The sequence below is a fragment of the Pseudonaja textilis genome, chromosome 2 (genome assembly GCF_049901715.1).
Source record: "Pseudonaja textilis isolate UNSWEBS1 chromosome 2, rPseTex1.2, whole genome shotgun sequence".
Lineage (NCBI taxonomy): Eukaryota > Metazoa > Chordata > Lepidosauria > Squamata > Elapidae > Pseudonaja > Pseudonaja textilis.
In genome coordinates this window covers 173,886,457-174,130,249 of record NC_141991.1, presented here as the reverse complement: position 1 = coordinate 174,130,249, position 243,793 = coordinate 173,886,457, and the positions used below count along the sequence as shown (strand labels likewise).

The following is a 243,793-nucleotide window of genomic DNA, read 5'->3' as shown; positions in this document are numbered from 1 at the left end:
AAAAAATCCTAAAAAGTGGAAAAATTCATTTAATTCTAGTGAGAAAGAAAATAGGTGCTGTGTGGTATGGAGGCTTCAAATTCCTGTCGCCTGAGATCAACCCTTTCTACTAGGCTAAAACTTCCCACAGAGAAGGACCTGTTGGTACTTTGAAGGATTCCGGTAACCAGAATGCGGCCATCTTTTGGTAGTGTCGCTTTTGCAGGAAGGCAGGAGTTACTGTCGACCCATTGCTTGCCAACTGTGGCGCCACTTCTTAGCATTACACAAAAACAAAGCCCAAAGGTGAGGGTGTAATACAAATTATTACAGTCCGAGATGGAACGAGGATGAACCCTCTCAAAGCTCCAGAGTTCTATTTGTCCTCTGAAATTCCTCCAGCTCCTGTTTTCTGCTCACCGCTAACTGCAGTTCCTGCTTGATCACTTCGATCTGCTTCTCCAGTTCTGAGAGTTCCTGGATCACTGAGGTCCTAGCAGTGTTCAGAGCATCAGCTTTCCCATTGGTAGTCCCTGGAGAGTCTCTTGTCAAGGGAGGGAAAGCTGTATCATGCCTCAGTTGTTTGAGCATCACTTCACTCGTTTTTTCAACACTGCAGACGTATTTCCTTCTGTGGCAGTTGCCAGGGCTAGCCGTGTTCCACACTGAAGCCTGACTGTTCCTGGGACTGGACCTGCAGAGGGATGTTCACACAAGGAATTAGGCACTCATCATATAATATGCACTTACATAGTGAGGCGAACTAGGAAAAGGAAACTCTGATTCCCCACAACTTCTTAGGCCTATCGTTCCAGCTTTCCCTCTAGCTATGTTTCTTGATTCTACTGTGGTTTTGAATTGCTTGGGAGCTTCTCTAATTGGATCCAATCCCATGTCCCAACTTGAGTCCAGCACATTTTCAGGTTGGCCAAACAACAAAACAGTCACAAATCTATTGCGGTTTTACTGTATGAATAACCCTCCTGATTGGACAAAAACTCCATCTAGCCCAGTATTTTGCTTTCCAAAATACTCCCCAGAAGCTTCCAAAAAGTCTCCTAACAGATTATGGAGGCTGAGGTCCTGTATTCTTGTTCTTTGTCTTTCTAATAACTGGTGCAAATGGTTAAATTACAGAGAATCTGGCTTCTTTTTTAATTTGCAATTGACAGGCAAGAAGAATGATAGAAACAGTCAGATGGAACAAACCTTGAAGGAAACTGGTCTTCCAGAGGTCACTGAGCTATAGCTTCATCAGTAGGGTTAGCTGGAAATTGTACACAATCTCTGGAAAACCATCGTTCCCACAACTTCTGTTGTAGTTTTGTGGCTAAACTGGGGTGAGGTAAATTGTGACTTTTTTCCAAGCTCCCTGGAGGTTTGTGTAAAACACACACACACACACACACACAATGCTCTTGTATCCCTTTTTTATTTAAATAAATACCAAAAAAAGAAAGCACCCAGTTCTAAGGGGAGAAGCTAAAAAGAGAAATGAAAACATGCAGGATATATATATTTACAGAATGTCTCCCTCAAATGGAAGTGATGATTCATTACAGACTTTCATAGCTAATCTATATTAATCAATTGTGCAAACCACAGAAGCCTTGCGACCATATGTTTGTCTTTCCAGTGCTGAATAATACAGTAAGTCGCTCAGCTATAAATGTACTTCAGTTGTGCAGATGTCAATTCCCACTTGCGAGAAGAACATTTCCAAAGGTTCTAAACATCTGAAAATATTAAATCTTAAAAAGTCAAGTCATTGTACGTGGATTCCTTCAGCCCTAAATGGAACAATATATTTAAATAAAGCATTATTTTCACTGCAGTTCTAACAACATGAAGGCCTCAACCACAATATTATTTCTGGTTGAAACAGATGTAGAGTAGAGTAGAGTGGAGTAGAATACAGTAAAGTAGAATAGAAATAGAATAGAATAACAGAGTTGGAAGGGACCTTGGAGGTCTTCTAGTCCAACCCCCTGCTTAGGCAGGAAACCCTACACCACTTCAGACAAAATGGTTATCCAATCTCTTCTCAAAAACTTTAAAATGTAACCTTTAAAAAAAAGAAATCTATTGGATGTTTGGCTTTTAAAAAAAACTTTTTTATTGGTTAAATAAAAGCTGCAAACAAAATTCTTGCAATTTTTAATTTTGTTCACAAAGTCACTTCTTGAGATAGGAGCCACACAATTTGAATTAATAAATAATAAATAAATAAAAAGCTAAAGCACAGAAAAAGATGCCTATACATTACTGAAAGGATTTAGAAGAAAAAGAAAAGAAAAAAAGATTTCAAAATTATTATAAGAAGGGCATTCTATTTCTATACCCCTCCCCTTTTCCTCCAAACGTTCAACTGATTGTTAAATATTTTTATACTTTGGACATTTCTGTTTGCATCACTTTAATTATCATACACAGTTTCTTTTTCATCATAAACCACATTTTAGCTTGCCTTACTGTGTGATACATTGCACATAATGAAACCACCTGTGTGAATTTGGTTAGACTTCTGCTGTACATATACAATATTTAGTCAGTATTTCCATTCTTTCATTTTTTAGTGTTCAAATCCTATAGTTTTCCTACCCCAATGTTGTGCCAATGTGATTCTTATATCTTATATCCCTTAGGGTCAGACCTAAAAAAGATATCCCTTGTTTGAATTCAGATTTCATCTTTGGAATTTCCTGAATGTTAAGAGGGTGTATTTCCTTTTCGACTTCTGATTATTTCCTTTTTATTCTCCCTTCCTGAAATGAATCTCTTTTCCTTCCTAATCTTAGGAGCCAGACCAAGTCTACGAAGGGATCACATTTGATGATTTCCTGAAGATGACTCAATCTTTTTTTGCATTTTTATCGGCTTAGATAGAAAGAGGAGGCTGGCCTCCTGCCCTTAGGGACGTATCTCTACTCAGCTCTGCCAAGCAAACCCCTTGCAATTTGTTTTCAAAAAATATTCATTTCCAAATTCACAGAAATAATCTCCAGTAATGTCCCCCCCCGCCCCGCAACACAAAGTCTCCCAAATAATCAGTGTAGGGGAGAGGTGGTGGATTAGGGTTGGAAGTCCTCTGTTAGCTATCTTGCAAAAACTGCTATACAAGTAGAGTTTCTCTACCTACGAACTTTACAAGGGGTAGGTAGAGTTAAGTGAATTGACGAAAAGAAAGCGGAGAAGATCCTTCCTTAAAGGAGATGGGCACAAGGTTCACAACAGAAGACTTTGGGTGCCTCAAACAGGACCAAGCGGAGATAGGGAAGTCCATGCATAACCTTTGGATTGCAACGTTTGCTCCTTTTTTGAAGCACAATTTAAAATGATTGCAGGATTGGAGATTGTCTTCTCCTCTACTAACTCTGGGTTTCCCTCCCTCTTTCAATGCCAGATATGGGAAGGCATCGACATAGGGGCCAAGATGCATGTTCGCTTCCTCACGCTGGAACCCATGGCGCTCCGCTACTGACGGCGGCGGAGTAGCTGCAACCGGGTGGTGGGAGGCTTTGGAGGTGGGTGGGAGGACCACGTGTCTGATGGAGCAGCTGCCACAGATCCATGAAGTCCAGACCCATCAGGACCAGCCACATGGATTCCCATCTTGAAGACCAACTTTCTGGCCTCCAGTAAAAGGACCTGATGCAATTGTTGTAGTGCTGGCTATATGTGTGCAGCTGTGTTTTACTTCTAGCTTCCTGGGCTGAGATCAGTCCCCCAAACACTAACAGGACCCCTTATTCCAAGTTAGAAGGGGGTGCTATTTCTGCCCACGGTAAGTCAGCTTTTGGGGCAAATGGGTATATATATTACAGGTAGTCCTTGGCTTAATGACCACAAGGGAGTCCAGTTGTTCGTCAGTGAGGCATTTGGTTACAAGCGAGTTTGGCCCAAGTTACAGCTCATTCTTAAGTGAATCACTGTAGTTGTTGAGTTAGTAACATGGTTCTTAATTGAACCGGGCTTCCCCATTGACTTTGCTTCTTGGGTCAGAAAACACGATCACGTAATTCCAGGACATTGCAGCCGTCCTATATGCATATATATCTCATAGAATAACAAGAGTTGGAAGGGATCTTGGAGGTCATCTAGTCCAACCCCCTGCTCGAGCACGAGAGTCTATTCCAAATATTAGCCTCTACCTAGGATTGAACTCACAACCTCCTCGTTGTGAGGCGAGAGCTCCACCGTGTGTGTGTGTGTGTGTGTATACACACACAAAAACATATTGGACCAAACACTTTAAATATATATATATCTGTGGATCTTGAGTTAGTTGGGTTTTATCCCACGTAAAATTGGAAGTATCTAGGCGACGTTTCGATGAAGTCTCATCTTCAGGCTTGTGTCTTTGGCTTTGTGCGTCTCGGATTAGCTCAGAGTAGTTCGTAAGTTCCTCACTTACGAACAATTTACTCCGAGAAACACAAAGCCGAAAACTGAAGATGATGAATGAGACTTCATCGAAACGTCGCCTAGATACTTCCAATTTCACACAGGACAAAACCCAAATAAAGATCCACATACAAATACCCGCAAAAACCTCAGAAAACAAATATGTATGTATGTATGTATGTATGTATGTATGTATGTATGTAAATATATATAAAAAACACTATACAGAAGCCTGATGATGGCAGATGAGATTCTGCCGAAACGTTGCTACATATATGAGTCAATTGTCAAGCTTCTGAATTTTAATCACATTAATCATAAATGCAAAAAACCTTACCTTCTAGTTCCAGCTTGCAGGGCTCTACTCAAGGCAAGGTTTGTGCTCGGCCAAAGGGTGGGGGCCAGCAGGTGGGCGGACCATGTGGGTGGCGCAGCCTTGTATTCCTGTGCAGCCTGGCTTAATTGCTTGTGCGGGGGATATTTCTCTTTGGACCACCAAAATTTTCTCATGGACCACCAGTGGTTCCTGGCCTACTGGTGGGCCATTGGTGGTCCCTGGCCCCCTGATGGTCCCTGGACCAATGATGGTCCCTGGCCCCCTGGTGGTCCCTGGCCCACTGATGGTCCCTGCCCCTCTGGTGGTCCCTGGCTCACTGGTGGTCCCTGGGCCACTGGTCGTCCCTGGCCCCCTGATGGTCCCTGGCCCACTGGTTGTCCCTGGCCCCCTGATGGTCCCTGGACCAATGATGGTCCCTGGCACTCTGGTGGTCCCTGGCCCACCGGTGGTCCCTGGCCCACTGGTGGTCCCTGGCCCTCTGGTGGTCCGTGGCTTACCGTTGGTCCCTGGTCCACCGATGGTCCCTGAGACTCTGGTTGTCCCTGGCCCACTGGTGATCCCTGGCCTCCTGCTGGTCCCTGGCCCACTGGTGGTCCCTGGCCCACTGATGATCCCAGGCCCACTGGCCCACTGGTGGTCCCAGGCCCCCTGATGGTCCCAGGCCCCCTGATGGTCCCTGGCCCCCTGGTGATCCCCGGCCCACTGATGATCCCAGGCCCACCGGCGCTCTAGTGGTCCCTGGCCCACTGGTGATCCCCGCCCACTGGTGATCCCTGTCCCACTGGTGATCCCTGGCCCCCTGCTGGTCCCTGGCCCACTGGTGGTCCCTTGCCCACCATTGATCCCTGGCCCACCGGTGGTCCCTGGCCCTCTGGTGGTCCCTGGCCCTCTGGTGGTCGCTTGCTCACCAATGGTCCCTGGCCCACCGGTGGTCCCTGGCCCACTGGTGATCCCCGGCCCACTGGTGATACCTGTCCCACTGGTGATCCCTGGCCCCCTGCTGGTCCCTGGCCCACTGGTGGTCCCTGGCCCCCTGATGGTGCCTGGCCCACCGGTGGTCCCTAGCCCACCGATGGTCCCTGGCCCACCGGTGGTCCCTGGCCCTCTGGTGGTCCCTGGCACTCTGGTGGTCCCTAGCTGTCCATTTACCCGGAGCCAAGCTGTACTAAAGGCCTCCAATACAGGAACACAATGTTGCCAACCAATCAAAACACACACAAAAGCCACAAAACAGACAGAAGATATTAGAAACACCAATCAAGCAGAACACAGCAAACTCCAAGACCAATAAACACAGACCAAAACTCCCAACAAATCAGGATGATGAAAAAGCCATTCTGGCACAGCAGTAGGCTAGCCCCAAATTTAAAACTGAAACATCTTTAAAAGTCTGACTCACAGACGAACACAATACAGAAGCCTGATGATGGCAGATGAGATTCTGCCGAAACGTTGCTACAACTTTAAAAGCACAACTATAATGATGTGGGAAAATACCCGAACAAAGTTGAATACCATATCACCGCAGGCTAACAAGTCTGTCCAGCAGGAAGATAAATAGTTGTCTGTCATGTAAACATCTCAATTACTTTCCAGTGAAGTGTAAGATCTGTACCAAATTTACACTAATTTTTCTCCTTGTAACCTAGGAATGTAATTCTTATCCTGTACTACATTCAGTTTTAAGCCCGATGAAACTTTTTTGAGTTGGGCGACCTGCTTAACTTTCAAAAGGAGCAAGTTTCGGCAGAATCTCATCTGCCATCATCAGGCTTCTGTATTGTGTTCGTCTGTGAATCAGAAAAGGCTGTGAAAGTCTGACTCACAGACGAACACAATACAGAACCCTGATGATGGCAGATGAGATTCTGCTGAGATGTCGCTACAACTTTAAAAGCACAACTACAATGATATGGGAAAATACCCGAACAAAGATGAATACCATACATGTAGGTACCTGAAAAAACTTAAGAATAAATATGGGGGTGTGGGCCTTCTTGGGATCGCGGACTGTGTTGGAGACAGGAGGTAGGTGGTGTCCCCTCCCCTCTTCCTCTGTTGAGAGAGAGCGCTGTTTGGTTTTAACACAGATGACCTGTTTGGGCCCTCTTTCAAACCACCTCTGCCCAGAATGTGGGCTTTGCTGTCTTGAGAAGAATGGCCTTCGTCTTTCAGACGCAGATGGGCTGTTGAATCTTGTCAAGGTGAGTTTCTCCTCCCACATTTCACCATATGAATGTGAAGTGGTTTTGTTTCTCCAATGTACAGATCTGGACATGGCTCACTGCACTGCATTGCATTGACTAAACTGGGGTGAGGTAAATTTTTTTGATATCTGGTGTTATCTTTTCCTCTATGCAGGGAATTTTGTCTTTTTATTTTGGATGTTTTAAAAAATGGTGCATCTCTACATGTATAGTATTGGGGAAAATAGCTTCAGTAGTGATTGAAGAAGGTATAATGGTTGTGTATCTCAGGTACAGCAATTTTGTTTCAGCATTCTTCATTCCTGTCTTTCACACAATTACCTAAAAGCATCGATCAGAGTTATTGAAGAGCAGAAAGTCATTCTTTACACTGTTTAACTGCAATGATTTGCTATTTCTGTATCTGTGGTTTGGCAACTTGACCGCAGGTAGATTGAATAGGTATCCATCATAGAAATACAACATGGTAGATATGTTTACATGCTAGTGCTCAATTCTTTCTCCACGGTTCCTGGTCTTAACATTTCAAATTGAATATTTATTTTTTATCAAAAACCATTTGGAAAGTCATATTCACCCAGGGATTTAATTCTGTCAGATTTCTAAAAATTGCTTTATAGCAATAGCAACAGCACTTAGACTTATATACCACTTTATAGTGCTTTATAGCCCTCTCTAAGCGGTTTACAGAATCAGCATATTGCCCCCAACAATTTGGCTCCTCATTATACCCACCTCGGAAGGATGGAAGGCTGAGTCAACCTTGAGCCTGGTCTGCCAAATTGCAATAGGTGTAGCTTGCAGTACTGCTCTCTAACTACTGCACCACCGAGGCTCTGTTTTATGACCAGACTAGGTTTATTACAAGGGACATGAGAAAAACCAACAAAAAAGGATGTCTGGAAAAATACAGGCAGGCATGGGTCTTATTATTTGTGTCACAAAAAAATATCAGGAAGCGAAAAGCACATCTGTCAAAGCTGATGCAGCGTTGCAAAGTTAGCTTGTGCATTGGCTTCAGAGAGAAATTTCATAATGGAGTAAGCAACACAATGGCACTATGCTGGATAAGAATGTCAGATTAATTGTAAACTGGCTTTGAAGAGGCAAAGTCTAGTGGTGAAGGCAGCAGGCTAGAAACCGGGAATGGGACTTCTAGTACTGCCTTAAGTAGGAAAGGATCTTTGGGCCAGTCACTCTCTCTCAGCCCAATCCACCTCACAGGATTGTTGTGGAGAAAATAAGAGAAAGGGGTATGTTTGCCACCATGAACTATTTATAAAAATAATAAAGATGGGACATCACATCACAACTTAACAATGTAACATAACCCCTGTTTACTAAGAAAAAGTTCAAAAGGGAAATGCAATTATCAGACAGAGAATGTTGTTTATCTGTCATGAACATCCTACAACCCCTAACATATTATTCCTAAAAAAACCTATGGTTTCAAAGAGTTGGTGCCTGAATACAATGCGTTAGACCAGTTTTTTCTCAGTCTTAGCAACTTTAAGATATATAGATTTCAACCCACAGAATTCCCCAGCCAGCCATGTGGGTTAAAGAACTCTGGGAGTTGAAGTCCACATATCTTAAAAATGCCAAGATTGGAAAACATTGTGTTAGACCATAGTAAATCAGTTAATGGGAGAAGAAATATTAATTCAGGGAAAGGATATATAGTTAAAGTCATTTTTTCAGTATAGCTGAAGTGGATCTTTCTGATATATGACTCTCTTGACCCCAAACAGATAAAATTGTGTACTTTCCTACACTGCCTTATACAATACAGGTGAAGTGGATCTGTCTGATATGTGATTCTCTTGACTCCCAAATAAATAAAACTTTCCACTTTTCTATAATGTGTGACTACATTATACAGTTCTTGTCCTTTAAACCAAACTAAAACAATGCCTGGGGAATCTTTATCTATAGATGCATCAGCAAACAAGAGATTAAAAACTTATTTTTCTTACTTCTTTTCAACTGGCTTTGTTTTAAGCTGGTGCTTGTCTTCCATAAATGAGTTGTTTAGAGCACGGTGCAGTCGCTAGAGGAAAAACCCAAAATAAATTAATCAGAAGGGAAATTGTCCTTGCATTTTAGGTAGAATGAATATGAAACAGGGACTCTGTAGGGAATGCAGTATGGAAATAAAACTGTTTGCCTAATTTATCATTGTTACTGAATGTTGTATCTTTGTGACAAGTCCAAAGTTTTAGCTCCTCATATTTGCTAATACTGCACTTTAGTGAAGGACTACAGACTAGATGGTTGCATGCATATTCAATCCAGATGTTTCCTAGGATTAGAGATTCAGCCATACAGCCAGAAGTGTTGCCAGGCAAGGTAACTAACTGGAGGTGAAATGGGCCAATAGGCTGATTAATATACCAGTTCTGGGTTTTAAATCAGAAATGGAAAAGGTATGACCATCACGATGTTAACTATACAGTGCCTACACACAAAATAGAAACTTGGGAGAAAGGCTGTAGGGTTGCAGTCCAGATGATCTTGGGACTGAATGGAATAAGAATGGCCTTTCATGGCTGATACAGAGAAGCTTTAAAGAATAATCAGATTGCAAGTGCAAGTATGTCTTTCTCAATACCATAGAGGCTACAGGAAAGAAAGGAGTCAACCCAGAAGAACATTCTGATGGCAGAAATTTATGTCATTCTTCTTCTTTTATTTAATAATTGTTAAAATGTGCACAGAAAACAAAATGGTGGACAGCTAAAAAGGATAAAGCAAGGAGGGATCCAAGGAGGGATGGTTTGCTTTTTGTGTTTCTTGAGTAGCAGTGACTTAGGCACTAAAAGCTCACAAGCAATGTTTCATCATTACTGAAAACTTAGATTAGGGGTGTCAAACTCGATTTCATTGAGGGCTGAATCAGGGTTGTGTTTGAACTCGGGGTGGCGATGGGAATGGCCAGGGTGGGCATGGCCAGCTCAACGTTATTCGTGTCAGGGGTTCCTGTGGTGGCCCAAGCACTCTGCCAGTGAAAACGGGCTCCCAAGCTCTGTTTTTGGCTGCCATGGCCTCTTGCAACCCTCGGTCAGTGAAAAGGGAGTTCTGTTTTCATTGGCAGAGGGTTGCAGGAGGCTGTGGCAGCCAAAAACAGAGCTCGGGAGCTTGTTTTCCCTGGCAGAAGCATGTGCCCGCAACATGAGTAGCACTGAGCTGGCCCTCACTGTTTCCAGGGTGGCCCCGTGGGCCACATCTAAGTACATCGCAGGCCGGATCTGGCCCCCAGGCCTTTCGTTTGACACTCCTGGCTTAGATTTTGGATTGAGGGACCACATGTAGGTAGAGGTTAAGAAAAGTTCAATGGACAACTCTGCAGGACAAACCAACCCACAAGATTGATGTGATGTCTCTATGTTGTGTCTGTAGCTCATGTTGTGCACAGAGCAGGAAATTTACCATAGAGATGTTGATCCTAATGGTGAACATAGGCTATAGGGCATCTTTTCAGCTGGAAAATGTTAATTTGAACTTCTGTGCTGAATGCATAAATTTATGATAATGTTCACGAATTAGCGCCTTTTCCATTTTAACACATATTATTTATAATATGAAAACAGATAATAGTTTTTTACCTTCTGCTCATGTTGGAGAAATAAAATTATGTTACTGTAGTAAAATGGGTATAATACAGCTGGCATGCAGCTTTTGAGCCATTGTGCTTGAAATCCAGAAAATATTGTGATATCTGTCGTTGCTAGATAGTGCAAGTAATCAGAAAAATTAATAGGAAAATCAAAACTAAAAATATATGATTTTTCTGCATTAGTATGTGCAACTCAGTTAAGAATCAAGGAGCTCCAAATTTCTTGAGAAAGTTCCTTTGTCTGAAAATTGTATGATATCTGAGTCCCTTTTCCTAGAACTATATTATATATTTTTCTCAACAAACAAAAGTAGGATAGTTTTTAACTAGTATTATTATTTTTGTTTTTTTCCAGAGTCAGTTGGAAAGATGCATTAAAAAAATTAGAAAGAAATAGAAAGAATAATATTATCCCAGATTTTGCTTCTTAATCATGGTTGGGATGTGATAAGATCTCAAGAAGAGGCCTGGAAATGCCATCGATTGAATCCAATCATTCAACAGGACTTCAGTTCCAGCCAATGATCATTCCCTTTGAGAGACTTACTTAGGCATATGTACCTGACTTGTATGGAGCCAATATGTCATCTTGGATTTCTTTTTGATTCGTGGTATCATCAGCCTGTATATGATATGTTCTCCAATGGTAGTGAGAATAGACAGACCAAATCCAACACACAGCATCACAAACAGCCCGGAAAAATGCTTGATGCCCATTTGAAGGGTCTGTTGCGGGGGAAAAAAAAAAGGAAATCCATGTACAAATTTATAAAATGGGAACACATATGCAGCAAAATCAACAATTATTTTAATACAACCCTTCCACTCAATTTTCTTCCCATTTGATGCCATAAAATGAACATTTGCAGTATCGCCATGACACAAGAGTGTTTTAGTTGCATGAGACATGGAATTAAAGTTGGCTCTACCAAGTTACTGGGACCCAACCTATTGGCGGGGTTCAATCCTAAAGTTGCATACTCAGTGATAAGACAGCTGCCTTTGGACTGACTTAGAAGTGAGAGATGGCTGTAAACTGCTTGCAATTTTAATTACAGGTACTCTTCGATTTATGACCAGTTCAAAGTTCTGGTATGTCTGCCTTGGGGACATTTATGACCCAGATTTAAAATTCTGACAGTTGAATTTTCCCATAGTCACAGGACCATAGGTTGGTTGGCTGACAATCACATGTATGGTCATTTGCATCCCATGGTCACTTGACCACATTTTATAATGGTTTTGCACAAAGCCAGCCCATAGCCAACCATTGGTTCACTTAATGACTGTAGAATTTACATAATGACCAACGTGATTCACTTAATAACCCGCTGTAAAATAGGTTGCATAATTGGGTCAGCTATGTGACCAACCCTTTTTACAACTGTCACAAGTTACAATTGTGATGGATGAGTTCCATTCCAGTTGTAACTCAAGGACTCCCTGCAACTCAAAAGTCCCTGAAGCATCACTACTCTGAACATCTTACTCTGGGGAGAAAGTTAACCCACCAGCAGAAGTTAACGGTTTCAAGATGAGTGCTGATATCAAAGAGCTCATCAGTGCTAGCTAGTAAGGAATGGTAAGGATTCCTTACTAGCACTGATGATGTTACTGTACCTAGTTTGGGCAGTGAAAGGTCTGCAACAAAACAAGTATGCTTAGAGAGCGTCATGGACGCCTAATTTAAACCCTGAACTTCAAATATTCTCCTTTATCCTTTATTGACATGTCCTGAGGTAGCTTGAGACCTTTTGGGTGAGTTCAGCAATCTCTCACTCAGTTGTGCTTGTAAAATTTCTTTTTTTCCAAGATGGCTGAGATTTGTAATGGAGGGTAAGTGTTTTACGTTGCCCTTGATTTGAGTCCCAATGCCAGACTTGATCCATCGATTCTTTTACATAAGCCGTGTCCAGTGGAGAACCCAAAGGTTGTTGGTAGATGATAGCATATATCACATAAGAGGAAGAGCATGAGAAGCACCCCTAATCTTGTGCATGTATTTATGGTGGCCTGTAATAACACTGTTGGTATATGCATGGGGCCAAAACAGATATCTGAGTTTGTTTCAGGGTCTGGTTTCCATGTTAGCATCATTGTTCAGTTGTTTCTTGTTGCTTGTTGGAAACTGCTCCAATTGAGTGGTTGTCTCTTTGCAAGGATGGGCCTGCCAGACATTATGCAACAACGAGGTATGTGAAAAATGAGGAAACACTAGTTTTATACTAGACCACCTAACTATAGAACATAGAATTCTAGGGCTAGAAGAGACCTAGGTGGGAGATCTTATACTATCCCAGTCTAATGGTTATCTCATCTATTTTTGTAAAAACCTCCAGGTGGTAATTCCAGATGGTAAACTATTCCATTGATTAATTGTTCTCATTTTCAGAAAATTTCTTCTTACTTCTAGGTTGGATATCTCTTTAAGAAGCTTCCACCCATTACTTCTTGTCCTGCCCTCTGGTGCTTTGGAGAATAAGTCAAAGCCCTCTTCTCTGACAGCTCCTTACATACTAGAAGACAGTTGTCATGTCGCCCTCTAATCCTTCTCTTTGATAGGCTAGACCAGGGGTGGGATTCTACCAGTTCGCACCTATTCGCTAGAACTGGTTGTTAACATTCTAAGCAGTTCGGAGAACCGGTTGTTAGAAGAAATTACTGGCCTAATCCTGTAAGGAAGGCAGGAAGGAAACATTCTGGTGTTGCTTACAGAAACTGCCTCTCCGTTAAACTTTATTACATTCTTGGCAGGACTAGACTTCCTGTCTCTGGAACTTCTCTGGAGTTTTCCGCCCCCCCTTGCTGGTATTTTGCTTGTGTGGAGTCCATTCAAAGTTACAATGGCACTGAAAAAAGTGCTATTTTTCATACTTTTGACAGCATCCCCATAGTCATGAGAGGCCAGGCAAGGAGATGCCTTGATATGAGTGATATTGAGTTGGCCACACCCAGCCAACAACATGACCACCAAGCCATGTCCACCCAGTCACATGACCACTAAGCCACGCCTACTATCTAAGCCACACCCACAGAACCGGTTGTTAAAAATTTGAATCCCACCCCTGGGCTAGAGGTTAGGCAGCCTGAGCTATGGAAATAAGATGAAGGCAGTATGATGAAAACAGCTAATTAAGCAGCTCTGAGTTGCAATTAGAAGAATGTACAGATACACCCCAGGAGTATTAACCTTTCAGATAGTACTTTTAGAAGTCAGCTGTTGCAGAAAGCTGGCAGAATGCTTCACAGAATTCATGGTGTTATCTTTTTTCATAGGACATATGAGACAATTCCATGCCAAAATATTATCAAAAGTTTGTTTAAACATACAGGACAAAAATGAGATTTGGATCAGAACTAGGAAAAGAGGGCTAAATCTTTCTCATTCCAGAAACTGGAGATTTATCTAAAAGATAGAGCCAAAGGACTTGATTTTGTCTATTTTAACTTAGTCCAAATATGCAATGAAAACACTTTTTAGGTGACAAAGATAGGCTTCACTGAACAGAAACCAGCAAATGGGAAGTAACACCAGCAGATGTAAATAAATAATTTTTTTGCATTTTATAAGCTTGATTTTGGACATCTAATTCTGTTTTTGGCTGTAATGAAGGCAGTGTTGAGAAAAGTTTTCAACTGAAAATTGTTCCTTTTATGCTAAGAAAAAGAGAATAAAATATGGTAGTTCTTTGATTAATTAAGTAATATGCCTAATTACTCTTTTAAGCTAGCAGAGGAGAAAAAATAATACATCTGATGAATCTAATGACAAATCTCAGCAAATGAACAATAAATCAAAATGCGGTGTTCGCGATTTTTTCCTACATCATAAACAACTTTTTTTCCTGATAAGAGGAATGTTTTCTTTTCACATCAACCTCTTAATCTTTTTAGATTATCTTCTTGGCAGCAGCATTTTCTCTTTGGACAACAGATTTGTCAGAGAATTGTAAGCACTGAATGCAAGAGGACAAAATACGTAGCTTTCAATTAGGTGACTTTAATTAAATTCGCATTGATGAAGCTCTTATACTTAGTTGTTTTGATCACTTTCCACGGAATGTATTTAGAATATTTCCCTGCCAGGGATGGAGGTGGAAATGGCTAGTTGTGGCTAGTCAGATGTTTCTGAAGTGTAACTTCCAATAGCCTCGAGTACTGAGACCAATAATCTGGGGTGCTGAATATGAAGAGATGATGGATATACAGCGATATCTGGACCACAGTTGTTTCTAGGGCTACAGATTTAGACTACATTCATAAAGGCAGGTATCAAAAAGAACCAACAACTTGTTGGGCAAAACCCATGACATACATCATAAACTATGATTGGCTTGAACCATTCTTTATGGAACAAAACAAACTTGAAAACAAGCACAATCACCATGGTTACATACAGTACATCCTTGGTTTGTTGCCCAATTTTTGTTTAGATCTTCTAGCCTTGCATTTGTTCGGCCCTAGGCAATATACGTCCATAGAAAATACCATGTGCTTTTTAAAGTTGCTACTACATTGTGATTTTTGTTGTGACAGGAAGAAATACCTAAATTTCAACATCTAAGAGGCTGCCATCAAGAAGAGGCGGTCAACTATTCTCCAAAGCACCTGAAGGCAGGACAAGAAGCATTGGATGGAAAGTAATCAAGGAGAGAAGAAACCCTAACCTGAAAGTGGATTTTAAAATGACAGGCCTCAAGAATGATGTTGAAAAAGATGCTACACTGGATATATAAAAAACACCCAGCTGATATCTTAGTAACTAAAAGGGATAAACCAATAACAAACAAGAGAGTGACCTGGATAATTTTCCTGTATTGCATTTACAAAAGAAGCTGTGAAGGATTCTGTGAGAAGGGACAAGAAGAAAATGAAAAGAAATAAAGATCTAAGATATTATTTGAAGAAATAAAGTTTAAAATTTGTTAAAAATAAAAGGAAGATTATAAGGTTGGTTTATTTGATCAAGCTAAACATATATAAGTTGTTATCCCTAGTAACCCTTAATGGCCTACTGCTGATATCAGGATTGAAAGGGTATGGCTTTAAAGATTAGTTTATGGATAAGAGATGGGATATGGGAAGCAGAGATCATTTATTGTATTTTAAGAGAAGGTATAAAAGTTAAAAAAAGGTAAAGGAATACCTGCGGATTTTATTTTATTGCTGACTATAAGGGAGAAGAGAAGATACCAGTTATTAAAATTATTTATACTTGGGATGAAGGGGCCTGTAATTTATTTATATAAATAAGAATACTTATTTTTTTTCTTTCCTGTTTTCTGTTTCTGTTTTCTTTTCTATTTTTTTTCTTTTCTGCACTTTCTATTTTTCTTTTAATTTCTTAGTTTGTATTAGCTTTCAATCTTTGAAATTTTAATTGCTGCTCAAAAATAAAATATTAACCTTTGGTAAGAATTTCTGGAGATTGGAGGAGTCCATTTGTGAAGACCTTTATTGGATGGGCCTGACATATATATGGATGCCATGGTAGAAAATATAAGTGAATTGGGAGAATAGAATTTTGTCTCTTCCAAAATTCCTAAGACTTTTAGCCGTTAGAAATGGTTAACAGAATTCTTCACATCTTCTCTGACTCCAGATCCACTTTCAGGAATTCTTGGAATGAGAAGTCAGTAGGTTGCTGAAGAACCCATTACCCACTTGCCATTCCTCTCCTTTGATTCTAACAACTCCCCAACTTTTCTGTAAGCTTCTATGCTCCTGGAAGCTGACTATAATTTCCCCGTGGAACTGCACGATGATCAAGCCACTGATGCATGATTAGAAAAGCCTGTTCTGGCAGACGAAAGCAGAATGTTTTTGTTAAGCAAGTTTGTGTTACGGGGAAAAAAAACGAATAAAGAAAATCCTTCAAGTAAGCAGAGAGGGGATTTCATTAGGGAATAAAGTGCAAAGTACTTTGGGCTGAAATATTGGTTATGGAGTGGGCCAAAAGAGCGATGAAAACCAGGAGATGGATATTTCATTGTTTAGCAAGGTCATTACAATCAATATTTCACTTATAGATAAAGCCATGCCAGACCATTTGTCTTGTGCTGACATATGAAAGCCAAAACTTGAAAAATCTTGTATATGTTATTACAAACACCCAGATCTTTTTTTAGAACGTATGCAGGGAAGAACAACTACTTCTTCTTCTTCTTCTTCTTCTTCTTCTTCTTCTTCTTCTTCTTCTTCTTCTTCTTCTTCTTCTTCTTCTTCTTCTTCTTCTTCTTCTTCTTCTTCTTCTTCTTCTTCTTCTTCTTCTTCTTCTTCTTCTTCTTCTTCTTCTTATTATTATTATTATCATCATCATCATCATCATCATCATTCTACACAAAAATGACAGTATACACAGCAAATGAGATAACTAGGCTGGGTTTCATATCACAAATCACTAGTCGAACACTTCCCAAGTGTTTAGGACTGCGTGATGTATCTGCAGATTATGCAAGCAGGCCCCAGTAAGGTGGCCTTCTGCAGCTGACCAATGGTGATCTTGTCAGTGCCAATTGCTTTTAAGTGCTTGCCTAGGTCTTTAGCTCTTTAGGTCTTTAGGCACAGCACCCAGTGTGCTGAGTGCCACTGGAACCATCTGCACTGGTTTATGCCAGAGTCTCTGCAGTTTGATTCTCAAGTCCTGATATCTGGTGACTTTTTCAAGTTGTTTCTCATCGATTCTGCTTTCACCAAGAATGGCAATGTCACCCATTGGGGTGCCGCCTTGATGTGGAGGGGGGCTTAACTGAGCCAATGAAGCTGAGAGCTGTGCTGGCAGTAGTGCAAACTACCAGCTGGTCCAACCATGTCAGAGAGGTCTGGGTTGAGGAGCAGAACTGAGTGCATCCAACAACCCATGCAATGAATCATGGTGAAACACAACCGAACGAGGCCTATACTGGCTCAGTCGTCACCCAGGTTAACAAAGACTGCATTGGGTGTTGGGGAACCTGGGCATCCATCGACAAGTGGACTACAGGCTACAGGTGCCATAGCTGAGCAACCAGGGCATGGGCCTGCAGGGCTACTGGAAGCTGAACAGCCTCAGAAGCGGCAGAAATACACCATGTCAGAGAACCACACTGTAATGAAATGCTACTACAAAGCAGAACCAGAAAAATGAGGCTACCAAAAAAGGATGTACAAATTATGGAAACAAGAATACTCAGAGTCAAGGATAACTCAATTATGATTAGCCGATCAGCGACAATTCATCACTTGGAATTCTTCTTCTTCTTCTTCTTCTTCTTCTTCTTCTTCTTCTTCTTCTTCTTCTTCTTCTTCTTCTTCTTCTTCTTCTTCTTCTTCTTCTTCTTCTTCTTCTTCTTCTTCTTCTTCTTCTTCTTCTTCTTCTTCTTCTTATTATTATTATTATTATTATTATTATTATTATTATTATTATTATTATTATACAGATATTCACCACACAAGCACAAAGTGCAAATCCTTTTTGCCTTCAATAGGTTTTGCCTTCAGGCCCCAGACAGAGACTATGGGGTTTTATGAACCCCCTTATGCTGTGGACAGCTTTAACTTTCGGTATTCCCTGGCTGATTGTTTCTTATTTGACTCCCCTTATCGTATTATGTTGTTATATGCTGCCTGGAGTCATTTGATGATTAAATTGTCTTAAAAATCCAATATAGAGATAGACAAATAGATAGTGTCCCTGGAGTGTGCTTCTGATCACACTGTCAACACTCATTAATGTGATTTGCTAATTGAAATTCTGATTTGTTTCCATTGAATTAGTATTCTTAAGGGGAGTTGCTTTTTTTTAAAAATCCTGTCCTCTCACCAATCTCAAAAGCATAACTGTTAAAGTTTGTTCAGGTGGCATGAAAGATTTACTTTTGCTTAAAAAACGAAAACAAAAACAAAATGGCTGTGTAAATATACCTAGGTTTTGAACCCTGAATTGCACTGTACAATTCATACAGTCACATATATTATTTTGACATATACCCAGGTCTATATAAAAATAACACTTTGGCAAACAAATAAAGGAACCCACTGTGTTTTTAACTAGTAAAGTTTTTGAAATAGTTCTTGGCCAGACCCTGATTACCCATTAGTAACCTGAAGCCTCCTGAGTCATATCTTCTTGATTTCAAGTTCTCAAGATTATTTCAACTGTTCCACTTTGATCCAAATATAATCATTGTTTAACTTCTTATTAATTTTAGCCTCTTGGCGATAAATCATTTCTCATCAAACTGATTAAAGCTAATCAACTAAAAGTCTTAAAAATACTTAGAGCTGATTAGAAGTATACTTCTAATCTGCAGGTTTTTTTAAAAAAAAAAACACATAAGTATTACAGCAAAGTTTTCAAATGATGGGATTACATGAGAGGGAAAAGGAACGATAGGTCTCTTCAGCATCTCTGGCAATTACCAATTTGTGTAATCTTTCAATGCTCTACCTTCAGTGGTCACCAACCAGTGGGCTGGGGACCACTGGTGGTCCACGAGAAAATTTTGGTGGTCTGCAGAGAAATGTCACCCCCAAAGCATCCCCCAAAGTAATTAATTCAGGCTGCATGGGAACACAATTTTCCTGCAGACCTTATATCTCTCTTCCAGTAGGGGTGAACTACACTTCTCTAGTTTGATTTTAAATGCTACATCCTGAGTTTGCTTTTGAGGCAATTCTGACAGAGGCCAGCTTCTAAAGAAACACCTTTCCCCATCTTTTTTGCAGTGTTAGCAAAATAAATGTTTTCCTTTTTCTTTTCAAAAGATTAATAGGCTGTCTTTTTTCAGCCTTCAAGCTGCTTGTTATAGGAGAACTGAAGAGAAATTACATACTTCGTAAGCCAATGTTTTTCTGGCAAAATAAGAGTTATTCCTGTAAATGGGTATCCTGTAAAGACGAGTATTGTTTATCAATCCTTTTAAGAGAATGTTATCCAGGACAATACTGATTCCAAATATAAAGCACTGTTTAGGATATTTTATAGAATCTAGTATTTGAGCATTTACACTTTTTTATTAAGAAATTAAGAAATCACACCATGTTTTGAAAACGTGTTTCCCAATATTTTCTTTACAATTTCGTTGGCCGTCTCACTTTTTAGCTTTCACAGGCCATGCAAGTAGCTTACCCATGGAAATAAGGTAAGGTCTCCTTTATATAAAGAATTATAAAATGTGCTGGAAGAAGGGAGTTTCTTTGGCCACCCTCCTCATAGCTTGTTGTCACTGCACTTGAGTGACGATTGAAGAACTTAATTTCATGAAGCTGCCTGACTATCTTTTGTTTCCCAGCTCAGAATGAACTTGGTAAGGAATAAAATTCCAACAGTACCAAGGAAATCACAGGTCACTGTTTGCTGAGGATAGGAGTGCTACCTTAAAAACTGTTCTTACTCAAAGAACAGTACATTTTGGGCCACATTTTTGCTGGAGAACCTAAAACACACCTGTCTTTCAATAAGCACATTAAAATCAAGATGAAAGTCATAAGGTCTTGTTCTGCTTAAATTCTGTTATTTCTGAAACAATTTTGGCCCGCTTATATTTCTATGGATGGGTCCACAGTATGCATATTTCTTGACCGAGAGCTGGATGTCCAAATGGACCTCTGTGGACATCAGTACCCAGAGGTAGCAGTTTCTAAATAATCAGAATACTGTAATGGTGAGATTATCAGGTAAGTTATTATTAGGAGAGAGAATCAGTTTCCCAATTGCTTCTTTTGCACTTTGCTAGTTTGTGTGTGTGTGTGTGTGTTAAAGCCAGTCAAGGAGATATGCCCTACATTTTGCCAAACTGAAGCATAATAAACTCAGGTTCATTCATTTTAGCATGCAGCTTCCCAAAGTAACCAGGGTAGTGAGCACTTATAACAGAAGTGGATGGGCTGTTAATAGCAGGCATGAATTAACGGACACATCAACAGGAGTCACGGCATTAAGAGCAGGGCAGGAAGCAGTTTTTTCCTCTTCTCTTTCATTAGAAATCATCACTTGGATTTTGTATTGGTGTTGAGGGAAAAAAGCTTTCCAAGCTTTAACAACGAAAGATCATTTCCTCTGCCCTAGCTACTTATGGTCCTTCAAGACTGCTATTTGATTGTATAAAATATGTTCAGGTCAAGAATGTTCATGCTGTCGAAACTATACCTGGTATAAGCTCCTGATATGGCTCTGCTCATGAACGTCTATTCTCTCTCTCTCCCTCTCCCTCTCCCTCTCTCTCTTTCTCACACTCTCCCTCCCTCCCTCCCCTAGGAATGAATGAAATGAAGATTGACATGGGAGGAAAAGCAGTTTGTTAATCATCTATCTTAATTTACATGTGCTCAAACATGCAACTTAGAATGCAATTGGTCTTTAGATGTTCATATAGTTAAATTTTACTATCCAATCTTCTAGTTAAACAATGCGCACACATGCGCACACACACACACACACACACACACACACACACACACAACCAGAAACAATTTGTCTGTTAGGACTAAGGAATGCCAATGCTGAAAGCAACATAGAAATGAATTTTACCAGAGGAAAGGGTTTGAGCAAATATACATAACCAAGAACAGGGATATGCATTAGGATAAAGGTATGTGAAAATGTACATTGACTTTTATGCAGACTTTATAACAACAACGACCAACCCAAAACTATGGATGGAAGGAGATTGAAATAAATACACAGTTAAAAAAAAAGAGAGAGAGACTCAAAGGGATGGATTTATCTATTCCAAGTGCTGGAAAGACCTATGGGACATTTCTTACCTCAGTCACAGCAAAGCTTCTTTTCCCACACGGTACCATTTTGTACCACTTGTCATGTAAGACATCCATGAAACCGTGGGACTTATACTGGCTGATGAGTTCAGAAATATTTGAGGTCAGTGGAGAGTTTGGAGGAAGGCCAATACCATACCCTAGCAAAAGAGTAACACCGGTATATTTTCTCATTAGTTGAACCTTGACCATAATTGCCAAAAAAGAATATCTAAAATTGTAGCTCTGGCAGATGTTCGTTAAAATATGCACTGGAACTCCTCTCCAATACTTGTTCCTTTAGCTCACTGAACAGTAGGAAATCAGCTACTATGTTGGCTCATAGCAACAACAACTTTTGCAGGAGTGAGAATTTTGCTTTCTCTGTGTGGAAAGTTCTGCTGTCAATGGCACTGTTCGTTGATGTACAAATTACTCACAAACAGCAGAAACTCACAGTCAGAGAGGCTTACATATGAGTGGATCTGCAAATTAGGAGTTCCTACTTGACCTACAGGCTTCTTCTGGTACTGTAAACCCACTTTGACTTGCTCGATGTTTTACTAGCTAGCAAAGAACTGGACATCTTCTCATCCATCCTCTAGAACAGTGGTGGCTAACTTTTTGGGGCTCCTGTGCCAAAAAATTGCATGTGCGCTTGTGCATGCACTCTCACATGCCAGCACCCAGAAGGCAATGCATGCACTCCCCCAACACCCCCTACACATGCGCACACAATTCCCCCCCCCCATGCTGCCCCCCACCTGCACAGCACCTCTCAGCTGATTTTCAGCTTGTTTGAAGCCTTTTTCAGTCTGCCAGAGCCTTAAGGGAAGCCTCTGCAGGGTGAAAAATGGGCGGGTTTTGTCACTTCCGGTATTTCCAAAAAAGGCCTGAAAATCAGCTGGGAGGGGCACACATGTGCAGTGAGGTAAGTTTGCCTGGGGCCTCGCATGCCTGCACAAATGGCTCTGCATGCCACCTGTGGCATGTGTGCCATAGGTTCGCCATCACGGCTATAGAAAATAGTACAGGATTATGGATTAAAAGCTTTTTCACACTTGCATTGTTTCCTTGTAAGTATGTCCCACCTAGAGAGAGAAGGGGTTGGTATAATGGACTGGTGGGAATCCTTCTATACTCTGTAAGGCAGGGGTCCAGTGTTGGAGCACCCATAGCTTCTCAAGGCAGGTCGCTCCACTGATTAATTGTTTTAACTGTCAGAAAACTTCTTCTTAGTTCTAGGTTGGTTCTCTCCTTAATTATTTTCTAACCATTGCTTTTTGTCCTGCCTTCAGGTGCTTTGGAGAAGAGGTTCACTCTCTCTTCTATGTGGCAGCCCCTGAGATATTGGAAAAATGCTATCATGTTAGTGCTAGTCCTTTTTATTAAACTAGACCAAAGGTGGTGTTCAGCAGGTTCTGACCAGTTCTGGAGAACCGGTAGTAGAAATTTTGAGTAGTTCGGAGAACCAGTAGCGGAAATTTTGAGTAGTTTGGAATACCACCTCTGACTGGCCCCTCCCCCATCTATTCTCTGCCTCCTGAATCCCAGCTGATTGGCTGGGTCTTTTTTTGTTGCCCTGCACAGGAGAACAGAGCTGGAAAGCAGGTTAGTGGGGTGGGAAGAGAATGGAAATTTTGCAGTATCCTTCCCCTGCCATCCCCACCAAGCCACACTCACCAAGCCATGCCCACCAAGCCACGCCATGCCATGCCCACCAAGCCATGCCCACAGAACCTGTAGTAAACTTTTTTGAATCCCACCACTGAACTAGACATATGCAATTCCAGAAACCCATCGTCATATGTTTTAGCCTCCAGTCCCCAAATCGTCTTTGTTGCTCTTCTCGGCACTCTTTCCAGAGCCTGGATATGCTTTTTTAATATGGCAACCTAAACTTTTTCAAGACCTTGTTAATGATCCAAACTCTGTCAAGGACCTTGGAGTTCTCATCTCTAATGATCTACATGCTAGAGCCCACTGTAACTACATCGCCAAGAAGGCATTAAGAGTTGTTAAGCTAATCCTATGTAGCTTCTTCTCTGGTAATATCACACTACTAACGAGAGCATACAAAACATTTGCTAGACCAATACTTGAATACAGCTTATCAGTCTGGAACCCGCATTATGTATCTGATATTAACACAGTTGAGAAAGTCCAGAAATATTTCACAAGAAGAGTTCTACACCCCTCTACTCATTGCAGAATACCTTATGCCACCAGACTTGAAATTCTAGACCTAGAAAACCTAGAACTATGTCGTCTTCATTCTGATCTAAGTATAGTATATAAAATCATACATTGCAATGTCCTATCTGTCAATGAATATTTCAGCTTCAACCATAACAATACAAGAGCAAACAATAGATACAAACTCAAGATTAACCGCACCAAACTTGACTGCAGGAAATGCGACTTCAGCAACAGAGTGGTCAATGTCTGGAATACTCTACCTGACTCTGTGGTTTCTTCCCCAACCCCAAAAACTTTAACCTTAGACTGTCTACTATTGACCTCACCCCTTTCCTAAGAGGTTTGTAGGGGGCGTGCATAAGCGCACCAATGTGCCTACTGTACCTGTCCTATTTTATTCCTTTTATTTTTATTTATTTTTATTTTTCTTATATGCATGTATCCATTTCATGTATCCATAACTATGTTTATACTTATATCAGTTGTCTTATAATTGCTTGACTAAATGAATAAGTAAGTAAATAAATAAAATAAAATAAAATAAAAACTGGATGCAATATTCCAAGTGTGGTCTTGCAAAGGCTTTATCAAGTGGTAATTAAAACTTCACGTGAACTTGATTCTATCCTTCTGTTAATAGAGTCTAGGACTGGCCTTTAATTGGCAGCTGCACTGCTGGCTTATATTGAAGTGATTGTCCACTAGGATAAACTATGTCATGATGGTTCTAATTCCTCAACCTGGTAAACTCAGTGGTGTTGCAGTTCTGCTCCCAGGCATCTCCCAAATCAGCCGAATCATGCTGGCTGAGCATTTCTGGAATGTATTTTGATCCCACCAGTTTAGGGAAATCTGTGTCAACTAAAAAGATACCCCTTTGGTCTTTTTAGCTGCCAGAAAAAGGGAGTGGGGGGAAAATAAGGCATTCCTTAAATGCCTAGATAATTATCCTGGCAGATCAAAGTTGTCGGAGCATAAGAAGGTTATTGGAGAGCATGATGGATGACTCTTGGAGATGGATGTGTCCCATCCAGGGGGTGGGGGTGGGAAGTCACATCCATGGGGTGGGGGTGGGGGAGACCAGGGTCAAGGGGGAAATTTATGATGTGATTTAGTATTGGCTGCACCCAGCCACGCACCAACATGACAACTTCTAATAAACCAATTTACTTTTCTCTGGCTAGAGATTTTGATTTGAATGAGGGTGGATTTGTTGGAGCCCTGACAGTCTGATTTAAAGACTTCTTTCTTACAAATAAATAAATTGAGCTCAGAAGCCCAATATGATATTAACTTATGATTTCTGATATTTTTCCCCTTTGTATCTATTAAACTGAGTTTAAATGGAGCTAACATAATATAATGTTACATTAATGTCCCCTTCCCCCAAGTTTATCTGAAAGGGCAGTAGCAGTTCAGAGATGGGTAGAAAGAAATATATTAATTTCCCACAACATCCAGTAAAATGTCATTCTGGAGCATTGAAAGTCAAAATGGAAGAACTGATGTGGGAGACAAACGACCAAACTGATGAGCCTTACAGAAAGAAATTCAGGGTCGCTGATCTCTCATTCTGTCAGCCCTCAACATTTCTGAATGAGATCTCCTCTCTCACTTATTATAAAATCAGTATTTTTGGCTTTGAGATTAATGGAAGATTTGCATTTACTAAGACTGCTTTGGATTATATGATGTTATGCCTTTTTTCTTCCCAATGGTTTTTCTGCTTACTTGTTGCGAGCCATTTTGAGAATTTTACATCAACATGCTCACATAATAAATATGGGAAAGGGAGGTTAATATCCACTGACCCACCTGGCATATGGAAGATGAAATGCAAAAAGGAGTAAATGATCAGAAGCAACAATTAATAAAGTGAAACGAACTGTGTATGAGTGAAATAAAGAGAAAGAGGAAGGATGCATGATATCTCAATGAAGCTAGTCTGGGTTTTAGGGAACTCGGCCGATAAATACATGCAGGGAAGTGAACGTGGAGATTGTGAAGAAAGGGATATATATCTCTTTCCATCCTTCCATCCTTCTGAGGTAAGTAAAATGAGGACCCAAATTGTTGGAAGTAAAAGAAAGAAATGAGAAGGAAATGTTCTAGATTATTCTTCCAACGGAATGAGTGGAAAGTAATGCAGAAGCTGTTTGGAAAAGAGATAAGAGAAATGTATTCTGTAGCTCCTGAGAGTAGAACTAGTAAGTTAAAACTGTAAGGAGATGGATTCAGGCTAGATACCAGGAGAAACTTTCTGAGTGGAAAAAGTTGTCTGGTGAATTATTCTTTGGTGTCGGTCCTTACACAGAAATTGATGGTCATTTGTAAGAGAAGCTTGAGCCTGAAGCGAGCAAGGAATTGCATTAAATGATTTCTGGAATCCCTAATGTTTCTGTGAAAAGAATTGTGTTACAGAGTTCCACAGAAATATGTGTGATTATGCTAAGAATGAAAAGGAAGCTTGATGAAAGGATGATGTGAAATAGATTGTAGGGGACAAAAGAATCCACACAAGAGAACATTTGTTGCAAAATATGAAGATGAGGGAAATATATTGTATAACATATTAAGAGACAGCAAAAAAAAAGGAGTTATAAAGAAAGTAGACAAAGATAGAGAAATTATTAAAATTAAAAAAACTCAGAGAAAATGCACAGTATTTTGAGGGAAATTAGTGTGATATGATAGATGTAAGAGAAGAGATATAATGCTTAGTGAATACTGAATCGCAAACTCATGAGGGCTAACAACAGTCCCGCAATTGTTCATGTTCTGTATTTATGGAGAGCTACTTAAATTTGCTTGTTTGAAATGATGTATAAGCAAGAATGAATGGAATGGAATGCTTGGGATCACATTGCTATTATTATTGCATTGAGAATATGAATGTGCATGTACTTTTTCCATTGTGGTTGGTCTGAATTATTTGCATTGCGCAAAGGAGAATGTAATGATGCAATGTGGGTAAGGGCATGCTTTTTGCCTATTGTGAGTTTGCTGTGACATAAGAAATATAAAAATAAGTTGAAGTGGAGATTGCTTATAAAAGAAGTGTGTGCAATAAAACAAGAAAATATGGGATCAAGGATGAATGGATGCTGAACAAATGTGGACTAAAACAAAAGTAGAAGACCAGAATAAAAGAAACATTTTGAGATGGTCTGATGATACCTTGAGAATATATGAGGCATGAATCAGAAAATAAATATATAAAGGAAGAGTGAATGGGTCAAGAGGAAGATGCTCCAGTAGTTTTGGTATTGCACCCAAGGCACCTATTATTATTGGTGTTATGACATTTTTCAACTGAGAAAGAGAGCCTCAGGTTTACACCAGTTAAAAAGAAGATGCCTATTAAGTGAACACATTCCAGAAAACCCTGCGATTTTGCCAATGGGGATTTCTAATTGCTTGTATAATCACATGCCAATTCATGACTATTAGTGAAGTCCTTGCACAGAACTGGAAAAGAGCAGGAGATCAGCAATTCCTGTACTATGTTTTGCATCTGGGAAATATGACATCGTTTTATATTATGTGATGCCCTTGTGTGTTTGGATATGCAGGAAATTATATTTAGCCAGCTTGGTTGGTTCACTCTAAGGGTTGTCTGTTTGAACTAAGTGTTTCACAGAGTGGAACCATTCATGCTGTAGAAAGTTAAAAGTCCATATTTGCCAGAAATAAGAACTGGGACATAAGTCATGACATTGTACTTTGCTTGCCCCCAGAGGGCAATCACAAAAATACTCAAAGGCCTGCCTGCCTGCCTTCCCACCTCCCTCCCTCCCTCCCTCCCTTTTTCCTCCCTCCCTCACTCTTATTTTCTCTCTTCTTCTCTTTTACACCATTTCTCAATCTCCTTCCTTCCTTCTATCCCTCCCTCTTTCTTCCTTTGTCTTTTTTCCTTCCTTCCTTCCTTCCTTCCTCCCTTCCTTCCTTCCTTCCTTCCTTCCTTCCTTCCTTCCTTCCTTCCTTCCTTCCTCCCTCCCTCCCTCCCTCCCTCCTTCCCTCCCTCCTTCCTCCCTCCTCCCTTCCTTCTTTCCTTCCTCACATAAATCTGAAAAGCAGTAACCATCCATTATTATGCAGACCACTGAACCTCACTATTCTTAACACTTCTTTCCCACCTTGTTATCCTACCAAACCAGAACAAACCACAACATGGTAAAAGGAAGCTTTGCCTTCTTCATGGATGGTTATTTCCTACTCTGGTGATTTTTTTTCTTTGATTATGGATATTCTTCGTTTTTAAATATAGCAAGGTGTTTTGTAGGATAAACAAAGTGTGTGTTTTGTTTTGCTGTGAACCAAGGAGGGACTCCTAAATAGTGAACATCCAAAAGTAAGATTTAATTTGATTTTAATTTAAAATTGGAATTCAATTACTTGCTGGTATAAACAACATTATATAGTATTCATTAAATGCAATTTGTATGATTACGCCCCAGGATTTTATTCTTTGACATTCTGTGACAGTAACAGCTACAATCTGGATGCCTTCCAAGGTTTTCAGTGGTTGGGCATCTCCCCACTGCTATAAAAGATATGTAGAAAACAACAAATAAAATGGTCATATAAAACACAGTTTTAGAAAGTTGTTTCATACCTTCAATTGCAAATGGTTTTCCCACCGTCAAAAGTTTACAGTCTGCATCAATGGATACTTCATAATCCAGAAGGGCTTTGTCCATGATAAAGGCATCTAATTTCTCTGGATCCTGCCTGAAAAGGAAAATAGTCAACAAAGTGCAACAAACAAGCAACGTTTTATCCATTTCTACAAGGCTTCCTGTTTCCAGGTGGAAATTCCAGATCTATTTTCCTTAATCCTAATAAAAACCAAAGCAAAATCTCATCTATGAGCCAATAAATATACGTAATCTGATGCTGGTATCGTAGCCTGTGAACCAATTTATCTTAAAAAAGAAACTGGGTGAAATGAAACATATAAGCCTTTTAAAAGCTACTGGATACATTTTAGCTAGAAGCATTATTCTAAAAGCAGCAATCAGATATTAAAAAAACAACAACGGTAATGCATTTTTTTTAAAATCAAACCTTATCTGATAATTTTTGAATAATAGCAAATTGATCTGTAAAACCTATGGGGCTTCAAAGGCCCTTGGATGGACCGCAATGTCTTCTCTGAAAATTTAGGTCAGATGACTTTCAGTCAACTTTGCTTGCTTGCTATTCTGTTTTAACATCTACTTGCAACCCACACAGAGATGCTGGGGGCACCTGGCAGGGCTAAGTAAAGTTTTGATGTGTGAAATTGTTCCTATATTGGATGTTTTATTCACAGTTCTTTTCCTAATCATTTCAAACAGGGATTTTTTTTCCCCTTTGGGTAGCAAACCCATACTGGGTTGAAATTGTCCACGCTGATTCTAAGATCCCTTTCCTGATCACTTACAGCCAGCTCTAATACCATTAATATATAGGTGATTCTTTTGTGGCACCCTATTTGCTTATATCAAATAGGCCTTGTTATTCGAAGCCCCTTTCTTCCAGCTGAAGGGATCACTTGGGAACTCTCTAGTTTGTTGAATATTCTGAGATCCAACGAAGTGACCACCTCACTAATAGGAATAGCTCCACTATAAAGTCCTGTCTTTCAAGAGTACATTAAAAAAAAAAATTGGCATATGCAGTGGGAGGCACCCATGGGGCAAGGGTGGGCTTCAAAGATTTTAGCAAGGGGTTCTCTGCCCAGTTGCTGGGTGGGCGTGGCCATGGTGGGTGTGGCCTAGTCAGCCTCCTGCACCATGGGGGGTGTTTTTGGCCCTTCCCGGGCACCAGAGGCTTCCTGAACTTCTGTGTGGCCCATTTTTCACTCTCCCCGAGTCTCCCCGTGCGCCCTGCACTTACCTGCATCCAAAATGGGCTGCGTGGGGACTCCAAGGAGGGCAGGTGGGTGGGGCCAGCCAAGAGTGGGATTTGGGGGTTCTCTGAACTGTGCAGAATCTTAGCGAAGAGTTCTCCTGAACTCCCGCGAACCCCCAGCAGCCCACCCCTGCATAGGGGGCATCAAACATAAGCAGATGATTAAAAAAAAAGTACTCCACCATGGAAACTGTAGCCCTTTTTGTTTGTGAGTTGTGACACTACATGCAGATATTAAAGAAGGGTCCAGGTTACTTGAGGGACCATCTCTCCCCACTGGGATTGGCCGGTACCACTCGTGCTGGCAGAGGAGACATGCTGAGGGCCCAGTCAATACAATTAGTCCACCTGGTGGAGTCCAGGAGGAAGGCCTTCTTTGCTGTGGCTCCTGCCTGCTGGAATATCTTGCCCTCAGATGTGAGGTTGGTCCCAACTCTCCTATCTTTTCGTAAGGGCCTAAAGACGGGGCCCTTGCAGTTGGCTTGGAGCCCCAGTGGGCAAATAGCACAATGGAGGTGGTTGATGGAGTAATAACAGATCCCACCTCCCATCACTCTGCCTCCTCCCTCCCCACATATCCTTGGTTTTAATGTCTGATTTTAAAATTTTCTGTTTTAATTGTATATCTAACTGTAAGCTGCCTAGAGAGTTACCTTATGGTAAGATGGGCAGCCAATAAAATGCATAAACAAACAAACAAACAAATAAATAAACAAGCAAGCAAGCAAACAAACAAATAATCTGTGGTGGTGCAATGCTCCAGTGTTCATTTTGAACAAAGCATCAGCTTCTGTAGACATCTCTGAATTCGAGTGGTTATTGACTGGTCTTTGGAGAAGCAACAATATGTTTCTGTGGACTCAGAAACAAGGAGGGCCAAGCTTTCTATTCATTAGCTGTCTTCTTGCTCTCATTGGCCTTTCTGGGCATGTTAATCATATGTACTAGGGTGAGGTACCTGCACAACTAAATCTGGGATAAGCAACCTGTGGGCCAAAGGTGGTATTCATCAGGTTCTGACCAGTTCTAGAGAATTGATAGTAGAAATTTTGAGTTGTCTGGAAAATGGCCAATACCACTTTTGATTGGCCCCACCCCCCATCTATTCTCTGCCTCCCGAGTCCCAGCTGATTGGCTGGGTCTTCTTTTGTTGCCCTGCACAGGAGAACGGAGCTGGAAAGCAGGTTAGTGGGGTAGGGAGGGAATGGGGATTTTGCAGTAACCTTCCTCTGTCACGCCCATCATGCCACGCCCACATCACACCCACCAAGCCATGCCCACAGAACCGGTAGTAATTACCAGTAGTAATTCAAATTTTTTTGAATTGCACCACTGCTGGTGGACTGCATTTTTTTTTAAACTGAATTCTCAGCATCCTTTCCATTAGCCATTCTTTCACGGGCTGCTTGACGCTGCAGTTCAGCGATAGCTGGAAAGCTACAGCCTGACAGTCTCCCTTAAGCTGGAATGCCAGCCCAGGGGGAATCGAAGGCTTCTCCCTTGGCGTGCCTTCATCGATTTATCTCTAATCCCAGGAAGCCTACTTACTTCAAGTATTCCACTCCATCGGGAGTTGCAGGTACATTGAACCGCTTCATGTATTCATGCATATCTGGAAAGCTTTGCTTGAAATATTCTTCAGAGCTGCTTTCTTTCACAGTTCCGAAACGAAACCCCTGGGAAGGGTGATGCAGCTGAGGAGAAATGCCAAAACATTTTAAGAACAAAACCAAACCAGAAAGAATTTGTATGGCTTAGTTCCTTGAATTTCAGAGAGCTTCGTCCTCTGGATGAGAATTATTTATCAGTCCTTCGGGAATTACATGATTACGTATTCATTAAATTTATATCCCACTTTTCATACGACAGCTAACGGTGGCATATATAGCATCACCTCCTCCTATTTTAACCAAGAACAACTATCCTAAGTTAGCTGTTGACTGGTTTAAAGGCACCGAAGAAGCTCCCAAGGTTGAGGATAAATTTGAAACTGATCTTCCTGGGGTTGCTCCAACAACATTACTCTATTTCACTACAGCAGGGGCGTCAAGCCCGATTTCACTGAGGGCCGCATCAGGGTTGTGTTTGACCTCAGGGGCCAGGATGGGTGTGGCCAGGATGGGCATGGCTAGCTTAACATCACATCATCTTTTTTAAAGAATCTAGTGTGTATTTTAAGAATGTACTAAGCAGAATTCGATTGGAAGTTATGTATTATATCGAATGTTATAATCTTAAAGGTATACATTGAAGCTTAAATAAGAGTTGAATGGATAAAATTAAAAGATATAAAGGTGTCACACTCCAATTAGTAACTACAGGGGAAAATTTGTTTAATGAGAAAAGATAATATGAAATTGAAACAGGACAGACAAAAGTATAAATATAATGATTTGAATTGAGATGAGATGAACAAAATAAAGTTGAGAAAATTAAAAGAGGGGAAAAACTATGTAGAAAATGTAAAACAGTAATAAGATATGGAATAGAACACAAAAAATGAGCATGAAAATGAGTTTGTGTCTGTATGAAGAAGTGATAACCCGGGACCATGCTATTTTCAAAAAAAGATGTTTTATTTTTATTATGTTTCTTTTTTAAAAAAAAACCCAAATAAAATTTTCAACAACAAAAAAACATCACTCATGTTGCGGGTTCCTGTGGTGGCCCAAGTGCTTTGCCAGGGAAAACGGGCTCTTGAGCTCTGTTTTCAGCCGCAATGGCCTCATGCAGCCCTCTGCCAGTGAAAACAGAACTCAGGTTGGCCGTATGTGCCCCCCCCCGGGCCCTGTTTTCAGCCATTATGGCCTCCTACATCCCTCTACCAATGAACACAGAGCTCCCTTTTTGCTGGCAGAGGATTACATGAGGCCGTCACAGCCGAAAACAGGGCCACATGCGGCCCTCCCAATCTCCATTTTCACTGGCAGAGGCATCACAGGCTGGTCCTTCACCATTTCCAGGGTGGCCCAGAGGGCCAGATCTAAGGTACCCCATGGCCTGGATCCAGTCCCTGGACCTTTGCGCAACAGCCTTTAAATGAGTTCTATTGATGGTTTCAATCAGAGCTCAGCCTTAATAGATCATCAATTCCACAAGTTAGAAAGATAAACCAATAATTCCAGAGCTGCCCAACCAGAATACCCAGTTTGAAACTCCTGACAGTTTTAAAATAGTTTACCACCTAAAACTTGGCAATTTTAAGACTTGAGGACTTCGACTCCCAGAATTCCTCAGCCAGCGATGGCAAGTCCCCCAATCTTAAAATTGCCAATCTAAAACATTGCATCACATAGTTGAATAAGGAAATTATGTTTTTATTTGAAATTATTATCCATTTACTCATATGTTACTTAATTTTCTGGTGTTTTTCTGAGTTCCTCACATGATAATAATGGAGCAATATTTTCCATTTGTTTTGCAAAAGTGGTCCTAGTTGGATCTGGAGTTGCAAAGAAGATGTTTGGAGATCACACAAGGTCTTAGCCAATGTTCCCATGTCTCTTATAGTAGCCATATTTCTTCCAACTGTAAAATTTGGGGAATGAGAACCCCATGCATTGCTCAAGAACATCAGCACATACCTCCAAAATTCCAGAGTGGAATTAATGTTCACCCGAGGTAACTGGAACATTAAAGCTTGAAACCATATCACTTTTTCTCTCTGTGTCTTGAAGATTAAGGCTATAAAGTAGCTTTTAAGGTGAAGAGCAAAACTTCTGTCTATTTTTTGATATTCAATGTCATTTATTCACTTGAGTGCCATTTGGAAAATAGATCTGTGACATAATTAGGCTAGTCATGGGCCTACTTCAATCTTCATTTTATAGTCAGAGTCATTATCACATTATCATACTTTTGCTATTGCTTAATTGAAAAAGACCCTTAGGTTTTAGATATGCAACAAATCTTTGAAGGACACTTCAAAATAACCCAAATTGCCACTAACTATGCAGATGTTCAAAGATACTCTGCTTAAGAGAAGAATGTCTTCCCACCTTTCTAACACATAAACAGCTTAGAGTGATGAGGTTAAATATCTGATAAAATGGTAAAACCAATGAACAGAGAATATATTGAGAACAAATTTAAGGTAAAAATATTACTAATTTGCAGAAAATAGCTTCAAATGACACCAGTGGAGCTACATTAGGAAGAAGTTCCACAGTTTGAATAATATTACTATTGACAGGCTATAAAAAAGAAAGACCTAAATACTACAAAGACCATAAATGTAAAAAGTAGAACAAATAACGACTTTCAATCAAATAAGTTTCTGTCGCTTACTTTTTTCAGAAATGAATGAATTAAATGCATTTACATATTACCATATCTCAATGTGGATGTTTTGGGGTGATATCACAAATTTAAATAAAACAGTAACACAAACCAGCACTTGTCAGAGAATAAGAAGTCCTTTTAAATATTTTTTCTTTAATTTCCTAATTCAGAAATTCAGGACTTGGATCCCACTATTTAATATCTTCCTCTGATACTGTAGAGCAATTAACTTGCCAACCTTATAAAATAATGCAATTAAAAATGGGCTTGAGGTAGGCCTTAAGCGAAGCCTCTCTATAAAATAAATATTGGTGTGAATTTGGATGAGAAAAGGGAATGGGAGGCTAATGAAAGGATGGATGGATCTAATATCCCATCCATTTTCCTGGATAGAGCCAGATTCATAGGTTGAATATTAGGATTATCACCAGCACTAAAATGATACTCCATATTGATAGAACTTGGCTTATATGGTAGATGCTTCCTGAGGAGTAAAACAGTGGCCAATATTTGTGCTTCAAGGCCCCATCTCACCCATTCCTTTGTATATAATGAACGCCATGACACCACCAAAGGATGTTAACCTGTACCTTGTTAAAGTTAGCTACAATTAGTTGGGTCTAAGTTAAAGCACTAGGGTAGAAACCAGGGGACTGTGAGTTCAAGTTCTGCCATAAACACAATATCAACTGGGTGATCATGTGCTGGTCACTCTCTCTCAGCTCTAGGAAATTCTGAAAATTCTTGCCAAGAAAACTCCAGGCAGTCTCCCAGAATAGAATGTGATTGAACAGGACAAAAAAAATGCAGCACACTAAACCAAAAAGAAATAATAATATTAAGATTTATCAGGATACATGAGTTAAATTATTCTGGCTCAGAATTCGTGAAGCTGCAGCTCCCAAAATAGGAGAGGTGGATTACAAGAATAGCTATAGCATCTATAGTGATTTCCTCCTCCTTAATCCGCAGCCATTCCTCTGTTTTTAATATCTTCAGGTAAATCTGTGATAGGAAAGCATAGTGACAGGGAATGTCTTTGAGTTTGCATCAAGGTTGTGAGTTGTGGCATTTCACCTGAAGAAGTGATTTCCACGTGTGGAATCCATTTTAGAAGTTGCTGTCCATGAGTAAAGAGTCTTCTATGTAGGAATGTTGTTTGATTACTCAGTCATTGGCAACATATGTGAAGTGTCTCCAATGAATGTATTTGCCCATTAGTGCCCCAACATTTGGGCACTAATGGACACATTTGAAAGTTAGAGAGCATGAGAGCAATCTCACAAAGTAGTTGCCATGGTGACCAGCAGCACAAACACTCATCGACTAGATGATGGCAAACAAAAGGTCAACCTACTGTACTAGCATTTGGGGATTCTGTTGCCCACCTTGCCTTATTTCTGTGATTTATCCCCCCAAGCAGCCATTCCCTTCTCAAACGGAACCCTAGATTGCAGCACCCACCCCAATTTCATTGTTTTAAGAGAATCTCTGAGGTTATATATTGATATCTTATCCATATCTCTAATTATTCTATCTGTCTGTCTGTCTGTCTGTCCTGACCCAGGCTTAGCAGAACCAAGAAGCAGACTCTTTGTCCCGAAAACCCCCTCTTTATTTAGTTACTGTGAATTCATGGCATTCACACACAGAAAAGTCCTGGCAATAATCCTCCCAAGGGTTAATTGAAAGAACAGACCTTAGCAGTCCTTGGGTAGTTGCCAGGCCTAGAGCTTCCTGTTACAAAGCTATACATTAAATGCCTGGCAAGGAGTCTCTGTGAGGCATGAACTTTGAAAAGCAAATCTTCCAAAAGAAATCTGAACTAATTGTCTCCTGCAACCACCACTCCCCATTTGCTTCTATTTATTCCTTAGGGAGGAGCCATTCAATGTCCATGTGTGCCTTTCCTTCCAAGTTGGCCCCTGTTCCTTAATTGTTCTGCTCTCCTGACAGCTCTGTGCACACATGCATCTGGAACAGGCTCCAGCTGTTCTTCTTTCCCACTTATCTCTGACTCCATAGGCAGCTGGGAAATGTCAGACAGCCCTGGCCCTCTCTCTGCTTCCGATGCTGAGCATCCATCAGAGCCTTCCCCAGACTCCAGGACTGGCCCAAATTCCTCCCCAACCTCCTCACTGTCAGCTGGCAGCTGGTGTACCACAACACTGTCTGTCTGTCTGTCTGTCTGTCTGTCTGTCTGTCTGTCTGCCTGCCTGCCTGCCTACCTACCTACCTATCCATCCACAAACACACACTACATACACACAAACACAATTTTCCTGAAAATAAGACCTATCCTGAAAATAAGCCCTAGCATGTTTTTATGCATGCACTGAATATAAGCCTTACCCCCCAAAATAAGCCTTATTTAAGAGCCTGTGCAGCCATCCGCTTTTCCATTCCATCTGGTTGCTCATGGTGTCATGGTCATGAGGCAAGACAGGGTGGTGGTGGAGCTGCCCCATGCACCCTGCACTGACTTACCTCAGAGCCTGCGCAGCCAGGCTATCCATGCCCCCAACACCTGCTCACAGCAGCACTGTGCTCTCTCTCTCTCTTCTGTGTATGTATGTATGTATGTATGTATGTATATGTAATCCCTAAAGTATTTTTGGAAACAATTATATTTACCTTTGGTACTGGAAGCATCATGCCAACTTCCTAATTATTATTTTAATTATAGGATGTCATTACCACCATCACCAGATGAAGCATGCAGGGGGCCTCAGGAAATGGTCTGCTTTAAGTGTGATCATTTCCACTGCAGACAGGTGAATGATGGCCCCTCTACTCATACAGACCTGTTTTTGCTTTAGCTAAGACAGGGTTGACCCCCTATTGACAAACGAGACCAAAGGGAAGCCTTTGAGGCTTCTAATTTGCCAATACAATTGTACATAAATCAAGAAACTGCACCCAAGCAAACAAAGCACTGCAATGGGTTCATCTCAAGGCATCGCTGCAATTTCCAATAACCAAAATGCATCTCCAGAATTAGCTTTAATTTAATCTAAAGTTTGAGCCAAAGAGCAAAGTGAATTATTTCCCCACAACACCAGAGTGGGGTGCTAGTGGCTACTCAGGTTTTCTTGGGGACATACAGCCCACTGCTTCAGAAACTTGGCAAGAGAAGTTTTCATTGCAGTGGGTACTCACTGATTCCCTCCGATTAAATTTAACTGCAGTGAAATGCTGCAGATTTCTCTCTCTCTCTCTCTCTCCTCCCCCCCCCCAGACAACTACTGTCTTGGGAAAAAGTAGATAGGTTGCCCTGGGCTCTGATAAAATCTGTGAAATTAGCATGCACTGCTGTAAGAAATCAAACGGAAGGATATTTGTACTAGATCAGAGATCCATTTTTCATTGTGTCTGTGGCAAAGAGAGCCAGTCTTCTTCCTGGCAGCCATCTAAGTATAGATTATTGAATAAATCAACCCGGAGCTCTCACTCAAGGCACAAATGGCCAGGCTCAAATGATCCTACTTTGAATATATTATCTGGAGACTTAGCTCTCTGGAGAAAGCTCTAAAGCTGGGAAAGGTGGAAGGAAAGAGAAGAGGAGGATGACCAGCAGCCAAACGGATGGGCTCAATTATAGTTGTTAATAGTCACCATTGAAATTCTTGAAAGACCAGGTGAGGGACTGATCTTTACGGAGAGAATCTGTGTATTTGGTAACCACTTGATAGCACATAATCAGTCAATAATCCCCACTCCTCATTTCCACAGAACGTTGATGCTCTTTGGTCTTGGATACTTTGAAGTGTAATTCTTCCTTTGTGGATGCAACTTGAGGGAAGATAAGGACAATTTTTTTTAGCAGATGTAGCCCTCAACATGATCATATGTGCGGAAAATATTCCAGAATATCTGTGGAAAATATTACAGCAAGTTATGAAGATGCAGATGTAGAACTGGTAATTTTCTCAATTCCTTCTGCTTTTATAAAAATAAATAAATTGTGAGCTACCTTGGCACCAGCTACAAAGGCTCTTTTGCCATTGAAATGAATTTTAACAGGTAAATTTGAGATTAGATTAACAAATTCTACATTGCAACCCTTTCCATGTGTAAGATTCCACAGTAATTTTCCAAAATGTACTTATTTTAACAAACCAGTAAAGTAAGTAAATAAGTTTATTGCTGTAACCATAGGCCACAATATAGGAATAAATTAAGTACCCATTTTGAAAAACATCTGTCAGGCTGGAATATTACTCATGAAGCACACAGCCTATGATCTCCAGGATCACAAACTCCCTCCTTCATAAACTCCCTGTTAAGTTTGGGAAAGGAGAGGCTGAACCAGAGCATGAGTGCAACAATACTTTATTATAACAATAAAGGGCTGACCGTGCTTGCCAAGCCGGGAACTGGCTCGCAGCGATCAGCAACTGGTTGGACCCCGCAGCCTGCTTTTATAGCTGGCTGCTGGGGAGAACCAACCAATGAGTGAAGGGGAAGAACGCCCCCGCAAAGTGAATGGACCTGAGTGAGAACTCCTAGGGTTCTCAGAACATAACACCCCTTCCCCCAGATGCGAACACGCATAGTCTTTGAGGTAGGCAGGGGTTTATGCTGGCGCCCGGAGCGGCACAGCTCTGGGCGCTGTCTGTCCGTTCAGGGTCTGCCTGGGAAGGCAGAGCTGGTAAAGTGTCACCAACGTGCCCCTCGGTTCGGGCAGGTCCGGGACTCGTAGGGTTGGTCACTGGGGACGTGCTCCCGTAGACTGGATCGGACTGGTCAGCCGTCTGGGCGCCGCTGTCCGTGTTCGGGCTTTCTGGAATGGCTGCTGGTGTAAACTGGTCGCCGGGAAGGATGTGGATGTGGGGTTGATGTTGAGGCCTCCCTTCGTTTTGTAATTCTGGGTCCCTGCTAGCGAGGGTGCTGAGGCGCCTACGCAGCTGGTCCAGGTGCCTTCTCCAGACACGACCATCCTCCAGTCTGACTCGATGCATGACCTGGGTCCGGTGATGGCCACGATCTCGCCTGGGATCCACAGGGGTCTCCAGCGAAGTTCCTCGCGAATACTGGCTCCTGTAAGATAAAATGTCTAACCCCCGATGTGGAAGCGAGGAGAGTCAGGGCAGTATTGTGGGTGCAGTCTGTCCAATACAGTCCTCAGGCGCCTGCCCATCAGGAGCTCAGCTGGGGACTTATTGGTGACTGAACATGGAGTTGAGTGCTGGCTCATCAGGAAGCAGCGCGAGTTTGTGGTGCCAATCATCCTTGCTGAACCTCGCCAGGGCTTCTTTAGTGGTCCTGACGGCCCTTTCAGCCAATCCGTTACTGGCAGGATGAAATGGGGCTGTGAAAATGTGGCGGATACCCAGGTTGGCAGCAAAAGCGGCTGAACTCGGTTGATGAGAACTGTGGGCCATTGTCGGAGACAATGGAGTCGGGTAGCCCGTGTGTTACAAACAGGCGAGTTAATACTTTGGTAATTGCTTGTGTGGTGGTCGTGGATAGCTGTGCTACGTCAATCCATTTAGAATAGGAGTCCACGACTACTAGGAACATTTTCCCATGCAAAGGGCGGCCAGGTCGATGTGAATTCTGGACCACGGAGCGCTGGCGCTCTCCCATTTAGTAGGGGTGGCAATAGGAGGAGCAGGACGGGATTCCTGGCAAATGTTGCAGGAACTTACCCATCTGACGACGTACTCGTCGAGGCCCGGCCACCATACGTAGCTGCGTGCTAATGCCTTCATTCTAACGATGCCAGGGTGTCCCTCGTGCAACGCCTCCAGAACTCGGGTACGCAGTGAGGTCGGGATGACCACTCGAGTGCCCCACAGTAGACAGCCCTGCAAACTGGACAATTCCTGCATGCGGGTCTTGAAAGGTGTGAATTTGTTTTCAACATTACAACCCGGCCACCCCTCCTCACCCAGTCGAGCACCTGGGCGGCGTTTTGTCTGCCTTGGTTTTAGCAGCAATGTCAAGGGCAGTGATGGGGAGGTCCAGTTGGGTGACCTCAAAAATAGCGTGGACAGGAGCAGGGTCTTCAGCTGGAGCCGGCAAGGGACAGCGGCTGAGAGCGTCAGCGTGGGACAATGTTTTACCTGGGCGGTGTATGAGTCTGTAGGAGTAGGCTGCAAGGAAGAGGGTCCATCTCGTCATTCTAGGAGAAAGGACCTGAGGGGTCTGTTTGTCCCCAGCTAGTAGACCCAGGAGGGCTTGTGGTCCGTGACCAGCTCGAAAAAATGGCCAAAGAGAAACTCGTGAAATTTTTCACTGCTGCAACAGCTGCTAGAGCTTCCTTATCGATCTGGCTGTAATTGCGCTCTGTTGTAGAGGCGTCCTGGAGAAAAAAGCAATGGGAGCCTCGGCGCCATTGGGAAGCCTGTGACTTAATACTGCCCCGATTCCAAAGGGAGATCGTCTGCTGCCAGCACTAATGGAAGGTTGGGGTCGAATTGAATAAGTACCGCCTCTGGCGTGAGTAGTGATTTGACGGCGTGAAAAGCAGCGTCTTCTTTGTGCCCCAGTGCCAAGGTGATTTTTATCCAGTAATCTGTGTAGGGGTTCAGCTACTGATGCTTTATGGGGCAAGAAGGAGGCGTAAAAGTTCAATAGCCCCAAGAAGGCCTGTAGTTCAGTTTTGGAGGTTGGAGTGGGTGCTTCGTGAATTGCCTTAACCTTGGACTCCAGGGGTGAATGCCTGAGGCGTCAATTTTATAACCCAGAAAGTCCACCTGTCTAGTGGCAATGGCGCATTTTTCTTTTTCAATTTGAGGCCATGCTGTCTGAACCTCTCTAACACTGCTCTGACTCTCTGGAAGAGTTGGGGTCTGTCCCTGGCCGAGACTAAGATGTCGTCAGAAGTAGGGTACTACACCAGGGAGGCCCTGCAAAATCCGCTCCATGAGGATTGAAAAATACCTGGGGCAACACTTATGCCAAATTGGAGACGCTTGCATCGGAAAGCACCCCTGTGAGTGACAATGGTCTGGAGTTCCGCTGTTTGGTTGTCAACAGGGAACTGTTGATACGCTTGAGACATGTCCAATTTGGCAAAATGCTGCCGGGTTCAAAAGTGTGTAATAAATGCTGAATGACGGGCACTGGGTAAGCGCTGACTTGTAGAAACTTATTGATTGTGGTCTTGTAGTCCGAGCAAATTCTCAGGCTACCGTCTTTTTGAGGGTGTGACAATGGGCGTCTCCCATTTGGCGAAATCTGTTGGCTCAATGACCCCTTGTTTTAACAGTTTATCCAATTCGCATCTAGTTTTGGCCGAATAGCGAATGGGACCCTCCGCGGTTTTAGTCTGATTGGGACTGCCTGGGGGTCGACTGAGAATGAGATAGGGGTGCCGTTATAACACCCCAGCTCATCGCTGAATACATCTGAGTAATCAGCGAATAAGGAGTCAGTGTCAGAGGTTGAGACAGCATGGACTCCTGTTAGCCCTAGGCCGAGATGGGGAAACCAATCGAGCCCCAATAAAGTAGGGAGATTGCCGTTAACTACCACTAGAGGTAGGTGACCTTTAAAAGCTCTAAAATTGACAAGGAACTTGCCTCTGCCGATTACAGGAATGGTCCTCCCTGGTAGTCCTTCAGGCTAAACTGGCACTTCTGGAGCCGGCTAGTTGATAGGCTAGGCTGGAGCCTCTTGAGGGTGTTCCACGAGATAATTGAGAGCGCTGACCCTGTGTCAGCCTCCATGCGGCACGCAGTTTACCTTCTAAGGAAACGGAGAGAGATTTTACTAACAGTGTGGCAAGTGTGCTTGGCATGGTGGTGAAGTGCGACAGTTCAATACTTGCCTCTGCGGTCCAGAGTGTGAGAAGGGGGTGCCTTTGTGCTGAGTTTTGAGGGGCTTGGCAGACTCTCGTGATGTGCCCCCTTTATGGCAGTTATTGCAGGTGGCTCCTTTGAACTTGCAGGTGGCCCTCAGATGAGATCCACCACAGGCTAGGCACAGGGTGATGTGCTTGGGCGGACCGATGTTTTCTTGTTTGGCTCCTACCTGCGGCCGTCTGGCGTTGGAGAGGCGGTGGGCGTCGTTTTCATCACTAGGGCTTCCTCTGCTACCACCTCCTCGGAGTGGACTGGAACTGTCGTTAGCTTTGCAGTCGGGCCATGGATTTCGGTGGCTGAGTGCGCTGCCAGTTCTGCTGCCAAGGCCTCCTCGGCGGCTTGTGCTAGGTTGAGGTCCTTTTAGCGAGAAGGCGCCTCTGAAGGTGGAGGTCCTTGACCCCGCAGACTAGTTGATCGAGGAGCATGTCCTCCAGGTAGGTTCCAAACCCACAATGCAGTGCTGCTGTTCTGAGGGCGGCCATGTACTGATTGATGGTCTCCTTGTCCGATTGCTTCCTCATACGGAAGGTGAATCTCCTGGCAATCTGTGAGGGCCTGGGAGAATAGTGGTTAGTGAGGATTTCAAGTAGTTCAGACCAAGGAACGTTTTCAACTCACGTGGAGCCACGAGGGCTGTGGCAGTATCGAAACGATGGCTCCACAGTAGATCAGGAAATACGATTTTTCCGATGCTCCCCAGCATCAGCCAGCCCGATTGCATCGATATAATGGTTGAAGCGGTTCTTGTATGATTCCCACTTCTCCTCATCCGGTTTGAACGCTGGGAAGGCTGGATTGGAATTCATGGTGATGGGACGGTGGAACAACCTGTGGACAAAATCTCTCTGGGGCAGCGGCAAAAAGGGTTCTAGTGCCTGTGGCAGGCAAGTGATTTCAGCTCTGGAGGGCTTTTCACAATCCTCTCTTTCTCTCTGGGTTACCACATAGTTTGGCTGTCAGCCGTTGGCAGCGTTTGAATTCGCGCCTGTGTGGGCGTCAGTGACTTGACTACAGCACCGTGCTGTACCTTTTAGGTTTGAAATTCAAATGACAGCCGTTTGAATTTCACGCCTAAACGACTAGCGGCTTGCAGCGCTTCACTTTTCCTGTAGCTGGGCTAACAAGCGGCTACAGGCGCTTCTAACTATCGATTCTGACCGCTCTCTCTGGCTGCGGATCAGCGTTCGCTTCTATTGCTTGCTGACCGCTTTCTCTGTCAGCGGATCAGCGTTGCTCTTTCTGTTTGCTGACCGCTCTATCTGGCTGCGGATCAGCGTTGCTCTTATCACCGGCCGATCGCTCTCTCTGGCTGCGGATCGGCGGCTAGTGACTCAGCGGTTGCAAGGTGCTTCTGGTAGCTATCCCATCCTCGTCGCCAGTGTTAAGTTTGGGAAAGGAGAGGCTGAACCCAGAGCATGAGTGCAACAATACTTTATTATAACAATAAGGGCTGACCGTGCTTGCCAAGCCGGGAACTGGCTCAGCAGCGATCAGCAACTGGTTGGACCCTGCAGCCTGCTTTATAGCTGGCTGCTGGGGAGAACCAACCAATGAGTGAAGGGGAAGAACGCCCCCGCAAAGTGAATGGACCTGAGTGAGAACTCCTAGGGTTCTCAGAACATAACACTCCCTCTTTCAGTTTTTCTGCAAAACAACCACTATATAAATGTAACTTCCGACAAGCTGCTAGTAATCTTGTAGTAGGCTTCCCTAGGTAGGACCATGCATCACTTGGACCCTAAACATCTTAGCTTCTGCATGACCAATAAAATGGCAGCATGATCTTCCCCCCCTGGTCCAATGTTGGAAAAATAACAGATATTTTGGCAAAGTGTTAACATTGCAGTTGTAGGCATAGCAATCTGTGTATGGAGCAAAATTCCTGTGCCTTTGCTCTTTGCTCTTTCAGAATACAGAGCAGGAGTGGCCTACTTTTGGATGGAATCTGAAAGTACAGTGCTCTGGATGAAAAAAAAAATCCAGACATGCCATTACATATTAGTTTAAGCTAAATGTAATTTAGTTCACATTTAGAGCAGATGGCAGCCAGGCCCGCACACACACACACATTTATTTGCTCCCCTTCCTTCTACCTTTACTAGTAGGACTCGTTAGAAACTGAAATTTTCTGCAAATCCACCTCTTCCTCCTCCTCCCCGCTGCCCTAAAAGAACTGGGAGGAACACACATCTTTCTTCAGATAGTAGGACGAATGGTTGGAGAAACTAATCATTGTGTCTCAACAGCCACTAGATGATAACAAATGTCAGTGTCCCTTCACATCTCTGTAGGTTTAAAATCTAGCACGTTGGTATATTTGGAACATCAATATTTTTCCCCTGGATTCTGAAATGATGGAACTAGAGATGGACAGACAGTGGCAGATCTTACTCTGTCTGAAAACTGGCCAGACCAGAATGGGATGGCTGCACTCGCTCAGCACAATATGTTTGTTTCACATATGGAGCACACAGTGTGTCTTCCATTCCATTCACAGCTCTATATAGTCAAGAATTGCTGCTCAGATCTTTTATTAGTCCAATTTAAACCACAATTTCTTCATTGCTGAATATTTTATGTAGATTTTAATTCTGGAGAAAAAGAATAGAAGCAACATTTTGCTGTCCTGGAGGGAAGAGAGAAATTAGTGGTACTTCCTGCCTGTCATTATCTCCTTTTCCTTGATAACTCCTAGTCCATTTAACAACCTGATTTAGCCAATTTCATAATCTTTGAAGGGATTTATAGCATTAATCAGTTTCTTTTTTAAATGTATGGTTTTGCAAGGGCTCAGGCTGTGGATTTTTAATTAATGCACTTTATCGTGTGAGGCAATTTGTATGCTAGCCAAAAATACTTAAGAAAAATTATATTTTTATCAAGACTGTGATCCAGACAGCCATGGACCTTTGATAATTAGAGAGATTGAATATTTCATTTTCCAAATGTGAACTACCCTAGATCATGTCACATTTCTCTCTCTGTCTTCTTTGTTTTATATAATGGAGATTGAAAGCAGTCACAATAATAATCCCTTTGGTTTTTTAATCTACTTTTACTGTACCTCTCCTTGATTGTTTAATAAAATGATCTCTTTTATTCCTCAGTCACTTCCAAAAGGGATATATATATACTCCAAGATTATCCAGAAAGAAATATTATAATGTCTGTTGATATCTTTCATCTTTGTAGTTCATGTTTTTTAGGGGTATGCTTTGTACATACACCCAAATGTGTACACAAATATTTGCACCCCCCCAATACACGTATATTTATAAAATGTTGAATATGTGTGAGATAAGTATGTATGTATGTATGTATGTACGTACGTATGTATGTATGTATGTATGTATGTATATATGTTCTGTCTCACCTGTGGCCACAAGGTGAGAGTCCAAATGTCCAAAGGAAAAAACACGAACAGACAATATCAGGAAAAACAGAGTTAACTTTCCTCTGGCTGAAGTCGTCATTGGCAGCTTTCCCAGAAGCTGTCTGCAAATCCAGATAACAAGCAGCACTATAAATCAGAGCCGAACGGCAAACAGAAAACTTTTTCCAAACTGTGAATGTAAATAACAAAGTTTGACCCGAATGGGGATTCCAAGCTAACACGCCTCCTTATATTGCTTGAAGGGGCGTGTCAGTCTCTCTACTCAGTCCCAGATTTGACATTTTCTTTCAATTTGTGCTTGACGTCTCAGCCTACGTCTAGTCCTTACATCAACCCAACATTAATCGGCTTGATCATCACCCAAGGACTCCAGCACGTTCTGTCGATCATCTGCTGACACCTGAGGCATAATTGATGAGGAAGGTTCTAGAGAGGATGGTGATTCTAACACTTCCTCATCCTCCTGGCTCATGTCTGCATCTCCCATTAAAGCAGGCTCATATGCCAATGCCAAACCCTCCTCATCACTCGAACCTGTGTCTTCTGGCACATCAGACTCAAAGCGCACAGCAGGCTCAAACCTCCCAGTCACAACATACATACATACATACATACATACATACACACACACACACACACACACACACACACACACACACACACACATATATACATATACACATATATATATGGTATTCAGCTTTGTTCGGGTATTTTCCCACATCATTATAGTTGTGCTTTTAAAGTTGTAGCAATGTTTCGGCAGAATCTCATCTGCCATCATCAGGCTTCTGTATTGTGTTCGTCTGTGAGTCAGACTTTCACAGCCGTTTCTGTTTTAAATTTGGTGCTAGCCTATGCTGTGCCAGAATGGTTTTTTCTTCATCCTGATTGGTTGGGAGTCTTGGTCTGTGTTTATTGGTCTTGGAGTTTGCTGTGTTCTGCTTGATTGGTGTTTTTAATATCTTCTGTCTGTTTTGTAGCTTTTTTTTGTCTTCATTGGCTGGCAACATTGTGTTTCCTGTATTGGAGGCTTTTAGTGTGGCTTGGCTCCGAGTAAATGGACGGCTATCATTTATTAGGAAGCTAGGTTTCATCTGGGTGCCTGGTTGGGGTGTGTTTGAGCTAGAGGTATCGGGGGGGGGGGCGTCTGTTTGTGCCCAGGTGTTTAGCTGGCTTGTGGTGTGGAGATTTTTTTGTTTGAGAATGCAGGCTTCCAGATAATTGAAAGTCTGGTGGAATCATCTCTTCTATTCATGCTTTCAGGTCTTTTTTTCAATCTCTATGGCTTCTCTGATAATTTTATAGCTGGGGTTTTCTATAGTGGCTAGGGTTTTGGTGCCATTGAAGTCAATGCTATGACCTGTGGCTTTCATGTGTTGGACTAGTAAGGAAGTGTGTTCCAGCTTTTTTACTGTATTTTTGTGTTCATCTAGGTGGGTACTTATTCTTCTATTGGTCTGTCCAATGTATGTGGCAGGGCATGATGCACAGGGGACTTCATATATGCCTTGGTTTTCCAGGTCAATTTTATCTTTGGAGTTTCTTAGGATGGCTGCTATTTTTCTGTCTGTTTTGAAGGAAGTCTTGATGTGATGCCTGTGTAGTATCTTACTGATTTTGTCCGTAGTACCTCTTATGTAGGGCAGGACAGGTGTTCCATAGGTCTGTTCATCTTCTAGGTCTCCATTATGTCTAAGTGTGTTTTTGTGGATCAAGCCAGTGATTTTGCTTTTGTGGAAGCTGTTAGCTGTCAGTACTTTAATCAGGATGCATAGTTCAGTCTTAATGTGTGTCTTGTCTGCTAGGCATTTGGTTCTGACGATTAGTGTTTTGACCACGGAGTTTATCTGTGCTGGGTGGTGGTGGGATTGGGCATTGAGGTAGCGGTTGGTGTGTGTTTTCTTCTGGTATATGGTGTGTCCTAGTGTGCCATCTGTTTTTTTGTAGATTAGTACATCTAGGAATGGTAGTTGTTTGTTTGTTTCTGTTTCCATGGTGAACTTAATTTTGGGATGTGTGCTGTTTAGGTGTGTTAGGAAATTGTTTAGGTTTTCTTTTCCATGGAGCCAAATCACAAATGTGTCATCGATGTATCTTAACCATAGTTTGGGTTTGTGCGTGGCATTAGCTAGGGCTCTGGATTCGAATTCTTCCATGAACAGGTTTGCAATGACGGGTAACAGTGGTGATCCCATAGGGGCTCCTTCAATTTGCTTGTATCTTTGTACTTTGTATATGAAATATGTGTTGGATATATATACATGTATATGTATATGTATATATGTGTGTGTGTGTGTGTGTATACATATACACATACACATACACATACACATACACATACACACACACACACACACACACACACACACATATATATATATATATATATATATATATATATATATATATATATATATATGGCATTCGGCTTTGCTCGGGTATTTTCCCACGTCATAGTAGTTGTGCTTTTAAAGTTGTAGAGACGTTTCAGCAGAATCTCATCTGCCATCATCAGGCTTCTGTATAGTGTTCATCTGTGAGTCAGGCTATAAATAAATATAAATAATTGTGTGTGTGTGGAAATATTTTATACTGATCAGAGTGTACAATTAAAAAAAAGCGTAGATGTTCTACGAAAGACAAGGAGGAAAAAAATCTTCTTTAGATCAAGCTCAACTCCTGGAGATTTTAGAAAACATTTTTATGTAGTGTTCTTGAGTGATTGATCATTACCAATCCCATAGTACTGGGATTCTTTGGAGGTTCCCCTGCAGTGTGTAGCTTTAAGAGTCAGCGTGGAATTATCCATTTTTGAATTTTTATTGCAATCTAATGATCTGTAAAAATTATTATGCCTATGCTGCCTGCTAGATAAAAAAGAGCACTGCTACTCATTTCTATATATCAGAGGGGTTGTATGGAGTTGCATACATTCTTAGAGAATAAACAAAGCCCTTCTTCTATGCATCAACTAAAAATGCTTCTAATAATCTCTATTTCTTCTTGGCACTGCTGAAATTTATTCTTCAGCAACTGTCAAGTCACAGTTTTAAATGGAGATATTTGAGAGCATTATAAGTAGCACTATTGCTGGTTCAAGTCCACCTGGTCTGTTATGCTACTCCCACAGCAGTAAGCCAGATGTTCAGCTTCACTATTTATTTCACAGCTACCAATTTGAAGCCAAATTAAGAAGACTTTAAATGAATCTTGGCATTTAACAGGCAAGTATTTCTAGCAAGTATTTTTAAGTGCACTGCTTGGAGCTGGTGAAGTTGATAAATATTAATATTGACATCGATAGAAGATGTCTCTTCTTAGCAGATGCCAATCTGTGTTTCTCAAAATACAGCAAGGGAAGAAAAATTCACCACCATCACCTTTTCGGTAATTATAATCAACTTCCCTCCAACCAATACTATTTTCACATTTGACATAAGGATACATTCAATATGTATCTAATTTAATCTGTAGAAAAAAATCTGGATTCTTAATTATATTCTATTCTCCAATTAGGGTTGGTTAAAACCGGAAGTTTTCTCTTCAGAGCGTTGTGCTGGAGTCATCCTCAGGGAACTTCTCTCTACCAGAATGCGTGCTTTAAGCTATTCTATACATCATATTTATGTGGTGCTTTCCTTCCTATTGACTGATCGGTTTGTTGATGGCTGGTGATTGTCTGGCGTTTCCTTGTGCTGCCAAGTTCTAGGCTCCTAAGTATCTGAGAAGTTGGTAATAAATCAGCACTCCTGTTGACTGATCAATACCATGTAATATTTTTCATAGATATGGCATTCGCAATTTTTCTGAATTGAAAAATAATTTGTCCTTCGTACTGTCAACTGTAGACTGTTCCTCTACTAACAAGAGAAATTGGCATGCTAGTGACACTACTGTGGAATTTGCAAGCAGCTCTTCTGGTACAAAATATTTCACCTGATTAACTTAAGAGTGTTATTACACATCCTAGTGATGTGCCCCTAATGAAATAAGTTTCTTGATTCTGGAAATTAAGCTACTGATCTTGTCTAAAACCGCTTCCCAAACAACAGTGACAGATAATAGTCTTAACTGGTGTTTGTGTCCATTTTGATTCTCCAGAATGTTAATCTTGAACTCATTTACCATCCTTCATTGCTTTAGATCCTTATCTGAATTTAGATTGCTTTTTTTTTTGGTTACCACTGTAGTTTTTAGTTCATTTGATTACCAGAATACACCCTTTTTAGAAGCCCACTAGAAAGCATTTTTTTTCAAAATCTTTTCCTAGCCTTCTTATTCATACAGAGGAATATGGAAAATTATCATTTTACAACATCATTAAGGCATGACTTAATGAAAGCTATCCACTTGCACATAGGATGCATATATTTATTTGATTTATATTCCACTTTTCTTCAGGAGCTCAAGGAAGTGAACTTGAAGGTAAATGACTGACAAAATTTTCAAGGCTGAAAGTGAACTTGGATTCTGGTCTCCCTAACTGTGATCTAAGAGGTCAACTACTATATCGCATTGGCTCTCAAAGGTCCTAAGAAGATTTTAAATGGGATCTAAGGCTAAAGATATGGATTACAGGTCCTACTTCCAAGGGATTGTTGACAGGAGGCAATCCAGAGATGAGTTTTCTTGGTCATGGCCCCTGTTCCTCTGGAACAATTTATACTGGAAAAAAGGATAGATGTGTCCCTTTTTTTAAAAATAAAGTTTTATTTTGGTTTTCACACATACAAAATACAAGTAAAACATCGTTTTTGAAAATAGCATGGTCCCGGGTTGAACTTCCTTATACAGACACAAAACTCAATTTCATGCTCCTTTTTGTGTTCTATTCCATATCTTATACTATTCTACATTTTCTATATAGTTTTTCCCCTCTTTTAATTTTCTCAATTTTATTTTGATTATCTCATCTCAATTCAAATCATTATATTTATACTTTTGTCTGTTCTGTTTCAATTTCATATTATCTTTTCTCATTAAACAAATTTTCTGCTGTAGTTACTAATTGAAGTATGATACCTTTATATCTTTTAATTACACCAACTCTTATTTAAACTTCTATATATACATTAAGGTTATGACCTTCAATATAATACATAATATGTAACTTCCAATCAAATTCTGCTTGGTACATTCTTATAATACACACGATATTCTTTTAAAAGAAAGATTATAAATATATGTAATTATAAACCCTCATTCCATTCCAATTCAGTTCTATCATTAATAATCATTAAAATCTTAACATATTTAACACTTCAATTAAATATCATACTTCCTTAAAGACACATATAATCTCCATAATTAAATTTTCCCTTATTTATCTTTACATATGTTTTGTAAATCATTAAATATTCATTTTGTTACATTTATTTATTGGCAAGCATTCCACTGAATTACGATAGCTATTTTATTAAACATTGTTTTCATACATTGTTTCATATTTTCTAAAATTATTTCTGTTTCTAGTATAACCATACTATCTTATGTACCTTTGCAGAATCCCTTTTTCCATTAAATTTTCACCCATTATCTCTAAATAGGCCCTGTTTCTCTATATTTTGTTTCTGTCCTTTATAACTTCTTTTCCTTTCTTTCTTCCCTCTCATCTTCTCCCTCCCCTTTTTACCCCCTTGTCTCTCTACATCTAATTCTCTCTTCTGCATTTCCCTCTTCTGTTGCTTTCTGATTTTATACTTATTTTTCACTCTATTTTTTTGAGTTGTTTTTCCCAATCTTAAACTTTCCATTCTCCTTCCCCCTTTCTTTTTTTCCCCCCACCTAAGATTATTTGTCCATTAAAGATGGCTTCTTCTTTGTCGCAATCTTCTTGTTCTGCAGGCATTTCTTGTTGTTTCTCATAATTCCAAATCTCCATTTCTAAAAACTGAAATACGAAGCCAAAAGAACCTCTCCCTTCTTGTACATCTTCTTTGTACTTTTTAAGTTCCATTTTCAGTTCTTCTAAAAGTGGAGCCATTTTAAACAGTTTTAAACAACCACCCGATTGATTTTAGTCATTCAAATACAATAACCCAAAATCCAGAAATCATCAAGCAATCCAAATAGTCCTGAGTTATTTCTTCTTATTTCTTTTTCTACTTTCTCTTCCTGGGGTTTTTGTTGCGATATTTCAGTTAAAATGTATCTTTTGGAAGTCTTGTTGAGATTTTGCTGTAAGTTCTTTTTAATTCCAGGCAGTCTTCTCCCTTCAAGATCCTGCCCTTTTCTCTCCTTTCCTGTTTTCAAAAGCTTTTGATTATCCAGAAATCTTCATTATCCCTTTGACTTTTTATTTTCAGCATTAAATGCCTATTAATGTCAAAGTGGATTTTTTTTCCAATTTCTTGCTTAAGTCTCTTAGCTGTCAGTATAGGAAAAGGAGAAAAAAACAAAACCAAATCTTTTCCCTTTTCTCTCTCCTTCACAACTTAAAAATCTTCTTAGGGAACAAAATTATTGTTTTTTTAAAAATAGTTTCAATTCCAGGGTACCTTATTTGTTGCTTTTGCTGTTTGACCCGGTCAACCAAAACTTTCTCTTCTTATCTTCCTCCTGCACATTCTTTTCTGGTTGAGTTCTTCTTTGTTGTGGCCATTTCTGACCACCGCTGCAACCGCCTTCGGGAAAGGGAGTAACGGCCAGCTGGGGAGGAGAGATGCTGCTCTCCTCAACCCTGCAGGCAGCCTCCCCCTCTTCACCACCTCTACAGGGTGGCTTAGCCATGAAACCAGCCAGCTTGGGGTACTCCAGCGGCGAGCACGGATCGAAGCCTTGCAGAGACGAGGTTTCGGTCTGTCGCCGAAGAAGCTCAAACCGGAAGACCAGATGTTTCCCTTTTTAAGGTTTGGAAAAACAGTGAAGAGTTGACTCTTTTGTAGGGTCTTTGAGAATGGAATGGAGGTGTAATTACATGCTCCCAAAGTGATAGAGGCACCTGGGTATAGCATCGAAAGTCAATTTTTAAAAAAATCTAAAAAGAATGATTTTGTATTATGAAATCTTCAGTCAAACGCTGTCATTTTTAGGACATCTCCATAAAAATCATACTTGCATGAAATTAATTCTCTTTCCCAGAATTATGAAATATTACAGGAGATTTCAATAATGTGACATTGCAGCACTCTTACCAGTCTTCCCTCTGTAGTAATTCCCTAAAATACTTAATAATTTGAAGTTTATTACTAGGGCTGATGGAAAAGTTACCCCAATAAAATGGTTTGCCTGGTAGACTCTTGATGTTGCAGAGTTTCCTTTCCCATTGAAATTGGAAGTTTTCCACCAAGAAATTTCTTGACTATAATTTAAAATTGAAAGTAAAAAAATAAAACACACATTGTAAAATGAGACAGTGGCAGATGACTTCCAGACAGCTGTTTAAAAAAGCTACATTTGGATGTGTCCAACTTAAAAACAACTTTATCTTTAAAGTATGACTTTAAAGTATGATTGATATTAAAGTATGACTGACATCTCTCTTGAAAAAGTTAAGCGGGGTCAGAGTGCTTAGACATGTCTGCAAATGCCTGGACTATGTTCCATATTAGGTTTTTTTTTTTTAAAAAAACCCAAACTAAGACAATGGGCAAACAGTTCAATACTGTTGCCAGGATAAAGCTACTATTCTGAATCTGCATGCAGTTCTGCAAGAAATTTAATTTTGCTACAATTTGATTTCAGAAATTGCTGCAGACATTGCCCGTCCAGCTCTAAACAAACATGAAGTACAGAAAATTGCTGTTTTATTTTTAAATTAATTATGGGGGTGGTGGTGTCTTTTTTATTTGAAATGTACTACATTTTAAAGTCAACCAGGCCATCAATCAGTCTATGAATAGAGAGTCTGGCTAGGAATGGGGAAATCCCAAATTAAAATTATTCCTGGATCATGAAATATCTGGAAAACTATGCATCCACCGTTTCCTTTTAGCCAGACTTACAACGAGAGTTACAATAAGGCAACCATGACAAGTAGAAATCATGGCAATCTATTCTGAGCTATTTATATGAAGGCTGAGGAAAAATTAGCCAGTTTGGTTAAGGCATCAGGCTAAGAAACAGGAGACCAAGAGTTCATGTCCTGCTTTAGGCACAAGGCCAGCTGAGTGACCTTGGGCCAGTCACTCTCTCTCAGCCCTAGGAAGGAGGCAAGGGCAAACTGCTTCTGAAAAACCTTGCCAAGAAAACTGTAGGGATTTGTCCTGCAGTTGCCAGTCAAGTGTTGTCAGTCAAGATAGTCTCAGGCAGGCAGGCAGGGAGGCAGGCAGGAAGCAAAAATTACAATATTAAAATAATTATACTGGGCTGAAATAGCTTCGTTCATGGAGTAAGAATATTGGACATTGCAATGATATTTTCATTTTTGGCCATCATTATACAGCTAGTTCTCAACTTATAACAGTTCATTTAGTGACCATTCAAAGTTATAACGACACTGGAAAATGTGACTTATGACCATTTTTCACATTTATGACCTTTGCAGCATCCCCATGGTCACATGAACAAAATTCAGACAGTGGGCAAATGACTCACATTTATGACCGTTGCAGTGTCCTAGGATCAAATTCCTAGCCAGTTATTTAAATCAAAAAGGAATTCCATTCAAATGGTTAATCCCGGAAGGGATGTTAATAACGTGGAAAGAAAGGAAAATCAAAATAGACTCTATGGAACAGGCACAAGATTTTTACGAACAGTTAGTAGGCACGGAAGACCAAAATACCAAGGAGGAATCATGTGATCACCTTTTACAACCTTCTGGCAAGCAAAGTCAATGGGTAAACCAGATCCACTCAACAAACATGTAAATAACTCAACAACTGCCACAATTCACTTAACAACTGGGGCAAGAAAGGTCGTAAAATGGGGCAAAACTCACTTAACAAATGGCTTGCTTAGCAACATACATATTGGGCTCCATTGTGATCACATGTCAAGGACCCCTTGTAGATCTATTCTAAAGAGTCAGTTTGGTGTTGTGTTTCAACGCCCTAGACTGGAAACCTAGAGATTGTGAGTTCTATTCATGGCTTAGGCACAAAGCAGTGGTGGTATCTTACTGGTTTGGCCCGATACTGCTGAGCTGGTAGCGGCAATGAGCAGCAGAGACCGAACAGATTCTCTCTACCACTCTGCTGTTGGGCCCACCTGCCTGCCCCGGCTCCCATACTCACCTTTATCCCCTGCTTTTGAAGCACAGCTGCTTTGCGCGGCACGGAAGAGTGCCGCTTGGCAGCTGCTGAAGCAACTTGGAGAGTGCCAGGCTTGCAGGAGGTGAGTTGGAACGCCTCTGCGCCTGGGCAAACACCTCTGTGCCTGTGCAAAGTGCACGTTTGGCATGCATGCACACGCAAAGTGTGTGTCTGCGTGCAAAGCGTGCCCACCAAGCCACACCCATCGAAGCGGTGATAAAACTTTGTTATCAAAGCCTGCTGAATGATTTTTGGGCCAGTCGACTCTGTAGTTTCTTTCCCAACCCCCAAAAACTTTAACCTTAGACTGTCTACTATTGACCTCACCTCTTTCCTAAGAGGTCTCTAGGGGGCGTGCATAAGCGCACCAATGTGCCTACCGTCCCTGTCCTATTGTTTCTTTTATTTTTCTTTTATTTTTCTTAGATGTACCCATTTCATGTATTCATAACTATGTATACACTTATACTTATTATCTTGTAAACAATTGACAAATCAAATAAATAAATGAATAAATAAAATAAATTTTCTCTCAGCGTTAGGAAGAAGGGCCCATCATTTCTGAAAAAACTTGCCCAAAATCCTGCAGGGATTTCTCCATGTAATCTGAACACCCTTTTTGGAGTTTTGGATGTTAACTGTCTAGGATTCCAGCTTTCCCCAAGCACAGCCGGCACGGCTAGGATTGAAACATGTTTCTCTTGAAGAGCTCCAATGAGTTCCTTAGCTACCCAGCATCCTTTCTTCTTATGCACTTTGTCAAGAAGGGAAACTTCCCTGTTGCCGTCTGATTTTTTTTCATGCCTTTTTTTTTTTTAGGTACCAACATATTCTGGCCACAGCAACCTTGGACAAAGACAGGTTTTGTTTTAAGCCTTTCTAGGTCAGAAAGTCACTTTAATATTTCCGCACAGGCTGCTCCTTCACTTGAAAGCTCACGGGGGACTTTATTGTACCTGCCATCTGCCAGCCCCATATTATCCTTGTCAAATACCATGAAAAGGTTAGCATTCGTTAAAATAAAATTAATAAATCCCACAAATCTTTAGCACTGAAATGTAGAATATTTCAGGTGGATTTTGCCTTGACAAGAGACAAGAAAGTCAAAAACATGAATGTAATGAATGCACTACTTTCCATAAGTTTGGTGGCTGCATTCTGTAGCCTGATTTCACATTAATAATATCACCTCTTACTATTCCAGAATGCAAATTTGCCAAGATTTCTTTTTCTGTCCCATATCTACATATGATATAGACACTCATGTTTATTCACCCTTGCATGTGCTCTCTCCCTCTCTCTCTCTAAATAAAACTGGGATAATAAAACTCTCTCTAAATAAAAATAAAAATGCATTTTACAAGGTGAACTAATTCAGTAAGCTGCCAGATTTGGGGACTCTTTTCTCCTAACCCGTATTTCAAAGCATGAAAATACATATTTACAATTTATCTTCTCTGCATTTATTATTGCACTTATACCATGAGTCCCCCTAGGAGCTTGAGGTGGTGCCCATTGGCGTCTTCTCTTATTTTATAGTCACACAGCAGTCCTGAAAGGAAGGTTGTAGTGACAAATGGTGACAGTGCAAAGTCACTCCGGGAGCTTCATTGTCAAAAGGAACATTCATACTGTAATCGTTATGTATTAGCATGCCACACTATAATTTTCACTATGTAAAAAGAGCTGAACTGGAAGAAAAATGACAGGACAGTCCAATTTGCACAACACAGTTCTCATTAAAATGTATCACCTTATATACGAATGGGGATAAAATAATCTATATTTGTTTCCTAAACAACTTTGGATCAGCATTCAGCTCGTTTACTTTCATTGCTTCCTGTCAATCAAAGAAGGCCAAAGGGTAGATCTCACTGAAATGGATAGAGAAACACTTCTTCTCCACCCTTTTGTGATAATAAGCATAAGGAAGAAATGATTGTATTATATTATTATTCCCCCCTCCTTTTCCATCCCATCAACTGTCATTTGCAGGTGGAGACAGGTCTCTGGTTTGCTTCCTGATTCTAAATTGTACCCCACAAATTGGCTCAATATTTGCATTACCTTAATTGTATGATAAAAATCAATGGACCAAAAATACAAATTGTAATTCTCTTCCATGATAGCAATAGAATAGCACTTAGACTTACAATATGTACTGCTTCACAGTGCCTTCTCTAAGCGGTTGACAGAGTTTTATATTGCCCCCAACAATCTGGGCCCTCATTTACCCACCTCTGACCCAGGCTGAGTCAACCTTGAGCCTGGTGGGATTCAAACTGCCAAATTGCAGCCAGCCAGCAGTCAGCAGAAGTACCCTGCAGTACTGCATTCCAACCACTGCGCCATTTTGGCTGATAATAGTGGCACGCCGTGATAAAACTGATATGCCCTAGAAAAAGCCTGCAGACAGGATCCCAGTTTGAAGAAAAGTGGAATGCCTTCAATGTTGCAAGATCAAATAAAAATAATTTAAAAAATATTGGCGCTACAGATGATTGTCAAAGAGATAGTAGTGTAGGCTGAATTCCTGCGTGTTGGCTGAATTCCTACAAGCTTTGGTATGCTTGCAGTGACAAATCCCTTTATTTCATTGGTAATATAATGGAATGATATTGTTACTTTTCACCACCACTATTCCCATACTTAAGCTGGCATAGGAAGCACTCATGTGATCTACAATGCCTGTTTGATCATGGTAAAAGGTTTCCCTGTGAGTATGGCATGCATTTATGTACTGGGTCTTTTATTTACCTACAAAACATTTTTCGACCACCAGTGGAAATAAATCTTCATTATTTTCTGTACATAGAATTCTAGATAGATAGAATTCTTTATTGGCTAAGTGTGATTGGACACACAAGGAATTTGTCTTGGTGCATGTGCTCTCATGTACATAAAAGAAAAGATGAATTCGTCAATTTTCTGTACATTACAGTATCTCTACTGTACAACACTCCCTACCCTATGCATGTTCTTTGCATCTGTTCCAAATATATTCATGTTTGCATTCAGTTTTCCATAATATGCTAATAACTGTAATTGTCTTATCAGATGTAAGTAATCTCTTCTCAATGCACCTCTCCCAGAGGTGTTCCTTTTTCTATTTGGTTTTTGAGCTGGGTGATACTTCCAAGACAGAACTCAGTGAGCAATTATGCCCCCTTGTATAATGAGAAATTCTGATTTGGTGTAATACATCAAATTGCTTCAAAAGAAATGCCCTGAGCACAGAAGAGTTGATGCCTTTTTTTATTCCTAGATCAAACCCTTGCATGTTGCCAGGGGCAAAATAAAAGGGAAACCCAGTGTGGGGAAAAGCCATCAGATCACCAAGCTTACATAGTTTAAAAATGAAAGTATATGTTCTCTCCCTCCTCCCTCCCTCCCAATCTGATTAACAATTGGGATTATTTCTTTTATGAACCAACGTGATTTAGCGACGAGTCTGATGTGATGGAAAACACATAGAGCAACCAGAAGTGAAACAGATTGGCGTGCAAAAGAAGATTGTATTTTTGTATTTTTCTGGGAACCCCCTCAAATCTCGCCAATTTGGGGTAAAACATTTTCTTTTACAGCTTGCACCTGCCTTTATCAGTGCTTGGCTATTAACTCAACATGCAGAATAGCTAGGAAATTGCCCTAGCTCTCATCAACAGAACATTTCCAAAGATTTTTGGAGAAGCTGTATTGTACTGCTACTTCTAACTATCCTGAATTGTTCCGTTTTGCTATATGCTGCCAATTACATCCACAGCCCGTTTCTGGTAAGCCATAAATCTTTCATTGAAATAGTACCATCTGTACCACTTAAAACTTTGTGCATAGATAACGGGAACTCCTGTTTACCAAACAGTCTGGAGCGACACAACTGAAATTCAGGAAAAGCACAAATCATATTTCCAGCCCTCAGTGTCAAGGTAATCCAGGAGTAACATATGAGGAGATTCCCAAACTCTTTGACCCCAAAAGCCAGCCACAAAGCCATTTTTTTCTATAGCCTTTAGTGTCACCTTTACCATTTGATTAAGTCATGCTAAGCCTTTTTTTCCCCAAATGGATACCTTAACCAAACTAAATTCCACACATCTTAAAGTTCCTGAGGTTGTCTTAGCCCATGGGTCAGCAACCTTAAACACTCAAAGAGCCACAAAAGTCCTAACTGGAAACCCCCCGTTCAATTCTGGAGTCAACTGGAAGACCAGTTCCTTCACCATAGAGTCTCCTCCTAGCATGGCATCCTTTTTCCCTCTACCTGTCCTAACCGAAAGCTCCATCAGTTCTGGAGCCATCCAGAAAACCTGCCCTTTGCCATAGAGTATCCTCCTGGCACACTGTGCTCCCCCATCAACCAGAAACTCCTCTTCAAATTATGGCACCGACCAGCAACAAGGAGCCGCAGTAGAGGGGTGAAAGAGCCACATGCGGCTCCAGAGCTGCGGGTTGCCGACCTCTGGCTTAACCCTATTAGAACAGCTAATGCAACTTTCCTTCTGCATTTGCTTCTGCTAATTCCTAAGATGAAATACTTGTAATTCTGGAATGGGAAATCCTGCATAGAAATTAGTCTATGAATTCTTACATACAATAAACTTTTTGCTTGCTCAACCCTCTCTGTTCTGGTGTTCTTTAGGTATATTGCATTATACCACCAATTCTTCTCAAGCAGCATGACTCCATACAAGCTGATGGGGTCATGAGAGTTGACCCCAATGTCTCTGGAGGTAAGACGCTAGTGAAGAATAGAGTTGGCTCTAAAAATAGAGGCCATTATTAGATAACCTGAAGGAACTTGAGGGCCGTGCGTCTATTTGATGCATCCATTGATTGTCTGTGATTTCAGACAGATATGGTAACCCTACATAAACATGCCCTAGACTAGAGGTGAGCTACTTTTCTTGGGGCAACAGACCATTTTTCTTGGCGATGACTCTGAAAGAAGCAGCCAGTAGACCCAAATCATATTAGCATGCAAGTTATCCTTTTCAGCATTTTTGAATGCCACAGATGAGAAATATTTAACAGATGATGTCTAATGTTTGAATTCTTCTTTATCAATCTGAATTGGATTAACATTTATAAAAAAAATAGCAAAAGGCTACTCAAAACAGATGCTTCATAGTTTGCTGCCCAGTTGCAATCAAGAGATGGTGAGTGGCCTTCAAATAAGCTATTCATGGCTTCTATCCAGTTGCTGGTCATTCGTCTCCTAAAAGGGTAAAAATCTACCGATGGCATTTTTCCTACTGGGGAAAGTATATGCTGGAGGGTCTTTTCTTCCACCAATGTTGTTCCTTCACCTTAAGGAATGTACTGTATTTAGCCAGCAAGCACTAACAGAGTTCAAAGAAGAAAGGGGAAATTTGTCATAGCCTATTAAGAAGGGACCACAATCACCCTCTGGCTTTCCAGTTAATTAAATACATCAGGGCAGGGAGGGGAGAAACCCATTCATTTGAGAGGTCTGGATTTTCCTCCTGCTGTTTCATCGTTGCATTGGCCAAGAACTGGAATATTTCTAAGTACTGTAAGGAATTGCTCTTCTATTGCCTTCAGCTGAAATGGGAGAGACCCTTCTGGTCTAGAAATAGAGGAAGGTAAGAAACAGTTCACATTAGAGTAAATCCGAAGAAGTCATTCCAAAAAGGATTTTAAACATCTGACTTAAGAAATGAAAATGCTTTTTTTTTAAAAAAAAACAGAGAAATAAATATTGTCAAGTTACATCATCAGCAAAAGAATATGAAACTGCTGCAGGGGTAAATATATTCCAGTCTGATCCTTAAAAATGATATTTGCGATCCAGTATAGAATTAAGAGTTGGCAATGGATCTTGAACGAAGCAGGGCATAGCCATTTTGTTTCATTAAATCTGCCCACCCCCTGAAACCCACCAAGCTGTAGGCAGTTTACAGGACTTACATAGTAAAAATGGAGTACAAAATCAGAATACTAATTAACTGGAAGGAAAAGGATGAGAACATGAAATTATGGAAAATGGTGACTCCAAGTACATTAATCTTCAAATGCCCTTTGGAAGAACCTCGTTTCCATCTGCTTCCAGGACGTCATAAGGAGAAAGGCACTGATGCTCCACGCACAAGCCATTCTAGAAGAGAGACATTGCTACAGAGGACAATGTCATTAGGGCACCTCATAATGGGCAGAAGCTATTGAGGGGAAGGTGTTCCTAATATATCCACGCCATACAGGGCTTCATAAGTAGTGACCGATACTTTGAACTGCACTTAGAAACCTGTTTGTAACTACGCAGCTCTATGGCAGTCCCAACGACCACTGAGAATGCATGCCACTGCGTTCTGAACCTTTGAAGTTTTTGATTAATCTTCCAGGACAGCCCCTATGGAGTGCATTACAGTAAGCTCATTGGGAAGGAACAAAGGTATGAGCAACAACCTTCAGTGCATTGTGTTTCAAGTAAGGGTACAGTTGGTACACCAGCTGAAACTCTACAAAAGATCTCCAGGACTCATGAGTCCGAGAGGACCTCCAGATGCAAGTCTGCTTTAAGGAGTATAACCCCGTCAAGAGCTATAGAAGGTACACTGCTGAAATCAACTGTCCTCTGCATTAACAACCACTCTACCTTTTGGGGGTTGTTCCTGAGCCTGTTTTCCCTTATTCAGACTCCAGACACTAGGCTGTGACTTTCACTACATCTCCCAATAGTCCCGGAGTAGAGATATGTACCATCTGCATATTAAAGACACATCACCCCTCACACCAGCAGAAGATCTTTTCCAGCAGTTTTATTGAAAAAAGTGATTTAGAGTCTGATCTCTTCCTCCCTTCCCCTCATGTTCTCTAGTCCAACCTATTCAGAAAGGAACCATTGTAACATCATACTGTGGTGACCCGGGGCATGGCACAAAGGCAACACAGTCAGATAATGAGTTCCTTTATTTTACTTTATTGTTCCAACTTTGCTCCCAATGTCCTGGTTACCTTCTGGTCTGGAGAAAAACTCTCCCAGAAACAGCCTCTGGTTGCAGAGATTCAAGTCCAAAACATTGTCAACAGATACTTTAACCATAAGTCCAATTAAGGCAAGATGGGATAATTACTTAGGCAGGGCAAGATAAGGAGTTCCAGAAGTGAAGGAATGGCAGTAAATCAGCCCAGTTGGGAGGCTACCAGGAATGCAGATAACCACAGTCAACACAAGATAAACTCACACTTGTTCCCAGAAAACGCTGCTCTCAGCTGCCTCTCCTTTAAATTCTGTTCCCAAGTGTGCCTAATGAAGAGAATCAGGGCCCTTTCTTCCCCCATAAGCCACACAACCCACGTTGCTCTCTTCTCTGTTCTTCCCTGCATGCCCTAGGATGAAGAGGGGGTGGGCCTTGGTCTTCTTCTGAACTCCATCTCCCTTGTTCTACCTCTCTCCTGCTCCGCTCATCCAGACTTTGCCCTTGCCCAGTTTTCTCCACAGCCAATGGAGCCACACTCCCACTTCCTGTCAGCTGTTTGTCTTCCTCCTTGGATTCAGACTCCGACAGGGGCATGACACATACTTCCAACTCCCAACCTTTGCAAGTGTTCCAGAAAGATACTGTGGTCAACAATAATGATTGCTTCTGAAAGAATGTGGTGTACAACGACACTCATACAACCTCGACCCAAGCATTTCCATAGGTCATCCATGAAAACAAACAATTGAGTTTCTTTCCCATGCCCAGGTCTGAACCCATATTACCAAGGTTCAGTTAATCCATGTCTTCTAAAGTTGAAGCCCTACCAGTTTCTCCATAACCTTCCACAAAGGGTGGGTTAGTTATATGATAATCATTGTCCAATTCTGTTGAATTCAGGTCCAGGCTTGAAATCTTAAGATGAGAGTAAACCAATGCCCCTCTAAAGACTTCTTGAATCTCTCTCTTTCTCTCAAAAAAGTACCGTCTTTCTCATATAATAAGGCTGGGTCTTATTTTTTTTTTGAGCCCCGAAAAAATGGCTAGGCCGTCTTTTCAGGGGTGACTTAATTCCCCCCCTCCTTGCATCTTTGGGAGGGTGGCGATGGCTTGGATGTTGACCTCGGCATTGGTGGGGCACTTCGTATCGGGGTCAATGCAGGCAGCAACATATCCGGGTGTGCAACAAAAGTACTTCCTTACGGCAAGCCCCCCCACCATTTCCCCCCATTTTGCATGTTTTAATATAGGCCTTAATTTGGGGGGAGGGGCTTAATTTCATTTCATGCCTATAAAACATGCTGGGACTTCCTATTGGGGGAGGCTGTATTGTTGGAGAAACAGGGTACTGACCACAACCCAGATCCAATTCCCACTACCATCCTGGCTATTTATTAGTTTCCATTTATTTTTAAAAAGTATATAGCCACTTATCTTGTGCAACATAATCTAGGGCAGCTAGAAAACAATAAAAAAACAATAGAAAATATACAAGACCAACATAAAACCTCCATATTCCCTCAATCACAACATATTCTCACATATCCACAAGGAACTTTTCTGGGTCCCAGCCTCATATTATCCCAATGCTTTGTCAGGCTCATGGCAAGAGAGAAGACAATGGGATCCAATCAAGTCCAACCTTTTATTTGCTAATAAAGGACAGAAGCTTGCCAAATTGACAGAAACTTGCCAAACTAAAGCTATAATTTTTTTTACCTACTATTTATATCCTGAGAGATTCTAGGGCAAGGGTCTTCAAACTTGGCAAGTTTAAGACTTGTGGACTTCAATGCCCAGAATTCCTGAGCTAACATGACTGGAGGAGGAATTCTGGGCATTGAAGTCCACAAGTCTTAAAGCCGTCAAGTTTGAAGACCCCTGTTCTGGGGTGTGGCTCCCTGGAACTTGTTCTCCTCTCTCCCTTCCAGCCAGAACTGCATAGTCTCTTAACCTGGGCCTCTTTCTTGAACGCTCTATGTAGCCAAAAGTCTCTCCCACTCCCCCTACAAATGCACATTTTATCACAACCTTGTTGGAAATAATAAGTCTTTCAGGCTTTTCTGAATGTTGGAAAGTAGCAGCCTGCTAGATTTCAGGGCGTTAACCAGGAGAAGCATGGAACCAATCCAGACATGATGGAGTTGAGATCACATATGAGATTGTCTACTTCTTCAGGATCCACAGCTCAAAAGCACCCCAAATATCACTATAAGACGATTCTGTCGTCTCAATAGATTCTTTCCATTTAGCTTCCAGCTTGGAGGATTTTACCTAGAAATGCTTTGCCAGGTGTTCATAACTTACACACTCCGGATCTTCTGCCCTAATCATGCTTTGTCTCCTTATTTATAAATGAAGCCAAAGCATTTTGTTTAAAATCTTTCAGCAATATTCTGTGCTCTCATTTGTCAGTGTAAAATATTAACTGACAACTGGTTACCACGGTGTTCCTAACAGCCATGGTGGCTTCTATGAATACCATCACTAATAACACAATTCATTATCCATATATTATATGTGTCAATTATTATAATGATAGTAAATTCTAAAATGATATAATTATATACATATAAAAGAACCACCTCCTTAACCTCTATAGTACCTTAACAGGTGGGATTTTTTGTGTGTATGTTCAAGTCAGATTCAATTTGCAGTCACTACATAGAGTTTCCTTGGCAACATTTTATTGAAAATGGCATCATATTGCTTTCTTTCTAGGGCTGGGAGGCAATCAGAGAGATGGTATTCAGCAGGTTCTGACCAGTTCTGGAGAACCAGTAGTGGAAATTTTGAGTCGTTCAGAGAACCAGCAAATACCACTTCTGACTGGCCCCACCCCCATCTATTCTCTGCCTCCTGAGTCCCAGCTGATCAGCTGGGTCTTCTTTTGTTGCCCTGCACAGGAGAACAGAGCTGGAAAGCAAGTTAGTGGTGTGGGGAGGGAATGGGAATTTGCAGTAACCTTCCCCCTGGAGTGGGGTGGGAATGCAGATTTTACAGTATCCTTCCCCTGCCACGCCCACCAAGCCACACCCACCAAGCCACACCCACAGAACTGGTAATAAATTTGTTTGAATCCCACCACTGGTGATAATGCCCGGCCCAAAGCCTCATCCAGCTGGTTTTGTGCTTAAGATGGGACTACAACTCACAATCTATTTCTAGCCTGACACCTTAACAGCTACCCTAAACTAGTCTCAGCAGAGAGGGCATTGCTAATATAACTAGACCAAGTCCAGTTGCCTCTTCTGTGTTGTGGTACAAAAATGATGCACAATGTCTTTTATGACCTGAATATGTAATTGAAAGGCCCTTCCTTACCTTGGGGTCATGTATTCCGGATAATTCTTCATAGATTTTCTCTCCCACCATAACAGCAGCCAGATTAGCAGTGTATGTGGACAGACAAAATAAACAAAAAATGGCCCAGAGATTCATTAGAAACCTTCCCGTCCAGCACTTGGGAGGTTTGATGGCAGTTGTTCTCCCAAACAAGATGGCATAACAGACATTCAATGCAGAGGAAAAGGAGAAAACCTTATCCCTGTTTCTACCCTTTGGGGTCATTCCAAAGGGGCTCTTCCATTCGTACAGAGTTAGGAAGATTGCAGTGATGTGTAGAGCTACAAAGATGCCCAGCCACATGGTCCAGTGAAGCGGCCACATAAAGGCTCCAATAGGAGCTGCTGTGTCTTTGGTCCTCACCAGGATGCCCAAACTGGTGGAAAAAAAAGGGCTGGTGAAATCAATCACTTGGCTACGGGCTGTGTTGATGCTGAAAGATGTCACGGCCATGTGGGCTGTCCCTGCCAGAAGATCACCTACCAGTCCTGTCCACTGGCCATTTTTCAAGCCGCCATATTTCCCATCGCCGACAATATACAGGTCAAAATCAAAGTTTAGATCTTCAGCCAACTTTTCCAACAGATCGATGCAGTAGCCATAGCAACACTGCTTAAATTTCGTGGGTACTGTGTCATTGCCTTCTTGGAGGCTTTCAAAAAGAGCATCCAGCACGGCTGAATCTTTGGTCAAGGGATCCAGGCAGAACTGTCCTGCAGGACACAATCCTTCATCATCCACAGTCCTTGTGAATACAAAGGGATGTTCAATGAGTGTCACCACCCTCAGATGTAGCCTAGTGGGATGCTGGTTGTGATTCTTGTGCCTCTGAGCCTGTTCTGGCCAGATCCCATAATCCATGACAACCTTGCCGTCTTGCCAACTCCCCAAGCGAGTCCACATTGGGTTCCCAACAGGGTCATGTTGCAGATTCCAAATGAAGAATTTGTTTTCTGAACTAATGATGGAAGAGCCTTTTACCTTAATGTGGCCACTCAGCCCATGGAACGTAGTGTTGGCTAAAAACCTATAAGGCAAAAGTAAGAAGTTATGAGCAGATATTCAGAGCACAGAACCTTTTAATATCTTTTGGAGCTGGGATCGTTCCCTTCTAACACATTTATGACTTTTCTTCAAAAATGACAACAAGGCCAGTTCAGATACCTCTTTCGGATGAACAAGATACATGCCTGTGTTTCCACCTACGGCTCTCATAGCACAACAAGAGGCCTACATCGCAAGATTTTTCAAATCCGTAATAGGCAAGAAAGTCCCAAGCTTTGGGAACTATATTAACATCTGTATACGTTTTGAAGGTCCTGGAATGGACTATGTCTGTCTTGTTCTTTTGTTCACTCAGGGATGAGATTTAGAAAGTTTCTGAGGCAAAATCATAACTTCAACAGGATTTAGACCCTGAAACAAACTGAAACACCCACATGTTTTGCTTGCTTCATCTAATTATCTTCACCTAGAGTTCCAGCTTAGCTTGGCCTGCCTACTCTTCCTGCCTCTGATGGCATTTGGTATGGACATACAATCAAAATGCAAAAATCCTCATAACCAAGAGAACGAATCAGTTGCATATGTTCTTGGATGAACCTGTTTACCCAAATGCCTTGCCATCTGAGCTATAGACACTGGATGTCTTCTATGTTTAAAATATTTTTCAAATTACAATGTTAATAAGTTAGTAATTTGTTTGGCCAACAAGTCACCATTTTAAAATATTATATAGACTTGGCTTTGTTTCTATCAGAACAAGACGTATTCTAGCTGTTCCATTCACATTAGTTAAAATATAAGAACACCCTTCTCTCCCACGAGCCTTATTTATGGGGATTTCTCAATGAGTTATTGATTTATTTCAGGTTGAACAGAAAACTAGGTCCAATTGAACACATTTGCACAAGAGGAAAATGCCAAAGACTGAATGGAGATGAATGTAACCATCTGTGGAGCTGTCATTCATGGTAATTTCAGAAGTAGGGGTGGGGGAGTTTACTTATACTCGGAAGTAGCAGAACAGATAAATGGAAAGTGGGTTAAAATTTCCCGTTGAAGGAGCACTTTTGTATCCAAAGTACATTTAGTCAGCTTCTTTATTTGTATTTGTCATAAAGTTATTCCAATTAAATTCATGAATGCTGTTTGCTGTTGAGTATGAGCAGATTTTTAATGTATGTAAATGTTTCTCTTTCTGCATATACATATTTCTCCTGAATTGTTTTGATTCCCTAATTTGGTGAAATGTTCTTTGTTAAGATGAGATTTCTTCTTTCACTTGCTGGCATTTCTTCTCTATGTCTAGCATTATTTCTTACTTTAGGTGAGTGTGTTTGGGGGGTACCCATTTATTTTTCCACTCTGCACACAAAGGCTGCATTCTGGCATTCATTTGCAGGGTCTCTGAACAGCCTCAGGCAACAAGTATTCCTCAACTTACAACAGTTCCTTTAGTGAATGTTCGAAGTTACAATGGACTTATGACCGTTTTTCACACTTACAACTGATGCAGCATCCCTATGGTCATGTAATCAAAATTCAGACACAACTGATAACATATTTATGATGGTCGAAGTGTCCTGGGGTCATAGGATCCCCTTTTGTGACCTTCTGACAAGCAAAGTCAATGGGCAAGCCAGATTTACTTAAATGTTACTGTTCTGACCCACGCCCCTTTCCAACAAATCAAACACAATCCAAAAGGAACAAAAAACCTTGTAATGCTTTTACAAAATAATTAGCTGTGATAAGCACAAGCCTTGCCAAACTGTGCGAGGCTTGCCGAAAGGTAACAGACAAGAAATAATTTGCAAGTCAAAAATGTTCAAATACAAACTCAGGATACTGGAATGTACACGAGGCTATAGCTTCAAAACGTCTTTGCCTTCTGCAAAATATGTTCGTTTCACAGCTGGCTTTTATCTTCTTGAAGGAGGGGCCATTACCTTGCAGCCTTACTCCCAAGTCACCCGTGCTGTTGTAATTGCTCTTTCCTATGAGCAATCCTGCGTGCATGCACACTTGGCACAGGCTCCTCGGGAACCTCCTCATCACTGCTGCCAGTCCCCATAATCTCTGAAGGCAACAGTCCACTCCCTAATGGTTCTGGCCCCTCATCTGAGTCCTCACTCTCCTCAGCCATCTGCACCTGCTGCCAGCTAACCACAACAGTTACTGACTTAAGAACTGCGGTGATTCACCTGACAACTGTGAAATGGAGCAAAATTCATTTAACAACTATCTCACTTAGCAACATAAATTTGGGGCTCAAGTGTGGTCATAAGTTGAGGACTACTTATACACACAGTTGCAGGTGAATAGATGAAAGCTGTGTGCTTGGATAGTATGAGGAGTGAACCCAATCCCACTCCCTTTCAGCATGAAATGATTGTTTGCAGTGAGGTAGAGTTACTTCAAATCATGTCTTCCTGAAAATGTGAACTTCTATGATGTGCATTTGTCATGTTCCTACTGAATGCTGTTAGTATATCAATTCAATTTAGCTATGTGTCTAAAAGTATTGCATGTGGTCATTCATGGTTATAAGCTCATTATTCTTGGCGTTTTTTGTGGGAGGTGAAATATTGATGATTCAAAAGGATCACAGTAATAAATTTTCACTGGTAGGCTAATTAAATTGTTCTGTACTCATTAGCCTGGCAACTTGGTAATTCTGTCTTTATCTCCCAAAGTTTAGTTGAGAATGAGAAAAACGAGAATGGGCAGTGAGTCAGATCGCATATGGGGCTTTAATTACTCAAATGGCATAATTAAAATGCCATAATTTACAGACTAGATGGGGTTTATAAATCCTAACGCTTTTTACCCTGTAACCAGGGCAATCATAAGATTAGGAATTAACACAGTAGAAACTTTCTCAATACAAGATTTCTACAGTATGTTCTCTGCTACAGAAGCACAACACAAAGGAAGCCATTTGAGTATTTGGAGAGATCCTAAATATCTGTGAATTGAATAGGACCAATTTTTAAGCCACAGGAGATGTTTATGTCCTCCTATTGACCTCACTCCTTTCCTAAGAGGTCTATAGAGGGTGTGCATAAGCGCACCAACGTGCCTACTGTCCCTGTCCTATTGTTTCTTTTTATTTTTCTTATATGTACCCATTTCATGTATTCATAACTATGTTTATACTTATACCTGTTATCTTATAATTGCTTGACAAATAAATAAATAAAAAATACCAGTGTCCTTCTGATAGCTCTCACCCACAGAATGGGTGAACAAGAAACTTCTCCTCACTTGCTCTGTTGTAACAGAAAATTTATATTGCACAAGTCTTCATACTTCGTGGCAGTTTCAACTCCTTAGTTTGCTAGAATCATCACTTTCTAATCCACCTAATAGCAGGATTTTGCAGATGGATTATAAAACTCTTAAAAGGAAACACAGGATAAATCTTGATGCTTGCTTACAAGGCAGGCAGGGCGTCACACACATTACAATGTACTGCAGGTCAGTTTATTCCAATTTGATGACTATTAGATTTTGGTAGTGCCTTCAGTGTCTTTCATTGGCAGCAGAATACACAATGGATGGACTTGCCTTCTGCAGAAAGGTCAGCCCTTTTGTACCCCCAAAACAGCTGCATTATAATTGTCAGATCTGCCATCTCACCACTTCAGCCCCACTTCGCTTTGACGGCAGCCTGCCAAAAATCTAAGGGAGGGGAGGGGAAGAGGAGTTATAGGGAGGGGGGGATGATAGGAAACAGGAACCAAGAGCCCACCAGAGACATTGGTTGAGAGATCCAAGGACACAGGCATGGGAAAGGAATGCGACTGCCGATCAAAGAGACGCCAAACCTCAGAATTATTAGTAAAATATCTAATTTGTACTTTATTGGACAACAGAGAGATGACTAGCGGGGAGGATTCAGGACAGGGGAAAAGTAATCTCATTTACACGGGAATCTTCAGATCTGGTTTTCGAATGCTTGGCTTTACAAATGGAGTTGAGGGTTTCTCTTTCCTAAACATCCAAGCTGACAGACAGACCTGACATTAGACTTTAGAAACACAGTAATCATTGCAGCATTGCATCTGCAGTTAATCAGGATTTTTTTTTTAAATAAAAAAGGCCTCCTTTAAGTTGGGGAGTGAAGCCAACATAAAAAATTCCATATGGATTTTTTTAAACTGATCAGACTTTAGTTTTGCAGAACAAACCTTTCCTAGCTTGATCTTCAGCAGTGCCTTTATAATAATAATCAGTGCCTTTATTATAATAATCATAAAAACTTCCCAAATCTACTGCCCTCTACTCATGTAGTCTTTGCTATGAAAGTTATAGTTCATTAGAAATAAATTTTACTTTAAAGTTATTTTTTTAATGAAAAAAGGATGATTTCCTTCCCTTTAAACAAATTAAAGATATAGAGTCGCTAAAGTTGAAGAATACAGAAAAGACAAAAATAGACTGAATGGGGATTAATCACTGGCTGCTTCTGTTCTCTAAATCAGATCTGGCCCCATGCCACTTGTTAAACCTGGGAATTAGGATAGGATAATTTAAACTCCCTGAATTCTTTGCCACAGAAATTCTGGAGTTAGAGTCTAGCCACCCAGTAGTAGTAAAGTGGATGGAAAAAAATGCAGAGGTGGTGAGTATACCATTGGAAGATATAATATAACAGATTGGGGATAGACCATCATGGAGAAAAATCTGATTTGACCCTTGAGTTTTGTATGAGATATTCATATTTACAATGACATTTATTGAAGAGAGATCTCTTACTTTGATAAATACTGGCCTGATGTGAGATTTTTTTCCTCTGTGCTCAAGCAGTTGGTTGTACTTGGAATCAATGCCAGTTCTGGTTGGATAATCGTAGCTGAAGCAACTGCTCTAGCTACCAGCTCCATTGCATCCTGCACATAATCTTCAAAATAAGATTGTGTTGTTTTCCCATGAGCTATAAGACCTAATGGCAAACCTTCTGTCCTCAGCTCTTCCACATTGTGCGAATCCCCGAGAATCCAATGAAGTTCAGGCGGCATAACCCCAAATTGTGTCGTTATCTCAAAAACCCTCCTTGTGCTTTCCATGTCACATCCAAACATCACCACGGTTGAAGTTGTATCCTTAATGTTCTCCAGATGAAACTGCAGATAGGTCAAGAGGTCACTGGCTGATGTGAGGTTTCCTGTGATATTTATAATGGATCCCAAATAAAATTTGGAGCTCTGCTGAGTAAGGAAGAGAAAATCTGTGATGTTCCACTCTTCCTGGCACACCATCAAACTAAAATTATACCAGTTGTTCAAGGCCAAGATTGAAAAAGTGACATCAGCATCAAAGCTCAGGGAACGTTCTAAACTCAACTGCAGGTGCAGGGGATTCTGTAAGATAAGAAAAAATATTGGTTAGAGAGTCTTAACTGGAAAGATATTCAGATTTTTTATGCAGTGAGGTTAAGTATGCCAACTCTGTTATTGGAATACATCCTTAAATTATGAAAATGTAAAAAATGAATCTGATTCATCTTAGAATGCTGGGTAGAAACAAGTCCCACAGAACCTATTTGCAGATACATTCCTGTTATGCAATCTAGAAATGTATCTACTCAAAAGTAAATATTCTGAAATTCAGCAGGACTTATTCTGAAGTAAGTGTAGATAGGATACCAGCCATAGTCCCTGAATTTCCAGCATTTAAATCTCCAGCAATAATACTCCCAAGAATTTATAATGAGCCAGTGATGCCATTCCTGAAGGATGATGAGAAACTCAAATCCAATTCCTCTTTCTCTTACTGACCCTTATTTGCGTGTTAAGTATTCAGAATCTTTTTATAAAAGCAGAGAGGCAAGCTCATTTAATGCATATGAGATAACACTATTTAAATCAATAAACACCTTGTAAGGTCTGTTATAGTCCTGAAGAACTGGATTAAAAGTGGTGATGGCCATGAATTCTACAAGATTATCATGTACCCTTGACTGCAATGCAGTGATTAAAAAAAAATATTTTTATGCTTTTGGCTCATTGACTCATGGGGAGAGCATGGATTATTCACTACAGTTTTCTTGGCAAGGTTTTTTGGAAGTGGTTTGCCACTGCCTCCTTTCTAGGGCCGAGGGAGAATACCTGGCCCAAGGTTACCCAGATAGCTTTGGGTAGGACTAGAACTAGAAGATTTTAGCCTGGTGTCTTAACCACTATGCTAAACTGGCTCTCATTGCAGTGACACATTCCATTAAAAGAAACTATCATTCATCTAATTAGCATTTGTGGAAACTTGGCTTTGAAAAGTCAACACCAATACAAGGATTTGGATGCTATCACCTAGAAATCCTTAGTATGCCTCTGAGGTTTTGGTCAATATTTCAAAGGAACAGAAGTACTTGGACATTGGAAGGTAGTGGCCATTTTCTATTATCACTGCACTAAATTCTGTACAACTTCTAATGGAACTTATAACTCAGATCTATACCCATAGGTCCAAATTCTAGGCTTCTTCCAATCAACTAGGCAGGTAACCTGGTGGTTTTGAGAGGATAAGATAGGTTTACATAAAAGCATTTTTAACCTGGCAAACTTTGATTCTTCCTTTAACAACCTTATCTCATTATTGCTTACTCATAAGCAAGTCCCGTTAAATGTAATGAGTTGGCTATGAGTAAATCCCACTGAACTCTGTGTTTTGAGGACTGAACCAATGGTTGTATATTACCCATTTGGACTGGTTCGGCCAAACCGGTAGTAAAAAAAGCCAAGGAAAAAAATCCTCCGACAATCAGCTGAGAGGAAACCCAAGAGAAAAGCCCAGGATCGGCCCTCCCAACCGCCTCCTGTGCTTTTCTCTTCTTTATCCTCTCAGCTGATTGGTGCTGCAGGTCTCAGCTGGTGTGGGGAAAGATGCACACTGGGGTTAGGCAAACCACACCCACCAATTCATGCCCACCAAACCAGTGGTAAAACAATTTGAATCCCACCACTGGACTGTCTGTGAAATTGTTACCTCTGATATCAAAGCAGTAGCTTAGTTTGGATTTATTCAGCGTATGGTATATAATTAATGTACTAGCAATATATGTTCACATTTCATTTAGATTAATAACACACAATAAAATATGAATGTTAAAAATATATGTTGAAATACCAATGTGTAGGCCATCTAATCATTGAAACTCAGCATTGTATATGTGTGTGTGTATGTGTGTGTATGTATGTGTATGTGTATGGATGGATATATATATATGGATGGATATGTCATATATATTCGGGTATTTTCCCACGTCATTGTAGTTGTGCTTTTAAAGTTGTAGCAACGTTTTGGCAGAATCTCATCTGCCATCATCAGGCTTCTGTATTGTGTTCATCTGTGAGTCAGACTTTCACAGCCATTGACTGACTCATAGACGAACACAATACAGAAGCCTGATGATGGCAGATGAGATTCTGCCAAAACATTGCTACAACTATAATGACGTGAGAAAATACCCAAACAAAGCTGAATACCATACATGTAAGTACCCACAAAAACTTAAGACTATATATATATATAAAACCTGAATAACCAAAGATCCACATACAAATACCCGGAGAACCTCAGAAAATATTTTCTGAGGTTCTCGCTGGTATTTGTATGTGGATCTTTGTTATTCAGGTTTTCTCCCACATAAGATTGGCAGTATCTAGGCAATGTTTCAGAGTGAGAAGCACAGAGCTGAAGACACAAGCCTGAAGATGATGAATGAGACTTCATTGAAACGTTGCCTAGATACTGCCAATCTTATGCGGGAGAAAACCTAATAACCAAAGATACACACACACACACACACACACACACACACACACACACACACACACACACATATATATATATATATATATATATATATATATATATATATATACATACATACATATACATACATACACACATATATATATATATATATATATATATATATATATATATATATATATATATATATATATATATATATATAAACCTAAACAATTTCCTAGCACACCTAAACAGCACCCACCCCAAAATCAAATTCACCATGGAAACTGAAACAAACAAACAACTACCATTCCTAGATGTACTAATCTACAAAAAAACGGATGGCACACTAGGACACACCATATACCAGAAGAAAACACACACCAACCGCTACCTCAACGCCCAATCCCATCACCACCCAGTACAGATAAAGTCTGTGGCCAAAACACTAATTGCCAGAACCAAACGCCTGGCAGACAAGACACACATAAAGACTGAACTATGCACCCTGACTAAAGTACTGACAGCCAACGGCTTCCACAAAAGCAAAATCACAGGCCTGAACCACAAAAACACACTGAGACATAATGGAGACCTAGAAGATGAACAGACCTATGGAACAGCTGTCCTGCCCTACATAAGAGGTACAACAGACACAATCAGTAAGATACCACACAGGCATCACATCAAGACTGCCTTCAAAACAGACAGAAAAATAGCTGACATCCTAAAATAAAATTTTCCAGATCAAGATAAAATTGACCTGGAAAACCAAGGCATATATGAAGTCCCCTGCGCATCATGCCCTACCATATACATTGGACAGACCAATAGAAGAATAAGTACCTGCCTTGATGAACACAAAAATGCAGTGAAAAACCTGGAACACACTTCCTCACTAGTCCAACACATGAAAGCCACAGGTCATAGCATCGACTTCAATGGCACCAAAACCGTAGCCACCATAGAAAACCCCAGCTACAGAATCATCAGAGAAGCCATAGAGACTGAAAAACGACTTGAAAGCATGAATAGAAGAGATGACTCCACCAGACTGTCAATTGTATGGAAGCCTGCACTCACAAACAAAAAAATCTCCACACCACAAGCCAAACAAACACCTGGGCACAAACAGACCCCCCACCCCGATACTTCCAGCCCAAACACACCCCAGCCAGCCACCCAGATGAAACCTAGCTTTCTAATAAACATACCTGGCCATTCACCCAAAGCCAAGCCATGCTAAAAGCCCCCAATATAGGAAACACAATGTTGCCAGCTAATCAAGACAAAAAATTGCTACAAAACAGACCAAAGATATTAGAAACACCAATCAAGCAGAACACAGCAAACTGCAAGACCAATAAACACAGACCAAGACTCCCAACCAATCAGGATGAAGAAAAAACCATTCTGGCACAGCAATAGGCTAGCCCCAAATTTAAAACAGAAACGGCTTTGAAAGTCTGACTCACAGACGAACACAATACAGAAGCCTGATGATGGCAGATGAGATTCTGTCGAAACGTCGCTACAACTTTAAAAGCACAACTAAAATACCTGTGAAAACTTAAGAAAGCACACACACACACACACACAATGTTTGAACATGTTTGCTTAGTTTGGAATTATCACAGAAGATAGTATTGTGATTTTGTTTACTGCATAACAAATCAAGCCCATCTAAACTAAATGCTGTGAACTGTTATTCCCTTTTGAAAATGTTTCTTTTATTTTTCTGATATCGACAGAGAATGGGATGGCCGTCCCATTCAGCTCTACCTAAATGATTCAATGATTAAAGTTCAAAAGTGAATATCAACTAGAATTAAAATGTATGTAGAGAGTGGGGTATCAAACTCAATTTCATTGAGGGCCGCATCAGGGTTGTGTTTGACCTCAGGGGGCTGGGGTGAGCACAGCCATGGTGGGCATAGCCAAATTGACATCACTCATGTTGGAGGTGCCTGTGGTGGATTAGGGTTAGGGTGATATAAATAGGGTGCTTCCAGTGATATAAATAATTTTTTACTCAAATTTATTTCTCCAATTTAATTTTAAGCATGCAGTAACATACAGTATAATTTAATATCTCTGATGGGAGATTTTTTTAAACATTTATTCAGCTCTCCAGTTCAGGTGACTTATAGCAGGAGCTAGCAACTTTATGAGAGATCAGACTATATATAACATCAAAACAAATTTAAAAAGCTCAATTTCTCATGAAATTGCTAATTTCCAGCTATTCCCCTCCCCCAAAGTATCACCCAATCTACTCTGAGAGTGATATAATTTTATGTAATGTCACAAAAGACTTCCAGAGTATCTTGAAATGTTCCCCATTGTCGTCAGAATCTATTTATAATGTTGATATCCTCATTGAAATCTAATGCAATAACAACCTTACTGAAATCTAATGCAGTAACATCATTACATTTGTTTGTTATTTAATATTGGGCTGCCATCAATGGTTTTAGGGAAGTGATATCCTCATTGAAATTTAATGCAATAACTTCCTCATTGAAACCTAATGCAATAACATCATTACATTTGTTTAATTGTTACTTAACTTTGAGCTGCAATCAAGAATTTTAGGAATGTATTGATACCACAGACATGTATCAATACCACAGAATGCTTTTTTCATCCCTGGCCCATGCAAATCTTTGAAGGAGTACTTTGCTTTAAAAAAGATTTATGCAAAGCATTCCTTCAAAGAAACATGGTGAGACATGCCTCTTGATGAGGCATGTTTCACCAAAACTTTGCAACAACTTAGTGTTTCTCAAAATTGTATGTGGCATTATAGTAGGTGTGATTTCCCCCCAGAACTAAGTAATTAGACTTTATCTTAATCCAACATTATAATATAATAGGATAATTCAGATACAGCTATAGCCTCATATAACATGAGCTATCATTATCAGGAAATTTTATTTATTCCCCATACCACCATTTCGTTCAGGAAGGACTGCAGATCCAATACATGTATCCAATCTACCCAGTTAAAATCCCCCATGTTATTACTTCTCCTTTTTCAAAAGAATCCTTCTGGAAAAAAAAAAGGTGAACTCTTCATTTTATTTTATGTTTATCTTTTCAATTCCTTTTCTTCCAAATGGTGGGTAATCTTACAAATTGTTTCAGGTACCTTCAAGTTTTCTCTAAAAGTTGAGTACCCTTTTCTTGCTTGGGCATTCAATAACTTGTCTATCAAGGTATCAGGGTTTCAAAGATGTATGTGTGTCCCAATCTGCAAGATTTTTCACTAGAAAACTCCAACTCCTCCTCCTCCTCTTCTTCTTCCTCCCTGAGAAACTTATAAAAGTTGCTATACATGTAGAACAGAGCTGTCAAACTCACTGCCTGTGGGCTGGATGTGTCATGCACAGGCCATACCCACAGCTGGTTTAGCAAAGGGGAAAAAAGTCCCGATACCAGTGATGGGATTCAAATTTTTTACTACCGGTTCTGTGGGTGTGTCTTGACTTGGTGGGTGTGGCTTGGTGGGCGTGGCAGGGGAAGGATACTGCAAAATCTGCATTCCCACCCCACTCCAGGGAGAAGGTTATTGCAAAATCCCATTCCCTCCCCACCCCACTAACCTGTTTTCCAGCTCTGTTCTCCTGTGCAGGGCAACAAAAGAAGACCCAGCCGATCAGCTGAGACTTGGGAGGCAGAGAATACATGGGGGCGGGGTCAATCAGAGGTGGTATTTTCTGGTTCTCTGAACTACTCAAAATGTCTGCTATCAGTTCTCTAGAACTGGTCAGAACCTGCTGAATACCACCTCTGCCCGATATGTCATGTGATGCTGCCGTGATGATGTGAGTACACTTTTACACTTCTGCTGTAAAAGATGATTAGCCTAGATGGCTGATAATACTGGCCAGTTCAGCTCTCCAGGTTAACATTCTTCTAGTCATACCTGAAAATGCCAATAATCAAACTTGGGACCTTGGCTTGCAAGTTGTTGTTGTTTTTTTAACTTCTGGGCTAGTATTTTGTCTACACTTGACATCTCTACACCAACTACTTCTAATATAACAGCAAAAATTCACAAAGGCAGAAAAATGTGAGGACTGAGAGCAACAAGGAGAGGCAGCCTACTGGTTCTAGACTACCTACTGTTTCATTTGGAACACTTCCACCCATCTGCTCCAAAATTAAATATTAATCCCATCAGAGTTTCTTTTCTTAAAGCAGGATTGATTTCCAAATAAAGACCTGATATGTTCAGATGAGAATTCTTTGAATGGAAGCTGATTTAGACCTCCTTAAAATTCTTCTGCTCTTTGCAGCGAGTAAAACAACCAGCCAAATGTCACAAACATCTGTTGTTGATTGAAAACATATAAAAAAAGTCAATCATCCTCTCTTTGATTAATCTAAGGATTGTCTGAATTTGTCTTTAAAGCAACTTATCTTTTCACCAGTTTGTGATCATGCCGCAGGCTTGTTTAGCATTTTAAAGGTGACAAAGGCACCCCAGTCTCATCAGTATGAATATTTTAAGCTTTTAAAGCTGGGGGAAAAAAAAGTCAGCCATTTCAGTAAAGAATTATATATTATTTATTCATGTTTCTCCTTGCAAATATGGATAAATAATGTGGTTTTGCAGTAGTTCCTTGTTAGAGGACATTTAAAGGGGACTTTGTCCTCTAACAAAGCTTGACTTTTAAGTTACAAGCGGATGTGTAGTATGGTATTGAAGCTGAAGGAGTCTGCAAGCAAAAAGCTTCTCAATTATTTATATTAAGACCTATATATTGGGTCTCTATTGCTGAATTCAGACTGCAACTGATTGCAAGTTTTAATTCATTTATAGCTTTTCCTCAGCCTGAAATAAAGACACTTCAACTTAATAGTGATAGCTTAGCAGATTGTAACGATTTCTTTTTCTAAAGTAGAATTATAAAATGAACATATTTAATCCAGCTCACATAACAAGGCCCTAATTTTTATTATCTAATGGTAACATAGCTAACTCTTGCTATAAGATCAGTACCTTCCTCTTCCACTCCTATAAACTGTGATTTGTAAAACAACAACTGTTAAGGCAGAGTGATAAGAACTCAGTTAACCTTTCCTGCAATTAGTGCAATTATTTTCTGTGATTGCAAGGATGAACAATCTGACTTGAAGTCTAATCTTTTTTTTTAAAGCAATGCATGCAGTATTCTTTGGAGCATAGAGAATATTAGCTTTCTCTTTTCAAAGACCATTAGATGGCACCCTGCATCCATTTTCCAGATCAGCATTGGTCCTCTAAGGCTGCCTTTCTCTTTTGATTTGATTGCCACAGACCACCTGGCTTGGCCCAAAGGTTTCCTGCATCTTGAATATTGTTCTGCAGTTCAGCAATTTCCAGTATACTGATAAAATATGAATACAGGGGTGTATTCATATGAATTCAGAGGTGTATCAGGGGTGGGATACAACAGGGTTAACTACCGGTTCGGGATTTATGAGCTTCCCCGCCCGCTGTGAGCCACACACCTGTTAATCGTCATTAGCACACTGCGTGCTGAGAAGCAGCCTTTGAAACAGCCCTCTTTTCTTGTTTTTTTAACTGCAGCTGTGCCTCGTTCGGCAGCTGAAGTTAAAAAATCAGGAAATAAAGATCAGATAAAAGCCCGGGTGGGCGGGTGAACAAAAACATCAGCAGACACAGAACTGGTTCTATGTCTGCTGCTCCTCAGAGCAACCGGTTCTACAGAAGTGAACAGAACTGGTAGAAACCCACCCCTACAAGCAATACGTGCTGGTAAACATGACTCTGTAGTAAAAGAAAGGTTTTTGTCTGGACTTCTAGGTCCCTGGAGCATATTTTCTCTCTCAGTTTTTTGGCATGGTAATTACAAGAGTAGAAGCCAGAGGTAGTATTCGGCAGGTTTTGACCAGTTCTGGAGAACTGGTAGCAGAAATTTTGAGTACTTTGGAGAACCGGGAAATACCATCCTTCCCCTGCCATGCCTACCTAGCCACACCCACAGAACCAGTAGTAAAAAAATTTGAATCCCACCACTGGTAGAAGCATGAAGCTATTGTGATAAGTAAAAATAATGACAAGAGCTTAATAATGCAGTGACCAAAGACCACCGAGAAAGATAGAAAATTGTAGATTTTGTGCAAAGAAACTTTGTGATTCCCCTTTTGTCTCTCAGACTGAAATCTCAGATTTGAGAACATCTTAAAATCTTTTTGAGTCAATTCACCAACTTAAATTTAATAATGGTTCAAAATACTCAGTTCTCCAAATGTTGCACTGCAGTTTAGGAACGAGTACTTATATCTACATCTACATCCCCAATGCAAAACCTTATACGTCCTGCAAAGTAAATTACAATAACTAAAACAATGTACATTCATTTTGGGAAAATATATATATATATATATATATATACCAAATCAGACATATTGACAAAAATGAGAAACCAAGGGAAATGGAAACAAGTAGATGTATTCATATCTAGTACCACCTGAAGCTAGTTCCAGTCTCCCCAAGGAGTTTGTGACATATTCATTTCAAATATGAATGTAGCTAGCATGTGCTTGTGATCCTGGTTAATTGCCACACAAAATGAATGGGTCACATTTGATGATCCATGAAAATCATCAATTCGGCATCTTTATAACAAAACCAGCAACAATCAATACATTGCAACTTTGCTAGTGTCTGGAACTTAAGACTTAGCAAAAGAACAATCTGTGCCATTTTCTTGTGCAGATTCACAACATTGATTTTCTGTCTAAAATATTATAGGGCTAATGCTCTCTACACTCAATGCCTGCAACTTCATGGGGTCAGTAGGCACAGCCAATCACAGACCACATGTACAAAAGCGTGAAGTATAACATTTCAGGATGTTAACAAGGGGGTAGGGGAATCTCTTATGACTCAGTAAAATGAGCAATGCATTCTGCCATTGGAGGAAAAAGCTGCTTGCGTATATTTTAGAGATTCTTTTCAATAGACGGGAAAAGGCCTTCTTGGTGATGGTTTATAGGTCTTACCCTCTCGTGCTACATCTGCTTAAATAATATTAAGTCTGCTTTTGATTGTTCAGAAATAGGATTTCTCCTGGCTGTTCTCCCAATTGGAAAATATTCAGGAGTAAACTGAAGATGGATTTCAGAGTGAATCAATCTACTTGGATTTCCACTTTAATCTTGTCAAAGATACTAGTCTGGGGCTATATCTTAAGGTGTTTAAGAAGCAAAACAAGTGTGCATCTTTTTTCCTTCCTCAAAATATAATGAAAATGATCTCCTCATGATCTCCTCAATGCTGGTTTTGGAATGGAAATAGAGAAATGATCTGTTGCTAAAAAATGTAGTCCTTTTAAATCTGATCAAGGAATTTCCAGGAAACCCAGAACAGAGCAAGGGATATTGTATGGAACTCTTGAGAACTTCAAGAAGAAAGACCGCCTTGCATGTGATTGAATTGTCACAGAGCTGATGTGGCAGAATTTTTCATATTCCTTGATAAACAGTTCAAAGAAAACACTTTTTTTTCATGAAAGGCTGTAAAACAGGCACAACAGTTTCTCCCACACTGGTCATGCCAATTTGTTTGTATATTTTGAGGCACAAAATTTGAGCTGAGGCCTGTTGAGTGACAAGAGAATCCATTAAGCAGCACCCTATTAACCCTTCCCGTTCCATCAATTGTCAGAAAAGAAAGAAGGCAAGACTGATCTTTTCCTCCTCATCCTTTTCTTTTCAAGAAAGTTAGTATCTTTCAACAGGGTACAATGCTTCTCAAAGATAAAAAGGTAAAGGTTCCCCTCACACATACGTGCTAGTCATTTCCGGCTCTAGGGGACAGTGCTCATCACCATTACAAAGCTGAAGAGGCAGCGCTCTCCGAAGACGTCTCCATGGTCATGTGGCTGGCATGACTAACACCAAAGGAACACCGTTACCTTTCCATCAAAGTGGTCCCTATTTTTCTACTTGCATTTTTACATAGTTTCAAACTGCTAGGTTGGCAGAAGCTGGGACAAGTAATGGGAGCTTACTCCGTTATGCGGTGCTGAAATATAATTGCCTTAAAATCTGGTTTCTTTTGAAGAAGAAAGACAAATTTCTTGCACTCTAGGCCAGGGGTCAGCAACTATGGCCCTTTTACAACCTGTGGACTTAAACTCCCAGAATTCCTGAGCCATCCATGTAAAGAGACCATAATTGTTCAACCCTGCTCTAAGCCTTAGAATCGCAGGAAAAGTTAAGTGGATTCTTTTCTGGAGACACTAAGAGGGCCTCAACCCAGAGCGTCAAGCTAAAAAGCAATACTAATAACCACCCCAAAATCAGCCACTGCCCATTAAAATAACTGCACAGTTCTTAAGTTGTCCTGATCGGCATCAGTCATGTAATGTTTCTAATTTCCTCTCTTTTGTGATCCTTCCTGAATTAGTCAGTCAAAAGAATACTCCTTCCAATTGGGGCTTACATGGAGAATGGGTTACTATTGCAAATCTAGGAGGTTTATGAGCTACATAGATTTAGGAATGAATTCTAAGAGATCTAATTTGGTACCGACAAAGGTCCCACTAGATAAGAAAGGACAATAAGCAATCTTTTAAAAAAACAAAACAAAAGACTGCTGGTAGAATAAGAAGACTAATAGAAAAAGAAATTGGCTGTATAAATGTTTTGGTTTTCCAGTTACTAGAGAAGATAATCACCCAGCCAATCTAAGCTGATCTTTAAAAGGTCAAGCAAGATTAATGCTTGGTTGAGAAATCATCAGGGAATCTTTGACCTATAGATTAGAAAATGTTTTTTAAAAAATAGGAGGCAATTGCATATCACTTCCATATTGCTGCCAAGTAATCTGGACTGCTTTTTCATATAATCAGCTAAGCTCAAATTGAAGGAGATTTTAATTTTAGAGAACTGCTATTATATTATAGGCAGTCCTCAGCTTATGACCATTACACAAAAAAGTTTAATGAATTTTTGAAAATCATAGTGGTGCTGAAAAAAATGACTTATGAACAGTCCTTGCACTTAAGACTGTTGCAGTTTCTTTGCAGTCACATGATCAAAATTCATGTGCTTGGCAACTGACATGTACTTACAATGGTTGCAACATCCCAGGGTCATGTGATTGCTATTTGCTACCTTCCCAGGGGATTTCCGATAAAGTCAATGAGGGGAGTTGAATTCACTTAACAACCATAGCAAAATAGGTTGTAAAATCGGGTGTGACTCACTTAACAATCTCATCATTTAGTGATGGTGTTTCAGTCCCAATTATGGTTGTCAGTTAAGACTACCTGTATGTAATTCATGTTCAGCCTTCTGGGGGAAAGTCAGCATTCAGAACTGAGATAAGATTTTTTTGCTGATGTGCTTGCCGGCTAGGTGTATTCTCATTTCTCAAAGAAACCTTCTGAACAGACCTTTTAAATCAGGTTTTTACTAAAGAACAAAAGGAACAATCCAGAACAGTGATATTTCTCAACCATTTAAGGATGGTTAAAATGCATGAATATTAGTGGACAGGTCGCCTTTGTGCATAATTTAAGAGCATTGTTAAAATTCTCCTTTCTTGTATCACAATTAAGCTAAAAAAGCCTCATTTTGAGTCAGATCTGGGGATCGTAATCCTCATTAATACTGAGTAATAGATGAATCCCTACTTTGATTATACAAACAGTTCTCCAATATACAACTAATATCTGGTGAGACACTGCCTTGTACACTGGTGATACACTGCCCTGTGCCATTTTATTTTTTTCTACATTTTTAAATATTTTTTCCAAAGTTAAAATACAAAATAAAGAAAAAAAGAAACAAACTAACACCCATGTGATACTAATAACATATAGCAATAGAGCTCAGACTTGTATAGAGACTGCTTTACAGTCCTCTCTAAGTGGTTTACAGAGTCAGCATATTGCTCCCAACAATCTGGATCTTCCTGTTACCAACCTGAGAAGGATGGAAGGGTGAGTCAACCTTGAGCCGGTTAGGATTGAACTTGTGACACTGAACAGAGTCAGCCTGCAATACTACATTCTAATCACTGCACCATCACGCCTCAATATAAAATCATGCATATAAGAAAAATTTAATAATGAATACATCATTCATACTAATGTTGAACATAAAAAGTCCACTCTGATTGAATGCTGACAAATATATCAAAAATATCTGATGCATTCTTATCCCCTTATATAAGAGCTCTACAAATGAAGAGTGAAGAGAAGAACGAGGGGAGACATGACAGCAATGTTCCAATATTTAAGTGGCTGCCACAGAGAGGAAGAGGTCAAGTTATTTTCCAAAGCACCTGAAGGCCAAACAAGGAATAATGGATGGAAACCAATCAAGGAGAGATTCAACCTAGAAATAAGGTGAAATTTTCTGATGTTGAGAACAATCAACAATCAACAGCTTGCCCTTGGAAGCTGTGGGAGCTTCATCACTGGAGGCTTTCAAGAAGAAATTGGACTGCCATTTGTCAGAAATGGTGTAGGGTCTCCTGCTTGGGTGGCGGGTTGGACTGGATGACCTACAAGGTCCCTTCCAACTCCAACTCTGTTAATCTGTTAAATAGTTATAGACTTTCCCATCCACTGTATATTTGATACAAATACCATGTTACATAGAAAAATCTTTGTTGTGGCAATCTATCCCACAATTGTTTAATTGCTACAATTGCCATGTTCATGTAAATTTTAAAACATGTGGTGGTGATAAAAAAAACCTGTGACCACAGGGCCTCTCTATGGAGAAAACCATAACATCCTAGGTACCAATGATGCATGATTGGTGATCCTTGGGCATTTTGACAGCTGCCTCATGGGCATCTGAAACATGCCTCTTCCTGATTCGTTAATTTTCTGGATAATTTAGAAGTTAGTTGAGAAGATTCCTCTGCATAGGCTTTTAAGCAACAAATCAGTTTAATTGGGCCTTTGCATGTAGACCTGCTCTTTTGTACCTTATGGTACAAGATATGCTGTACATGAGGGAACCCTTCCCGCTTGGTTAGGCAAAGTAGCCTTTCAAATGAGACCTTCATGATAAGAATGGGAATTTTTCTAAGGACAAAGGCATGATTTTTATATAGTGGCGATAGATAGATAGATGATAGATAGATAGATAGATAGATAGATAGATAGATAGATAGATAGATAGATGCTTAGCAAAAAGGACCCAACACTCTGCCTCTCTTTGGGTGGGTAAGATCATGATGGCTCTGAAATAGGCAACCAAGATTGAGAATCCTTGGTTAACCATCCAAAGTTTGCCATTATTTAAAAACCAACAGCAGTCTTTCGTTCCATCCTACTTTGTGATAAGAATAATTATATCTTCTATTTAATTATATTATTCACTGGTTCCCAGGGAAACTTGCCAAAGACTGAAGGCCATGGATTAGGCAAAATAACTTTCTATCTTTTAGAGCTAGCTGTTTTGATTAGAGACGGATTTTATACTTTAAAAAAAATGCTACATCAAAGAAGTGAGTCAAAAAATGCTCACAATTCTACAGCCTCTTTACTATAGTTTCCAGCATAGCATTATTATTTTTTTCAGGAAAGAAATAACACATGCAGATAAAATGCTGGCACTTAGTTGAAAGAACTTGATTGCAATACAATTAATATTTATTGCTCAGAGACCGGGTGGGATTCTTCCGGTTCTGACCACTTTGGGTGAACTAGATGTTAAAATTACATCTGGTTCTCTGAAGCGATATTTCAACTAACTGGCTGGGTCCACATTTCCCTTCCAAGGAGTCTCCATGTGGCCCATTTTCGATGGAGGTAAGTGCAGGGTCTGCGCGGAGGATCTGGAAGGGAGAAAAATGGGCTTTCTGGAAGCCTGGAAATGGGCCTGTTTCTGGCTTCCGGAGGGCCTACAGAGCCTGGAAGAGGCTGATTTCACCCTTCCAGAGGCCCAGGAGAGGCCTCTGGACTCTTGGGAAGGTGAAAAACAGCCCTCCCAGAAAAACCGGAAGTCGCAAAATGGGCCTGTTTCCAGCTTCCGGTGGGCCTCCAGAGCCCAGGGGAGGCTGTTTTCACACTCCCAGAGTCTTGGGGAAACCTCCGGACCTTTGGGAAGGCAAAAATGGCCTCCCCTGGGCTCTGAAGGCCCACTGGAAGCCGGAAACAGGAAATTCCGGTAGGCCACGCCCACCATGGCCATGCCCACCCACCAACCAGGCAGTGAACTAGTTGCTGAGATTTTGACAGAGACAATAAACATGCTTTGGTTGTATGGAGAGATTTGTCTTACACACGGAACAGGAACCCATGGTCTTCCAAATGTTGCTAAACTAATCTCTCAGCAACTTTTATTATTGGCCACGTGGTCCGTTTATTTGGAATGATGTTATATCAACAATCTGACACCATTTGTTGGGATACAAATTACAAGTTAGAAACTAACAACTATCTGTAATATTTTTAGGCACATTTTCCACATCTTTGTTTTTGTATTTTTAAACACATAGTGGAGATTTAAGCACTTAGCTCAGAGATTGAATTTATTATTGACATTATTAAAATAATTTAATGTACTGAACAATTTAATATTTTTAGTTATTTCTACTAATCAAAGATATACTATCCACTAACTATAATCCTGATAACATCTAAGTCCAATTATAAATATTATATTTCTGTACCAATTATTCCTTTTTTCCTTTTGCTTGTTGGTTTACTTTTTTCTTTTTAAAAATGATAAATATATAAATACTAGCAGGGTACCCATGCTTCGCTATGAAACTATGTGATCGGGCACTATGAAACTATGTGATCGGGAGGGAAATAAGGAAAAAAATTGTGCCTCTGCCTACCAGCATCCATCAGCATTTATCTGGCTAGACACCTGTCAGCATGTGAGAGAGTTCTGGAAACTGGAAATTTGCTGTGTGAGCAAGAAGGAGACAGCAAGGAGGCTGGGTGTGGCTTAGCTGAACTGTTCTGTACTAAAGCTGCTTGGTGCTGTGAAACTAAAACTGAAACTGAAAGTCCTCTCCTCTGCTTGTATTTTGCATTTGGAAGAGATTTCTTTTCAGGTGGGGAGGGGGAGTAGAACTCCTTAGCATCAGATCATGCTAATAATAATATAGGAAATACTAATGCTCTGATGGTCATTGTGAAAAATCTTTCTTAGTGAGCACCTAGAAGAGGAACATACGTTCCAAATTTCAAGTTTGTAGGCTTTACAGTTCTGGAGATTTTGTGATGATGGATGAGTGCTTTTTCACTTTTATATATAGAGAAGATATAAGCATCTTTGGCCAGGAGTTTCCCATCCCTGTTGTAGAATGATTCCATATTGGATACTATAGAAGAGTGAAATGATACTATAAATACCAGGACCTGATGCAAGAAGAGGTTGACTCTTTGTTGAGTTGTCCCCCACTTGAAACATGAAAGCTTGATTCCTCCTCTCAGAAGGAAAGCTGTTTTTGTGTTTATGAATAAATCACTGATCTTGACATGCCTGTTAGTTCAAAGCAAAGTGTATGAAAGGTCTTCTTGATTTAAATCAAAGACCTATCCAGCCCACATCGTGAAGCGTGCAATCACCGAACCGGTTGTTACACCAGCAAGCATCTCATCACTGCTCATAATGGTCAACAAGATAGCAAGAGAACTTAGATTTATATATCGTTTCACGGAGCTTTACAACCCTCTCTAAGCGATTTACAGAGTCAGCCTATTGCCCCTAACAATCTGGGTCCTCATTTTACTGACCTTGGAAGGATGGACGGCTGAGTAAATCTTGAGCCTGGTGGGATTGAATGATCCCCCAGGCTGATCCTGGAAACCAACCTGCTTTCTAATCAATAGGCTAATCCTGGAGGTATACATTATGCCCAACAGCCATTGATAGCTGTTTTTATGAATATAATGAATCAATTTCTAAAGTCAGGTAAGTGGCAGCTGTTGCCAGTTGCAAACTTTAACAATTCATAGTATAAATATCCTTTCTATTTTGTCTAGCTTGCAAGCAAACTTCTCTATGAACAGAATTGGCTGCAACTCCAAAGCACAATTTAGGAATGCCAGGAATTTGAGGAATTGCTGTATCATAATAGCAAAAATTCCATAGATATAATTGCATTGATGTTTGCTGATCCTGATGAATTAAAGCCCATTTATGTTTGTGCTGGATCAGAGCCTGTCGTATTGGAAAGAAAACCATTTTATTCACGTGGAAGGATTTAATATTTCCACAGTAAAAAAAATCCACAATTCCAGCCAAGTGAAGGCACAATAAATATTTTGAAAGATATTATGCTTACTTTTCTGGGCATAATTGGATGCAAATACAATGCTAATTATTTTAGCCAGCTAGTAACACAAAGTGAATTATTCATCCTGGTTTAAAAAAAAATGGTCCCAAAAATCATAGGGAAAGTGACAACTTTGTCCGTAATCATTTCTGCCAAAACCGGATCGTTAATCTTGGGTTCACAAAAGAGCATTATGAATAAACAACAGGTTATTTGCTACACTATCATTTTACTACAGCATATGCTACATCAGCAGACATAAGAAAATTGCTTAATTTAAAAGGGGAGTAAATTTTGACATGACAGTCATTAACTTTCCAACGTACACTACAAACGTATACACATTACATGGAAGTAAGCACCACTGCACTCAACAGAATTTAGAATACTTATAACCAAGAGAAGACAATATACATAGCTCTGGGTTGAACTGCGAAGTCCTTGGAGCTCTGTGAGCTTGGTTGTTTGCCCGAGGATGTTGTTTTACCCAACTAAGTAACATCTTCAGTGCTAGAAGGGAGTGAGATTTGCTCTGGCCACCTACTATATATAAACATAGCACAAAACCCACTTTCTTCTAGCATTGAAGAGAATACCTGATCAGGAAATGAAATGTCTGTAAGCAAGCAACCAAGGGCAGATATCATCAAGGGCTCCAGACTAATTGTAAATAAGGATGCATTGTGTAGTTATTAATTGATATGAACTAGAAGAATTAACGATCATTGCTAGCTAAACAATATGCTTGTCAACTCATAAAACACTTCTATGCCTGTTTTAGAGTTGCCATGAACAGAAGGGGGGATGGTGGGAAAAGAAAGTTGAAAGAGCAGTGCAGCAGTTTGGAACCGAAAGTACATTCCACTCTTATCTTGCAAAGATTATAACTAAGCTACCAAAATTTATGTCGTGCAAATGTCTAATTGGAGAAAGTGATTGATGACTCTTGGCTATGAACGTGTTTTGTTGGAAAATATGAATTATGATACATTCAGAGGGTGGAGGAAAACCAGGGTCAAGGGTGACAGTGAATTACGTGTCTCAGAATCAGCTTCCTATAGGTCATGCCGACATGTTCGCTCCTAATAAATCCTTCGAAGTTTTTGAAGCTTGGCTCAAGGCTCATGATTTAATTAGGGCAGCTGCTGGAATCCTGACAATGTTTTTGCATCTATGCTTAGAAAGTAAAAATTGGACTCATCAAAATGACAAACATTCGAGAACCAAGTCTTTGCATTGGGCTGGGAATGGAGAAGCAGAAGTCTATCAAAGAACAGATCCTTTTGCTCGTAAGGCATATATTTTAAAAATGCATTCTTGTTTCATTTTACAGCTTCTGTGAATTGGGTTACTGCTATCATTTTAAAAAAATGTGGTAATGCAATCAATCACTCATTTAACTACTGATGTCTCTATGAGTGATTGTGATGTGAATGCACTATTGGCCTCTCAAGTCAAGAATGTCCAGCTCTCAGGTGAAGTTGAATTATGTATGGTAACACCCCCTAACATTTATCTTGATGGAGTCCAAAAAATATTGCCTGCATGCAGGAAACCTTCTGATACAATGGGTCTTTAAACCCAATATCCTCTTAAGGAAACAATTGGATGGAACTGAAAGAATTCTTGCCAAGTCAGAATATGGAGGGTTCACCCTTATTGTTTCATTAAGGTCATATGTCCTTGAAGTCAGGCTTGCTTTTTGGTGATGATATGGCCATGTACATGTGCTTTTATTGGCAACAAGAGGGAAGGGATTTGCTGTTGGCTCCTTCCATTATATTTACTTCCTAGTCTACCCAAATCACAGCATTTTGAAAATAAGGGTGGACTGTTTGCAAACAGCGTCCTGCTTCTAGATATGATTGCAATTACAGATGTACTGTAACAGTAATCTCAAAGCACGTAAGCCTGGAGAAGTCTCTGCTTGTTCAGAACACACACACACACACGCACGCACACACACACACACACTGGGTCTATGACCTTAATAAAGTTTTGATTTATCCCTAATCAAAATGTCAAAACACCCAGGAGAGAAATATTATTAAATGTCTACATGCACACAAATCCCACCTTAAGGTTAACTACAGGAAATAGATTGCTAGAAATATCTTACCACAGAAAGAAAGAGCCCACTCTAAGACCGAATGAAGTCTTCCCAGGTTCAAGTAGGCAAGAGCCAATCACAAATTAACTTCTAAATGCAAAAGGAAACTCAGCTTAGAGTGTAAGTTGATTTTTTTGAAAGGGGGAGTGATGTGGTCAAAGCTTTAACGGAGTCCTTTCATCCATATTTCTATGGAAGCTCTCTCCAACGTTGCTCATTATTTGGTTATTTACACTTCCTTCCTGAATTCAAACCTTTCTGTGCAAATCATAAAACCACCCATTCTTCTCTTTGTTGTGATATGCCTTTTCTTTAGATATTTTGGGTCCAGATAGTCTTGGGGACTGAATTTTGTTTAGATGCCTCAACTAACCTAGCCTACACTACCTACTTACACTGGGTAAATTATCCCCAATGGAGTAATTTGGATATATCCCAGGCAGTGGTGGGATTCAAAATTGTTACTACCTGTTCTGTGGGTGTGGCTTGGTGGGCGTGGCAGGGGAAGGATACTGCAAAATCCCCATTCCCTCCCCACCCCACTAACCTGCTTTCCAGCTCCCTTCTCCTGTGCAGGGCAACAAAAGAAGACCCAGCCAATCAGCTGGGAATCAGGAGGCAGAGAATGGATGAGGGCAGGGCCAGTCGGAGGTGGTATTCCGAACTACTCAAAATTTCCACTACTGGTTCTCCAGAACTGGTCAGAACTTGCTGAATACTACTTTTGATCCCAGGGATAGCAGAGCTATGCTTGTGTGTGGATCAAAGATCCACAAAGTTTGCGAATTGTGGATCCACAGTGCTTGTTTGTAAATGAAGGTTTCAGATTACTGCAATTAAGACACTTGTAATACAACAGTGTCTAGGGTATTCTTGTGGTGTGAAAGATATTTGAGAGCAGGATAAATGTATTTAAGTCAAACAGATTAAGAACCGGTGGTGTTGCCTCTGCTTTGGGCTGAAACTCAATTCCCCATATGCTTTTCTTTTCATCTGACAAACCGGGAAGATTTTGTTCACCTTGAGGTAGCCTCATTTTAGAGAGGCAAAAAAAAAACCAAAACAAAAAAAAACCCAACAACCCCCAACCCTTGAAGACAACAATGCCTTCAAATGCAATCACTGTTACGTGTTCCCTGGACAGTTCTGATTGGGTGGAGGGCAGACCCAGAGTTGGTAATCGACACATCCATACAATAGCTATCAATTCATCCCTCCTTGCAATGCAGCACAAGGCCTGGTGCAGAAGTCTTCTTTCAGTTTTGATTAAAAGAAAGATGGCATAAACCACCACCCCCTCGCTCTGCATTACTTGCAAAAAAAAAAAAGAAGTTTAAAACACTATCTCTATAAAGAGGCAGCACTTCATGCATTCTCCTGACTTACCTAGAATCTGCAAAACCTGCTTTGCTCCACAGAGCAGTCTTGCAATTATTAAAATCATTATCAGAGACAGAACATCCCCATTAGAAGAGCTAAAAGAAGGTATGCATTTTAGGCTGGTACATTGGCTTTATAATGTACCGCGTCCACTTGAGCGTGCACAGACAGTCCATTATGGTATCCAGGTACTGACAGCAGGTATTAGTCACAGGGGCTAAGCATCTTCTCCACCTTTGCTTTAACTAGCCTTCCTTGTTTGCACTAATCATTATGAAAACATATTGCTGTAGGCTGTTGAAGCTTCATCGGGAAAGATAAGGGTTTTATAGGCAGTGTGCTACTAAAGGATTCAATAGAATATTTTGAAATATTTCCTCTGTGACATTGACCCTGGAATGAATGACCATGGGCCACTCCTGGTCTGGCTTCTACCTGGGCTATAAAGCAGGAAGGTTGAAAGATCCCCCAGTGCTTTCTCCTGCTGGAAAGCCTTCGACTGTGCTCTCTCTTTCATTTTGCTTTCCCTGTATCATTGCCTGTGCCATTATTACTTCAATGTACGTGACTTGGATTCTCAAAAAGACTGCTTTTGGAAAAGGACCTTTTAAAAAGTAAATATAGATCTGAAAAAATACCAACCAACCCTGACGGCACTGGGTACTTTCTAATAATGTATTAATTGTGTGTTAAAAATGATCTTTATCTGAAGTTTTCTTCCTGAGTGAAAAAGCTTCCTCCCGTCTAGATTATTTTCAGGATATTCAAGAGTGTTGTCCATATTTCTCTTGGTGGTGCTTTTGAGCTTCCTTTGCAGTTAGAGAAGGGCTTAGTTGTGATTTTCTGTAAGGCTCCAAAGCAGGGGTGTCAATCTCAAGGCCTTCATGGTGCTTAGATCTGGCCCACAGAAAACAGCAGAGGACTGGTCCACGTTGCCTCTGCCAGCCAAAATGGAGCTTGGGTCGGGGCGCTCCATTTTTGGCTGTGACAGTCTCCTGCAGCCCTCTGCCAGTGAAAACAAAGCTTGGGGGAGGGGGCTACGCATACCCGGGCCCCATTTTTGCTGGCAGAGGGCTGCAGGAGGCTGCTGTAGCCAAAAATGGGGTCCAGAGGGCTGCACGCTGCCTCCCAGGGTTCTGTTTTCATTGGCAGATGGCTAGCAAAACAAACAAAAAACAAAACAAAAGGAGAATGCTTCCCCTTCTGCATTTGAGCATCCAAGAAGGGACAAGAAAGGAGAAAGGAAAAAGGAAAGACAAAGAAAAAGAAAAAGAAGGAAAGCTGGGAAGAGAGCAAGGAAGGAAAAAGAAGGAAAGAGGGGAAGGTAGAAGGAAGGAAGGAAGGAAGGAAGGAAGGAAGGAAGGAAGGAAGGAAGGAAGGAGATTATAATGAGAGGGAGGGAGGGTCTGAGGGAAGTCCTGCCTTAGCCCTTGGCCCCCACAGGTGCCCCCCTGACACGAGTGATATCAAGCCCCGCCCCCCCAAGGTCAAATACAATCCTGATGTGGCCCTCAATGAAATCAAGTTTGACACCCCTGCTCTAAAGCCTTCATATGTGCTTCCATATCAGGTTTGGAGGGGAAAACTCCCAGTTGGTTTCCTAAGGAATTAGTGGGAAGCAAGGCAGGATGCAGACATTTGTCAGAGTCTGTATCATGAAAGGCTCCACCTAATTAAAAGTCAGTTTTCCATACTTGGATTATGAACATTTCTCCATCTTTCTCTTTCAAATGCAAAAAAAGCATGAAAACCCGAATCCCTTTCATCAGATCCACTGAGAATGAACAGAAAGAAGCAAAATAATGTTTATGCATAGTGCTACTCAAATTAGTTAGCGTTCAGGGATAATACCCAATTGCCTACATATTATACTGTATACGCACTAAGCTTTCTTTACTTGAGCATACTCTACCAGGTCACATAATACAAGTACCAATATCATTTCCGATTCAGATAGAAAAACCAAATATTTCAACTTAGTAGTTTGCTTTGGAGAGAGAAACAGAAACAAGGTGACTGCTGCTTAACCAAACAGCACAGTTGATTTCCACAGATATTCCAATCAGTTTAAAATCATAATTCATCCCATTTTTTCCCCAAACTACCCCCAAAACTGTGGGATTTATAAAGCAAACTACAGTTTCTCTCCATCCTTCCAGTTTCTCCACAAATTCTAAAGAAGTTGGAAATCAGAGGATAAATCATATTAGAAAGATCCAGAGTATTCTACATAATTTTTATTCAGCACCACAATTCAAAGCCATTCATCCTCATGTAGCTTTTCTGATGGTGCAGTTCTCATAGCACATGTTACAACTGGGAAAACTATCCCCTGGATTAGAGTGATGTGATGTGATATATGGTATAATATAAAATGTAATATAATATGTAATGTTATATAACATAATATAGCATAGCATAGCATAACATAATATAATAAACATAATATGATACAATAATAATATATCAAATTATATTATTATTTTGTATTATATTTTATGTATTATATTATATAGTGTTAATCTGATGTTCGCAATTTTAATTTTGTCTTTCCTCCCAAATAGCAGTTGTTTATTTCATGGCTCCATTCAGAATACCAGTTAATTTTGGAGGCTAGAAAGATAAAGTCTGTTCCTCATTCAGCTTCTTCCCTGATTTGCACTAGGTTGGCATTGTTTATTGACATAAGTTTAGTTGCTTTTTTATTGAGCAGAAAGATGGGTTTCAAACTGTATTCTTTTATTGTCAATAAGAGATTCCTTAAGCCTTACTCGCTTCCAGCCATCAAAATAATATCAACAACATATCAGTGCTTATTGCTGTTACTCCCAGACATTTTAATTTCAGTTTCTTCGAGTCCAACATTTATCACAATATGTTCTGCATATAAATTAATGAAATAAGCTGGCAGTATATAACTTCAGAGCCTTCTTTTCTCAGCTTTGAATCATCTGTTTGTTCCATATTTCACTCTAGATTGCTGGCTGTCATACAAAATTCTTCAGTAATCAGACAAGGTGGCCTGATATGCCCATGATTTAAGGGCTATCCATAATTTGTTGTGCTATATATTGCTTAGTATAATAAATAAAGCAAAAACAGAAGTTTTTTTGATACTCCCTTTTGATTTTCGTCGTTCATCAGATGTTAGCATTGAGATCATAGATCCCTCTTCTGAATTCAGCCTGCTGGTCTGGCAGGCCTTTTAAGGTGCATTGTTGAAGTCCGGATTGCAAAATCTTGTGAGTTGTCTTACTATAATGTGAAAGAAGTGCAGGTATATAATCTTTGGACATTATTTAGAACTGCCCCTTTCTGACACTTGACTCTCTTCTTCAGTTCTTTTCCATTGGTGGATTTTCCAGACTTGTTTACAAACCTCAAGTAACACTGTAACCTTATTATCTTGAGAAGTTCTATACAATTTACCTGGAACTCTCAAACTATTACAGCATTGTTGTCCAAATATTTTCTAAAGGTCATTTATTTTTTCTAAAATGTTTATATTTTCTTTCTGCAATAGAACTTTGCTTCTTTATGTTTACTGTGCCCCTCTTTGCATAACAGAGTTTAATTTTTCCCAAAGAAAAGAATTGTCCTTCCCATTTAATTCTCGTCCCCAGTATGCAACTGCTTACTTGGCTATATCTTCTTATCTCTTCTTGCTCTTCCCTATAATTCAGTTTTTTAACTTCACTTAGATTTTCTTGTGTCTCTGCTCCCTTTCCTCATTCTAGAGCTATTTTAACCCCCTAGTAAACAGAAGTTTCATTTTATTTTCCTTTTACAATGCAGAACATTTTGTTTATTCTTTAATGATGGCTTGAATGATGGTCCAGAGTTCCTCAGGCACTCTATTTCTCAGATCTTTCATTATGTAGATTTGATTTCCCCACCCCGCCTTGACATTTAGTTCCAATTTTATAAGAAGGACTTTGTGATCTGAGCTGGTCAACACTGAGTCTTATTTTTGCTGATTGAATACAATAGCAATAGCACTTAGACTAAAATACCACTTTGCAGTGCTTTACAGCCCTCTCTAAGCAGTTCAAGTCAGCATATTGCTCCCACCGATCTGGGTCCTCATTTTACTGTCCTTGGAAAATGGGAAGGCTGAGTCAACTTTGAGCTGGTGAGACTTGAAGTGCTGAACTGCAGCAGTCAGCAGAATTAATCTGCAATGCAATACTACATTCTAACCACTGTGCTGTCACAGCTCTTTTTGCTTGCAATTTGATTTTCGACTTGTCCAAGCGGTGATCTCCATATGTAAAAATATCTTTTATGTTGTTGGAAGAAAGTTTGCTATGAACACTGGTGATTGAGTTTGAATGTGTATGTGCATGTGCGTGCATTGGCAGAACTCTATTAGCGCACCTCTTATTAATTTCATACACTAAAGTGAAATTTTCCCATTATTCCAGATACTATTTTACTTGAAACTTTAACATTCCATATATAATGTATTCCAAAATATAATAATATTTTATTGATTAACCATTTGACCATATCAGAATAAAAAATGCAAGTGTAACAAAACAGAGTAAAAGGCAAGACTAAAAGGAAATGCAAATCACACTTCTGCATCGCTCCTACATTTTACCCCAATCAGAGCCACCTATGCAGTTCCCAATTGTACTGTTTTATTCAGAGAAAGGTCTGTATTGTATGCAATACATTCAGCTGTTATATGTATGTATATGCGTAATCCTGTTCAGCTATTGAACGTCCAAGAATTTTTCTACCTGGTCATTTTATTGTTCAGAAAGATTGTCCAAGCTGAAGCAAGTGATATTTGTTTTGCAAATCAGATAACATTTAGCAGGTTGTAAATCTTCACTGTGCAACCAGGATGCTTCGGTCATCAACAATATGATGGATGTTTACTGGAAATGTAGTAGAGTAGGCATTCTGAGAAGAGCAGGTTGCTTCTGTTGACAATTTCCTTTCCATTTTATTGATTCTAAAATGCTGTCTGAACCACCTGAAGATGATTTAGTTTTCCCCACCCTTATGCCGAAAGAAGGGATTTCTGTGATGTCACATTACCAAACTTGGGTAAAACATTTTTCAGGGTTCCAAAATAAATAATAATAATAATACGGATTTAGTCTACCATGGGGAAAATACTCTTATATTTACAGAAATATTCTGGCAGCAAATTTCTATTCTCAGTAACTCTTTGCCATCTCAACTTATGTCCCAAAGGTGCTTTTTTCAAAAGGCAACTGGACTTTCCTGGAAGATGTTTAGCTTCTCACCCCAAAAGCTTCTTCAGTTTTGGGGAATGCTGAAGATATCGCAACAGGGGTGGGATGCAAATATTTTTGTTACTGGTTCTGTGAGCGCGTCCAGGTGGGAGTGGCTAGATGGGCATGGACACGTGACTGGGTGGGTATGGTTTCTTCTTCTTTTTTGGAGCACCCCCCTGCGCTCCATTTTTTGGCCTCCTGGGCCTCAGGGAAGGGTGTTTTTGCTCCCAGGAGGCTTCCTTGAGGCCCAGGAGGCCAAAAAACAGAGTGTGGGGGGTGTACCTCGCCCCCATGCCCCCTTTTTTCCTGCTGGGCCTCAGGGAAGGCTCCTGGGTGAAGCAGTGAGACAACAAGGGGGATCCCGACACAGCTGATCATCGGAACAGCTGATCATCGGAACAGCTGATCATTGGGAGGGGAAAAAAAAGAAATACCTAGGCGGGGGAGAATGCAGTCAGCGATGTCGGGCATGCACGCGATGTTGAGCATGTGCAATAAGGACTGACTGGGCAGGGCAAGGTGGGGTGGGGAGGGTGGAAGCCAGCCAAGGGCACAATTTGCCAGTTCTCTGAACTGTACAGAATCGTAACAACCGGTTCTATAGAACCAGTCCGAATTGGTAGAATCCCATCCCTGTGGCAGGTAACATTCGTGCCTGAAAAGAAAAGAGTGTTTGGTTTGGAAGTCCTGACATTTTGGTCGCATGGTGTCATTCCAGCAGTCAAATGATTAACCTTATGTTCTCTTCATGTCTCAATGACTGAATCCAGAAAATTGCCCGTCAATTACTTTACTTATGAGACCTTTACTGACCAACCCGTTGCAGGTCCAGTCTTTCCAATCTATTGTCAAATAGATGCCTTCCAGCTAGTTACAGCAAGGTGGTCTTTTTGTTTTGGGTCTCGGTGAGGCTCATTAGCATCACCTGTCAGAGTTGTGAGATCTGATTCCTGTTACAAGATCTAATCAGACATGCCTAGTCAACATGTTCACAAACTGCAGTGAATGAATAATGCAGCAGCCATTTATTTGCTGGGGTTTTAAATGGCATCGCATCAAAATCTTCCTCCTTGCAGATCTCCAGTTCATTTGGGGCTGCATTTGAAATTTGTTTGGTTTCCAGTTCTCAATGAGCAATGACCAACCTTGGCAATGTTAAGACTTGTGGGATTCAGGGAGTTGAAGTTCACAAAGTCTTAAAGTTGCCAAGGTTGGACACTCCTTCTCTAAATAATATGAGATTAGGAGATCTGAACAAAGTTGTCCTGCATGATTCTGGCCATTCTTTAGGTCATGAAGAACATAGCTTTGATTGGGAGTTATAGTTCTGCAATACCTGCTCACAGGCACCATACTCCAGATTTACTATCATCATTAGATGTCCTGTGTTTTATCAGCAAGAGAGGGGTAGCTGACATGAGCACAAAACAAGATATTTTTGGTGAGAGCACCTTATTTATGGAAGCCATGGTGGTGCAGTGGTTACTGCAGTACTGCAGGCTACTTCTGCTGAGTGCCGGCTGCCAGAAATTTGGCAGTTTGAATCTCACTGGCTCAAGGTTGACTCAACCTTCCATCCTTCTGAGGTTGGTAAAATGAGGACCCAGATTGTTGAGAGCGGTATGCTGACTCTGTAAAACTGCTTAGAGAGGGCTGTAAAGCACTGTGAAGTGGTATATAAGTCTAAGTGCTATTGCTAAGTCTCTACCCTTGGAGGTTCAACCAAATCCTCAAAAAGTATGGACTCAGAAATCCAAATATTGCTAAAGCAAAACATGGCAGCAAGGATTTAGAACTTTTTGTGTCTCTTTCTGCTGTCCAGGAAACCACCTGGTCTTTTGCAGTTCAGATTTTATAATCCTCACCATTGCCACTGGTTTGTAGATACAAAATTCAGCTACTTTATTATGTTGTGTGCCTGTGAGTTTTAATGGTCTGGGCTTTTATTCTGTTTCATTCTTGTCTGGTCAGGTTTTTGTTTTATTATTGGAAACTACTTTGGAGGCTTTTAGAGGGGGTAAGATGTGATTTATAATGCTTCTACAAATGAAATAAACATTTTTCACCTTTGTGGGCCCCCAATTTTAGTGCTTAAACACGGGCTTTTAACCTGATGAATATGTCTGTTATTAATTTATTTAAACTAAAAGCATATCAAGTCTTGCTTCAACAGGTATTTTCTGCATGAAAAAGCCACATAGATTTGCACACAGTTCTTTCTTTTAGAAAAAGGTTACCAAATCAAAAGAGCAATTGGCTGCAGAGGGATTTAGTTTTCAGGGGTTTTTGGATGCAAATTAAGAGAAAGACTTTAAGGTAGATAATAGGACATTTGGAATTCAGAATTTGAAGTTGAACTATGTACAAATGATGAATGTGTAACTGTCAAAACGTATAAACTTTTATTCAGATTTGAAGCGGAAGAACAAGTGAAAGACTATACGATAAAATGGGCTAAGAAATGTAGGCAGCATTCTACTGATGGAACAGTGGGAAAATATGTGGTGAAAAGGACTGAAATTTACACCGTTGTAACCTAAAAGAGAATTTTTATAAAATAAGGCACCATTTCACCATTGGTATACAACTCCAGAAAAAATATCTAAAATATATAAAGATGATTCAAATGCATGTTGGAACTGTGGGAAACACAGAGTCATTTTCTCACATCTGGTGGGTTTGTAAAAAAAGCCAGAAATTTCTGGATTCAAATATATAGTATATGAAACAAAGGGTTAAAAAAAAACATTCAACTGAAACCTGAATTTTACTTTTTGGGATTGGTGGACAGCCAATTAGAAAAGAGCCACGGAAGATTTTTTTTTGTATATACGGTAAGATTATGTTGACTTACATATCCACAATGGAGGAATGGTTGATGAAGATGAAGTAGGGATGACAAAATTAACTTGTTTAATTATAGAAAGATCAATAACTGCATTTATCAGTGACTGGAAACCCTTTATGGATCTATTCCTGAAAAGAAGATAAAATGGACTTGTGATTTATTATTGCCTTTATTGTCAGAGTACAACATATGTACAATGAGATTGGCTGAGCCTCCCTTCGTGCACACACACCCCAACACAACTCATAGTGAGGACAGAAGTCCCTAACCCAGTCCCAATCTTATTACAATATGTGACCTTGTTGCACAACGCGCCGGCCCCACAAATCTATCCTACTATGTTGACATGAAGTTATTTTCCGTTCAGGAGTCTGACACCCCACGGGTAGAAACTGTTCTTCAACCTGTTGATGGAGCTGGCTATGCTTCTATATGTCCTACCCAATGGTAGGAGAGTGAAGAAGTGCTGCCCAGGATGTGAGTCGTCCCTAAGAATTTTCCTCACTCTTCTAAGGCAGCGAGCCCTAGTGATGTCATCTTGTAGTATCGGGGAACAGCTTAAGATATTTTGTGCATTTATGGGTTTGAGGATTAAAAAGAGTAGTTTATGGAAAGAAGGGAATTATTATGTTCCTTTTAAAAAGACAGGGTAAAATATAAATGTCTTTATAACTGCTGTCATAAAGATTGGAAGCTGCTTCTTTACCTCTTTTCCTTTCCCATTTCTTCTTTCTATTTTCTCACTTTTTTTATTTTTTTATTTTCTAGTATTTGCGTTGTTCTATCTTGTTACAAATTTGTTCAATACAAATGATATCTAAAAAGAAAAAGATCACCGAACAGATAGTGCTTATATATTCTCCTGTTCTCATAATATTGGAAACTAGCTTGACCAAATGGTTGGATGAGCAGAAGACTTAGTTCAGGGGTGAAAAGCCATTTGCTGCCATAGGAATATCTGGCACCACTTTTATTACTGTGAATTAATGAATGCCGCACCTTTCCAGTTTGTTCAGAATATATCTGCATAGTCTATTCAATTGCTGTAGTAGATAGTTCGATTAGGAAGGCTTAATTATAATAAGGGCAGGTGACTGAGGACATACCAGCAATATATATTTGGGGTTATTTTGATCAAGAAAAATTATGCCCTAAATTGGTTTTTTTCTTTGATGCTGGATGTCACCCTGAAATATAGCTTATCAGAAAAAAACACAAGTTTTTCTCAAGCGAATTCATGGCAAAATTCTTGTTCATCCTAGGCAATTTCTTTTCAAGTTTGGGGAAGTTAGAAGAGCTGGATACATGATGCAATGATATTCATTCATCCAATTGATATGACTGCCAACTCACCAACTGACTGGGCAGCTAACTTATGCAGCTAATAAAGGTTAAAAGCATCAGAATACATAAGAATCAGCAAAGATATATATAGTGTCAGGGATAATAACTCACATATCACACTAATTGCTTATATAATATCTTGGCCCGTGCTGGAGGGACTCGTAGATAGGAAAATTTGTTGGCCTGTATCTTTTTTTTTTTTAAGTTTTAAGCGTGGAAATACTTATGGAAAAATTGTACTGCTGAAAATTGACCATTTTGTGACTGAATATTAGTAGTGGCTTGAAGGTTATTTTAGGGGCCAAAGAATTTCAAATTATGGCTTGAAGATTACATAGTCCTTTCTTAATGGCATAATCTTATACTGGATTATTCCCAAGCAAATATGTCAGATATGTGAAATTACTTCTTAAACCAGTGGATGAAAGGATGAATGGCAGTTGGACCCGGGAAATGAAATAGTGATCAGATGTAAAAATGTGTATCCAATAGAGGTTTTGAAACAGAGATGGAATTCAGCAGGTTCTGACCAGTTCTGGAGAACCGGTAGCAGAAATTTTGAGTAGTTCAGAAAACTGGCAAATATCACTTCTGACTGGAGATTTTACAGTATTCTTCCCCTGCCACGCCCACCAAGCCACACCTACAGAACTGGTAGTAAAAAAATTTGAATCCCAGCACTGTTTTGACAGCATACCCAAGAAATATGTATAGAAGAAGGAAGATATGAGGAATATCTTACTGGGGCAGCTTTATTTTTTCATAAACAGTTAGCCCCACCTATTAAGATATGTCCCTTTGTGCAAAGCCTATTAAGGCATTTCCTCTTGCTTACAACCATCCCATGCTAACAGAGTCCATAAATGAGTAGTGGCCCCAATCAAAATGTGTAATAGTAATTAAGCAGCTACCTCTTTGAAAACATTATGTTGAGTGCCTATATGTGAGTATGCCTGACCAGCAATATATGCTGGGGGTAAGCAATGTGGCACTTCCCAGTTATTTTAGTTGAAAATTCCTATCATCCCAGATTGAATGGGACTATGAGAACTGTAGTTCAGAATATCCAGCTGTCTGTCCCTGGTTTAGATACTATATTATTGCTTTCTTCATCACTATGAAAATCTTGCATCTGGATATTATTTGAAGATGGCGGAAATGATGAATGGGAATTTATTGGGAATGTACTATTGGGAAAACAAGGTCAACTCACTTGAAATCTTGTTATTTCAAATGTGCCATTTAATGTAGATTAAATAAGATATATCAAAAAACATCATGTTTGAAGCTGTCAAAGATTTGGGGCTTTAAAAATGCACTTAAAATTTGAACACAAAAGTTGAGCACAAAACTAAGTGTATTAGCAAAACATTCACAGATGACCTTTCTTCTTATGGAGGCAGCATTATGGCCTCCACAAGAAGAAAGGTCATCTGTGAATGTTTTGCTAATACACTTAGTTTTGTGCTCAACTTTTGCGTTTGTAGCCGTGTTTTATTTTTAACGCTTTCAAAATGAATTTTAGGTTGCGGATTTCTTGCAAATGAGGCCTGTTGAAATCAAGGGGGCTTCCTTTTGAGAAACCATATTGAGGATTTCAAATTGGATACACCTACAACCAGATTCCTTGGTCTTCTATGAGATTAATTTTCAGGTAAGTCAGTTTCGAGAGTGCCACTTAATTTGATACTTTGATTTAACCTCCATCAATTTAGGTTTAATTACTACAGCGGCATGGAAAGAAATGATACATTACTACAAGATTTTCCTTCTGGAAAATCAGTTTCATACACATGCTGAGATGCTGCTTTTTGAAGAATTGTGAATTTGCTAAGCATTTGGGAAGAAATCCAAATTGCTTTTGATTTGTCTATTTGCCTCTGATTAAAAAAAATATTGCACTTTCACAGACTCAAACAAGAAAGTGTCAAAGAAATTTCTTTAAATAGTAGCTAGCAGTTATGGTTTTCTTTAAAAAAAAAAAGCAAACATAGGGGGATCGAGTCTTAGAATGGGAGGCAGGATTAAGCACAATTCCCATATAAACTCCCACAACCACAAATTACATTACTATGTGATCTCATAACAGAGTGTCTTTGCAGTTGGTGAAATTGTAGGCAAAGATAGAGATAATTCAGATTAAGACATTATTTGAAAGTGAAGCAGCTAATGCCTTTTTAAGGTACCAGTCTAGATTGGGTTTATTTTGATTACAGCAACACATTTAAGAGTGTCAAAATCTGGCTTTTAAGGGAGTGCTGGGAGGAGACTGAGTATAAATTAGGAACCCACCAACAACTGGGCTATGGTTTAATATTTATTTTTACAATGATTTTTCCTAAAGGTGCTTTTCAAAAGGCAAGTTTGCTTTCTTGGTTTTTTTCCTTTGAAAACGTTTAGCTTCTCATTCAAGAAGCTTCTTCAGTTCTGAAGAACTGAACTGAAGAACATGAACAGAAGAAGCAAAACATAAAAAAAAACCCTAAGAAAGAAAATCCAGTTGCTTTTTGAAAAGCACCTTTGGGACAACGTTGACTTGGATAACTGAGAATCGTTATATACAATGGTCTTTGTTTCTTTGCTATAATGTGATTAATGTCTGTGTTTTAACCTTTTACAGTGAGAACAGAAGCCATTCACAGCTCTCTTGGATTCAGGTGACGCAGAAGCCTTAGAAAAAAAACTTCACATCTGTGGGATCTCCGGAAAAAAAACACCCCAGATCATATAAGGTCATAACATTTCATTAAAATGTGCCTACGGGCTCTTTCTCACTCTCTCAAAGGGTGGGCAAATCTAAACCAAAAATGAGATATTACCTACTGCAAGATATTAAGGAAAGAAAGAGGTTGGGTTTACCAGGTTTGAAACTGTATTTTGATGCTTGTTGTTTGGTCTGGCTAAAAGAGTGGGTGAACCTTCAAAATACTTGATTTAGAAGTCATTAATTAAATTTTAGATGGCATGGTTCTTTATCTCCTCCTCCTCCACCACCATCATCACCACTCCAAGAATATCCCTTAAGCGATTCCCTATCATATAAAAAGCCTCCCGCGTGGCATTATTTCAGCAAATAAATGAAGGACAGAAATGGCCACATTCCATTTTTTCCCCATGCAACATTACTTGAGAAATGCATCAGGGAATATTATCTACTTTGTGGCTTTCCTTGCCCTTTTCATCGTGGCATTAATCAATACCAATAACGATTTCAATTTCAGAATCTTGCCCACTCGTCAGTTTTAAAAAAAAAATATTGCAAGAACCTCTTGGCTGTTCTTCACAGGAAAAAAGAAAAAGAAAAGGCCTGTACCAACTGTCATTTGCTTTGATATAACAGGTATCTCTGGAAAATGCTTAATGGCTAGGTTTTACCGAGGAATACTTGCAGAATATATTAGTGTTTTCTAAATAGGCAATACTGTACTCCCCTTACTTGGGAATAAGCTGCGTTGTACTTTTAGGCATATTCTTTAGATACACACTATATAGGATGACTGAGTACTATCTATCAAAATAACAAGTTCACATAGGAGAGAAAAATAAAAATAGTTAATAAGGTTGTTAGAACCAAGTGATCTTGACAGTGTTGAGCAGAGGAAAAAAGTTGTAAGTTATAAACTTGGAAGAAGAAGAAAACAGTTTTTTGGGGAAACCCAAGACAGATGTTTGGCAAAAATTCTGCAATTGGTCCAGGGTGTTTATTGGCCCCCCCCCACTTTTTTGAAAAAACAGATAATACTAAGACAGGATAAAAACAAAATAAATAAATAAAAATAAACAAATAAATAACAACAAAGCAGAAATGGCTGCATGAAGTATTATTTTCAAAGAATGTTTATATTTAATCTGGGTATGGACCTGACTGACCGTCCAAGGCCAGATTAAAAGTATTCACTCAAGAATACTTGAATTCAGACAATTTAGTGTGAACTGAATTTGAGCAAAGGTCTGTGCTTGTACAGTATGTGCAAATCACTGAGCTGATTTGGCACAACTGATACAGTTTGCTGGATCACATTGTTTGATTGGAATATTCCATTAAAAATTGGTGTGGAGGGATGACTGAATTGACTTTGGCTTGAATATGTAATCCAAAACATCATAGTTGTGACTGATTGTTGGTTGAGAGTGTTGAATTAGGATGAAATTATACTGTTTCAGAATCAAGAGCTGAACAAAACAGGTTATCTGTTATGGCAATAAAGTTAGAAAAGCAATTCCTAGGTACATTTTATTGAGGAGGTTATATGTTGGGGTTCATTTGCAGTAAGATTATTATATGAACAACAATGGAGAAATACTGAAACACCCACAATGGCGGAATGGATTGTGAAAATGGCAGAAGTGTCAAAACTGACCTATTTATTTGGTCAGGGCAAAACAATAAATACTTTTAGAAAAGCCTGGAAGCCCTTTATGGACTTTTTTCTGAAAATGAAAAAAAAAAAGTAAAATGATGATTTGGGGATTTGACAATTGAAAATGGATTGAATAAGGGGATGCAGGGACTTTTGAAATATTTAAGGCAGAAGAATAGTAATGAGTTTCTTTATGACAGTTGAAAAGAGCTTTGGAAGTCACTTACTTTTCTGATTCATGTCATTTTTTTGGTCTTTCTTTTATTGTTTTACTGTCCTCCTCTCTGCATTTTCTCTTTCTTGTCTTTATATATTTCCATATTATTTTAAAAAGGATGCCACGATTTATCCAAAATTGCTCTAGTTATAGCCTAACCCCTAGTGGAGATCTATGGCCACTTTAAATATTTTTAAACAGTATTAAATTTAAATAGCACTTTAAATAGTGATCAGTTAAAACTGACCACTTTTGTGTCCAGCTGTGATTGTATGCAGCTTGAGCCCTCTGTCTTCTATCACTTTGGTCTTTTTCTTGGTTCCTTTTCCTGTTTAAATTAAAAGTCAGTTAAAAAGAAAGAAACAGTGCCCTCTTTGCAAATATGGAGAAACCTATAAGCCTAATGAAAGGCATTCATGTCTCCACACTGGCTGCAGTAGCAGGGGAAAATAGTGCTATTGGAATTTATGAATATATATTGCTTGGACTCACATAGCCTTTGGGAGAAAGAAATAATTAATTTGCTTCCTTAGAGAATCTCTGGCAGTAAAAACCTGAAGCTGGAAATGGGGGCAAGAGCCACTAGAACTGGATAACGTACAAATCATCCCTGCACAGGACTCCTGTAATAAAAGGATTAGTTAAAAGAGAAGAGAAAGGGGGTGTTATTTGGAAGCGTTCTTTATTACAGAGAAAGCCTAAACTGCTTGGCAAAGGGGATCTGGTTTTTTTTTTTAAAAAAAGAGAGCCTGGAAAAGATGTTTTTAGCACCTGTGCTGCATTAAAGACAAATCCTTTGGAACTTGCCTGCTTTTGCAAGGGTTCCTCTTGGATATATAGTGGAATCACAGGTTGCATCTGTGACCACAGATGACTTGATTAAAATAATGGCCTCTTCCATTTTTTTTTGTACTATTAAAGCATAAAAAATTGATTCCAGGTTGCAAGGTCCACATTGCTACATAACTACATAGCCAAAAAGGTATTAAGAGTTGTTAATTTAATCCTACATAGCTTCTTCTCTGGTAATATCACACTACTAACTAGAGCAGACAAAACATTTGCTACTTGAATACAGCTCATCAGTCTGGAACCCATATCATGTATCTGATATTAACACAATTGAAAAAGTCCAGAAATATTTCACAAGAAGAGTTCTCCGCTCCTCTAGTCATTGCAGAATACCTTATGCCGCCAGACTTGAAACACTAGACCTAGAAAACCTAGAACTACGCTGCCTCCGGTCCGATCTAAATATAGTATATAAAATCGTACATTGCAATGTCCTACCTGCAAATGAATACTTCAGCTTCAATCATAACAATACAAGAGCACACAATAGATACAAACTCAAGGTTAACTAAACCAAACTTGACTGCAGAAAATACGATTTCAGCAACAGAGTGGTCAATGTCTGGAATACTCTACCTGACTCTGTGGTTTCTTCCCCAAACCCCAAAAACTTTAACCTTAGACTGTCTACTATTGACCTCACCCCTTTCCTAAAAGGCCTGTGTGCATAAGCACACCAACATGCGTACTGTCCCTGTCCTATTGTTTCTTTTATTTTTCTTATAAGTATCTATCTCATGTATTCAAAACTATGTTTATTCTTATACCTGTATCTTGTAAGTGATTGACAAATCAAATAAATACTAAATACTATTTAAATATGTTGGGAATATTAAGCTTGACTCTTATTAATTCTGCTGGGATATTTTAATGTTCCTTTTTATGTTTCTCAAATCTCTCAAGATCTGGCTTTATCATCAGACCTGGGGCTCCCAAGGGACCTGGGATATCTTATGATCACCTTAGCATTCTGTTTAATCTCCCGTATATATTTTATTTAATAATGACTACTTTTAACAATTGTTTTATATATTTAATGGTTTTTTTTAACGGTTGGATGCCACCTAGAGTTACTTCATGTGAGATAGGAAGGTATAGAAAACAAACAAACAAACAAACAAGAAAGAAAGAAAAAGAGAAAGAAAGAAAAAGAGAAAAAAAGAAAATGTCATGCCCCTGTTAGAATCTGAGGGAGAGGAGGAACAGCCGACAGGGAATGGGAATGTGTCTCTGGAGGTTGTGGAGGAAACTGGGGAAGAGCATAGGCCAGCTGGGCATTCAGAGGAAGACCCAGGCCCATCCTCTCTTCATCCTAGGGCACGCAGGGAGGAGCAGATAAGGGAGAAACATGAATGGCATGGCCTACGGGGGAGGAAAGGGCCTTGATCCCCTTCATGGGCTGCAGCTGTGAGGACTGTTTAAAAGGAGAAACTGCGCATGGGCCAGTGCTGGAAGCAAAGAGTGAAAATATTTCTAGTTTGTCAGTTCTTATCTGAGTTCTGGCATCCTTCCCGGTGTGTATTTCAATATCTGTGGATGTCTTCAAGCCCTTATCCTGCCTTGTCTCATTAATTGCTTCAATGTGGTTTTTTTTTTTTTTCTATTTATAATTTATATGTATTTTGAGTTTGAACAGAAGTTCTTTTCACAACTGTTTGTGGGGGAGTTTTTTCTCCAGTCAATGATAATTGGACCTTTGAAGCCAAGTTGAAGAAATTAAAGGGACTTCACCTGTTTTTGTGACTTTGTTGCTTTTGTCTCCCACCCTGGGTCATCACAGAAAAAAAGAAAGAAAGCAGCTTTAATCAACTATAAATCCTGCCTGTTTTGCTGCTGGATTGTATAAAGAGCAGCAACCACAGCAAACAAATCCTTTTCATCTTTTCGGAAAAGATGCTAGTTCCCGCTCAAATAAGAGACATTTTACATCACTATGCAAGCTCTTATTTTGACAGCTTTATTTCAGCTTGAGCTATAAAATAGGGACTTAGTGGGGTAAATCATTTCATAGGAATTCTGGCATGTAATGGTTATTTCTGAACAGCCAGATTTGGAATGAACCAATGTACCCCAAGGCTATTTAATGTCATTCTTTGGAGAAAAGCATGCAAGTCTTTGGCAATCAAGGCCCATTCTGCTCAAATAAATGTACAATTATGAAAAATCTGTAAACCCCAAGATAGTTTTAACCTATGCTGGTATGACAGCATTTGTGGATGATTTCTCAAGTTTGTGGGAATACAAAAACAACTGCTTTTTTCAAAACTGTCTTCTATGTGTTCCAAGGAATCGGTGTCACTAAATCTTAAACAAGTAGAGTTAGGATCCAGTAGTTTTATTCAGAAATTGACTAACCATTTTGGTGGTGGAAGAGAAGCAGGAAAATATATATATATATATTAAAGGCATTGCACTTTCATTCCTTGTTGAGTGATTTTAATGGAATTGTGGCTCTAACAGAAATGGAACATGGAAATCAGAAGCCTGACAGGGTTTTGAGGAATGATTAACAATAATTAGTTCAAATTAGACACACTATGTGTAATATGCCTGCCCACCAGAGGGGGTATTCAGCAGGTTCTGACCAGTTCTGGAGACCTGGTAGTAGAAATTTTGAGTAGTTCAGAGAACCAGCAAATACCACCTCTGACTGGCCCCGCCCCCATCTATTCTTTGCCTCCCGAGTCCCAGCTGATTGGCTGGGTCTTCTTTTGTTGCCCTGCACAGGAGAATGGAGCTGGAAAGCAGGTTAGTAGGGTGGGGAGGGAATGGGATTTTGTGGTAACCTTCCTTCAGGAGTGGGGAGGGAATGGAGATTTTATAGTATCCTTCCCTTGCCACGCCCACCAAGCCTACACCACACCCACCAAGCCACGCCCACAGAACCAGTAGTAAAAAAATTTGAATCCCACCACTGCCGCCCACCTGTGGTCAGTAATATAGGTATGGCTCCTCTTAATATTTTCCATTCTCAGAAAAACCATGCGGCTATATCCATTTATGACAAAAATATATAGTGTACCTTCTGGGGTTCTGGATTTTTCAGAAGGGAAGAAAGCCTGAACTGGGAAATGGTCTCTGCTTCTTTGGTGGAGGGGATCATAATGGTTGCCTTAAATGCGATGGTAGTGGTGATGCATATTCCACCCTCACCTTTGATGAAGATGCCTTTCTTAATGTCCAAATACCTAATCTACCCAAGGAAATTCTTTCAACTATTGATTTATTCTCTTTAATCTCTTGACTCTTATTATCCAGAGTTAACCATCAGTGATGTACTAATGGCTGTAAGCTAAAACGTTCCTTTTCTGAGCTTAATAATTGTATGGTATTCCTATTTGTGGCTGTATATGCACATGAATTTCAAAATAAATGGAGCATTTATTTTATTTTATTTTTGATTAAAAATGTGAAGGAGAAAGAAAAGAGGAAAAGTCGATGTCATCTGTTTATATTCGAGGAACTGCAATATAAGATATATTAGACCAAAATTCTGGAGACGGTTTCAAAAGTCCATTGGAGATAAAAAAAAAAGGTTTCTATCTAAGAGCTATAACAGATAAGGGAAAATGTGTTTGCAGAGGTGATATAGTTGAGAGCTGACATATATTAGTATGTCATGGGGTTCTAAAGTGGTACTGGTTTACATATGGATCAAACTTATTGTCTGCATTTGATAATAGATGAGTATACTTTTCTACTGCCAAAATAAAGTGCAATTTCTTCTAAGAAAAAAAAGAACAATCTTCTGAATTAATTTATTTGCCAATTCATAATAATAATAATAATACACAAAATGCAAAGATCTGCAAATGGGAGTAAACTGACTCTGGCAAAAGAAAGCAAAGGTAAGTACTATAGTAATAAGTACCTTGGGTACAATTTCAAAACATCTGGAGTGCCACTTAAGCACCATCAGCATTGACAAAATCCCCATCAGTCAATTGCAAAAGGCAGCTTTACTTGGAACAGTTTACATCCTGCAATATACCTTTAATATTGTTCAGCAACAACATCTGCCTATCCTAGGTTCCTTAGGAAGGACTTGATAGGTTGATAAAAATGCCAAATCCAGTTTAAGCATCTGGCTGTCTGTGCGACCAACCAACCGTAATAATAAACTGAAATGCGGTTCGCAAATGGAGTCTATGTAACAAGGATGACAAAGAGCTTGTCTGCCAGCATCTCTTTTTCTTGTGGTCCTCAGACTGGGTTAGGTCAAAAATAGGGGACCTATTTTTTTGGGGGGTGGAGATTATGGAGGGAAATGGGTGCCTTAAGCTTGGCAGGTGCTTAAATCACATGTTTTACTACTAAAAAATTCTGCCTCCTCAAATAAGCTCTAGTCCAGGGGTCTCCAACCTTAGCAACTTTAAGCCTGGAGGACTTCAACTCCCAGAATTCCCCAGCCAACAAGGAGACTTTTGTCTGCTCTGTCTTGATTCTTTTCCTGACATTTTATGGGATATGACTTGGAGCTGTGGCCCACATATGAGCTGCACAATTTTTGACAATCATTGGATGATAGTAAAGAGAATGGAGAGCTCTTTCCTACAATCTGGTGATCATAGAGGAATGATCAGTGGGTCGACTTGCCTCCAGAACACTGGAAGTTTTAAAGAAGAGATTGGACAACCATTTGTCTGAAATGGTATAGGATTTCCTGCCCGTGCAGTGGGTTGGACTAGAATACCTCCAAGGTCCCTTCCAAATCTGATATTCTGTTATTCAGTTATTTTGTTAGAGACTTCTGTAGCCTAGACATTAGCTCTATTGAAGGTAATAGAGTATGTGTAGCATACTGACAACACACTGGCTTGGAGAGTCTCTAAGGAATCTGCATAGTGGCAAAGCATGCTGGGCAGAAAGTGGACAAGATAAATGGCTGAGTGTTTATCCAAGCTTACAAACTTTTCTTTTTACTCTTGATAACTCTCCATACAGATATATACAGTTGACTAACCAAAACAGCTAATGCTGTCATGATCCATTAATAAAAAAATAGAATAATATTGAATTAATATATACACATACAAAACATGCTGTACTTGTCAACGTTCTGAGTAACTCATCCAAAGAAATCAGAAATCTCTCACCAAACAATTACTTCTCGGAGCTTCAAAGTGCTACTTTCAAAGAAAATTCTGACTGCCTTTGCAAAACTGATTGCTTCGGATTGCAGCATTTCTGCAGCATTAGGATTTATTATTTGCAAATAGATACCAGAACGTAAAGCAGTCTTACTTGGTAATAGCAGTTCTTGGATTTATTGTCAGTAGAGATTATAAATGAATTTTTTGGAGGAGGGGAAGTAAAAAAACCGAGGCAGTTATATCAGATTGTTCCCTGCTAGTTTCCCCTGATGCTTTTATGTGTTCGTTACTGAAGTCCTGATTGCTTTTTCTTTTACTCAAAAATGGAAGAGAATTTTCTCTCCCTGGCTGACTATATTTTTTCCTAACTTTCAGTGCAATGCTATGTAGGCTTATTCAAAGTCTGGAAGGACATAATTTCAGGCATACAAATATAATCATTGAAGGTTTGGCTTAAATACATTTATTAAATAAATAAACCATCAGTTTGCATAAATATGAAGCTCTAAACCAGGTGTTCTTAAATGTTTTGTTGCCACAGCCCCCTTTAGTGTAATCTTTTTTTATCATTAAATTTTATTTAGTTTTCAAAATTTAAAAAACATAAAACTTTATACATCATTATAACCACATCAAGACATCTTTTACATTTCCTTATCATCTTTCTATGTACACATTTCTTTCATTATATAATTTCAACTTAATATATAAATAAATATAGATAGATATGAATATAGATATAAATATTTATACAGTTTCTTATTCTTTACCTACTTTTTCTGTTTCTCATTTGGTGCATATATGATAGTTAACGACATTTTAAAAAAAATTACATATACTTCTAACATTAAAATTTTATTCTCCTCATCTGCATAAACTTGTTTTGATTGTGTTTTCTAATATATATTGCTCTTCCCCTTTTTTTGTTGGGCTAAAGATATATCTGATTCTCCCAATTTTGTTGATTCTAACAATTTGCTCTGATATTTCTGTATATGTGTTTCTTGAAGGCATACATTGTCTGTATTTTGTTTCTGTAGTTTAGTTAATATTTTTTCCTCTTAATTGGTAAGTTTAAACTGTTGACATTTATAGAAACTTTGGTTTTTCTCATCCATTTTAGTTTGTGTTTATTATTTATTAAGGCCTGTTTGTTTTTTGTTTCTCTTTTTTTGTTTTTATTCCTTCTCTTTTTTGTCTTTCAAGCTTTCCCTGTTCTCTTTCCTCTTGTTCTCTTTCTCTTTCCTTTAGCTTTCTTCCTTCCTTCCTTCCTTCCTTCCTTCCTTCCTTCCTTCCTTCCTTCCTTCCTTCCTTCCTTCCTTCCTTCCTTCCTCTTATTTATTTATTTATTTCCCTTTAGTGTAATCTAAATGTATACACTTCCCCTAAAACCCCAAATACCAAACTGAACACCAATGTACAATGCAAACAATAGCATTGTAACTAAAAGGTTCTTCACACCTCCCTGGGCCTCTGTCTCCACCTTCCCAAGGAAGGGACACCTAACAATTTGGGAACCCTTGCTTTAACACATAGTTTACAAACATTTTGCTTTAGCACAATGATTCATTTGCGATGCTAAAGAGCACAGTGGCTCACGTGGTTGGGACACTGGGTTGGAGATTAGCAAGCCTGTGTTTGAGACCCAAATGTGGACCTGGGACAGGGTGAGCTCCATTCCTTTGCTCGGGCTCCTGCTGGAGACATGAAAGGAGTCCCCTATTGGATGTCTCCCAAGCAACAGTGATGTCATCAGCTAATCTTTTCAACCCAGAAGCGCCTCGGTGCTTCTGACATAAATGTTATGCAATGTAATTTGTGATGCTGATAAATAGAAAATTCCTGTGCTTGTGTGTTGTGTCCGAACAATACCTGGCAGAAGCCATTTTCCTAGTTCATCGTTGCCACTGTGAAAGGGTTTCATACCAGACCAAGGACAGTCCAATGTAAATATACTAATTTTATTTGTGCTTGTGGCTCCCACTTTCTTTCTCTGCTACCTCATCCCCAGATCCCTAAAATCTAAGGCCAAGAGAAGGGGGTTGCCTCCTCCTGTTCATACAAGAATCAGAAAAACAGCTTAACCCCAGCCCTTGTACACACAAGCTTCTGGTTAAGAATGTCTGACTTAGGAACAACCCTTAGTTATGAACAGAGTGCCTCTTGCTAAAACAGATGGACAGTGTTCTCCTTCCTTGAGATGAAGCACTGAAGCTGTGTACATTTTTAATATACAGTTAGTCCTTGACTTACAACCATTTCTTTTAGTGACTGTTGAAGTCACACCAGCCCTGGAAAAAAAAACATGACTTATGACAGTTTTTCACATTTACGACCCTGCAATCAAAATTTGGAAGCTTGGCAATTGGTTCATATTTATGACCGTTGCTGTGCCCTGGGTTCATGTCATCACTTTTTGCGACACTCTGACAAGCAAATGGGGAAACCATATTCACTTAACAACCATGTGACTAACTTAACTGAAGGGATTCACTTAACAACTGTGGCAAGAAAGGTCATAAAAGGGGCAAAATACACTCAACATAAATTTTGGATTCAAGTGGAGTTGTAAATTGAGGCCTACCTGTACAGCTGTTTGTTACCTGTTTTCAGTGGTTCCTAAAAGCACTGAGATGCCTCAGTGGTTTGTTGGCTTGAGGAAAGACAATGCCACTGGCCGTTTTTAATAATGTGCAGTCTTTTTGAAAGTATCAGTTCTGATTTAAATACTAATTCGGATTGAAGACAGAATAAGGCACAGTAGTCGTTCTTAACCTGGGGATTTTCTTTAATTGATTTGCAGAAGCCTAGGCTATCTGAGGCATGCTTCTGGTTTCCGTCCCCAAAGGCCCAAATTGGCACCATAAATCTTTGTTTAAAACATTAGTTATTTTTTAAAACTTAGAAAATGCTCAACAGAAAGATGGATACAGGTGGAAACTGGGCTTAGAGAAAAATGAGTAGATTCAAGGAATAGAGACCAAGCAAAGGAACAGGAGGTTAAGTTCATCCCCCTGAAGAGTGACCATTGTGGGGAAACAGAGGTGGTGTTCAGCAGGTTCTGACCAGTTCTGGAGAATTGGTAGCGGAAATTTTGAATGGTTCAGAGAACTGGCAAATATCACTTTTGACTGGCCCTGCCGCCATCTATTCTCTGCCTCCCGAGTCCCAGCTGATCGGATGGGTCTTCTTTTGTTGCCCTGCACAGGAGAATGGAGCTGGAAAGCAGGTTAGTGGGGTGGGGTGGGGTGGGGTGAATGGGATTTTGCAGTATCCTTCCCCTGCCACACCCATCAAGCCACGCCTACCAAGCCACGCCCACAGAACCAGTAGTAAAAAAAAAATTGAATCCCACCACTGTGGGGAAATACTATGTAGCTATGAAGTAGCTATGAGAGGAATTGGGTAAGGAACTGAGCGTACCCCAAATGCATTGCTTTTCATTTTTCATGGTAGTTACATGCCATAAAGTCACTGTAAACATTGAATTAGCGAGCGCGGAAACCTCAGTCGGAGCATTGAGCCTGGGTGATTCCAATCTGTTGCCACTCTGCATGTGACCGTGAACGACCGTGAAAGGGCCTTGAGTATTGATTTGGCAGTTGCAAATACATTTAGCAAGTAGGAGAATTTGCAAATAGAGAACCCGTGAATAATGGACTAGACTGTAAAATAAAATTTAGAAAAAGCCAACCTGGTCTAATTTACTAATGCTAAAAGCCTGGATGGACTTGATTCTTCCATAAATCCCAAAAGTTTCTTAGTCCATGTAATCTGATGCAGGCCCTGTCATGCTTCCCTTCCCCTTCCCCCACCCTGGAAGACTCCTAATATAAAAAGCCTCTAGTAAATTCTCTGATATAAATAGCCTCTAGTAGACTCTGTGGCTAGCTTAACCTTCAAGTGGAGAGAGACCATTTGAAGTTATAACGGCACTGAAACAAAGGACTTATGACCATGTTTTTCACACTTAGTACGGCCTTTGCTTCATCTCCATAGTCATGTGATTTACATTGGGATGCTTGACCACTGACTCGCATTTATGATGGTTGCAGTGTCCCAGAGTCATGTGATCTCCTTTGGCCAACTTCTGACAAGCAAGGTCAACGAGGAAACCAGATTGCCCTAACAACTGCACTACTAATTGAAGAACCGCAGTGATTCGCTTAAAAGTTTCTCACGTAATGACAATAAATTTTGGGCTCCGTTGCGGCTGTAAGTTGAAGACTACCTGTATTGGGTCCTTCCTTCAAGTGAAATGTCCTTGGAGTTCCCTCTAGAGCAGGGTGGGCAATTTATTTTCCCAAGGGGTCATATGAGAAATTGGGTCTGTGGTGTTCAGCAAGTTCTCACCAGTTCTGGAGAACCGATAGCAGAAATTTTGAGTAGTTCGGAGAACCTCTCACTGGCCCCGCCCACATCTATTATCTGCTTCCCAAGTTCCAGCTGATTGGCTGGGTCTTCTTTTGTTGCCTGCCCAGGAGAAGGGAGCTGGAAAGCAGGTTAGTGGGGTGGGGAGGGAATGGGGATTTTGCAGGATCCTTCCCTAGCCACGCCCACAGAACCAGTAGTAAAAAAAATTTGAATCCCACCAATGGGACTGTTGGGCCACTACCATGGCCCTGCCCCCCTGCCATGGCTCCACCTCCACCAGCTTTGCCCCGCCTTGCCCTCTGTCATCCAGTTCCCTGCCACTGATGCTGCAGGCCAGACAAGGACAGCCCAGGGGCCATTAAATGTTCAAGGCTGCCCTAGAGATAAAGGTATTTTCTGATTGGAGGTGGGTTTTGAGTGGGTTTTCTTATTCAACAGGAAACTCTATGGGCATACCATTGTTAAGGCTGCCTAAAATTTGCTTAACTATGGTTTATTAAATAACTGTCTATGGAGATTCTCAGTCATCCAGATCATGGTTGTCCCAAAGGTGCTTTTTTCAAGAGGGAACTGGACTTTCTGGTTTTTCTTTGAAGACATTTCGCTTCTTATTCAAGAAGCTTCTTCAGGTCATTTTATTATTATTAATAAATAACACAAGAAGCTTTATCAAGAAGCTTCTTCAGCTCATTTTATTAGCTTATTATTAAATAACACAATAATTCCTGCCTTTGCAGAATACGCTAAGGTATAAACATTGGTTTGCAAGGATTTCTGTAAAATATAAACAAGCAAAATCACTTTTTGACTCAATTATACTCACATTAAGCATCAGGAAATTTTTCTTGGCAAGGTTAGGGCTCTTTGCCTTTAGTTGGCATAGTCCCTTCATGGTCCCTTGAAAAAGGATTAGAGCCAGGGTTTTGCACTGCAGCCAGACAAGTAAGGAAGCAAGGAAATAAATAAATGAACAGAAACCTAATTCTGTAAGGAGTATAAAATTATGCAAACCACGTTTTATATAAAAAACCTTTTTTACTCTTTTTGCACAAATTCTCCTTGATCTTTTGTGAAAAAATGATGGGATGTCTATGCCCTGGATCCCTCGGTCACTGTTTTGGGCATTCCATATAATAGAAAAGAACTGTGGACAGGATTTGTTGTGGATGTTTTAAACAACCATCTTCTTTTGAGCCATGTAATTTAGAATGATTAAAAAATGAAATGGCAAAGATTGTAAACACTACTGTGTTGTAACATAGGATTCTGCAAAGCCTTTGAAAGGATTTTCTGCAAGGTGCGATTGTTGGTAAATGATTTCCCCAGATGGTTTCTTCATGCATGAGCTGCTCTGCTTTGTTACAGTAAAAGAGTAGGAAGAGACTTTGGAGGTCATCTAGTCCAACCCCCTGCTCTCGCAGGAGGCCTATACTATTTCTGATAAATGACTATCCAGTCTCCTCTTAAAACCCTCCAGTGATGGTGTTCAGAGTATTGCAGTATAAATTCAGCACCAGAAAAGTAAACAGAGATGGCTGAGGCTTCAATTTAACTTCTTTATAAACACATAAAGTAAATTTTACAATACCAGTTGTAGATTTCTCTGACGTTGAGCAAACTCAAACAGAAGCAGACATGTTACAGGTTCAGAGCAGAACAGCAACTCATGAGCTCAGAAACACACATCAGTTTCACTTTAGTTCAGCAGGCAAGAAAGAACACACAACAGAGGAGAGAAGCAGTTTTATTTTCAATAGACAGACCGGGAGCTTAACATAGCTTCAGAGCTACAGAGCTTAATATAGAGCCATGCCTAGGTTACTTTCAGTTTCAGTTTCCAAACAGCCTCATTGGCTGACTTAGTTGCTATGCCTATTCATTGGCTGACCTTGTTACCATGCTCTATTCTAGTTCATGAATATACTCTGACAGGTGGTGCACCCACAACTTCCAAGGGTAATTTGTTCCACTAGCTAATTGTTCTGACAGTTATGAATTTTCTCCGTAGTTCTAGGTTACTTCTCTCCCTGGTTAGTTTCCATCCATTGTTTCTTGTCCTGCTTTCAGGTGCTTTGGTAAATAAGTTGGCCCCCTCTTCTTTGTGGCAGCTCTTCAAGTATTGGAAGATGCCATCATATCTGGTCCTTCTTTTCACTAGACTAGCTATACCCAGTTCCTGCAATTGTTCTTCATATTTTAAGCTCCTGGCCTGTAATCATTTTTGTTGCTCTTCTCTGAACTCTTTCCAAAGTCTCAACATTTTTTTTTTGTACTGGGGTGACCAAAACTGGGTGCAGTATTCTAAGTGTGGTCTTAGAATAAGGCTTTATAGAGCGCTACTAGTACTAAGGGACGCAGTGACTCAGTGACTAAGATGCTGAGCTTGTTGATCAGAAAGGTTGGATGTTCCGTGGTTCAAACCCCCAGCGCCGCGTAACAGGGTGAGCTCCCGTTATTTGTCCCAGCTTTTGCCAACCTAGCAGTTCGAAAGCATGTAAAATGCAAGTAGAAAAATAGGGACTACTTTGGTGGGAAGGTAACAGCATTCCATGCCAGCCACATGACCACAGAGATGACTTCGGACAGCACTGGCTCTTTGGCTTTGTAACAGAGATGAGCACCGCCCCCTAGAACCAGAAACAACTAGCACGTGTGTGTGAGTGGAACCTTAACCTTTACCTTTACTAGTACTTTATGTGATCTTGATTCTACCCCTTTCTTAATGCAACCTAGAATTGCCTGGGCTTTTTTTGCTGCCGCTGCACACCATACACTTATGTTTAGGGGGCTGTCCACTAGGACTCCAAGGTTCCTCTCTTGCTTATTAGTTTGAGCCAGGTTTCCATCTAGTTCTGTACCTGTACTTTTGATTTTTCTTGCCTGAGTGTAAAATCTTGCTTTTCTCAAAGGTAAATTTCATTTTGTGGAATAGGGCCCCGTGAACTAATAGAAAGCTCCACTGGCCCTTCAGCCTGGGCCTACACAACAGGGGAAGAGGTTCAAAGGTTTTCCAAACCTTTTAAGGACATAGTTGCTTTAATGCAGAGGTCTCCAAACTTGGCAACTTTAAGACTTGTGGACTTCAATTCCCAGAGTTGAAGTCCACAAATCTTAAAGTTGCCAAGTTTGGGGACCCTTGCTTTAATGCCTTGAAGATGGCTCCTTCACTTGAGCTGTAATGCTTGGTGGGGCATTCCTTCACAGCCTCAGCATGAAAGAATATTATGGTATCATCTGTTAATAATAATATGTGTGTCTTGCCTATTGTAAAAGAAACAACTTCACAATTTTTTAAACAGAGTTCATGTTACATGTCCCCTCTCTGTTTTTTTATTTGAAATACAGGCACACACTGAATATACAGTTTTCTTAATTTGGGCGTTTGAGATCTTCCTCTCACTTTAGTCATAACTGAGGTAAAGATTCCCTTGAGCTAAGCTTGAGCTAAGCTCCTGGTTATTACAAGCCCGCATGGTTTTATTGGCAATATCCAGGGAATCCATTACAGTCTGGGGACTAATAAACTTTTAAATAAATAAATAATTCATTGGAGTTGGGTGGCTAATAAATAATTAAGTAGCACAGATAGTCCTCAACTTACGACTACAGTTGAGCCCAAAATATTTGTTGCTAAGCAAGAGAGTTAAGCGAATCTTGCCCCATTTTGCCACCTTTCTTGCCACAGTTGTTAAGTGGATCACTGCAGTTGCTCAGTTTGTAATGCAGTTGTTAAGTGAACCTGGCTTTCCCATTGACTTTGCTTGTCAGAAGGTTGCAAAAGGGGATCACATGCAACCGTCATCAATACATGCCAGTTGCCAAGTGTCTGAATTTTGATCACGTGACTATGGAATGCTGCAATGGCCATAAGTGTGAAAAACGGTCATAAGATACTTTTTTCAGCATTGTTGTAATTTCAAATGGCCACTAAATGAACTATTCTAAGTCGAGGACTACCTGACCACTGGAATTTGGTGGCTGTTAAGTTGAAAATAAATAAACAAAGTGATTTGCTACTACCTTTCTCTACAATGTTTCGATGTAGCCTACAGTACTGGGATCTTCTGGTGGTCTCCTATCTAAATGTAAGCCTGGCTGGAATCTTTTTAGTGGTTTTCAGGATCAGCCAGAGTCAACTGCGTACTACTTCCTAGTTTAAAGGAGTTTAATGATTGGTCTAAATCAAGGTTGTCAAACTCGTGTCATCAGGTGATGTATTGCGACATTTGTTTCCCTTCCGTGGATATGGCCAGCATGTGAGGCATCTAGCCCACGGGCCACAAGTTTGAAAGCCCTGGTCTAAATCATATAACTAGTTAGACAACCGCAACTTTTCTTTCCAGATTATCGTTGCATTTGCGGGCAGACAGCTTGGGCGGTCGGTATCTCTCAATTTCTCCAGAGGAGGGAGAAATTCTCCAATCATTTTTCAAGAGCAATGGCGATAGTAACCATTAGTGCCAGAAATAATGAATAGGGGGACATTTCCTTCCTGAAGTTTTCTCTCGGGATTTAACTGAACGTCAAGAAACTGGAAGCTGCAGATTGATAGGGAACGTACAGCACAGAGAAAAACTGGATGCTACAACCGCTCCTTAACAATCTCAGAATTAAATGCCACCCAAATATCACACGCCACCTCTGAGATTTTCTCCACTCCTTTGAATGTGCTTTGAAAGCCAATTCTCTTCCATCAAACTGAAATGAGAATTGGTAGGAAAAATGCAGGGGACTTCCTTGGTAAGTAAGAATATCAATTATCAGCTGCCTGGAAGACGGGGCCACGATGCTGGGCGACCAAGCATGTTTCCAATTTTAATTGCCCAGAGCTCTTCATATTTTCTCTGTACGAACAGCTTTTAAATGAGGAAAACAATGCACGGGAAAATCCCACTTGCAGATGTGGGATGTTGCGATGGCTCTGATTTTATTTATTCATTTTATTAGTTTATAATATAAAATACAAAAGATACAAAAGAAAATAGGGGGAAAATTAGGGAGGGAGAAGGGAAAGGAAAAGTGTAGGGAAAAAAGAAAGAAAAGAAAGAAAAGGCGTTAACTTCCAACTCCCTTTGGTACAGTAGAATAAGATCACAGCATCAAACCTCCACTTTTTACTTTTACATAGTAGTACAAACTAGCCATTTATATAACAATAAACCTATCTAACCAATCAAACCCCAAATCAAAGTTTCATTTTTCCCCAACCTCAAGCACAAAGTCCAGAAGTGTAGAAACAAAAGTAATTGTATTTTTTTTTCTCCTTTAATCAAAGCAGTCAATTTAATTATCTCTGCTAACTCAGTCAACGCTTGCAGCCATTCATCCATTATGAGAATCAAAGTGTCCTTCCAATTTTGTGTATAAGGTAATCTTGCTTCTGTCAACATATAGAACATCTATGGCTCTGATTTTAAACACCTCCACCTCTTCCCCCAAATTAAAAAAAAAAACACAACAGATTTGAGGAAGAGATTGTGTGGGCAAGTAAAGCTGGAGTTACTCTCTGTGCTTGGAAAAAGCAGCTCCAGTCAGACAGAAATGCTTCCTACCCACCTTCCCAAGGCTCAGCACAGCTCATGCTTTTTTTCCTCAAAAGGATATAAAAGTTTATGGCCCTAGAAACCTGAGAAATATGCTCATGCGTGCATTCATTTCTTCACAAGCATCCAAGCTGGCATTCCAGCTACCTCACTAATTGAGTCACATCCTGGTGTCCAGAGGCAGCCTCACCTCACCCAGACCCTTAGCTTGCAAAAGCCAATGCTAAAAAGAATATTTTGTGTGTTTGGGAGAAAAAAGGAGATAGCAAACAGCCTGCAGGTGAGGAAGCGAGAGGCATTATCTGAAGTCTGACAGTTATTACAACCAGGCTAGACTATCAGTCAATTGGAAGGATGACAAGCTATGTTCCTGGTGGGGTTGCTTGGAAGATTAGCTGGAGTGCTGAAAAGCAACCTTACTTAAGGGCAGAGCTTGGAGTGGATCTCAGCAGCACCTAGAAGAGGGTTTATGACAATTCGCTGCAGCCAGCTCGTCACGACCAACCTGCCACAGCCAACTCATCATGGCCAACTCGCTGCGGGACAAGAGTTACACTAATATCAAAGAAATGGTGGAATAGAATAATTAAAGAAAGGATGCAAAAGAAGGGACAGAAGGAAGTGTGAATGGCAAACATTAAAATATTTTTTTTATTTATTTTAAATAATTAAATAGAATCGTTAAATTGTCCCGCAACAAGTTGTCTTGTGCAGTGGTGCGATTTAACTGGGATAACAACCAGTTTGGTGAGCGCACGCTTCACATGTGTGCACAGCATTTTAAAAAGCCCATTTCCAGCTCTAATACTTGCCTCCTACTGCAACCCCTGTGAATAAACAGCTGAGGCACGGGAAACCACGTTGCTGCGCAAATCAGCAGTGCTCTAAAAAAAACCAAAATAAAGTACAGGAAAGAGCGGAGGCGGGTGGGCAGGGCCAAATGCTCACCGGAACTATTGATTCACCCGAACTGGTCTGAACCAGTAGAATTCCACCCCTGGTCTTGTGGCAAGTTGGCCATGGTGAGTTCTCCTGCTGCAGGTTGGCTGTGGTGAGTTGGCCGTGGCAAGTTGGTCGTGGCGACTTGGTTGCAGCAAGTTGGCTGTGGCAAGTTGTCCCATTCCCCCTAGAAGAGGCAACCACACTGGAACAGCACCTCATCCCAATTAGTGCAAGAGCTTTTAGAGAAAGGCAAAGGTGGGATACTACCTTATGGACTTAGAGACTTTGGTTTAAACTGAGCCTTAACAGACTGAGTATAAAGCACTGAGTATTAAAGACATAGTTACGTGGCAACATCACTTTTCAAATTTCTGGAAGGGTAGAGTTGACCCAGAGCAATAGTTGTTGAGCTGCAATAAAGTACTGTGTATAGATTTGCTACGCTATGTTATTCCAGTCCTTGGAGAGTAAAAAGCTCTTACACTCCTGTCAACTGGTTGCCCTCATCTTGTCTGTTTTGCCTCTGAGATTCAATAGCTGCTGTTTACATTGGTTCTCTAATACCTAGAAAAATTACTTAAACAAAGAAAAAAGAATCCCCAAACAGGTTCCTGGGAAGATGATTCCAGTAGCACAATCTAAGCTACTTTAGTGCTTGCATGGAATCAAGGCAAGGATGTACACTGAATCAAGCTGGAAGCTAAGTCTCCTTAAGAATGCCATTGCAGATTGATTCCATCTTTTCATGTGAGCATTGCAGCAATAGTTTCTGTTGCATCCTTGGAGATGAACATCTTTTTTCCCTGGGAGAGCTGAAAGAATGATCTTGACTGGATTGGTAACATAGAAGATTTAACTCCAGAGATAGATGGATGGATGGATGGATGGATGGATGGACGGACAGACAGACAGACAGACAGATGCCTTCAAGTCAACTCCTGGAGATTGCCTGGACAAGACCCTGCATTTCTGGCAAGGTTTTTTTTTGGAAATGTTTTGCCCTGGCTTTCTTCCTAGGGTTGAGAGGGGGATTAGACCAAAGTCACCCAGCTGCCTTAGCCTGATACTATTCCAACTGGCTCTCTTCCAGAAAGAAAGAAAGAAAGAAAGAAAGAAAGAAAGAAAGAAAGAAAGAAAGAAAGAAAGAAAGAAAGAAAGAAAGAAAGAAAGAAAGAAAGAGGGAGGGAGGGAGGGAAGAAGAGGGGGATGAAGATGAGACAGAATCCGATTGCAGTTCCAGCAACAAGTCTTGAAAATCCCATCATTCATAAAAACCCAACAATATACAAGCTGAAGAAAACAAACATCTGTTAATGAAGGATGAAGGGGTATCTAGAAGAATCTTATAGAATTAGTGACAGTTCAGTTCCCAAGAAGAGCAAAAAGGAAGTGAACCCTTTCAGCAGAAGTCATAAGATAATCTGACAGGAAATTGCTCCTTTAGTCCCCATAGAAACCTTTGAGATTGGGCTTTTTTATGTGTGGAAGATTTGGAAGATTAGATCCATCACTTAGCTGTAAGTAGGCTTGCTCTAAATGAGCTAATCTGCATATTACTCTGCTACTGATTTTTGACTGTACTAATTTAAATTGCAGCGAATGAATCAGTGTTGTTCTACCTTAAAAACATGTTTCCCTTTTTATAAAATAGTATAGAGTGCAAGATTAACCTAGAATCTTTTCTGGGTTAATAGGTGACAATTTGTGTGTTCAACAAATTTTATTTCCATAGGTGAACACTGATTTTTTGATTATTCCATCTTTCATTTCTTTTCTGAAATGGTGAGTTAGTCAAGAGCCTGCTGATTATAAATCCGTGATTAGTGGCAATAGAGAATATTTTTTATGTTAGGCTACAGATTTCCATTACACACTTTGTCACTTAATAGAAATCATTTATATACCATAGGAAAATGTGTAGGTTTACTTCTTTCTTATCTCCTTATATCTTACATATTTCTCACGGAGGATTTTGCATCAATGGTCAAGCATATTCTTATTTTACTGACACTTCCTTATGCCTCATATACCATGGAGTAAATGAAAGCCATTTAGACCTGGACATAGGCAATATTTATCTATGAAATATCCTATTTCACTGCAAAACTTGTATACATTCTTATTTCAGCCTAGATTTTATGTAGTTTTAATGCAATTTGATCTAGATTCCTTTTATGTTTTCTGACATAAATGATTATTTTGCTGCTATAACCTTTAGGTTATTTTACTAAGATCTTGATGAGAGCTGCCATCCTTAGAGAAACAAAATAGGCTCAGCACAGAATTGGCAGATGAGGGAGGAAAAAAATGGCAAATTAATAAGCCCACATTCTGATTCTGGACTGGATAATATTTCCCGAATTACTGCTAGTGGCTGGATGCATCCTACTAAGAGAAACATCTCAATATTTGTCCTTTTCAAATTTTCCATTCAAATTTTCTGAAGATCCTGCTGTGTTTTCCCAAAACCTTATTCCATTATGAAAAAGATATTTTTTTTCCTTAAGGCCCTAATGCTTTAGAAAAGTTAAAGGAAGAAATAGAGCAATGCAATTCCCCCTTTTTACTTGTTTATTTATTTAATTGGATTTAGGCAGTGCCAACTCCAAAATGACTCTGGGTGACTCATAAATAAATAAAAATATAGAACACAATATAAATAAACATGATAGCATCTGAGCAATCAATACATAATATATACATAGTCATCCAGCAAGGGTGTCCCATTCACCTTACTCCAGGGTGTGTGTGTGTCTGTGGGAGTGCACTATACCATACAAAGTGTTGTGTTGCAGGTTCATCCTAAGGACAGGAGGTTTACTTTGCCATAATGGAACGGTAGAGAACGACTATTCATTGTGCTCATCTGCAGCCATCTTAATGGGATGCAGTTCATTTAACAATTTTTGCTCTTTGTATTGGCAGCCTGTTTTTATTCTTTGCCGCTCAAAGGAACGTTGGAAATAAATTAGGTCGAGAAGGTCAGGACTTTGACCATCAGTGAGGCAATTCTCAAAATCTAGAGCAGGAGTAGACCAAATGTGTTATGGGAGAAGAAGCCAGCCAGGAGGGAGGGAGCGGGAGAAAGACCACCTTCAAAATGGGTTGGACTAAACCAAGGGTGTCAAACTCGAGGCCCGAGGGCCAGATCCAGCCTGTGGGATGCTTAGATCTGGCCTGTGGGGCTGCCCTAGAAAGAGTGAAGGACCAGCCCGTGGTGCCTCTGCCAGCAAAATGGCACCCCTCCCTAGCTCCATTTTTGGTGGTGGAGGGTTGCAGGAGGCCGTCCCAGCTGAAAAGAGAGCTCAGGAGCCCATTTTCTCTGGCAAAGCTCTTGGGCCACAGACACCCCTGACATAAGTGATGTCAAGCTGGACACGCCCACCCTAGCCACGCCCAATCTGGCTCCCAAGGTCAAACACAACCCTGATGCAGCCTTCAATGACATCGAGTTTAACACCCCTGGACTAAACTTAGATCTGGAAATTTAAAAAAAACAAACCCCAAGACAGCTCTACGGGAGAGGCAACTGGGCCTGAGGCTCAGAATGTTGCCAATTGCTGTATTCTAAAACCACCATCACCTCCATCCTATGATGCAGAGCAACACTGTTGTGAAAGAAAGCATTTCAGAAGCAACATTCTGCATCTTTTCCCCCCACTTATTTTTTTTTAAAAAAGAATCTGTAAGGCTCAAAGGAAAGGTATCCATTCCATTAAAATTCTAGCAGGTGTGCTGGAAGCCAGGAAATGGGATTTAGCAAACGGTCTTTGCACACACCAGATTCTTGTGTATTAGGCTGAGCCAGAATTCTTACAAAGAGTGCAAACTGAGCACTTCGGTACAATTGGCAAAATAATATCCCACGGATATTATGTTTTCCTGAATAAAAGAAAAGTAGCTTAACGAGAAATGCAGGTCTGGGTGGAAGAGCTTGAAGAATGAAAAAGGTGCCTACTGTTTTTCCAGTTTGTCCTATAATAAAAGCATTAGGCTTTATTTCATACTATGTAATATAAAACTTGGCCATTGTTTACCTGGACAAGAGTCCAGCTGTCAAAATGGAAAGGAGAAAGCAAGATTACAGGTGGTCCTTGACTTACAACAGTTCGTGTGGTGACTATTCAAAGTTACAGCGGCAATGAAAAAAGTGACTTATGACTGTTTTTCACACTTACGACCTTTGCAGCAACCCCCATGGTCATGAGATCAAAATTCACACTCTTGGCAACCAACACAGATTTATGATAGTTGCAGTGTCCCAGGTTCAGAAGATCTTTTGTGATCTTTTGACAAGCCAAGTCAATGGGGAAGTCAGATTCACTGAACAACCGAGTTGCTAACTTATTGTCTGCAGTGATTCACTTAACAGTTGTGGCAAGAAAGGTCATAAAATGGGGCAAAACTCACTTAACAAATGTCTCCAATAACAACAGAAGCGTTGGGCTCAATTGTGGCCATAAATCAAGGACTACCCTCAGGAGTAGATTCCTAAATATTTTCACATCCCTACTGAAATCAGCTCCCATTAAGTATTGGCATAAAACTCTCCTCCTGAAAACAAGACTTTAAATCAAGGGCCTTCAAACTTGGCAAGTTTAAGACTTGTGGATTTCAACTCCCAGAATTCCTGAGATAACATGACTGGAGGAGGAATTCTGGGAGTTGAAGTCCACAAGTCTTAAACTTGCCAAGTTTGAAGACCCTTGATCTAGAATGTATAAAGCAGGGGTCCCCAAACTTGGCAAGTTTAAGACTTGTGGACTTCAACTCCCAGAATTGCTGAGATAACATAATTGGAGGAAGAATTCTGGGAATTGAAGTCCACAAGTCTTAAAGCTGTCAAGCTTGAACACCCCTGTTTTAAACTATTTCACATACAAGCCTGTCACCATCTACAGAGAACGTCCAAGAAATCTCCCACTGGGGTCTTATAAATATATATATATATTTTCTTAGCTTTGAACTCTGGAAAAGATGGCCTCTTAGCTCAATGGTAGAAGAGGTGTCCTGCGTAACAACAATCCCAGGACAATTTCCTACTAGATGTAGGTTGAAAAGCACCTTGAAGCTTCGAGTTAAGAAAGAATGTTGTTAAGGCCACTGAGATCTGGAGTGAATCCAGATAGAAGAGACTTGGCCAAAAGAGAAATTGGACCAAATAGAACAAACTTGCTTATGCTGTAGATTGAAGATGTTCCTTTCTTCTCTGATCCTGGCCTTACTCAGCAATTTGGTTTCTATCCTCAGTTCCCATTATTGTTTAACCTATTGTGCCAGAAGGTGCCTAAGTTTTCCCAGTTTCTACTTCTGAATCATTAACAAGCAAGCTGATTATTTTCTCTCAACTGAACCACAGAAATTAGGCTTTGGAGGCTAACTTCTTCGGGGTCCAAGGATTGTAATGATACAGTTTTAGCCCCTTGCTCTAGAGGTTAGGGCACAAAATAGTCCAAATGTCCCATAACCCATTTCTGTAAATAGTCTATAGAGAACTGCCACAGAATCAAGAGACAGAAAAACAGTCACCTCATTAAACTGCTTTGTAGGCAAGCTCAGGGAAAATGAAGCTCTCCCTTATCAGCATCCATGCTCATTCTTCTAGATTAGCAATATAATACTAGCACATGTAGAATTGCACGCATGGGCTAATCACTCTCATTATTAAATATGACCGGGCCACTTTTGCAGTTTATAGTAATTTCGAGTAAAATTACTGGCTCTGCTACTGAGGTATAAAGTTGCTTTATGGTCCTGGAGGATGAGCCCATTTACAAAGCCATCAAAGAATGCTGCCCAAAGTTGTTGATCCTTCTGAACCAAAACAAACTATGCTAGGGAATCATGCTTTGGAATTAGCAGCTTAAAATGAAAGATGGACCCCAAGCAAGAGGAAAGCCGTACTCTGAAGTTTTAGAATGGTATAAGCCAGAGGTCTCCAAACCAGTGGTGGGATTCAAATTTTTTTACTACTGGTTCTGTGGGCGTGGCTGATGGGTGTGGCAGGGGAAGGATACTATAAAAATCCCCATTCCCTCCCCACCTCACTAACCTGCTTTCCAGCTCCGTTCTCCTGTGCAGGGCAACAACAGAAGACCCAGCAAATACTGATCAGCTGGGACTCGGGAGGCAAAGAATTTCCGCTATTGGTTCTCCAGAACTGTTCAGAACCTGCTGAGTATCACCTCTACTCCAAGCTTGGCAACTTTAAGACTTGTGGACTTCAACTCCCAGAATTCTTGAGATAACATGAATGGAGGAGAAATTCTGGGAGTTGAAGTCCACAAGTCTTAAAGCTGTCAAGTTTGAAGACCCCTGTTTTAAACTATTTCACATACAAGCCTGTCACCATCTACAGAGAACGTCCAAGAAATTTCCCACTGGGGTCTTATAAATATATTTATTTTTTTCTTAGCTTTGAACTCTGGAAAAGATGGCCTCTTAGCTCAGTGGTAGAAGAGCTGTCCTGCATAACAACAATCCTAGGACAATTTCCTACCAGATGTAGGTTGAAAAGCACCTTGAAACTTTGAGTTAAGAAAGAGTGTTGTTAAGGCCACCGAGATCTGGAGTTAATCCAGGTAGAAGAGACTTGGCCAAAAGAGAAAATGGACCAAATAGAAGAGCATAGCTGGCTGGAGAATTCTGGGTGTTGAAGTTCACAAGTCTTAAAGTTGCCAAGTTTGGAGACCCCTGGTATAATCTATAGTCAAAATGTGGCCCCATTGCCAAGGCTAAAGGTACATACAGTCCTCGAGGTATGACCACAATTAAGCCCCAAATATCTGTTGCTAAGTGAGATATTTGTTAAGTAAGTTTTGCCCCATTTTATGACCTTTTCTTGCCACAGTTGCTAAGTGAATCATGATAGTTGTTATGTTAGCAAGGTCGTAACTGTGAAAAAGGGTTGTAAGTCACATTTCTCAATGCTGTTGTAATTTTGAAAGGACACTAAATGAACTGTTACAAGTGGAGGACTCCCTGTAGTGTAGTGGGGATGTAGCAGAATTTCAAATTGTATTATAAATAAAAAACAATGAGGGCCACCTGAAGGTTGAAGAACAGAATGTTAATCTATCCATTACAAATGTACCTATAGATACGCATTTTGAGTGGCATGGTTGCCATGGCGAAGACGTTCAACTGGCTGCTAACACACATGTGGGATATTTGTGGCCATTCATTCCCAATACCATTTTCACAATCTATGTTGATAGAGCTACCTGCAGTCCAACAATCTTTGGATGACTACTAACTACCAAATCCTGGGTTATTACCCTCCCAGATGAATTGTCCTCAGATTAACAGGAGGAAGAAAGGCTGATTGACCAGTTTATGGAGAAAAGGTGTGATGACCTGGGGTGTGGCACAAAGGCAACACAGTCAGATAATCAATAAGAGTCCCTTTATTAGCTCCAACTTTGCCCCCAATGTCCAGGTTACCTTCTGGTTGGAGAAAAACTCTCCCAGGAACAGCCTTTGACTGCAGAGAATTAAGTCCAAAACATGGTCAACCAAAACTGTAACTTTAAGTCCAATCAAGCCATATTGAGGTAATTAGTTTGGCAGGGCAGGAGCAAGAATTCCAGATGTGAAGGCATGGCAAAACTCACACAGTTGGGAAGATGCCAGGAGCACAGATAAGCAAAGTCAACACAGGATAAAGTCACGTTTGCTGCCAGCAGCTGCCGCAGTCAGCATTCAGTTCTTATAAACTTTCATCCCAGGTATGGCTGATGAAGGGAATCAGGGCCCTTTCTTCCCACCGTAAGCCACGCAACCCACATTGTTCTCTTCTCCATTCCTCCCTGCGTGCCCTAGGATGAAGAGGGGGTGGGCCTGGGTTTTCCTCTGAACTCCCTCTCCCTTGTTCTATCTCTCTCCTGCTCTGCCCAGCCAGACTTTGCCCTTCCCCAGCCTCCTCCACAGCCAATGGAGCCACACTCCCATTCCCTATCAGCTGTTCGTCTTCCTCCTCGGATTCAGACTCCGATAGGGACATGACCGAAGGAGCCCTTTCTCCTGATAGCCCAAAACTAGCCACAGGGATCGGATTCTACCAGTTTGGACCAGTTTGGGCAAACCCCTTGCTCCAAAGATCAGCTGTCTCTGAACCAGTTTCCTGTGATAAGCATGTGGGCCCGCCCGCTCACCCCTGCTCTTTCCTGTCCTTTACTTCCTTTGTTTAAAGCACAGCTGATTCGCATGGCAGAGTAGTTTGCTGTGACTCAGCTCAGCTTTCTTCACAGGGACTGCTGTAGAAGATAAGTGTTAGAGCTGTTTATAATGCGGAGCGTGCACATGAAGTGCACAATCACCAAACCAGTTGTTATACCAGTGGAATCCCACCCCTGACCAGCTAGGAACATGTATCCCAGCACCAGTTCATAAAGATAACCCACAACTCATTGTCTATAAGAATGGAAGTACTATTGAGTTTTCAAGCCTGGACTAAGCTTGTATAGAATCCTCTGTTTATTTATGCATGAACAGCTTTGGGCAAAAGGCAGTCAGATGTTGGATAGAATGCTGACTATAACTTTTCCTAGTCTTTAAAAACGAAGGTGCATGCAGTATGTGCCCAAACTCTCTTACTTGGACTTTAGGATCTCAGATGATTGCTTGAGTATTCCTACCCAAATAGGTTCTTCTAATTATATGCTACAGCCTGTATTTCTGAGGCATGGACTTGATGTTGGCTTTCCTGATGCTTTCCTACCATTTTGAGCTCCTCTTGTAGCCCTACTCTGGTCTTGTGAGCTATGTTCCTCTTGTGAATTAGAACTCCATAGTATAAAGAGCCACTCTTGTAGGACAGATATACTAGCACAACATCCAAGAACAGAGCTAATGCAGATTGCAATAGCAATGGTTGGATTGAAACATGAGCACCTCATAGAAACTAAAAGATGGCATAGCTGGATAAACTTACACGGCAGGTTAATTTCTAGCAGTAATTACCCTGGAGATCAGAGGGGTATCATGGCCAAGGCGCTAGGGCCAAGGACCCAGTGTATAAATCTAGCAATAAATACATGAATGAAATTATATAAACTCAGCTTGTCCATGGAATAAATAAAATGGAGTTGACAGAATCCAAAGCTGCCTGATTTTACAGTGCCTTTCATGTAAACTTCCTGCCCATCTAAAAAATTATTCCTCATTTAGTGAACTTCCACATCACAGCAAGCAAGAAGTAGCATCTGTGACATTTACAAGAGGAGCACTAAAAGAGTCTTTCCAATACAATTTAAAGTATAATATTCCCGAAACCTATGTTTTGGTAAAAAGGACATAATTCCCCCCCCCCCCCGAATCCTTGTGACTGCATGAACAAGTCCATGTCTATTTCTTTGGCAACCTTGCAGAGTTGAATTGCCATTGCCTTCTTCTTTTTCATTTCCCGGTTTAGTCTATAACCATAATGTTGTCCTATTAAAGCACAGTTGCAGTTCTGCTTAACATTTTCAAAATCAGACTCAGTCAATGTCAACTTCTGCTGCTGCCTGCTTGCAATCAAAAATGTATACATAAAGACTGAAATATGTATGCATGTATTTCTATCTATCTATCTATCTATCTATCTATCTATCTATCTATCTATCTATCTATCTATCTATCTATCTATCTATCTAGTATGTAATCCTTGACTTACAACCACAATTGGAAGTGGAAGTTCCACTGCTAAGCAATGGAGTGATAGAGCATGAGTTCACAGGACTGCATCACTTAGTGGTGGCAATCCTGGCACGCCCCATTGCCGTTGTTAAATGAATTCCAACAGCTGTTAGCTGAGGATCCACCTCAATCCAAGCCATTCTGGGCTTGGTCCCTCCAAATCCCCCATCTCTACCATTTTGGCCAACTGTACCCTGCCTTGCAGGGCATCAACCAGTCCCAGAATTATGTGGCTCTATGTGCAGTTTGTAAGTCAGAGGTAATACAGATTAGTAACAAGTTATTAAAATTAAAAACTTGACTGAGCACCTTTCTCAAACATTACTTTTCAAAAATACTAAAATTCATAGAATTGTCAAACTGAAGATTAAATTTAGAAGAAAGTTCTTACTTTCACTGCCCTCTAACATGTTAACTAAGGGAATAAAAAAGGTTCTGCAATTTAGAAGAGGTAGCTATCATTTTAAGACACAGAAATATATATTTTAACTGAAAATAAATAAAACTTTAACTTTTGCAGTTGCATCCCATCTTTTTCCACCAAGAAACTCCAGGTTAGACCCAAGGGATCTCCCCTGATTTTATTTTTGATAAATGGCTCTTTGAGGGTAGAGGGAAAGATAATGCCTGGCCCAACATCACCCACTTTGATGATTAAGTAACTGCTTGAATCTGGGGCTTTCTGATCTGAGTTCATGACTTTAACCATCAGATCATGTGTTTTGGGACACTAGGTCAACACTTGGAACATGCATTTCTAGACTTAAATGTAAACTTCAGCATTGACTCTTAAATGACCAATGTGACTTAGCAACTAGAGAAGTTAGTAGAAGAGAAGCTAAATATGAATCAGTGATGATCTGTGGAATACCAAATAAATAAGTAAACGAATTAATGTGTTGATGCAATTTTCATTTCCAGTCTAGAAATACTGTGCATTCTTTAGATTAGGAGACGTTCTGCTTTAATCTGGTCGCACTAGATATTTTTTGTCTGGTTTTAGACAACACACTTGAAAATGGTTATTGACATACGGAAGTATGTGTGAAGAAAGGCTATAAAAATAATGTAAAGACCAAATCCTATGAAAATAGGGGAAGAACTTGGATGCAGAGGAGGAGGAAAACCTTAAGAACAATCATATATTCCAGTGTTTCTGTGCGGTAGGATTTAAATTAAAGGGTTCAAATTACATATACACATTGTTCAATCAATAAGATACAGAATGGAATGGAATATATTGCCTTAGAAGATGTTGGTTTTTCTTGTTCTCTATAAAATGTTTAAAATTTAGAGATGTGTAATTCTGTGATAGCATAATTGTACATGTAGTTTTACAGTTTTACGGTAACCTTAGAATCTCTGTATAGCATAGGACTTGATTGTCAATATATTTACCATGTTTTCCTTAATACATTCTCATATTTCCTCTCTCCACGCATATGTCCATTACAGTTTGTTATATCATCCATATCTTATTTATCTTTATAATGGAAGTAAATCCCACTGAGTTAAATAAGGATTGTTCCAAAGTAAATGGTCAGGTTTGTAATTTTCATTTTTCCCAATTCTTCAGTTCTTCACACTGGAGAAGAAGGAAAGTCTTTTCAAACTTTGAACTGACTTTTTAGTTGTAAGAAAATAATGCAAATTGGGCTTAATGAAGGAAAATAACGTTTTCACAGGTTATTATAAAGTGCTAATTCATATAATATTGCCTTTTCTCAAAACCTAGTGCTCAAATCACTAATCTCTGGTGATTGATCCTAGACTCTAAATATAAAGTGAAGGCACAGAAATCTTTCCTTTTTAAAAAGTATTTGAAGTTGCTCAGCTTTAAATTTGTACAGTGACTTGAATATACAGAAGTCATGTTGAAAAATGTAAATTCTTGCTTCTATTATTAACAGTGATTAATAGGCAAGCACCTCAAATATAAGAGAGTTTTGTTTTAGTTTTGTTGTACATTGCCTGAGAGATAAGTGGCTATATAAATGAGATAAACAAATAAAATAATCTGATCATTTTATGTGGTTTATACACAAACCGAGGAATTAATTCTCTCCCTCCGTCTCTCCCTCCCTTCCCCACTCCCTCCCCCCTTCTGCTGGGATATAGCTGTCTTTCCTTTATCGGTATATTAAATGATGCCGGTGACATGGAACAAGAGAAACAAATCCAGTTTGAGATGTTTAATCTATTTTGCAATCATCCACGATATTTGCATAACAAAAGAAAAGTATGTTTAATTTATTTGGATGGCTCTCCACCTGAATTCTCTGCGAACAAGCAAAGCCTCTGATTTCAGAGTTAATTAGGGTTGAACACACACAGAGAGACATAGGCACGCACGTGAACACACACACACACACACACACACACACAGACACACAAACAGACAGGCAAATGTGCATATCTACTCATCCCGGTTTCTCTTATGAGGTGGAAACACTCTTGAGCACAAATGCACAAATGCTGTTTTAGATATCCAGCAACTTCACCTGGCGGAGCAAAGACTACCTTTTTAACTGGGAGAGAGGGAGGGGGAGGGGGGAGAGAGGGAGGGAGGGAGGGGAGAGAGAGAGAGGAGGGAGGGAGGAGAGGGAGGGAGGGAGGGAGGGGAGAGGGAGGAGGAGGGAGGGAGGGAGGGAGGGAGGAGGAGAGAGAGAGAGGGAGAGGGAGAAAGGGGGGAGAGAGAGAGAGAAAGAGGGAGAGAGGGAGGGAGGGAGAGAGGAGAGAGAGAGGGAGAGGGAGGGAGAGAGAGATAAATAACCCAATCCAAGTAAAAATTCAGCATCACAAGCCATAACACAGAACCAACCGAAGGGGCGGTTGTGTGGGATCAAACTCGTTTCTGTCCCGCCGCAGAACCAGAATTAGCTGCCTGGGAGACGTTACACTGTCCAAGGTACTGAATTCCTAAATCAGCTTTGTAAAAAAGTAAAAGGCAACTCGCCCGAACTCTTACACGGGAACCGCCCCCCTCCCGGCATCCTTGCTGAAGAGCTTCAATATTTATCGCGGTTCCGGGAGCGTGGGTCCTCTCCCTGCCCGCCACTTCTCCGCGCACATTCACAGAGGCAAGACCCCAGGTTTTTCTGTCTGACTGTCTCTCTCTCTGTCCTTCCCTCCCTCTTCCCGTCCTCATCTCCCGCCGTCCCCTTACCTGACTCTTTCGAGGAAACTCATTGAGTACGATGCTGATCACTGGAATGCGCAAAGCGGTGGCGACGAAGTCCATCTGTAGGATCTCGCTTCTGCTCTGCGGAAAGGCAAGAATGGCCGAGACCCCTTGTACCACCACCGTGTGGCAGATGCTCTGCAAGAAGGAGACCGGGTCGTTGCTCCAGGAGGAGGCGCTGGGCGAGGAAAAGGGGAAAAGAGGTAGATCGCCCAGGCCCGCCTCGATGGCCATCACCACTTCCAGGGAAAGGTTGTAAGGCAGAAGCCCCTTGACGCGGTTGAGGTTCTCCACCGCCAACAGGAGCGCCTCTCTGGGTATTGGAGGCGGTTGAGGCGCCTGGTCCGGACTCTCTTTGTCGATCAGGTTCTCGGTGCCCAGGTGTGCTCTCCTTCTCACACTAGTCCCCGTTTTCCACCTCTCTGGAGTCCCGGGCTCCTGCCACCCAGATTCTTCCCCGGCAGAGTGGCTTCGAAGCGGGATATCATTGTGAGCTCTCCAGCCTCCTGCCCTGCCTTGGGAGGTAGCCCAAGGCTGCAGGTGCGCCGCCCCGATCCTTACCGTGTGCCCGATCCGTTTGAGGATCCGGCAAGGTTGCGGGTGGCAAGAAGAGAGGGGCACCCCGGCCAACACGAGGGCGCAGGGCGGCGGGAACAGCAGACAGACTCTGCTCAGGAGCCACCAAACACTCAGCCTCCACATCACTGGAGAGCCAAATGCCCGGCACGTTAGGAGAAACCCCACTTCTCCCTCTCTGCCTTCCCACTTCAGCCACCTCCTCCCCCTCCACCGCTGCTAGGCGCTCCTCTCCCAGCCGCTCTCCCACCGCCAGCCATACAAGTTGCGGGGCTCTTCAGGCGCCTGGGAGGCTCCCCAAACCTACACAACCCATTTCGTCTCCCGGGAATCCCTGCTCCAGAAAGAAACCGCCCCCCCACCCCCAGACTTCTCCCGGTGGCCGCCTATCCAGACTGGGCTCTAAGGATTAAGAGTCATTCCAGTCTACCCCTGGAGGGTCGTGGCAACCCTTCGCGGCGATCTGCTGCATCTCCATGACTCGAACCCAGCAGAAGATCCAGATTTGCAAACGCCTCCGAGGACAGCAAGAGGCAGGGTCCCACCCTCCAGGGATGCCCCATCTCCCTTGGGCCACTTCCCCGTTCTTCTCGCCGCTTCTCCCCCCCCCCCCCCCCCCCCCCTCCTCCCTTCGCCTCTTTTCCAGTCCTCTCTGCCTTCCCTTTGCAGTTTGTTTCGAAAGCTCTTGTCAAAGGGAACTCAAAGTTGCCAAGCGGGAGCATAAGCAAGTAGCAGCAACGGTTCTTCTAACGTCCGACGGAGCTCCGGTTGGTCGCTTGGCTAGCTAAACACCCACTGCCTGCCTGCCTCCCTGCCAAGGCGGCTTTGGAAAGGCGAACAGGTAGCGCTCTGAGCGGGACAAACGCCCCGCGAGGAACGCTGGGAGTTGTAGTCATCCTAGCCGGACTGTCGGAAGCCTCACCTAAGCGCTGGGGCTTTCTCCCGAACGCTTTGCTGTAAATCGTATTTAGTCTGCTGGTGGAGCCATGTTTGAGGAGTCTTTTTCTCTTCTTTCCCCATTGGGGACTGTTCAGTAGCTGAAGGGGAAAAGGACGCAGTTAAGAAATTCTACTCTCAAATCCCCACCCTCCTTTATTTATTTATTTATTTTTAGGATAGAGCAAAAATACATCTCCAGACGTTTTATTTATTGCTCCCAACATATATCCTCCAGCAAGGGATGTCCCGCTCCCCCACCCCCCAGTCATTTTCTTTTCACAGCTGCAGGATGAGAAAGAGACATTCAAGAAGATCAGTCAAAGTGATCTCCTGTCCTTTGGCTTTTTTTGGGGGGGGGGACGACTAACCAAGGCCATGGGGAAGGGAAGAATGGCCGGTGGCACAAGTGGAGAGGGTCAATTCCAACAACTGGGAGAAGAACGTCTATGAAGCACTTGTGGTCCATCAGCCAGAGGGGTCTATCTCATTCGGGCTCTCATTCAGGCTCCGTAATGTAGAAAGTTAGCACCCCACCCCTCTCCTAGAAGAATGAAATATTTTAGGAAATATTAAAAAGGTAGACCATTGTATTTTCCTGGATGAGAAAAGGAGAAACATTTTGTAAAGGCAAAGCAGCTTCCTGCAGCTCCCTGCACCCCCTTCAACTCTAGGGTGATGGGATTAAGGCATGGTAGGATTAGCCCTTTACCAATCCCACCACATGACACCTGGGAAGATTACATCACCCAGCAAGATTCAACCAAGCTTGGGACTAAAGACAGCCTACAAAGTTACCCCTGCGTGGCCCCATGGGAGTCTGACAACCAATCAGGACACATTTCTTGCCACAGGAAGAGGAAGCAAGGAGGGCTTTTTTCGTTGTTGTTGCCATCATTAAACCCTCTTTCCAAACAGCCTCCATGTTTCCAGTGTCTTTCTTCCCACTTGGAACTGAACTCAGATGGACATTTCTTCCAACAATAAATTGCAGAGTTGTAAGAACCTTCATCGTAGTTGACATTCTCCCACCCAATGGTAGTATCCAGTATTTTCTGTAGAGAAAACTGGGATGCTGAAGATAGGGCACTGTTCATACAGTCCATCTGAGGCTTTGTAAGTCTGATTGAGCTATCCTTCTGAAGCAGTGGAATTCACAGAAACTAGTCAAACCAAAGGGAAGCCTTCATTGAGGTGAAACTGATGGGTTATAATGGCATCACGGACATCAATCCATATGTCCAATTTGTTATTCCTTTCTTGTTGGAACACTAAGCAAAAGTATTCTGTACTGCAGGAAGATGTTCATGCTCAGCTCCTTTAAGTTAAAAACAGCAAGAACAAACAGAAGGAACCTGAATAAATAGGCAAAAGTATTTCACGGAGATAATGTTTGCTAGGAAAATTTGGGAGTGAATCATGCATCTGTAGCAAAGAGCTTGGAAAACAAAGCAAAATTGTTCCCTGTTCCATAAACTGATTGTTTGCATAGAAAGGAAAAAAATCATGTCAAGCTCAAATTCGTTTATGTTCTCTACTTTTTAAATGGTTCTGTATGTTGAGAGTTGAAGAGAAAGTCCATAAAATGAAGAAATTAAAGTTTTGGAAAAGGACTAAGGAAGCTCATGTTGACATTCCAACTAAGCTCTGTAGTTCACTGATTATCTTGCCACCACTCCTCTTAGCCTATCGTGCTGGCATAGTTTTTTCATGAGAAAAAAAAAAGGGAGGATAGCCAACTACTGTAACTGCTGGAGTTAAGGTAAATATAAATAGATCGAAAACATGGAACTATATCCTTTTAGCTCCAGATACCTTGAATAACTATTTTCTTAATTGGCAATAATCTAATTTTTTTACAAATGTGTGTCCATGTGTTTTTACTGGATTTAAGCATTGGCTATCGCAGACCTGAAGTTGTAGGTGCATTTAATCATGAGCCAGGATGGCGCAGTGGTTAGAGTGCAGCACTACAGGCAACTTCTACTGACTGCCATCTGACTGCAATTTGGCCATTCAAATCTCACCAGGCTCAAGGTTGACTCAGCTTTCCATCCTTCCAAGGTGAGTAAAATGAGGATCCAGATTGTTGGGAGCAATATGCTGACTTTGTAAACTGCTTAGAGAGGGGCTGTAAAGCACTGTCAGGTGGTATGTAATTCTATGTGCTATTGCCATTTTGTTCAATTATAAGCACAGATCTGGTCTTCTGGCCTGTGGTATGAGCTTTTGAACCATTTCTTCCCTCTTCATCATTTTTATATAATAATAGGGGATAATGTTTCATCTGTTGGTTTTCTTTTCTTCAGCTGTAATAAAAGGAGACAAACAGACTACTATCATCTTAGTGTCTTTTTGCCATATTAGATGGACTTTTACTATCTTGCTGATTGGTGGACACTTGTTCTTTCCTTTACAAATGCTAATAAAGATTATTTGTTTTAAAACAGGTTTTAAAACAGCTATGTGCTGCAGGGTAATATAAACCCCATAGGTGCAGAAGGAATTGAAAAGAAACCAAGGAATGAGCATATGTTTTCATGCTTCTGTAGATAGATGGATCTGATTTATAATACTTTAGCCATTTAGCCATAGTCACATATTAGATTAACATATGCCTTTTCTAAGATGGGGCCACTTTGGAATTCCAGCAGCTCTTCACTCATAATTGAAGCATCTATTAAAAACACTTCTGCAGAGAGCTAGGGAGATAACAGACAGTGTATCATGGAGAAATACCCACTAGGATTAAAACATGCATAATTTAGCATACAGGATATACTTTTTTTAAAAAAATTATGCAAATAAACCCGTTCCATCAGCTTTGAGAAGAGAAAGAGGGCTTTTTCATTACTTGTCCTGGAAGATCCGCAGCTGTTAATTCTAAGATTCAGCTGTTTGTAACCTTATTTTAGCTGCCATCTAGTGGTGGTCATTTCCAGCAAGTTGCAGAACATATAAGGACAATGGAGACAGGTAAAACTATTCCATGTTAATTATCCCTTGCCGTCTTATTACCCATCTTGCTGTCCGATCTTTTCTTGTTCCAGCTGGCTCCAAGGCTTCCCCTCTCTGTATCTTATCCACCCACCCACCCCTTCCTTATGTGCTGTGCTTTTCTTTAAACTTACAGGAGAAAAAAATTTAGAGACTTTGAAATTATTTATTGATAGTTAGCACCTGGACCACACATCCAATAGGTACCTCAGTTATCTGTTTGCAGTCTTCCTTATTATCCTGGAATCAGGAAGAAAGGTGAATGAATTTTCTCTGGTGATACTAGTCCTTAAGGGGAGAAATTGCAAATAGTTGTAAAATTATGCAATTAATTTATTTATCTTAATTGTTCTAATATTTATAATCCACTCCGTAAAAAGCTACAAGAATGACTTACAGTACAATTAAACCATATTGATGTCATCATGCTGGTTTCGATTCTTAGCAACCCCGTAGATTTCCCTGCCACCACCACCATATCTGTCTCTAATCTGGTCTTTTAGATTTTCCAATCACTGCTGTAATATAGTCTGTTCACTTTGTCGCTGGTTTTCCTCTACCGCTCTTTCCTTCCACTTTTCCTCCCGTTAGAGTCTTCTCCAGAGAGCTGGCTTTTCACATAATGTGTCTGAAGTAGGGTAATTTTGAGCTTGGTCATTTGTGTGTCTGGTGAAAATTTTGGGATGGTTGATTTGTTCATTTTCTTAGCTCTCCGTGATATTCTTAATAGTCTTCTTTCACACCAGGGTTCAAAAGCATCAACAGTCTGGCTATTCCTTCTTTTTCACCGTCCATTTCTCTTTCTCTTCCATTGAGCGCTTCAGGGAATGCCACTGCTGGCATGATTATGATCTCATTAAACATTATCAATATGATTCAAAAAGAACCAATAGGTTTATGCCCAGCATTGGGACAAGAGCTGGTAGCTGGGAAATAACTGCAGAAGAATTGGTATTGCCTTCACATCCAAGTTACCGCTTCTCAATGGATGGTTAGATGGAGCTTTAACAAGATTCTTCTTTAGATACTAACATCTGAACCAGTGGTGGGATTCAAATTTTTTAATTACTGGTTCTGTGGACATGGCTTGGTGGGCTGGCAGGGGAAGGTTACTGCAAAATCTCCATTCCCACCCCAATCCACTAACCTACTTTCCAGCTCCGTTCTCCTGTGTAGGGCAACAAAAGAAGACCCAGCTGATCGGCTGGACTCAGGAGGCAGAGAACAACAGAGAATTTTTTGTGTTCCCTTCAGTAGCTCGAACAATTGTATGCTGATGCAAAAGCGAGAAAGGGGAATAGCCTCGCTTTGTCAGCTATTCAAGAGAGGGATTTTCAAAATGTGTTCTGCAGAATCCTAGGGCTCCACAGGAACTTGAAGGGATTCTGTGAAAGACCAAGAGAGAAAAGGTATGGTAAAATGCAACCAGTTGTCTGTCTATCTCTGCATCTTTGTCTCTCAGTCAGGGTTTTTTTTTGGGGGGATTTTTTTTTGTTTGAAAAAAGTTTCTGCAGTCCAGAAGAGTTGCAAAACTTTGTCCTGAACCAAAACTTGATTAGAAAGAATTCAGTCACAGAGATTTGGAGGCAAATGCGGACATCAAGTAGCAGATTTGATAATAATTGTATTCACTTTCTAAATTTTGATAGATGGTGGATTCCATTTGTTTAAAAATATATTTTTAAATAGTTTGAATAATTTAAAAAAAAATCTCAGCATGGTTTCGGTAGGATGGAGCAGCGTAGAGCTTTTATTCTTTGAAGAGTAAAAGTTCCCATTTCAGCGCTTCCCAGATTATGCATGCACTCAAATGATGTTGCCCTGTTCTGCTAATTCCCAATTCCAAATCCGCACAAATGAAAACGTTTTTGTCTCAGTACTGACCCTTCATAGGTCTGGTGGCAGGGAGTTCTGCAAGATAGTCTTTTAATTTGGGGTGGGATTTTCTTATTGAGAAGAGAAGGTTTCTGAAATATTGATGCGAAGCCAATCATATTGCATGCAGCTACAAATAATCATGTAATCAGAAAAGCGGATAGAAGAGAAGTGTAACATAATCAGAAATCTGGTGCTTGCGTTTTCAATTAAATGATCCACCAGGAATGTCCATAAAGACGCTCACGGAGAGAGCATTAAAATTATTAGCTTCAAAATGACCACATGAATGACCAGCCCAAATCTGATTTCTTTTGAAAAGGACTGAAGAACATTTTGGCTACTGTTGCTGCCTGAGTATTCTTAAGAAGGCAAAGAGCTAGGAGCATCCCTCTTTTTTAATAAAATAAAATAAAATTTTACATAATTAAAAAATAAACATGACCTAACACGAAGAAAAGTAAAAAGAGGAAAAGTTAAAATAAAAAGTCTGAAAACTAATGCAGACAGGAATACGCACACACACCCACACCCACACACACACACACACACCCCCCAGAGGTGGTATTCAGCAGGTTCTGACCAGTTCTGGAGAACTGGTAGTGGGAATTTGAATTGTTCGGAGAACCGGCAAATACCACCTCTGCCTGGCCCCACCCCCATCTATTCTTTGCCTCCCGAGTCCCAGCTGATTGGCTGCGTTTTCTTTTGTTGTCCTGCACAGGAGAACGGAGCTGGAAAGCGGGTTAGTGGGGTGGGGAGGGAATGGGGATTTTGCAGTAACCTTCCCCTGCCACTCCCACCAAGACACACCCACCAAGCCACACCCAAAGAACCAGTGGTAAATTTTTTTTGAATTCCACCACTGACACCCTACACACACACACACACACACACCCCTTCCAATCTTTACAGCAGTTGTTAGTAAACCTAGCATCTCCTTAAAATTACATATGATTCCCTTGTTCTCATATTCAGTCTTTTTAAATCAGCAAATCCATAAATCAAGAATTCATTTTTCCCCATTTTCAGCCAAAAAAAAAAAAAAAAAAATCCATAAGAGGTTTCCAGTCTGTGATGAAAGTCCTTATTTTTGATCAAACAAATCAATTTGACTATTTCTGAAAATTCCATTGTCTTCACCATCTACTTCACAAGTGTGAAGATTTTTTGTATCTTTCCCTCTCTATACATATAATAAATTCTAGGAGCAGTCCTGATGTATGTGATGCTGTTATGACTACAGAAGTCCAATTTGTCCGTATCTTGAACTAGGCAACCACGCATTTTAGAGCAAGCCAAGAATTTGATTTTTACACTAATTGCAAACCAGTGCAGACTTGCCTGATTTGCATATACCAAGATATGCAAAACAGTAACTCTTTTTTTTTCTCCTGATAAAAAGCTGTGCATTAAGTAGCATAGAGGAACCGCGGGTTTATTACCCCCAATAAAACATCCAAGTCATTATTTTCATCATCCTCAAACTGCACCCCTGGGTATCAGTTGGGATACTCTGGACGAAGTTCTGTTCTAATTAGCATATTTAAAGTAGGAGGGGGAAAAAGGGTGGCTTGAGAAGAGAAATGGGAAAAAAAGAAATGCGATGTGTTATTAGACAAAACTTGGTAGAATGGGGTACTTTGAGAGCTCTATTGTTACTCATCGAGAAGTAATATATACAGGTAGTCCTCAATTTATAACAGTTCATTTGGTGGTGGCTCGAAGTTACAACGGTACTGTAAAAAGTGACTTATTATCATTTTTCACATAACCGTTGCAACATCTCCATGGTCACATGATCAAAATCCAGACCCTTGGCAATCGACTCATATTTCTGACTGTTGCAGGGTCCTGGAGTCATGTGATCGTGTTTTGTAACGTTTTGACAAGCAAAGTCAACAGGGAAAGCCAGGTTCATTTAACCACTGGGTTGCTAACTCAACAACTGCAGTGGTTCACCTAGCCAGTTGTGGCAAGAAAGGTCATAAAATGGGCGCAAAACTCACTTGAATGTCTCCCTCAGCGACAGAAATTTTGGGCTCAGTTTTCATCGTAAGTCAAACTTGCATTGTCACGGTGGCATCATATGATGTGTTGGGACTTTTTCCCCCTTCAATAAACCGGGCGGGGGCAGGGCCAGCATGTGATGCACCCGACCTGTGGGCCGTAAGTTTGACACCCCTGTCGTAAGTTGAGAACTACATGTAACGCAGTGCATGGTGTGATGTATAATGTCACAAGCCTCATTCTCCTTCTCTTTCTCCTCCCCCACTTCCTCTCCTCCTGCTTCTCATTCTCCTCTTCCTTCTTCTCCTCTTCCTCCTCCTCCTCCTCTCTCTCCCTCTCCTCCTCCTCCTCCTTTCTCCTTTCTCCTCCTTCTCCTCCATCTCCTTCTCCTCCTTCTCCCTCTCCTCCTTCTCCCTCTCCTCCTCTTCCTCCTCCTCCTCCTCCTCCTCCTTTCTCCTTTCTCCTCCTTCTTCCTCTCCTCCTCCTCCTCCTTTCTCCTTTCTCCTCCTCCTCCTCCTTTCTCTGTTTCCTCCTCCTCCTCCTCCCCCCTCCTTATTTCCAAACTCAGTAAATGCAAAGCACACAAACCCAGCAAATATTACAAACTATTTCTGGGAATGGTCACATTATAGTTTTAAACTGGTTGAAGAGTCATTCCATGTCCCAAGGGAATCTGAAAGGATTGCACTGAGTAAAGGGCAGGGATTTTATAACAGTTATTTCTTAGGATTATTGGGTACTTACGATTCATGAGTCTCTTTCTGGGATGCTGTGACATTTAAACTACTGCAAAACTGATAGAGGCTTGAAAGGCAGATCAGCTCCCACAATGCTCTGAATTAAAAGAGAGGCTGTCATAATTTACAGCAGATCATTAGTGTCACTTCATTTCCATTCAAATAAACTCAAGTCAACTGTGAAAAGTGTAACAGAATTTTTTATTTATGCTCTTAGCAGTCCAAAGAGAAACTTACCACTTTTATTTTAGGGAGGGAGGAGATGTAATTATTTTCTGTCTCGTCTTTCCTCTTTCCCAAAATATGAAAGAGTACAAACTCACACCAACACAAGCAGGCAAGCTGGCTCGGACTTCACAGACTTAATTCTTTGGAACTGATAATATTCTTGGCATTCCCACATGTCCTGCCTGCCAAGTCTGAACTGACAAAGTTTTACTCACAGAAAATCACAAGGCAGTCCACAAAAATAGTCATTCACGAAGAAAATCTGAAGTAAGGTTAAACTTTGTCCCGTACAAAGTTTCAGAAGAAAACACACCCACTTTTATCCCCTGTGGGGTGTGGCTCAATGACTCAGCTCACTCTCTGACCCTCCCACGCCTCCTATGTTGCTGCTCACGTTTCTCCTTACGACGCTGCTTAGGATCGAGCCAACACTCTTCCTCTTTACTCCCTGTCAGAGGCTGCTCCGATATGCCTTCCTCCTGATTAATCTCAGGCTGTTCCTCTCAGTTGTCTGATGGAACCTGAGGCATTATCAGGGAGGAAGGTCCTGGGGAGGAAGGCATTGCCAGAGAGGAAGGTCCTGGGGAGGAAGGCATTGCCAGAGAGGAAGGGTCCTGCGGAGGAAGGCATTCCCAGTTCCTCCTCCTCATCTTCCAGGTCTTCTTCCTCTGACAGCATAGGCTCAGGAATCGGGGCCACAACATAATTATATTGTTTCTTTTTACGTTTTTTTTTATTAGAGAGGAAAAAAAATGCTCCCTGTTTTGGTGAGTTCTTAGAACGTATCTCGAAAAAAACCAAATGCCATTTTGTGACCTTAGTCTAATGCTGGTAGTCCTCAACTTACAGCAGTTTGTTTAGTGACCTTTCATGGTTACAATGGCACTGAAAAAAATGACTTATGACCATTTTTCACACTTATGACCACTGCTGCATCCCCATGGTAATGTGATTTATATTTGGATGCTTGGCAACTGACTCATCTTTATGACGGTTGCAATGTCCCGGGGTGATGTGATCCCCTTTTGCGACCTTCTGACATGCAAAGTCAATGAGGAAACCAGAGTCACCTAACAACCATGTTACTGATTGAAGAACCGCAGTGATTTAACAAATGTGGCAAGAAAAGTCGTAAAATGCCACAAAATTCACTTAACAAAATTTTCACTTAACAACATAAATTTTGGGCTCAGTTGTGGCTGTATGTTGAGAACTACCTGTATTTGGTCCTTCCTCCAAGCTAAATGTCCATATAACTTAAAAACTCCATTGATTCACTGAATTACTATAGCTCAGATGAGGCAAGCCTAATATTTTATTTATGTTGTGCTATGGTGCACCGTGTAGGGTAGTGTTGTGGTTAGCTGGCAGCAGGTGAGGATGGCTGAGGAGAGTGAGGACTCAGATTAGGGGCCAGGACCATTAGGGAATGGACTGCTGCCTTCAGAGATTGTGGGGGCTGGCAGCAGCGATGAGGAGGTTCCCGAGGAGCCTGTGCCAAGTGCGCATGCATGCAGGATTGCTCGCAGGAAAGAGCAGCTGCAGTACCATGGGCGACTCGAGAGTAAGGCTGCAAGGTAATGGCCTCTCCTACAAGAAGATAAAAGCCAGCTGTGAAGCTAACATTCTTTGCAGGAAGCAAAAATGTTTCGAAACTCCAGCCTCGTGGTCATTGTGGTATCTTAAGTTGGTATTTGAAGACTCTTGTACTGTAAAATATTTGTTATCTGTTATTCAGCAGCTTTGCACAGTTTTGGTGAGGCTTGTTGTTGTAGTTGAGCAATGAGAGGCTAGACCAGGGCATGGATGCAACAAGACTTTATTGTAACAATAAAGGACTGAACGTGTTAGCTCTGCTTGGAGCAGGCTCCCAGCGATCAGCGACTGGCCGGACCCTGCAGCTGGCCTTTATAGCCGGCTGTCGAGGGAGGCCAGCCAATGAGGGGCAGCAAACGCCCCCGCAGCATGAACGGACCTGGGTGGGGACTTTGGCAAGTTCCAGGGACATAACACCCCTTCCCCCCAGATGCGAACACGCATAGTCACTTAAATAAGCGGGCGGTCTGTGCTGGCGCCCCGAGCGTCGTAACTCCGGTGAGTTACCAAGTGCCTCAGAGTTCAAGGCACCCGGTGGTGTTGGTGATGGGGTGCAGCCTCGCTCTGCGGGTTGCACAGGCACCGGTGTAGTGCTTATGGTTGGCGATGTCGTGGCCCCGTCTACTGGTGCCGGTGGCGGACCCATCGGGCAGTCCCGGTCTACTGCCAACTCCTCTGGTCCGGATGGCGGTGGTGTAGTGGCTCTGGCATGGTCCATGACGGGAGCTTGGTGTAGCACCTGAGGATCGACCTGAGCCCACGACCCGACGCTGGTGAAGGTACTCTGTCGCTTCCTTAGCTGGTCCAGGTGTCTTCTCCAGATGCGGCCGTCTTCCAGCTGGACTCGGTACGACTGGGGGCCGGTGATGGCTACTATCACTCCTGGAATCCACAGTGGGTCTCCGGCATAGTTCCTCGCAAATACATGTTCCTGCAAGACAAAATCTCTGACCCCGTCATTGAAGCGAGAGGGGTGTCAGGGCAATAGTGAGGGTGGAGCCTATCCAACACAGTTCTTAGGCGTCTACCCATTAGAAGTTCAGCAGGGGATTTGTTGGTGACCATGCAAGGGGTCGAGTGTTGACTAAGCAAGAAACGGGAGAGTCTGTGATGCCAATCTTCTTTGTTGAATCTGGCCAACGCTTCTTTTGTGGACCTCACGGCTCGCTCTGCCAGTCCGTTGCTGGCAGGATGGAAGGGGGCCGTGAAGATATGACGGATGCCAAGATTTGTGGTGAAACGGCTAAATTCTGTTGAGGCAAACTGGGGGCCATTATCCGAAACAATGGTATCCGGTAGCCCGTGTGTTACGAATAGGCAAGTTAGAGCCTTGGTAACTGCTAGCGTGGTGGTTGTGGATAGTTGGGCCACGTCGATCCATTTTGAGTATGAATCTACGACCACCAAAAAGGTTTTGCCGTGTATTGGACCCGCTAAGTCAATGTGTAGCCTTGACCAAGGCGCGTTGGCGCTCTCCCACTTTGTGGGGGTGGTGACTGGAGGGGAAGGTCTGGATTCCTGGCAGGGTTGGCATGAGCTTACCCACTTGACGATGTCGTCGTCCAAGCCAGGCCACCAGACGTAGCTCCGTGCCAACGCCTTCATCCGGACGATGCCCGGGTGGCCCTCGTGTAGTGCCTCTAAGACTGGTGTGCGAAGTGAGGCCGGAATAACAACCCGGGTGCCCCACAACAGGCAGCCCTGTATGCTAGACAGCTCCTGTTGACGGGTCTTAAAAGGTGTGAATTCGGCTGCGAGGTTAGAGCCCGGCCACCCCCTCCTCACCCAGTCCAGTACCTGGGCGATGGTTTTGTCCTTCTTGGATTTGGTGGCGATGTCGAGAGCGGTGACAGGAAGGTTGAGCTCGGTGACATCGAAGATGGTGTGGACCGGGGCCGGGTCTTCTGCTGGAGCTGGCAGGGGGCAGCAGCTGAGGGCGTCTGCGTGGCTTAACGTTTTTCCTGGGTGGTGGATGAGCTTGTACGAGTAAGCCGCCAGGAATAAAGTCCACCTCATCATTCTGGGAGACAACACTTGGGGAGTCTGCTTGTCTCCGGAAAGAAGACCCAGGAGAGGCTTGTGGTCCGTGATTAGCTCAAAGTTGTGGCCAAATAGGAATTCATGAAATTTCTTAACCGCGGCCACTGCGGCTAAAGCCTCCTTGTCTATCTGACTATAGTTACGCTCTGTTGCTGAGAGCGTTCTGGAAAAGAAGGCGATCGGTGCCTCAGAGCCGTTGGGTAGTCTATGGCTTAATACGGCGCCAATCCCAAAAGGGGATGCATCCGCGGCTAGTACCAGTGGAAGGTGTGGGTCAAATTGAATAAGGACTGTGTCAGATGTGAGCAGTGATTTGACTGCGCGAAAAGCGGCGTCTTCCTTGTGTCCCCAGTGCCAAGGTGCTTTTTTATCTAAGAGCCTGTGTAGAGGCTCTGCTACCGATGCTTTGTGAGGTAGAAATGATGCATAAAAGTTCAATAATCCCAAAAAGGCTTGTAGTTCGACTTTAGTGGTTGGTGTGGGTGCCTCATGAATTGCCTTGACCTTGGACTCTAGGTGGTGGATGCCTGAGGTGTCAATTCTATAGCCCAGAAAGTCCACCTGTCTAGTGGCAATGGCACATTTTTCCTTTTTTAATTTGAGGCCATGCTGTCTGAACCTGTCTAACACTGCTCTGACTCTCTGGAAAAGTTGGGGTCTGTCCCTGGCCGAGACCAATATGTCATCGAAGTAGGGTACTACACCAGAGAGGCCTTGTAGTATACGCTCCATGAGGGATTGGAAGATGCCAGGGGCCACACTTACGCCAAATTGGAGACGCTTGCACCTGAAGGCACCCATGTGGGTCACAATGGTCTGCAGTTCGGCTGTTTGGTTGTCAACAGGGAACTGCTGATACGCTTGTGACATGTCCAATTTGGCAAAAATGTTGCCAGGCTCAAAGGTATGCAATAAATGTTGAATGACCGGGACTGGGTACGTGCTAACTTGTAGAAAGCGGTTGATTGTTGTTTTGTAATCTGAACAAATTCTCAGGCTGCCATCCTTTTTAAGGGGTGTGACAATTGGCGTCTCCCATTTGGCGAAGTCTGTCGGCTCAATAACCCCTTGCTTTAATAATTTATCGAGTTCTGCGTCCAGTTTAGGCCGAATGGCAAATGGGACTCTACGCGGTTTCAGCCGGACTGGAGCCGCTTGGGGGTCTACTGCAAACGAGATGGGGGTACCATTATAACACCCCAACTCATTGCTGACTACGTCTGAGTAGTCAGTAAATAAGGAGTCAGTGTCAGAAGCTGAGACAGCGTGGACTCCTGTTAACCCTAGGCCGAGGTGGGGGAACCAATCAAGCCCCAGAAGACTGGGGAGGTTGCCGTTAACTACCACTAGAGGCAGGTGGCCTTTAAAAGCTTTAAAATTAACAAGGAACTTGCCTTTGCCGAGCACTGGAATGTTTTTTCCCTGATAATCCCTCAAGGAGATCTGGCACTTCTGGAGCTGGTTTCTGGATAGCCTGGGCTGGATTTTCTTGAGGGTGCTCCAAGAGATGATTGAGAGCGCTGACCCCGTGTCAACCTCCATACGACAAGGTTTACCTTCTAATAAAATGGAAAGCGTTATTTTACTAATAGAGTGACAGGTGTGGTTAGCATGGTAGCAAGTGTGACAATTTAGTACTTGCCTTTGAGGCCCAGAATGGGAAAAGGAAGGAACCTTTTGTGCTGAGTTGTGCGCGGCCTGGCAGACTCTGGCGATGTGGCCTTTTTTGTGACAATGGTTACAGGTGGCACCCTTGAATTTGCATGTAGCTCTCGAGTGAGGTCCGCCACAGGATAGGCACAGGATGATGTGTTTGGGTGCGCTGTTGGTTTCTTGCCTGACTCCTGCCTGTGGTTGTTTGGCGTGGGTGAGGCTGTGGATGTCTGTTTGGTCGCTAGGGTCGTCTTCGTTGACTACCTCTTCTGAATGAACTGTGGCGTAGCTTTGTTTGGGAATGGGACCTTGAATTTCAGTGGCTGACTGGGTTGCCAGCTCTGCTGCCAAGGCTTCCTCGACTGCCTGGGATAAATTGAGGTCCTTCTTGGCGAGTAGTCGCCTTTGGAGGTGAAGGTCCTTGACCCCGCAGACGAGCTGGTCGAGGAGCATGTCATCAAGATAGTTCCCGAACCCGCAGTGGAGGGCTGCAGTCCTCAAGGCGGCCATATATTGGTTGATGGTTTCTTTTTCCGCTTGCTTCCTCATCCGGAAGGTGAAACGCCTCACGATTTGTGATGGTCTGGGGGAGTAATGATTGGTGAGAATCTCCAGCAATTCTGCCCAGGGAACATTCTTTAGCTCATGTGGAGCGACGAGTGCTGTGGCTGTATCAAAAACGATGGCTCCACAATAACTGAGGAAGAATGACCTTTTTCTGTGCTCCCCAGCATCAGCCAGACCGATAGCGTCGATATAGTGGTTAAAACGATTCTTGTATGACTCCCATTTTTCTTCTTCCGGCTTGAGCGGTGGGAAGGCTGGGTTGGAGTTCATGATGAGGACTCCTGCGCGTTATGCTGTTGAGAAATCTCTCTGGGACAACAAATGGCACTTGAGTTCTTGTCAGGCTAGTGACTACAGCTCTGGAGAGGCTCCACAGAACCTCTCTGCTCTCTCTCTGGGCTGCTAAAGCTGCAACGGCTGTTGGCAGCGTTTTGAATTTCGCGCTCCTGGAGAGCGTAGGTGGTTGATGGCTTACCGCCTCTGATAGCGCTTTGAATTTTGCGCCTGCGTAAGTGTCAGTGACTTGGAATAACAGCACCGCGCTGTATTCCGGCTTGAAATTCAAACGACAGCTGTTTGAATTTCGCGCTCTTTTGTATTGAGCGGCTGCGGCTCGCAGCGCTTCACTTTCCTCTGTAGCTTGCTAACAAGCGGCTACAGACGCTTATTACTTTCGCTTTTGCTGACCGAGCTCTCCTGCGGCGCGGCTGCGGCTCAGCGGTTTCAGTGATTTCAGCTGTTGCGAATTGCCTCTGGTAGCCATCCCATCCTCGTCGCCAGTGTTGTAGTTGAGCAATGAGAGGCTAGACCAGGGCATGGATGCAACAAGACTTTATTGTAACAATAAAGGACTGGACGTGTTAGCTCTGCTTGGAGCAGGCTCCCAGCGATCAGCGACTGGCCGGACCCTGCAGCTGGCTTTTATAGCCGGCTGTCGAGGGAGGCCAGCCAATGAGGGGCAGCAAACGCCCCCGCAGCATGAACGGACCTGGGTGGGGACTTTGGCAAGTTCCAGGGACATAACACTTGTGCTTATCAATGTTAATTAGTTTGCAGCAGCCTTTTAACTGGGGATTCATAAGAATCATTAAAAGGTTTCTGTTCCCTTTGCTTCATATTTGTTTTATTGGAAAAGGGTTTGGGTCAGAACAGGTAGACCATTAAATCTGCCTTTTTTCAGAAGCTTTCTTGTTCCACTTCCTGTTCCTAGACATAGCAGTTTTCTCTACTACCCTCTATCTTCTAAGGCAGGGGTCCCCAATCCCCAGGCCACATCCCACTACTGGGCTGCAGCCCCTTTGGAACTGGGCCACACAAGCCGGAAAGATTTGGGACCACTGGACTAAGGAGTGCCACAGCCCTGTTATTTGGGAGAGTTGGAGTTCCAACTCCTTCTGGGAAGTAACTGGGTTAAAAGTGAGAAAAGTAAAACAATTACTACCGTACCTCTTCCTGGACACATAGCATTGAGGCATGGACCAGCTATATCAGTCCTCCCCCTTATTCAGGCTCTCTCACAAGAGATAAAGGAAAATCAAACTTTGGTAAATACATATATATATATATATATATATATATATATATGTATATATGTGTATATATGTGTATATATATATATATATATGGATCTTTGGTTGTTCGGGTTTTCTCCCACGTAAGATTCGAAGTATCTAGGCAACGTTTCGATGAAGTCTCATTCATCATCTTCAGGCTTCTGTCTCTGGCTCTGTGCTTCTCAGAGTAATGGAGATTGTAGCTGCTTCCTCCTTTTAACTGCCAGTGGGGGTGGGACTTGATTGGGTGGGGGCTTGGCTGTGTTCTGATTGGGTGGGGGTGTGTTCTCATTGGTAGGGGGTTTGGCTGTGTTCTGATTGGCTGGGGGGTTAGCCGTGTTCTGATTGGTTGGAGGCGTGTTCTGTTCAGGTGGGGGCTTGGTTGTGCTCAGGTTAGTCTTAGTTGCTGGGGGATTTGAGCTGGTGAGCTGTGATCTTGCTGTTTGGCTTCGAGTTCGTGGTCGTGCTGCATCTTCATAGTGGGTGTCGGTTTGCTTCATGTATGGCTCGGGGGGGTTTGAAGTGGGTAGTGATGCAGCTGCAGTGCAGCTTCTGGTCCATGGTCGTGTCTCATCTTCTGAGTGGGTGTGAGTCTGTTTTCTACATGGAAGTGTGGTGGTGGCATCTTGTGTGGCTCTCATGGGTGTGGGTCTGGTGTCCTTCTTCATGTTAGGTACTCGTCTGTTCATGAGGGCGGGTTTCCAAATGGCTGGAAGGCGGGAGGTGTCATCTCGTTTGTTCATGCTGTGTGGGCGTTTTCTATCTCTATGGCTTCTCTGATTATTCTGCTGTTGAAGTGTTCGGTTTTGGCGATGGTTCTGGTATTTTTAAAATCAATTTCATGTCCTGTGGCTTTGAGGTGTTGGACCAGGGAAGAGGTCGTTTCTTCTTTTTGATTGAGTTCTTATGTTCTTCAATGCGTGCACTTATTCTTCTGTTAGTTTGTCCAATGTATGTGGTAGGGCAGGCAGTGCAGGGGATTTCGTATACTCCTTGGTTTTCTAATTCGATTTTGTCTTTGGGGTTTCTTAGGATGGTGGATATTTTTCTGTTTGTGCAGAATGCTGTTTTGATGTTGTGTTTTTGGAGGATCTTGCTAATTTTGTCTGTAGTGCCTTTTATATATGGGAGGAGGGCTTTGCCGTTTTCTTGTTCTCTGTCTTGGATTTTGGTTGGGGTTTCTTTTTGGATTAGGTGGGTAATCTTCTTTCTTTGGAATCCATTGGCTGTAAGTACGTTGGTGAGAGTGTGTAGTTCGGTTTTTGGTGTTGTTCATCGGCTAAGCATTTTGTTCTGGAGATGAGTGTCTTGGCTACGGAATTGATCTGTGCTGGGTGGTGGTGTGAGAGTGCATGTAGATAGCGGTTTGTATGTGTTTTCTTCTGGTAGATGGTGTGTCCTAGGGAGCCATTGGATCTTTTGTATACCAAGACATCTAGGAAAGAAAGTTGATTGTTGGCTTCTGTTTCCATGGTGAATTGTATTTTGGGGTGTAGGCTGTTGAGGTGTGTGAGGAAGTTGTTCAGTTTTTCTTTCCCGTGTGGCCAGATTATGAAGGTGTCATCTACGTATCTGAGCCAGAGTTTGGGTTTGTGGTCGTATTTTTCTAGAGCTTGTGTTTCAAAGTGTTCCATGTAGAGGTTTGCGATGACAGGTGAGAGGGGTGATCCCATGGGTGCTCCTTCTATTTGTTTGTATTTTTGTTCATTGTAGGTGAAGTATGTATTGGATAGGCAGTGGTTGGTCAGATCTAGGATGTGCTTGGGGGTTGTATTTGTTTCGGATGGCTGTCAAGGCTTCTTTTATTGGCACTTGGGTGAAGAGGGATATGACATCGAAGCTTACTAGTAGGTCGTTAGGTTGTAAGTTTTGTTTCTTTATGATCTCGATGAACTGGAATGAGTTTCTTACGTGTGAGTTGATGGATTCTGCATAGGGTTGTAGTTGTTTGGCAAGAAATTTGGCCAGGTTTTGTAGAGGTGAGCCTATGGAGCTGACTATTGGTCTGAGTGGGGTTCCTTCTTTGTGTATCTTGGGGAGACCATAAAGCTTGGGACATCTGGATGATTTCTCTCTGGGTATGATTCGTTGCTGGATTTCTTCACTGATGGGGGAGGCTTTTATTTTGGATTTGGTAGTTTTTTCTAGGTAGGTGGTGGGGTCTGTCTTTAGGGGTTTGTATGCGGGGTCTTGGAGTAGGTTGGTTAACTTGGTTTGGTAGTCAGATGTGTTCATAACCACTGTCGCATTGCCCTTGTCTGCTGGTAGGATTATTATGCTGGTGTCTTCTTTCAGGTTAAGTAGTGCAGTTTGTTCTTCTTTGGATAAGTTGCTTTTGGGTGGTTTGCTAGTGCAGAGGATGTTGGTGATTTCGAGTCTGATTTTGTTAGCATCATCAGGGTTGGTTCTGGTCAGGCTGGTTTCAACTCCACATATGATGGTTTCTGTGGGGATGTGTTTGGGAGCGACAGCAAAGTTGAATCCTTTTGAAAGGACCTTGGTTTCAGCTTCAGTGAGGATCTTGTCTGAGATGTTGTGCACTGTTTGTTTCATGTGTGGCTGTGGGGGGGGAGGAGTTGGTTTCTGGCGTTGTTGTAGTTTCCTGAGGTTGTTGGTGTGTGTGTCTGTCTTGAGGGTGGTCTGTGTTTCGGCTCTCCAGACAGCCAAACCCCCTACCAATGAGAACACACCCCCACCCAATCAGAACACAGCCAAGCCCCCACCCAATCAAGTCCCACCCCCACTGGCAGTTAAAAGGAGGAAGCAGCTGCAATCTCCATTACTCTGAGAAGCACAGAGCCGGAGACAGAAGCCTGAAGATGATGAATGAGACTTCATCGAAACGTTGCCTAGATACTTCGAATCTTACGCGGGAGAAAACCCGAACAACCAAAGATCCATATATATATATATATATATATATATATATATATATATATATATAAAAATTAAAACTATATTGTAAAATACAAAGTTATTAAAAACACTTTGGAACAATATTAAAATTGTAAATATGCATGGCTGCAGGAGATAGCTTAAACAATCCCCATGTTACACCATACAGCAGTTGGCAAATTGGTTAAAGTGAAAACTCTAAAATGGCACAAGAGGGTGTGCTGGTTTTGTGATTAATGGCTATGTTATTATCCTTATTTGCAGAGTCAGTCAAATTGTTTAGACTGGATGTGACATTTTCGTCCGCCTATAAAGCCCTTCTCAAGGATCTAGGATAGGCAGACCTTGTTTGATGGCGTTAAATGTTACATCATCGCACCTCTAAGGAGGTAAGCAGTTCCAAGTAAAGCTCCTTTTTGCAATATCAGGGTGTCTAATTTATGGTCCGGGGGCTGGATCAGGCCCATGAGGTGCTTAGATCTGGCCCTTGGGGCCAGGGTCACCCTGGAAACAGTGAAGGACCGGCCCGCGGTGCCTCTGCCAGTGAAAACGGTGTGGCCCTCCCAAACTCCATTTTTGGTGGCAGAGGATTGCAGGAGGCCATCAGAGCTTGTGAGGACTGTGAACAGCACTCCCGACTCCGTTTTCACTGGCAGAGGGTTGCACGAGGCTGTCGCAGCTGAAAACAGAGTTCGGGAGCCCATTTTTGCTGGCAGAACGCTCGGGTCACCACAGGCGCCGGCACGAGTAATGTTGAGCTGGCCACACCCACCCTGGCCATGCCCACCCCAGCCCCCAAGGTCAAAAACAACACTGAGGCGGCCCTCAGTGAAATCGAGTTTGACACCCCTGTGCAATATTATTAAATATTATGTGATTAAAAAAGATGCTACTGGAAAAAAAATATTCACAACCAGCATTCAATTTCTTATACTGACCACAGGAAAAAAACATTAGACATAAGCATATACAGTTAGTCCTCAATATATGGCCACCGTTGAGCCCAACATTTTTGTTGCTAAGGGAGATAATTGTTAAATGAATTTTGCCCCATTTTATGACCTTTCTTGCCGCAGCAATTAAGTGAATCACTGCAGTTGTTAAAGTAGTAATGGGGCTGATAAGTAAATCTGTCTTCCCCATTGTCTTTGCTTATGAAAATACCACAAAAGGCAAACACGTGACCCTGGGATTCTGCAACCAGCATAAATACGAGCCAGTTGCCCAGCATCCAAATTATGATCACATGACCATGGGGATATTACAATGGTTGTAAGTATGAAAATCAGTCCTAGGTCACTTTTTTCCAGTGATGCTGTAACTTTGAATGGTCACTAAGTGAACTGTTGTAAGTTGAGGACTCCCTGTACCTGAAATATAAAGATAAAAACATCAAATATTCTTCCTTTTGTGTATGTGCAGAAAGCTGACTCAGGGAGAAAATGTGTTCTGAATGAGCTTGTCTGGCTAGTAAGTTTTGCAAGTCGGATTTTTAAGGGTTCTTTTCGTAACTCCCGACCCCCAAAGTTGTTTGGGAGTTTATAATCAAAACAGGCCTGACCACCAAAGTTATTTGAGAGTTTATAATCAAAACAGGCTTTAAATCATGACATTAAAAACAGTTAAAATATAATTAAAACCAATAAAAACAAGTAAAACTAATTAAGGATTAACCAGTAGTTAAAGCTTGTTCAAGAGTATGTTTTTCAGGAACTTTCAAATTGCTAATAAAGAAATTAAAAACTTTTTAACCAGTGGTGGTATTCTACCAGTTCAGCCCAGTTCGGGTGAACTGGTAGTAAAAAAATGCTACGGTTTGGACGAACCGATAGTAAAAAAACAACAACTACTTGTTTGGCCAAACTGGTATTTTTTTCCTCCCAACAATCAGCTGTTCCGATGATCAGCTGTGCCGGGATCCCCCTTGTTGTCTTACTGCTTCACCCAAGAGGCTTCCCTAAGACCCAGGAGGCAAAAAGGGGCAGGCCAGGGGCAAAAAGGGGCACAGCCCCCCCCGGCACTTCGTTGGCACAAAATGGCCTCCCAGGATGCTTCCCTGAGGCCCAGGTGGCAAAAAAAAAAATGGAGAGTGGGGTGGGGTGCTGCAAAGGAAAAAGAAGCCATGCCCACCCAGTCACATGGCCACTCTCCCCAAGCCACTCCCCCTAGCCACACCCACAGAACCGGTCGTAAAAATATTTGCATCCCTCCCCTGTTCTTAACCCAACAGAAAATGCATTTTTAAGGATCTTATACGTATTCAATTCCCTAAATCCAGAAATCTAAAGGTCAGCAAAGAATAGGCCATGAAGCTTTCTTTTCTGTGTTGTTAAATGTTGTAATTCATTTTATTTTTTATATACAACCCTGAGCTAAATTTTTACCCTTTTTTCTTCTTCTGCCAAACCTTTAGCCAAATGAAATCTAGCCATCCAGTTCAAGGTCTTTTTGTTGTTATGGTTGCTCTTTTAACAATTGGGAGACCTCCTGCAGTAAAATAAGAAGCAGCCTTGATTTTACACAACTCAGGAAAAAAAAAATAACCTTGAGCTCTGAAATGAGATATATTTCATATTCTTTCAGGGACTGTTAGTCTTATTTACAAATAAGAGTTCTCAGTCTTCTTGTCTCTCAATCATCTGTCATCTTTGTAATGGGATGACAGAAGCAGACTTAATTTTAATGTCTGAGTCACCTGCAACCAGTAAGAATGGTTATTTAAGGTATTTCCAATGCAAATAAATGCAAGATTGGTGATTAGGTTCCAGCAAAAAAAAAAGAAAAGTCATTGTAAAAAGGTGCAATAAAAACCAAGCAATGAAATACGTTCCCTCTCAAAATCTGAAAAGTGGGACACAAAGTGTGATATAAAAATATTGGGTCTGAGCAGGGGTGGGCTTCAAAAATTTCAGCAATGAATAATACTTATAGTCAAATAAATGATTAACAATGAATATATATAGCACAGAGCTGAAGACACAAGCCTGAAGATGATGAATGATACATATATATATATCATATATATATTGTATATATAGACACACACACACACTAGATGGATAATATGAGAATTTATACAAACTGTAAGTGAGGACTATGGAGATGAAGCACAAATGACTTGTAACCAACCGACACACTGTATATAACTGGAAGATGGTTTTATGTTTTACATTTTGTTTGTGTATGTTTGTTTAAAAATAAAAATTATTGATAAAAAAAAAGTAAAACTATAATAATTCAGCAACAGGTTCTCTGCCTGGTAGCTGGTGGGTATGGCCATGGTGGGCATGGCCTAGTCGACCTCCTGAACCATGGGGAGAGGGGGCATTTTCTCCCTCCCTGGGGTCCGGAGGCTTTCCTTGAGCTTCTAGGAGGGTGAAAACAGCCTCTCCCAGGTTCCAGAGGCCCTTTAGAGGCTGGAAATGGCCTTTTTGTGGCCTTCCGAACTTCTGGGAGGCCCATTTTTCACCCTCCCTGAGCCTCTGCGCGGGCCCTGCACTTATCTCGCATCCAAAACGGGCCACGTGGAGACTCCTCGGAGGGGCAATGTGGGGTGGGAGGGGCAGGGCCAGCCAGGGATGGGATTTGGCGGTTCTCCGAACCAGCCATAACGTTAGCTACGGGTCTGCCTTAACCCAGGTGAACACATAGCAGCCCACCCTGAGTCTGAGGCATATGAAGCAAAGGAGACCTGTCCATAGGCAAGTATTCTTTGTAGAACGCATTTCATATGCAAAGACCCTTCTTATTCATGCGTCCTGTTATTGAAGGCAATTTTGCAATTAGGAATACATAGGCTTGGCATATCAGCGGCAGGAAGAACGCAAACCACAGAGAAAGGTGGAATCTCTTATCTTTTGTGAATCTCTTATTTTGACGTTATGTGTGTGGACAGATAAAATAATACCACTTTGCAGGCCAAGTTTGTGTGCTAGTCACAATCCCGGTTTGAGATAATGGTTGGGTTCACATCATGCACTAAGCCATAATGTAATCCCTTTGGTTTTCAAGTAGTGCCTTCCATGAACCCAACTAAAGGCAGTGCTTGCTGACTGACCATTTCTTCAGCAATCATTTACGATATCACTGAATAAGGAGACTTAAACCGGTCCTTAAAGTTGGGTCATTGCAGCATGCCCACAATCATGTGATCGCAATTTGGATGCTTGACAACTGATGCTTTCATTCATTCATGATCATTTGTATAGTTCCCCACTCAGTGAATCTAGGCAACTTACAGAAAATAAAAATGCAATATACAAAAAATAATTCCCAACCTCCTGGTGATAACAATCAGATAAGCCACATGTTGGGTTCAAACCCACTCTGGGTTCCCCAGGTCTGTTGGCAAAATCAGGTTTTCAGAGTCTTTACAATGGTCATCGCATCCTGTAGTCACATATTCCACCATTTGCAGCCTTCACTTGACATGCAAAGTCAGTGAGGAAGCCAGCAGAAAGTGACAAGTCATACTGGATCAGAATAGAGCTGGAAGGGACCTTGGAGGTCTTCTAGTCCAACCCCCTTTTCAGGCAGGTGACCCTATATCATTTCAGACAAGTGGCTGGCTCCAGTCTCTTCCTTAAAAATATTATGTTAAGAAGTTTCTCCTTAATTCCAAGTTGTTCCTCTCCTTCATTGGTCTCCATCTGTTGTTTCTTGTCTTGCCTTCTGGTCAGTGGTGGGATTTAAATTTTTTTACTACCAGTTCTGTGGGCGTGGCTTGGTGGGTGTGGCTTGATGGGCATGGCAAGGGAAGGATACTGCAAAATCTCCATTCTCATCCCACTCCACGAGAAAAATATTGTAAAATCTCCATTCCCACCCCACTCCAGGGAGAAGGTTACCAGCGGTTCTCTGAACTACTCAAAATTTCCACTACCGGTTCTCTAGAACTGGTCAGAACCTGCTGGATACCACCTCTGCTTCTGGTGCTTTGGAAAATAAGTTGACTCCCTCTTCTTTGTGGCAGCCCCTCAAATACTTGAATGTTGCCACCATGTCTAGTCCTTTTTTTCTCTAGACTAGCCATTCCCAGTTCATACACCGATTGTTAAGTGTGACATATGATGTCACACTTAACAATCTGTGGTGATTTGCTTAACAATCTGTGAACTGTCACATGATTTTTCACTTGATGACCATATTGCTGAGGAACAGAATTGCCAGTCCCAGTTGTGATCAGTAAGTGAGGACTACCTGTTGTCAGGGTTCCTGAAAAACCCAACTCCAATTAAAAACTCAGAGATCGGCATTTTCTCAAAGTTTCCTTTTATTAGAGTAGGTGTACTGACACATCTGGGAAAACCTGAATCTGAGAGTTCTGGGTTTTCCCTCAGTAATTCAAAAGTCAAAACCCAACCCCTGCACCCATCAGTCCATCACATGGTCCAATCACCAACGGCCCCAACTTGAGACATCCCTCCAACCACTCCCCCTCCAGGTGCAGGAATAACATGACCTTGACCGAAAAGAAGAATGCTATTATGTCTAACTACCAACACTCTAAAAATCCCCCCCTCCTACTTTCCCAGGCAGAGGAATGCGGTAGTGTGGAAGCTTCTGGTTGTAATATGACTTTCAAAGCTGACACCTGCATTGAGCTTTGCAAGCCAAGATGTTTGGCAGTACTCTACAACTGATGCTCCAATGCTGATGGCCATTCTCAGAACCCCTGCAAAACCTACCCACAACTTGGATGTAAGAAAAATATTGGAGCAAGAACATTATAGATAATCCTCGCCTTACCACCCTAAGGAAGACTGCCCATCATGATTATAAGACACAAGGGTTGTGACCTGATTTTACACCTTTTTTTTTATTGCTTTGGGCATGGTTTTGTCAAAAATTGGAAGTAAAAACTGGTATTTGGCAAAAGCATTTTAAAAAATGTGCTGCAAATGGTTTTAAAAGCAGCTCTGTTGCCAAGAGCTTGAACTTTGGCCATGTGACTTTGGGGGTGGGGACTACCATTGAAACTTTGAGTCTGGGCTGTAAGTAGCTCCAAGATAAGTCCGTGAATGGTCTCTGAGCAGCCGGTTCTAAGTTGAGCGCTATGTCTTCCATTTAATTCACTTGATATAAATTGAGTTAAAATTAACTTGCATTTTTGTTTTGCCTCCACCATTTTTTTGGAGTGTAGTTCCCCAGCCTGCTATCCCAACCCCTTCGCCTTCCAAAAGTTGTGCATCCCTGCTTTATGACTTAGTATATCGACCACATTCTACGAATAATTTTTTAACTTGGCAAACCAAAATTTTAGTGCAGTGTGCAATCCACGCCAATGATAATTTTAATGGGAAAAGAACATAGCAGAGTTTGAGCGCTGAAGTGTAATACAACCTACAGACCGGGGGGTGAAGCTCCTTTTCTACATCTCATTTTCAGAGCAGTTCACAGCCTAATATTAGCTGTTCACAGCAAATACATTTCTCTTTTTCTCTCTCTCTCTCTCTGAATCCATCTTCTAAGTTATTTGGACTGCAAAAGGTGTTCAGTTGAAATGGAATGGATTTTTAAACACCTTTAACAGTCACTCAGAACCATTTTCTTTGTATATACAGGATAATGAAAGAAAATTAGCTTTTGAACTTTAATCATTTTAAGTAGACTAAAGGTTTAATTGATTCATTGTTGGGAAGAGTTCAAAAGACCATAGATTGATTTTTATTGCTTCTAGGATATTTTGACGTGTATGAAATTGTTTTCCTTCTGGAGCGTTACAGAATGTGGTAGAGGAAATATCCATTCCTCCCCCAAAAAGAATGGAAACAGTTGGAGATAGATGAAATAAGGCATCCTTTATTGGCTTGCACAACCACAACCTGGCCAAAAGAATACAAAAGAGCCTTCAACACAGCAAGGTTTCAGGTTATATACCTTTGGGTTGTTATATAAGAATGCTAAAATACTTTAAACCCTACAATGACCTCTAGAACTAGAATAAGTAGCATCTGTTTGACAGGATGGGATGACCTTGCCACAATTCCTTTCAACTCATGGGATTCTGCTCTCACCTACATTATAGAAACTAACACCATGTACAATAAACATTGGTATTTATTGTGTTCACAAATTACCTCCCTTGAAATTATTTTCTTTCGGGCATGAATATGGTAGGGAAAATATCCACCTAAATAAAGAACCAAAGCAATTGGAGATAAAGGAAAGGCCAGAGTCTGGTTTCTATTATCTATCTTTTTTCTCTCCGAGGTCATCACACAGTTGCAGTATGCCTACGCTTTTATTCACACGCTTCTTCTCATATCACTTATAAATTGTCTTACAATTCTGTAGTTGCTACTATGGAGAATGCAAAAAAAAAACAAACAAACAAAAGAAAACCCCATTAATGTATTTAATGAAGAACCGTAGTCTGCCCAAGTTATATAAATTTCCATCTCTTGTTTTCTGCAGTTGCCTATACGGTTGCTTTGGTTACATGTAAATTTATTCATTCTTAACTAGATAATGTGCCTACTTAGCAGTCCCTGTAGCATGTGATAGCCTTTAGTCAGCCTTAGCTGGTCTTGAAAAGCTAAAAAGAGTCAAAATAGCACTTGGATGGTAAAATAGCTGGAACCATCCAAAGCAGTAGGATGAATGAGGAAGCCAAAAATTCATCTTGGAAGATGTATCTTGGCAAATTACATGCATACCTTGGCCAAGAAAATTACATAGATGTGACTCTGAAGTCATCAAGGGTTGAGCTTGATGTGAGGGAGGATTTATTTTATATTGAGCACAGCAGGAATGACTTCTGAGTAAACATTTATTGCCAGGAAGTTGCAAATAAAATATGAGCTGTCCCAAGCTAAAAACAGTCCAAGCCTTAAATCAAAACAACAGCCAATCAAATAACAGTCCAGGCAGCATTGCAAGGACCTGATCACCAATTGGGTCAGCACATTGATGAAATAAAAAAAAAGTTGAGTTCATTGATATTTCTTTAACTTGCAAAGAGAAACATAAAGTTGGCTGTTAACTGAGGCCAAACTTGATTGCAGGATATAGTTCTGATAAAAGCAAGTTTTTTCTGTCATCATGCATTAATAAATCTACAAGACTGCCTGCAAATTTAAAATTTAGAGCAATGCATCTATTCGTAAAATGTTTCCCAGTCACATTGGTCCATTAAACAAAGATTCATAATATGGAACAGGCCAATGGTTTTGTTTGGTTTTTCTTGATTAAAAAGTTATGAAATAGTCAGCAAACTTTGCAGGATTTTCCTTTAGGGTGTTTATTGCTGCAAACCTGGGAAAGAGCCCAAAGTTAGGCCAAGACACAGCAAAGGGTAAAAGTAATATAAGTTTAATTTTCTTCTCCCAGAAATCCTCTGGTTTTTTGAAAAATTGGTCTCCCTTCCTTCCTTGTAAATTATAATTGCCATTATCTACCCTCTGCCTTGGAGGATGACTTTATCTGGCATGTGACAGAGATAGCCTGTAGCCTTAATTTTAAATAAAAAGGAAAAATAAAGATGAAAGGAACATGAAACTTCTATAGCAACACTGTCTCATCCTTGCTACTTCAAGGCATGTAGTTTGGAAAAGCAGCACCCACTTCTTTGGGGAGGTGGATTACTAACACAAGTTTGTAATCCGTTGCATGAAAAAAATAAGAAATAAGTACACGTGAAGCTTCCTTTTGAATAGTAAAAAAAAGCAAAAAAAAGCAACAACTAATGAGAGAAATAAAAATTGAGTGGTATTCAAAATCACAGATTGCATTTTTTAATGAAAGATCTCCCATAAGAATTAATTAATCTGTGTATGTCAGTGGTAGGATTCTTTTTTTTAAAACTACCAGTACTGTGGGCGTGGCATGGTGGGTGTGGCATGGCTGGGCGGGCGTGACTTGGGCATGGCAGGGGACAGATATTGCAAAATTTCCACTCCCACCCTACTCCAGGGAAAGGATACTGTAAAATCTCCATCCCCTCCCATCTCCTGGGGGAAGGTTACTACAAAATCCTCATTCCCTTCCCATCCCACTAACCTGCTTTCCAGCTCTGTTCTCCTGTGCAGAGCAACCAAAGAAGACCCAGCCGATCAGTTGGGACTTGAGAGGCAGAGAATAGATGGATGCAGGGTCAGTCAGAGGTGGGATTTGCCGGTTTTCCAAACTATTCAAAATTTCCGCTAACGGTTCTCCAGAACTGGTCAGAACTTGCTGAATACCACCTCTGGTGTGTGTACACACACACAGATACACACACATACGCATACAGAGAAAAAAGCCTAAGGATGATCCTGACCTGCTCCTGTTTGAGAGCTCCATGATGTAAAAAGGTGCCATTTTGTGCAGATCACACAAGAACTACGATGAAAACATAAGCTATTAAGACAACAAATTCACCTTAAATAACAGCATACAAACAAGAGTAAAAAACTAACCTTGATACAGTGCCAACTTGTGCTGACCACCTCACAAATAACTTTATTTGTGGTTATTTAACTATTGCTACCCAAGTAATATTTTCATAAATCAAAGATTCTTTAGTGATTCAGTATTGCCTGTACTTGTTTAGTGCTCTTGGTTTTACTGGAAAATTGATGAGGAAGAATCATGCACCTCTTTCCCTTGAGTACATGGAATATAAAATTCTGTTTGATTCTATATAGAAATAGCACTTAGACTTATATACTGCTTCATAGTACTTTACAGCCCTCTCTAAGCAGTTTACAGAGTCAGCATATTGCCCCCAACAATCTGGGTCTTCATTTTACCCACCGCAGAAGGATGGAAGGATGAGTCGATCTTGAGTCTGGTGAGATTTGAACTGCCAAATTACAGGCAGCTAACAGCAGAAGTAATCTGCAGTACTGCACTCTAACCACTGTGTCACCATGGCTCCATTATATGTTCATATAATAGTTCAGGAAATAGTGCATAATTAAGCAAGCATTTGTTTTATTCAACAAAGGGTGAAATAGGAGATATCTTTAGTTTCGCCCTATCTTTTGGTGGGAAATCTCTGTAGGACAGGATATCTTTCTCTTCTTCAGTCCAATTAACCTTGACAAAATTTTGAGATGGTCTCATCACCATCTGTTATAAGGAAAGACTTCTCAGCATTGAGGTCTCATTTTTGGCAGGACTCTTGAACCTTGATCCTTGAGGGTTTCACTCTTGGCAGAAGATAAAGCATTCTAAGATAGGCTTGCCCTCCTTGTCCTTGGAATACGGAGCCTTTACAAGCTGGTCAAAATCTCCCCAGGATGTAACTTTGATGCAGACCTAACTGGAAGGTGCCTCGTCTTTCCTGGCTTTGAAGGGATTCATTCACCATCATCTCTCTGGGGGTTCTCTGAATGTCTTGCTCTTAAATATTTTAATCACTGTATCATGTTGATATTCTCTGCCGCATTGGGTTATATTATATTCTTCAGTATACCTATAGATTATCGGATTGTAATCTCATATTGGAGGGATGTGGTGGCTCAGTGGCTAAGATGCTGAGCTTGTTGATCAGAAAGGTTGGCAGTTCGGTGGTCTGAATCCCTAGCTGCATAATGGAGTGAGTTCCCGTTACTTGTCCCAGCTTCTGCCAACCTAGCAGCTTGAAAGCATGTAAAAAAGCAAGTAGAAAAATACGGACCACTTTGTGGGAAGGTTACAGCGTTCCGTGCACCTTTGGTGTTTAGTCATGCCAGCCACATGACCACGGAGGCGTCTTTGGACAGTGCTGGCTCTTTGGCTTTGTAACGGAGATGAGCACTGCCCTCTAGATCCGGAAACGACTAGGACGTATGTGCGAGGGGAACCTTTACCTTCATCTCATATTATGGGATTTTGTGATTATTTTATATGGTCTTGGAACAAAAGCTTAAGTATTCATATTGAGGTGGTCATTGCTCCAAAGGAATCCTGTAGCTGTGACCCAGTACTGGGAAAATAATAATTCAACATGCTTTTGGGATTTTGGGAGATTCCAGGCTGAAACCTGAGGCTTTCCAACATATCCTCCATCAATTTTTGGACTTCTATCTTCAGTTTTTCAGAACAGAACAGAACAGAACAACAGAGTTGGAAGGAACATTGGAACTCCTCTAATACAATCCCCTGCTCAATCAGGAGACCCAAGACCATTTTAAATGGTCTGGCTGTCCAGTCTTTGCTTAAAAGCTTCCGGTAATGGAGTACACAAAACTGCTGAAGGCAAATTGTTCTACTGATTACCTGTGGAACTTATTAATTACTGGTTAATTACTGATTAAATAGTTACTGGTTAATTTTGGAACAAAGGCAAAGGCCACTGAGGTGTTTGAGGAAATTTCTGCTTGCTTATGTGAGCAGAATATGTGACATTTAGGAAGAACTTATCTGAGAATTTTGTGTACTGGATCTGTCTGAGTTTGAAACTGATGGATCTGGAGCATTGTGAAGTCAACGAGTAAGGGGAGCACTATTGCTTGCCTATTTAATAGATAGCAGTGATATTCAACTTCAGCAGCTTTAAGATGTGTGGACTTCAACTGCCAAGTTCTCCAACCAATGTGCAGGCTGGGGAATTCTGGGAGCTGAAGTCCACAAATCTTGAAGTTGCTGCAGCAACTACTTTATGCACGAAAATGGAAGGAGATTTCAATTCCCACTATGGATGAATGGCTACAGAAGCTGATGGAATTGGCAGAGATGGCTAAATTGATCGTTTTGATCAAAGAAAAGAATATAAGTACTTTTGTTGCTGCATGGAGACCATTTCTGGACGTTGTACTTGAGGTGGAAAAAAAATGAAACGTTGATTTTGGGTTTTACTGATTAGATTGATTTGTTGTTATAGAAATGGCTACTTTATATTATTATGGAAAAGTAAAAAGCTGAGGTTCAATGTTAATGCTTTATTCTACTGTAACAGAGGGAGTCAGAAGTCAACACTTTTTTTTTCTTTTCTCCCTTCCTCCTCACTTTTCTTTCCCCTTCTCCTCCCCTCTGTGTCCTACTATTTGCTTTCATATTTTTGTATTTTATTCTATAATCTAATAAATGCTTTAAAAAGTGGGAGGAAAAACAACAAATCTTGAAGTTGCTGAAGTTGAGAAACAGTCTTATAATGGACTATGTAGAATGACTTTATATAGTGAAGAAATGCTGGTGAATGTATGTCTACATGCGTGTTTCTTGACTGTTGCCATTTTATGTATTATAGGACCATGATATATGTGTTTTACGGTGATTATCTCCAGCACTTCTTATTTTCAGATCCAATGCTTATAAATCTGCAAGAGATGCTGTATACTTCATGGAGACAGATTTTTATTCCATGCTTAATTTAAAATACATCCCCATCCTCAAAATTAGTTTTTAAAGAAAGTAGCATTCTGTCCATCCTATCATGCAAAATGATAAGATACTACATGTTCCATCGAAGAGGATTATATTTCACAGTCGCTACTCGATTCTGTGTGGCCTCTGACGTGAATGAAGAATTATACCACTATTTGCCATTCTTGGCAACAATATAGTGAATCTTGAAAGACCCAGGATGTTAATGATAAAGAAAATGTGAAGTGTGTTTGTGTGTGTGTGTGTGTGTGTTTGAATGGCATAAGCAACCAAGACAGATTGTGAAGCTAATTGTGCCACTAAATTAATTAATTCTCATCTCTTTTCCCATCATTTCATATAATCATGGTCTACCCAAATCCAATACTGTGTATTAAAATTTAGGCCTGAATAGAATCTTTCCTAAACCTGATGTTTTCCTAATTGCTATGAAACTTTTGCAAGATGTACAATTTATATATAATCCTTAAGATTATCCTAAGGCAATTATAGGCTTGTTTTAGCATTTTCCCTGCATATAAATGGGTGTCTTTATTTTTCTTAATATTAAAATTGCATTTCAATGTCGTCATGATCCAATTTGCTTTGCAGAAATTAAGTGCTATTAAATGTATTTTTATAAGAAGAAAAGAAAGAACCATTTGCAAAAAAAAAAACCCTTTTTGTTTTGGAAAAAAAGAGGTAAACAGACAAGGTGATCTGCATTGATGCCAAAAAATTTATATGGATATGTTAATAAAGTCACTGCAATTGGAGTTCAACTCAAAGACGAATTTATCTATGTCTTCCTTTGACTTAATTCCACTGCTCTTGATGGCTTGATCTTTTCTCCATTCTCTTTTCTATTTCTTTAACTTTATTATGCAAAATGCTTTTGTTTTTTGGGGGTCAGAAATGACAGAACTGAATAATTACTAAATAATAATTACATTTTATAGACAATATTTTAATACAACGATGGGGAGACAAGATAGCCTAGCAGCTTAGTGATGCTGGAACTGCTGGCCAGAAATGGTCTACACTCCAGCGGTTAGGGCCCAGCTCCACGAGACGGGATAAGCTCCCATCAATTGCTTCTTGCCCACCCAGCAGTTGGAAAGCATGCAGTATTGCAAATGGATAAATGGGTACCACTTTAGTGGGAAAAACCTAGCTGCATTTGTGCAGAGAGTGGAAGCTGGATCTGGCCAGATGCAAGGCAATGCAATGCAACTTGAGGTGAGGCGAAACTAGTGGAGAAGCCCAGAACAGCCAGCAACCTGAGTGCCGCTAGTCAGCTAGTGTAAGCTAGTTTGCCCTCTGTGGGATAGGCATGCCCTCCAAGGATAGGCATGCAAATACTGAACAGAATGAACGAATAATCTAGGCCAGGGGTGTCAAATTCGTATAAACACGGTGGCATCACATGATGTATTGGGACTTCCCCCCTCCCTTCGCTAAATCAGGTGGGCCCAGCATGTGAGGCCTCCAGCTTGCAGGCGATGAATTTGACACCCCTGATCTAGGCCAATGGTGGGATTCAATTTTTTTTACTACTAGTTCTGTGGGCATGGCTTAGTGGGTATAGCGTGGATTGGTCGGTGTGGCTTGGTGGGTATGGCAGGGATACTTTTACAGAGATACTGCAAAATCCCCATTCCCTCCCCACCCCACTAACCTGCTTTCCAGCTCTGTTCTCCTATGCATGGCAACAAAAGAAGACCCAGCCGATCAGCTGGGACTCGGGAGGCAGAGAATAGATGGGGATGAGGCCAGTCAGAGGCGGTATTTGCCAGTTCTCTGAGCTCCTGAAAATTTCCACTACTGGTTTTCCAGAACTGGTCAGTTCTTGCTGAATAGCACCTTTGATCTAGATTGTCAGGACTGCACTATGTCTAGCACATTGTATACCATACAGGAAATAAATAATAATAATACAACAATTATCCAATTTTATGTGCCAGAAAGAGTTGACATTGACCTGATTGGCCAGAATCAAATCAAATGAAACTGTATTGATTAACTTTTTCTAATATTATTTTGTTTATGTTTTTTTTTAATGTCCAGATGATCATGGAGATGTAGGCCATGCTCCCTTCTATTTTTTCCCAAACACTCCCCACAAACCCCCATGAGATATGCTGAGCTGACAATTGTTAACTCCAAATCACCCAGAACACCTATGTGGCTGAGGATGGACTAGACCCCTAAACGTTCCTGATGTCTATCAAATACATGAATCACTGCACCACCTTGTTTCTCACACCCTATATTCACAGATGTTACAAGTGATGGTAGCAGGGTAGCAACAATGAAAAAGGCAAAAGTGAATGCAACAATCCGGCCATATTTTTGCGGAAGTGTATTTGAGATTTCATTTATTTTTCACTTAAATTTATTTAGTTGGACAAGTAGATAATCCTACAACCTTCATTTAAAAAAAACCTCAGACGGGGAAAAAAAGCTTTACTATGCCAGGGCACTTGTTTTATACTTACAGATTTTGTCAGGAACTGTCAAAATTGTCTCGGCCATTTTCACACATAAAGCAGAAAGCACTCCTGAGACTCCCTCAGTCCAATGGCATAGATTTTGATAAAGTGAAGTGGAAAGTAACAGTACTTTAAGCTGAATATTTCTCTTTGAATTGCAATTTCCGGCTTTACTATCCTCAACTTTTTAAATTCAAACAGACATAGCTCTCAAAGCTGCAATCTTACTTTTACATACCTAGAAATAAATAGTTCGACTCACTAGAATTTCTGAGTAAAGAAATGGTGTAGGATTATTCTGACTCTCTTTTGTAAATAATCCATAAATTCTGTTTCCAAAAGTATCTCTCTGGCATAATTAGGCAACAAAATATGTGACTTCCACTTGTACTGTACATTCAGTAACTCTAGTTGCAATCAGATCACATAAATTGTGGGAATTTGCCTTTCCTATAGGCAAGCAATTGCTTTAATTTGTATCCACAGACTGCCTTTGGGAAGTTCAGTAATGAAGACCTTTGTTGTACCTTTTTGGTGTGTATGTATGTATTCAAGTGAGTGTTGTCGTTGATTTTTTGTGACTCCCTGGGCTAGTCCCTGCCTATTGTGTGTTGACTTTTTGTGAATGTCTGGACTGGTCCCTGCAGTTTTCTTGGCAAGATTTTGGAAGTGGTTTGCCATTGCCTCCTTCCCAGGGCTGAGAGAGAATGACTGGCCAAGGTCACTGAGCCAGTTTTCAAGACTAAGGCAAGACTAGAACTCACAGTCTCTTATTTTCTTGCCTAGTGTCTTAATCACTACACCAAACTAGCGCTTGTTGTTCTACTTTACTGTAATAATGCCCACTTATTGAATTACATTTCTAGCCAGGCCAATATTACAATCTCCCTCATGAAATCAGTTATATCTGTAGAAGGATTCTGAATAGGCTGAGGACATGCTGAGTTTCTCCTATCCATTTACTATAGAAGAAGACATCTGGGGTGTTAAGGTCTTGGGATTTAAGAGCTGACCAGCAGTGAAACTGACCAGATGTGGCTGATGAAATAAGAATGAATCAGCATAGCATGAATATTCCTCTTTAAGACTGGGGGTGGGTTCTATCCCTTTAAGAGGTGTTTATATAAAGGCAGCCATTAGAGGGTGTGTCCTCTCTCCTTGTGTCTGGTATTCATTGCAGAAGTTCTCCGTGTAGAGTTAAGAAGAAAGATTACTCCTGGGTTGTCTCATAATGGTAGTCACTCTGCAAATGCTCTGACAGGGGGAAGCCTTATGCCCTGTTGAGGTGCATCAGAGCTAACTCTGGAGACAAATGTTTAGAGATATTACAGTTGAAGAATAACTTCCGAGATCTATGTTTCTCCTGCCCAAAGCAGAGCTAAAAGTTCAAGGCAAACTTTAGGTACACATGTAGCCTGATTTGTGAGACCATTCTAGTGTATGAAATTGAACATTTTTTTTCTCCCAAGCTTTCGTGGTGTGGAAAGTGTGATGATTATCTTAGCTTGCAATTTCTGTGCTTTTTAGAGCATGAGTTGGAACTGTAATCACAAATAAAGGCTTTTTGATTACTTATCCTTTCTAATTGCATCACTGTCAAACTGTGAAACTTACTGGATGATCCTGAGCCACTGTACATTCTTTACCAAGGTCAGAATAAACTTATAAATAGTCAAGCATTTTTAAGGTTTATTGATTGCAGTAGACAGGATGTACAAACTATTTCAATCTGAGTTTATTCTAAGCATCAGTCCCTTCAGTGGCTCTCAAGAACATCATCAAAATATATTATATTCTCTTATGGAAATCGAGTATTAACTTTATTCTAAGTGGTATGCTTCATGGATTTTAGAAAGCTTTTTGACTCCATCCTCCCTCTCAAATCAAAGTCTTGTAATCAGAGAAAACGAACAAGCAGAAAATTGGTGAAGGACCCATCATGGCTATGAGATGTTGCTGCCCTTACAATGCCTGATGCCATGCTTAAACAACAATTCTTTGATCATGTCAAATTAATTTTCATCCATCTGCTTCTGTTTTGTACACATATATTTCCAAAATGATTATTATCTTCCTCTCTCAGGGGAAAATACATTATAAAGGACCTTTTGGAGACCTTTAAGAGCTATCTTGGAATATTTTACTTAAAGCTTTGGTTGGGCTTTAATTAAGATTATGTGTTACAGGCTTTGAAAAAGAACTGCTGTATTTTTAATGAGCTACATTTTACATTAGAGTGTTTAAATGGAATGTGAACTCTGGATTGAAAGCAGAGAGTCTTGTGTGACCTTTAATTGTGACCTTTGATGAATGGAAGTACTGTTTTATGAATAGAAGGGGACCATCTCAGATGACTTTTCATTAGTTTTTATGTTGTGTAATACACAATTCTATATATGATCGCTCTTCCTCAAATCATCACTTAATATGGAATAGGTAACTCGATATAATAAATGAGTGAAATTATAAATCCTGGTTTTTTTCACATTTTCATAGATATGAATATTTCTTTTTAAACACACACACACACGTACACACATGCATTTGCATATTTTGGTAACAATTTTATCTAATACAAGGTAATGACAATGAATTTTTCCTTGGTTATTTGTTTTTGTACATGATTTTTGTTAGTATGCATTTTTGTGCATAGTTTTTTTTAATATAAAGGGTTTTTTAATTGGCAAATTACATTGGAAAAATGAAATGAAATGCAAATTTGGGAGGATAAAAGGATGTCACATATATGCTAAACGGATGTTCCTTCCTGTCCCTAGTTAAGACTGCTTAACAGGCTTGTGTGTTATATATCAGCAAGGCCTGTATCAATATTTTAATATATTAAAACATTTAAATGTATCTTTTAAAAATGTATTTTAGAGATTTTTCAGCTTTATGAGGTAGAACTGCCAAATTTTCTTCAAACTTAAAGCTGAATTCTGTTATCTTTGATATTGCTGGGATGTGAGACTCACCACATTAAACAAAGTCCCATAGCTTAGAAACAGTGATTTCTGCTCCCACATCCTTCTGTGACTTATCATTTTTGTTCTCATTGGACTGAAAATTTGCTTTTCAGTGTGAAAACCAGGCTTAAAGGAAGGGTTGCATAAGAATAAGAGAGATGCTTTCCATCCCTTTCCCCACGTCCTCGACTAAATTATGAACTGGAGCCAATGGGAACTCTTAAATCATCTCAACATTAATCCTTAGGTGCTGCCTTTCCGCATCAGGTGTGTCTGAAATAATGAAGGAGGAATGTGGGTAACAATTGATATAATATTGGATGAACAATTTCATTTATTACTCAGGCTACCGAACCGAAGTTCCTGTTCTACATTTCTCAAGAACAGAAAGATTATTATAAGGAACATACGGTACTATATTTGGATATTTGAATAGGGACCACCCAGAATTGTAGATAGCATATACATCAATAACATTAGGAGGTATATTGTCAGTGCATTTGCAGTGTGACTACTATTATGAGACAACCCATGAGCAAAACACAGCACACACAGATGTAGATATTTAACAGTGGTTTATGTACAAGACATATACAGAAATATAAATGGTAGGCAAATACCTGACAAGCAATCAAACTTCTTAACTCTACTTGGAGAACTCTGCAAATGGATACAGGACACAAGGAGAGAGAACACACCCTCTAATGGCTGCCTTATATAAACTTCTATGGATCCCTTCTTAGTCTTAAAAAGTCAATACCAATGCTGATTCATCTTCAATTGTTCAGCCTTACATTGCATCAGCCTTACAGCAGCTGGCAGCTATTAAATTTTATACCTCAACATCAGAGATGGTATTCAGCAGATTCTGACCAGTTCTGGACAACCGGTAGCGGAAATTTTGAGTAGTTCAGAGAACTGGAAAATACCACCTCTGACTGGAGATTTTACAGTATCCTTCCCCTGCCACACCCACCTAGCCACACCCACAGAACCAGTAGTAAAAAAAATTTGAATCCCACCACAGCTTACCATATATAAACTCCCTTTTTATGACCCTGCAATCCCTTCATTTGGGGCAGAGTCAGAGCAACGGAATGGAACTGAGCCCTTACTGGCCGGATGCCCTTCCTGAAGTCACAGAAAGTTTGCAGCTGAAATTTTTCCTTTGTGCCCTAAGTGAGAGAAACATCTGCTGCTACCTAGGATCGAACTCTCAGCCTTCCAAGTGACCAGCAAGCATCTTCACCACTAGGTCACCACACTACTCATTCAATCAACATATAAATAAAGGTTCTCAAATATTCAATGAGTTTTCATAATTCATCCTGCTAAAAACAGTAAGACACAATAGTCTCAAAGTAATATTAGAAGATCTATCCAATAAACTTTATGGAGTGCATAGAATTTAAAAAAGCTGAGATAGCTGGCAACCACATGTGAAACTGCTTCTTTGCAATGTAACATTAATCTTACTTCACGTATCAGTGAGGTCAAACTGCCAGGAGACTAAGACTTCCCCAGGGACCTGACCCTATGTCACCTTTGCAAGATAGTCCAGACAAGAAACACACCCAGAAGTACAAGTTTTAATTTTATTGTAAGATTACATTAATAGAGTCTTGCAAATATAAAAGTACCTCTCTCCTCATTCTTTTCTCTTTACAATCTAAGAAACCAGAGAGGGTTCCTTTTGAAATGTTCACCATGCCCCCATTCCTTCTGTAGGCTCACCATTGTCTTCTCTGTGGCTCTTTTGCCTGTCTCCCAAGGTCAATCCCACATATCATTATAAATTGTACTCAAGGAAAAGGATAAAAAACTCATCCAGCCTTTTCTTATGTTTAGAGAACATTAAAGTCTTAGCATTACAATAACATGAAGAGGTCCTTTACTGGACAACAGAAACTGTTGCTTAAATGTTGAGATTTTTCTTCTCTGAGTGAAGAGGATTCCCATCTTCAGAAATTATCTCCTCTACTTTCTTATCTTGTTTGTATAACAATTATTCAGCTAGCTTGTACTCCTTAGAATATGAAGTGATGTGATGGAATGTAGATGGAATCAGTGTTACCTTAGGGGGAACTAGGTAACAATTTTCTGTATTTCCTTGCTAGCTTAATAATAAGAACTGGTTTGTAACTCTCCAAGTGTTTTTTTTCTTTTGTTACCAGACTGTTTTAACAACTGACAGCCAAACTACCTCATTGGCAGTTTGACATTTTGTTTTGCTAGGTTTTATATCCTGCCAATAAGGTAGTTTGGCTGTCAGTTTTGTAAACAGTTTGGTAACAAAAAATGAGAAATTTATGTGAGTTCAGGGCACCAAGAGAAAAAAAGGAAGGTGTGGTGGGAATGATTTCTTATCAAATTTCTCAATTAAAACAACAACCTCTCACTGTTTTATAAGGCAAGCAAGAAGTTTTCGCTTAATTTATCTTAATGAGCAAGTCTGTTATGCTTGGTGAGCACTGGTTTTTAGTAAACAGATTTAAGCTTACGGTTCTTGTTTTCCACAGGTCTTTGCTCTCGAGCTTCTGGTAGCATTTAGAAAAATATGATGAGATAAATAGACACTATCCACAAAAGATAAATTCTTCTCTCCCCAAACAATAAATACAGCCTCAAGATTATTTGTATGAGCTCCCTGATCTATGGAAGCAAATATGTTGCTCCCACTGCAAGGTTTCCTTCAGAGTCAGAATATAATAAGCAGGCTAAGCCACTTCTAGAACATTGCCAAAAAATTACAAAGACAAGTTGATAAAAAACACTAAGAATTGCCTTCAACTTGGAAGCATTATTTTTATTTATATCTTAGGTTCTCTTTCTCATAAGATAAATATACGAAACTGTTCCATACATTGATCTTTAATTCTGACTGTATGCTCTCATGATTATATCTTGCCGCCAGAGCTACTATCTTTAATTTTCTATGTTTAACTCATATTCTTCACACCAATAACTCATGGTCTATTCCATTATCTGCACCTGAAAGTGTCTTGTCTAATGGGATTGTACTTCTCCATCTTCCATTTGTCCTTATGCAGTCAGTTGGATTTTGATATCCATCTTGTAATGTCCAAATACAGAATTTGTGTTTAAGTTGCTTGAAGCAGGAAGGCGCAGGAATATAAATACATTACCTGCAGGGATGGGTTTCTACTGGTTCTGTCCACCTCTGTAGAACCGGTAGCTCTGAAGAGTTCTATGTCTGCTGATGTTTTTGCCCACCTGCCCACGCGGGCTCTTACCTGATCTTTATTTCCTGATTTTTCAACTTCAGCTGCTGAATGACACACAGCTGCAGTTACAAAAGCAGGAAAAGAGGGCTGTTTCAAAGGCTGCTTCTCTGCACACAGCTGCTGATGACGATTTACAGGCGCATGGCTCAAAGCGTGCAGGAAAGCTCGTAAATCCTGAACTGGTAGTTAACCCTGTCATATTCCACCCCTGATTACCTGTCTGTGGATTATGAAAGCAGCAACTGCTATGTGTTTTGTGGGATCACGAAGTACTTTTTTTTTTAAATAATTTTTTATTGGTTTTTAAGACAAACATAGACAAACAAAACATAAAAACATCAAGCCATCTTCCATATATATATATATACATACAGTGTATTGGTTGGTTTACAAATGGTTTTGTGCTTCCATTTCGTAGTCTTCAATTACAATTACATTGTATATATTCTCATATTTTCAATCAAATATTAAATACATTAATATCATTGTTAATCAATTATTTGACTATACTTTTATTCATTCATGTTTCACGAAATAATCCATATTTTACTTATTTTGTTTTATGACAGTTCATATTATCATCTCAAATCTATTCTACAATCATTTTGTAGATATAATAAGAAAAGAATACATCTTTATTTTTTTATTATTTTCTAAGAATATACGTATTTCATTACCATGTTTTATTGTCTAACCATTGATAGAATAGATCCCAAATTTTATAAACTTGTTTATTATCTTGTTCTCTGATTTCACATGTCAGTCTACTCATTTCAGCACATTCCAATATTTTCTTAATGATTTCCTCCTGTAATGGTATTTTTTCATTTTTGGCAAATACAATCCTAGCCGCTGTTAATACATTTACAATCAGGTATTTCAATTCTTTACTATATATTTCAGGTAAAATTCCCAATAAAAATATCTCTGGTTTCAAGTCTCTACGCTTTTTTGTCATTTTTTCCAACCACGTGTGGATTTTAGTCCAATATTTTTTGGCATCCGCACAAGTCCACCACATATGGTAATATGAGCCAGGTGTCTGATGACATTTCCAACATTTTTCGGATTTATTCTTGAACATTCTTGCTATTCTTGTCGAAGGAAAATGCCACCTGTAAAACATCTTATACAAATTTTCTTTATATGCTGTTGACATTGTCATTTTATAATTTTGAGACCACAGTTTTTGCCATTTCTCTAGATCGATCCCATATCCAAAATTCTTCCCCCAAGCAATCATAGTTTCTTTAACTTGTTCTTCTTCTAGTTTAATTTCTAATAAATATCCATAGAATTTTTAAATCACCTTTTCATCAGTACCTGTCAAAATCTTATCTAACTAAGTCAGTCAGTTTATCATAGAAACCTTCTGTTTTAGAATCTTTATCATACCTTGAATGTATTTGCGCATATGAAAACCAATTCAACTTTATACCTTATTCCTCTAATTTTTGCATAAATTTAAGTTCACCCTTTTCATTCAATATGTCACCATATCTAACTGTTTGTTCCTTTTTATATATTATAGGATAAGAAAATGCTTCAATAATCGACTGGAATTTTCAAATAACATTGCCTTTTAGTCACGAAGAACTTTTCATAAGTCATAGGCACATGCTAATGTTCTTATTACTTCATCTTCTAATGCACGTGTTCTGCAGCAGTTCTGAAGCATCACACAACCTTATTCACAATTAACCAGGATTTTAAGGTGTTGCAGTTTTTACTTTGTGCTACATTCATGTTGGAAACAACATACCAAAGGCACTTCCAGGTTGAAACAATTAGCCAGTGACATCACCATTGCCTAGGGGTCACCCAAGGGGGCTCCTTTCATGTTTCCAGTATTTTCCCACTGAAGTAGTACCTATTTGTCTACTTGCATTTGCATGCTTACAAACTGCTAAGTGGACAAGAGCGAGGGGAAATTGACTGGGAGCTCATTCTGTCACAAAGCTCACTCTTGGGTTTCGAACTGCCAAGCTGTCTTTTGGCTCAGCATTCTAACCACATGAGGTACCATGACCCTTTACTTTGTAACTCTACAACAACGGTATCATGGACATAAAGGACACAGAATTGTCAATAGTGGCCTAGACTAATGAAATAAGTTTCCAATAATAGTAGCTACAGAGGGTCCTAGATTACAAACTTATCTGTATAAAGCAAAATTAGAATTCTTTGAATCTCTTTTGCATCTAGTCATTCTCAGGAGTTCTGCAGCACAAATACAATGCATTTGATAAAGACGCTAAGTTCATTTTGCTATGATATTGTTTACTTTAAGAATTGTTTTTTGATCATGTTACTTATAAACCTATGCTATTAGTGGCTCAGAGGCTAAGACACTGAGCTTGTTGATCACAAGGGTCAGCAGTTTGGTGGTTCGAATCCCTAGCACTCCGTTACTTGTCCCAGCTTCTGCTAACCTAGCAGTTTGAAACTATATAAAAATGCAAGTCGAAAAATAGGGACCACTTTGGTGGGAAGGTAACAGTGTTCTGTGCATGTCTGCCCCCCACATAGCCCCCCCCCCCCCCCCCCCCCCGAATCCCCCCTTTTGGCGCTATGGTTGCCGCCCCCCCTAAGCCGAAACACAGCACCTTTTTGTGACCCCCCCTTTCCCCCTCCGTCCGAACTCTTCCTCCCCCTCTCCAATGGCACAGGGGTCCATTTCCCGCGCATAATGTAATATAGGTGGTCCTAAACTTACGACCACAATGGAGCCCAAGATTTCTGTTGCTAAGGGAGACATTTGTTAAGTAAAAATAGCTCCATTTTATGACCTTTTTTGCCTCAGTTGTTAAGTGAATTTCTGCAGTTGTTATGCTAGTAACCTGGTTGTTAAGTGAATCTGGTTTCCCCATTGACTTTGATAGTCAGAAGTTCACAAAAGGGGATCACATGACCCTGGGACACAGCAGCGGTCATAAATATGAAGCAGTTGTCAAGCACCCGAATTTTTTTCATATGATCATGAGGATTCTGCAAAGGTTGTGACTGTGAAAAAAGGTGTTCATAAGTCACTTTTTTCAGTTATGTTGTGACTTTGAACAGTCACTAAATGAACTGTTGTAAGTCAAGGACTACCTGCATATGAAACCAGTTAGAGTGTGCTTGTAATAAGCAAGTGCTGCCAGCTCTGAAACAAACAAGTACAGGTTACACAGAAAAATCCAGCTTTTGCAGTTATATTGTTTTATGTGCCCCAGATTTATATATATATATATATATATATGGCAGGAATATCATTAGACGCTATTGTATTCTGAGGATTGCATGAGAAAAAGACTAATATGTATTTTCTGAAATGCAGACAATATCATTCCACTGTTAAAATAAGAAAAAATGATTCACATAATTGCATGCATGGAGTAGAATGATGATATGGGAGCAAGAAAGTCCTGCATGTTGGATGTACTTTATTAAATTATTTTTCACTGAAAAACTTTTTTTTCTGCTTTCTCTTGTTATTGCTATTTCTCTTATCAGTGTTCCTTTTAATGTGTGTGTGGATTAATGACTTTTTGCCCCAAAACCCCATTAAAAAACAACATTGAATTCAGGAATGGCTTTTTAAGGTTGATCATTTCATCTTTTGCTCCACTATATCCATTCTTGAAAGCATGCTCAAATCAACTCATGTTTGTTAAAAGATGTCCTTGTTCTTTATATTATTCCTTAATGAGAATGGATGATAGATTATGAAAAGATCCCCTGAGAAACCACTGCCCTCAAAATGTGTTTAGCACAACATGCACTGAATTGTTATGTGTCTTGTTATTTATTATGTCGCTTGTCTGGCTAATTGTTCTAGATAATTGTGTTTTGCTACTGATTGTCTTGATGACTGTGAGAGGGTTGACCATGGAACAACTAATAAGTGGCTAGGGACCTAAACAAAATGGTCCTTCACTTCTCTTCAACCTTGGAAATGTATCACATCCTTCAGATTTTTGAAGGAAGGACAAGGAGGGTGGGTCTGCATTATAGTTAGGGGAATTTGCACAAGTATCCATGTTTTTTTTTTTGCTTCTGAAAGAGTATTTTGTTTCAACCACACAACATGCTAACTTGCAATCACAGCTAATATTACAAAGACCTCATGAGCCTCCAGTACTCTTTTACAAAATGAAAAGATGAACTTTGTCTGCGTGGGGGAAGGGAATGAAAAAGTCTGACAGAACAACACTAATTGTTATACCAGTGTTTCTCAACTTTAGCAATTGTAAGTTGGGAGGAACTACGAGCCCCAGACTTACCCAGCCAAGGGGAATTATGGGAGTTGAAATCCAGACCTCTTAAAGTTGCCAACCATTGAGCTGCTTGGATGCAGTGGTTAGAATGCAGTATTGCAAGCTAATTCTGCCCACTGCCGGCAGTTCAATCCTGACTGGCTTATTGGTTCATTCAGCCTTCCATCCTTCTGAGGTTGGTAAAATGAGGACCCAGAATCAATCAATCAATCAGATCTGGGTCAGTTGTGATATTATATGCTGACTCAGTAAACCGCTTAGAGAGAGCATTTAAAGCACTATGAAGTGGTATATCAGTCTAAGAGTCTAGACAGTCACTTATCTAAATTGGTATAGGTTCTCCTGCTTGAGCAGGGTACTAAAAGACCTCCAAGATCCTTTCCAGCTCATTCATTCTACTCTGTTCAAGTCCTTGACTTATGACTGTAATGGACCCTGGAATTTCCGTTGTTAAGTTATGACCCAGTTTTACAATCTTTTTTTGCAGTACTCATAAAATTTCTATGGATGTATTTTGCCAGAAATCAGGCAAAAAGGCTTGTTTCTGGCAAAATATATTATAAATTTTACATCATGCGATTGCAGAACACTGCAACTGACCATAAAGGTGAGCTACTTAAAAAGCACCCAAAATGCAGTCATGTGAGTATGTGTGTGTGTGTGTGTGTGTGTATGTCTGTGTCATTGGAACTTTGAAATTTTGAAAAATACCCTTTTTGGGGGAGGGGCTGTCATAAGTTTGGAAAGTTGCTAAGCGATTATGACAGGCATTGTCTAGAATAGATGCTTGTCAGCCAATAAGCAAACTGTGAGAAAATAATCATTGCCAGCATTAATCATGGAATGGTTGATGCACACTCAAATATTAGTTGACTTCTTAGTGTTTATTGATCAATGGCTTGCATGTGTGAATCAGGATTACAGAAAAAAAATTGCCGTAATAAAGGGGAGTACAGAGGTTTCAGCTTGGGTCTAGATCCAAAAGGGTCTATTCATATATGTATTCATTTACATACACACTGTGTATCTCACTTGCTGCCTTAGTCAGTCAGTAATGAAGATGGATGTGTGAAACAGTGGAAAAATTATAAAATTCACGCTCGTGCCAGAGAAAAAGTTTTTGTTTTTCAACTGATGATAAAATGACAGTGAAGAATTGATTCACCAGATGAGAGATCTTATTGGTCTCTGTTTTTCACCTGAATTACATGGTTTAATTTCAGGAGGTTTTTTTTTGCGGGGGTGGGTAGGGGAGGGAAAACTATATGGAGAAGAGCAGCCATCCATGGAAGGATAGACAAAACACATTTCAATATCTAAATTGAGCAGAATACTTTTTCTTCAACAGACTAAAGATAAACAGTGAGCAGGTAACTACAAGTTATTTCAATATTTTGGGGTTCCCCACACATTCTTCTACACTGGGCAGTTGATTTAAATTTTTCTGTTTTCAGTTATATATGACACATATTTCTGTACCACATATTTCTGTACTATCTAAAACTTTGTAAGTTTTATGACTTGTATTCCACCACCACCACCCCCATAGTAGAGAATACAAATACTTTGACTGGGAACTCTAGTTTATGAGGCAGTGATTAAAGTTATTGTGCAGATTGACTTGAAGAACTGACCATCCCATGAGCTGATATTCATAGCAATGTTTTTTTGGTCTATCTGTCCATCATCCATCTATCCCTCTATCATCCCTCATTCACCTGTCCATCCATCCATCCATCCACCTATCCACCCACCTATTGGCTATTATCCTTTGATGGATAATTCCTTATGTAACAGCTTGGATGGATGGGGAGAAATTATATTTATTGGTGGTTGCTTAGGAAACCAACTATCTAAATTTAATGCATCTCACTCTGCAGTCCCTGTTCTTGGCTAAAGGGTCTATGTCAGTCAAGACAACAAGATAAAGCAATAGTGATGCCTCCTTAGAACTTCTCCATTCTGCCCCTAGTATTATGAACTTAATTGCCAGATATCTTTTTGTTCAAAGGCTGCTTGTGTTTATGTGTGCACGTATGTTGTTTGATGTGCATTTAGAGTCTTGTTGCCTAGCTGCTCTTACTGACAGGCTCTGTAACTTGAATGTCCATGGTAGTTCTAAAATCTGGCCAGTATGGTGTGCTGAACAATGTATCAACCAGAGGCTGAGAGATAGGTTCAAATTCTCACTCGCTGAGTCCTTGAGTAAGTTTAAACTTATATTGGGAAGGGCAAAAGAGAATGAGATAGAAACATTTTTCAACTTGGAGTTTGCAAGACATGAGCCAATGACATGAGCCACTGTTTCTTCGGGCAGCTGAAATGGTAAATGTTTGCCAATGCTTCCAATCCATACCAGCCATTCCTTTCACAATATACATAGCAATAGTGGGATTCAAAAGGTTTTACTACAGGTTCTGAGGGCGTGGCTTGGTAGGCGTGGCAGGGGAAGGATACTGTAAAATTTCCATTTCCTCCCCACTCCTGGGGGAAGGTTACTGCAAAATCCCCATTCCCTCCCCACCCCACTAACCTGCTTTCCAGCTCCATTCTCCTGTGCAGGGCAACAAAAGAAGACCCAGCTGATCAGCTGGGACTCAAGAGGCAGGGAATAGATGTGGGCAGAGCCAGTCAGAAGTGGTATTTGCCGGTTCTTCAAACTACTCAAAATTTCTACTACCAATTCTCCAGAACTGGTCAGAACCTGCTGAATACCACGTCTGATATATAGATTTATATTTTATTTCACTTTAAATAAACACAGTCTTGTTTCTTGCAAATAGAAACTCCCGTTCTACCTTTCCATGGATTTGAATGCATGGACAGTAGCTTCATGCAGATACCTGTGTTCCTATTTACCAGACAGCTGGAAGAAACAGGTGTGCCACTGTTTTTGGACATCATTTACATGTATAATTGAATAAATGTTTTTTTTTTTAAAAGGAGGAATCTATACTCTGCTACTTGTAAGAGAAACATTACTGGGAAAAATTCTCCCTTTTGTGCAGCATTTTTACTATCTGTCATTTTTTTTGGAAACATCACAGAATTCCAGATGGGGGAGTTGATTCCATGCTCTTAACTTCACCTCTTAAAAAACAAACAAACCTAAGGCATCTTCTGAAGCTAGAAAATGACATCATCAACAGCTTTGCCTCTGACTGAGTATCAGAGATTCTCTTACTTCCAGAAATGAGGTAGCAGCCTGTAAGGTGAGCTGCAGATTTATTGCATATTGTTTCAAAGCTAAAAAGATAGCTGGCAGATAAACATGATTTTTATTACAAGTCGGATGGCAGTAAAAAAAAAATTGCCTGCTGGGATAACAGCGAACAAAAGCACTTAAAAAAAGCAGTCCCAACTGTTTTGTCATTTTACATAGCAATTTGGGGTCAGTGCAATGTGCGTTATGAAAAGAGATGAACAAGAGGTCATATGTTGCTCATCCAGCATGAATCCTGAGTCCCAGCATATGACAGATAGCTGTTTATATCAATTATGTATTTATTTGTTCAGTATAACCTCCCCAATACAGTCCAAAAACTCAATATCACTAAGAGGCAATAATAATAACAAGTAAATCCACACTAACACTACAAATATAGGAAATATAAATTAAAAAGGAGATATAAATTAAATCAGGAGAAAGGATGGGCCAATCGGCCTCCTTGTATGTTGAAATTATATGCCTGAGTTATGAATCAGCCTGGACTTCTCAATGGAGGCATTATTATATTTAGAGGGGAGCCGTGGTGGCGCAGTGGTTAGAATACAGTATTGTGGGTGAATTTTGCCACCTGCAAATTTGATCCTGACTGGCTCAAGGTTGGTAAAATGAGGACCCAGATTATTGGGGGCAATATACTGACTCTGTAAACCGCTTAGAGAGGGCTGTAGAAGCACTATAAAACAGTATATAAGTCTAAGTGCTAGTGCTGTGGCTATTTTTAAACTTCAGAACTCTGGCTCAATACATCTCTATGGTTGAAGGCAGGGGTGGGATCCGAAGGGTTAACTACCAGTTCGGTGATTTATTTGCTTCCCTGCACGCTGTGTGTGCGTGTGTAAATCTTTGTCACCTTGCTACCTGGACAGCTGAGCAGTGCTGCGTGCAGGGAAGCAGTGTTTGAAAAAGCACCCTTTTCCTGTTTTTTCTCATGCCTCGCAAGGCAGCTGAGGCTGAAAAACCAGGAAATAAAGGTCAGGTAAGAGCCCGGGCAGGCAGGTGGGCTGAAACAGCAGCAGACGTAGAACCGGTTCTATGTCTGCTGCTCTTCAGAGCTACTGGTTCTACAGAGCTGAACAGAACTGGTAGAATCCTACCCCTGGTTGAAGGGCATCTTCGAAATGGGAACTTTTGTTTGTCAGCTGATGAAAGGGGATCGAATGAGCAGGTCCAGTTGAGTTGGAGAAAGGAACAGAAGCTGCAATGTTGCATAAAATACACCCTGATTTTAATTACAAGCATACTCATTCTAGAGAGCTAATTTGGTGGAGTGATTAAGGCTTCAGACCAGAAACTGAAAGACTTCAGGCATAAAGTTTTCTGGGTGACTTGGGCCAGTCACACTCTCCCAGCCCTAGGAAGGAGGCAATGGCTAGGCACTTCTGACAAACCTTGCCAAGAAAACTGCAGAGACTTGTCCAGGCAATCTCAGAGAATAAGACATAATAAGAAAAAGAAAACTAATTCTATCACATCTGAGTTAGGGTCTAGGAAAAAATACCAGGGATTATGAACAAGTTTAGCAAGCTTACAGGTTTTAATGTCATCACTGAATCTGATTAGTTATACATTCATCCTTTATCATGAACAAACCTCACCACCACAAACATTTTAACAAATGTTTCATAATTGCTGTGTTATGCAAATAATTAATTAATGAGAAGGTAAAGATTCACTTGGTTTACCCCTTTTCTGTTTTTTATTATGAGTCATGAAAACATTCTACCAAATTTTCATTTCATTTTTTAAAAAAGGACAAGGAAGTTCAGGTTTATTTTGATATGGTTCATGCTAAAATGAATACAATTTTGTATATAATTGTCTCAATTGTGCACTTTTGTTATCTATAAATTATATATACATACATACATATATATATATGTAACAGTTTTGAACTGAAGACTATAATTTGTTTTTAATCATTGTTTACAGTTTGTCTTCTGAGTCCTTGTGATCTGTTTCTCTTTTCAACTGTTCCAATGTTTTAAATGTAAGCAGATACCCAGAGTCAGGTGGTCTGTAATTGAATGCAGTCAACTGATTAAGTAAAGTAGCAAAACTCAAAGGATAATGATGTTATCGTTGAGCCATGGTGGCACAGTGGTTAGAATGCAGTATTGTAGGCAAACTCTGCCTACAGTCTGGAGTTCGATCCTGACCAGATCAAGATTGACTGAGTCTTCCATCCTCCCAAGGTCAGTAAAATGAGGACCCAGATTGTTGGGGACAAAATGCTGTCTCTGTAAATCTACACCATAGTATGGAAATTAGTGGACTATACAAGATTCTCCAATAACTTCACTAGATACGGAAAATTGGGGAACATTATAACAAATAACCCATCAGCATTTTTTGCAAGTGTATTTTCTCATTCAAGTTGAACTGACAAAAGTTTGCAGAATTAAGTTTAGATGTTGGATTCAGCCCAGGTGTGAAGTGTGTTGGCAGAACCAGCAAGCCCAGTCCTACCCAGCTCTATTGCCTGGACCCATTTCATGGCTATAAGGCAGGAAGAGAGGTCTGAACAATCTCAGCATAGAGAATTGAAATTTTATATCTGAAAACTTGGCTCTTTAACTGATAGATATGCCATTCATTCACTAACTGGCAACAGTTCCAAATATTTGGTTTTTCAGGGAATTCTCAATATAGTTCTGAGTCTATTCTTTTTTCTCAGACAAAAGCGAAACAGCTAAGTTAGCTATTTTAATTCCTGGCATGATACAGTTCATAGCTTCCAAGGTACCTAGTCTGGCCAACTGTCCTTGCTCATGGAGTTAATTTCTACTATTCCTTCTGTTTTTATTTTTTTTAAAAATCCTGCAGTAGGAACAAAAGAAGGCAATACTGCCTAGTAAATACATCCAATAATTGGCAGCATCAGATTGATGTTTGGGATATGATGTTGAGCTGGCGTAAATTTAGTTAATATCTGGTGGGCAACTATCAGAGAATGGAAGGGTATAAACTAGACCAGGCCATTCAAAGCATCCTGGATAAAAACAGTACACATCATTTCTATAGGGATGACAAAAAACCTGCAAAGATGAGTTCACAAAATCCCGAACCACCGAGCTCAACTCAACAGAAACAGAACTCAACTCAACGGAAATCTTATTTTATTAAGATCATGGGAGACATAGAACAATTTAGCTGGGCTTGAGAAAGGTTGCTTCAGTTCCTGCAAAGAATTTCAAATTAGCTGTGATTTTCTTGAAAAGATAGGAGGGAAAAAAAGATAAGGCTCTTATTTATGAAATAACACTTTCAATTTCACCTTTTAAAATTAGCATGAAAGGAAACACACTGATCTGTTACAAAGTACTGATTGCAGTTATAAGGCACAGGGTCAAAATTTCTCCAAGCAGGCCATAACGTTATTTTACTTTTATCTGATGTTTGCATTCACAGAATCGTTAAAAATAAAAACTGTACACACATTTAATAAAAGAAGCAGAACTTTATGGTTTCTTTGGGGGTTTTTTGCCCTGAGATACACTGAGGGAATAACACCAGAGCCAGATATAATAACACCAGATCTCGCGGACTTCCGGTTTGCAGGGCTTCGGCGGTAGGCAGAAATCTGCGATTGTGCATGGTTTCTGCCTGGGCTCGCCACTGGAGCACCCCGAGCCAGCTGGTTTTGGGGCTAAGCCACCCCGTAGAGGTGGTGAAGAGCAGGGAGATCACCAGCAGGGTCGAGGAGAACTGCATCTCTCTTCCTCAGCTGGTCAAACTCCCTTTCCTGAAGGTGGTAGGAGCGGTGGTCAGAAATGGCCACCTCAAAGAAGCACTCAACTAGAAAAGAAAGTGCAGGAGGAAGATAAGAAGTGAAAGTTTTGGCTGACTGGGATAAAAAGCAACAACTAAGGTACCCTGGAATTTAAATTTTATAAAAGATAACATCGCTCCCAAAGAGTCGGAAGCAGCGAAAGAAAGTGAAAAGGGAAAGTTTTTTTTTTTCTTCTCTCTCCTTCCTCACATTGACAATGAAGAGAGCTGAATAAGAAATTGGAAAAATCCACTTTGGCACCAATAATTAAGCTGAAAATATAATTAAATGCCAAAGGGACAATAAAGATTTCTGGACACTAAAAAATCCTTTTTGTCTATAAGTAGGAAGGGAGAGGAAAAGAATAAGGGCAGGATCTGGAAGGAGGAGACTACCTGGACTTCAAAAGAATTTAATGTAAAATCTCAATAAGACTTCTAAAAGATACATTTTAACTGGAATTTTGTAACTAAATAGTAACCCCAGGAAGAGAAAGTGAAAAAAGAAGAAAGTGTAAAAAGAAACAGCTTGCATGTATTTGGATTGCTTGGTGACTTTGGGATTTTTGGATATTATATTTGAATGACTAAAACCAATTGGGTGGTTGTTTAAATTTTTTTACAATGGCACTATCTCTGGATGAACTGAAAATGGAATTTAAAAAATATAAAGAAGAGACACAAGAAGGGAAGGGCTTCTTTGGCTCAGTTTTTCAATTCTTAGAAATGGTGATTTGTAATTACGAGAAACAACAAGAAAAGACTGCACAACAAGAAGATTGGGACAAAGAAGAAGCCATCTTTAATGAACAAGTAACTCCATCTGGGGAAGAAAGGGGAAAGGGGGGGAAAGAGAATGGAGAATTTAAGATCTAAAAAAACAACCAAAAAAGGGAAAAATAATTTGAAAAGTGGATATAATGTGGGAAAGCAACAGAAAAGCGGAATACAGAAGAGGGAAATGGAGATGGAGAGACAGGGGGGTAAAAAGGAGAGAGAGAAGAAGAAAGGGAAGAAGGAAAGGAAGAGAAGTTACAAAGGTTTGGAGCAAGATGTAAAGAAACAGGATCTATTTAGAGATAATGGGTGAAAAATCTAACTGAAAAGGGGATTCTGTGAAGGCACATAAGATGGTATTGTTATATTTGTAATAGAAATAATGTTAGAAAATTGGAAATAACATATGATTAAAAAGAGGGATAAAATAGTCAGTGTAATTTAGTGAAACTTTTGTGAACAAAATAAATGAAATAAAATAAATGAGAGAATTGAATTAGGAAGGAACGGGAACATTTTAATTATTCAATGTTTTATAAAATATAAGGGAAGTGGGGGGGAATTAACTATGGAAAGTTTATAATTGTTCCCACAGAAGTATGATATTTATCTGAAAAGTAATGTGTTAAATGTTAAGATTTAAATGAATATTAATATTAACGATAGAATTGAATTGGTATGGATTGTTGTTCTAATTATATTATACATTTATAATTTTTTCTTTTTTTAAAATACAGTATGTAATTTTAGAAAGTGCCAAGCAGAATCCGAATGGAAGTTATGTATTATAGTAAGTGTTATAACTTTAGGGGAAAGATATAAAGGTGTCATACTCCAATCAGTGATTACAGGAGAAATTTTGTTTAATGAGAAAAGATAGTAGACAGTTGAAACAGGACAGACAAAGAATATAAGTACAATGATTTGAATTGAGATGAAATAAATAAAATAAAATTAAGAAAGTTAAAAGAGGGGAGAAGCTATATTGAAAACGTAGAATAGTAATAAGATATGGAATGGAATATAAATATGAGCATGAACTTGAATTTGTGTCTGTACGAAGAGATGTAACCCGGGACTATGCTGCTTTCAAAAAAAGATGTTTTATCTCTTTATGTTTTATGTTTTGTTTGTTTATGTTTGTTTTCAAAAATCAATAAAATTTTCAAAAAAACAACAACAACACCAGATCTTACATCAAACTTTGGGACATAACAGATGCCTTGGATTTTCATCTAAAGCTGCTTTCAGATGAGTAAAGATAAATGCTACTGACAAGAAAGTCCCACCAGAAGACAAAAAGCTGCCGTCATTTGAAAGTCAAGAGAGGTTTGCGGTCAGGCTGGGTGCCTGTGTTCTGCCAAATAGATGAAGGTTGCTTCAGTTGCTTCATGAACCTGGGGTCCCCATAGACGAGCCATTTTTGTCCTGTGTGGTGCCTAAGGCAATTTGTGTGTTTTATACAAATTTCCTGCAGTGTTTGAGAACATTATCAACAACAACAATAACCAAAGGAGCTATGAGGCAGGAAAAAGTTTCATTGTGGGAAGGAAGAGTTTGCAATGCAGACTGTACTTTTGTCTAGTGTGGGAAGGTTTCCTGAATAAAGCTATAGCTTCTCTCTGAAAAGGGGGAAAAGAAAGGTAGGTTGGATTTTAGACCCTCTGGAGAAATCACCGAAGAGAGCATAAAATGGGAGACAATAAGCATTTCAGTCACCAGCTTAGATATTATTAAATTTACTCACTTGCGATAGTTTTTAATCATGAAAATGAACAGAAATGTGATCAATAAACCATTGAGCAAGTGCATAACTAGATCAATCTTGTTTTCTTCTATTTTTCTTTTCCTGAAGATGAATGGTCTCCCGGTTGTAGAAATTGGTGATAAATGCAAATAATTGTAGGCATAAACACTGCTTTGCTCAGTTAAGGAATATTCCTTTCTGGTGTCAGAGGTACCTAGTGGCTGAACCAGGGATGTGTAACTATTTAGGACTGAAGAGGAAGTGTACTTATTCTCCTCTTTCTGACAGAGGCCACATCTTTTCCTAGCTTTACAAAATGGACACACAATCCCAGGAAAATGTACATTTGTGTTACAGAGACAGCAACAGCATCCATTAACATCCTCTAGGCACCTTCTAAATTCAAACAAACAAACATACTGTGTTTGTGTGATTATCCTGCATCAGTCCTAAATAACTGCACATCCCTTGCATGAACCATCTCAGTGTGGAAAGTCCCCCCACTCCCCCAGAAGAATGAAATATTTTGGGAAATATTAAAAAAGTCAGGATAAAATATTTCTCCTAAAGGAGAAATGAAAAAATCTTAAGGAAGGCAGAAACCAGCACCAGTTTTCCTGCCCCAAGCAGAAACTGAGGCAGCCAGCTTTTAGAAGCGCAGATTTGGTAATCCATTCAGAAAGAGTGAGTCAAGGCAGAAACTCAGATAAGCAATAAACAAAAGGCTGACAAAATTAGCTCAAACATCTAGGATTTGCATTTCTCCTTTTGCCTATAGAGCCAGCCATGACTCCTACATGACCCTATAGGAATCCAGAAGGTATAAAACCCCATCCACTCTCAATTCCGTTTGTCAGCTGCCCCAGAATCGCAAACCCTGGTGGTTCTGTTCACCAACAAATGGACCTTCTTTTCAATCCATCTCCAGCCTCCATTTTGTTTCCAGCGCCTCTGTCTTGGCTTGGACCTGGATATTTCTTTCAACATCTGAATGATCCTCCATTTCAATGATCAGCTTAAACATTGATAAAGTGCTTCAGCAGTTTTTAAAGGAGAAAAGATAATGGTGTGAAAGAACTTGCAATGAGAGTTAGAAAAGATACTGTGAGGACAACAATGGGATTGGGCAAAAAGCCTTTGTAGTATTGAGGTGGCCGTAGCAACTCTAGAAGAGCACAAATCACATTTTCTTTGGCACTGATGCCCAAGTGAAACTCATATGACATTTGGATTAATTTATTTTGCAAAGTTAATTATAATTTTGGCAGCAACGTTTAGATCAAAGAAGAAACAGTTACCATCATATGCCTTACCCTTCTCTCATCTTTTCCAGTTGCAATCTTTAAAACAGCCTCATGGAGAATCTAGATCTTTCAGTCAATGTTTTCTTTAATTTTCACTGGCACTACACTGGCTTTTCATTTGAACTTGGTCATGGATAGGTTATTAATGGTCAGTATGATTAATGGTCAGCGTGATTCAAGCAGATTGCATATAGTTTGTAATCCAACATAGCAGAAGTCATTTCCATATTGAATATAAAATTCTAGATATAATTCAGTAATAATAGAAAAAAAGGAGATGAAAAATGACCCTCGGAAGCATATATGGATTGGTTGACATTGGCCTCCATATTCCCATAACATATTAATCTTTCAACCCTTATCAACCAACTATATTATGACTAAAGTGATTAGAAAACAACATTCAAAAGCAGATTTCCCAAAATATAAGCTGTCCTGGTCTATATTAGATTACCATAGTATCTTGTGTGAATGTTTTGGTTGTTGTTCCTTTGAGTCAGTCTTCATTTTTAGCAACTGCCTGCATTAGTTCACGCAGTTCTACAAATCTTTGATAGTATTTTCAAAAGTGCTTCGATGTCTTCTTTCTAGACCTGAAAGGGAGTGATTGGCCCAGAGTCATCTAGCTGGGACTAGAACTCATAGCTTCCCAGTTTTGTGAAGAATTATATACTCCAAATACAATGGAGAAAGCGACCAATGAAGGTTTAGTGCTAACAATTCAGCTCCTTGAAATTGGTTGGCTGATATAACCAGGCTAGGAACTTTGCCTAGGTATTTATTGTATTTTTGATTTTATGGCGGAAACCACAAAAATGAAGCAGTGTTCTGGAGCAAAATTATAACAGAAGTCATCCAGTATTGCTGTTTAGGGTTTAAAGCTGATAAACAGATTTATACAATTGTGCCATTAACTTGACAAATTCACTGCAGCCAGATGCTATTACAATCACTGATTTACCTTGGCTTAGAAAAACATTGGAAAAATCCCTGGATAATGTCTATCAGCTATACAATTATGAGCTTGTTCAGAAGTAGCTAGTATTGTCATTTTCTCTCTGAAAATGGATCTTCCTCCCTAATCTCTTCAATGGCCTGATATGTAAGAATGTAGCAAATGATGTTCTCTAAGGATTCAGATCATAGAGTGTGGAAAATTCAACAGGCAATTTCTGAATGTCAGAATAATCTTAAAGGTATACGAGAAACTAACACTAAAGGGATAAACCCAAGACCATCTTTACCAACAGGAAGGGTAAGGTAGCTACTTTAAGAATCAGGGTTTAGGTATGACAAAAAGAGACTTAATTGCCAGCTATTCAGATATAATGTGTATATTTTTACTCACACACAGAGAGAAATGCTTATGGGATTTATTCATTGAATTTATATCGCCCATGGTGACTCAAGGCGGCTTACAGAATATAAAACCTCATTTAAAACAATAAAACTAATAAAAAGAATCAAATAAATTAATATAGTATTATATAATGAAATCACCCCCAGCTCCATCCTGCTCTGGGTTCCCCAGGCCCATTGGCAGAACCAGGTCTTCAGTGCCTTCCGGAAGATAATTAGAGTGGGGGCCATTCTAATCTCTGGGGAAATGAATTTCCAGAGAACGAGAGCCAACATGGAGAAGGCCCTTCTTATGGGTCTTACTAGGTGTATCTCCCATGGGGAGGGGACCCATAGCATTCTCTGCCTTCTCTCTCTGATGGGTTGGGTAGATGTGATGGCAAGAGGTTGTCCCTCCAATAATTTCCTACCTTAGACAGTACATTTGGATAGTTTAAGGAAGAAATAATGGGCTGGAAGGCTGAGGGAATTCTATGTTCAATTGAGCTCTTCTTTTTCCTTTTCTCCCCTCACAGGTGGTGGCAACATCTGGCTATATTCAGATGGTGGGCTGCTTGAGATTTTCTGGTCTACTGATTAAACTAAGTACAAAAAAAAAAGAAATCAGGACGACGGAAGTGGCAAATCGTTTCCATAATCATAATGCATGGATAAAGTTTTTTGCAGTCAAGGGTAGCTTTCCAATATGTTTCTCTTCATTGCATCCTGTGCCAAAGGAAGTTTTTTCTCCTTTGCTTTTCTCCATTGAAATCAATGGCTGCGTATCTAAAAAACCTTAAATACTTTTATATTTGATTGATTAGCTTCATTGCCTTCAATGAAAGCTACTGATCCATCTGATACTTCAACTTCATTGGGATGGCCATCCGTCCAGAAGGATCCCTGTCTAAAGCAGTAAGATCTGTGTAATTCCCTCCATGTAGCAAACCATAATAAAAGATGGCTGACTTGGAGGCAGTATATCTCTAAATTGCAGAGGCTTACAGATCATTATTATCGGATATCATTTATTTTTTGGTTCTTGAAGCACATGGCTGCTTACCGTAGCAGAGTAACTGGCTATTTGAGTGAACTGCTACCTGAAAGGCAATTAATTCTGAAGGTCTTACAAAAGCAGCTGGTAAAACCTTGAATTAATTTGGTCATACTAGTAATTTCCATTAGCAAGATGGTAAAACAAATTTGATTTTTGACCATCCATTGTTTTTTTTAAATGTAAATTAAATTAATTTACTTTAAAAATTTTAAAAGTAAAAACTAATCTCATAGGGAGAAAGAAGTAGTTTTGTCTTCAACCCTATAAAGATCTGATGTAAGACTAAGCGGGGGAAATATTGAGGATAAATATTTCCTCAGAAATAGGTTTGGAAAATATTACATAAAGTTGCTCTGAAATTTCTTAGAAGTACTTAGCATTCCTAGAAAGTAATTTGGAAAAAACAATCAAAAGAAAAGAATATTTGACAAAGATTGGATTCTTGTTTAAAGTTTTATTTTATTTATTTATTTTATTTTGTCAAGCGATTATACAGGTATAAGTATAAACATAGTTATGAATACATGAAATGGATACATATAAGAAAAATAAAAAGAAACAACAGGACAAGGGCAGTACGCACGTTGGTGCACTCAGGCAATTATTTGAAATAACAGGATAATTTATTCAGTATTTTGTGAACTACTTTTTTTAACATGATACATTTGAATGATATAACTATCTTTTCTAGAGCTGTTTATATATATTTTATATACTTTATATATTTTTTACATTTTGTGTAAAAATATATAAAATATGCATTAAGTCAGGTCTAGTTAATCCTATTCCAAATCAAGATAATTCAGAATTACTTGAGAGAGTTGAACATGGAATCAGACCAATTTTTAGAAAAACAAAATCTTCACAAATCTTCTCCAGTGAGACAAAAACACAACATAGTCGGTTGCCTGCACATAGTTTAAACATCAAAAAGGATTCGCAAGTTGGGTAAACCTCACCCCTTATGTCTTATCCATTTGAAAGGGGCTTCACAAAAGATCACAATCATCTGCAAAACTATCCATCTGAAAGTGGTCGTGTGGCTTCTTTCAGAGTTTTGTTCTGCATGAATAAAGACCCAAGCAAGAAAGAGTTAGAAGGCAAGGTTAATGTATTCGCCCACATCTTCCCACGCAGTTATGTTATATCATGAGAATAAATGTCTTCAGCTTAATTCACTGAGTCCCAAACTCCTTCTATCAGAAAAACACCTGGAGAGATACAGGGGCAAAAGGAAATTGTAACTGTTAGCTCAAGTTTCCAAGCCAGAGAATGGTGTTGTCAGCACTCACTAAGTAGGATGCTGAAGCAGTACTATTTTTTTCCCCCCAAAGGAAGATTTATTTTCTCATCAAGGAATTATCTCTGAATGGAGTGAATTGTCTTGGAGGGGGGAACATTCACCCCCACTGAATTTCAAGTTCACATATAATGATAATCATGATAACGACAATGTGTTAAAATATATGCTGCCTGACACCCTAGCTATTCAGGTGGCTTACATATTGTTAAAACCATTTAAAAACAAGGAAATGCCACAACACAAAAGGAAGAAAGATGGCAGAGAAATCAAACCCAGATGGGGGAAACAAAGAATAAAAAAAAACAGGGTGCTTTAAGACCTGTACAAAGAGCCACGGCTTCAGAACCCTTTGAAATATCAGTAATGTGGGGCTGTTTGAAACTTGGGGAGAACCTCATTCCAGAGAAGAGGCACTGCTACAGAGATTGGTGTGCTTCTGGGGTCCCCGTAGATGTCAATTTTTAATTGATGGAACCAGAGCACACCAACCCTGTCAGATTGTGTCAGCTGGACAGATGTTATGGGAGACAGGTGGTCCCTAAGGTAACCAGGCCTATGCCATATAGGGCCATAAGTACTAGAATATTACTACTTACCCACTAGAATCACACCTAGAAGCAACCAGGCACTCATTGCAGCTCATGAAGCTTCCGGGCCAATTGAAGCTGGTAACATCTGAACAAGACTGGGGTTTCTTTCCTTCCCAAAATCCTTCATGATTTTTAATTTGGGAGTTTCTTTTGTATCTGCCGGTTTTATATATGTTTTCAGTGATGCGTGTTGGATTGCTGAGAGTAAAAATTAAGGGACATTAATTTGCGTACATTGACATATTTATTTTGAAGTTAATCTATAACTTAATTCCCAGGTTAAAAAAAATAGGAAAAATAAAAAAGTTGACATGAACATATTCTACACTCAGAATAGAGTAGTTATGATAAAGTTGGGAACCACTGCTCCAGAATACTCCCTTGAATATTCTATAGAAAGTAGAATGACTGTCTGGAAAAATAGTTTTGTTCTTTAAGAGCATATCATAGAGCTGCAATTATAGCTGGTTCCACACCCACCCCTTCTATTCTTCTATTTAGTTGCCACAGTATTTCTTTACACCTCTCAGCTTCTCAAATCGCTTTGTTTCATTAATTTTGCAGTTTTGTAGTTGCAAACTGTGAAGAGTGCTCCCCTGATTCCCAGATGAGGATCTTGCCCAACTGCGTCCAAATGCAGCTTATAAAATCCGTTGAGCTGTGTCTCACAGTCCTCTAGGTAAACAAGGCAGCTATCATAGAAAGCTATATTTCTGGAACACTTTGTTGTGTCTGTTGTTCTTTAAGAAGAGTCTTAACTGGCAGCACCATCTGCTCTTTAGACCAGTTTTTCTTTCCATTTCATAACATTATTTATTACATTGATGCTTGCTTTTTTAATGAGTTGTTGAACAGAGAAAACTAATGGTGTATGAATTGATCTGGATTTCACCCCAAAAACTTCTCAAAACCACATAAATTACTGCTTGGGACCAATTCTGATGAGGAGAAGAAGGGTTGAAGAGGCAGAAAGAGCTTTACAGCTCTACCCAGGTATCAGAGCAGGTATCAGAGAACTCAATGAAAAACTGCTGGTGACCTTCTACCGCTGCACCATAGAGAGCATTTTAACATACTGCACCTCTGTATGGTTTGCCAATTGCACAGTGGCAGATAGGAAAGCACTCCAGAGGGTTAATGTTATTGCCCAGAAGATCATTGGTTGCCCTCTCCCCTCTTTGGAAGAGCTTTATAACTCCCGCTGCCTTAAGAAAGTTCAAAATATTCTCAAAGATCCATCTTACCCTGGGAACCCTTTTTCTAAACTATTACCATCGAGCAGACGGTACAGAATAATAAAAACAAGGACTAAAAGGCTGAAAAACAGTTTCTATCCCAGGGCAGTAGCTCTTTTGAATTCTGCTGTATAGTGCAGTGTTGGTGTGGTGTCGGGGGTTTCAGGTTCAATGTGTGGAGGGTGAAGGATGTGTGTTTGTGTTTATTTTCATGGTCATGGTCATGATGTGCACTGAAGATGGTGTTTGATTTCGTTGTACAAGGTGCAATGACAATAAAGTAAACTAAACTAAACTAAACTAAAAATCAGGGAGTTTACCTTGTGCTGAGCAGTTGATGGGATTCCAGACTGACAGAATTGCTACACTCTTATAACTATGTGGCTCCAACAGTACAGATATGGAAGTACTTGCAACGTTTGACAACAAATGACTCAGAGGTGTGGGGTAGTCTGTCAAAGGCAGTTGGCAACGCACTATGTAAAGTATGGATTTCACTCCCCATACCACTTAATGAATTCTCAGGGATTGCTTCTTTCAACTTGCACAAAACATTGTGGGGTTTTCCCCCACTTGCTGTTAGTTTACCAGCAAAGATAATATATGTGTTGTCAATACCAAATGTTCTCTGGAGAAACCTATAATGCTGGGAAAGGTGGAAGGAAAGAGAAAACGATGAACAGCAGCATGGAAGATTGACAATGGCAATGGGCGCACTGTTGGAAGATTTGTAAGTCCAGGCTAGGGGCAGAGTATGTGGTTGCTAATGGCACAAAATTAATACAAAATCCAATACTTGCATCTTGTAAAATGGAGATGCTGAAGACTTTACTTATTACTCCACAGGGAAAGTAAGAGAGAATTACTCTCTACTCCACAGAGAAAATTTTCACCTGAGGCAAATTCTAAAGTTTTCCTCTTCACTTACTTACACTAGCTATTGTAGAAGAGGACCAGGTGGAGCACAAATATGGGGCTCAATGCAGGATAAAATCCACCCCAATTTGTAAGAGACGGTTCAAATTCAAGAGTGGGCTTGGGAAATATTATAGCCGAGAATCATGGGAAAGAATCAGTTTTCAAGGCTGGGTTTGGACTTACGTTAATCATGGATTTTTTTAAAAAAAAAAACAACAGTTGCATCAATATATTTATTCTTTTAACTAATTTTATATGTCCCTCACCTTCCTATCAAGCAACTCTGGGGAGCTTACAGTGCTTTAAATCAGTGGTCGCCAACCAGTGGACTGGGGACCACTGGTGGTCCATGAGAAAATTTTGGTGGTCCGCAGAGAAATGTCCCCCCCAAAGCACCCCCCCCAAGAAATTAATCCAGGCTGTGCAGGAACACAAGGCTGCACCACCCATATGGCCTGCCCACCCGCTGAACCTCACCCTTCGGCCAAGCACAAACCTTACCTTGAGTAGAGCCATGCGAGCTGGAACTGGAAGGAAAGACCGAAGGCGGGGGAGGGAAATCTGCCCCAGAGTGGCTTGCTGACATTGGTGGGAAAGTCGGTCCCATATTCCTGAGCTGCAGTAATCACAGGACTGGCCCTTTGGTCATTCCAGAGCATCTGCCCCTCCACCCAGTGCACTGGCCTGCCATGGATAGGAAGAGCAGATGCTCTGGGATGACCAAAGGACCAGTCCTGTGATTACTGCAGCTCTGGAATATGGAACCGACTTTCCCACCAACATCAATAAGCCACCGTCAGTCAAAATTCATATTATGGTCTGCGGGATTTAAAATTATGGGTTTGGTGGTCCCTGAGGTCCAAAAGGTTGGCAACCTCTTCCTTAAATAACATTATAAAATAATTATAAAGTTAAAAACATTAAAACAGTGGCCCACCAACGTGCCTACTGTCCCTGTCCTATTGTTTCTTTTATCTTTCTTATATGCACCCATTTCATGTATTCATAACTATGTATATACTTATACCTATTATCTTGTAAACGATTGACAAATCAAATAAATAAAAATAATAAATAAATGAATGTTAAAAGGGATTAAAGGCAGAAAGATAAATATATCCTGCTAATTGTATTATTGACAGGTGGATTTAAATTTTAAAACCATTTCTTCTTGGAGGAGTAGTCTACATAAGTGTCTGTAGCTTTCAGAATTTCTGAATCATTCTACTTATAATTTATGCAATTTATATATAATTTATCCCACATAATTTATCCTGAGTTATCGTATTGATTACCTTTGTCGGTAATATCAAAATAATATCAAATTCAAAGAGGCAGCTGCTTGCCAGGCAATGAATAGTGACCACCCAAGTAACAAATGTATTATATGGGGATTATCTCCTTTGAAGCAAGCCAGGCACAGGTGGTATTCAGCAGGTTCTGACCAGTTCTGGAGAACCAGTAGTGGAAATTTTGAGTAGTTTGGAGAATCGGCCAATATCACCTCAACTGGTCCCACCCCATCTATTCTCTGCCTCCTGAGTCCCAGCTGATCGGCTGGGTCTTCTTTTTGTTGCCCCGCACAGGAGAACGGAGCTGGAAAGCAGGTTAGTGGGGTGGGGAGGGAATGGGGATTTTACAGTAACCTTCCCTCAGGAGTGGGGAGGAAATGGGGATTTTACAGTATCCTTCCCTGCCACGCCCACCAAGCCACGCCCACCAAGCCATGCCCACAGAACCGGTAGTAAAAATTTTTGAATCCCACCACTGAAACCCGGAAAAGGGATGGACATTGTAGGGGTTCTAGGAATGCAACCTCATTGATGTGGGGAATCTTAACAGAACCTTCGGTCTGTCCAACATTATCAGCACTCTTTCTGAAGACCATAAAGTCAAGTTGAAGTTGTTCTATCACCCTTGTGAGGTAGCCAGACAAAAAGCGCACCTGGAAGTACTAGTTTTAACCTTCATTAGAAGGTTACATTGAGAGAAACCTGAAAGCCAGAAAGCCCACCTCTCCCTCCCACCTTTACAGCCCGAAACTAGGCAGAGTCTCTTCTGAGATGTTTGCCACACCCACATTCCTGCTAAGGGCTAAGCTACCACTCACCTGACCACGGTCTAGTCTGTGGCTCTTCTTCTGGATCCTGAGGCCATTCCTATAGACCGTTACATGTCCCGAGTCTCTTTTCCAGATTTTTTACTTTCCCAGGCTAAGGATATATTTTCCCCTCTCCTCTCTCCTTCTCAAGGCAGAACTGAAGTCTTCATGCCTACCAAAAGCTCCCAGCGGTCCTGATGAAACAATATCTCAGTATACATATTTTAAAGTTGACCATCCCTTGTTTGTCTAAGAAGTACTAAATAAAATTGGCCAGCTGATGAGCAGGGAGGTTTTGTGGGGTCCTAATAATACTGGAAACCTTGCCATTTATGGTGGCTCCATGGTAAGAAACCGACTGCTTCAGTGAATTTTTCCCCATCCAAGCCTAAGAGGATGATTCCCAGTTCCTATATGTCTAGCTTTAATGCGGAAGTGTGCGGTCTATCTACTGAATACTTAATTATTGATTTGATTTGATTTGTATCCTAATATCTCTCATGCCTCTTGGCAATGAGAAAAGGGGAGGGGAAAATCAGCCATAGCTAAGATTCAAATTCAATTATCTAACTAAAAGAGATTATAGTGAAGACTCCTATAAGTACATGTTCTTCCTGGGGCCTTGTACGTCCCAATTATGATGTGAGCTATACGAAGATCGGACAAAATTATTAAAATAATTAGAGGAAATGATATACAGGATAAAGGCCTGCTTGAAGCTGTAAGCAGGTATGGAAAAACACAGCACTGGCTAGAGGCAGGTAAATATAAAGCTATAGTACTAAAGAATGCTAAAGCAAGGGTGAGCTTCAAAAATTTTAGCGAAGGGTTTCTGCCTGGTTTCTTGGTGGGTATGGCCTTGGTGGGCATGGCATAGTCCGCCTCCTGCACCACAGTGGAGGGGGGCATTTGTGCCCTCCAGAGGTTTTTCTTGAGCCTCCGGGAGGGCAAAAATAGCCTCCTTGAGCTCTGGAGGCTATTTGGAAGCTGGAAATGGGCCATTTCTGGCCTTCCCAAACTTCCAGGAGGCCCGTTTTTTGCCCTCCCCAAGCCTCCGCACTCATCTTGCACTAACCTGGGTCCAAAATAGGCCAGGTGGAAACTCCTGGGAGGGGAGAGGAGGGATTGGTGGGGCCAGTCAGGAGTGGGATTTGGGGGTTCTCCAAACTGTGTCGAATCTTAGCTAGGGGCTCTCCTGAACCCCTTTGAACCCCCAGCAGCCCACCCCCTGTGCTAAAATGTTAAACAATAATGCTTACAGGTTGTCCTCAACTGACAATCTCAACTGAGACCAGAATTTCTGTTGTCAAGTGAAGTAGTTGTTAAATGAGTTGGGCCCAATATTATGTTCCTTTTTTTAACCTCAGTTGTAAAGCAAGTCACTGCAATTCAGTGTATCATGTGGTCATTAAGCAAATCTGGCATCCTCCATTAATTTTTCTTGTTGGAAGTTGGCTGGGAAGGTCTTGAATGAATGGTAATCACATAACCCAAGGCTGCTGCAACTGCTGTAAACACATTGATTGGGACTGCCTGGGGGTCAACGGTGAACGAGATGGGGGTTCCGTTATAACACTTCAGCTCCTCGCTGAACACATCTGCGTAGTCAGCTAATAAGGAGTCAGTGTCTGAGGTTGAGACAGCATGGACTCCTGTTAACCCTAGGCCGAGGTGGGGAAACCAATCGAGCCCCAATAAGGTGGGTAGATTGCCGTTAACTACCACTAGAGGTAGGTGGCCTTTAAAAGCTCTAAAACTGACAAAGAACTTGCCTCTGCCGATCACGGGAATGGCCTTCCCTGGTAGTCCTTCAGACCGAACTGGCATCTCTGAAGCCGGGTAGTAGATAGGCTGGGGTGGAGTCTCTTGAGGGTGTTCCACGAGATTATTGAGAGCGCTGACCCTGTGTCAACCTCCATGTGGCACGGTTTACCTTCTAGGGAAACGGAGAGAGAAATTTTACTAACAGAGTGGCAAGCACGCCTGGCAAGGCAAAAGTGCGTGCGAAAGTTTAATACTTGCCTCTGTGGTCCCGAAAGTGCGAGGACGGGGGTCTTTGCAGCAGCGCTTTGGGGGCTTGACAGACTCTCGCAATGTGCCCCCTCTTATGGCAGTTGTTGCAAACGGCTCCTTTAAACTTGCAGGTGGCCTTTGATGTGATCCCCACAGGCTAGGCACAGGGTGATGTGCTTGGGTGGACCGGTGTATTCTTGTTTGGCCCCTACCTGCGACCGTCTGTCATTGGTGAGGCGATGGACATCGCTCTCATCGTTGTGGGCTTCCTCCGCTTCCACCTCTTCGGAATGGACTGGGAACGCTGCCAGCTTGGCGCTTGGGCCCTGAATTTCGGTGGCTGAGTTCGTAGCCAGCTCGGCTGCTAGGGCTCTCCTGTCGCTGCGCCGAGGTTGAGGTCTTTTTTAGCTAGCAGTCGCCTCTGTAGGTTGAGATCCTTGACCCCACAAACCAATTGATCGAGGAGCATGTCCTCCAGGTATGTTCCAAACCCACAGTGCAGGGCTGCTGTTCTGAGGGCGGCTATATATTGGTTGATGGTCTCCTTACTTGATTGCTTCCTCATTCGGAACGTGAACCTCCTGGCGATTTGTGAAGGCCTGGGAGCGTAGTGGTTTGTGAGGATCTCAAGCAACTCGGACCACGGAACGTTTTTTAATTCTCTCGGCGCCACGAGTGCTGCAGCGGTATCGTAAACGGGTGGCTCCGCAGTAGATTAGGAACAGGATTTTTCCGATGCTCTCCGCATCCGACAGGCCGACCGCATCGATGTAATGATTGAAACGGTTCTTATACGATTCCCACTTCTCTTCGTCTGGTTTAAACGCCGGAATACTGGGATTGGAACTCATGGTGCTGGAACGGCTGGGCTACCTGTGGGAGAAATCTCTCTGGGACTACGAACGCCGTGAGTTACAAGTGATATCAGCTCTGGAGAGGTTTTTTTGCTACCCCTCTCTTTCTCTCTCTCTGGGTTACCACGTTGGCTGCCAGCCGTTGGAGGTGTCTTGATTCGCGCCAAAAAGTGGGCGTTAGTGACTCTCACAGTGCTGTGCTGTGATTTCTTACTGGCCCAAAATTCAAATGACACCCGCTTTGAATTTCGCGCTAAATGCAGAGCGGCTGCGGCTCGCAGCGCTTCACTTTCCCCGTAGCGAGGCTAACAAGCGGCTACAGACGCTTCTAACTATTTGACTCAGACCACTTTCTCTGGCTGCGGATCTGCGTTTGCTCTTTTTGATCGCTGCTTCGCTTAGCTGACCGCTCTCTCTGGCTGCGGATCAGCGTTTCCTTGTTGCCAGCCGATCGCTCTCTCTGGGCTGTAGATCGGTGGCTAGTGACTCAGCGGTTGCAAGGTGCTTCTGGTAGCCATCCCATCCTCGTCGCCAGTGTTAAGTTTGAGCAATGAGAGGCTGAACCAGAGCATGAGTGCAACAGTACTTTATTTACAAATAAAGGGCTGACCGTGCTTGCTAAGCCTGGAACTGGCTCGCAGCAATCAGCAGCCAGTTGGGACCCCGCAGCCTGCTTTTATAGCTGGCTGCTGGGGAGAACTGACCAATGGGAATGGGGGGAATAACGCCCACACAAGTGAGTGGACCTGAGTGAGAACTCCTTGAGTCCTCAGGACATAACAGTCATGATGTGCACTGAAGATGGTGTTTGATTTCATTGTACAAGGTGCAATGACAATAAAGTAAACTAAACTAAACTAAACTAAAAATCAGGGAGTTTACCTTGTGCTGAGCAGTTGATGGGATTCCAGACTGACAGAATTGCTACACTCTTATAACTATGTGGCTCCAACAGTACAGATATGGAAGTACTTGCAACGTTTGACAACAAATGACTCAGAGGTGTGGGGTAGTCTGTCAAAGGCAGTTGGCAACGCACTATGTAAAGTATGGATTTCACTCCCCATACCACTTAATGAATTCTCAGGGATTGCTTCTTTCAACTTGCACAAAACATTGTGGGGTTTTCCCCCACTTGCTGTTAGTTTACCAACAAAGATAATATATGTGTTGTCAATACCAAATGTTCTCTGGAGAAACCTATAATGCTGGGAAAGGTGGAAGGAAAGAGAAAACGATGAACAGCAGCATGGAAGATTGACAATGGCAATGGGCGCACTGTTGGAAGATTTGTAAGTCCAGGCTAGGGGCAGAGTATGTGGTTGCTAATGGCACAAAATTAATACAAAATCCAATACTTGCATCTTGTAAAATGGAGATGCTGAAGACTTTACTTATTACTCCACAGGGAAAGTAAGAGAGAATTACTCTCTACTCCACAGAGAAAATTTTCACCTGAGGCAAATTCTAAAGTTTTCCTCTTCACTTACTTACACTAGCTATTGTAGAAGAGGACCAGGTGGAGCGCAAATATGGGGCCCAATGCAGGATAAAATCCACCCCAATTTGTAAGAGACGGTTCAAATTCAAGAGTGGGCTTGGGAAATATTATAGCCGAGAATCATGGGAAAGAATCAGTTTTCAAGGCTGGGTTTGGACTTACGTTAATCATGGATTTTTTTAAAAAAAACAACAACAGTTGCATCAATATATTTATTCTTTTAACTAATTTTATATGTCCCTCACCTTCCTATCAAGCAACTCTGGGGAGCTTACAGTGCTTTAAATCAGTGGTCGCCAACCAGTGGACTGGGGACCACTGGTGGTCCATGAGAAAATTTTGGTGGTCCGCAGAGAAATGTCCCCCCAGCACCCCCCAAGAAATTAATCCAGGCTGTGCAAGAACACAAGGCTGCACCACCCATATGGCCTGCCCACCCGCTGAACCTCACCCTTCGCCAAGCACAAACCTTACCTTGAGTAGAGCCATGCGAGCTGGAACTGGAAGGAAAGACCGAAGGCGGGGAGGGAAATCTGCCCCAGAGTGGCTTGCTGACATTGGTGGGAAAGTCGGTCCCATATTCCTGAGCTGCAGTAATCACAGGATTGGCCCTTTGGTCATTCCAGAGCATCTGCCCTCCACCCAGTGCACTGGCCTGCCATGGATAGGAAGAGCAGATGCTCTGGGATGACCAAAGGACCAGTCCTGTGATTACTGCAGCTCTGGAATATGGAACCGACTTTCCCACCAACATCAATAAGCCACCGTCAGTCAAAATTCATATTATGGTCTGCGGGATTTAAAATTATGGGTTTGGTGGTCCCTGAGGTCCAAAAGGTTGGGAACCTCTTCCTTAAATAACATTATAAAATAATTATAAAGTTAAAAACATTAAAACAGTGGCCCACCAACGTGCCTACTGTCCCTGTCCTATTGTTTCTTTTATCTTTCTTATATGCACCCATTTCATGTATTCATAACTATGTATATACTTATACCTATTATCTTGTAAACGATTGACAAATCAAATAAATAAAAATAATAAATAAATGAATGTTAAAAGGGATTAAAGGCAGAAAGATAAATATATCCTGCTAATTGTATTATTGACAGGTGGATTTAAATTTTAAAACCATTTCTTCTTGGAGGAGTAGTCTACATAAGTGTCTGTAGCTTTCAGAATTTCTGAATCATTCTACTTATAATTTATGCAATTTATATATAATTTATCCCACATAATTTATCCTGAGTTATCGTATTGATTACCTTTGTTGGTAATATCAAAATAATATCAAATTCAAAGAGGCAGCTGCTTGCCAGGCAATGAATAGTGACCACCCAAGTAACAAATGTATTATATGGGGATTATCTCCTTTGAAGCAAGCCAGGCACAGGTGGTATTCAGCAGGTTCTGACCAGTTCTGGAGAACCAGTAGTGGAAATTTTGAGTAGTTTGGAGAATCGGCCAATATCACCTCAACTGGTCCCACCCCATCTATTCTCTGCCTCCTGAGTCCCAGCTGATCGGCTGGGTCTTCTTTTTGTTGCCCCGCACAGGAGAACGGAGCTGGAAAGCAGGTTAGTGGGGTGGGGAGGGAATGGGGATTTTACAGTAACCTTCCCTCAGGAGTGGGGAGGAAATGGGGATTTTACAGTATCCTTCCCCTGCCACGCCCACCAAGCCACGCCCACCAAGCCATGCCCACAGAACCGGTAGTAAAAATTTTTGAATCCCACCACTGAAACCCGGAAAAGGGATGGACATTGTAGGGGTTCTAGGAATGCAACCTCATTGATGTAGGGAATCTTAACAGAACCTTCGGTCTGTCCAACATCAGCACTCTTTCTGAAGACCATAAAGTCAAGTTGAAGTTGTTCTATCACCCTTGTGAGGTAGCCAGACAAAAAGCGCACCTGGAAGTACTAGTTTTAACCTTCATTAGAAGGTTACATTGAGAGAAACCTGAAAGCCAGAAAGCCCACCTCTCCCTCCCACCTTTACAGCCCGAGAAACTAGGCAGAGTCTCTTCTGAGATGTTTGCCACACCCACATTCCTGCTAAGGGCTAAGCTACCACTCACCTGACCACGGTCTAGTCTGTGGCTCTTCTTCTGGATCCTGAGGCCATTCCTATAGACCGTTACATGTCCCGAGTCTCTTTTCCAGATTTTTTACTTTCCCAGGCTAAGGATATATTTTCCCCTCTCCCCTCTCCTTCTCAAGGCAAGAACTGAAGTCTTCATGCCTACCAAAAGCTCCCAGCGGTCCTGATGAAACAATATCTCAGTATACATATTTTAAAAAGTTGACCATCCCTTGTTTGTCTAAGAAGTACTAAATAAAATTGGCCAGCTGATGAGCAGGGAGGTTTTGTGGGGTCCTAATAATACTGGAAACCTTGCCATTTATGGTGGCTCCATGGTAAGAAACCGACTGCTTCAGTGAATTTTTTCCCATCCAAGCCTAAGAGGATGATTCCCAGTTCCTATATGTCTAGCTTTAATGCGGAAGTGCGGTCTATCTACTGAATACTTAATTATTGATTTGATTTGATTTGTATCCTAATATCTCTCATGCCTCTTGGCAATGAGAAAAGGGGAGGGGAAAATCAGCCATAGCTAAGATTCAAATTCAATTATCTAACTAAAAGAGATTATAGTGAAGACTCCTATAAGTACATGTTCTTCCTGGGGCCTTGTACATCCCAATTATGATGTGAGCTATACGAAGATCGGACAAAATTATTAAAATAATTAGAGGAAATGATATACAGATAAAGGCCTGCTTGAAGCTGTAAGCAGGTATGGAAAAACACAGCACTGGCTAGAGGCAGGTAAATATAAAGCTATAGTACTAAAGAATGCTAAAGCAGGGGTGAGCTTCAAAAATTTTAGCAAAGGGTTTCTGCCCGGTTGCTTGGTGGGTATGGCCTTGGTGGGCATGGCATAGTCCACCTTCTGCACCACAGTGGAGGGGGGCATTTGTGCCCTCCAGAGGTTTTCCTTGAGCCTCTGGGAGGGCAAAAATGGCCTCCTTGAGCTCTGGAGGCTCTCTGGAAGCTGGAAATGGGCCATTTCCGGCCTCCCCAAACTTCCAGGAGGCCCGTTTTTTGCCCTCCCCAAGCCTCCGCACACATCTTGCACTTACCTGCATCCAAAATAGGCCAGGTGGAAACTCCTGGGAGGGGAGAGGAGGGATTGGTGGGGCCAGTCAGGAGTGGGATTTGGGGGTTCTCCAAACTGTGTCGAATCTTAGCTAGGGGCTCTCCTGAACCCGTTTGAACCCCCAGCAGCCCACCCCCTGTGCTAAAATGTTAAACAATAATGCTTACAGGTAGTCCTCAACTGACAATCTCAACTGAGACCAGAATTTCTGTTGTCAAGTGAAGTAGTTGTTAAATGAGTTGGGCCCAATATTATGTTCTTTTTTTTAACCTCAGTTCTAAAGCAAGTCACTGCAATTCAGTGTATCATGTGGTCATTAAGCAAATCTGGCATCCTCCATTAATTTTTCTTGTTGGAAGTTGGCTGGGAAGGTCTTGAATGAATTGTAATCACGTAACCCAAGGATGCTGCAACTGTTGTAAACACATACCAATTGCCAAGCATCTGAATTTTGTTTGAGTGGCTATAGTGATGCTGTGATGGTTATAAGCAGGGGTGCAATTCAACTGGTGTAACAACTGGTGTGGTGACCACATGCATGCACGTCAAATGTGTCTTTTGTGTGCATGCAGAACATTTGCTACTGACCCTCTCCAGCAATCTTTGTGTGTTAAACAGCTGACATGTGGCAATCTGCTGTGCCATGCAAATCAGCTGAGCTTGAAAGTCAGGATATAAAGCACAGATTAGCACCAGGGAGGATGGGTGGGCCCAACAGCTGATCATTGGAGTGAACAAGTTCACTCACAACTGATCCTCAGAGCTATCGGTTCACCCGAACTGGGGTGAACTGGTAGAATCCCACCCCTGGTTATAAGTGTGAATATTGGCTGTATGTCACTTTTTTTCAGGACTGTAACTTCAAATCAGGGGTGGGATTCTACCAGTTCGCACCTATTCCCTAGAACCGGTTGTTAACATTCGAAGCAGTTCAGAGAACCAGTTGTTAGAAGAAATTACTGGCCTAATCCTGTAAGGAAGGCAGGAAGGAAACATTCTGGTGTTGCTTACAGAAACTGCCTCTTCTTCAACCCTTATTACATTCTTGCCAGGACTAGACATCCTGTCTCAGGAACCTCTCTGGAGTTTCCCCCTGACCCTTTTGCTGGTACTTTGCTTGTGTGGAGTGACCATGCAAAGTTACAATGGCACTGAAAAAAGTGACTTATGACCCCTTTTCACTCTTACAACTGTTGCAGCATCCCCACAGTCATGAGAGGCCAGGCGAGGAGATGCGTGCCTCGATGTGAGTGATATTGAGTTGGCCACACCCAGCCAATAACATGACCACCAAGCCATGTCCACCCAGCCACATGACCACCAAGCCATGACCACCACCTAAGCCACGCCCACAGAACCAATTGTTAAAAATTTGAATCCCACCCCTGCTTCAAATGGCTGTTAAATGAATGGTGAAATAAAAGGACTACCAGTATTTCTTTCATATGCTAAACAAGACATTCCTCAGCTATTTGAAATTTAGACTTCAACTGCAGATTGAATGAGAATTGCAAAAGTACCCACAATCACATCTCAGTGATGCTGATATTACCACTTTGGTGGCTAAAATAAGAGTTTTTGGAGAAATACACAATACCTAGAAACATCTAGGGCTATAGAATAAAAGGCCAACAAGTGGTTAGGTGCTGTTTCATGCTATGACAAATATGAACTTAGAGGAAGATAAAAAAGGAATTCAGCCAAACTGTTCTCCATGGAGTTACAAAAATTTGGACTTGTCCAAATGACTGAACAACACCCAGATGATTGGGAGCCAATAGGTTCTTAGCATTTGAAGAATGGCTCAAATCAGGATGAAATGGGGAGAAAGGATCTTAGTGAGTAAATAATAAGACAATTACAGAGAAAGACATGTATTTCAATCTATGCCAAGAACCCCAGAAATAGCAGATAGATCTATTGAATAGAATAGAATTCTTTATTGGCCAAGTGTGATTGGACACACAAGGAATTTGTCTTTGGTGCATATGCTCTCAGTTTACATAAAGGGAAAAAAATACATTCATTAAGAATCATAAGATTTAACACTTAGTGATAGTCATAGGTTACTGATAAGCAATCAAATCATATTAGGCAACAAATAAAACAATATAAATTTGTAAAAATACAAGCAAAACGCTTATAATCATAAATGGGAAGAGATAGGTACTAGGAAGGATGAGAGGAATAACTGTAATACAGTCTTAGTAAATAAGTTGTGGGCATTAGTTGTTTAGCAGAATGATGGCCTTTGGGAAAAACACACCCCTGTGTCTAGTTGTTCTGGTGTGCAGCACTCTATAGTGTCCTTTTGAGGGTAGGAGTTGAAACAGTTTATGTCCAGGATATGAACAAGCAGTTATTGGAACAAGCAGTTGAGAAGCACCCAACTTTGAGTATATGGCAATGTTCAAATTGTCTGTGCTTTTACCATCATTGAATACCTTTCTTAAGGGCATAGAGTACAGACAATGGTCTGGTAAATCACTGGGGTACCCAGATTCAAATCCACCCTGTGGACCCTTTGGAAGCTGTCTAGATGGTTTATAAAATATACAATAATAGGGTTGGGAGGAACTTTGGAGGTTTTCTAATTCAATCAGAAGGTTTGCTTGGCTAGCCACATGCGGATTTTAGTCCAGTATTTTCTAGCGTCCTCACAAGTCCACCACATATGGTAATATGAGCCAGGTATCTGATGACATTTCCAACATTTTTCAGATTTATTCTTAAACATTCTTGCTATCCTTGTCGGGGGGAAATGCCATCTGTAAAACATCTTATACAAGTTTTCTTTATAAGCTGTAGACATTGTCATTTTATAATTTTGCGACCATAGTTTCTGCCATTTCTCTAGATCGATCCCATATCCAAAATTCCTCCCCCAAGCAATTATAGTTTCTTTAACTTGTTCTTCCTCTAGCTTAATTTCCAATGAATAACCATATAATTTTTTAATCACCTTTTCATCAGTACCCATCAAGATCTTATCTAAATCAGTCTGTTTATCATAAAATCCCTCTGTTTTGGAATCCTCATCATACCTTGAGTGTATTTGCACATATGAAAACCAATTCATCTTTATACCTTGTTCCTCTAGATTATGTATCGATTTAAGTTCACCCTTTTCATCTAATAATTCCCCATATCTAACTGTTTGTTCCTTCTTGTAAATTATAGGATAAGAAAATGCTTCTATCGTCGATAACCAAACTGGAATTTTCAAATAACATTGTTTTTTAATCTTCTCCCAATTTAACCACAAAGACTCCCGTATATGATGTCTTCGAAAATAGCCCTGTGTCTTAGTTCCCTTGTACCATAAGAAAGCATGCCAACCCAACAACAGATCATGACCTTCTAATGTCAACAATCTAGTCTTCCTTAATGTTATCCATTCCTTAACCCACATCAAATTTGCAGCTTGGTAGTACAGCTCCCAATTAGGCAGGCCAAAACCTCCTCTAATTCTAGCATCTTGCAAGAGTTTTAGCTTTATCCGCGCTTTCTTGCCTTGCCATATATACTTCAACACAATTTTATTTAAATCCTCAAAATAGTCTTTCCCAAGCCTAATTGGTATTGTTTGAAACAAAAATAAGATTCTGGGTAAAATATTCATCTTGATTGTTGAAATCCTCCCTATTAATGACAGTTGTAGATTTTCCCATTTCTTCAAATCTAAGGCTATCTGTTGTTTAAGTTTAATATAATTGTTCTCTTTTAATGTACTACATCTTGATGTCAAATATATCCCCAAATACTTAACCTTATTCGTAACTTGAATTTTCAACAAATCTGCCAATTCTTCTCTTTGTCTTAATAGCATATTCTTTGACAAAATCTTTGTTTTATCTTTATTTATTTATTTTCAAACCAATAAAACTGTTTTCAAAAAAAAAAAAAAAAGAAGGTTTGCTTGGCAAGGAGATTAATAGAACTTCTCTGGTCCACTTTCCCAGCTCCTTGTCATAGGCATGGTTTTACTTCATTCTATTCTGACACGTCTAGCTGCTCTTATCAGTCCCTGGGTCACAATTTCAGACAATTAACATTCAACCAGTGAGGTTTTAAGAAAAGCATTAACTCTAGCAGACAATATCTGGAGATGGTCTAACATCGTATCTTGTCAATAACTTGGGGAATCAGCAGCCGCTGATCCTTTGCTAATAATATTTTATGGGAAGCAATATATCTAGCGTCAGCTGCTCCTCCTCCTCCCCACTCTCCCGGAAGTGTTAGATAGGGAGTTCACCCTATCTGCTTTATTTGACTACAGAAAGGCAAAAGTGATTTACCATACAATGATGTAATCTGCAAAGCTTGCTAAATAATTTTTCTAATGTGCACAGGTAGGGAATTTACAATACAAACATACCTCAGGACCCAACTTCTTTGAAACTTCATTGAATTTGTTACTCAACGCATTATGATACAATTTTGGGGGGGTATTTGTTGTTTGTGGTACTTGATGCCAGCTGTCTCATGGCTTGTGTCCCTTTCTAGCTGAAACAAAGAGTGACACATTAGTTATGTGGTTGTTTTAAGTACTCATCATGCCTCCCGGAACAAATTAATGATGAGTACCAAGGTACCACTGTACAAAGTTTACTCAGTGGGTAAGTAATCCTTTCTACACAGGTACTTATGTGCACAAAGGAAAAAAAGGGATCCACACCTCTGTTTCTTCACCAATGCTACTACAAACATCCCTTCACATAAACTACTACAGCATCAGAAAAAAAGCAAACCATCATCCTTTCCCCCTAACATGTCATCTTTGTGTGAAGGGATGCTTTGTATAGTGGAGAAGTTATCATGTTATTCTCATTGCACTCTAAAACATTACTCCCATGCTATTATCAACATATGGAAGTTTTGGATTTTAAAGGAAAAAAACACATAACCTGGACATGATACAAGTAGTCCTCATTTAATGACAAAAATTGAGATCAGAATTTCCATCCCTAAGCAATGCAGTTGTAAAGTACAAAGTCACTTTACAATGGCAGTTCTACCAGTGCTTGGTTACTGTTGATAAGCAAGGACCTCAGTAGCAATGATTTAAGTGGAGCTGGCAGGGAAGGTTGAAAATTGCGATCATGTGTGACCACAAGACACTGTGATGATGTGATGACCTGGGGCATGGCACAGAGATAACACAGGCAGCTGGCAGTTCAAATTGCCCCTTTGTTGCTCCAAATTTCCCCCAAAGCACCCATGTTTCTGGCAAGTTCTAGAACAAAGTGATCACACATACACACACACACACTCACACACACACACCCCTCAAGCAGCCTCTGACTGCAAATAGTGCAGCCCAACTCTGTGAACCCCATGGCTGCACAGCAATAAATCCAGCAGGGCAAGCTGAAGAATCCAGGAAGCAAGAGAGCATGGCAAGAAATCCAAAAATCCAGAAAGAATGCAAGGAATCCAGGAAAGGTCAAATGTCGGCACTCAACACTCCAGGAACTCAGTGTTTGTTCTCGACAAATGCCCCTCCCCACAGAATCTCCTTAAGTCTCAGTCCCCAGGTATGTTTTGTGAAGAGGGGCGGGGTGCTCTCCTCCCGAGTAACCAGCTCAGCCTGCACTGTTCTTGCCTTCTCTCCACTCTCCATGCTCGCGCAGAGGGGGTGGTCCTTGCTCATCACCTGAGGTATCTCTCTTTTTTAAAAAAAATTTTTTTATTGGTTTTTTAAAAAAACATAAACAAAAAACATAAAAACATCAAGCTATCTTCCATAGGTGTACATATAGTGTGCCGGTTGGTTTACAAATTGTTTTGTGCTTCCATTTCGTAGTCTTCAATTACAATTACATTGCATATAATCTCATATTTTCAATCAAAAATTAAATACCTTAGTATCATTATTAATCAATCATTTGACTATACTTTTATTCATTCATGTTTTACAAGATAATCATAATTTACTTAGTTTATTTTATAACAGCTCGTATTATCATCCCAAATCTATCCTAAAATCATTTAGTAGATATAATAAGAAAGAAGTACATCTTTATATATTTATTATTTTCTAAAAATCTACATATTTCATTACTGTATTTTATTATTTAACCATTGATAGAAAAGATCCAAAATTTTATAAAATTGTTTATCCTCTTGTTCTCTAATTTCAAATGTCAATCTACTCATTTCAGCACATTCCAATATTTTCTTAATGATTTCCTCCTGTGATGGTATTTTCTCATTTTTCCAGTTTTTAGCAAATACAATCCTAGCCGTTGTTAATACATTTACAATCAGATATTTCAAGTCTTTACTATATATTTCAGGTAAAATTCCCAATAAAAATACCTCTGGTTTCAAGTCTATATGCTTTTTTGTCATTTTTTCCAACCACATGTGGATTTTAGTCCAGTATTTTTTTAGCATCCGCACAAGTCCACCACATATGGTAATATGAGCCAGGTGTCTGATGACATTTCCAACATTTTTCAGATTTATTCTTGAACATTCTTGCTATTCTTGTCGGGGGGAAATGCCACCTGTAAAACATCTTATACAAATTTTCTTTATATGCTGTTGACGTTGTCATTTTATAATTTTGAGACCACAATTTTTGCCATTTCTCTAAATTGATCCCAATCCAAAATTCTTCCCCCAAGCAATCATAGTTTCTTTAACTTGTTCTTCTTCTAATTTAATTTCTAATAAATATCCATACAATTTTTTAATCACCTTTTCATTAGTACCTGTCAAAATCTTATCTAAATCAGTCAATTTATCATAGAAACTTTCCATTTTAGAATCTTTATCATACCTTGAATGTATTTGCGCATATGAAAATCAATTCATCTTTATACCTTGTTCCTCTAGTTTTTGTATAGATTTGAGTTCACCCTTTTTATTCAATATTTCACCATATCTAACTGTTTGTTCCTTTTTGTATATTATAGGATAAGAAAATGCTTCAATAGTCGATAGCCAGACTGGAATTTTCAAATAACATTCTCTCTTAATCTTCTCCCAGTTTAACCACAGAGACTCCCGTATATAATGTCTTCTAACGTACCCCTGTGTTTTAGTTCCTTTATACCACAAAAAAGCATGCCACCCCAACAACAAATCATGTCCTTCTAATGTCAACAATCTAGTATTTCTTAGTGTTATCCATTCCTTAACCCACATCAGATTTGTAGCTTGATAGTACAACTCCCAATAAGGCAAACCAAATCCTCCTCTAATTCTACCTGAGGTGTCTCTTATTTAGCCTCTCTTGGTCACTGTTTAGCCTCTCTTGGTCATCCGGCCCCTTTTCTTCCCTGCTTACAAGCCATCCTAATCCTGAAAAGCCCTGGCCTGACTGCCCTGCTCTTCCTCATTTTCTTCCAAAGCCAACAAAGCTGCCCCCTAGATCTTTGTTGGCTCCAGTTCCAGCTCATCTTCCCCCACAGATTCAGGCTCCCATGGGGGCATGACAGATGATTAGAAATGCAGACCAGTTGACAAACACCTGGATCACAATTATGTCACCAGGAGGATGATACAATGTCCAGAACGTTGAAGACCACTTGTAAGTCCCCTGTGTTCAATCCCATCACAAATTCACATGGTGGCTGGACAAGTGGTTGTTAGCCAAGGAACACCTGTACAGAGTCATGGTTAAATTGGGTGTCCTAAGTTCAGATCCTTGTTATAACTTACTTCTCAAGTCTATTCTGAAGATGAAACAGGACCCATCCAAATGCACTGGTATCCTCAAGTCTACCGTGTTTCTCCAACAATATGGCCTCCCCCAATAGGAAGTCCCACCATGCTTTATAGGCATAAAATCAAATTAAGCCCCTCCCCCCAAATTAAGGCCTATATTAAACATGTGAAATGGGGGGAAATGGCAGGGGGAGCTGGCCGTTAGGAAGTACTTTTGTTGCATACCTGGATATGGTGTTGCCTGCATTGACTTCGGCGTTGGTGGGGCACTTCGTATCGGGAGACCTTCTGCCATTGCTTTCCCTTCTCCCTGTGCTGCCACAGCATTTAAAGCAATGCCACAGAATTTGGCGTAGCCATGCACGGCCAGCCAGGGCTCCTCCCTGCAACCGGAGCCTGGCGGAGACACTTGGCTTCAGACGTTCCTGTCGCTGCCTTCCCTTTGCCTTCGAAGGCAAAGCCAATTCTTTTAAAAATGATGCCCTACTACTGGTATGACAAAGACTCCCATGCCTGAGAGGGCAGCCCAACCCCATGTGGGGAGCTGAATCTTCCGGGGCTGCAGCGTAGGATCGGCCCACCCCGGGAGAAGCGCCCAGCCACCATCCCTGCCTGGCACCGGGCAGAGCATGAAGAGCTTCGCCTGGGGCACCCAGTGCAGCTGACAGGAGGGCCCTCCTGCCCAGCAGCAGAGCTCTCACCAATGCAGTGAGCGCTTCCCCACTGGACCCTCCACTCATCCCGCCAGAGCCGTGCAGGCTGGGCAGAGGTGGGAAAGCAAGCCACGGGTGCGCACCCACCTGCCAAGCAAAAGAGCTGGGCCGACCTGAGCTTGGCTTCCTTCCCAAGTCCCTCAAAGCCCGAACCTGAAGGGGCTACTGGGAGAGGCTGCCCGAGGCAATGATAGTGCCCACCCATCTATGGACAGGGAGGCAAGGCGACAGCAGTGCTGCTTTCCTGGCTGGCGGGTCTGGCGGAGAGAGCCCGAAGCCACGCATCCTTTTCAACCCTCTCCCAGCCTGTCCCCACGCATCTCCAAATGTGCCAACAGCTCCAAATGCTGCAGTGGCATGGGCATCAGGCAGAGGTGCTCACTCGGTGGGGCTCAGCTCGTAGGAGGATACGGCGCAGGCCATCACCTTGCCTCCCTGTCCACAGATGGGTGGGCACTATAACTGCCTCGGGCGGCCTCTCCCAGTGGTCCCTTTGGGTTCAGGCTGGAGGGAGTTGGGAAGGAAGCCAAGCTCGGGTCGGCCCGGCTCTTTTGCTTGGCAGGTGGGCGCGCACCTGCGGCTTGCTTTCCCAGCTCTGCCCAGCCTGCATGGCTCAGGCGGGATCAGTGGTGGGTCCAGTGGGGAGGCGCTCGCTGCCTTGGTGAGAGTTCCGCTGCTGGGCAGGAGGACCCACCTGTCAGCTGCGCTGGGTGCCCCAAGTGAAGCTCTTTGTGCTCTGCCCGGTGCCAGGCAGGGATGGTGGCTGGGCGCTTCTCCCGGGGTGGGCCAATCCTGCGCTGTGGCCCCGGGAGATTCGCCTCCCCACATTGGGTTGGGCTGCCCTCTTGGGCAGGGGAGTCTTTGTCATACCGGTAGTAGGGCGTCATTTTTAAAAGAATTGTCCTTGCCTTTGAAGGCAAAGGGAAGGTGGCAACAGGAGAGCCTGAAGCCGAGTGTTTCCACCGGGCTCCGGTTGCAGGGAGGAACCCTGGTTGGCCATCCATGGCTGCGCCAAATGCCCCGGCATTGGTCTAAATGCTGCGGCAGCACTGGGAGAAGGGAAAGCAATGGTGGCAGAAGGTTTCCCAATACGAGGTGCCCCACCAACGCCGAAGTCAACATCCAAGCCGTTGCCACCTGTCTACCCAAGGATGCAAGGGGAGGGAATTAAGTCACCCCGAAAAGACGGCCTAGCCATTGGGGGCTAAAAAAAAATAAAATAAGGCCAGGCCTTATTTTGTGAGAAAGACGGTATTAGCAATAGGTTAGTAAATGTGTCTTGCTCCCAATGAGCCAAAGAAAAGTATCTTTGTCCTAAATCAGATTAATAAAATTTCTGCTATTTAGGCATTCCGATGTAGATTAAGGTTCATAGATGCAGTTTATCTCAGAGTGGGGATCTTGAAGTTCTACTTATTTTCACTGATGTATTTTCATGTTTCTCTGTTGTATATAGTTCTGGTTGGTAGACTTCTAGTAACAAAGAAATTTGATTTTGAAAATTGAAGTTGGCTTTTGAATTTTTCGATCTTCTTGGATTAAGAAATTAGCCATCTTCCCTTGCCTACAATAAATTTGAATGCTATGTGAAAGTCACAGACTCTTTTATAGAATTCAGTCATTGCTAACTATTATTTATTGATGCCTTATTTCTCTAAAGTAGAAAAAAAAACACAAGGAATCCAGATGAATAATCTTTATTTCAAGTTTTTTTTTTTTTTTTTTACAAAATAAGTACAGAGGAGAGCAATGCAGGCATAGTTGGCTTCCAAACTTATTTTCCATCTGCAAGCCACCTTCCTGCACCCCTCTGTGGAGACTGGGGAAAAATTGTTGCTTTAGCACAATCTTTTTCTCTACACAAAGAAGCAACCTGCCATTTTATTTGATCAACAGCCTGTAAAGAGAGCCTTAATTTTCACAGTTGTAGGTTTGTTATCCCACAGTGTTGTCTGCTTCACCCTGATTGCTTACTCTGCAGTGACTGCTTTGAAGAATTCAGCAGGAGTTGTCTTCAACGGTGAAACCATTAGATGGGTATCGTCAATATGCAATGAATGCCAGATTCATTGAGTTTAAACAGTAAACTCCCAGCATCAATTGGGTGAGTGAGGGCATAAATTTAAGCAGAATGCAAAATGAAGAACGCTTGCAAAACCTTCTTGATTTCCCATTTCAGTATTAATAAAAAAAGAAACTCCCACAAACTCTTGCTTCCATAATTGCAGACTAAGTGTGTCTGTGCATCTCTTTAAATGGGCTAGATGTCTGAATTACAGAGCTAGAGCAGATGGAATATCATTACCCTTTCAATTTTTGTGCCAAGTTGATTGTCATCATCCCACCAATTACTTCACAGCAATTGTAGGCCAAAATGGTAGCTTCCCAGTTCCAAATTAAACTGTGACATCAATTATCTGGACTTGTTTGACTTTCAACCAGGATATTGTCTGCAATTGTTTTGATCCCCTTTGAATGATGATCTCCATAAGGAACTAGATGGATGAAAACTGAAATTAGTAGCTTATCCTACTGGCTTTTGCATCTATCCATTCTCATGTCTAATCAACAGTTTCTCATAGATATTCAGATGGTTTGAAATGATTAGTACAGATCCAAATATTGGAATGATAAAAAAAGTCACCATTTGATAAGCTTCTCAAGGTAGATGCAGCTTCATTATTTTCTCATAGGCATTGAAGACTGGATTAATTTCCTTCTAGTTCAATATTCTATGTCCAATACCAAACCACAAGACTTCTTTAGGTTCCCACAAACCGACCTGAACGCAATAGTCTTTTTCTGTTTTGAACAACATAATAGATAATAATAATGTGAGTTAATCTTTACATATTAGGACTTAGGGATGCAATTTTCTAACACTGAGCTTTGGTTCCTGATCTGCAAAGTTTATTGTAAATTTGCCCAACAAGTGAACTGTTTGCTAAACATTATATATGTTTGCTTGTTTCCTATTTTGCACAAGAAATGCCTAAACACTTAGGCTAATTGTACATCCAACTCAAACAGCTTTTTGCCTTTTTCTGTTACCTCACAATAACCAGAGATGAAACTTCTCAAGGGATCTTGCAAATTTCAGCTAAAGTACTATTTAGTACTATTGGCAAACAGATAAATGTTAACCTTTCCAATTGAACACTTTCATCAGTGCTGTATCTGGAATATTTGAAAATTCAAAATCTGGAGCCAGAATTTAAAGAGAATAGTATTTTTTCCATTATTGAGATATAAGGCTCATCCCCAAAGCTCATCTACTATGATGTGAAAATGCCCCACATACTGTTTGTTGAGGAAATGTTCTCACAATCAATCTTCCAGTTTGTTTATAGTTTTCTGCCAAGGCAGACTTTATCTAATTTGAGTTGTTCTGGCATGGGAAAATGGAAGATGTTCCATTCAGACAATCCATAACAGATGGAGGAGATGGCTTGTTGTCATTCAGCTGGGAGTAGCGATCTGCTCAACTATATTTGGCCCAGTCGGTCTAATGTGGAACTGTGTTCTTCCATCTGGTCCCAGATCCTGCCTTGTTCTCCATTAATGTGTAGGCTGGAGGGGGAGAGTAGAATCCTGGCTTCTCTAACTACTTTCTTTGGAAAAAAATAAAACAGATTAGCTGACCAATCAACTTTGCAACTTAGAGAATGCAAAGTTCTGAAACTGCCTATCCTATCCTTGGTTTAATACATGTCACAAACACAGCACAAATAACTTACCAATGATACCCTGGCACCCATAGCACTTGATGATGGTTTTTCCCGTGGTTGGCAATATTTGAATTTTAGCCAAAGAGAACTGCATGTGAATTTAACAGCACAGTCTCAATCCAGATGCACATTATGGTCAGGCAATGGGGACAGCATAGTTTACATCAATGTGATTGCCTCCTCATTTTGGGATGGATGGAAAAATGGCAAGGTGACTGTGTGAATGAGCCAATACAGCATTATTATTATTATTATTATTATTATTAATTTGTTTTAAAAGAAAACTGTATTAGAGATTAAAAAAGAAAAACACTATGTACTATACATCGAATACAACTTTACATTGTAGACAAAATCTATATATACAAATACATAATAAATAATCATATAGAACATATGCTTCTAATCAACTAAAACGGTGTGCTTTTTTCTTGGTAATAATTTTACTACTATTTGTTCCTTATTTGGTAAACATTCTTAATTTAAATTAAAACAGCTGCTTATTATTTTATCAGAGAAATTCTTTCTTTAAATTGCGACTCCCAATTGGGATAACTTTAAGTTTGTGCACTTCCTCAGCAATGCTGAAAATTCTGGGAATTGAAGTCAACCCATCCAGTTGTTTTCCAGGCTGGGAAAACCCTGCTTTAGATGGATGAGATTACTGCCTATAATCTGTAATACTACATATGAAGTCCAGAAAAATTAAGCTTTTTTTTGTTGTACTTAGATAATTTTTCATTGTTATTTGGAGGAAATATCCCCATCCATTACAATGCCTTTCTCCTGTTGCATTCTTTGCTTCTACAACAAGATCTTACCTGATGTTTTTATTAAAAACAACAACCCAGAGTCACTACTGATGGGATGAATGGCCATACAAATTTGATAAATAAATATTTTTAAACACATGTCATTTTTGAAAACATCAGTTCCTTAACATCTAATACGACTTGGAAGAAGGTAGGAAAAAGTACTGTTAAAATTAAGGTGAACATTTACATAAAAATGTTTATTTACAGGAAGATGCTTGCTTGAATAAGAGTTGCTTAGAGCTGTTTTTAATTGACATTGTATTGAGGGTTGTAGAAAAGGATAACTTGGCTTCTTTCTGGACAGACTGTACAATTAAAACGTACAGCACAGCTGTAACAAGGAAATTAAAGCCGGTGAGCATTGCAAAATAAGGAAATAATAATGAAGGGTTATTTCATACCAACTTTCAAAACTCATCTGCTCAATGACACCCTGTGTATAAACAAAAATTATGTAGAAATGCCATATTTGATCATTAGAATTAGCAGATTTCCTTGGTATACATTGAAATGTATGGCAACAAATCATTGATTAAGTAGTTCTGTGCTTGAAGTGACAGTGAAATTATCCAATGTAGGCAAGTGCAAGAGTCTTTCTCACTTTGTATGACTTTGTAGATCAGAGGTCCAGTTAAATCACTTGATTAAGCCAGAGTTCATCTTCCTGTAAATAACACTGGAGCCTTATATTAGCCACATCCATTACTTTGGATGTATTCAATTCGATTAAGTGTTACATAATAATCACTCATTATGAGGAGCTCCTGGAGAGGGTAAATTTGGAAACTATATTTAGTATTGAGAGGAAATGAACTGGCACTTTGTTTCTGTGCTAAGAGTGGGATAAAATAATTGAATCGATGCAGATCAACTTGTTCGCCTGCAAAGTTTGATTCTTTCTGCACCTATCAGTTCTGCTATCTCCATCTCTGAAGTTAGATTAAGTATATAAAAAAAACCTCCTCCCTCCACTGCGGGTTTCCTCAGAATGAAGTCAAATTACCTTTGGGTAAATTATCTTAGGCAGTGGCTGTTGACCAGAAGGCATTTCTCTTCCAAGCTGTCTAATTTTTGGCAGGCATGTTTCATTTATTACCACAAGTGTTAAAGGAATGGTAAAGATGACTAATTACTTTGTTGGGCTTGGCAATGAGAACAACATCTGCTCCTTGGAGTTGAGGTTTATTGGAACATTCTGCAATGGTGGGTGAAATTAACTGAACTTGCTGAGATGGTCCAACTGACTTCTTTGATTAGAAAAAGGCCATTATTGACATTCATCAATGGCTGGAAGCCCCTTATGGATTTTTGGCATAAAAAAGAAAAAGATTTTGCAACTTATGGTTTTGATAATTAAAAATGATAGGTTATTTAAAAAGGGAATTATAATGTAATCTTAGAGAGTTTTGATTAGAATGTATCATTACTGAGAGGAAGATTGGAAGTAATTTCTTTATATATTGTTTCATAGTTTCTGTTCTTCTCATATATTTTCTTTTTTTCCATATCCTTCCTTCCTTCCTTCCTTCCTTCCTTCCTTCCTTCCTTCCTTCCTTCCTTCCTTCCTTCCTTCTTTCTTTCTTTCTTTCTTTCTTTCTTTCTTTCTTTCTTTCTTTCTTTCTTTCTTTCTTTCTTTCTCTCTCTCTCCCTTCCCTCTTTCTTTCTTCTTTCTTTCTTTCTTTTTCTTTCTTTCTTTCTTTCTTTCTTTCTTTCTTTCTTTCTTTCTTTCTTTTTCTTTCTTCCTTCCTTCCTTCCTTCCTTCCTTCCTTCCTTCCTCCTCCCTCCCTCCCTCCCTCCTTCCTTTCTTTCATTCATTCATTTTCATATTTATTATTATTATATTTTGGAATGTATTTATTATACCTGTAAAATCTTTTAATTAAAAACAACTTTTTTAACAAAAGGAACTTTCTTCTTCTGCTTCCCATAATAATAACCAATGCTTCCTACTTTTCTTGATGACGGGATAAGAAACTAAGAAAGGACAAAGGTGTAAATCCCCCTTTTCTCCTCATATGTATGTTACAGCAATTCTCCTTACTGACATAACAGCAGATGATTTCTTGGTATCATTTGTTAAATGTAGGGGAGCTTGAAAGGCAAAAGTAGGCATCCTGCAGTTAAAGTTGAAACCATTTAAGTCTATTATCTCCTTCATTTGGGGCTTGTAGTAATAGTCAGTGTGGCCTCCAACTGATCTCAGCATCCAATTTGTGTTTGAGTTTGTATATGTGTGTGGGTTGGTGGTGGTAGAATGGAGAAAATAAAGGAATGTAACTGAGCTTATATTTTATGCTGATGTTAGACACCAGATTGTCTGGTATTATCTGGTAGCAATGTTAATGTTGGAGCTACACCAGCCCTTTCTACTAACATCTGTCAAGGAAATACAAATGGTGAAATAACACCCACATTCTTGCTGGGGTTTGATTGACAGAGCTGCCATTTTGATTAAGGCAATCCTATACGCCGTGGCAAGAAACCGCAGTCTATTCAAGAAATTCCTATCCCAATACACTTGACAGAATCCAAATTCAGCCAGGCTGTCCTAAAGATGTTTTAAATATGGAATTCCTTACCCCAGATTACAATCTCTGATTTTTCTAGATGATAAGAGATAACGGGGAATATAATCTGAGATTTTCTGCACATCAGCCTATTCACTCTACTTCTCCAAACCATGTCTTACATTTTATGGAATGCACAGGATTGGATGGGCCATTTGGCAGCTTTGCAGCAAGACAGCTCTTAATAAAAATGTAATTATAGAGATCCATGTCAATAACCTACCAGTGCAATAAACTTATACATCCATTAACCTTTCACTTTGAAGTTTCACTCTAGTTAGAATGGGCTGTACACCATTAACTGCAACAATGGCTGCTGCTTCGACATCCATTTCTGCTGTGTTACTGCATCTCTGTACCATCTGAGTGATCATTCAGGGTTTCAGCAGAAGTAACTGAGAATTTACAGTGTCAAACATGCTGCTGGTCAGCACTACATAACTCTGTCACATGTTATGATAAAACAAACAAAAGTTAACAAACTACTCTTCAAACCATCTGCCCAAGGTCATTATAAACTCAGTCCCTGGATAATTATCACATCAAGGATTGACTTAAATTAGGGGTGAGATTCAAATAATTTAACAACCGGTTCTCTGTCCTAATGACTAGCTGGGTAGGTATGGCTGGGTGGTCAGATGACTGGGTGGGCATGGCCAACTCGACCTTGCTTACGTTGAGGGGTGTTTCTCTTTGCCTGGCCTCTCATGAAAAACGGTCATAAGTCACTTTTTTCAGTGCCATTGTAACTTTAATGGTCACTAAATGAACTGTTGTAAATCAAGGATTAGCAGTACAAAAATACAAAAAGCTTCTTTGCTTGCAAAAGGCAGCCGTAAATAGCAATCATTAGATTAAAAAGACCTGCAAGCCGGAGTTACAAAACAGGCAGTGAGATCTCCAAAAGTTGCTTGGTAATATGCTGGAACATAAACCCAGCACTTAGTTGTAACTGATTAAAATAGGTAAAATAGCTCTTTTTCAGGAGTATAGCCAAAAATGGCTACTTTAATAAGATACTATCTGGTGGAGTAAACATGCTCTTGTACATTTCAAAGGATTTTTTGTTACCCAGTGTAAAAATGCCACACAGTCCTACATGAGCTTTTTGACAGTTGTATCTTCATGCAAAGATTATTCTTAAAAGCAGTATTATAAACTCAATTTTTAGGCTCAACTTTAATTTTCCCACCTTTCTCTTGGTATGAATATGAAGCAGGCATAAAGAGACTTTGTGCTATGGACTTGATTCCAGACACTTTCTTAACAATGAAGTTAAGAGACAATTCGTAGAATATTTTCTCAGAAATCTTGAAAGGAGGAAATCTCACTGAATTCAGCAGTCTTGGCCCACAAACCAGAAATAGATGACCTCTAAAAGGTCTTGCAAATACTTCCCAGAGAGAGATTATCTACTGAGCCCTAAAGAGCTATAGTATTTCAAAGAAAACATGAATTTTGCTGTGGTTTCATATGTGTACAACAGCTCAGCCAGAAATAAATACCCCTTTTGTGGGATCATAAAGAGCTGGAGTTGTTTGGATTGAGGTAGACATCTCAAAGTGATCTCATTCAGGCCGTATGGGATATAAGCCCCAATGTTCATTGCCAGAAAAATCAACTACAACTGTACAGAAAATTTGGGTCTTGGAGTTTAACTACCTATTAAGGAAGAAATGAAACACCATATGCTGCATTACCGTTATGAATCCATCCAGCTAAGAGATTTGCCCCAGTTCTCCCCAATTCCTAATGGAACCCAGATGGCTATAAAAAGTGCATTAAGCAGAACTAAGGGTAATTGTGCCAGACTTCACTATAGCTAGTCAGTAGCTCTTTTCTAAGATTTGGATCCATCCATGCATTTCTTAATTGCATATTAAGTCAGATTGGCAGCCATGATGTTCTCTTGTGACCACAGGTTCATCTGGCATTGCGCTTCACATGCTTTCAGGTTCTTTTGCATATGATGAGAACAATGGGCTGCTATTTAAAAAAAAAGAATTAACATTTGTTACAGTAGAGGACGATACATTTCATACATTTTTGGCTGAAGATTGTGAAGTTCCATGGAAGATTCTGATTTTGTGCTTGAACAGCTACCATTGAAGCTAATGTAGCTTTGCAGATATAGTATGTGTGCCTATTATTTTCTGAATTTTTTTTAAAGATAATCTAGATCAGGGGTCTCCAACCTTGGCCATTTTAAGCCTGGAGGACCTCAACTCCCAAAATTCCAAGTTGAAGTTTTCCAGGCTTAAAGTGGCCAAGGTTGGAGATCCCTTGTCTAGATTAATGATAAAGTAAGTCCATTACACATTAAGATAACCCTCTTGGAAGTTATCAATAAACACTAAATGATATAAGCCTAGTTTAGTGTAAGACAACTTTTAACCGATTGCAGCAAACTTTGTCAAGTTATGTTGAACCAGTTGATTCAAACACATTTCCAAATGCTGTGGTTTTTTTTTTCTTTTTCTTTTGCAAATTATAAGAATTGGAATCAAATCAACTATGGAAACCATAAAATTAGGAAAAGTCATTAATGCCTTGTGCTATTTTGATAAAAATATCAGCTAAGAAATTCAGATGTGAACCACTGTATTTTTTTTTTTTTTTTGTGAAAACCCAAATAAAATTTTCAAAAAACCCCAAACATTCTAGAGTACTGTATTAACCACGATATGGTTCCTTTGTTGAATTTTAGTATTTTAGTATTTATTTGATTTCTCAATCGCTTACAAGATACAGGTATAAGAATAAACATAGTTTTGAATATATGTGATAGATACTTATAAGAAAAATAAAAAGAAACCATAGGACATGGACAATAGGCATGACTGGTGGGCTTATGCACGTCCCCTACAGGCCTCTTAGGAAGGGGATGAAGTCAATAGTAGACAGTCTAAGGTTAAAGTTTTTGGGGTTTGGGGAACAAATCACAGAGTCAGGTAGAGTATTCCAAACATTGCCCACTCTGTTGCTGAAGTCGTATTTTCTGCAGTCAAGTTTGGTTCAGTTAACCTTGAGTTTGTATCTATTGTGTGCTCTTGTATTGTTATGATTGAAGCTGAAGTATTCATTTGCAGGTAGGACATTGCAATGTACGATTTTATACACTATATTTAGATCGGACCGGAGGCGGCATAGTTCTAGGTTTTCTAGGTCTAGAGTTTCAAGTCTGGTGGCATAAGGTATTCTGCAATGAGTAGAGGAGCGGAGAACTCTTCTTGTTTCTGGACTTTTTCAATTGTGTTAATATCAGATACATGATATGGGTTCCAGACTGATGAGCTGTATTCAAGTAGTAAATGTTTTGTATGCTCTAGTTAGTAGTGTGATATTACAAGAGAAGAAGCTATGTAGGATTAAATTAACAACTCTTAATGCCTTTTTGGCTATGTAGTTATGTAGCAATGTGGACCTTGGAACCTGGAACCAATTTTTTATGCTTTAATAGTACAAAAAAATGGAAGAGGCCATTATTTTAATCAAGTCATCTGTGGTCACAGATGCAACCTGTGATTCCACTATATATCCAAGAGGAACCCTTGCAAAAGCAGGCAAGTTCCAAAGGATTTGTCTTTAATGCAGCACAGGTGCTAAAAACATCTTTTCCAGGCTCTCTTTTTTTAAAAAAAACCCAGATCCCCTTTGCCAAGCAGTTTAGGCTTTCTCTGTAATAAAGAACGCTTCCAAATAACACCCCCTTTCTTTTCTCTTTTAACTAATCCTTTTATTACAGGAGTCCTGTGCAGGGATGATTTGTACGTTATCCAGTTCTAGTGGCTCTTGCCCCCATTTCCAGCTTCAGGTTTTTACTGCCAGAGATTCTCTAAGGAAGCAAATTAATTATTTCTTTCTCCCAAAGGCTATGTGAGTCCAAGCAATATATATTCATAAATTCCAATAGCACTATTTTCCCCTGCTACTGCAGCCAGTGTGGAGACATGAATGCCTTTCATTAGGCTTATAGGTTTCTCCATATTTGCACGATGTGGGTTCCAGACTGATGAGCTGTATTCAAGTATAGGTCTAGCAAAAGTTTTGTATGTTCTAGTTAGTTGAAGCATGATGATAAATATAAATTGATATACTGTATATATAGACAGAGAGATAGATTATAAATAGATATATAATAGATAGATAGATAGATAGATAGATAGATAGATAGATAGATAGATAGATAGATATACATATACACATACATAAACATGGGAATAGGAAATAAAAGAATTCAAAAATGGAGTGAAAATCATAAACTTTTATATCAACAAAAGACTAGAATAATTGCCCAGATAGTCAAAGAAATTGTGAAAAAAATGGGGGAAAAATGCATGATGTTTTGTATCTGAAAATGTCCACTGTAGCACTGTAGAATTCTGAAAGCTTCATTTCTATAAGCATTGTTTGATGACCCGACTTAGACTCTTTTTAAAATTCAGAATTACTTTATCAATCTGAAAAATTTGGAAACCCTACAGTCTGTCACTAGTTCAGCAAAATAGAAAGTTTAATCATGCATAATCCCAGAAAGGCTATGTTAACTGAATATTAATTAATTTTTTCCCTTCATGTAAATTTACCCAAATATTATATAACAGAGGATTTTTTATTTATTTATTGAATTAAGAGTCACTGTATAATTTACTTTGGGAGCCCCTAACTATAAACACAGTACTACATTGTTCTAACTATTTCAATCCAATAATTAATAGTTATCTGGTTTTTCACCTTGTCCTAAATCTTTGATTTACAAATTCAATATATTCCATTTAAAGTACATAACATTGGAATTAAATCAAATAGTTATAAAATATATAAAGGGTATTAAATTGCTATTTAGTATCCAAACTTAGAAGAATTAGAAGACAGTGATTAGCACTCAATTATAATACAATATTACATATTAGAGATTGTGAACTATTTCTCATATAATTAATACAGCATATCTGAAAGGATAATAAGAGTAGCAGAAAAAAAAACCCTAAGTGGGCCTTGCTATTGCAAGGAATACTAGTATATTAGTGAGCATAGAACATTGTCACGGAACAACCAGAATCTTATGTCAAAGTGGAAGTATAAATAATTTCTACTTACTTTTCCCCACATCCCAGGGGTGGAATTCAAATTTTTAACAACCGGTTCTGTGGGTGTGGCTTAGGTGGTAGGCGTGGCTTGGTGGTCATGTGACTGGGTGGACATGGCTTGGTGTTCATGTTATTGGCTGGGTGTGGCCAACTCAATATCACTCACATCAAGGCACGCATCTCCTCTCCCGGCCTCTCATGATTGTGGGGATGCTGCAACAGTCGTAAGTGTGAAAAATGGTCATAAGTCACTTTTTTCAGTGCCATTGCAACTTTGAATGTTCACTCCACACAAGCAAATTACCAGCAAAGGAGGGGAAAAAACTCCAGAGAGGTTCCAGAGACAGGAAGTCTAGTCCTGCCAAGAATGTAATAAGGGTTAACGGAGAGGCAGTTTCTGTAAGCAACACCAGAATGTTTCCTTCCTGCCTTCCTTACAGGATTAGGCCAGTAATTTTTTCTATCAACCAGTTCTCTGTACTGCTTAGAATGTTAACAACTGGTTCTAGAGAATAGGTGTGAACTGGTAGAATCCCACTCCTGCCACATCCCCCTATAATTTCTGCAGCAGAGTTTACAAAACATGCAGAGTTTGGATGTTCAGAAGCTTCAGTTTGGATATTGGGTATGGTTATGTCTAGTTTAATGAAAGGAAGGACTGGGGTGACATGATAGCAATCTTCCAATATCTCAGGGGTTGCCACAAAGAAGAGGGGGTCAATCTATTCTCCAAAGCACCTGAGGGCAGAAAAAGAAGCAATGGGTGGAAAGTAATCAAGGAGAGAAACAACCTAGAACTTAGGAGAAATTTCCTGACAATTAGAACAATTAGACAATTAGAATCAGTGGAACAACTTGCCTTCAGAAGTTGTGGGTGCTCCAACAGTAGAAGCTTTTAAAAAGAGATTGGACAATTATTTGTCTCAAATGGCATAGGGCAGTGATGACGAACCTTTTTGTTGTGGTGTGCCGAGAGCATGCACGCGTGTGATAGCACACTCATGCGCATGCCAGCACTAACAATGCAATGCACCCCCCCCTGAGCATGCATGCGCAATATCCCCGCTCCGCCCCCTTACCTGCACATGCCTTCCAGCTGATTTTCGGCCCGTTTGAGGCCATTTTCGCGCTCCTGGAGGCTTGAGGGAAGTCTCTGAAGCCTCGGGAGGCTGAAAATGGGTCCATTTCAGCACTTCCGGTATTTCCAGAAGACCCATTTTTAGGCCTTCCGAGGCTGCAGAGGCTTCCTTCGAGCCTCTGGGAGGGCAAAAACGCCCTCAAATGGGCCCAAAATCAGCTGGGAGGAGCGCACATGCACAGTGCAGGTAAGTTTGGCTGGGGCTCGTGTGCCTGCACAAATGGCTCTGCGTGCCACCTGTGGCACATGTGCCATAGGTTCACCATCACGGGCATAGGGTTTCCTGCCTGAGCAGGTGGTTGGACTAGATGACCTCCAAGGTCCCTTCCAACTCTGTTGAATTCTGTTATTCTGTTACCTGATTGAACTTTGAATCAATCTCACTATTTAATTGATTTTCTGAATCAAATCAGGGATTTGGTACTGAATCCTTGATTCTACTACCTCTAAATCAATTCAGAGGGCTGGCTCAACCCAGTTTAATGCTTTGAATCAAAATGAAACAATGGATTGGTTTTTCAAGCAGATTTGAATGATATGAAATCACAGCACACCACTTTTATAGCCTTTCTATACATTCCTAATAGTAGCAGGAACAGGAAGGAGAGTGTTTTAATTTTTGCAGAATGGTAAAATGAACATAAAGAACAAATAACTTATACTTCTTGTCTCCCTTCATCCTGATCAAGTTGTAATGTCAAGTCCTTCTAAGGTAGCGTGCTTATGCTCTTATCTTAGAATTACTCACCGATCTCCTGAGCTTTCAATCTACTGTGACTTCTTGGGTCTGCCATGGGTTATTAAAAAGTAGGAATTCTTCTGCTGAAGGAGCAGTGTTACTGCATCAGGAATTTTCACTTTCATCTTGAGGCTAAGCCTTTTAATGGCACTTTAATTCAAAGTCTCATTAAGTGCCTTTTCTTATAAAGTCGTAAATATAGAAGACTTCCACTCTTTTCAAATGTCAGATACTGGATTCTTAGGTAGTAAGGTTTGTAGTACTCTGAGATCTGTTATTACTAATGTATTTTGGTTTTTTGTCCTGGACAGGTTACATATGTTGTGGGAATGAACTGACTCTATATCTTGATGGTTCGAATAAAGCATTTTTTTCAAGTAAATTTGGATAATATTGCAAATATAGTGTAAATTATATAATTTCTTTCTTTCTTTCTTTTTCTCCTGCCTTCCTCTTCCTTCCTTCCTTCCTTCCTTCCTTCCTTCCTTCCTTCCTTCCTTCCTTCCTTCCTTCCTTCCTTTCTTTTTCTTTCTTTCTTTCTTTCTTTCTTTCTTTCTTTCTTTCTTTCTTTCTTTCTTTCCTTCCTTCCTTCCTTCCTTCCTTCCTTCCTTCCTTCCTCCCTCCCTCTCTCTCTCTCTCTCTCTCTCTCTCATACAAACACACACACACACACACACATATACACTCACACACCAGTTCAGAGTTTTAGACCATACTTTTATGATTAATAGATGCTGACAGCTATTCCAGTTCACTGGAATGTATCTCATCACATCTCTCCTGATTAGAAGTATAAGGAAAAGTTTTAGTTGTTCACTTCCAAAAGTGCCAAGAGCAGAAAAAAAAGCTTGTATTTTGAAATGTGCTGAAGATGCATGGTGCAGGCATTGCAAGAATGCTTTTCCTGTTTGGGGAAGCTGAGGTTATTTGAAGGTCATGTAAGTTGCCTACCAGCCTGTTCGCTTACTACTTTCAATAGCTCTCAAAATCCAGGAGTCCAGAGAAAACTGGCCAGTTTAGAGCAGTAGATATGTAGATACTTGTATACTCTTAACCCGAGATTTGAATCTGGATATTTAAAGAAGATGCTTAGAATTTTAATAACTTCTACAACATTGCCACTATCGTTTCATTAAAAACTTAGTCTGAATATGTGATAATTTAGACTTATAATGTATGTTTCTGGATGACACATCTGTTTATAGGCATTGGTTAGTTTCCATTTTGTCTCTTACATCTAATTTGCAGATGTGAAATGGCCAAATAGCTTGTATGGGCAAGATGTGTTTCTCTGCTTAATTACTCAATGCTAAAAATAGTTCAGAAATGAAAACATTTTTTTTAATGTCAAGACTGGGATTTTCAAAATTTAAGCCAGCCTTTACATAAAAAGAAACCTGAAATTATTTAAAGAAGCTCACGAATCATTTCAGAAGTGGGAGATTCCATAAGTAAAAGATAGAAGGCTTCATTGAGTTCATAGCATGCAGAACAGTTTCAATCCTCAGGCTCTCCTGATAGTCCTAGGAATGACTATTAAAAAACCTTGGTGGACACTGCCAATTAGCTCCCACAACTAGGCTAGGCATACTGGGAATCTGTCTCAGCAAATAAATAAAAGCTATTTTCAATGTTCAGAGAATTGTTTCAGAAAACAGACAAGGGGTTTGACTTGCAAAGAAATAGATTTCAGGTGGACAGCAGGACATTTTCTTAAAAACTGCTCAACCATGGAACAGACGGTCCTAGAAGGCATGAGCTCTGCTTCTCTGGAAGTATTTAAGAGGAGGATGGATGGTCATTTGTAGGAGATGCTGCAGGAAAGGATTCTTGCAATGGGGAGATTGAATTAATAATTTTCAAGATTCCTTTGAATCCTTATTTTCTATGTTCTTCATTCCCTCTCCAGATCAAGAGGTAAAGCTGATTTAAAAATGAAAAAAAGAAGAAGGAAAAAATGGATGGCAAGGCAGAATCAAAGGAAGCATCCCACATTGTCAAATGTCCTTGAGACTTTCAGAGTCAATGATACAGTCAACTAATAATATGGTTTTGCCCACTGACCTTCCTTAATCAAACTAGGGATAAGGCTGGGGTGAAGCAAAGGAGATGTGTTTCTAGATCTGAGATGCAGAATAGTGGTGCATAGTTTGGGATCCAAGGATTGAATTTCGCATTTGGTTGGGCTTTAAAACATTGTTAAATTCAAACAAAAGAGTTGGTGGAGGTAGAACAAAAGATAAAATCAAGCTGAAATAAAAACATTTGCTTAATTAAACAAAATAAATATAATTACTCCTCACATCTTTTAAGAACTGTGGGTGCTCCATCACGGAAAGTTTTTAAAAAGAGATTGCACAACTATTTGCCTGAACAAGTGGCACCCAGAGCCATTTGTGCTGGCACGTGAGCTGCAGGCAAACTTACCTCACTGCGCATGCGCGCACCTCACAGCTGATTTTTTTTCTGGTTGATTTGAGACCTTTTTCGACCTCCCAGAGGCTTGGGAAAAGCCTCTGCAAGGTTTTTCAGGATGAATTATAGATCTGTTTTGTCACTTCCGGTTATACCGGAAGTGACGAAAGGGACCTATAGTTCGGCCTGAAAAGCCTTGCAAAAGCTTTTTCCAAGCCTCTGGGAGGCGGAAAAAGGCCTCAAACCAGCCGAAAAATCAGCTGTAAGGTGCAGTGCAGGAAATTGCGTGCTCATGCGCAGGGTGTGGGGAGTGGGCGTGCGCATTGCATTCTGGGTGCTGGCACGCAAGTGCGTGCACAATTTTTGCACAGGAGCCCAAAACGATTAGCCACCACTAGTATAGGGTCTCCTGCTTGAGCAGGGGATTGGACTCGAAAACCTCCAAGATCCCTTCCAATTTTGTTATATTATTATTCTAACTTTCTTCATTTACTGCATGGAGAATTACCATTTGCTCTTGGGGGAATTTGTGGGGATTCCTCTCAAGACTTTCAGGGGGCACAAGTCTCACCTCCTTGATGTTGAGGAATGGTTCATGGGTGATAGCAGACATTTGCTGTAAAAAGAAAGGGGAAAGAGAAGAAACTTTTCATTTCCATGGCTTCTCCCAAAGATTTTCACACAATGCAACCTCTTCACTCTCTTTCTCAATACAGGGAAACTTTTGCTTCTCCACCATACAGTAAGTGCTTTTATGCACTCTGATTCAATTTGTACTTTTTTCTTTATCGTACAAGAGTTTTCAGAGTGAGAAAGCTTGCTCCAGCTTAGAGTGCTCTTTCTACCCTCTTGACAGCTAGAAGTAACCCTATCTTCTTTTTAAAATATCTGTTTAGTTTCCTTTACTCCCTGTTTTGCCCATTGTTTTCTTCCCTCCTCTGTTGAGCTGATAGAAGTTCATGTCCAGATACATCACTCCCCATAGTTTCTGATCACTATGGTAACAGATAACCTATAGTGAGTTGTCATGGAGACTCTCTTCTTTAAGGAATTAATATGAGTACCAGCTTCTCAAAAGGGAGATCTTTTTGCCTCCCATTGAGCTGAAAAACCTTGCTGAACATTTGGGAGGAATGGTATCCCTTCAACTTGCTTTTCTGAAACTGATTTAACAGGTATAAAATGAAGGAGCAATTAAAGGATTTTCCAAAAAATAATAATCATCTTATATGTCTTAATTAGTAGCACTTGCCATTTTGTCTCTCAGTCCTCCCAATGCTTTGGACTGTGGTTTCTTTCATCTCTAGGTGGCATGAACATTAGCAGAGATGGAAATATTTCTGATGGCTTATTTGGGGGGGATTAGATTTATGTTCTAATACATTTATGAGGGTGGTATCCAGCACCATCTTTCTTCCAATATTTTTGTACAACAATACTATGTAGATGTGACTAAAAGATTAAGACTAACCCAAAGTCAACAGTGAATTTCCATGGTTGGTAATCTTAATTTCCCTAATCTTAATTCAACACTATGCTACCCTGATTTATGCCAGATTTATAGCATCCACGATTATGGCGATCTGTACTTTGAGTAATTATTGCTATATCATGGTAAACATTGTTCTGTAACAGAAAACCAAGAATTTATTGGTTTAAACCAAGATTCTCAGCTTTCCAGCTAGAAAATCCAAAAGGAGAACTCCTGGGACATTTTGCTTCCCAAAAGTAATACTTTATTGAATATACTACATTGGCACAAAAGAAGTGAAACCAACTCTGGTTTTCCTGAGCACAATCCCACGTAGTGAAACTTGCTTTTTCCCTTTGGCTATTCCCTTTGTCCAATTAAATCTGCTTCTTTTGTTATGGGAAGAGTCCGGATCATTCAAATACCTGCACTGTATGACCTTGAGACTCATAACAGGCTCTCATGATCTGCAGACAGAGTCTTGGCATTCCATTCCTTCCCCAGGATTCCACACACACCCTCCTGACCATTGTCAAGGTGAGAGCGAAGAAGCAACTAGATCAGAGGTCTTCAAACTTGACAGCTTTAAGACTTGTGGAGTTCAACTCCCAGAATTCCTCCTCCAGTCATGTTAGCTCAGGAATTCTGGGAGTTGAAGTCCACAAGTCTTAAACTTGCCAAGTTTGAAGCTAAACTAGGTGAAAGAGCGAACCACTCTTGACATTATGCTTCCATTAAGTCGGACTCAAATTCCAGATGCTAATTCTCCAGGTTGACTTGGTAAAGATGGTCTGAAGCCATGGCAGTTTCATGTAGATATTGAGAAGTAAAAGAAAGAGAATGAAACCTTGAACCATCTTACAAAGGAAGGATCTAGGGAATGATCTCCCCCTCCAAAAAAACCCACAACAATTATAACTGGGCTCAGAGGAAGGTAAACAACTGTTCCAGAATTCCCCTCATTGCCAATAAATAACAGGTCCATTGTGTTGGTATACATTTTTTTCTAGTGAGATTTCAAACTTTTCTCTATCACCATTGCTGAAAGTTAAATTCCAATCATGGAATTGCATCGGATGTTGCTGCCACAATAATGGGGTTTCTACAAAAAGCATAATAAATCAGCTCTACAAAGATACTGTACAGCAAGCCATACTTAAGGAGACTGACTGCACTAGTAAGGCTTTGAAAAGGCAGTCAGCCTAATTTAAAGTCCACAACTATGTCCAAGAGCCCAGCTTTTCCCAGGCTTCTATATCCTGACTGGATTCTTTTCTGGGCATAAATATTAAGTGAAATGGAATGTGGCAACTCACTTATTTCATACAATACGATAACTCTGAGATCACTTTACATTTAAGGTATAATTTATATAGCTTCATGGAGTTTAAAGTAGGGCTTCAGCAGCATGGACTGAATGACCACAATTACCTGGAGCCATGAGATATACTGGATTCTAAGTTATGGCGTTAGCTCTCCGGAAAGTTGAAGGGTAGTATTGAAATTCTGAGTCAGCACTGGATTGAACCCCAGGAATCAATAGAGACACTTCTGATCCATTGCATTTATAACAGAATTTCACTCTCTCTTATTTATAAACTAAAAGATAAGACAAAAAAGAAAGCAGGATGAAAAAAGATAAAGAAAATAGAAACCCAGGGATCACTTCTTAAGGACTAGAGCTGTGTTGGTGGAATAAACTTAATTCCTGACTTTGTGTTAGCTATATATTGAAATCCTGATAGAATCACTACTGAAGTATGAAGTTTGAGGGTGAGAAGAGTGCAATGAAACTGCCTTCTCAGCGGAACTCACCATAGTTTTGCTTCTTCTGCCTATGACACAGTTTCTCATTCTCAGTAACTTTAAGATGCATCTACATGGAGGGAAACTGCATCTACATGGAAGGAAGTATGCAGTGGAGTACCCCAAGGCTCTGTTTTAGGCCTCAGTACTCTTCAACATCTTCATCAATGACTTGGACAAGGGGATAGATGGGGAACTCATCAAATTTGCAGATGACACCAAGCTGACAGGAATAGCCAACACTCCAGAAGATAGGCTTAAGATACAGAAGGATCTTGACAGACTTGGACATTGGGCGCTATTGAACAAAATGTAGTTAGATACCAACAATTAAAATATAAACGTAAAGGTGCAGAGCAAGGCACGAGTTAAAAAACTTAAATGAATTTAACACAAAATGTATAGCGATAAATTAAAACTATGAAGACAGAGATAAACTAAGAAGCAGGAAGAAAGGATTGCAATTCTTTTTACAGGAAAAAGCAAAGAGTTTTCAAATGGTCCTAACTATTAGTTTAACTGTTTGCTTGCGTGTATGTTCACGCTTAAGTTTATTCACTGAAACTAAATACAATGGAGAAAAAAAAACCTTATGACTGCAATTGAGCCCCAAATTTCTGTTGTTAACATTTATTAAGGGAGTTTTTGCCCATTTTATGACTTTTCTTGCCATGGCTGTTAAGTGAATCACTGCAGTTGATAAGGGTGTAACCTTCTTGTTAAGTGGTTTCCCCATTGACTTTGCTTGTCAGAAGGTCACAGAAGGGGTTCAAATGACCTGTGACACTACAAAGGTCATAAATATGAACCACTTGCCAAGTGTCTGAATTTTGATCCCATGATCATGGGGATGCTCAAAGGTTGTAATTATGAAAAATGGCCATAAGTCACATTTTTCAGTGCTGTTGTACCTTTGAATGGTCGCTAAACAAACTATAATAATTTGAGGACTATTTGTAGTTTGGGAAAAAGTCCGCCACGTATTTTTGTTAGTCCTAACTTATTTAGAAAAACAATCCGCAATATTCAGTGTTCATTGCTAGGTCTCTCCTCGGAGATGACTAGAGAGTTTATTTTTATTTTTCTCAAGCTGGAACGGAGGAGCCTCAAATATTGTGTCAAAAATATGTTGACACAGTTCCGGGGGATTCAGCTGACTTTGAATACTGCAACAATATTGGACAGTAACCAACCCAAATAAAGCTATGCTCCTTATTTTAGAACAGCATAATGTTTGCTGATATGTAGGACTGCAGATTAGTCTTCTCTTGCTGACATGACCATTATTTCTGGGCTTCATTAGAAAGGAACTACAACACATTTTTTTCCATTACCTTTCAATACGCAGTGAGTAAGAAAAAAAAAATCCACTACTGCAATCTACAATACAGAACTAAAAACTCAGGGTTTAGGAATCACTTTCAGGGATTAAGATCAGCTTTATAGATTGATACATTGGGTGAAGGCATGTTAAAAGTAAACTTCCAGTAACCAGTTAGATAGGGAAAGTATTGTAAAGTTCTTTTACGCTTCACAGTCCGGGACAAACCTGGGTGGAGTGTCACCCACAACTCAGATGTAGCTTACAATAATGTGTTGTGACCTCTTTAAGGCTTGAGAATTTCCCTAGTGTTACAGTGTGAGACTGGTGTTAATCCTAGCTGATCCTACAACATGGCAAAAGCAATTAGTCCCATCAGTGAATTTATGAATGGTCAATTTTGATAAATGAGAATTTTACTTTAAAAATGTATTTCCATAAATCTTTATCCATTATAGAATTTTGGATGTGTTTCATTTGGAAACGAAGGTTCAGTTCTACAATGGGTAATCAACAATGCATGCCTAAAGGTTGATAGGTTTTGCAGTTTATGGTGACGTTTTTCATTTTCCTATCGCTGGTTTATGCCAATAAGTGCCAAGATAATCAAGATGTATATCTTCATATAAATCAGAAAACAGATTTGGATTTTACTGGCATGTTTGAGAACTTTCATGGAGAAGGAACACAATTCAGTGTTCTTACTTCAAGCTGTCCAATATACAGCTAATGGTCAATACTCATCAAAAATGAATAATGAAATAGCTTATTTAAACAGAGATGTCTAGTTAATGCTAGATGTCTTTAAAGGAAATGTACAGTAGTCTTTGCACTGCCAGATAGAATCTTCTTTGAAAAATATTTTATGACCAAACTGCCTTAGCTGGTGACTGTTATGATCCACAGTTTGCTGCTGAGAACTGCAGTGGGGCAGAGGGAAAAAATGGCAGTTCCAAGAGATGCAAGTAGCACTTTGATCTTTGCTTATCCAATGGCCTGCAACAGATGGGAAACTGAAGATTCAACTAGGTGTATATATCCACTTTTGTGCTTTGCTTTCAGGAGCAGAAGTTCAGGTATTCAGCATCAGGTTCCTGTGTTCTTTTTTAAAATAAAGTTTTATTTGGGTTTTCACACATACAAAATGCAAGTCAAACATCTTTTTTGAAAATAGCATGGTCCCTGGTTGAACTTCTTTGTATAGACACAAAACTCAATTTCATGCTCCTTTTTGTGTTCTATTCCATATCTTATATTATTCTACATTTCTATATAGTTTTTCCCTTCTTTTAATTTTCTCAATTTTATTTTGATTATCTCATTTCAATTCAAATCATGATATTTATACTTTTGTCTGTTCTGTTTCAATTTCATGTTATCTTTTCTCATTAAACAAATTTTCTGCTGTAGTTACTAATTGAACTATGACACCTTTATATCTTTTAATTACATCAACTCTTATTTAAACTTCTATATATACATTAAGGTTATGACCTTCAATATAATACATAATATATAACTTCCAATCAAATTCTGCTTGGTACATTCTTATAATACACATGATATTCTTTAATAGGGTAATTATAAACCCTCATTCCATTCCAATTCAGTTCTATCATTAATAATCATTAAAATCTTAACATCTTTAACACTTCAATTAAATAAAGACACATATAATCTCCATAATTAATTTTTCCCCTATTTCTCTTCACATATGTTTTGTAAATCATTAAATATTCATTTTGTTACATTTATTTATTGACAAGCATTCCACTGAATTACGATAGCTATTTTATCAAACATTGTTTTCATACATTGTTTCATATTTTCTAAAATTATTTCTGTTTCTAGTATAACCATACTATCTTATGTAGTTCACCCATTATCTCTAAATAGGCCCTGTTTCTCTATTTTTGTTTCTGTCCTTTATAACTTCTTTTCCTTTCTTTCTTCCCTCTCATCTTCTCCCTCCCCGTTTTACCCCCTTGTCTCTCTACATCTAATTCTCTCTTCTGCATTTCCCTCTTCTGTTGCTTTCTGATTTTTTACTTATTTTTCACTCTATTTTTTTTGGGAGTTGTTTTTCCCAATCTTAAACTTTCCATTCTCTTTCCCCCTTTCCTTTTTCCCCCCACATAAGATTATTTGTTCATTAAAGATGGTTTCTTCTTTGTCACAATCTTCTTGTTCTGCAGGCATTTCTTGTTGTTTCTCATAATTCCAAATCTCCATTTCTAAAAACTGAAATATGAAGCCAAAAGAACCTCACCCTTCTTGTGCATCTTCTTTGTACTTTTTAAGTTCCATTTTCAGTTCTTCTAAAAGTGGAGCCATTTTAAACAGTTTTAAACAACCACCCGATTGATTTTAGTCATTCAAATACAATAACCAAAAATCCAGAAATCCAGAAATCATCAAGTAATCCAAATAATCCCTAGTTATTTCTTCTTATTTCTTTTTCCACTTTCTCTTCCTGAGGTTTTTGTTGTGATATTTCAGTTAAAATGTATCTTTTGGAAGTCTTGTTGAGATTTTGCTGTAAGTTTTTTTTAATTCCAGGCAGTATCCTCCCTTCCAGATCCTGCCCTTTTATTCTTTTTCTCTTCTTTCCTGTTTCCAAAAGCTTTTGATTATCCAGAAATCTTTATTATCCCTTTGACTTTTTATTTTCAGCATTAAATGCCTATTAATGTCAAAGTGGATTTTTTTCCAATTTCTTGCTTAAGTCTCTTAGCTGTCAGTATAGGAAAAGGAGAAAAAAAAACCCAAATCTTTTCCCCTTTCTCTCTCCTTCGCAGCTTAAAAATCTTCTTAGGGAACAATGTTATTGTTTTTTTTAATATTTTCAATTCCAGGGTACCTTATTTGTTGCTTTTGCTGTTTGACCTAGTCAACCAAAACTTTCTCTTCTTATCTTCCTCCTGCACATTCTTTTCTGGTTGAGTTCTTCTTTGTGGTGGCCATTTCTGACCACCGCTACAACCGCCTTCAGGAAAGGGAGTAATGGCCAGCTGGGGAGGAGAGATGCGGTTCTCCTCAACCCTGCAGGCAGTCTCTCCCCTCTTCACCACCTCTATGGGTGGCTTAGCCCTGAAACCAGCTGGCTCAGGGTGCTCCAGCAGCGAGCATGGATCGAAGCCTCACAGAGACAAGGTTTCGGTCTGTCGCCGAAGAGGCTCAAACTGGAAGACCAGCATCGGGTTCCTGTTAAATGATACGGTCCACCTCAGTACCAGATGCTAAACATCAGGTGACATCTTTCACATGGGAAAGTTTCCAGAAGAAGCCATTGCTGATACATAGGACTACAGATTAGTCTCTTGCTGATGTGAGCATTATTTCTGGGCATCATGAATACAAGAATAATATAATAAGTAAAACCACACCATAAATAAAACTAATATAATCTTCATACTAGATGTGCAGTGTACTCCAGGCAGGTTGGCATTACTCTTTCGGTGAGAAGAATTTGCCTGAGGAAAGCTATCACAGATGCCCTAATATTTTAATCTATTTTGTATTGTACTCATCCAAATAGGATTATTTTGAATCTTCAAGTTAAGTATCTTTAAATAAAGTACATTCTGCACATGCATGGAAGGTCACCATGAAAGCAGATGAATAGCTAAAGTGAAAAATATGACTGCTTTGATCCAGGAATTAATAACTTGGGCTGCTTCAAATAGATTTGCTTCAAGATTGAAAGTCAACTGGGTTGGCTTTAAATGAATCTCCACAACAAATCTTTGCTCAGCTCAGATAGGGAGACTCATCCAGTTAGTTGCAAATAACTGCCTTGGCTTTAACAGTTTGAATTTTCCTTATAATGGACACAATACGTCAACTACCTTTTTTTTCTGCCCACAGCTGAATTGCAACTTTTGTCATTACACTGGCTCATTACAAGGAAGAATTGGACTTCACCAATAACCATTTTTATTTGCCTTCTGCTCTTGTTGGAGGAAGAAATGAAAGTTATTTTAATTAAGTTATTTTAATTAAGAGAGAAGTTCATGCTCACCTAGCCTCTAGAAATAGGGGAGAGAACCATAAGGCTATCAGAGCCTTATGGTTCTCTCTATTTCTAGAGGCTAGCACCCCCCCCCGCCTCCATTTTAAGAAATTTCCATTACATTTTGCTTTCTCCTTCTCTCTCCCCATCCCCAGCACTCCTTTCTCTTAGCTACAGTAAATTCATTTCTATTACATCCCCACCCCCCATTTCTCACTTTCCTTTCTCTTAGCTACAGTAAACTCTCCTCTGGAACAAATCCAGATGCTGTTTTTCATCTGTCTGTCTTCCTTTAAATTCATAGCAGTATCTACTTGCTCATTCTCCTTGAGGCGAGAGCAAACATATTAGGAAGCATGTGAAAGGAGAAGTTATACTGTCAGACAAAGCAGAAGTCTTGACTACTGGTGTCTTGTTGGGGAATTCTTAGGGAGACCATTTACAGTGGGAAAATGGAAAAGTTGTTCAAGGCAAATGGCTTTGCCATTACCATGCATTAGGAGGAACAAGGCTAAGAAAAGTTAGTGCCATTGAGCACCGCCAACTCAAGGCACCTGATGTGTTTTGGAAGAGTTGTTTCCAAACTCTTGTTTTACAGGAGGTAAGCAAAGGTCACAGTTCCTAAACTATCTTGAAGAAATGATTCCCAAAGTTTTACTTCAGCATTTTAAAATCCAGAGTAGTCTAAAACAGAGTTTTTCCTTCTTGCTTTTTTTTGGCCCAACCAGTAGAGAAGAGGTGGCCAAGAAACTCAGTCAAAGACCGAGAGGGCTAGAAGTCCTAGTCTTCCTGTTTCTAGTCTGATGCTTTAATCTTTATACTAAACTGGGTTTCTCTTACTTTTAGCAAGCAGCAATGAACTCAGTAGGATTGATTTCAGAATAAACATCTGTAAAACCAGGCTATTTATTAGTTATACCCAATCCTGTGAACATAATTTATTTACTTATAGTTTATTAAAATTGTATGACACCTGATTCCCAACAGTTCTGGGTGGCTTACAACAATCAAAGAAATTACAATACAACTAATAAAAGATAAAATATAGTAAACATAACAGACTGCATGGAATGAAGCAAGGGGTCTCTCCCTCACCGAAGGTCTGGATGAAATGTACAGGGTTAGTCGGTCAGTTGTACTGTAGATAGAACCATAATAATTTCCACAAGACATAGATGGGAACTGTGTCAGGAGCTGTTCGGGTGATGTCACTCAGAGAATCTCTGAATCTGTTTTGAAAGGAGATGAGTGAGGGTGGGGGCAAAGAAGGGAGAAATGGCCGATTTAATTTGTGCCCTTTTCTCCTGGGATCCTTGGTATGAATGTCAATATGAGAAATGGAAATTGGAAGAGAACCTGGGGCAGGTGGGTCAATGAAGAGTCACTGAAGAAAACAGGGCCATGTTACAGGAAGGCTTGTTTTCCCAATGTATTATTGATAGGGTCACAAAACCTCAGAAGAGGAGGCAATGAAATAAAATAAAACTTGGAAAGAGCTGCTCACAAGAAATTAAAGGCCTTTCAGAAAGTGATAGATAACCTGGGCATTGCCATTATGGCTGAGTGATTTCAGAAACTTTCTGCGCTGCAAGAACAGCACACACACACACACAAATACACACACACACACACACATCATCATCATCCCCACCACCCATCCCAGAGGTGGTATTCAGCAGGTTCTGACCAGTTCTGGAGAACTGGTAGTGGAAATTTTGAGTAGTTCAGAGAACTGGCAAATATCACCTCTGACTGGAGATTTTACAGTATCCTTCCCTTATATGCCCACCAAGCCACATCCACAGAACCGGTAGTAAAAAAAATATGAATCCCACCACTGACTCATCCCCACTCAAAACTTTGAGAAAATTCACTCAAAAAACAATGTGGTTCTTCAATATGGAAAGAGTTTAGAAACTTTGGAGCTATAGATCTATTTAAGACACTGTAAACTGGATATTGTTAGACATAGAAAAATAAATAAATACAGGAAGACTTATTTTCCCAATGTATTATTCATAGGGTCACAAAACCTTAGAAGAGGAGGCAATTTAATAAAATAAATCTTGGAAGAAGCCACTAACAAAAAATTAAAGGCCTTTCAGAAAGTGATAGATAACCTGGGCATTGCCATTATGGCTGTGTGATTTCAGAAACTTTCTGCACTGCAAGAAAAAAGAAAACACACACATCACCAACACCCAAACTTTGAGAAAATTCACGCAGAACACAATGTGGTTCTTCAGTTTGGAAAGAGTTTAGAAACTTTGGAGCTATAAATCTATTTAAGCTACTGTAATGTGGATATTTTTAGTTATAGAAAGAAATACCTTATTTCCTTTTTCTTTTTAAATAAATTTTTATTTGGGTTTTCACAAAAAAACAAAAACAAATAAAACATATTTCTTTGAAAATAACCTGATCACGGGTTATCACTTCTTCATACAGACACAAACTCAATTTCATGTTCATCCTTGTATTCTATTGCATATCTTATTACTATTTAACATTTTCTACATAGTTTTTCCCTCCCTTGATTTTCTCAACTTTATTTTTAATTATCTCATATATTGTTATATTTGTACTTTTTGTCTGTCCTGTTTCAATTTCATATTATCTTTTCTCATTAAACAAATTTTCCCCTGTAGTTACTAATTGGAGTATGATCTCTTTATATCTTTTAATTTTATCTATTCAACTCTTATTTAAACGTCAATTTATACCTTTAAGATTATAGCAATCAATATAATACATAACTTCCAATCGAATTTTGCTTCGGCTCTGTGCTTACATATATATATATGTGTGTGTGTGTGTGTAAATAAAACACTCATTCCATTCCAATTCAATTCTATCGTTATTATTCATTAAAATCTTAACATCTTTTTCTTTTCAATTGAATATGATACTTCCTTGTGAACACTTATAAACTTTCCATAATTAATTCTTTTTTTTCATATTTCTCTTCACTTATATTTTTATAAATCATTAATAATAATTAAAATGTTCCCATTCTTTCCTAATTTTGTTCTTTCATTCACTTTCTTTCATTTATTTAGTAACAGACGTGCCACTATATTACAATAAATATGTTATCCATCATTTTAGTCATCATATTTTCTAAAAATTATTTCTATTTCTAATATAACAATACTATCTTATGTACCATTGCAGAATCCCTTTTCAATTAAATTTTCACCCATTATCTCTAAACAGGCTTATACTTTCAATCCTTATATCTTTTCCCTGTTTCTCTGTATCTTGTTTCTATCTTTTATAACTTCTTTTCCTTTCCTTCTTCCCCCTCTTCTTCTCCCTTCCTCCTTTCCCCCCTTGTCTCTTTGCTTCTAATTCTCGCTTCTGTAATCCCCTCTTCTGTTGCTTTCTAATATTGTAATTATTTTTCCAAGTATTCTTTTTTTTGATTGTTTTTTCAAATCTTAAACTTTTCACTCTCTTTCCCTCTTTCCTCCCCCCCCACGTAACAATACTTGATCATTAAAGATGGCTTCTTCTTTGATCTTCTTGTTGTATAAGCGTTTCTTGTTGTATCTCATAGTTCCAGATCTCCATTTCTAAGAGTTGAACTACAAAGCCAAAGGAACCTCTCCCTTCTTGTGCATCTTCTTTGTACTTTTTAAGTTCCATTTTCAGTTCTTCTAGAAGTGGTGCCATTTTAAGCACTTTTAAACAACCACCCAATTGATTTTAGTCATTTAAATGCAATAGCCCAAAATCCAAGAATCACCAAATAATCCAAATAATCCAAAGCTGTTTCTTCTTGTTTCTTTTTTCCACTTTCTCTTCCTGGGGTTCTATTATTTTGTTACAAAGTTTCCATTGAAATGTAGCTTTTAGGAATCTTGTTAAGGTTTCACTGTAAATTCCTTTTAGTTTCAGGCAGTCTCCTCCATTTTTCCAGATCCTGCCATTTTATTTTTTTTCTCTCCATTCCTG

At 40.3% G+C, this 243,793-nt stretch overlaps 1 protein-coding gene across 1 annotated transcript; it reads right to left on the bottom strand.

Annotated features, from left to right (window-relative positions):
• Positions 1-254: 254 nt before the first annotated feature.
• GRIN3A (glutamate ionotropic receptor NMDA type subunit 3A) lies at positions 255-135,621 on the bottom strand. Its single transcript, XM_026713449.2, has 9 exons — positions 134,536-135,621; positions 70,104-70,708; positions 64,320-65,367; positions 30,923-31,068; positions 28,095-28,210; positions 21,290-21,441; positions 11,105-11,269; positions 8,904-8,977; positions 255-673 (listed from the first exon to the last, which is right to left on the bottom strand). Exons 1-9 carry the CDS (start codon positions 135,250-135,252, stop codon positions 340-342), a joined length of 3,357 nt encoding a protein of 1,118 aa, XP_026569234.2. The 5' UTR covers positions 135,253-135,621; the 3' UTR covers positions 255-339.
• Between the last annotated feature and the right edge of the window lie 108,172 nt (positions 135,622-243,793).

Excerpts from the sequence above, each read along its gene's own strand:
- GRIN3A (XM_026713449.2), bottom strand. The coding sequence starts at position 135,252 with ATGTGGAGGCTGAGTGTTTGGTGGCTCCTGAGCAGAGTCTGTCTGCTG. Across the intron at positions 65,368-70,103 it reads TCAGGCCAGTATTTATCAAA|GTTTTTAGCCAACACTACGT; the intron begins GTAAGAGATCTC and ends TTTGCCTTATAG. Across the intron at positions 31,069-64,319 it reads CCGGAATACATGACCCCAAG|CTGCATCACCCTTCCCAGGG; the intron begins GTAAGGAAGGGC and ends ATTTCTCCTCAG.